Here is a 288,358-nt window from a genome sequence, read left to right as displayed (position 1 = left end):
CAGGGCCCTGGGCATCTCTTTGTTGCTTGGGGTTGGTGTTTCCTCTGCACAGCTGCAGGGGAAAGATGGCAAAGCAGGAGGACCTCCAGGGCACCTTGCTTCCCCTTTCCTAGCTTCACATGTGGCTGGTTCCCCAAGGCTTCAGAGATCATGCAAGGGAAATGGAGCAGAAAAATAAGTTTCCCGTCTAACACAACTCTGCGGTAGTGATATATGTCATGAAAATGGGTCCCACAGGCAGGCTGCTCAGTGCAGCCCACAAGCAGTGCCAAGAGCAGCGTCCTGCTAAATGTTTTAAAAGCATATCATCTTCCCACCTGCCCAGCGGGAAACTGTGCCTGCAACTTTAATACAGGTATCAGGATCGTCTGCAGCATGTCTTGATCTGCAAATCTTCTCAGAAGACCTTGTGGGATGCCAGTAGATGATTTTTGCAATACCCAGCACACTGGAGTTGTTGGAGATGTGAAGTTTGCCAACAGCAGGCACGGAGACAGCCTGCACAGTGTGGTGCATCACGGCTTGCAAAGACACATGGAGGGGTCCACCACCATATGTGCGTTCTCATTCCTTTTGCTCTGAGCACTGCTGGTGGTAGGTAAAAGAATAAATAATGCACCACACAGAATAAGCTCATTTTCCGTGATATTTCCGTCAGCCATGGTCAGATGTCTTTGGCATCCTTACTGCTCCTGCACCCAGTTGTGCCTGTCCAGCAGACATGGGGCTAATGAGTAGTCTGCAACCCAGATGGCTACCCAGATGTGCATGTCACAGACCTCTGAACCAAAGAACCATTTAAAATTCAACCAAATGGTAGCAGTTTAAGTGTTAGAGCCTTGGAGAATTATCCCTCACACACTCCCTAGACACATATTCTCTCACTAAACTACCAGCACAACCCCACAGCACATGCTGTCGTCTGCCTGGGGCAGGTTTGCAGCCCCAGGAGCCCAGCGCTCTTCCAGGCTGCCCTACTGATGCCCTTCAGGGTTAGTTAACACAAGGACACCCCAGCTGCACTACAGTCACTGCTGCAGCTGCAGGGCGATGTCCTGGAGGAGGGAAGGATCACGAAGCTGGGCAGCCAAGCCAGTCCCCAGGGATATGCCTTGCATAGGTGGGATCTCTAGGAGAGGCCACCAGGACCGGCCCCATGCAGAGTCCATCCGTGCACTCCATTACTTCACCTCCGCGAATACCATCCATCTGTGTCTTTATCTCCACTCCAGTTGCCTATTGAAAATACTTCCCTAAATCCAAAAGAAATTATATTCTTGGATACACATATGAATATTCCTCTTCACAGGCACAGAAAACTTCTGTTGCTGCATTCATTTCTAAGCATACTGCCTCTCTATCCAGTCCAGGAGCTCATTCTAAAGGGCTTCTTGTTTGTCTAACTCCATGAATTTCCTTATTAGCTTAGCTCACAGGCTTTACTTTCTCTCTTCTTGCTCTCTTATTCCTCTGCACAGACCCTTTTTTTTTTGTGGCCATTTCTGAGTAGGGAAAAAGATAAATACATTTTCTTCATCTCAGTTGCAGACACTTGGAAAAGTATTAGTGCTCAGTATTAGTGCCATGGGCATACAAAATGGTGCAATGAGCAAACTTCTTTTTCTTTCTTTTTTTTTTTTTTAGCTATAGCTCAAAATTCAGCTCTTCCTCATATTTAGAAGTTACTTAGCAATCACTGGACAAGAGAATATGCAATCCTTTTGAAAAGAAAAGCTATTAACTTTGCCAAGATGGCATGCATGGGTGATGTTTTGGGAAAAATGATCTAATGTAAATTCAGTCCTTTTTTGTTCTTTTTTTTCCTCTTTGCCTCTCTCTTCACTTATTCCCTTCCGTATCTTCTTCTTAATTTTCCATCTGATATGTTTATTTTTCTAGATTATTTTTTCCACAGTTTCAGTGAAAAATCAGACTTTCAAGTATTTTCCTTGCTAAATATCACACAGTTGCTTACATCTGAGTGCTCCTTTCAAAAGAGACAAGGGTGTTCATCTGACACTTGCAGCAGAAAGTAGCAGATAAGAGCTAATTGGAGCCCGGGCACACTCCCAAGGGCTGAGCACACCCTTCTGCAGCCAGGAGCCACAGACCTCTCCCGCCTAGTACATCTGCACCATTTAGTGCAGGGTTTTGCAAGACAATATATTCCTCCAAGAAACTAAGCTATTAAGTCAGATTCACAGTTTATTTTTATTTTACCTGTCCTCCTAGTCTGCCTTTTCTTGTCCTAGGTAGTTCAGTGATGTCATTTTTATCCTCTAAAGATTATGGTGCATAGGCTCTGTTTTCTCTGCTGCGTTTGTGGTTAGAACTCTGGTTCTGACCATCCTCCAGGCTCCCATAAGCCTGCAAGAAGATGATTTGTGATTTAAGTTCCTGCTCCCAGAAAATACAGTTTTAAAGGTCTGCTCAGCATGATGCAATGCCTGTAACTTTCCAAAGATACACTGACAGTAAGAACATCACTCATACAAGAACAAGGCAAGTTCAGGTAAAACAAGGAGGCTGTTCATCAGTTCCATTTGTGCATGAATACTAACATCTGAGATTTCAGGGGCATTTTATGGTTGAATGCTGGTGAAAGCCTACCTCCTATCTCCTTCTGGCACAATGAGTATTCAATGCAAAAAAGAACTGCTCCAGCAAGACAGACTGACTTAATTGCTGGGTACATTGAATATTCACCTGGGACATGCATAACAAGTGTTTTACTTCCTTCCCTTCACTTGAACATTGTAAAGCTAGAACTTCAATCCGGACTTCTTCTGTATCAGAAAAAAGTAAAAATAAAGGAACCTGTACACTAGCATCACGTTTAAAATTAAAGGACTACATAACTTCTGTGAAACAGACAAGAGAAAAATCCACAGGCCTCTCTGTATCCCATTAGTCTTCGGTGGTTAGGAGATGAGGGAATTGCAGAAAGAGGATATAAATAAAAACTTACATCAAACAATTGTTTTACAAACTCATAATTTTACTGTAATGGTTACAAACATTTTAATTAAAAATACTGGCAATTTCTGCCAGCTACCAACTATATTTGGAGCCAGGCATGAGCTGCAGCTGGATCCAGGGGCTGATTTACCAACCATCCACAGATCATAACAGTGTACCAGACTACCTGACAATCAGAAAGGATAGTCCTTGAGCTTTTCTCCCAAAATATTTAAAAGGGTCAAGCCTAATTCTGATCACACCAAAGCCAAATGTTAAATCCCTCAAAAATGCTGAAAAACAGTAACGTCGTCTGCAGTATAATTGTAGCTGTAGTACCCTCTCCCACATAGCAATACTGAATTTCATTTGGGAGGTCCAAAAACATTTATAAATGAAAACATAAAATAGACAGAGAAAGCAATAAAAGAAACCACTGAACAAAGCACAGCCACAAGGAATCAATCATTACTAATCACTCCCTAATTGCAATCACAATAATAAGCAACAATGAAGTACTGGAGCAGTCAAATAGATTGGCAAATTTGTGAGGTACATTTTTACTGACACATTTAATTTCCCTGCAACTTTTCTGCCTAGTGGGAAAAAAAAAAAAAAAAAGTCTTAATCATTCTAAATACAAAACAGAAGTTACAAGCCAGTCTACTCCCTCCAACTTCCAGGGAGGGTAAAAAAAATAATAAAAGAGGAAAAGACTAATCTCTACTTTGATAAACTGCAAAATATTACTGATTAGGTACCTATGCATATCTGTCTGTCATTAAGAAACACAAGGCTATGGCCTGTGCCCTGCAACATAACTCACCAATAGCTACTCCACTTACTGAGAGCGCAACAAATTTCAGTGGAGGATGGGCAACCAACTGCCTGTGTTGTTAATGGTCTAGGGAATATAGGAGGGATAATTCTCCAAGGTGCTAACACTTCTTAAATAGCACTTGCTGCCATTTGGTTGAATTTCAAATGGTTCTTTGGTTCAGCCATTTTCAGCTCCTTTTGGCACACTGAGCCATGAGGAAGGCAACAGAAAGGTGAGAATTTGCACAGATCCACAAGTGATGTGAAGGGAGCAATGGGGGTCACACACAGGATGGCAGTGTTCGCATTCCCTCCTTAGCATGCCCTCGGGGCTGCAGTGTGTTCTTCACACAAAGAATAATTCCACACAACCACACACACCTTGGAGGAGCAAGAGCACTTGTGCTTTATCTTCCTTTATTGACTCTTTTTGTGCATTTGCATTACTCTGGAATTAAAAAAAAAAAAAGAGCTTTAGCCAACGAGTCATTTTAGATGATTGACTTACATGCAAAATAATCAGTAGTGAATTGCCCATGTGAAAAGTCTGTGATTAAATTTTGGACTAAAATTTGCTCACTGAGATACCTCAAAACACTACTAATTAAAACACTGGTAGAAAAGCAGAATATTTCCCAAGCGATCTGTAAGCAGAGAGAAAAAAAAAGCCTAAAGCAATTGACTAATGTGCTTATGTGATTTCAGACACTTTAAAAATGTTCTGAGAAGTTTACTTTATAATAAAACCTAAATTTGCATAAGGGACTTGAGTCCTACATAGAAGGGTTAAGACCCCACTACCACAACAGTGTTCAGTGGAAGTCTATATTTACAGACTGACTTGACTCAAGGGAGCTTGAGCTTGCATCTCCCAGCACATTTTTGTTTAGCTGAGGCTTTCTCACAGACATAAGCTCCACTGCAACTGGCTTTCAAGTCCTGTGCACACCTGCATGGATTACGAAGAGGAGAAGGCAGGTCCCTCCACACCCAAACTGTAAATTAACAATGCAACATGTCAGGTTAAGATATGCCCTCCAGCACCCTGTTTTAAAGTCATACCAGTAGCTGACAGTCTCCTGATACAGTTAACCCTTTCATGGGAATTCATAGCCAGGTTCCAGACTCATGAAAGAAAGAACTAACTTTTAAATGATTGACAATGTGGTTTTATTACATAATGGCTGAGCTTCTTCTGTAATCTAAGATGAGAGTTGAATCAGACCCTGTGTTCTTGCACAAAACAGGAGAAAGTTGCTATTCCACTAATTTGATTTTTATCCTCTGCCACATTTGTGTGGAGTGATAATTTCAGTCTGCTGATGTGCTATAGCTTGAAAAGAGACAGCACATACCCTTCAATTTCTTTTGTTACTTGTAGAATACCCTGCTGGCATGGATACGTCACATCAATTACTTTTTTTTACAATTTTTTTCTTCAAACTCGTTCATGAGTATACCCATCCGAACTAAGCAATTGCATAGTTCTAGTACCATAACCACTTCCTCCCTTTTCTGATGGTGGGCTGCTAGCCGTAGTCATCACCTTCCATCACTTCATACATAATGGTAAGTAACTAATGCCATGACTATGCGTGATATGAATCTCCCACAACCTAATCTTCTGTCCCTATCTCATCTCATGGCTCCTAAATCTATACTGAACAAGTGTGTGTGAAGAGAAGACCATGCGGAACACCTTAGCAAAATCCCATGGGGATAGAGCTCAGTGCCCTCTACCATTCTGCACTCCAAACTTGCCAAATATCCTCCCTGTGTGGAATGAGCCACTGTGAGGATGTTCACACACAGACTTGAGGCACAGACAGGGCATGCCTGGGATGGGCAAGAGGTGCATGTGAACCTGCTTTGGTCATCAGCACAAGACCAAGGATGCCTCCACCTACAGAACAGGCCCCTTGGTACCACATGCCCCGGTAGCCACCGCCTCATATCCTACCTGCTCTTCCTGGGGGCTTACATGGTCTGCTCTGCCAAGGAACCAAGGAAGGACCACCCTGCAGTCCACCTCTTGGTGCAAGCCCCAAAAGATAGTGATAACTCCTGTGCTCAGGTGCTCACTCTTACAGTAAGACCTTGATTGCTCTTGACTAGAAATATGAAAGGTCATCCTCCTACCCAACAGCACTACTGAAAAAGCCTCATACAATCAACGGCCAGGCCTTAAAAAGCTCTTTATCTTGAGATGATTTCATAAGAGCCAAGGGTGTAATATTCTATTTTAATTTTTAATTAAATTTCTCAGATGAAGATATTCTTTAGCAAAAAAAAAAAAAACACATTTTAGAAATATTTTCAGTACCTACTATGGTATTGAAAATGGCTAACATCTCAGACCCAAGGTGGAAGAGGGCCAAGGCAGAGAAGATTAGTATCTTAATGAAAAGCCAGTAAGATGATGTTTTGTCACCAATGGAATTTCTAAAATGTAGGACAGAAAAAGAATCTCAAAAATTTTCTTTGAGATGCTAGGTTGGGAACCAGATTCCAAACAGTCTCAATGGATACAAGGCAGTAGTTGTCCTTCACAGAGCCTGACAACAGATCAAAGCAAATGTACACAGTTTCAAAGCTGTATTTAAAATGTATGCAGATATGTCCATGCAATCTAATCAAACTCAAACAAATTTAAAATAAATAATAAATTTAATTAAATAAATTAAATAATAAGTTTAACATTCTTATTTTCTCTACTTTCGGCTTCTCTACTTTTCACCCTTTATCTCAAGAAACCTCTGTGATCAAAATTTCAAGAATTTAGAAGTCTCTCATAAAGAGAACATAGTGCATTAGCCATAACAAGCACAATACTGAAATGACAGACTGCCCTGATATTGATTTTCTTGCAATAGAAGCAGTAGTAAAGAGAGTGCAACCAAACCATGCAAATGGATTGCCTTCATTTCACAGGACACCTTGATGTAATCTGAGCAGTGACTGAAAATGGCACTGGGAAGTGTCATGTGAATTATAATTTACTGAATTCATACTACTTCAGCTCAGCTAGAAGAGAATGAAAAGACCCTCTGATAGTATAGGCGTTTTTTAACTTCAGGAGAGAGCAATCAATTCTCACCTGAGCTCACCTTAAAGGGCAGAGTACCTATACATTTAGTAGTGATATGTCTATTTAATTCTGTGAAATAGTGACGCATAAACCAGGAGAAGTGTAATTACCTGCCCTTGAAGGCCACTGCAAGTAAGAGCTGGGAGTTCCTCCTGCTGAAAGTTCAAGCTCCCTTGCAATATATCATGGTTCCCATTGACTTTGTGTCACAGAGACACGTAGCCAGGCGGGGTTTATGAAGTCCCTGTTCAGGGAGGAAGAACATGCTCCCCCCGGTGTGTGGTGACTGTCAGCCTCCAAACCAGCTCACTTCCACTCTCACTCCACAGCCAAACTCCCACCCTCTCTGACCCTCCCAGATCTGAGCTATCTTATCTGCTATGTTAAAAACACTTTCTATTACACAGGATTCCCGTGCACCAGGCACTGTCCTCCACCTTGCTGCTTTCCAGTGGGAACCTCCATCTCTCAGCAAAGAAATCCTGCTTTTCCCAGAGACTTCCCCTCACACACACAGCGTTTCTCGCTGCACCGCACATCTCCCATGCAAGGCAAGGGCAGACCCACGCCCCACCCACAGGCACATATATGCAGCAGCCCCCACACTGCTGGGGCCCAGATACACCCACACACAGACACATATGTGCTCACACAGGGCTCATAGCCAGCAGTCCTGGCTCTGCCCAGCCCTGCACACCTGCCCAGTCCCAGGGCTGCCAGGTTTGCCTTTGGGCAACCTCATTTCCTGGCTTGCTGCTTCCCAGCTTCCAATGTTGTCCTCCCTGAGCTCTCTGAGCACCACTTGGCAAGCGAGCTGTGGGACTGCTCCTCCCCAGGAGGAGAACACAGAGTTCTGACTTCGCCTGTGCTGCATTTAAAGCTGGAGGCAGTCAATGTTCTTCAGCCGCACATACATGCCAAGAAGTGCATGTTTCATTTATCATGATACCCTCTTGCTTGCAAGTATCAGTCAAGCTGGGCTTCACAAGTGACTCTCCTTCCTTCTTCCCCATCTAGTCAGGCCTGGACCAGGTGTCCAAGCCTAGCAGCATCCCATCTAATGCTAACAGCCAGCCTTTGCCTGTAGATGACAAGCCAGTAAATTCAAGAAAAATTGTAGTGGAAGACATAGAGGCAGTGAGAAGCAAAAACAGATTGAAGGCGCTTACCTCCAGCGTCTTGGTGCTTGAGTGCTGAGACTAGGCTCAACCCTGTGCTCCATCCTGTCTTCAGAGCAGCTTCTCTGAAGTCACAAGAGGTTGTAAAATTTAAATTGCAAAATAATTAGGGTTACCCAAATATAACTTAAGAATTTCTTCTGAGATGATAAAACAATAACTACTGGCGAGTTGAGATGCCCTTAAGGATGGAAATTAAAGTTAACGGTCAAGCTGCTGTAACTCTTTCCTTGGGATTTCCCAGAAAAAAAAACCTATATATATATATATATATATATATAAAATATATATGTGAATGAGCTTTACAGCCCATATGTTAAAAACCTCACATTACAGAAAGCATCTGGATTGATTTCACATACCCTGTGTAAAGACCTGTGGACATTCTGTGTATCTGAGAGTCTGGGAACAAGTTGGACTTACAGACATGCATGACTCAATTGCATAATGTAAGCATGGCAAATCCAAAGTCCGAGATGCTTTAGACCTGCCACCCTATTAATCCACATCAGCAGAGCAACCCTGTCTGCAATCCCTGGGAGTGTCAGGCTGAGTGTACCCACGACAGGTAGCTAATGTAGGCCTGCGCTGCAGAAACACGTGGGATTTCCAGATCTGTGACAGCTCAGCCAGGGATCTCTCACAGACTTGCTTGGCTGGGCTACCAGCACCCAGACACCCTGGGCCGATGTGCAAAGCCTGCAGGCTTGCAGAGCGTGTCTGCACGGGAAGCAGGGTGTCTCCAGGAGCCTTCAGACGTGGTGGCTCTGTGTAATTGTGATGTCAACACAAGGGCTTGCCTCTCCCACAGAGCCCATGCCTGCTGCCATCGTTGTGAAGGCCATGCTTGCTTGTCCCGCCCCATCCACAAGCAGGCAAGGAGCCCATGAACTGCTAACATGTCCTGAAGCACCATGCTGTCTCGTGGAGGACAAACTAACTGGAAAATGGCTGCAGCAGAGGCCTCTTCCCGCCACAGGGTGGCTTCGATGGGCGCTGGAGGGCCTTGCACCTGAGGCACCCTGGCGGGAGGTGACAGCTGCACCCATGTCTCCCCCCACAGCACCCTGGGCCACCTCCCACCCAGCGCCGATGTGCCCTGCACCAAAGTGCCCCCACTCGGCTATCCACAGCTTCTCACAGCCCACGTTGCCTCGGCCAACAGGGAGACCATCCCAGAAAGGAAAGCGGCATGAGGATGTCAGCAAGCAAACCAGGGAGATCATTTGGGAATTGCAGCTTACTCTCCCTATGGCCAAGTCCCACAGCTCTGCACTTTTCTTGCTGGTAACACACATGACGACACTTTATCAATCCATAAACAGGCAAACAAACAGGCAGTGGTGTTCTGCTCCCTACCGTGGAGCGCCGTCCAGTTACCATATCAATGAAGAAAAGCTTGGCAGGACTTTTAGAAAGGACTGAATCTGTCTTGACCAACAAGCAACCCAGCACTGCATCAGATAAGGTTTTTTTTTTTTTTTTTCTTTTTACAAGCGTTCAGAAGGAAACACCCTCGCATATTTCATGCCACATTTCATCTGCTTTGCTTTTACCCAATTTAAACTTTGGTGGCTTTCACGGACGTAGACCTGATTTATAGATACAATGCCTTTGGTCACCTCTTGGCAAAGTTTTCATACCACAAACATCATCTTACTGCAGCTGGTAATAACTAGGGATGCTGATAGCAATTCCCATGAAGAGAACGGCAGTCTAAATGCCTGATTCGGGTAAATATTCCAGGTCAGCAGTGAACAAAAGAGCCAGGCATCAGGAAGGAGCCATCTGTGGGCAAAGATTAAACCTCAACATCTAAGCTGTCAGTTTCAGAAAGCTGAAACAATTTCTTTAAAAGGTACAAAACATTTGGAAATCCAGAGAGAGTGATATCAGATACAGGGGGCCTCACAACCAAGCACTACCACTGCAGGGAGAAATGGGGTAGAAGCTGTTTTATGAGCTGAATACAGGTACTGAAAGGACCACCCTTCTCCCTGTGCTGTCCTGAGCTCCTGGGGGTGGATGATCAGGCCCTAAGTGAAGGGCTACAGAGGGAGGTTCGCCCACTGGAAAAGTCACCCTTCCCTCCCTACTTTCCTTCAGGCCAGAGAAACATCTCAGGATTAGATCATGGCTCGGTGGCGGGCCACAGCGCTAGGTTGCCAGCTTTGGGTGGGTAAGCTATTAGTCAGATTTACATGTCTAAAACATCATTTCTGCAAACACCTCAGGGCACAGCTATGAATGCACATAGACTGCAAATACAAGAAAGAATTTCAATAAGTGGAAAAGCAAGGTTTAAGTTCAAGTACACCTAAAAGTAGGTCAAATCTAATGGCAGTAAGTTGGCTAATATGATTTCTCCATGGATTTTCGAATGTGTTTCAGTATTTAATGTCTCTTTCAATTTTGTACACATTACTGCATACACTATGTGTTCAGTACACAACTTTATGAAGTAAAAAAAGCACACTGAAGAGTCTAAGACAGGACAGGTGTGAATGCATGCCCCCCGAGGAGGTACTCTGAGCATGTGCAAGAGCTGTTCAATCAACGGTACTTCTTAGGCTGTCACCCCACATAATATTTCTTCACCTACCTAACTTGAGGTCTCTATGCTATCACTCTGACTTTGCAACAGACACTTCATTCTTTGGTGCTCAGATGCTGCTGTCACCAAGAGTAGTAAAAGTCACTTAACAGAAGTGGTAAAACTTGAAGCAAATTTCAGAAATTGCAACAAATTACAGGCAGTTGGCAATGGCTGAAAGCACTCTAAGCCTGTACTAAACATTTCTGTATCCTCTCCTCCCAAAAACTATTTTAAAAGATTGTTGTCATTCTTCTTTCATTATCTGGACAAAATCGATGGCTCCAAAGTCAGGTGTTTTTGGCCAGACGAGGCACAGGAGCATGAGCCTGGTGGAGAATAATTTCAAGTTATATTAATATCATACTACTACAGCTTTGGAAGTAAAACAGCTGTATTGAGGATGTTGCCCCAAATCTATTCTGCTGACCAGCTGTCTCCACAGACAGTGGCTGTCTCAGAGGAGCTATGGCCTTCTCCTCCTTCCACAACACTGGCTGCAGCTGTGGTTTCCAAACAGTTTTAGTCCTCCACCCACAGCTTTGCAAGGAGAAAAGTGTTTTCTTGTGGGATCTAGAACAAAGTCCAGAATAAAGTAATTGTCTGAAGCCTGGTCTGTCTGTCTGTCTGTGCAGATCTTCGGTCATTTTGCTATACCCTCATTTCCACACATTTCCACAAGGCCCTTTCCAGGCCTTTCATTTCCTTTCCCCATAGTCACAGAAAGCTGCTTTTGCCCTGCTTTCCAGACCTCCTGTTACTCTAGAAGTTGGCGTGCATACACTGCCCATGAAACCACCTAATCACAGCCTTGTAATCCTAAACCTGATGCAGCCCAATTTACTTGATTACATCCCCTTTGTTCATGTTAAGCATTCATTGTGAAACCCTCTTCAGGCAGGAAAAACTAGGTAACAGAGGAGAACTGCCCTGTGAAGATTGCCACAGATGGCACCTGTGAAACATATCCCTTCAGCGATGTATGTTTTATATGACTTACATTCAAGAAATTAGCAGAATGTCCAAAATGTCCAAAAACTTCCCTGAGTAAACTGTATCAGGAATAACTCCTTTTATTTTAGTCTGTAAGACAAACTAAGCTCCAGTCTTCATGCTCATTTTTAACAATTTATATCCTGACCCTGGGTCCCGCTTTAGGTCAGTTTCCAGAACCATTATACCTACATAGGGACAACATAGTTCCAGCCCTGATTTCTCTCTTTTTTTATTTCATTCATCCAAATTTCTTTCTTTCTTCCCTTCCTTCCTTCCTTTCTCCCTCCCTCCCTCCTTCCCTCCCTCGATTTTATTGGCTCCTGCAAGGTGGCAAATTCTGCCCCTGCCCGCAGGGAGGGAGTATTAATTCCTTCCTGTTCCATTGAAATGCAGGATTTATCTATCTCACCGCAAGCCAATTCTAAGTTTTTTATACATATATATACAGTACAGACTTGATTTTTGATATTTCAGTTTCAGTCTGATCTTATCTCACTCTGTTTTCCTTAACAACCTCAAAATATGAAGTTGGTTGCCCGTGATGCGGAAAGAACATAGTGTTTAGAATCACTTTATAGAACGATATGCTCCAGAACATCCTCAGACCTGATAAGACCTCTAAGATAAAATGCTATTAACTAATTGGACAAATTGGTAGCAAATATTTGTTATTAATTGATTAAAAATAAACTACTAGAGACAGTATTTTTAGACAAGTAGAATATTTGCCTTGTATCTATGCACAGTGCTAATACAAAACACAAGCCAACACAGATATGCTGGCATAAGGGTCATTGTTGAAACACAATTCCAATTCCTTGAAGAGTCATGTTTTATTGTTTTTAAGAGGATATATCACGAGAACTAAAACTGTTTGGAAACCACACCTAGCAACAGCTCAGAGAATTAACATGCTAAGAAAAAAGCTGCAGGAAGGGTAAATTTCTCTAAATATATGTGGAAATGTGAAAAAAATTTAAAGTAAAATGTTGTTGAAGTTTGCTGTTTAGGTAGTTGAAGTTTACTACTTTCTCTGCTTAGTTACTATAGTGACCTCAGGCTTCCCCAGAGTATGTCAACTCAGAACTGCAGCCTGTAAACCACTAAAGCTCTGTCCTGTTCCTAGAAAAGTCAATGTGGAAGTATCCTTGATTTGGGTGATTCAGAATCAGTCTGAAAAGCTTTGGTAAACCAAGGGCTAGAGCTCTATGCTGAAAGTGATCATATACAGCTCTCCTCTAGGATTCCTCTTTTAGGTATGGCATCCCCAGAAGTTGTACACCTCCAGCAGTGCACCAGCGTTTGCCCCAGGTTTCTCCTTCTCCACTGTGACTTCACAATCAGGAGGAAACAAGAGAGCCCTTTGTACTGTTTGGGTGTGGTTTTCATGCAGAAAATTTAGCCTATGCAGTGTACCCCTTTCTGTGAGACCCTAATGCTACAAAAAGGATAACCTACTTCATACTTCAACCTAGTAGAACAGCTGGTGTCAAGTTTAATAACTGGGACTCCATTAGTGCAGCACAGATGATTTTTAATATCTTTCCAGGAAAGGACACAGATGTATCAGCAAATACAAGGTGCTGTTGGCATTGTGTGTGAAGAAGCAAGTGGATCTGCTGCAGAGAGTCCTTTGATGATTTATGATACATGTGGACTTCAAAACTATTTCCTTAACAAGGATTGAGACATACCTTTGATTCCTTCCCTCCTACTAATGACAAATTCATCATTCTCCAGTGATGTTTCTCAAAGCGTGCCCTGAGATTTCTTTGAAGATCTGAAAGGGTTCAAAAGAGGTCAGGTAACATTAGCAAAGGCAGAATTAGTCAGCAGCACCTCAGTTCTTCCAGACAGAGTTGTATTTATTGGCTACCAGCATATGCAGCAGGCAAGGAATTGTGATCTTCCTTCCATTACCTTTAAGTGGCTGGCATTAGGTGCTTTCAGCACATGGGCCTGACTGTTTATACTTGCAAGCAGTAATTACCAGCAGTTCTCATTACCCCATCCTAAAGAGATTGACCTGTTGTCAGTTCAGGAGGTTGAACAAAAGACAGATAAACCGGAGAAGGGTGGTTTTATGGAAATCCATTTTGTCTTGTGCCTAAAGGGGGATAGATGACAAACAGTTCCCTAATTACTGAGGAGGTAAATACTGCACAGATCTGAGAATGTGGAACAGCAGGAGAAGGGGGTGTGCATTCACATGGCCTCCACACCTGTAAAAGCACTCACTTTCTGAGAGAAAAGTTCTCTGAATGAGCTAAGAAGGTGATAAGTTAATGAAAAAGGAGCAAGTGAAAAAGGAGAATCAAAAAAAAAAATGCAATCATGTTGAGAACAAAATTAGTCTTGAAGTCAAAGGCCATGAAAAGAAGAAAATTGTAATTGCCTAATTTTCAGCACCAAAATCCTGGAAAACAGAGGAGAGGGACTAGAACTGATGGTTATGAGCAACATGACTTAGTATTAGTGAGCCCTGCGTGAGGAGAGCATTAAAACGAGTTCTTACAATCTGCATAGTCATGGAGAGCAAGGGAGATGACGTAGCGCTCCCGGTAAGAAGCATCATTACATGTGTGCAGTGCATAAATTGCTCACAGGTAGAAAGTTTGGCAAGGATCTGCTCACTGGGTGCCTGTGCTCAGCCCAGCCAGTGCAAGCTCTGCACAGCCAGACCACTATCTGCGCAGCTCTGCTAAGGGCACACTCCTTCCCCCACAGCTAACTTCTGAGCTGCTGTCACCTAAGACCATGGTCTCAAAAGCTTATGAATTAATATTGTCACAGATGAACTTCAAGATGAGTGAGCAGGAGGTCTGTTCGAGGGACTATTAAGTCAATTAGCATGAAGACTAGATCCATAATGAGCTATCTGTGATGCTGGAGAAGAAATCTGCATTATGACACAGCTGAAAGCTTCAATCCCAGTGAAACAGGCTGGAGGTCTGCTGTTAACACTAGTCGAATATTGAAGTATAAGTGATATTTGCCAGTAAGGTAAATCTGTATTAGATCTTGACTGCAGAGACTTGATTGCAGAACTAAACGTGGTACAAAGGTTTATGTATGTAGTCTACACTAGCAATGTATTCAGCTGATGACTTAAAAGGATGGTTTTTGCTAAGTAGAAAATAGTTATGAATCAAATCAAACGGGATAAAGAATTTAAACAAAAATAGGTCAATTATAACTGGGAATTATTGAGAAACTAAAGTAAATATTAAATGAGCCACAGTTCCACATATACCAAAGACAACTGTCCTGTCTGAGATACTACCTAAACTCCAACGAAGGAAAAAGGAAGATGATTACTTATTACCACAGAGAAGAGAGGGATCAGTAGAGAAAAGGGGGGGAAAAAAAACAACCATATGACCAAAGAACTAAAGACAGTAATTTATTAAAGCATATTAGTTTTGGACTCCTCAGTACAAGAGGTACATGGAGCTTCTAGAGAGGGTCTAGCATAGAGCAACAAAGATGATTAAGGGACTGGAGCATCTATTTTATGAGGAAAGACTACGTGAGCTGGGCCTGTTTAGCCTGGAAAAGAGAAGATCAAGAGGAGATCTGATAAATATGTATAAGCAGCTGAGAGGAGAATGTAGGGAGGATGGGGCCAAACTCTTCGTGGTGGTGGCCAATGACAGAACAAGGGGTAATGGGTACTAACAGAAAGTTCCATCTCCATACTAAGGAAGAACTTCTTTCCTGTGGAGGTGTCAGAGCCCTGGAACAGACTGCCCAGAGAGGCTGTGGAGTCTCCTTCTCTGGAGATCTTCAAAACCTGCCTGGATGCCACCCTGTGCCACGTGCTCTAGGTGTCCCTGCTGGAGCAGGGGGGTTGGACTAGATGATCTCTAGAGGTCCCTTCCAACCTCAACCATTCTGTGATTCTGGGATTATGAATAAGAAAATTATTCTGCAATGGTGTAATGAATAGATTCTACAATTCTCCTATAATGTACAATGAGAAGAGAATGGTAAAATTATCAATAATAGTGCACAAAAGGCAGAAGTGCTAACTTCTATTTTCTATTCTAAGCTGGAAAAAATCCCAGGTGATATATATACATATAAGATAGTGATGAAAGGCAAAGCCTTCGAGCTCTATCAGTTCTATTATTTGACAGGAAAAAAAAAAAAAAAACAGAATCAAAGTGCCAAACTTTTGTTCTTATCTCAAAATCTCATGAACTAGCTCAAAGATTTAAAGATTATAAATCTGCTGTGATCATTTAACGTGGCCTCCTACATAGACAGGCCTTAAGACTGGTGTGAATCTCTTCATAAACTACAGAATGTCTGAAAACATCCTCTCTTAAGACTTGAACTGTGGAACTGAGACATTTTTTTCTTCTCAAAACTCATTGACATTTAACTTCTGGCCCTTGGATCTTCCTACCTGTTGGCTACACTACAGAATTATCACAAATGAACGCTCTCAATTTCACTTTTCACGGAACAAAACCACAACCTCCCTTTACCTTCTCTCCAGTAAAGTATGAGTTTCAGGATATTATTAGGCACATTTTGCCCCTGTTAACTTTCTTTGTAGGTGCAAGGGGGCAAACTGTCCCACTTGCCCTCAGACGCAGAGAATTGAACCTGGCCACCTTGCTGACTGGTTCACACACAGCCTCTATAAACTTTACTACAATATTCTCTTATTTGTAACTTTAAGGGTCATAAAAGTTTTTTGTTGTTGTTGTTCTGATACCTTCGCAGCTTATGTTCAGGCAATTATTCACTCGGCCTTTCATGTCGATTTGATCATCAGTCTTCTTCAGCATAAATGAATCCATCCGTATGACCTAAGATTTTTTTCTGTCTCCAATGACTTCATATTTGACAGTGTAATCCAACACTGCTTGAATTATATGAATGACATCCCCCCTTTTACATTTGTCAGTCTCTTCAGCATCCTGCTGAATGTGCTTTGCAAATTTTATTTGCAATAGTTGTATTCCCTTCCATATATTTGGAAGAAGTACTGACTACAGTAGAAGAATCAATGCTCAAAGAACTTTTCTAAAACAACCCTACTTAGGAAAGAGAAATTTTCACACTATTAAAAGGGTTGCAGAATCTCCACTTTTGGAGATATTCAGAACTTGGCTGGATGAGACCCTAAGCAGTGTGGCCTGACTTTGAAGATGGCCTTGCTTCGAGGGGCCATCTCATAAAAAAACAGGTGGCAAGTCAATTTTACAATATTGGTTTTGCATACAGTAATGTTTCTGAAATAAATCACATTCTTATCTCTTAGTTCTTCTTCAATCTAGTCCTGAATCAGCTGTTTATTCTTCTGCCCAGGATTTGTAACATGCTTTAACTTATTCAGGATTGCCAGCCTTCCCACAGAGTTTGAGGAGTTACTAAACATCAGGAGAAGTGTCTCTGAGCCTCTTCAGTTGATGCTGCTAAAACTCGTGGATGCAATTTATCTGCACAGCCTGATTGTGATGTTTAACTTTGCCCTAAGTTCCGAGCAGAATGGAAATTGTTTCATCCGAATCCTGAGATACGACTGCCATTCTTGACTTCTTTCCAGATACACTGTTCACTGAAGCCTGCTGCCTTTCCCATGTTGTTTTTACTGGCAGCTTCCCGGGCAGGCTCCAGACGGAGCCAGGCGGGAAGCCACCCCAGAGCAGACCGGAGGGGTCTGTCCGAGCAGCTGCAGCCCTCCTGCCCGCTTGGCCCGCAGCAGGGCCCTGCGAACCCAGCCTGGAAGCCGCGGCGGCCGCCGCTGAGGGAAGGGCTGGGCGGCGAGGCCTGGCGCTGGGCGGCGAGGCCTGGCGCGCTTCCCGCCCGCTCCCCTCCCTGGGAAGGGCTGCCCGCCGGGCTCCGGGCTTCCCCCGGGCCTTTCTGTCCCAGCTCCAGCTCCTCCCTGGTCCCGCCTCATATCCTGCATCCTGGCCCGGCGCGGCACCCGCCCCAAGGGGCAAAGGCAGCTCAGCTTGCGCTCCGGACGAGCCTCGTGCAGGAACAACAGCATAACTGCTGCAGCACCTTTGGCAATTAAAACACCTCTAAAAAGATCACAGCCACTATTCATTATTAAGTTGCATATCGAAAAGGTTTGTTTGTAACACGTGCCTGGAATCTTACCTGTTTTGCTGGACGATCCAACAACAATAAATTCCAGGAGGTTCTCACTTTTTCCCTGCCTTCTCTATTTTTCTGAGTCAACAAGACATTGATATTTATTCCCTGTCTCCATATACATCAATGCAATTTATATTTCTCAGTACCTTCAGCAACACCCTTATTTCCACTTATATCAGCCTGCCAATGTATACAATAGATTAGCATTGCTAAAATATCAGTGTGTGACAAATTTACTAATACTGCAAGTGCTACTGAAAAAGTACAAGTGATATTTCTGTATTTAATGTAAATACAGAAGGTAAAAAGAAGGTAAATCTTTTTTATCACTTCTTTTTCCTCCATGGAAATGCTGTCTAGTTTTGAAAGAAAGTTCAGTAGCCTACATTATATTTTCATAACGCCCATTAAAAATGGCACTCATTGGGCCCATTTCAAACTTGTTAGAAAACTTCCTTTAACTATGTCTCAGGACTAGTTACAAAATCTGTTTTAATTTTCCACCCTGTCAACTCTATGGGCTTTCCTGTGGCAAACTGTGTTCTGCTTTTTGGTCTCCAGCCAATCAGCGTGTTTTGAATCCAAGTTATCACGTACAGAAAAATAAAGTGATTTTTCATATCAGCAGGCATCAGCTCTCATCATCTGTCACTTCCTGAGAAAGAAAACCTACCTAACTGATTTTTCCACTCTATTTTTAGTTAGTGTTCTTGAGTAAAAGGCCCTCTCCAAAATGCCACTCTCACAATTTGGTGAAGTTCACAATGAATGTTTAAGGAGGAAACCATGGGTAGATTCTCTCTTCCCTGCTCTTCATGCTGCCAGAAATCATGTGTCTTTAATAGCAACTTCCTTTTGCCTGAGATGTCTTTCACAGATACTATTTGAAAGTATATGATGAATACAAGGAGGGTGAAGCACCATTTGCAAACCCTGCAGCTACAGCTCACTTAATAAATCATTGCTTTTGGCACTGGGACATTAATTCTTCTCGTCCGAAGAAACAGTGAGACACCCCACCCTACACACCTTATCTCCCAGATTCAGATTTAATGCCATGGCAAAAATCTTGGGATGAAATGTTGCCTTTTCACTCATGAAAGATTGTCTTCAGCAGAAGAAATGTCGAAATTCCATGAAAAAATGCATCTTTATGGCATTGTGTGAAACAAAATTCACAGTTCAGCAGTAGCCCTCCTGATGAATAAATGTGAAATAATCAAGAGACTACGGGATGGGTCTCAACCAGTAATCAACCAGTCTCAACTGGTCTCAACTGGTAATCAACCAGTTCCAAGTGAGGAAGTGGCCACATGTGCTTATTATCCAAGAGCCTACACTAAGAGAACTTCAGCATATCCCAGAAGGGATCAGGTCCTAGTGGGATCAGGGTATGCTGATAATACCATACTACCATAAATGTGCATGGGAAAGAAAAAAAAAAAAAAAAGAAGAAAAAAAAAGGTAAGTACAAATCCTGCCCAAAGGCTTATAAAGACAAATTGAAACACAAAGCCACAATCCAGGCAAGGGGATCTGCATGTATCAATACAGAAAAGTATCTAAGAAAGAAATGGATCTCAGTAGAGAGGAGAGAGGCAGATGGTCCCTGTTAAGACATAAGCGTGGGACCTGTGAGAACTTCTGTCGGTTCCCTCCAGCCTCAGAGACATGCTGTGTGGTTCAGGCAAATCACTAAGGGCTAAATATGTAATGTGATTCATCCTCATCCTTTGGCACGTAGGTGCCAATGCCTTTCATATAGAGTACCAAGGAAGGAAGCTGAGCAAGAAGTAGGAAATGCCAAGGGAGGGATAAGAACTAAGGCCTCTGCTAAGGAGCTGGTGCCTGATCCAGGCTGCAGGGAGGTGCCTTCCTACAATGAGGAACAAGCTAAACCAGGTCAGAAATTTTGCACAGAAAGAGAAGGAGGAGTAGGAGGATGCAGGGACAGCATTGCCACTCAGTAGCCCAGGGGCAAGAGAACTCACCTGGGAGGTGGAAGATTCCCTTCCCTTCTGCTTGCTTTGGAGCATGGACTTTTGTGTTCATGCTTTTGGAGCACAAACACAGATTGTCTGTTTCCTAAATGAGTGCTCTGAATGCAGGTTATCTGTCACTTAGGTTACTCAGTATAAGCTGCACTACAGTTATGCTGCATTAGTATTTTTAAATATTCCTTTGGTCAGAAAAAACAAAAATACTTTCACACTCCGGTGTTAAGAGTATTCATCTGAGATGAATGCTCCAGCCTCCTCCGGTGAACATTTAGGTACTTCATGCAAACTGGAAGAGCAAAGAAATCTACCTCTAGTATCCTCTAGTCCTCTAGTCCTATATCCTCTAGTCTGTTGAGTTGCACATTTTACAAAAGAATTGGAGTCAGAACCAGCAAAAGATGGTTTGGGACCTGGATTTCTCCCATGCCTGCACAATATAATTGCTAGGCTTAGGGGCATGAAGAAGTGGAGACTCTTGCTTCTCGTGTCTCGGGACAACTCCAATGAAGAAGGTGTGTTCTATCAGATTGCATGTTTCAGGCAAAGTGAAGAGGCTCGAGGCTGTCAGTGCCTGCCGGATGCAGGTGTTGGCAGCTAGGAGCCATTAGGGAGGGCAGGAAGGACTCAGAACATGCCCACAGCAAACATCTAGGTTCATTACAGCCTTAGCTTGTGTCATCATGAACACCAAGGATGCTGGGTGCCTCCAGGTTAAGCAGACCTTGCCAGGGGTTCTGACAATCTCAGTGACATGCAAACACGGTGTTAGCCATACACATGCCAAAATGTTAATCTAGCCCTTAATCTCCAGGCTGCATCTACACTGCGGTACAGTAGCGCCACGAAGACGAGCCTCCAGGCCTGACTCACCTCCTATCCCATTCTGGCCCTTGCAGAAGCACCTTCAGGGTTGCTTCTGGGGCAACTCGCCTGGTACTCGCAGGGATGAACTCCACGTTTGCCCCATGTGCTGAAGTGCACTCAAGGGCGTGCTTACTTCCGAGCAGTGCAAACGGGCCCTGGGACTCTGCAAAGCCTCTGCCTTTGCTGCTCAGCTTTGCAGTCACATCTGTGACTTGCCGCGGATGGGGTCGCAGCTTCCCCGGCCACAGGCTGCTCCACGTGACCGCGTGGTGCTTTGCTGCAGGAGGCCACAGCTGAGGGGCACAGCAGCTCCGGCCTCGCTGCTGCTTCCATCCCCACCAATGGTTCTGCCTGGACACATGCACGTGTCCTGTCTCACATAGCCACCAAAGACAGGCACTTCGGGAGAGACGGGAACGCTGATCTGACAGTTCAAAAGTGGAGAGCTAGAAGCTGTTTCCAAGACAGATTCCTAGGGAGCACAGTAGAGAATGAGGGGGAGGAGAGGGAAATTAATGATAACATCACTGCCAAATCCCAGCATGCCAGGGACATGAGTCGGGCCTCAAAGAAGGATGTGATTTCGAAGCAAAATGACATTTTTGTTCTTTCTGTTTGTCTTTGATTTTTGAGTCCCTAGGATTCACATTCAAGCTTTTTCTCAATTAAAAAAATAAATAAAGATGATATTTTGCCCTTATCACATACCTCCAAGTATGTTTTTGTAGCAAAATACAACAAACAGCACAAAGCTCCCAATAAAGCCACCAGTGCTGACAAGACATCTGCTAACCAAAGAGCTAGAGAGAAAAAGAAGTTATGAGCAGCCAAAAGTTAGATGTGTAAAAGGGAAAAGCCCTTGCTTAAAGCAGTAATGTACTGGGAGGCAGGGTATAAACTAAGGAGGATGATAAGAACAATATTTCTTGGGAGCAAATGAAATCCTCCATAGTGGGCCTTCCACCCCAAAGATACTGGAGCAAATGTTGAGTTTAGCTAAGAAAGATAAAAATGAATTTTAGCTGGGAAACTTAAATCTCAGATTTGCGAAAGATGTATAGTATGGATAATAAGTGACATGGCCAATTAGTGACTTCCCCAATCTGTTTTCCTGTGAAACATAAGATGTTTCATATTTGTTTAGATTGCAAGTCTGAAAAGGATAGAAGAGGAATCTGAATATTTGCAAACATTGCGATACTTTTTAAAATCAGTCAGAGTTCTGTTAAGAGAATAAACACGTATAGATATGTTTATTGAAGCTTTTTAAGCTTGTTGTTAATGTCTGCAGGTTAAAGTTGTCCACTTGTCTGGAGCAAATCCCTGCAGATTATGTAGCTGTAGTACGGATCTGAGAATCTTTATAAATGTTGGCAATCAGAATGTAATTGATGGCTTACAGGAAGCAAAATAAAGAGGGCTCTATGTCAATGTTTACAGCACTGTGATAGGTGATCTTAATATCAGACGTTAAGTATATCCAGGTAATAAATCACGCCACAATAAATCAAAGTCTTATTGTACTGTGGGCAGCTTTTTTTCTAATTCATTCTTCTTTGACATGGAGTTTTTTTTCCTATTATGAAACTAGGTATTTCTCAGTAAGTTGCTTTATCACTTTGCCAATCAAGCTTCACAGCCGTACAAAAGCACCAGAATTTTTATCCAGCAAAAAATTCTAAGGGTCAAACCACAGACATTTAATGATTAATTACTGAAACATCCGTTCAAGTCCCCATCATCTGGATGAAGACTGTTTGTTCAGATCAAAACTTTTCAGGTAAATCCAATATACACAGTGGATCCAAGGAAACATAAAAGCCTCAATTGTATCTTCAAATAAAATCTTTGTGACTTGCGAAGTGAGAGCAGTGTGTGGGGAATGTAAGTGCCCCTGTCCGCAGGCCTGAGCTCCGCAGCTCCTGGGATCCCCTGGGATATCCAGGCCCTTCTTCTTCGCAGGTGTTTCCCAGAGCAAGGACTCGAATGCCGCGAGGTGTCACGGGAATGGAGCAGAGCTTCTTGGGGCATGGTCACCGCTGCCCCGGCAGAGGACACAGCCCCACAGCTAAAACATCCAGTTCACACCAGCTCAAAATCACCTTGCAGCATTCCTCCCTCCATCCAGCCCTTGGGAAAGTTGTGTTTGGCCAAAGGGAACCTCCCTGGCTTGCAGCCGCCAATTCACTGGATTATTCCAACTAATGCTGCTCCTGAGCAAGCACAGAGATGACTCAGCTTTTCCTTTGAAAGAGAAGAAATTTGGTTCTCCTCGCAGTTCGACTTTGGTGTGCCGTGACAGAACACAGATCTGTCTTTCACTTTGTTTAGAAGATGTGACGCCAGTAGCCATTGTGGATTTAATTATATTTCAGCTGCAAGAGAATTTCAGTTATGTTTTTTATGTGTCTTCTGACCTCAAAAAGCCAACTTTAAACAGGCAGAGCATTCTTTAATATCACTGATTGTGGCTTGTACTGACTTATGTCCTCATTAAAAAAGAAATGGCTCTTCTTTGTCCAAAGTGTTCATTTTGGTCATATCCAGAATGTCTCCCTCTCACATACATATACACACATGTATATATGCATATATATACACATACATACATAGGTATATGAATAAATATCATTGTACAATAGTATAATGAATTGCATAATCAATACTTGAATTTCATAATGAAACTGCGTGATGAATGTATCATATATATTTGTATATTGACACATAAGTATACGTCAATATCCAAACTCTTTCTCACATCAGCAGTAACACCTCTCCGTAATCCTTAGTCAGAACATCCTCAGCATCCTCGGTAGAAAATAATTTGTAAAAACTGAACCCTCTTTTCAAAACACTCTCCTCAGGAAAAAAAAAAAAAAAAGCTTGTGATATTTTTCATTTCCTTGCATATTTAATAATGTTTATTTTACTTCATACTTATTTCCTATAATTTTTTGCTTAAGGATTCATATCGGTGCAGTATCACATTGGCTTAGGTATGTTCTTTACTGTAGCTCCCTAGTAATATAATAGAGACATCGGGGTAACATCAGGGATCTGACATCGTATATAACACTTCACGACAGGGAGCCTGAGGAGCAGGAGCTTTAAAAGTCCAGGGCTAGGATGGTTTCTGCTCAAGCTATGCCACAAAATCCAGTCCCAGACTTTCACCAGGGATGGGCTGGTGTCTGTTCATGAGGCCTCCCCTTTCTTCTTCCCTTTGTCTCCTGCTTGGCCCATTCCCACCCCGTGTCAGGGCCACGTCTTCTCCGTGCCGCCTGGCTCTGCACCAGTGGGATATAATTTACATGAAACAGATAGGAGACATTGGGCCTCTTTCTGCTCTTAGAGAATTAACAGCCTCAGGGGGGAGGGTTGTTTTGTTTCCTTTCTTTGCTGTGCTGGGAGTGGTATTTGGGAAAGAGCTGACAAAAGTGATATTTAGAAGATGGGGCTCCATTTAATAAAAAAAAAAGAAAAAAGAAAAAAAAGAAAGAGAGAAAGAGAAAACTTTCTTCTTTCTCCTTTCTTTGTGATCCTACACTCATCCTCCCAGCAATCATGGTGCTCCTGGAATGTTTTCCACACAGGGCCGGGCTCTTTCATACACCATGGCCAGGATGGGAGCAGGTAGCGCTCTTCTCTGATCTTGAAGTCAGAGCTCTGAGAAACCAAGGACTGCAGGCTTCTATTGGTGCCATGTAGGGGTCAACAACACCATAAATCCTGTTTTGAACCCAGGTAGGATCAAAACCAAAAGAACCACACATGCAAAGCAGCATGTGTAGAGTACAAACTCCCTCTGCCAATTCAGATTGCAAAAAAATGCCCTGATGGGTTCACTTGGACTGATACCCGTGGCTTTATGCCTGATGGATCACACCCCCCCTCCCATCCCTGGCTTTGCAACAGTCACAGAGCCCGCAGAAAGGTGCTTTGGGTGATTACACAGAAATGCGGTCGTGCGCCACACCTGACCCGCATCAGACAGGCACTTGAGGCCAGCCACAGCCAGCTGCCTGCACCAGGGGAGGCTCCAGAGGGAAAACTGCGGCTGCAGGAAGTACGCAGGGATTCGTGGAATGTGAAGGCAAAAGGAAACCCTTGCTATTACTGTAGTTTGTCCTTTTATATAACAAAGCCTATAAAGTCTTGCTCTGGGGGCACTGTCAATTAAGCACTTTTTAATTCACTTAATTCAGTGGGATGGTACTGCTTTTCTGCTGGACACTTTTTGAATTCATGTCCCAAGGACAAACACCTTTCATAAGTCCAGTGGGTAGCACAGGGAGTATTGTTAGCTCAAAGGAAAAGAGTGGGGGAGATATTGCTAACAAATTCAAATCGAGCTACGGCAGAGCTACATTAACGGGCATTAAATATGCAGCTATCCTTTCTGGTCTCTAATTGCATGCCGCAATAACTTTCCTAGGATTTTGCCTGGGACGGAAGCCGTTTCCCTGCTCAGTTTGCTCACAGTTTTAAGCTACGCCATGCATAGGTTTCTACGGGCCTCTGTGCACCAGCATGCAACCCAGTGGGCTCGGAATGTCCCTTTGCCAGGCAGCCCCTTGCTGACCCTGGCCACCCTGCACGGGGTGAAATGCGAGGTCTGCAGGTGTGGAGGATCCTGCACTCCGACGAGCCTCTCTGGGCTGTGCGAAACGCTCCCGTCAAAGTGCAACGCCCAGGCTGCGGGGAGACGGCTTGCAGCAATTACAGTCTGTCACAACAGGAGTTTATTACAATAGTCATGGCCATATGACAGGCAGAAATGTCTGCTCCCTTATGAAATACACAGATGCTGGGAGATTTATGTGGGTAATGCAAACAACAATGCCATCGGAGGTTATGAACCAGAGCTGATTTTTGTCCACGGCATTGAAGAAATAATGGAAGCAGGCCATCTGCCCAAGTTATCTGCCCAAAGTCGAGATTTCCACATGATCATTTATCTTCAAGGAGGGCACCATCTCTCAGGGATGCTTCTGCTTACTGATGATCAGGAGCTAATTGCCGCTGCTTAAGGAAAAAAAAAAGGAGACTGAGGGCATTTGTTCTTTGTGAGGAGGATTTCTGTTGAGATTTTACGCTTTTTTTAAGTATTAATACCTATAAGCTCAGGTAACACTTGTATGAGCAGGTTTTATCTCCTGAGCTCAGTTATTTTGATGGCCCTGACATAGCCAAAATTCGATGTTACTCACCCTCCAAACACTTCCAGCAGATCAGAGTGAACACCCAGACACCTGTGGCTATTTTTCTCAAGACAATTATGGGAGCTGAAGTTGTTCAGCATGAACGTTATATTTCCCTGCACATCTTGATTGAAGAACTACCTTATTTGGGGGGAAAAATGCTCAAATGATCTTCAGTGCAGCCACGAAGGCTTCCATTTATAGCATCAAAAATTAGGCTAAGCTTTCTGTGCTCATTGAGCGCTTTTCCTTTTTACATAGCTCATTTCTTCGGGCTCTCCCGCTTGGAGCTTCAGAAGGAGGGTTTATATTTGTTTCACTGCACCATGAACATTTCACGAAGCCTTCCTGGTGGCGTGGAGCTCATCAGCCTGACGCTGGGCCGGGAAGCGAGGTTTTAAAGGCATGGGCTCCAAAGGACGCACGAGGCAAGCAGCCGTCACCGAGGATGGTTTATGCAGCGTGTCAGGTCACGAGCATCAAGCATGTTCCCAGAGATACTGCCACAACTCCCATCCAAGCCACTGAAGCATCGCGGCAGCAAGAACCAGGGTCCATCACAAAAATTTTCTGTGGCACAGGAGAAGTTTTGTGCAAAACTTATACTTTTCTTGTGAAAGTTTTATTTCCGTGATCACACTGATCCCCCAGCTTTCATTAGTACAAAATATGCAAGGATACTTGTTTGTATTCGGCATGATGGTTCATGTGTTTGATTAAGCCACAGTGACATGTCTTAATTTAAGTCAGCAATTTGCATATCCAGGTGTCAGCACAACATGCAAAGATATCAAGAAGAGCAGTAAAACAACAATTCCTTCCACTCCGATTGACATTTCACCTAACGTATTTTCCTCATGGAAAACAACTAAGTAGATAAGTAACCAACAGCAGTGAGGCACAAGTGGGGAGGCTGATCAGTGTTACCTCTCATTTAGTAAGCATCACAGAAATATTGGCTCTCAGTATAATTTCAGAAGTGTGGAACAAATATGCAGGATGGTCTCTGCTCTGAGGAATTCAATTTAAAAACACAAGCTGATACAATTAATGGGATAAAAAGAAAACAAAATAAATGTTCTATTTAAAAAGATTTTATAACGTCCTCTACCAAGTAAATGTGTTTGCTTAAGTATTGCTTTGACTTTATTGCATCCTTTCAGAGTTCTCAATGTAATTGGTGCATTTTTCCTTCTTGAATTAAGCTAATTACTTTTTGAAATCATACAAGAATTCTGACACAATAATCAGTGACAATTAATTCTGTTTTAACATTGTATAAAGTATCATCTCTTTTTGTTTGAACTTCCTACCTGATCATTTCATTCTCCCTTCTTGCATGACAAGAGCATTGATCTTTATCCTCCTGCCTGCTTCCATTCATTTTGTAGATTTTTAAGGTATCCTCTCTTAGTTCTCTCTCCCCAGGTCCAGGAACCCTAATCTATGTAAGCATCCTGATACAAAAGCTTTTCCTCATCTTTTATGATATCTGTTGACCTTCTCTATATCTTGTATAATTCTACTATAGCCTTTTTGATAAGAGGACATGGTACTCAAAAATGAGGGTACGTCATGGATGTATACAGTGGCATAATTTTACTGCTATGAGTAATTTAATATCTTCGGTTGCTAATTCAACTAAACCGTGGAAGGATCCAAAATTATGACAAAAGTTAATATAAATCCGTTTGTAAGTTCAGTGACCTCACACTGATTCTGAGACTTGATATTCAAACTTGAATGTCTCAAGCCTAATTACTGATTTGGAGAGTCTTATGGCCTTACTTGGTCACCTAACTGTAAATATTTTGGGGGCTATAAAAACAGGCATATGTGCTTAAATGCAATTTGATAACTTGTTGAGATAATACACTCTTTTCTTTTCCAGATTCCTATGTGAGAATCTGGCAGGAAGTTAAAACCCCTCATCCTGGAAGTTAAAACTCCTCTTCTTAAAAATTGAAACATTACAAATCACCCTGGTTTCTATTCTCCTCTCTGTCCCATCCCTCCGCACACCTCTTCTCTCCTACTAGCATTTCTGTTTGCTCCTGGAAGCTAAAGATACTACCTGTTTCTGTTTTTAGCCAGAAATGAAATCTTAAAGAACTCTCTTAAGCAAAAATGCTGTAATTTGAATAAGAAAAGCTTTTAACTATATTTATAAGAGTATAGTGCTTAGCTGCAGCACTTTTCTGCAAGAACCACACAGAGCATTCAGATACTATGAACTAGGTCTGAACCCCGGTCAGCACTGGGCTCACTGAAGCTGGTGGAGATGTGCGATTTCTATTCATTTCAGGAGGATGAAGTCTGAGCATGTTAAAGCCATGGGAGCTGCTGTCCCTTTACAAAGGACTTCCCAGGGCTTCAGCAACAGGATGTAGGTTGTGATAGTCAATCTAGGCAATCTTTTGCTGCATTTGCAAAGCTTTTGGTCCCAGCCATACTGCTGACAAAGGCTTTATTTAGACTGACTGGCCTGATAAGAGAGTGTAAACACCTTAAAAGTGCCATTCCTCTTGCACAATTAACTCGGGGATGCTGCATCAGCATTCCCAGCCGGCACTTCCCACCGGCAATGATGCACCTTATTCAGACTTTACCTGCCTCTGTTGCCATCATCACACCACACTCTTCCTCCAGGCTCTCCCTGGGCCTTGAGCAGCCTGGCAGTGAGCACAGAATTGTCCTACTCCTGTTCTAATCCCCGTATCTCATAAACTAACAATCAGAAGATTAACCACTTATGATAGTACTTCGTCTTTATTAGGGCAGGAATAACCTGTGCAGAATCCTTTTAGCACATGGATTTTTTTTTTAGGTCAGGTACACTTTGCTTGAATTACCAAGCCCAAACCGCTAAATTTAATGTTATGAGGACATCTCAGTAATAACTGCTGAGTCTTTAAAAATTTTTTTTGCTTATTTTTATAGCTTCTTGCAAAAGCCCTATGACTCCAAAAGGTAAAACACTGAATGATTTGCATAGGGATGGTATAATACTGCATTTTCAGAACACATAGTACCACCCAAAATTCTTCATCTATTTGGGTAAAAGTAAAGGGAATTCAACCATAGATAAAGGTTTCTTTGATCATCTTGTAGGTGATAGGAGCACAGCTGATGATATGATCAGCCAAGGACTTGGGATCATATTACTGTAGTTCATAAATTATCATTTCACACCTGTCTACACACTCCTGAATCGCAGCTACCATCTTCAAGCTACAATGCAGTAATCTACAATGTGTGTGCTGCTAGTCTGTTGAAATGCAAAGTAAAAATAAATGCATCTAAACTATTTTCTGAGTTTCACTATATCAAGAAAGATGACAGAGCCAGGCTCTTGGAGGTCTGCACAAGGATAGGGTGAGAGGCAACAGACACAACTGAGAAATTCCAATTAGATATGAAGAAATTATTTTCAGTATGAGGGTGGAAATGCATTGGCATAGGTTATCTAGAGAGCTTGTGGAGTGTCCATCCTTGGAGGTCCTCAAAACTCAACTGAACACGCTCCTTGGCCACCTGCTCTAGGTGACCCTGCCTTGAGCAGGGAGGCTGGACTAGATGAGCTTCAGAGGTCCTTACATTACTTAAATTACTCTGTGATTCTGTCACTTTGTGGCCACTTAGTGTATTTCAGTCGAGGAAGTAGTAGTTTACAAGTTATGAACATTGTCATGTTTCTGTAACTAGCAAGTAGCAATAAAGAATTAAGGAACTTCCAGTTACAGGACAACAACTATTAGCTATTGTTCATTAATAAACAAAACAGAAATCTAGAGATCAGTGAGGTGCCAAACAACATTATCAGCTAGTAGGAAAACTTCACAGGAAATGGAATTAATTTAGGCTGTGGGAAATTCCAACACTCTGGAGTCTGTTTTGAGATTAAAAATATGCATGACACATTTTTCGGGAAGAACCCAAATTACTCTAATTAATGAATAATGTTAATATTCTTAAAAGATTATTACATAATACACATGCATACTCACAATTGTGCAGAGACACACACTATAAAAAAAAAAAGAGAGTGAAATGGAACAAGAATGCCAACACTGAAAATTCAGGAATAGTAGTACAGGAGAATCAAAATAAAACAAGAAGACAACATCCAAATGGAGTGTCCTATTTTGATTTTGTATTTTTTTGAAATTTTCTTATTCAGAAAGTCACTTGGCATCAAGATTGTCCTTCACGAAGAGCATTCTTACACCACCATGGAGCATGGAGAAGAATTTCCACTTCAAAAATCAGCTGCAGCATCAATAACTCAGCTGTTCTTCCAAGATCAGGAATCTCTGAGCAATGTGGGTTTTCTTCATCAATTCATCTTCATTTTTCTTAAGCCACGATTTTCCTCTCCTCACAACAAAGCACAGAATTCTTCATGCCTGTTACACATTTCTTTCGTGTTTTATAAAAATACATTCACGAATTTTACTGCTTCATTTCTTTCCGGACCACCCTAACAAACAACTTCTGCTTCATTTTCAGAATTAGCCTTCTTGCTGGCTTTTATTTTTCTCTACAGCTCTACCACACTCTACTGTAATTCAAATTTAACTATTAGTTTGCTGCACCATACACCTGACAATACAGCACAAATAATACTTATCTATTTCTTTCTCCATCTAGGTGCTTCATGTCCCTCAGCACATCAGAGTATTTGAATACTTCAAATACTGGCAATCAGAAACAACATATAAATAGTATAACACTCTTAATTCAAAGAGGAAGGGAGAAGTAATTAAATTATTTTCCAGCAATCATAGCAATCAGTCCTCCCTGACTGTATGAAAGTCTATGACATTATTTTTGGGGTATATAGGTGTAGAGTTCAGAGAGGTAAGTTATGCCCAAGAAGTGAGGTACTTCTAGTGGTATGATACCACTAAATGTCGTGTTAGAAGAACCGATATCATAAAGAGTTATGTTTCAAATTGATGGCAGTGAAAAATGAGACTATTTTGTACTACAACACTGTTATTGTATGAGGCAGCTGCTGCTCTAGAGTAAAAGAGCCAGTCATGTAAAGGTTAAGATTTTCTGGAAGTGGCGTCTCCACAGATGGCAAATTCCTGTTTCTGTTCAAATGAGACTGTCAACAACCTCTTTCCCAGGGAAAGAAAACTAATTTTTGACAAATTCAACCCTTCCTTCTTCCACTGTTTCCTCAGCTGTTGGTTCACTTCCAGTTTACTGCATCTTCAGTCTTCAACTCCCTTGATCAAAAGATTATGTTTGCTGTTGTTTCCCAACCCAGGTCACCCTGCTCTTACAGCATGTGTTAGATGCCCATTTCTCATGCTCATATTCCTATTTTTTTCCTGTTGCCTTTGTGATTCCTTCCGCAGTCTGTTGTATCATATATTGTTCACATGCAGGACACTACCTTTCCCTGTAAGACCTGACTCATTCGCACCTCTGAACTCATGAAGTTAATTGCCTCAGGGTTTTTTTCACCCTGATGGCATCAAGCTAAGGCAATTCTTTTAATGATTCAGTTTCAGTCTATGTACTGCCAGCTCCTTTTTCAGATCTTCTCTTCACTTTTTTTTTCTCTGATAATCTTCATTTGTTTCAGCATCATCCTCTTTAAACTTCTTTAACCTCAACAGATTTAAGGAACTGCAGTTGGTAGGCTTCTTTTTCCTCCAGTCTTCTTCCAAGTGAGAATTCACCATATGTCACAATCAGAGCTCAACAGCCAGAGTTAAACATCTTTACTAACCCTTGTATCTTTTTCAGCATCTCTGAACACTCATTCTTGAGAATGTCTGTGTACAAATTTGCCATTGTATGTACTAGAAAATTTTTTGTAGAATGTTTATTTTTCCACCAAGTAATCTAATTCAGTCTGTATTATTCATATTCTCTGGTTCTGGGACAGCAAGGTGGTCTGTAACTGATGCAGTTACTGATGCACTCCCAGTCAAATTTCATACTTATATAAATATATACATGTGTGTGTGTATGTGTGCATGCACTAATGCATTATATCAAAATCTTCCCAGGAACATGAGTTTTGTTAGGTGAACAAGCTGTCAGGAAAATAAATTTCTACTCATCACAAAGTGTTATGCAAAAACATATTCAAATGCTAAACACCAAATTTTCTAGGAATTTCCATGAAATTCCTGAACCTCAGCATTTATTGTAGGTCTTGGTTGCATCTGATGTGAGATGCATATGGGCATTTAGCTCATATCTGCACACAAGAATCAGATGGCAAAACTGGGGCTACATGCTGGTATGACAAAGCTGGTTGATAATGGGGTGCTGGCTCTGGTGTTTTCATCATTTTCATGCAGTACAACCTCATCTAATTGCTTTGTTTTGAAGACATAGAAAAATAATGGTATAGTTTAGGAAGAAAAGCCCCAGCCTCTGAAAAGCCAAACTATTTTTTTTTAGTCGGATTTCTCCTGCTCCTGCAAAGCGGACAACTGACAACCACCTACACAGCGTTTCAAGCCACCTAGTTTCAGTGCTGTGCTAACCCACTGGATATGCCACTTCCAAGCATTATTCCACCTGTAATTCCCACGTACAACACTCTCAGGGATTCCTTTCCCATTTTCTCTCTTTGCAGTTTAGTATATTCAAGTAACAGAGTCAAGGCAGTTTTACCACATAAACTACTAAATGGGTGCATACAGGGAAACAGGACTGGCCCATAAAGAAATAAAAAGTACGCTTAAGCTAAAATGGACAGTATGGTTCCCATATATATAGCGCAGAACAAAATCAGTAATGGCTTCAACTCCTGTTAATATACAGGACAAAATAGCTAATATTCCCATTCCACAGCTTTCCACCTTACCGATTTCCCCTCAGTGAGAGTGCCAGATTGGGCAATCTGTCTGAGCACGGATGATTCTCCCAGTTTCTGCTTGGCTGCTGCAATCTCCACTTTGAATATGTGGATTATTTGCCTTCCCCCCAGGCTTCTGCTGCTTCCAGAGAAATCTTACCTCTCCAATACATACAAACAAGGAAAGATCATTAAACTCTGAGGACCAACCATTGAACTAGCAAATGCTTTTGGATAAAGTGAGAACTACCACAGAGATAAATGTTCTGGTTTGTTTTGGGTCTACAAATATGAAAGGGTGCCTTTGTTGTCCAGTAATGTTAATGAAAAGCTCACCTGAAAGGGGAAATTGGTATTTTCCCCCTCCCCCAAAAATTCCAGCTTTGCCAGATGTAGTAGACAGGGAGAGGAGACAGTAACAGTAGTAACACAGAGATGATTGCAGGAAAATGAATATGATTTAAGGCAGAAAACATCAACTACATGAGTGGCAGCAGAAATAACCCTCCAAAGAGGCAAGAAGACTGACACAGGACAACACACACAAGTCCTTGTCATTTGGTTTAGTTCCCCATGCTACCTGCAGTAGTTTCACTGATGAGACTTGGGGCAATAAAGAGGCTACATGTGTCTCAGAAGTGAAATAAACAGGACTTCTCCAAAAACTTACACTTATGGCACCTGGGAAACCAGGGTCTTGTAACAGAATTTTTAACAGAATTTGTACAGAAAGCCCCACATCCATCAGAGAATCCTACATAAGACACCTACATCCAGGAGAAGTGCATAGAAGGATGGGGAAGAAGCCAAAAGTGCTTCAGTCTCCTGAGGAATTTTAAGAGCTGGGCTATTGTGGAACATGCCAACACAGCAGACTCCTGAAAGACAGGAGTCTTCCCTAGAATCTCCCCAAACCTGGCCATGCTCCCTGTGTTTTGGTAGGAGATGGGAACAGTCACAGGGAGTAGCTCTGCAGTCGCACTCTGTGGCCGCTGCTGCCTGGCATCCCTGCAGAAAGCACCAGACACCTTCTCCTTTCAAATCCTCATCGCTACCAGGTCTCCAAAGGCTTTGGAGAGTTCTTGTCCATGCTCCTTTCATCTCAGAATTGCTAAAAATCACAAAATGACGTTCAAATTCATTTATCAAATGGACCTATTAAAAACACCAAATACTGAGAATTGTTATAAAATATGGGTAAAAGACTGGTCTCCACAGCTCAGCATTTTGAAGTCTCATGTAGACTGTGATTTTGAAAATAACCTAAGGATTAACATGCTTCAGCAAGAAACATGCTATTAAGTCAGCACTGCACCCTGCTAAATAGATACTTTCCATTAAAAATTTGTGAAATCCTTTTACAGTTAAGCATTATCATGGATTTTCCAAGTATAGTGTATGGCAAGTTAAAAGGATTGCTTCATCATCTTTTTCTATTGCTTCTCAATACTTTTAACTCCACTTTCACTCCCCACTTAATTCCAACTCTAATCAATACCTTTCCCAAAACCAGTGATTTCTGCCAGCATCCGACCACCCAAAGTTCTGTTTGAAACATATCTCGATTGACTGATTCACAGATGACTGTGATGATGGCTGTTGATGAGAGAGGGCTCAGTGGGCAACAGGAATGGAAAATAATCTCTCCTTCTTTCCATAGTAATTCTGATTGAGCAAACAGCCCTACTGTCATTTTTTCTTATGCCTACTGTCATGTTAGTGGCTATGAATTTTCATGTAGTCTTGTAGAAGCTGTGCTGGCTAAGTCCTTTTACTATAAATAACACTTTTTACACTTTGGTTTTCCTAGCTCAATTGAGGATGAAATCTAGCATGCTTAATTTCGGCTAAGGACCAATGTGTTTCCCTAACACTCAAATGAACTCAAGCTGGTCAATTTCTACATCCATACAAATATGACTTCAGTAATTCCAAGGAGTTTCTTGACTGCTAAATTAAACTTTGCCATGATAAATTGTCAGTTTTAAATAAAATGCAGCCTCATAATTCTCTTGTTTCTGTAGATAAATGTCAGATGAGAGCAGTGTGGCTAACTTCCAGGTAGCTTTTGGAAAAGCAGAAAGGTTAATTAATCCTCAGTGTAGTCTTGCTTTAATCTTGAAAAAATTAAAATGTTTTGAGAGCTCCATGATTTAGATTCGAAATTAGACTGTTATGCATGCAGCAAAGCTATAGTGTTCTTCATCAGCGTCTGGTGCTCCCCAGAGATTTTACTGGGCAAGTCCCAAAATTTAGGATTTAAGTTTTATTTACATAATGGGGCTCAGGTTCAATGGCTAAGCAAAGCTTATCAGGATGCTTGGACATCCTACATCCTACATCTCTTCACTTTCCCCTCTTTCCAGACCCTCTAGGGTCTGACCTCTTTTATTGTCCCTCCAGAGATCACCTCTGCAACCAGGCCATGACCCCCAGCCTGGCTTTCCTTCCCCTTGCAGAACCAACAGAGTGCTCCATGGTAAAAATTTGCCTGTTAAATGCTATATCTTGAGCTATCTGTGACATAAAAAAGCCTACCTTACTACTATGACATTTTTTTGCTGTTCTAATCATCATCTTCCCCCAGGTCATTTTATAGAAAAATTAATGGAGTGTTTTGCTCCATATTATAGTTAGATAATCATTTAGTGAGTGGTAATAATCTTTTTAAGGAGACCATTGTATTTACAGGTAGGGTCTGATTCTGATCCCACATAAATCAGAGGAGTTTTTATCATTGACTGTTGTGGGAGTTGAATCAGACTCCTTATCATCAGCTCCCCCTTGAAAGGCCTGCATGGGCAGTCTGAATTTACTGCTGGCTGTACAAGAGTGAGGTATATGAAATATTGGAGCTGCAGCTCAGGTACCAAGGATCTTGACACTATGCAATTCAATTATTGGTGCAGGGAGCATGACAAGCACAATGACTTATATAACAAGCTGACACACCTAGTATCAATGTTTAAAGAGCCAACCTACAGAAAGCTGAAACTTGATCTGATACCTTTGCAGATTGCTGGCAGAAGGACAGGAGGTAAAGGACTATGTATTAGGAAAAGGCTGTAAATTTGAGCTGTGAAACACTCCTTGTAGGATGAAACTGTGAGACAGGCCACAGCCAAAACTGTAGATCTGAGTTTCATATTTCTGTGCTGATGGAAAATAGAAAGTCTGATACAATTGCACCTAAATTCAGGGATTGGGACTTTGGATCTGGACTTAATGTTTGTTTAATCTTTGTAGGTTTTTCAAAATTATGTTCAGATTTGACCTAACATAACTCCAGCCCAAACTCAAAATCTTGATTCAGACATGATTCATCTCAATAAAAAGCATGTTAACCAATTTATACATTTCAGATCCAAATTTGTCCAAATTTCTAAGACATTCAACTGATTCAAAAGTCCTATAGTGAAACTCAGATTCGAATTCCTGAAAAGGCAGGAGTAAATAGGATGCCTAGAGGGAAATTAGAAGCAAAACAGTAAGGGACCCCCTGACTGCCAAAGTATCATGAACAGAAAGAAACATCAAGAAAGGGCAAAGAACTGAAATGCTGTGGCATCGCTCTGTTCACTCTTCTATGAAGCAGGACTTAAAGCCAAATCTAGTCTGCACAACACATAGGTAATCTTAGTGCACAACGTGGCTATTCTGATACATCTGGGTTTTCAGGTAGTTTTACTGGAGCAGGAACGCTCCCATGCTAATCAGCCAGGCAGCTGCAGGACTGGAACTGACTTGCTCTTGGAAGAGCAAGCACATGACTGCTTCCACCTGTGAGCAAATATCTAGTATTTCAGATAGTTAGCACACGGACATGACTGTGTAGACCTGACACAAGGCTGGGGAAACAGGCCAAGAAAGACAAAGAAAGAAAACCAGCTGGCAATGCTAAATGACCACTTTCTGTGCAAGAAAAACCTGAGACGAATGTCACAGCTGGTGAGGAATAAACCCAAAACAACCTTATTTCTTTCTTAGTGAGACCAAGCTTACAAACCTCCTGACACACAGTGTCTCTTTGACTAGCAAGATCCACACCGGCTGTTGAACTTAGAAGAAACAGCTCTCTGTTACTGTTCACTCTCTCATTTGTCATGTGTACTTATCATTTAATTTAACTGCCCTAAGTGCTTCCCAGAACAGTAAAGGTCATTATTCAGGCAAGAGAGGTAAACTCACAAGATATGTGCAAAAAGCACCTTGTCACTTCTCCCGCAAGGGCAGTGAGTGGCAGAAATTCTGCAGGGTTATCATGCCCAATCCAACATGATTTTGCATTTTTGCACTTTTCTGTTATCTGCATTTTCTTACTTCCATACTTGATTTTGAAAAATGCACATATCTTCATAGATGGGATTGCTTTTACAGTTTTTCACACAACTGCATATGCAATAACAGAAACCAGAATGAACATTTTAGTTCTATGGATGAAATAACAAAGGTTGTATCTTAGAAATGGTAAAGCAAAATAATCAGCAAGACTTAGACAAAGACTACAGTGAAACCCATGCTGCAGAGGCACTTTGGGGTAAGAGCAGGACCAGGAAAGGGAAGCCAGATTATGTGTCTGAGATGTCTGATAAGGTAAAAGAGGCTGGAAATCTGGTTCTAAAATTCAGCTGAAAGCCTGCAAAGACCAGAAAGCTGGTCCAAATGGATTCTCTCATGAAAGGGAGAGGATACTCTGGCAGTGCTTAAAAACTGTGTATTTGTTGAGCTTAGAGATGAAAAGGAGAAGAAAGGAGGAGTAGGAGCTAGAGACTAAAGTGAGGCGATGGGACACACTAAAGCTTGCTATGTAGGGTGGTGAAAGAAACCAGCAAAGAACAAGAAATTACAGAGGAGAGTTACAAGATAATAGGGATGGGAGGGGTTCTGAAAGAGATTGGGAAACGGGATGTGATCACTGAGCCTCGAGGAGAGGTTAAAGTAGAGACCAGATGTGAAGTTTTTGTCCTGAGTCAGAGAGCGAGGGAGAGTTGTACGGAGGGAAAGGAAAGGAAAAATGGCCGTTTGGTAGTCCACCTATTTGTACATCTTCTGTTAAGCACTGTAGCAACTTAAGAGAAAGCCCCCTCTCAATAGTCCTTTGAAGAAAGACAGTTAGTTGGTCCCATTTACATGATGGAGGTATGAGGCACAAGCAACGGTGCCACCTCTTGCCTCCCACCAGAGATCAGATGTGAGCAGAGATGTTTGCCTCGCTCTCCCTCCATGTGGTCATAGTACCAGCTATAGGATGGCTGCACCTTGGGCCATGTGATCACAGACTTTGGATAGCAGCATCAGTTAAGTCTTTATCCATGCAGCAAATTGCACAGTCATTTGACATTACCCTCACAACTAATGCTAGGAAGCCTCTTCTAAATTACTTGAAAAGACTGAAAGAACTTAACATGAAGTGTTAAGTGTGCTTGTGTGTGAGACACTTAGTACTTGGCTGAGACCTGATAATATGTTAAACATACTCATTTGGGCTCATCTGGACACGCAGACAATTGAGCATGTTGAGCATCCCTGAGGAGTGGGGACACAACTCTGCAGATAAGCTGTTTTTTTAAGAAATCATTTCAGGTTGCCTTTAAAATCATAGGATAAATGTCAACAATAAAACAAGTAATAAGTTATTATCACAAGCAGATCCCCATACCTCCTCATAAGCAAACATGTGAATGAGACCAAAGTACCGGCAGTGCAATAAAATACAAAGGGTGTGGAGTTTGTGTAATATGGACTCATAATTTCTGCTTTGCAGATCTACTTATAGAAAGAGGAAAGAACTTTCTGAGAAGTAAGCAAGTTTGTTTAAATGGAAAAAAAACTTCAAAGAATATCATAAAAATGAGTGGGAAAATGCAAAGATGACTTTGGAACTCAATATAACGGTTCAATAAAAATGTTTACATATTTATGCAAATATAAATATGCAACATATAAATAAATAAATACTGTAGTTTCTTTTGCTACTTTGAAAGTGGGTAAAATCCTATCCTTATCCACTGGAGGCACTTCCCTTATTATTCGTTTCCTCAAGCTTTGACCTTGATGCTCCGTAGCAGCACAAGAGTTTATCCACTCACTGTAGCTTTCAGGATTGTTTTTTGCTTACCTGAGGGTGTGGAGCGATGTTTTCCAGATATGGACAGCAAAGCTCTCCGGCTTGAACAGTAGCTCAAAGTAGGAGAAACTGCATGTGTCACTACTGTAGAAAATGCAAAACACTTCCTTGATGGCTCCTTTTCAAACTGGAGTACAATTTGAACAATAAGGAGCCAACTTCTCATTTTTACCTTAAAACTTTCAGAGCACTTGGCATCAGCTGGCTAGTCAACCCTCTCCTTTTCTCTGTCTATGATCCCCTTTCCTCTTTCCAAGCTGCTTCATGATCCTCTTCAGAATGATATATCAGATACTCAAAAAACAAAAATAAAGAGAGAAACTTAAAGGCAAAAAATACAGTTTCCATTTATTCATGTTACATTTGAAAAGGAGGTTGGATTCTCTGGCAAGAGACATGCTTTAGCAATATGTACTCATAAGTCTTTCTTTTTAAACTGATATGATTTTATTTTTTTATCAAATGAAACAGACACAATTTCTTACCCAGAAACAGACACAATTTCTTACCCACATTTTCCTTATTCTGCTGTGAGATGAACCAGATGACATTTATAGCTTTAACCATTGCCATATAACATCTGCTATACCTTAACTCACATGCACACTCTCCACAGGTAGGCAAGGATTGCCAGAAGAAAATTAAATTCTTATTGGTTAAATTTCCTGTGACTTTGGGTAGATGTTGGGTACCTAGTTCTTTTCCTTTGAAAATCCCAACCAATATTAATATTTAGTAGTTTTTATAGCAATTCTTATACAAGTCTACTAATGTTCTTTAAACAGATTAATGCATCAAATCTTCTAAAGCCCAAGAAAGACAAGTGTTACTTGCATATAACAGATCCTGAGACCCTGAGAAAATAAAGAGGAAAAGCCACCGGAGTCTGAGGACAGTGACATACACGGACATCAGGGGCTTCGGGCTCAAGGCTGCTGTCACTGTCTTCCCCTGCCACTCACTGTGCTGAAAGCTGGAGGAAAGAGAAAACTCCATATTTCCCTGTGAGAGTCAAACTCCCTGAGATTGTGACATTGTTTCTGATCTGGTTAATATTTTTAATATTTTTGCTGTTACTTTTTTTTTTATCATGCTTTTCCAACTGTGCTATCACCAAAATGACTTTGGGCAGATTCTTTGGAATACCTTTAAAAGCAGGGGGGCATTCAGTAGCCAAATATCCTTTACACTTATAAGCAAGAGCTTCTGCAAAGCGTTACATCAAGTAGAGAAAATATGGCAGATAAGGCACTGCTGAATAGCGGTTACATTTTCCTCAAAGAAGTAAGAACAATGTGATAGCTCCCAAAGGCCCCATCTCAGTAGACTTGAAATAGAGCAAAAAGGAAAGAAAAAAAATGTAGGCATTGTTTTCCATTTCTTGAGAACAGCCAGTAATAAAAAGACAATGGATGAGTCTTTCTTGCATTGTATATAATATTTTGGCATCATCATGAGTGTTATATACGCCAAGTACACAGGCACACAAAGACACCCAGTTGTCATGAAAAAGAATGCCGTTAGTGCCACCACTGAGTTTGAGAAATCAAGCACTTCAAAGACAGATCATTAAGTCTTAAAATATTTTTTTGCCTTAACTTAATTCTCCTGTATTTATTCTAAGGTATGGAATCTGTTGCAGAAATGAACAGGAGAAATATTGGTACAGTACAGACAGCATAAAATCAGTTTTTGAATGCCTCACCTTAATGATCTCTATCAAAACCAATATTTGGCCCTTCCAGGTCCATTGGCTGGAAAACTTCAGTTAATTTTCTGCAACCTGGTCATCTCCCTGAATTGCTAAAGATCCGTTAATTAAGCCAGCTTTAATTGAACTATCCTACTACCGAGCTATACTTTTGCAAAAATGTATATTTTTATCTGGGGAAAAATTATTTAACGCATATGATTCAGAATAAAATTGCACTAAGTGTATTCTCCTTTCAGCAATGAGACAAACTGCAGAACCCAATTAAGTTTGATTACTAGAACAAGGATGTAGAAATCTACCCTGAAAATCTTCCTTAAGTCCACAACATTATTAGTAATATTAGTAAAATCTTTTTGCTCACCCAAATGCTAATGCTCACATAAACTAAGCACTGTGAAAACTGAGTACATCCAGTACTTTCCTTTGTTTTCTGTGAAGTAAAATAGTGAATTAGTTAATTCTATACATTGATATCATATACTGACATTTCTTAAAATGCTTTACCATTTCACCAATGAACAAAGTTCATTGAACAATACCATTAACTCCTGTATTTAGGAGGTTGAAACGATTTTCTGCAGTGAGTTGGCAGCAATAGACTGGAAACAAAGGAGAGAAGACTGAAGATACAGGGATCACAGGATACCTATTAGATTCCAGTGGAATTGTGAAATCAGCAATGAGCTCCTGGGATGTTTCAGACAAAACATTTCCCCTAGAAACAGAATAATACGTGGGGCAATGCACTGCTGCACCTTCATCTGAAACACTTTCTATATAATTCTGATCATTTGCCATTCAAAAATGATGAATTCAGGATGCAAAAACATGGTGTATGGCTGAGATGGCCCATAGAATGTGTTGGCTAGCATGCAGTAGCCTCATTTGTTTAACCTACTGGAATGAGCACTGAAAAAGGATACAGGACGAACACCAAAGAGCTAAAATACCTTTCTCAGCTACAGATAATGCTGGCATAAATTGGAATGAATAAACTTACACCATAATTTAGGGGTTTTTTAGCCACCAAATAAATAGGGTTCTGAAACAGGCAGTAGCAAGAGGGGGAGCGGGAACCTATCTGGTTTTAAAAAGGAACTTGAATAACTTATGAAGGGGTGGTATAAGGCAATCATCTGCAGTGGAAGAGACTCAAACTTGATGACCCCAAAGGTCCTTTTGAATTGTATCATCCTATGCTGTAGGTGTTCATTCTATGCAGATAAGTGCACTCCTTGGGTACTCTGTAGATCAGCCACGCACAGAAGCCTAGACGTTACCAATGGTCCACATACTGCAATAGATGTCAGGAACTAGCATTACAGAATCACTTTTTAATTCACACGGAGAGCTCCAAGGTGATGCCTGCTCCTACTTAGCAATTTACCAGAAACACTCAGGGTTGTTATGGCTACATCTGCTCTGCTGTTGGTAGGCCCTGCCCAAAGCACCTTGGGTCAAGGAGCAGAGGCTGCCTCAGTCCCGTGCTGTACGGGCTGAGGGTTGCTCCCTTTTCATGGTCCATGGCCTGGCCTCTCTGCCCAGGGCAGCCTTCACTGCCCCATAACGCCCCTCTGTAGGCTGCCGTGTAGAGTATAAACACGCAGAAAACTGGGAATCTGGCATGAAACACACAGCGCACCAAGATGATGATGTGAGTGGCCAGCAGTGGTCAATCAGCCAGGATTGGCAATTCTGGTTCCCAGCAAGGGGACATGAGCTGTGGATCCTTGAGCTTTCCAAGTCCAGCTCTTTGATTTCAGCCTGTTTTTGTCAAAGATCATCCTTGCTGACAAAGGGGGCAGTCTGAGGCAGGGCTCACTTTCTGATCCACCTTCCACGTGAACCCCACATGCTCTGGAAAACTGGCTGCTCCATACTGAAAGGAACCTTGCCCATCTTCATCAGTTGCCTATCATTCCTTCTGCAATGTCATTAAGTTTTGTTTTGCTTTGCTGACACCAATGCTGCCAAAGAGATCATCTGGCAAAGGAGACAGCTGGCATTTTGCCTTCTGCAGCTGAGATCACTTCTGAGCACTAACTCTCTACTGGTCTGCTGGGAGTGACAGCCCAGAGCTCGCTCCCTTGTTCAGCTTCCTGAGGGAGTAGTGCGTTTCCCTCTGAGCTACTGCACTGGCCTTACTACATATTAATGATAACATCTATAATTATTATTTTTCTTGTCCTGTATCTTCTCTTCCCTTCACAGTCACATGAGTTGTTGAAGCATTTCATTAGCCAATGTCCCCAATCCATTCCTAAATTTCCAAGTAGCCCAGTAACACATCCATTGTCACTTATGAGGATGCCTCTGCTGTACCAAAACACTTAAAATCTTTTGTTTCTCATTTGGTTTAGAATCATACCTTTCCAGGCATTTCCTTGTGAAACTGTGACTGATCCCTCTCATTCACACAGTCCTTTCCATTTCAGAGATGAGATATGTGACATATAAACTCTCTCTTCTTTGTACAATGTATAAACAACACCAAATGTGTGTGTTAGCATTCAGGATGGGATTCATTTCACTTCAACTTAGCCATGTATAATATATAAGAAGTCTGTATAAAGACTAGAAAAGGAAACATGCTCCTGAGGAAAACTTTTTCTCATGCTAAAACAAGCGGAGATCTCATCTTCTAGAGAGGCTCCTCTCCACTGAATGCAGAACATGTCTCCAAAAGCATGTCAGATAAAATTCAGAAAACTAAAGGAAGATTGGTGCTTTATATTTTGGCACTGTTTTGTAAACAGCAGCTAATTCTGACTCTTACAAAATAAGTAAAACTCTCCCTAGCCCTTTTCAGAGAAAGTAGATAGAAGCAGACAGAAAACAGATGACCTATAGAAAGACAGACTGGTAATCATTGTCAAAGTCACAAGAAGAATACAGAAGATCCTCAATCACGGTCTATGTTAAAACTATTAAGCCATACCTCTTTTGACAAACATCTCTCTTCTTGTTACCAGCAAATATATCAATAACTGTTTGATACAGGTTATTATTTGTTTGCGAGGCTTTATCTTTGACTGGCAATAAAAAGTGCAAACTCAGAGAGAATTCCCTGGAACAGGTCTGCCTGTTCACATCAGCTAACCCCCAAGACCCAGCTTAAAGAAGTGCAGTGTCCAAAGAGGTTCAGACTAGTCCTCGCTGCTAGAGAATCAATAAAACCCCAGCAGAGGCAGAGTTGAGGCAGAAATTGAGTTTCTGCTACATGGGGGGCAAAGAAGCTATGTGAGCAAAAACATACATTTTTCCATTTAAACTATGGCAGGATTGCCAGTACAGGCAAACACATGCAGAGCCCTCCAAAAACACTGTCTGGTGCAGAGCAGACCTCTGGCCATCCCCCATCCATGGACACCTGGCCAAGGACCTTCAAGTTCACAAGCTAACAAGGCCACTGTAAATAAGTATCCCTGTATCTATGTTTATATAGGTACATATGCATAGTTGGGTGTGCATATGCACACACACAGAATTTTATAATCTTTGGGAACTAGTTCTTCCTATTTAACTATTTGGTGTCAGTGACAACGTATTCAGCTCGCCAGAAATGTGTATGCTCTCCGAACTCCAGAGGGTATTTTTTTTTCTAGAGCCATATCCAACCTTCAGAGCACTGAAGATACCCACAAGACCATGGAGGGAGAAGTATGACTGTAAAACCAAGGTGAATAATTATTGGTGTGATGTAGTTCAGAAATCCCTGGGCAAACACATGTGGTGTCTCTAGTCTGTCATCTGCTGAAGTCCCCATCAGCAGGGGAGAGGGACGTTCCAGTTATGGCGTAGCAGAGGTTACACAGGACTCCTGAATACTGCCAGTTGGAAAGGATTTGATCTTTTGCAAACAATTCTGTAACTGGTAGCAGAAAATATTTCTTTTTTTTTTTTTTTTTGGCAATAAAGGTCCATTCACTTGTACATGCATGTACAAGTACATGCTCCATTCACTTTGCAGGTGCACAGAAAAAAATATAGGAAGATTGCAGAGTGATCACTTTTTAGGTTCAGATTGCAAATGCTGCGCCCTGCCCTTCACATGCCATGGAAAAGCTGCAGCATGCTGAAGAGGAGCTCTTTTTTCAATGAGCAGAAGTAAAACTGAGGAAGCTGAACATCTACGTTGTTTACTGCCTCTATCTTTTGTACAGCAAGCAACAGCCCTGGCCAGCAAACTGCCAAAAGGCACCTTTAACCGTCCAGGAAGTTCAGAATTCTCAGAGTTAAATATTGTGCAATGCAGGTGCAGGCTGCAGATGGGAGGTTTGGGTGTGAGAGCATGCCAAGCACACAACAAAACTCAATTGAAGGAAGCCAATTTTTAAGATCTCAGTGTGAATGAGTTGAACATAAATGGCAGGAATTCCAGAGATCCCCTCCCGGAGAAACACGACTTTCAGGGGGCTTCAGTGTGCCAAGCACTGGCTTGGAAGGGGAACCTTGCCTGGCTTTGCTTTCTCCCAATTAAAGTTATCACTCAGCTCACTCAAGCTTGTATTTTGTAAAATTTACAGAGGCAAATAACTTCATGATGAAACTCATTTGAAGTTAGCAGGGAGTTCAGCCTGAATCATATTTTTTGTGTGTGATTTATGAAATAAGACCTCAAAAAAATAAATTGTGTGAAATGAGAGCCCAAGATTTTGCTGAAAGCAAAAAGGCAGAACAGCTGTATTTGAATCCTTCCCACCTTATTTTTTCTACTAACTTTCTGGGTACTTTGTTTTCCGCTACTCACTGGGATATGCCATGCATTTTTAACGGTGAAAGAACTCTTGTTTTGGTGTGTTTTCCTTATCTACCTATATGGAAATGCTAGTCTGTAAAATTGACAGAAGTTCAAGTAATAAATCAAATTATAGAAAAGAAAAAGAAGAAAAAGAAGAGGGAGTGGAGGGGAGAGTCCTGGGCATCCTGCCTTAACACAGTTCACAGAAAATGCTTTCAAATCTTGAATTCTTTCCTTTCTACAAAGCACCCTAATTAATAGCCCATCATTTGAGAGGAGGAAGATGCCACAAAGAAAATATGAAGTTGTTGCAGCATCTTGCTGGAGCAGATGATGCTTGCTTGGCTACACAGCAATGTTCAAGTAACGCCTACCACAAGTGAGGCTTAAAAAATCCTGGCACCCATCCAAGAGAAATGGACCTTGCATAATCCTTTCCACTGAAGGTGCAATAGCCTCTCGGTGACCCTGTTGGCTCAGAGCTTCCTTGAACAGGATCTTTAAAGAACAAAAGAAAATCTGATAGACATTTTTTTCCCTCTGTTAGGCTTCCCAAACTGCATGCTGCATCCCCCATTTAGCTGAAATTTTAGAATGAGAAAGCTAGGATGGCAACTTGCCTTGCTGATGCATGCATAGCTATAGAGTTGTGCAAGAATGACTCGTTTGATTGATTCAGGTGTTTTCTCCTAGCTTTGTTCATTTACTTACCAACAGAAAACAAACAAACAAACAAAAAAAGCAAATATTTGGTTCTTACCTCAGCAGTCTACTTCATCTGTAAACTACAGATGACAATAATACAAGTAAGTCTGTCATGCATAAATTTTAGTGAATGGTAGCATTTCTGCAGCCCCACCAAAGCAGCCCTTTTACTTCAGTGGAAATGAAATTAAAAGACGTAGGGAACCCTGACATCTTGCATCTGGACCATTGTTTATACAGTGCTTTGAATATCTAAATCCCTACATGCATGCTGACTACTCTAGAACTGCTGACAGATGCTTAAAAATAGATCTTATGAGGTATTCTTAATGTCTTGCATTTCTCTGCTTACGTTCCAATTCTGCCTAACCTCTCCAGCAAGGATTTTAAGTTTAAACATTACTAGTTTTTACACCAGAGTGTTTGCAGTATATTATATTAGGCATTTGCATACGTCTATGCAGAAACCAGAAGACCTACTAAACCACAAAGAATGAAATTCTCCCTTCTAGAGTAAGCCACTAATAAGCTAATAGCATTAACTCCAACATAAAGATATAAATGGGACTTCTGTGGGAAATGGGCTTTTGCTGCTAGGTTTTGTCCCAGAGGTATTTATGTTGATTTTCCACTCCAAAATTTCTGGTGCCCCCAGCTCTTCATTACCTGTCAAAAGCACTGAATTTAGTTTGCCTTTTTGTGCACTTGCAGTCGTATTTATTACTTTGTGGCAAGAATATTCCACATTGGATCCTTTTTCCATCTACCTTTTACTGTCTTCCCCAGCCCTAGTCATGCCTGCTAAAAAAGTTTAAATAGATCAGTGACCTTTTTATTAATCACTGTTGTAACTTAAATCAAATTTGTTAACAGAGTAGGTCCTGAGTTTTGGAATACTGTGGAAATGTGTGTAACTAAGCACTTCTCTAAGTTGATGGTGTCTGTGTGTGTATATATTTACACATGTATATATATTTATATATACACACACGTATATATGCATGTAAATATATATGAAGCTTTAAGTCTCTCAAATGCTTATTTCCTAGAACAGCTCAAAAGGATCAAGCTTATCTTAGTGATGATCTGTGGGAAGACTGGAGAGTTAGCAGCATTTTTGCAGGAAGTATACAGTCGTTAGTGAGAAAAGATGTCCATTAGCTTTTTAAAAATCATTTATTTTCCCCAAAGCAATAACATTCAACTGATTTTGAACTGTTATCTCTAGATGTTATTTTACCTAAATGTCATCATTTTTAAACCAACACCTCCTTAAAGCTACCTGCTTGAGTTTAAGCATTTTATGTATTTTCATTTTACATTATAAATAACTGAAAGATTTTGTTCTCATCTGTTAAACTCAATAATTAAAAAATGTGATATGATGTTGCCCCCTTCTGAATTTATATTTCTTAACTATTGCAAGTACACTCCAAAAAGAGACTTAATTTTGCACCAGAATATAATCCAGCAATTAAATAATGTTTTCTTTTCAAAAGCTAAAAATATCAGATATGATGGAAAAAAAAATGTTGTGAATTGCATGATAAGTACTAAGCATTTTCAGTAAGTTTTGAAATGTTCTGCTGAATAAACCTGCTAGGGTTATCTGTGAAAAACATATATCTTCTATAAATTAATGGCAGCTCTCTGATCCCAAAACTGTACATTTGCAACTCTTCATGCAATATAATGGCTGAGTAGTATGTCAGCAGTTTTTTTCTTTTATTAAAAGAATTCATGATATGTTGCCCTTTTCTGATGTTCTTTGCCAAAAACTTCATAAAGAGAAGAGATTGCAACAGACCCAGTGGACCAAGGCCAAGGGAACATTTTGGATCCTGTATGCACCCGTGAGATGACAGAGCAGCTCGGATGCCTGCAGAAATAAACACAGCATGAGTGCCCCATGCAAGCATATGCACAGAATGAATAAGCAGGAAGAAACATAAATGGACACCTTGCTGTGCTCAAGGAGGAATTCTGAGCATTCACAAATGCTTAAAAGTGAGTTGCAGAATTGCTGCAGCAGATTGCTGTGATGATATCTTTACACGACTGCTCACCAAAGATGACATTTTTATTATTTACATAAATCTGCTTTGACCATGTCCCAGCAAGAGACTTTGCTGATGGAGTTTTTTGGTAGGTGATCACCCTAGGAGTAAGTTTGCTATTGACAAATGAATCCAGCATGAATATGAAGAGAGTGAGTCTTGGTGCAGATAGAGTAAGCTTGACTTCAAAGTGGTCTCTGTCTTCTCCTAATCTGGGTCTTTTCTGCTACACAGAGCAGTACAGTGTAATCTAGACAATGCATAAGATGCTTCAACAGGTACATTTTCAGCACCTATAAACTTTAAAGCCCAGCCATAATCAGCATGTCCATGGCTCACTCCCATCCCTCATACCAAGTTTCTGAAAGGATCCTTGGAGAGCAGCCACGCAGCTGTCAGCCCTGGTTCCTCTTCCAAGTAAAACCTCTCCTTCCTGGAACTGCGGTTTGCGAAGACCTTTTCCTCTGTCCCACCTCTCCTGCATGCTGTGAAAGAAGAGTATGGGGGTAAGGATTTAATCTATGGTTTATACAGACCTAGCAACCCTTGTGCTGTGTGACCCAGGAGAGGTAAGATCTCACTCCTGGATAGTTTTCAGTAACTTTTTCCTGTTTTGGTAACTGTTTTATTTCTGTTTAAATGTTACTATAGATACTGGAATTCAACCTCATGAAGTTATATAACCCAAATTTGCAGGGGCAAGAGTACGGATGTCAGGACGGACAGTAATATCCTCCCATAAGCAGCATACACAGAAGAGAGGATTCAGTGTGAGCTGTGCAGAGAGAAAGGTGCCCTTCATACCTCACTCCAGATCTTGGAGTCTATGTATTTTCCCTCAGACACGCAAGGATCCAACGTGTCTGAGGCATCTGGGACTGATTGTGTGAAACTAGTCATAGAGAGTTTATTAAAAATACTGAAAGGAGAACAGCAGATTTTGTTCAGACGTCAAGAGATGGCAACACATACAGTCATTCCACAATTAAGCGAAAAGTGGTGGCAGACCTGAGATAGCAGCAGCTGAAGCAGAAATGCAGAAAAATGTTCCAAAGTGCTGCAGTGTCTTTGGCCCTGGTGTTCTATTGACTTGCAGCACAGTTTTAGTTCCTTTTTTTCTGGAAAAGGGAATGAAGATATGCCGCATTTGTCTTCACTGCAGAGAGAGGAATCGTCTCACCTCGGTACAATTGATGTCCTGCTACAGCTCCTCCGTGCCCGAGACCTGAGGCGAAAGAGGGAAAGGGACAGTTTAAGTCACACCAGCTTGCTCCGAGCTCACTCCAAGCAAAATTACCCAACCCTGGCAGCATGCTGGATGTCCTCACACATTTTCCTGTTACTCACCGGTACGTCTCTATCATTCTCTGGGGGAACAACAGTCTCTAAACCAACCTGTGAAAGCTGAAATGTGTTTGGGCTTTGGCACCACCAGTTTCATAATTTTGGAAATGTCTAAGAAAATTTCACCTGCTTTCAAATCTATAAATTTTCTATTGCTCTTCTAAATAAAACTGAACTCGAAGCAGACACCAGTTAAGAAGAGGAAGGATGATTCACTCATTTATGTGCAGTCTCCCAATGTTTGAAAGAAACCTGTTCAGCTCTAGACTTGCAGAAACATCAGTCTAATTACACATTTCAAAACTAAGTGGGACATTTGAAAGCCTCACATAAAATTTACTGATTTAAATGCTGTAATTTTCACCTTTATATGCTAACATTGCCTTAGCTTTCCATGAGTGAAAGGCCTATGATATGTCCCCATTTCACAGGAGTACAGTAAAGACAAATTCCTTTAGTGAGTATGTGATGCTGAGCATCAAGCTTTGGGGAGAAGGAGATATTTGAGATTTAGCTCCGTTATTTATTTAAACTAGTGTCAATTGTAGTCTCATCTCTTTTAGCAACTACTACAAATACCCCTTTAACAGATGCTGCTTCTTCATTGAAACAAGGAGAGTGTTTAACAGGACAGAGAGATAGGACACAGTCATTTAGGACAGGAAGTGAATAAGAAGTAATTAACATAACACGGCAATATAGGTAGGCAGATTTCATGAACAGAACTTGTTTCATCTTTCCTGTTTATTTGCATGTACCTGTCATCCCAACTTTATGTTTCACAGCTCCTCAAATAGTGACGCTGGTGCTTTAATCCATGTGTAGTTTCTAACCATGCAAACAAAGACCATTTAGTTATTCCTCAATTATTCAAATATTTGTGAGCTACATACATGCTACTGTACTTGCAGTAGAGTCTCTGATCCCACTTAATATATTCTAAGTAAGTTTACAGTTAACCCACTTAAGTTACTGGAGTTTTCCTAAATTACGTAAAACTGGACAGATACAGATCCATCATATTTGCATATTAAAAACACAGAGTTTATGTAAATATACAGGGGGATATTCAAATGATCCAAGGCTGATAAGGCTGCTAATGTGGCAGTAACTGCAACACTTGTGCAAATGTTAGAGAAAACAATTTCTGCAATGTACTGGCTCACCCATTTTTTTTGCAATCTGATTCATTTGAAAGTGTCTTGATATGCTAACTGAAAAAACAAGAACTAACAAAGGACCTGGCATTTTTTGTAAATACAATACAGATATTAACTGTTGTAGAATATCTGGGGAGACCCAAGAAGGAACAAAACTGTAGGTCTTCCCTCAAAGCTTGCTCTGAAGAATGTTTCTCTGATGCTGTTTTCAACTGATTTATATAAAATGCTATAAGATCTTTGGTGAAACAGTGTACAAATGCTTTTCCTATTGTATTGAAAAACTGTTACCAAAACTGAGATTTGCACATATTATCGCACATTTTCTTTTGCTTCCACATAATTTAAATATTTTTAGTATTTATTATCAATTTAATATTTCACAGTCAAATCCTGAACAACAACCTGAACTGCAGATAGCATACTTATTTAGCATGCTGGATGTTCTGAATGCCATATCCCCTCCTTTTATTCCACCGTTTCATTAACTGTCCCAAAGATTTTGGTTGAATTCTCCTACTATCAGATTATTTCAAAGAAATTCAGGCTACTTTAACCAATCAGTTGTCTTCAGTGTGGTTCCTAGCTCAGAAATGCCACTGTGACCTTACCGTTTGCTAAATCTGTAAATAAGTAATTATTTGGCTTACTTATTAAGGCAACACACCCTAGCAAGGATGAAAAACCAGACCTACAAGATAATCACCATCTCAAGTTTCTGCTGGCTGTACTGTCTCAAAGTATTTGCCCATATTATAACATTGAGATTTCATATATGCTTCAAACTGTAGCTGAAAGTGCAAGGTGGCCAAAGCAATAGTTTTCTAACAGCTATAATCACTCAATAATTTATGAACCCTGAATCTTGCTCTGAGGATAGGAAGATAAGTATTCCTCACTATAGAAATCGTATTTCTGGGATGTAATTAAACTTTTTTCTGTCAAATAACTTTTCTTTATGATAGGTAGATCAATGTTGGCATTACTAGCTGTCTCTGTAGGAGGCAAACGATTACATTACAGATTAGGAGAGTATATTTCATTCTATAGTTTATATCACCCAGGCCATTCATCTTTTTTATTGATACTTTGAAATTCTAAATAACACTGATTACAAATGTAACTTGGAAGTATCACGAAGACAGAAACAGTGGCCAGAAAACTGCATGCCTTTGGAGACTGTTTTTCAATATTGGGCATTATGATTCATTTGTTACTGTGGAAATTCCAGTAAGTCAATAGAGTTATGTCAGACCTGAATTTGACTCTGAATTTCTGACTGTATGTTCTAAGCTGTTCAAGTAAACAAACTTCCCAAATATGAAAGCAGAGAAAAACATTGCAAAAATGTTAGCTTCTGCTTTTTTTTTTTTTTTTTTTTGAGATGTCTCTCAATCTCAAATTAAACCAAAAGTTGTTCCTCTATTCTGGTAGAAGGACACAAAGAAACCTATGATCTATAAACAAAAATTTAACTGATTATTTTAAGATTGATCTGTTTTCCTATAACCAAGCAAACAAATAATAAATGGTGACCGTAGATATATTAACCTTATATATCTGCTAGCAGATCCAAGTCACATCTGCTAGCAGATCCAAGTCACACTTTTATACTAGGAAGAATTTGACATTGCATCCTTGAGTTGTCTGATCAAACTCATTTGCAACTTTTACATAATGCGAATTTCAACATAAATTGACATAAATCAACACATCCGCATTATTTTTGATACAGTAAATTCAAAATTCATTGATTACAGGTTTGACTTTCTGTATAACAATCAAGATTTTTTGAGGATAGCAAAGAGTTAAGTTACTTCTCTGGAGTTCCCTTTGAGTCAAGACTTTCATAGCTTATTTGGGAATTTGGGTAAGCAACACAACTTTTATAGCCAAACTAGTGAATGCATTTTTTTTTTCTGTTGTACGGGCAAATCACATCATCTTTCCATTTCCTGTTCTACACACCAAAAAAATATCCAGCCCCAGTGTTCGGGAAAATGTAGTTCCTAAAATTGTGCAGCAGTGAAGTTCAAGGCCAATAAGAAGTAAGAGACAGAACATCTGCACAGATAACCAGACTGTGATCTCAATTACACCAATATCCACAGTTACTTTGAGATCATCAGCATAAATTCAGAATTTGGTCAATGGACCAAATGTTCGTGTTAAAATTGCTACTATTCTTTTTGCTTTGGAAATCTCACATCTTCCTGATATAAATCTTGAACCTATATGGTTAAAATAGCAATCTTTCTACACCTCAAATAACAAAATCAAAGCTCAGCTGCCATCAGTACCAGTTACAGCTGCAACAGAAATGGGCTTGTTCTCAAAAATATCATCCCATCCGAACAGATCTGAACCCCCACCAAGGCTTTCCCTGTAATTCTGATTGCTGCTAAGGACTAGGGGGCTGACCCTTGGAGGGCTGCTTTATTATTAAAAGCAGTCATGTGTGCCTAGGTCGTGTTTTGACTAAAAAGAGCAGCCGGCCAGCCCCACTTGCGCAAGGCAGTGAGCACAAAAGAGCCCTGTGTTGCGCTGTCTCGAATTTGTCTCTGCTCTGACCGAGAACTCATCTCAGGGGCGAGCAGGTGCAGCAGCTGGCCACGCCCTCTGTGGTGGCCGGGGCGGGCAGGGAGGAGGTTCCAAGCACCTCAGCACCGGCCCCAGCCCAGCTCCGCCAACGGAATCTTCCCCACGCACCCGTGAGGTGGACCTGGGCCACATGCCACCTTCCTACCCTTCCGCTGAGCAATACAGCCTCAATTACTCAAGCACACCTTTGACTCACGTGTTACTCTCATGCCTAAGCGGCTATGGGATGGGGGCCGACCGTCACAAGGGGGGAAACATCAGTGTAATATAAGCCAGTCTTGTTTTTCACTGTGAAGGGTTGAGTAACAGTATCTAGGAAGGTCTACCATGGGCACTCGACCCACTTAGCTCCCAGGGCAGCAGGAGCTCCCTGCCAGAGGACAGCCCCGAGCCAGGTTCTTTGCAGGTGGGTATGTCCATACAGCGGCCAAGCTCACTGCCACGGAGTGGACACAGAGCCAGGCCAGCTTTCCATTAGCTAGCTTAGGCACGGGCAGTTGTCTAGCCATAGCGCTCAGGCCAGCCTAACCCCTCCAGTACTCACCCAGCTTTCTGGGCATGTTTTCCAACCTACTCCCCAGGCCCATGCTACCACACTGATGAGTTTAAAACCAGCTCAGGTATATCTGTGACTGCGCTGCAGACATACCTAAGCCCGCAAATCATTTAAACTCCTACTCTCTCAATTTCCACATTAGTAAAGTTTGGAATTACAATGTTGGCCTATGGTATTACTGTACCAGCATACAAAAAAAAAAAAAGTGTACAATCTGAAGTGTGAAATTCATGTTTTTTTCTAGATGTGAGCAGTTTAACACTAGTAATGAATATTGCTAGCTATGTGATGACCTCTCTTTCCAATCTCTCATTCCAGAAATAGTTTAGTGACACCATGTCAAACCCTCCATCTCATGACAAGGACTCATCCCATGGGCTACAGACCAAAGGAGACCCCAGTAATACCCTATTACCATACCAGGGGATGTGTATCACAGTTCTTCCTTTGGTTCTGAGAAGGAAGTCATTCGGCATGTCAACATTTGACGTGTTCCTGGGATGATGGGCAGAGTTGGGATGGCGGAAGTGCTGTGCTGGGAGATGTTAAAGGCTGCCATCAACCAGCCTTTGATCTGGAAATATGCCCAGGCCTGGGTAAAACTGCTAGGTCTGCTAGCCAGATGGCAAGGACTCTCTGTGCCCCTCCGTTCTCCCCTATGGATTTTCAATTCCCATTGAAACTCGTGAGATTCTGCTCACTGATGCCTTGAACATCCCTTCAAATTTTGCATTTGTCAAAGCGTGGAGGCCAAACAGAGGAAGCCAATGAAATGTTGACAGGTGTAGGATTTCTCTTTACAAAGCAAAAGCGTCATTCCCAATCCTCTCACATTTGCTAACACACATCCAAAGTGACTTCATAAAACACAGTCGAATTACAACGAACTGAAACAAGTTAATCTGAGGGCAGAATTAAATAATGGTTAACATGAAAACCTACTGACTATACCAGGAGCAGCAACATGACTTATTACGGCTAAAGACCTCTGCATTTCTCACAGTTTGGCATCCAGACAATTCTGTCCCAGACTTATAGGCATTTACCTGTGCAATCAGTGCTAGTTCACCAGAATACGAACACAAAACCAGGACACAATTACTTTATCTCAAGCACATTCATATAGGAAAACAGCAGCTGCAGCTCCCTTTCATAGCCCTAATGCAATGCTTTTTTGCCCATACGTATGTTCTAACATCACAATTCTGTTTATTTTATAGACATGTAATAAAAAAATCATACTTCAAGAGCTACATGATAATATTTCAACAATACCTTGTTGTGACATGATACAGTGTAATTGCTTAGGCGATGCTACAATTTATTGTTGTGTCACTGAGTCATACCCTTCGGGGCTTCAAACTGGTGTCTTAGCTTACTCTTTAAAGCCATACAGACTAGTAAAGTAAGTCAAGGAATGCATTAAAACCCTAGAAATAAAAAGACATAGACTGAACATGTGTCTGTACGCAGCAGTGCTTAAAAACATTTCCCCTGGTCCTCTTCCCTCCCCTCTTTGCTTTGGCTATTGACTAAGCTAATAACCAAAGAGAAGAAAAATGACAACAACCAAAATGTGCAAAAAGAGGTTTGTTAAGTTAGGCTCCTCTGTAGACACTTAAATAGACAGTACGATTCTCAGGAGCTGGAGATGCTCTGCTCCTATGATGAGAGCAGACGTGCTCAGAGTGCCACGGGGCACCTCTCTGTCCACATCGCTGACTGCTTTTTTCACCTGCAGCTCTGGGCCTTGCCAAGGGCCGAATGTGCTTTTGGCTTTTGTTTCTCAGTATCTTATTCAAATCAGAAGAGTTCCATAATGAATATAAAATAATTATAAGCTCTATGTGGCAAATTAGTGGCAGCCTTTTTGCCTAAGTTATGCAGCTGAAACAGTAGCCCGGATGTTTTTTTTTTAAAAAAAGTCCTGAGCTAAGCTCCTCTGTCTATACTTGGGTGTCTGCATAAGTGAATTCCCTTCCAGAAGCTGCATGTGCAGTGCACTCCCCAACACTCCCGTCTCAAGCAGCAAGCAGTGTCTTGGGGACAAATTTTGTTCCCACATTGTCATCGTGCACGTCACTGTTCTTGTGACACTTGATTCATTAAAATGCCCTCAAAAGTACAGCTTGCCCAGCTCTGAACACCATTTTCCTGTCCTTCAATGTGAGCTCTGTGGGACCATGGCTTCCCTATAGCTCCTCCTATACTCTTCCTCCTATAGCTATTCCTCCTTTACCAGGGAGCACCAGGAGCTGTGCCTGGACAGGCTACAAGGCTTCCCAGCTCCAGCTGTGCACCCCTGGCCGGGAGGAGAGCCCAAGGGTGGGACAACCAGACTTAGATCCACAGCTTGTCCCTCACCTAGGCTCCAGCAAAATCTGCCAAAAGGCAATGTCACCCCATGGATTTTAACACTTACAGTATGTTCAGGGGGAACTGGGCCCTTCAAGGTACCTTCAGTGCCTCTGTGGCATGCGTGGCAGGGACATACCTGGCCCACTTGCACGATTTAACTGGGAAAAGGAAAGGAGAAAAAAAAAAGACTAAAAAAGGGAGAGGGGGAAAAAAGGAAAGGGGAAAATCAAGAAAGGTAAAAAAAAAAGTACAGAACTGCTGAAAGAGGAAAGGAAAGAAAAAAAAGGAAAAGGAAGAAAATGAAAAAGGAAACCAAAAAAAAAGGAGAAGAAATGAGGTAAGAAAAGGGAAAATAAAGGAAAGGGGGGAAAGGAAAGAAAAAAAGGAGGGAAGAAAAAATAAATAAAAAGAGGAAAGAAAAAAAAAGGAAAAAAGAGAGAAAAAAAAAAAGTTTAAATCGCCTCTCCCTCTGTGCCCGGCTCCCTGCCTCAAAGCTCCTCTCCCCCACAGCAGCACCAGGCACGCCGGGCTGATTAGCGCCATAAAAGCCAGCCCGGCACGGGGCCCCAGGCAGGGAGGGAGCCGCCGCAGCCGGGGCGGGCCCGCACCTCCGCCCCGGCCCCGGCCCGCCCGGGCAGCGCCGCGGGGCCCCGGCGCGGTGGGGCCGGCCGGGGGAGCCGCCTCCCCGCTCGCCCGCGCCCCTCGGCGGGCGGCAGCGGCCCAGAGGCAGCGCCTCCCTTCCTGCCCCCCAGGCGCTGGGTGGCGGCGCAGTTTGGCCGCCGGGGCGGGGGCGCGGAGGCAGCCGGGTGCCAGGCGCTCGGCCCTGCGCGGCGCGGGCGGCGCGGACACCGGCCGGGCAGGTTCGGCAGCGGCCGCGGGCCAGGGCAGGGCCGGGAGGGCGGCGGAGCGCGCCGTCCCTCGGCGCGGCCCCCGGGGCGGGAGCCGCCCGCGACCCTCCCTTCCCCTCCCCGCCGCGCCGGGCAGGGCAGGGCGAGCGGCGGCGGCGTCATGTGACAGCGGGGCGCGGTGCCAGCAGCCGCGGGAGGCCGGCGGGGGGCGGGCGCGGGGCGGCCGCGCGACTCCTCCTCGCACAGACCCGGCGCCGCCGCCGAGCAGCCGCCACGGGGCCCCGCGACGCGCCGGCCTCGCGCAGCCCCCGACGCCCCCTCTTCCCCCGGGATCGGGCCCCGCCGCCCAGCGTAAGTGCGGGACGGGGTGCGGAGGTGCCCGCGCAGAAAAGTTCCCCGCGGAGCGGGGGGCAGCGGGTGGCGCACGTCGGGGGGCGGCGCGGAGCGGGGAGCGGGCGGCCGGTCCTTGCGCGCACCTGCGGGGCCCGCGCTGCCGCGGGCGCCCTCCCCCGCCGTGCCGCAGCCGGGGGGGCCGCGGGGCAGCGGGAGGAGGAGGAGGAAGGGGGACACTCTGCGGCGCCGTCGGGGCCGCGCTGCCCCCAGCCCCGTCCTGCCAGGCTGCGGCTGCAAAAGGCTCCGTGCGCTGGAAGAGCCCGAAGTGCCGTCGGGCCCCGCCGGGGCGGGGGGCGGAGCGTTCGGCTGCTGCGGGGGGCGCCGCGGCCCGAGGGGGCTGCCAGGAGGGGTTCGGCGGCAGCTCCCGAGCGGTGCCCAGTGCCCGGGTGACGCTGACGGCGGCGGGCGGCGGTGCCGGCGCTCGGAATAAACTTGCTCCGTGTATCGCCGTCGAATTTAAGCTCCGTTTAACTATGATATAGGTGGCGTTAAAACACGTTGTATCTAGGGAGCACTGTCCCTTAAATATGGATTAGAAGCAGGGACAAAGGATAATAATTAGTGGGATTTTTCTCTTTTTTTTTCTTTTTTTTCTTTTTTTTTTTGTGAACGCTTTTTTTTTTAAGCGTAAACGGGCATAGGAATATTTGTTTTGGATCTTTGTCAGATGTGTCTCGCACAGTCAGGGTTAACCCTGTAAGAGGAAGGCTTGACTCGCAAGAGCCCCCACTGGGATATGGCAGATCGGGAGCAATACCTCTCCTGTGGAATAGTTGCAACGGTTTGATCACTCAGGAGCTGAAACGTTGTGTTAAAACTGCTTCGCGTGCCCCCCTGCTCGTGCAGCTGCTGTACCTGCAGTGCCCGCTCTGTCGTATTTACTTCCCAGCCTTTGGGAATTCAGGAAGTGTCTCTGTAAGGCTCAGCTCTGGATGTTTTGTTGTTATGAAAAGCCACATTTGCATGACTGATGAAGAGCTCTGAGGGCTTCACTTTATTTAAACTGATATCCATAGCTGTTCATTACCTGTGCTGGAAACAAAAGGTTTAAATGGCTGCTAACTCGTCGTTTTTCCATAGAATACTCCTAAGATAAGTCTCTGGGTAATTGTCTGTGGAACTGCTTGTGTGAGAGAAGCCACATCTGGATTTGATAATCCTGCCTGACCCAGAAGAGATTTACTTCAAACTAACTTTCCTCTTGTATTCTTAAGGATATAATATTTTTGTCTACTATGAAAACACAAAAATATGGAAGCGACTTGAGTTGCCTTTTAAACTTTTGTCCAAGCAGGCAAATACTTCATTCTTGTGCATGCAGTGGGTAATAGGTAATGTGTTGCAGACACAGACCACAAGGGAGACTGAGGGTGAGAGCAGAGAAAATAGATGTTAAACGATCTCTTCCTTCCATGAGAAACTGGACAAAACCGCGTCTAAGTATTAGAGGTATGAGACAGCCCTTAGGTAGTATGAGGATTCAACCTGTGCAGTATCTGCAAAAGTCTTTAGATAAATAATGATGTAAAGGTGTGTGAGATACTAAAGATAGGAGTATTACGACCTCCAAATTACTTATATTCCCAGATATTCAATATGAAGAAAGTAAGGAACTGATACTATCAGCATAAAACATACACCCACATGTCTGTAGGTTTTACACTAGCCAGTTGTCATCTCCTCTGCACTTTCTTGAACTTCAGTTATTAAACTCTACAGCAGTTATTAATGTTACTCTGATACAAGTTCATCTATTTTGCAGTAACACATACTCCGCTGGATAGTATTAGATGTCTGACTTATGGTGGCTGGTGTGTGTGTTGTGTGTATATATATATATATATATATTTGTATATATAAATGGTTTGAAGTATGTAAGAAGAAGTATTGAAACCATAGATTTGAAGGGAACCAAATTTTGAAGCTACTTTAGCATATGGACAATCTATGCCTTTCCTGTGCCTCATCTCATCAGCCAGAAGGTTTGTTTATTGAGCTCTTTGAGTGCCCATTTTTGCCATTTTATGCCCACAGTAAATTGGGTCCAGAGACAAATAAAGGACTAGTGTATAGAAAACTGAGAGATGGAAAAGCTAAACCGCAAAGTGTGTGATGTGCTAGGAAAGTGCTGCTAGGTGCTCTGAGTTGTGTAGGTCCTCAGCTCTTAACCCTGCGCAAGAGGTGTGAGATACAGTCCTGTATAACAAGTTACTCTTGCACTGATCTGACCCAGGCATGTATGAGGAAGGCACCTACTGCGAGCCCGGGAGCTGCCTGTTGGCCGCAAGGAAGATCTCATTCTAGCTCCTGGCACCCTGTGAATCCCCAAATAACCAAACAGCTCCCAGGGCCATTAATCGTGAACGCCACTGCCTCAAACTCTCCCGCTCCCCAGCATCACAAGGGGAGCCTGTTTGTAAACAGGGCAGGTCCCCGCGCGCGCCGGGGCCAGTGTTTTTATTCACACCCAGTGAACAAACACCTCCACCCAGCCTTGTTGTGCTGTGCGGCTCCAGCTGCCGCTGCGGCCGCGCGGGGTCAGGGAGGGCCGCCCAAACCTCGCGCTGCGCTCGCTTTCCTCCAGCACTGCGCGGCGGCCAGCAGAGCTGTTTCCTGTTCTTTGTTTCAAGGCTGGGGCTTGCGTCACGCATTCCTGGTGGCATGTGTGCTGCGCTTTCCTGTCCTGGGCCCTGGGCCGCCCCACCGGGCCCCTCGCGCCCGGCCAGGCCCCTCGCGCCTGGCCACCCTCTCGCCCACGCGGCTGCGGTGCCTCCTGCCCTGTCGCGGCGCACTGGAGTTAACCTTGAGCGCGCGGCCCCTCTGCTCCAGCAGGGCATGAGCCAAAGAGCCACTTTGCCAGAAACTTGTGCTCGGCTCTCTGGAAAAGAGCCCGCCTGGTTTGTGTGCTCAAACGCCTGCCGGGTTGGGATAGCCCCATGCGGTGCCAAACATGGCGGGGAACGGGCGCAAGGGCAGCACGAGCCCCGTGAGAAGCCACCTTCGTGGGCTCATGTCTCTAAGAGTGGCAGCTCCTGTCCCATCCCAGCCGTGCAGCCACCTGGGGCACCTCGCACATCTTATCCTCATGAGAGCTCACACCTTGGAAGGAACATGAGTTTCTCCATCATCTGAGTTAGGGAGTTCACTGTCTTCCAAATTTAACACAAAAAATGAGACACTGATGCCTCACTTTTTGGAATGAGTAGGTATGGATAGTTTGTATTTTACATTTTTGAAGGAGTATTTGCAGGAATAAAAATGATCTTTTTAATTTTTTACTCCTAGTTTTATATTTGCCTTAGCCCTCACTTTCCCCCCTTCCCTGTGACAGGCAGGCATAGAGAAACATCAGGAGAAAATTCAAAAAGAGAACATAGATCTTTCTGTTGCTCTGAGTCTGTCTGCAGAAGAACCTTTGGCCGAGAACCTTAGCCAAAGCTCAGCCAAACCAGGAGAAGGAACTCTGCAACTGCATTTACTTCAGTGGGCTTTGCATCAGGCCACGGATGAAAATGCAAGATGCAAGAAAATGCATTTCTTCCTCACTGTCACTGATGTGCTGCAATATGCATGTTTTGAGTATACACTCAAATACACTTAATGCTTCCACCCTTTTATTCTACTCCTTTTTTATTTCATTCATTTCTTTAAGTAACATTTTTTGTTTTGCAGCTGCTGTGTCAGATGCCAAATATCAGTTGTTTGTGCTCATTGCAAGTGCCCTAAGTCCTATCAGAAACGTGTATGAATTTCCTTTCAAGTGCTTAATTATATATGAAAAGTTATTTTTACTAAGTGCAGACTATGTGCATGTCCTTATGTCAATTTGTTTCTTTTCCCTTCAGAAATCCAGATAGGAAGTGGTGTTTGGCCACACAGTTTTGGTAAGTTATTCATTCATTGTTTTTGTTGCTCTTGGTTATTTTACGTAATTGTTTTTCTGTTTGTTTTAGAGTACTGTTCATGAGGCTACTCAGTAGAGTCTGAGTAAATATCTTTTAATTCTGAGGGTGTTAATTTGCACACAATTTCAATCATATTTAAACATTTTTCCAACGACAGAAAAAAAGTATTGCATTTAACTGTAGTTTAATATTTAAAACTAGTGTGTAATTGCAGTAAATGTGGTAAATCATAAATGTAAAAAAAAAATTGTGGCTCACACTTTCAGTAACCAGAACTCTTACAAAATCTCAGACCGAGATTAAAGTTATAACAAGCTTATAAACCAACTTTTTAATATTAATTAACACTGCTAACAGGAGATCTTTTAAAGGTCTTTTATTCTGTCAGCACTGAAGCTTTGTGTTTTCATTCCAAGGCTAGTTGCTTCCAATCCAGAATATGAAGTTTGGCAGAGTTGGTTTCTGAAGCGATTTAACCCTTCCCTATTAAGAGCTCACTTGATCTGAGACTTGCTTTTGTGGTTTTGGTAGCCATGGTGGATATCTCTTGAGGTAAAAAAAAGTGTAGGCACGCAACCACCAACTAGAAACATAAAGCTACAGCAGGTTTTTAAATACTAAACAAGGTAAAAATCAAGGGAAAATAAATCTGTGTTGTCTGCCCCTCATGAAGTCAGTGTTTTACTGACAAACTTCATACACAGAGGCAGACCAGAATTTCCTAAGGAGTCTAAGCTGCTTTGATCGCAGTCTCATTGGTACCCACTATACTCTTCCCTTCCCTTATATGCACAGAAGTTCGTGGACATCTGCCCTACGTTCAAATTCTGATTCAAACTGTGAACTTACACCATTATTTATAAATGTATACTTTCTTACTTCAGGATTTGAAATTTCTTTCTTCTGCCCAATCCAGTTAAAACTGTTAAATCTCTGTCTCGTGCTTGATCAAATAGTAGAACCCTATGCAGTAGTAAACAGTATTTTCTCTCATTCCTTTTTAGATGTGATGAATAAGATTTTATATTTTCCCTGTAAAATTATCTTCAAAATTAACCCCTTAAAAACAAACACAACCACAAACAAAAAGCAAAGTCCAGTTTGTAAGGGGAAGATCGTCATACCATTCCATATACTTTGCTTGTTTTCAAACTCTGATCTTTTCTCCTCACTAGACTGTTTCTCCTTTTAAGCAGTAGCTTGAAACAGGAAACCAGACAGCAGTCGGCCCTGATAAGGGAGAATATTGTCTAATGGAGGTGCCTCACCGTCTTTTCTTTCACTCCCCTTTAGGTTCACTAAATGTAGAGCCAAGGACTGAACAGGGTTTACATAGGGTCCATGTTTCCTTGGTGGAAGTGACATGTTCTAGGAGCACTGTACAGACTTCTTGCCTAGGACTTTTGCATACGAGATGTCTGTTTTCAGGCATGTAGCTTCAACGAGCCTGCAAAAGCGTTGTCGCAAACTTCATTGAATGCTGATTAGTCTGCTACGCAGCTGATAAATGATTATGTCAGAGTAGTTCTAGGTCAAACAAAGTGACGTCAGCAAAGTCAGGATGCACAATTGTGCAAAATACCAGATATTTCAGCTTGCTTGCAGTTCTGAAAGTAGAAAAGTAAAAGATTTTCAGGTCAATATAAAACATAAATAAGCTGAGATTCCTTATTATGCAGAAAGGGCAAAAAAAGGGTTTTGTCACACCGAAGTGGAACATTTAACTATGAAGGTTTACAAAATAATAATTCTGATTGAAAGAACTGAAGTCTCTTATTTAAAAGCATATTAGATGACCTCTTGAGGTCATCTAGTCCAGTTACTCCTTTAAGATGCAACATTGCTCTCTCTGGAATTTCTGCATTTTTTTAAGTGGCACAACTCAATGAAATCTAAATGAAATATTGTTGTTGAACAAAATATTATTTTTCTTTATACCTAAAAAGCAAAACTTTTAGCTGAGATCATATCTTGCATTGGTATCACTTTTATTTTTTTAACTCCATGTCCCAACATTTTCAATGGTTACTCCCTTTTTTCAATTGAAATGCAGGGAATAAACCATCAGAGAAGGCTGCTGCATAGGAAAGCTCTTTCTTGCTGTGCTAGTGCTTTACAGTTTTCCCACTAGTCTTTTTGGGGGCTGATGTGTTTCATTCGGCCTGCGCTGTGTCCAGGCCTTCATTCCTTCCTCTGCTCTTGCTTGCTTCAACTGAATCCAGCTGCTGTGCTGAACTTGAGAGTTTCTTTGCCTGCTGCTATTTTGAGGCCCAGTGCAGTTAAGCACTTGCTTACTTCCCATTAAAGTCCATGGAGCTTTTTTTTTTGCTGACTCAGGTCCTGAGGAGCAACTGGTACTGTAAGTGCAAACAAATCCTGTCGCCAGCTCTGGTAAACATGTCTTTGACCCCTTCCTGGGAGTCCTGTTGCCAGAAACTCATTGTTTTTCTACATCTGACTGTCTTTTGAGGTTGCACTGGAGAATATTCCTCAGCCAGCTCCACAAAGCCTCCCCACCGTTTGGATTTCATCAGTGGAGCTTTCTGATATAGTATCAGAATATCACTTCTCCTTAACATCAGGGGAAGTTTGGCTTGAGGCTCCCAGAAGAAGTAATAGTTTCAGAACAGCGGAGTAAGTTTCAAAGGGCTCAGACCAAAGCACTCTGGCCACGTCGCTTGCGTTGGCGGCTGGATAGATCTGCAGCATCTTTGTGGGAGACGCTCATGCAACTCTCATAACGCAATGACATCTGCTAAATTTTGTAATTATACTAACAGTAGCAGTACTGCTTGGAAGCTGCCAAGCCTCCCTGTACCACAGGGCAGCATTCCTTGTGCTTCCTCAGGCACAGGGATTGAGAAAACAAGCTCCACGCATGGCTTTGTTCAGGACAGGGGCAGAAGTTACGGTCACCACCCCCCTGTCCACTGCCAGTGGTGTCAGGTCTCTGCTCTGGCAGGGGGGTGGTGAGAGCTCTGTGCTGGAGGGAGGATTTGCAGTTAGTCAAGACGGGCCCTCCACCCCACCCTTTCCTTTCATAACAGGTCTTCAGAGCTGGTGGACCTTGAAGGTAGTGCCCAGAGCAGCCTGCAGTAGCTGCACTGCAGTTGCTTTTCTGCAGCTGTTCTGCACTACGGATGTGTCGTCTGGGGCCCTTCTTTAGTTGTTCAGTTCATTTCAGCCACAGTGGATAATCTGTGCAAAGAATTGTCAGAGAATATAAGCATCTTTAAGCTTTCATTTACTTGCATCTATCACACCATACCAGGGAATTAATGTCAAGAAATCTCCCATCTGGACAGAAAAAATAACTATTCTGGTGATAAACATTCCTTTTGGAAGGGATAATTTGCTGCATATTGGATCATCTTTAAAGAAATAGTTCCTTTAATTATTAAGGGGCAGAGTTTATATTTTTCTAGCTTACTGTTTTTGCTGGACTTCAGCTCTGAAAATGGTGAGGGACTTTGCCTGGACTTTACCTTGCACCTGTCCTTATTTGCATACAAAAACCAATTGCTTCATTTGTCTTTCTGAAGTACAGGGTGTGAGCAAAACCTTATCAAAAGCCATGTCCTGTTTGGACAAGTTGGACTGCCTTGGCAGAGATCCACAGGGTGGAGTGGATGGGAGGAGGCAAGAAAGTAAAACTGGGCGGCTTGTTAGCAGAGAGAGAGAGAAGGGAGCAAAAAAAAAATGGTGGAATGTTTGCCTACTGGATTGCAGTTAATTATTTAGTTTCAGATTACGTGCATTTTAAATCTTTTTTAACCCACATTAAAAAAACCTTATAATGTAAAACAGTTTATACAATATGTGAAAGACAAAGGCTCTATTTTTTAGGACGCTTAGTATAAATGTATTGTTGTCTTCCTACTTCTTTCTTTGGGGCACCTCAGGAATGAGAGTCGGTGCTTCAATTTTCCAGTAATTAATTGTATTTACTAAACAATTTATGGGCTTTCAAACAAGTACATTATGAAATCAAGTGTGTACAGTAGAACCCAACTGTTTTTCATTCCTCTGTAATAGAAACAGATAACACTGTTTGCTTTCCCTATTGCCCCCTTCTCAAACATTTAGCAGAGAGAGATTGAGAATTTTTTGAGTAGCAGGCTTTTTTTAATTGAAAGTAGCACGCTTTATTTGTGCATGTGTGTACATGTGTGTTTACATTTTCCTGCTAGTGAACAGGGCCAAGTGATCGATTTGCAAAGGCTTCTTTTTAAATGCAAAGAAGATTGTTTCATGGGTTTATTTGTAGTCTTGGGAAAGTGTCATTCTGAGCTAAATTTTAAATGCCAGACCCAAAGCTGGCTTCTACTGTAGCAAGCGTAGCAGCTGTGTCAGCTTCCACAGGGTCAGGATCTGACCCTCCAGTCTGGACCTACAGAACCAAGCACCATGTATTAACTCTTTTCGTTTTCTTGAAAATCTGTTTCCACTTATTATCAAGCTGGGAGAGAGACCTACCTCTGAAGAGTAATGTATGTTAAAGGAATGCTCAATTTCTGTACTGTGGGACAGCAAAAAAAGTAACATTTTCCTCTACTGTTCTTAGATGACTGCAAGTGACAAAGATTGAGAACTATTCTTTCGCTTTTGCTCAGTGCAGTACACTTTCTATTTTCAATGTCAGTCCAACTCCTGCACAGTAATTTAGAGGCCTTCAGGAAACACTCAAATATGTAACGTGACATGAGAAATGCATATCAAGTGTCTTTCACACACTTTCTTGAAGAAGAAGGAGAAAAGAAATAACTCTTGAATTGAAGAAAATCCAATTGTAAAACCACAAAGTGACAGAAAGAAAAACCTGGGAGTGTGATGGCTTACTTAGAACTACTTTCTTTCTTCCTTTTAACTGGCTAAAAGAGTTGGTGTGCCACTTTATCTATGAACATTTGAACTAAAAATTGAGAGTTTCTGGAAACCTGAGCAAGTAGTTACATATTCTTATATATAAGGTCTAAAAGGTTGCATTTTACTGTAAATATTTTTAATATCTAAAATATACATCAAGAGAACAGAATTGTTAAAAACTTGGTTCAAAGAAAAATAACATAGTTCATTCTCAACATCTTACCACATATTTAAAATACTTAATAAAACAATATTTTAAATTTAAAATGGAAACCTCATTGAGATACTCTTTTGGTTTCACTTTATTTTTGCAGTTGGTTTTATCAAGCCATTAACTTTGGTAAGAGGAATTATGAAGATACTTTTATTTACTTTTTAGAAATAAACCAGCTTTATTTCCAGTATTCAAATAGGATACTGTTATAATATTTTTCTATAAGTCATCAGGGTTTGTTCACACACACAAATCCATGATTGACTTAGAATAACTCATGCCATCTTCCTTTGAAAGTTCTCACCAATTCCTTACCTATAAACACATATGACAATTAAATGTTGCAAGACTGTTCATTAGTGTAGGCTTATTAGAAATGTTCTCATTTGAAGTAGGTATGTCTTAGACATTTAATTGAAATCTCTGGGAGAATTTTCTGGCCATAAGAATTTAGAATTGATAAAAAATTACAAGAGTCCTTCTTAGAAGCACGGTGCTGTGCCTGCTGTGCTCAGGTGGGCCTGTGGGAGCATTCGCACTGGTTTCTTTCCAGTGCCACCTGCTGGTGGCAGCTGGGTCTGTGTGATGTCCTCGCACCCTACGCAGTGTCTAGGCAGAGCTTTGCAGGGTAGGGTGCATGAGCAGAACTTGCTCATAATATGTGTAATCCCAGGAAATTTTTAAAGACAGGATCAACACCCAGCTGTCGTTGGGACAGGGTGCCTTCACCTCCCTCAGCTTTTCTCTGGGCTCTTTCTGGGCCACCCCAGAGCTGTCTCCTCCTCCTCCTCTTTCTCCTCTCCTTCACATTTCTTCCCAAGCTGACCATGGCAGAGATACAATATGATAGTTAAGCTCTAATATGCTTTACACTACATGCTTTTATCTCAGGCAGTTCAGAATAAGCTACAGCTGGACAAGCAGAAAATGATAGGAAGAAACACCTGAGGCTGCACAGAATAACCTCCAGATTGTTTTGAAATGTTGAGTTTGCTCAGTTAGCACAAATGGCTGTTGCCTTGTCGGTAAATCTGTTCCTTCAGGGATATAACTGAGGTATGGCTTTATGGGAGGTCGCTGCAGCACATCACATGCACCTCTCCAAATTAGCCCTCATTCTTAATTGCCCTCCTTTTGCACCGATTTCAGTGCCACTGTACCAGATAGCTTCAGCTTTTTTGCCCAGACCCTGAGGGGAAGGGCAGGCTCTCCAGAACCAGTTCACTCCACTGTCAGCTAAACAAGTTGTTCTCAAGCTGGAGCGCTGTTGAAAAATCATGGTCTGAACCATGAGGTGGTGCTTTCCACACTGACAGCAAGTGAGAGTTGAGAATACTGTGGCCTTGATGTGCTGCTGTGCACTGCAAAAATTCAAATTAACTTCTGTTAAAGACAGCAGGTGTCCCTTGGCTTCAGTGGCAACTGGGAAAGAGTTAAGCTGTGATAACTGAAATATCTTAAATGAAATGCTGTCAAATAATTTAAAAGATACCTTAGATATAGCTAAGTATTCAGTCTGACAAAATAGTAAGTTTTCTCCAAATCAGAAAGTGGATTCTGGACTTTCCAACACTTTTCTAAAACATTGTCTTTCCCTTGTAGACCAGGACATCAGAGGCGCCACGAAAGCCAAATAAAAAAGATGCTAATGTTTGACCCAGTCCCTATCAAGCAAGAGGCCATGGAACCTGTTTCAGTGGTAAGACTTTTAAGATATTTTAACCATTGTGATTATGCTATAATTTTCCACCTTTAAGTTTGTGCCAAGATTTTTGTAGGTATTGACCTACTTCAGGAGCTGCCACGAAGCTACATTTTGCTTTTAGGGCCATCAGAGTCACATTCTAGGCAGCCATTTTTAGTTTATGAATTCACTGTCCCTAGAGGATATGCCCTGTCCTTCCTGCTACTGCTCCCATCCTCAGAGCGGGGGGAGAGCGCCTAGGTATTCCTCACCCTTGCAAACGGCGAAGCAGGTACCTTCTCCAGGTAAGCTAATTAAATTGCCTTACCCTGGGAGAAGCAAGGCAGTGGAGGAGGAATGAGGGGAGAAAAGAGGAAGGTAGACTTTTTTTTTTGTGTGTGTGTGTGTTAATTTTTATCGATTTGGTGCTCAGGGTCAGCTCAGCAAAGAGTCTGATAAGCAAGAGTGAGAACTGCTTTGGTCTGTGCTGCCGAGGAAGCACTGCCTGAGGGGGCAGTTGTCCCACCTGTGCTTCCTCTGTGCAGCTTCCCAAAAAGGAGAGATTCTGGTTCTCCTCCTTCCCACCCAGCTTTGTGCTCCCACCATGTCCTTTGCCTGAGGTCTAGCCATGGTTTGCAGGCAGAATGACCTGGGGCATTTGCATCAGCTCATTGAGTGGTCAATACAGGTAACCCACTAGGAAAAAAAAAACACTATTTTTGTCAGATCAGGAAGCTGATCTGACTTGTTCTGCAGCTCCTCAACCTAAAGCAATGGCAGGGGGAAGGGAGAGGGAACAGGACCTCCCATCTCAGGGGTAGCCTGCAATTAGGTCAGATTACGGGTAACGTGAAACCACACCTGTAGAAAGGCTCAGCCATTAATATTGTGGAGTCATTGTGCATAGATTAGAGTGCATTATATTCATGCTATGAACTCATCTTTCGGTGGAAGTTTTGCTGCTTAGTTATTTAAAATGTAGAATAATTGCCATAAAGTTAAATGTGTCTGTAAACAGTCATATCTCTCTGGTGCTGTTAAGAGCATGTGATCATGGCTAAATTTTATATAAATCATAAATTACAATTTGATTTGCATGAGGTTTCCTTATTTCTTCTGAGGACGTGTGTTGACGCTTTATCAAGCAGGAAGGTACATTGGCATTGGTCAGTCTGCTTGTCCTATCAATCATAATTGTTGCAGCTTCTTATTAAGGTAAACAGTGATTACCTAAGATTATTTAAGGATATTTAATTGTTTTTGTCAAAGGCAGAAAATAGGCCACATCCCCAGTAAAGGAGCTGTCATTACACTAATGACAGAGAATGGCTGCAGAGACTCCGTGAGCTGTCCTTTGTGCGCATCCACCGCCAGCTCCCGACGGAGGCTCTGCGGTGGCTGGGCACGGTGCACGCAAGGTCAGGATCCAGCTCCAGACAGCCACGTGTGTGTGCAAAACGGTTAGGGTCAGTCCTCCTGCAGGACGGCCAGGGAAGGCACCAACAGGCCCTGCCCCAGCGGGGAGGGTGAAGGAGGAGTTGCACATGCCAGGTGCTACATGTGGCTGTGTAGCACCTTCCATGCGTTGGACCTGTGGAGATACCTTGCATATCCTAGGCCACTTACTAGCCACTAGAGACTATGCAGAGCATTTTACTCTGCTCCTGCACTGGTTGTTTCACCCCAAGCCCTTGAGGTCCTGGCCTCCTTGCACCTCCCAGGAGGGTGGGTGGTTTCCTCGGAGCCTGGCTGCCGAGGACCACTCAGCCAAAGCTGCTCTGCAAACACCTTTAAAGGAAGGGAGCAGGTCTCAGGATGGGGAGAAGATGGCAAAGGGTAACAGTCACCCAGGCTGTTAGTTTTCGTGACCTTCTCTTGAGGAGTCATCAGTATGACTTCTTTTTGGAGGTCGCTGTGGAGCATCGCTGTGGACTGACATCACTCTAAGCCTTTTAAAATCAGGATTTATTTGTATTGTATCTGTCATTTTGAGAGTATCAATAGAGATCGAACAAAATAAAGCTTGTTAGGAATGGTTAATTATTTGACTTGTTTCAATAATAAACTCTATGAGCATAGACTGTAGGTACAAAACTTGTCTCTAAAAAAACCCCACTGGTTGGAGTGGGAGACGCAAACAAATTATAGTTTTGACACCACTACGTTTCAGGGTGTGTGGCTGAAAGGATTAAATACACTTCTCATGTGACTGAAGCTTGCATATAGGGTATTTCATCACTCTACCAACAGCTCATTCTATTTATCAAATCGAACTATCAAGTATATTTTATGATAGCTCCTAAAGAAATAGTCATCTCAGTCCTACCTAAGGATTCACTGTGAGCATTTTAAAAATTGAGATGAGTAGAAGTGACCATGCCATGACAGAAGCTGTTTTTTAATGTGCTGTTACCTTTCTTCATGAATTGAAGTAAGCAGGGTTTTTGCTTCCCTTCAGTCGGTCCCCCAAACTGTTTCCTTCACCCATTTTTAAGGCAAAGTGGTACGTGCTACCTGAGATGGTGAGTCACTAACACAACTAGAATATGAATTTCACGTGGTGAGAATGATTTGTTCATCTGTTTACTACATGAGTTAAATCTTGCTCATTCTCTAGTATGATACTGATTTGACAACTTGTGTAAGTAGGTAAACTGCATCATTGTCTGTTTTTGCAAGACAGTAGTTAGACTTTTAAAGTTAAAGGCTTTGGGTTTGATAGTTGATAAAAGTCTTGAATAATTGTTTCAAAATCTGCTAGGCTGTAAAACAAACAAAAAAGGTGTTTCACTGTGGTAGATTTAACAAAATTTAGCAAATTAGAATTAAATCAGATTGGTGCTTCCTCAGTGCTTTGTAATGTTACCTTATGGAAGCAGCATTCTTTTGGTTAGCCAAAGTAGTGAAAGGTTTGTTTTTCACATATATGGCCAGTCTTTATTCTTGACAGATTGTCAAGAGGAAAAGTATGGTGATTCCTTCTCTTTCCTGAACTATGAATTTAATTGTGTGAAACACCCACATGTTTTCAAAAGATGCCTCAAAAATAACAGAAGTTGCTTGAATTTATTTTCCAGTCTCTTTGTGGTTTCAGTGCTGGAGATTTTATTCTAGACAAACAGTAGGGAAAAGGAAATGAATTGTTTGGTAAGGCCCAGTTGTAGACTGCACAGAAATACGTACTGAAATACAATCCTGCACCCTTATAATGATTTACTGCTGTGACATCCTGGTATGCACAGAGATTTTTCATCAAAGAAGAAGTTACAGGAGATTGGGAAATTTTTTTTAAACCAAGTCAGACCAAACTCTATATACAGTGCAAATTCCCACAGTAGATGCTAAAGGGAAATGTGTCAGCTTAAATATTTCGAGCAAACAGAGCAACAATAGCTAATTTTGCATTGTTTCACCCAAATGCTTCTAATCAGCATTAAATGTTAGCTTATTCATATGTTAGTATTGCTAATGTCAGATACTTCATAGTGTTGCAGATGGGGGCTACCTGTCAACCGAATGGCGACTGCTCCATCGCCCAGGGAGATGGATAGCGAAGCTTTGCTGTGCCAAAAGACACAGGAAGCTTAATCACAGGGTTGGTGAGATACAAGTGGCTTGTTCCAAACTAAGAGAGGGTTTCAGCCACCCTTCACTGATGGTGAAGCAAAAGGGCACTCCACCCAGCAGGCAGATTGTTTCATCTGTCACGTTGCTGGTGACAGCTCCTTTCCTTTGAATCCTTTTCACCATTTTTGGCCCAATACCAATACCTAATAATAATAATAACAACATGCACAAATCAGTTCCAGAAATTCCTTTTTTTTTTCCCTCTCTGTTCACAGAAATGCAAGAGGCCTGTTCACAGAAATGCAGGGAGGTGGTCTTCCTGCCAGCTCAGATTATAAACTTTTCATATTTATTCCTGTAAAGAAAATAACTTGTGGCCCTATTTTTATAATCATGACTTGCTATCTGCAGTTCAAACAGAAATGTGACAGTTAAAATCTCAGAAGGAAAAAAAGCTTGGAATAATGATTTAGCTTTTGCAAACTACAATAAAAAACAGCTGATGTGTGTTAAATTTGTGCCAACTTAGCTGCAATGAGAACCTTTTATGCAAAATAATGCAAGACATATGGGGTAATACCAGGTCCCTAAGATACTCACTTTTTATAAACATAATTGTTTTCTTCTTAATTCTTGAAAACAGTTTCTTGCTTGTCTAAATTTATTTTACTTGGGTTTTTTTGCACAACATTTTAATAGGTTGATAAGTATCTAACACAAGTTTAATGTTAATGGAAGATTTGAAAGAGGATAACTTTTAATAGTAAGGGTGCAGCTAGCAGATACTTCTTTATTTAGCAGAATGAGTTTCCTGAAGATGTTCCTGGAGATTCAGATTTTGTAGTCTTTTCTGCTCTTCTTCTTTCTAACAGTAGTTTTCAGAAGACCAAACTTGTTAAAAAGTGCAAGATTTTTTAAGGCCCTGGTTGTGCATGAATCTTGCAGGCTGTGATACCCTAAAAACTATTTAAAGACCATCAGTGTTATTATTTTCAGGTAACTTTTATTTGAATATAAGAGCACTTCAGTTGGATGAAAAGTGCACATTCACCAACACCAGGGCATGCCTCACAAAATGAAAGAAATGTTTGTATATAGTGACCTGGTGACCATCCCTGACAAACTTGCAAAATTGCAGAGACACCAGTGCTCAGTTGTGCTGTGGGAGGCTTGCACGGTTTGCTGGAGCTCAGTAGACTTTGTACTCCAGACCAATAACGGCAGTTCTGACAGAGGTGCTCAGTATCTCCAATGCATTTGGTGTTTGAATTTCTGCTTACATCCGTAACTTGGCTCAGGTTTAGTAGATATTAGATGCTGTTAAATATTAAATGTTAAATATTAAACTGTATCAATATCCAGTAACTTTGATCTCTTGAATTCCTAATAATTCTCATTATCGCTTGGCTCATTAGTGCTGGAGAGTTCCTGCAACTTGTCTTGCATTTCACTCAGGATTGCTTGCAATAAAGCCGTTTCAGTAGAATTCTGAATAACCAATTGCCAAAAAAAAGCTAGATTTTTTTACTGATTGAATTTGCAACAACAGTCCAAAGAAGATACATTAAATAAAATTTCAGTGTTTTTAATGTCATAATTAATATTGGAAGAAATAATTTTAAGAAAAGCTTTATTACTATCCACATAGTCCACATAGTTCTCTTCTAAGTGCCATTTTTGCATTTAGAAATGTAATGGAAGTGATTGTTTAAAAGTGTAATAGTTTAATGCTTCCAACCTTTGTCTCTGAAACCAAATCTTGAAGATATTTTATCCCATTTTCTTGGATCTGTTTAGTGCTAAAGAATTAAGATGCCTTTGTTGGCAGGAAAATGTTTAGCCTTAGTGTGAGGCTTTACTCAGGATACAAAGACAGTGTTTTATTTCATAAAATTTACGAGGTCTAGGGGCTAAAAACAGAGTTGGTTGTGCACACCACATCCTTCTACTATGTTAGATGAGCATAGCACCTTCTACAGTAAGTTATCTGTTAGTAAGGTATTTAAAATCTCTTTTAAATGCAAAGGTGATTTGGGTAGTGCTTTAATCATACACTCTGCAACATATGCTAATATTTCTTGGTTTTCAGAAAATAATTTTACTAAAATAGGGTCATCATCATTTAGGTTAAGATTAGCTTTGGGCTTCGAGTGATCTTGTAATGAGAATTGCTAACTACCACTAATTGACAGTAATATTTATCCAGCATGCCAGATCTTTTTTCTCTCGACTAGATTGCTCAGTTTTCCAAAGCCAGACTGTGCATAGTTACCTTTTATTACCTTTCTCCAGAAAAATAAATGTAGCATTTAACTGTTGTACCTTTTTTTTTTCTTACTCACCTACTGTTTAATTAGTTCAGTTTTATATTTTTTACTGCTCATAGAGCTCAGATATGTAATTTCCTGTTCTAGTGAAGGTTGTGAAGTTTGGTTTACAATTACTTCATCACCTGATCACTTGACCAATTAATTACCTGTTCAGCTGATTGAGATTCGCTACCTGCAGTTCTAGGTCCAGTTTATTGGTGTCTTGCTTGATTTCAGTTGGTACTTTTGTACTGGGGGGTAGTACGATGTATCCATCACATTAGTTAGATATGTGCAGCTTAATGAAAAACACTTCTTTAAAGAAGAAAGAGTTGAATATGCCTTGAGGCATATTCTGATATTCTGAAATATCAGCACTTGAATAACTTTATGAAAAATATTGCCCTTTATTTAATATGCTTTTGTTTTAAAAGCACATTAAAATGCCTTCTGGAAATCTTTAATTTTGCCTCAGTTTTACTAACTGCCATGCACTTGTGTGTGTGTGTGTGCTGTGTTGATGATTTTTTTCCCCCATTTCCTCTCCTTCTCACAGTCATACCCATCCAATTACATGGACCAAATAAAGCCAAACAAATACAGCGTCATTTATTCTACACCGGGCATGTTGCACAGCAAGTTCTACCCCGGCGCTGACGGACTCTCGAACGGGATCCAGGTGGAGCCGGTGGACCTCACAGTGAACAAGCGGAGCTCGCCGCCCTCCACGGCGAGCTCTCCGTCCCCACTCAAGTTCCCACCTGTGCACAGGAGAGCGTCCCCGGCACTGGCGCTCTCCACCCCCAGCTCCCCCATCAGCAAATTCACGCCGTCACCCCCGGGAGTGCAGCCCATTTCCATGCCCATAACCATCCCGCCCGTCATGGCCGCCGCGCTGTCACGCCACGGCCTGCGCAGCCCCGGGCTGCTCCCGGTCATCCAGCCCGTCGTGGTGCAGCCCGTGCCCTTCATGTACGCGCCCCACCTCCAGCAGCCCATCATGGTGTCCACAGTGCTGCCAGAGGAGATGGAGAGCCCCACCAGCGTGCCAGGTGGGTACCAGCGGAGCTGCCTCCCACCAAAACAGCTATATTCGGGCCCCCCCTGGTGAGTTCTTCAACATTTTAGGGAAAGGAAGCCTGATTCCTTTTAGTCCTTCTAAAATATGCGTGCATATAACTTGCTATGTGAGTATTTCCCCAGACATACCAGATTTTATTCTAGTTTGTACCTGTGTAAAGCTGTGCGGGTTAGGAGCCCTCCTGAGATTTGAACTGATGAAGATGAGAATTGGAATTCTAATTCATCAGGAGATTGGGAGGCTCTGTGTTTTAATATACATTATGGCGCTAAATATAAAGTGGCTGGGGGATCTTTTGGCTTTAACTCTAGATTTTTACCCATATTCTTTATTTACACAATGGAGTGTTTTTCATCTCTTGCCTTCCCTCTCTTACCGTCCCCACAATAGTGCCTGTCATTGAGTCATTTGAAAAACCTGCACTGAAGAAAGCAATTAAAGTAGAACCAGGAAGTGAACCATCCAAGACTGACTTCTATCCTGAACAAATATCACCTCCTGTGATGACCTCGTTGTCTCCCCAGCAAGTTATGTTGCAAGAGTAAGTAGTCAATGACAGTTCCAAAATCAGCAGAGGAGTGAAATGAAGTTCACTGGGCGGGGGGCGGCTACTGATTTTGGAGGGAAGGGAGAATTGCTGTGGTTTAGAACATGTGACAAAATACACACCAAAAAAGCCAGTGCTACCTCTTTATGAAAAAACAAGAGCAAGTTGGAAAAATATTGCAAGCCCATTTCAAACTGCTATCTCTATTTTTGTCTCTTGAAATATTTTTTAAAAATATATTCTTGTGACTTTTCTTTCTCTTGGAGGACTGCTCTGTCTTTTAATAAGCCTTGGCTACTCAGTGGAAAGAAATCCTTCAGGCCTACAAGTTCTTTGTATAATCAGTGAAATTTCATATTTACCAGAGACCACTGTTCCATGGATGTTTCTTTTGGCAACTTAACTAGTTTCTGCAGCTCTCTCTCCTCCCCAGCCCCTTGTTTCCACTCCCAGGACCAACTCATCTGCTCTGGCACAACTGTTACTGGAGCTGCTTCATGAATGGGATAGCAGAACTAATCAGGGTTCAAACAGTCCTATTTGCAGAAGGCAGAGCAAGGATAAGGAACAAGAAGCAAGAAATTACTGGAACTGGCAGAAGTAAGAATATCTCAGGAAATACCTAAGGAACCACGGCCACCCCTCCATTTCCTGATTTCTTAGGGACAATTCTGAAATTTTCTGCCAAAGTCACAGAATGGCCTGGCGTCCAGCCTATGGTCCTGCCCAAGCAGCAGGCACTGCCCTCCACAGCCCAATGGAGCAGCTCCTTCGGAGCGGCGACATGGGCCTCACCTCTTGGGGTGGGGAAGAAGGACCCCAGGCCAGCGTGTGAGTGTGGGAGCACAGAACTGTTCAGAGGAGCCGGGGGCTGGCAGTGCTGCTTCCTTCCAAAGGGAGCCCTCTCCTCCTGCCGGCATCGTCTCTGCGTGACCAGGGGCACTGCCCAGCGGAGTCCATGGCCCTCTCGTAGGGAGCCCCCTGGTCTTCACGTGTCCAGCCAGGGTGCACACGATGCCAGGCTGCAGTCTCCTTGCAATCCCCTGTTCCTGCATTGAGTGCAGTACTCGCACCTTTCCTGCCTCTTGCAGAAAACACCAGAGTTAACTGCTGGCCAGCTCGCTTTCATAAAGCAGAATGCTGTTTATTTAAAAATAACCTTACATGCTTTAGTACAATAAACATACAATAAATTAGTAAGTCTCTGTGTTTACTAGGCTGATTGCTTATCTTCTGTAATGGACCTGCTGCCACATACAGCAGTCGGGTTGGTCTGTGCTTGAACTGCCTTCTCCCAGGTCAGGGCTATGCAGCGCTGCAGTTTACTTTTGTTCTTTGTTAGGCCTCTGTAGCAGGAGCAAACCAGTAAGTGCTGTTCACGCTTACACCACACCCTTCCTCCGGGGCTGAGGCTTGCACAGGCACCACCTGCGTTGGTGATTTGCCTCAGCTATTTCCCAGTGAGTCCATTTTCCACAGGAAACCCCTTCATGGAGTGAGGAGCACAACATTTGATCTATCTTGTAGTAGCATTGCTACAAAAACCTTTGAGTGGGCCATCTTTCCCAAGCATCTTCTCTTCTGGGTGTCACGTTTCTGGAGATGCTGCCGTCCCATTGAAATGACTTCTGATGTTTTCTAGCTGGCCTGGAGAGCTCTTCCTGCTCTTTCCTAAAGTGAGCCCTTTGCATCTGCCGTTGATCTACGACAGGCAGACTGTAGATGGAAAGTTTTACCTTTTCATCATCTAAAAAAACACTAGATTATTCAATTGGAAGCTTAAAGTTTGGAAACAATTCCTGTTGTCTCACAGTTTCATCAAACCCTTGTTTCTGCATGGTGAGCCTTAGTTATGGAATGTTTCCTTTTATCATTTTCCATAGGTTCCTGCTGCCCAAAGTACACTATTGAAACACATTAAGCCACATGAAGGAGGCATACAGAAAAGTCTCACTTTTAAGCGACTGATAGTAAACTTGAATCAGTTTTTGATATACACATCACATATATAGTGTTGATGGCATTTCTGTAGGAATTCTTGCTGGGCTTTCTGACATGGCTAATAATTGACATAACTATGCAGATTTTTTTTTAAGGAAATTTTAGGTAGTAAGCATCTTTAATATTATGTGTCCGTGCGAGTGTAAGTCTAAGTCATGCTTATGATGCCAACATAGTAGGGTGTATTGGTAAAGGAAGCGGGCAGGTTGCTTATGTAAATTGTAATATGATTTTTGGAAGATATGTTTCCTTCTTTTTAAAATGATGCTCACATGGTTACACTGTCACGAATTTGTATTGAGTTCTGTGAGAAGTAATGGAACTATAATGAGTAATGGATAAACTTATTTTGGGGTCGTATATTCTAATTTTTGGCATAAGCTTATCTTTTATTCTTTTTTTTTTTAAGCTGTCACCTCCTATCTGATCGTTGGTAAGATTCTGTAGTCTTACAAACCACCTTTCCTCTAAAGGGAAGATGAGATGGAGATGAATTCTGAGTACCTTATTGACGTGTCCTTAGACCAAAAGCCGTCACAAGTAGAATAGTGCTAATATTCCTTTTCTCCATTTTTCCAGAAGTTCCTGTCTCCAGAATAAGCCTCCATATGTAGAGGCCAAAACCTAGGCTGGCTCTGGTTGCCCCAAGAGACAGAGTAGTATGCAGCAAATTTACAGCCGAGCACTGCCTGAGAGAGGCATTTTCTTTAGAAGCTAAAAGACTGCCTTGCTTATTTAAGAATACGTATACATATGTCACTGTCTTTGATTTCCTGCCATTACAGTATTTTTAGCTATATTTAATATGTGCTTGAAGAGTACATACCTACCGTCATTCAACAGTCAGAGAAAATCTAAGAAAAAATTTGAGACTTGTAACTCTGATAAGAGAATGAATAACCGAATAGCAGAAAGAAACTTTTCCAACATCAGTAAGTTCCACAGTGCTGCTGTGAAGTGTAATTGAGGGTATTTTTCTGGTTAAATCGTACATGAGATGTTCTTTGTTGTGCCTGATAAGCCTGCTTCTTTCAAACCAAAGGACCTTGAGTACACGCCCTTGGTTTTGTTGAGAGGAGTAGGCATTGAACATTGCCGAAAAGCAGGTCCTAAAGGAACTTGCTTCAGTTAAAACCCTTGTGTCCCTAAATTTAATTGGATCTATAAGAAATGTGAAATAGGGCAACTGAGAAAAGACTAGAATTCTAGAGGATTTATTTCTGTCAAGATGGAAGAGCTGTTTTTCAACAGGGATTGCTAATACCTGCGTATATCATATTTCAGCTAAAAGCTAAAAGATATCAAAAAGTGCTAATAAAAACCTGACAGTCAGTTGAAAGGTATTACTTTGTGAAGCTGTCCGATTTGTAATGCCTCTTAGGTTTTTGAAAAACCTCTTTGCTTCCTTTTCCTAACATGGACAGTGAAGAAAGAGTCGAGGTTATACCCAGTTCTGAAGCCTGGGCACTGCGTGAACCCAAACGGCCCATTGCTGACACCTCCTCAACGGCCGCCTGCGTTTCCACGCGCGTGGACGCAGGGGTTTTTGCTGCTCACCTGCAGCCGCTCGCGAAGGTGTCGTACCTGCGCGGCACCTGCGGCTGGGCGCGGGAGGGCTGTTTGTGGAGGCGGGCTGGGCGCAGACATCCTGTGGGTGGTGTGCGGGCTGGGCGCGCCTCACGAGCTGCCCAGCCGCGCCGCCGGCCGCACCCTGCGCCAGCCCCACACAGGAAACGCTCGATCGCTGCAGGAGGAGCGGCTGGAACAACAACGATCCAGCGCGGCCTCCAGATACGCTTTCTTGCATAGCACGGGAAGGCTGTTTCCAATTACAGACCGATTCGTTTGGGAGACCTAGGTTTGCCCGAGAAACAAGAATTGGAGGGGTTTTTTTAATTTTCTCCTCCTGTTAAGTTTAAAAAAATGATGCCCAACCTCGCAATCAGTAAAACTGGCTGTATCGTGCCACAAAGTGAGTAAACATTTAAAAACATGACTGCTACGGTCCATGAAACTTGCTAAACCCTCTTGAATTTTTCGACACGCGTGTAATGTTGTTCTTTCTGCCAAGAGACAGTGGTGGTGAATAAAGGGCTCTGTCATGAGTCATCTTAGCTGAGGTTTGCTGTGCAAAATATTTTTCAATTTTAACATTCAATCTGACTTCACAGGAATCACCCTTCAGTTATTGTGCAGCCGGGAAAGAGACCTTTACCTGTGGAATCGCCAGACACACAAAGGAAACGCAGGATACACCGGTGTGACTACGAAGGCTGCAACAAGGTCTACACTAAGAGCTCCCACCTGAAGGCTCACAGAAGAACGCACACAGGTTTGAGCACTGCTCTGCTTGTCTCTCATCAAGTCTATATGGTCAAAAGTGTAGACTAAGCTTTTAGTTTGTGCTGGTCAATGGATTGCCACAGGATTAAATAATAAAATGACATATATTAGATGTGGCAGTGTTCTGGGTATAATTGTAGGCCAGGAGAAAGAAAGAAGATGCAGCAGGAAGAGCCCACAGCAAGAGATTTTGAGCCAAAGCAGGGTCGTGGTGCATGCTGGTATGCTCTGCACGTACTGGCTCTTTGCTCTTTTTCTTTCCGCTTACTTGCAGATTACTCTGTACACCCTGAAAACACCAAGTTAGTCAAACTGCAGGACCTCAGTACTTAAATCACTCTGAAATTTGAGTGAGACTTCCATGGGAGTAGCCCGTTTACAAAAGTCTGGACCATGTGCCAAATATAAACAGGTCAGGCCTTGCAGACAAGCTAACCATTGGTCTGATAGTGCCATTTTCTGAGTGCTTTTCTTAGTGCTCTTTGCTCAGCAAGCCCTACAAAAAGGATCTCCCCATCTCTATTCTGCAGGTATGTTCACCTTCACATGCAGTATGTATGTGTGTATATTTATGAATCCACACACATGTGTATGCGTGTATATCCTAGATTTTTACAAAGACACGAGATACTTCTAGGTAAAATTAAGTTCAGTTCCTACCTCTGTCACATCTGTACACAAGCCAGCCCTTCACCTGACTGGCAGCTCAATGAGAATGAGGATCACATGTAATTATTGAGAGAGATTTTAATTTGAACTACTTGTGATAGTGGTACCGTTTATATTTACTAGGGTAACTTTAAGAGGTCAGAGGCAGTTGTCAGCCTGCTGTGTTGAATGGTAGAAACAGCCCTTTTTCCCCAAGTAATTTGCAATATGAGGTTCTGTTTTTGAAAATACTTGAACAAATGTTTAAACCTTTGCACTGCTGGGCTTGATGAGACAAAACAAGTGCTAATATGGCAAAGGGAGGAACAGAGAGACAATAACAAGATGAAGTTGTGACAGGAAACAATTTTTTGATCTGTGAATTTTGACTGCACACTGCAGAGCACTCCATAGCACCGTGCTGGTTGAAGGTTTTTTGGGTAAGCATGAAAGAACTAACTGGAATTGGAGAAGACAATGGGATAACTTTGTTAAATTATGGATATGTTCCTGCCTTAAGCCCCCAATCCTGTGTTTCTTTTTCTAGGTGAAAAACCATACAAATGCACTTGGGAGGGATGCACATGGAAGTTTGCTCGTTCTGATGAACTAACACGGCATTTCCGCAAGCATACCGGAATCAAACCTTTTCAATGCCCAGACTGTGACCGTAGCTTTTCACGTTCGGACCATCTTGCTCTTCACAGAAAACGCCACATGCTTGTCTGACTGTCTTCTGCCCTGCCTCCCATCACTTTTTTTTTTTTTTATATGTGCATTTTAATGTGGATTCAGCTGGCCTGAATCTCTGAGTTTATACCATTAAAGCTTACATATGGTCAGTAAGAGATTTTATCTAACCCTTCTATGTCCTTGCCACGGGTCAGACCTAAAGAATGTGAACACTTTTTTTTTTTCTCTCTCCTGGGGATGCTAAGCAAACCCTTTCAGCAGACAGTATGTTTAATGTATTCCTTTGCAAATAAGGGAAGTTGTGAACTAACAGCTTTTGTTGGTTTCTTCACATAATCAACCCAGCATATACTGATAAAGTAGTAAATATTATTGAATATCCAGAATGCTAGACCTTGCCAGAGACTTTATTTATGTACCCCGTAGAGGATGCACTCTCATTTTATGCTCAACAATGCAATGAATGGATGCTCCCAACCTCATTGGTTTCTGCAGTATGGTTAATATAGTTATAGAAAGACACCTGATTTGGAAATCCTAGGTAAAATTCATCTAATCAGCATAATTACTTTGCCGAAAGTATAATTGAATCCTAGTATTGCTTACCTCAGTCAAGAAGAAAAATCAACAGAAATTGAGCTATACATAGAGTTGTATGGTTAAACCAATCTCCTCTGTCCTCTGTATTATAGTGTAGTATATAACCTTGTCTTTACTGCATAGTGCCCTGGTGGATTTGTTAAATGAAGACCTCGTGTGACACTTTCTGTCTGTTTGTTGTGTGACTGTACGGATGGAACACACACGGTACTTTCCTATAACATGGCATTAAATTATATTCATAGAAACCTACCACACCTCATTTCAGGGATATAGACTATCCCTCTATAATCACTCCCCTACATTTCCTGTACTCTAAGTATTTTTTTTCTCTTTGCCATACCTCAAAAATAGCAGTTGTCATATCAAAAATGCTCTCAAGTGTATTGGTGCGAGTGCCACTTTAGTACACTACAGTATTTAAAGTTATTAATTCACAATATTTTTATGATAAGATGGCATCAAATACGAAGCACTTCTAATGAGAAACTAAGTCATGTATCTGTTTTGGGTAAAAAAAAAAAAAGGAAAGGAAAAAAAAAGGCTTGTACCAAACCGTCCATTTGATACCTCTTGGTTTGTGACCTTGTCAGTGTCTCAGTGTTGGACTGAGCCTTCCTTCGCATGTGTCTTGCATTAAAATGTCACATCAGCAAGTCATAAATCCCATGTCAATTAACAAGTGCAACTCAAGAGATAAAACATAAATAAACCGAATTCAAGCAACCTGCAGTTGGCCCTAGAAATGTTCTGGCCTTTGGAGCCCACAGAGGAAGTTTCTGTCTTCGTTAGCTGGCAGATTTGGTGGCAGCACAAGAAAATGGGATGTATTTGTCTAGGCTCTTGCACACCACTGAGGTTTTGTTCTTCTCCCTGCATCAGGTAAACACCATTCCCTGCAGATCAAAAGATGCCATAGCCAGATTCTTCTCTTTCTTGGGGAAAAAAAAAAGAATACTGGAAAAGGGGCGGAGGTGGGTGGAGCAGAGCGTTCCAAACCTGCGAGAGGAGGCAGCCGGGGCGAGCCTGCTGCTGCAGGCGCATGTGGAAGAGGTTGCTCTGGGCTGAAATAACCTGCAGGTGCAGGAGCGGGCGTGGGAAGAGCCTTTCCACGTTTGCTGCCTTGCTGGTGGTGTTTCCCAGCCAGCCTGTTTGCATCCGCTGGCCTGTGGCATTAGAGAAAAGGCAGGACCTGTGCTCCTTGGAGAAAATTGTCTAGTCAGGGGCTGTTGTAAAGTACAAAGTATTGCTCAAATTCTGTAACAAATGCTTATATATGGAGATCAAACTGACAATTTTATCTAAGGACTAGGTTGGCCCTTTACTTAACACTCCGTAAGAGGCAAATGGGAACTTGCAAAGCTGTGCTTGGAATCTTCTGCAAAGCTTTTGTGGGAAAGGGCCACGTGCACTACTGCACCTCCGTAAGTCCCAGTGACTTCACCAGAATCAAGTGACGTTGCACCATGTTTATGTTCTTGTAACTCACCCTAACCTGTTGGTTTATGGAAATGAAAAAAATGGAAAATCCATAGGTTTTTTTTGATTCTCTGGTTTGGTACTAACAGTGATAAACTTCCAGGAAAGAGTATTAAATAAATGAGCAAATGCCTGAGAAGGGGGTTTTGTTGTTTTGTAATTTTGTGATGATTTGTAATTTTTATTTTAAACACTAGCAATATAATGTCAAGCCAAATTGGTCTTCTTTATTACACTTCAGATGTTAATCATAGCTCCATAAGTGTCATTGACTGACAGGGCTGTGTGGAGCTTTTATAGCATCACTCAGAGTCTAGGGATAGTTGGTACCCGGAGATGAAAACAGGTCTTAATTTTATTCTAGGTGAAAAAGGCAGAGGAGAGCTACGCAGATCGGCAAATCACAGACAACTGAACCCATTTTTGAACTTAACAAATCTAAGCACATAAAATTTGGGATGTTTAAGCAGCATTTGTTTCAAATGTTCTTTCTCTTTCAGGGCTTTCCTAAGATGTTTAGTACTGTCTTTTTTCTTTTTTCTTTTTTTCCTTTTTTTTTTCTTTTTTAACTAGAAATCTAGGATCAAGTACCTTAATGGCAGATCTTGGTAATCTTTATAACTCCATAACTCTCTGCAACTAAGAGTTACTCTGGAGAATTAAATCTAGGATACTTGCCATCTTCCCTTGTTAGCTATGTACTGTTTTGTTGAAAATATTTGTGACACTTGCAGGGCCAAACATAGTGGAGGTGCAAAAGATTTTAAAAATATCTTTAGCCATGTGCCTTGTGATTTAGGACAGCACCAATCTAAATATTTAGTATCAAATTTGAGATTATTCAATGTAAATGCCTTGTTTATAGGATTTTTTTGCTTGTGTCTATGGTGTGTTTTAATGAGATGTCAGAAACCATGAAAAATGTTTTCATCTTTCAGTTGAAAATGTGAATTTACATCTTCAGGTCATTGACTCATTTGAGCAAACTTCAATTTGAGGCGTATCTTGAAATTTTTAAATGTATAAAACTAAAGAAGTACCTAAAAAAGAGCCAGTCTTTCCCTCTTTGACCTTAAGAGAAGGCAGTTTAGACATAAAAATACACAAAACTAATCCTGCAGAAGGTATATATTTAAAACAGAAAAAAAGCCTTTTTCACTAGCAGTTTTGCACTGTGCAGTGTCTAACAGATTATGTTTAACTAAAATGTGCCTGTTAAAGCAATTTGCTTTTAATTTCTAAGGCAATCCAACAAAGTTAAACAGGTATCACCACGTGGGGTTTTATTTAAATATATACTGCATTTCTGTTGTGGTATTTCTAATGCCACAGATTGTTTAAATATGTTGCCTGGGTTTTTGTCTCTGTCAAGGTTAGCAACATGTACATGATTTCAAATCCTTTCTATAAAAATTACAAAGCATTTTTACATATCTTGAATGCTACACCAGTTTTCATTATATTTTACAGATATGAGCACTTTTCTGCTATTTATATACTTTAAATGTTAGAGGGTCAAAATAATCTTTCGGCTTAGCATCTCTGACCTGCAAGTGTAGCAGGAATGTTATATTTACTTTAATACTTGTATAAACTATGCAGAAATTTTTTAATAAAATGTAATATATTTTATAAGCTAATAAGACTGAATGGGTAATTAAAGGTTTCTAGCGTGCATTACTATAACTTGCAAATACAGAGACATTTTGGTAATCTTTCTTACTAAAGATGTGAACGTTTAATGTACTTTCACTGTTTCTACTTTGGTAGTCCAATGGGAATTCAGTAATGACATTTTGTCATGTCAAACTGTGAACATAAATTTGTACTGTACAGTCCTCGTTCTATATTTAGGATACAATACATATGTATTATACTTGTTAATAAAACCACCAGAATATTACTTGTGGTCATGTCATCGTGTTCTGCAGAACAAAACTGTGGTCAGAAAATAAGCTAGAAAAGCCTCGACTCATCCTGACTGACAGATGCGTTTTCCTTCACACACGACAGTCGTGTTGTCCCAGGTAATACAGTGTTCATTTTTACGTCAATCTCAGCAAATTGGAATAAGATGCTAATAAGCTTGAACAACATTTAGGAAAGAAGGTAATTCCTTCTCAACCACGCTTCAGATCTCCAACATCTTCCACGTCAACCATGAGGCATTTTCTTGGCATTGCTGAAACAGGAGCTGTGACAGAATTAGAGGGCAATTGCGTATGATATTTCCCACAGAGAACGTGTGATTTGTTTTACTGGCTGCAGACAGAGGCTCTGTTGCAATCCTGACGTCTTTGGCCCTAGCAGTGTGAAGAAAGAAGATGCAGTTGTGCAGACGAGCAAATGCAGTGACTCTCGAGTTTGCTCACGAAGCATTTCCTCTGCGTAGGCTTGATCCCCTCGGACAGCTTTCTGATGGTTCTGCTGAGGGCTGTTTCAGATTTTGTTGCATTTTGCCATTTGGCTGGCAAGATCACAAGCACTAAATATAAACCATCCCTAAGCATACAGCATTAGGAGATGCTCAAATACGAAAATTGAAAAAAAAATAAAAAGGTTCTGGCATGAGGAGTCCCATGTACCTCAAAGGCTCTCGATTATTAAAGGTAAGCCACGTATCAGCATGCCTTACCTTTAGGTACATTTATCCTAAATAAATAAAAGAAAAACAAATAGGGGGGAGGGAGCTCACTTTGTTGCCACTATCAGGCCTAACGACTTAGAGCCGCCCACGGGTGGCCGAATGTTTGCCTTGGGGGCCAAGGGGACGAGACAGGAGACCATGAATAGATCGTAACTCCGTCTCTCTTTCCGAGGTCCCCAGCAGAGAGCGCTGAGGTCATTTTTGGCAGGCAGCTGAGTGCACTCCCTGTCTTCTTAGAAACTACAGCAGATGCCGAATGCTGGCTAGAAGTTTTGACTCACCCTTGTAAAGCTCCGGGAGGTCTTGAGATGCTCCCACACGCAGCCTCCGGCTTCGCAGCAGGAACCCAGCCCAGCCGCAGGACTGTGGGTGCTGGACAAATCGCTATCCAAATCTGCCTCAACAGAAATGCATCTTCCAGCTAGCAGACTTTTAAGACAACTCTTCCATTTTCTCTGAAATTTTCCAGGTTTCCATCATTTTTTTTTCTAATGAAACTATATTTTCTTGGATGATTCTGCATATTTGGCATTCTTCGTTACCATATGCCTTAACCTTCTCACCTCTGTTCTTTATTTCATTATTATTTTATCTATTTTAAAACATTCTGCAGTTTAGAGCACAGCCTACAGACAGCAAAGAAAGACTGAGAAACAAGACTGAAATAAAAAATGAGATGTTTCATCTGAGGGGAATGGTTATACACAAAAAGAAAAAAAAAAGTATAGAAAAGATGGTATCTTGGGCAGGCTGCTCCAATCAGGTAATGCCAAAATAAGCCTTGGGTTAATAAGATCTGCTAAGCAATGAGCATGTTATCACCAAGAAGTGTGGGGCCATCGTGATTTGAGAGCCTCAACTCCTTTCATATTTTTTGGTTCAGTCTGTTCTGGATAAACTCTGTGTACACAAGTAGGGAGAAAGCAAGTTTATTACAGTAATGTCCATACTACATCCTCAAAATAGATAAATAAGATTGTAGATAATACTCTTGGCAAGAATGTTTTACATAACATTCAGAAATGTAAATTGTACATTTGCAAAAGCAATATATATATATATATAGTGGTTGTACTTTTTTTTTGCTCTCAGGAGGTGCTCAGCAATGAGTAAATTGGCCACTGGGTGTCAGTCTTATTCTGAGCAATAACAGGCAAACTAGACACTTGCAAGAAAGCGTATGATATAAGACATTGTTAAGAAATGAAGATGGCAGACGCACTACCAGGTGTAGAAGACTTAAACACCTGGCAAGTGGAGGGAGAGTTTTGAAGTGAAGGATATGGTGGGATATCTCGGGGATTGGGGGTTGATATTTCTAAAGAAATATACCTAGCAGACTTGAGGAACCAAATTATTTCTTTTATATCTACCTATAGCTCAAGTTTCAGAACAGTCTTAAATACAAGGACATCTTCAAAGGCCCATGCATTGCTTACATAATTACATTGCTATCATACACATAAAGAACAATCTGCAGATTGTATTTTATGTTCAGAGATTGGAAAGCCTAATTGGAGAAGTTTTACTTCCTCTCTTTGTAACTACTAAGCAGGACACAGTACAGGCTCATTACATTTCCAGTAAGTATTAATGCTACTTGTGCTTAGACTCTTCAAATCAGGGTGGAGGGACACAAAAGTCTTTTAGGAAATAGAAGAATAGCTATTTTTGGTAGTGTTCTCAGAGGAGTCCTGTGGAGGTAAAGGCTACAAATTTCTACCCAGCCTAAGTCTTTGGCCTCTATTCCTAATCCATCCCTGAAGTATCCAGCAGCTGTACAGCACACAAGGCTTTTCAGCCTTTCATGGAACTCTGGCCACAGCTGAAGTAAAGTAGCCACTAAGCATAGCCAGGCAACTGCTTAAGAGCAGGTAGGAGAGTAATATTACAGAGGAAGCTAAGAATCTTTAACCAGAGCAACACGATGCATTTGGAAAAAAAAAAATGTTTAGAAGGAAATGCAGCAGCTCCAGCTGCAGTGCCAGATTTAACATCCCTGCTGCTGTGGAAAGTGCAATAAGCAGCTGTGGGAAAAGGAGATGGGCAGGTTGCGCAGGGCGCAGCGCAGGGTCACTGTGAAGCACCATCCCCCAGGCCTCCCTGACAAGCTCTGCTGAGCCCTAAGCTCCACTGCATCTCCGAACACCAGCCCTGCTCATAAGCAACTCAGCTTCTCAAGCATGACCCCTCCACCTGCTGGCACGGAAGAATGAGAGGCTAGCAGACCCTTCTAAGCTATGCTGAACAACTTGGTTCTGGCCTTGGGAAGAGAGGGGGCCTTCAGTATACGTCACTACAGAAAGCTGTAGCTGATTTTTCTGAAGATACAGCATAATAGAGATCTTCAGCCATCCTTCCTAAGGCTCTACGTTCAGAGCCAGGCACTGCCAGACCACTGAGGTATCCAGTTAAACCACGAGGAGAGCGAGCAGGGGTTTCTCAGCACCACCGAAAATCGTGAAGCGGTCACTTGGCTGCCCCCTGCTGCCTACACGCTGTGGGGTGCGTGGTCAACCACAGGGGCTAGGGTCGAGCAGCACATCCCGCGTCTTGCTTACTCACTGTGTGCACCACCCACAGCTACCACCGGAGGGCTCTGCTTTGCCATTAAGTGGTGAGCATAATTACACAACTCTCATCTTCAGTGAAATGACACCAGGAAATCCAATAACAGATAACAAATGAGAGTTTTATTGGATTATAAAATTAAATCTAAGTGTAGCAAATGATAAACATTTCCTATCAACAGATATCATTAGTTTAATTAGTTTGACTTCAGTGCGGAGATTATTTGCTAATGAAAATTCTCCTGTTCGAACAATGACTCTCAGTGCCTGCACATAAAAGGACAAGATATTAAAGTTCACTGAAACTTTGCAGATAAAAGGGGATTCACCCCAAAACATGAAGCTTCTAAGTTTAAATACGGAATAAATGAGCTAATTCAGGGGCAGTTTTGGTGATGCAGTCCTTCCTCACTGGTTACGCAAGCCCTGTCTTGTGATGTGCACTTGCCACCTGTAGAACACTGCCAGTCCAGTGTTCTACAACTAGGCAAATAAAATGGGCTTTCCTGAAATTTTATAGTATAATACATTTCTAAATATCTATAAAACTGCATTATGTCATACAAGGTACACTACTGATTAGCTGCTGCAGAGAAAAAGCAATAAAACAATAAAACAAAATTTATGATAGTGCAGCTGAGGGAAACTTTCATAATGAAACAATAACTTAATACATTGAGGAGATCTCTTCTCTTTGCCTCATTAAAGTTGACAGAGTATATAAAAATACACTTTATTAAAATATATAACTACCTTTAACAAAGGAGGGAAAATAACCAAGCCAGTATAGCTTGACATGGTTATGGAAGCAAGCAAAGAGCAGTATAGATTTTTTTCATAAGTTCAGATAAATTTCAGATGAAATCTTGAATTACCAGATATCTCTAAGGAAGCTGCAATTCTAAGTACAGCAGAGTAACCAGGAGGTTAAACAGGGCACAATGACTCCAACTTTCAGCTCAGAGAGTGTCTGTGATTACAGAAAAAATCTGAGCTCACGGGGCCTTGAACAAATCCTTCTCTCAGAGTACAGATTTATAAAAGTTCCAGTGATATCTGAAGGTTTTGAAGTACTTACCCTTGTCATGTATTATACCAGTTTACAGAAATTGCTTTACACAAGAGACAACTTCTTTGCTTGTATTTTCTAATTAAACACAAGGAAGTAAATCCCTACAATCTTATCCTCACAACATCTCCTGCCCAACATAAACTAAATGCAAGACTTTACAATCCTGATAATATTCAATCATTCAATACTTCAGGTACTTTCAAGTATGTCTATAATTTAGAGGAAGATACCACAATAAAAGCAACCTAAGTCTAAGAAAGTGAGTTTGATCTCTGTGAACATCTTTTATCCTTCTCATTTTGATGATGGACAGGTAAAGAAGACTTCTCATGCATTAGTTTGACCATTAAAACAAGCAGCAGCATTTGCTGTATGTATTACAATTAAATTCTGCTACGGTGTAAACAACATGAAAAAAATGTTTAAAAAAAGTAAGAATTTAATGAGCACAATTTAATGAAGCACAGTGAATTACTCATATACTAGTAATATTAGATTATTACTTATACACTAGTCTGTTACTAGTAAAAAATATTGCCACTTACTACGCCTCATTTGCTTCAAAAGATATAGGCAGGTTAATGCTAATAGCCGCTCTCAGGTTAGCCCAGAAAAGGGCATGCTTGTTCCTCTCCTTTGGCCACTCCAGGTACGTTCTCTTGGCCATGAGAGCCTTCAGCTTGTGATACCTGGCAGGAATGATGTACGGAGGAATCGGCTCCAGTAAAATGAGGATTAAGCTATCGGAGCAGTCGCTAAATAACTTGTGGTGGGCAAAGTAGAGCTCATAGTGACACCACTCGCTCTGCACAAAGTTGGGAGACAGCACAAAGATCAACTTGTAGCTCTTCTCTATGCAGTCAATGATATTCTCCACGATGCTTTTGCCCGGGATGAAGTCCCTCTCGTGCTGGCACAGCCGCACACAGCCCTCCCCCTTCTCCAAGTTTGGGATCAGCTCATTCGTGACCCACACAGAATCGCGCGCGCTGTACGAAATGAAGGCGTGAAACTGCAGAGCCGCTTCCTGCTCTCCGGGGCAGCTGTGCCAAGCCCTCCGCTTCGTCTGCGTCCATTGCCAAGTCATCCGCACGTACCACGGGGCATCAAAGTAGAGGCACAGAAAGGCCACGACGGCCACCAGCACCAGCGTCACGAGCAGCGCGATCACGAGCAAGAGGGTGGTGTTGCAAGACAGCTCGCTCACGTGGAAGTCCTTCAGCTCGGTTCCGCGCAGGTCATCCGGGTACTGGCACACGTAGGCCTCGGGCCAGCCCCACAGCTTCCCCCCAGACTGCCTCTCCAGGCGGATGAAGGCCCGCAGCTCACAGGAGCACTTGAACGGGTTGTGCCCCGCTCGCAGCTCCCCCACGCGCTGGCAGCTCGCGACAAAGTCCGTCGACGGCGCGAGGATTGAATTCATCTCGATGTTCAGGGCTGCCAGCGCAGGAAAGCTGCTGCAGCTGGGCAGGTCGCTTAGACGATTCAAAGCCAGATTCAGCTCTCTCAAGGACTCCAGCTCAGCAATCCCTTTGGGCACACTCGCAATCTGGTTGTTCTGTAGATCCAGCCTTTTGATATTGACCGGCAAGCACTCAAACACGGACTCCGTCAGCTGGTTGGAGGATAAGTCCAGCTCCGCCAGGGAGTCGGCCCACTGGCAGTGCTCCTCAGCCCCATCGTAATGCAGCATGTTGCTGCTCATGTCCAAATAGCTCAGCGATTGCATATGGCTGGTCATTAAGCTCACCCGGAACAGGCTCTTAAATTTATTTCTCCTCAAAATAAGTGATTTCAAATCTGTCAGAGTGACACAATTCTGGAACAATTCATCTGTCAGGGCATTGTGAGAAAAATTTAAATACTGAAACGAGCTTATTCTCTTGGGGCAAAGCATGTGTGGCATATATGCATCACATATTGTTAATTTTCCAATATTCATCTCTGAAAATTGTCTATATAGAATTCCTTGGTTGAAATAATAAACCTTATTACGAACGTGTTCTAAAGTTAGTGCTTTCAAGGAGCTACCCGAATCGATCAATCGTTCCTGAAAGCTTAAGAAAAATAAATATTCATATTCTGCCACTTTTCCCACTGATCCTCGAAAAGTTAAGTTTTTCACAGTCCAATACTCTACAGGTGAATACCAAATAAGCAAAAAAATCTGGAAAATGATTCCCCATTGTAAATCCACACTGTCTAGCACCAGGACTTTTGTCTTGATTTTTTTCAGAAGGTCTAATGGAGGAAAAGGGAAACCTTTGTAACTCACACTATATCTTATGTTAGTTATTTTTAAATTTTCTGACGTGCTCATTCCATCATACAAGAGGAAAAAACTGAAGTTTTGGTTGTCTGCAAAGACTATGTGGAGGCTCTTTGTATTTAAGGCTATCAGACTCTGAGGTTCATACCTAGAAAAGACTTGTAAGGTTAGGAAGACAGTGTGCAGCTGCAAATGTGTGATGTATCTGAAGTCTGATCTCTGTATCACCGTGGCACTTAATCCTAGGTATTCGAGGTGAAACATGGTCCCAAATTCCTGACAGATGGGCAAGGCAGTAAACTCATTGAAAGAAAGATCTAAATGTCTAAGACTTTCAACAGCTTGACAGTAAACTTTCAAAATCTTGTTATGAGACAAATCTAAGTATTCTAAATCTTGATTAAACATGAAGGCATTGAAGTCAAGATCTGTAATTAGATTATGAGAAAGATTCAATACTCGAAGGTCAGAAAGAGGCATAAAATCAAAGATACTAAATTCAGAAATCTTATTATATGATAAATCTAGTAAACGAATATGAACTGAAATGTTTTTTGGGACAGTAGTTAGCAAATTGCTTGAATAGTTTGCAGTAAATTCATTTTCCACAGTCATCTGGATATTATTCCAAAGAGTGAATATAAAGACCCAGGCAAAGATAAAGATATTTGTAAGGGGTCCCATTACGTCTTAGAGAATTATCTTTGTTCTTTACAGAAGCAGAGAAGCATGGTTTTGTTTTCCATTCAACATTTCTCAATATTGAGTTCAACCCTATGGAAAGAAAACATATTTGATTTGTTGAATATGTTTAATCGTTGCATTTGCTATTCATTGCTTTAAAAAAAAAAAAGAATCGTACATATAAAATGTATGCTCTAAAAATCAGATTTTTGCTCTTTTGTTTTTTTTTCCCCTGAGGTATTACCCATCCCCCTCACCCCTTCTCTTTAATTCCAATTCTTGTTTTTCTCAGTCAAGCGGAAAGGAAACCTCCATCTTCTGCTTCCCATGTGCCCTATGTCCTGAGCATTACTCTTTATTGCTAAAGCATTTGATAAAACACTCACAGAACCTGAAGAATGAGAGATTCACACACTCTTTCAGGACACAAATATCCTATTTTTTCCTGTGCTGATTCTGTTTGGAAAATACATGTTTTAATTCATTCTCTGTGCATTTTTTAACAAAAAACAAAGGCCTATTTTTGTCAGTTCTAGGTTGTAACGTGTGCCAGTGCATAAGTAACTTTTTTGGACTGATAACAGAACTCATGCCTTCCCCTCTCAATCTCCCATCCAGATTAATCAAGTTTTCCTCAAGGAAGTAATAAACATCTGTAATTACTGTCACCAAAAGCAATAAAAGAATAAATCACTACGGAGGAAAAGGACCTCTACAGAATCTGACTGCCAGACAGTCGAGTTCTATCTGCAAAAGGTTGGCCTAGGCTATCTGAGCACAGAGCACATTATAAGTGAGGCTCAGATGGTTTGTCAAAGCACAGTGTCACTTGCAGGAAGAATGAGCTGGACATGGCTTCCTTCAAAGAGTAGCTGACCCTGTTCTTCAGAACATGGGTTGGCAAAGAACCTCTCGAGATCAAAAAAAATTGACCAGGAATTGGAGGGACTTCAGGGCAAAGGGGAAGTCAGGAACAAAGCAAGAATTTTTCTTAAAGTAGAGAAAAACACACACATTCTCTGCTCCACGCTCTATTGCCAGATGAGTTTTAACTTACTGTGCAGGTTACAGTATAGGCTGTAAGCAGGCAGGATCCACGACCTAGCACTAGAGAGGGCCAAACCAAAAGAATAAAACCAGCTATCTAACAATGCAATATTAAGGGTCAGCAATAACTCACCCAACACTATTTTATGATGGTGTTAAATTACATTTGACTGAGAATGAAAATTGCCATTCCAAAAAAAAAAAAAATTCTTTTCTTCTTCATTGAAATTCAACATGCAAATAAGCATTTTCACTGAAATTTCAAAGTGCAAGAATATCTTTCAATGGCAGATAAATACCTAAAATCCTAAGATCTGACAGAGTCCAAATCATATATTACAAGAAGAAGAATTAAACAATTCAGCAAATATAACCCACCTTTTGTGTATGAAATTCATCCCTGAGCAAAGAACCAGCAAAAGACTTCTGAACAGTCATCTTATATTCTCAAGACAGAATTTCACACATACATGATCTTGAAGCTGAGGAATCTCACATGACATGATAATTCCTTTTTAATAGTTAACAATTTTACCTTCAAAAGTAGAAAGGCTTATTTATGTAATCTATATAATTCTAAGAAAACATGTGTTTTCAGTACAGTGCAAGTATTAAGAGCTCAAGGAAATGAAAGAATTTTTAACAGCCCAAACTCAAAATACATATACTCTTGCAGAATTTACATAGCTATGGTTTAGGAGGAAATAGACCTATCTGCTGCGCAGAATATTTACCAAAGCAAGACCACTTAAATAAATCTGCATTGCTAATTTTGTCTCTTTCTGACAGTTACACAGGTGTTCTGGAAGTTTGGCAGCTGCATCTGCCCTTTTACACACCCAGAAAAGAGGAAGCGAAACTTTCACAGGCAGCTTCTCTGCATATCAGAATCAGAGCTCCACCCCTCAGGAATGATTTTCCTCAGCAAGCAGATTAATTATGTCGCACATTGGCAGGCTGCAAAAACTCACATCCCAAAAGCTTGTTACAGGGGCAAACTGACATAGTTCAAAACCTGTACTAGTCTTCTTGATACCCAATATGCCTCAGATGGTTATCATGAAGACTCCACATTGTAACTTCCACCACAAAATTATCAAGATGTGCTGTAGATAATATTTTCTTTGACGTGAAAGCTGTATTGGGGCCAAGAGAAACACAGCTATGTCAGACAAGTTAACTGGGAAGGAAGCATTAAACATTCATTCAATTAATTTTCTGAGTTGGGCATAAACCTAGTGAGCAAATCGGTATTTCAAAGGCAAATATAAACAACTGAAAATAACATCTCATTCCTGTAGGCCTCCAAACTAATGCAACATGCTTCAGTAAGATGAACAAAGAAGATAGAAGGAAGCAGAGTATCTAGGCTTTGTTCTAAAGATTCATTTAATCTTAATGACTGTTAAGATTAAACTCACAAAATATATAACGAATTCTTCAGGTATTAGTCAACATGGGGAGAGTGGAGGAGAGGGTTCAACCCACTCCAGGTCAATCCACGGCTTATTGCCTTCAAGAAGGCAACATCTTGGAGGAGAGGTAAAGGTGAGCTGGTGTCCAGCTAAAAAGCTGGGAAAAACCTTCAAGGTTGCCTCTGGAACTTTAATTTGGACAGTGGTATTAAATAAATTGAAAATTTGCATTAATTTGCTTCTGAAGTTTTCTTTGCATTTACCCTTCCAATCCTGCAAGGAAAAAAAAAAGAAGGAATTCCTCTTGTTTTGCTAGAAAGAAATGGCTGTTTTTCATTTTGAGATTGATGAGCAATAAAGTATTCTGCTTTCCTCTGTGCAGCGAATCTAAGTAGTTCATTACAGATCACGCTTCTGAGACATCTGTAACCCAAGACAAGACCAGGGATCATTAATGTTTTTCAATAAGCAGCAAGAATCTGCTTGTTAGCTGATACTGTCCTGTATTCAAGATAAGCGGGAGACTTTCCCATTGGTCAGCATTAATCCATGTCCCTATGGAAAGGAGCAAATGAAGGTGTTTGTTGGCAGAGCAATAATATGATAATCAAATTAAGAATGAAAGCATGGGAAGTCAAGGCAGTTTTAATCCTAATATAATTATGCAAAAATCTTTGCTGTGTTCGCGAATTCAAATACATCACCAACCTCCTTTAAGAGTGATTCCAACACACACAGAGCTGCTAAGAGGAAAAAATAGCCGCATTTTTTCATTTCATTTCAACCATTTTCACATTTCAGGATCAAGAGAATCCCCAAAGGAGTGAAAAGTGCCCCCAATTTAAATTGCAGAAGAGTACTTATATATGCAAAACACTGAGTTAAAACATAACCAGAGCAGCTGGACTTATCCAAACACTTGTAAAAAGTTAATCCAATCAGGTAAAGATGCAAGTGGCTAGGTCAGTGTTTGGTCATGTGCAAGGATCTTCAATTATAACACTTTCATTGTCACAACTTACTCCTGTGGTAAAAAATGGGTGCTAAATACTACCGTAAGTTAAAGTGAGCAGAGATTTTATCTCATTATAAGCCTATCTTGTTTGAGCATAAATAGATGCAAAGATTAAAAATGGGGAAATCAAGCTATTTCCGATAACAGAGCGGCACCTTGCAGAATACAGAACCAACTCTCATTGACCGGCTCACCAGTACCACTTTTTCTTGACTAACCAGTGAGTACAGACGGGCATTATAGTCAACCTCAGCAAATGTTTCTGAAAGAAAATCTGTATCATCCTAACTGAAGTAAAAAGATGAGTTTTACAGAGTTTTTGAACCTTCCTCTCAACAGAATGCCTCACTCTATGGAATCCCCTTTCTTTCTCTCTCTTCCCAATTCTGTCTCCTGCTCTAAACCTCTGCAGCTGAGCTGCTGTGATGATGCTCTATCACATTTTGAAGCAAAAAAAAAAAAAAGTGATGAGCCCTTGGAAGAGCTACCTAATAGTGCAACAGGTCTTCTATTCTGCCATAGTTCAGATAATAACACTTATACTCCATATTGCATATATATGAAAATATTTCTGCTTTCACTTCATTTGCACATTTTCTACAATTTGGAGGGTGTTTAACCCCCATGTTTGCTTTTGTATGTTGATACTATCATGAATGTAAATGCGATATTGTTGCTAAGCACTGAGATGACTCCGCAAATTCCGGGAACCTGCTGTGATACACTATCTGGCATAGGAGTGTATTTACCTGCTCCCTTTTCCTCCCAGCTGAAGTGCATTAACAGCTGTAACTTTACCTGTAGAACCAGTTGCAGACTGGTTATTAGTGTATGCAGAATAATGCTGCTACTTTACAAAATATCAAATAAAGTTCCAGGAAAAAAAGGCTGATAAGGGATGCGAGGCTAACATATGGCTTCCACATATGGGAAAAATTTCTCCTTGGGCTAAAAACTCTTTTGTGGAAATGTTCAGAGTATGGCAAAGGCCAAGGTGGTTTTCTGAAATACTGTGATCCTGACATGTCTTGAAGTATCTTCTCCCCATGGAATCTGACCAATAAAGTGGTTGCAATAATTCACTGCTTGTTCAGCTGTTTTGCTGTTTATCTGGCACATAATATACACAAGAGTGTAATAATAGAGAGGTTGTGGAATCTCCAAACCCGCTTGGATGCAGTCCTGTGCCACGTGCTCCAGGTGTCCCTGCTGGAACAGGGGGGTTGGACTAGATGATCTCTAGAGGTCCCTTCCAACCTCAACCATTCTGTGATTCTGTGAATATTTGGGCTTTGGGTCCCAAAGTACAAGTTTTTATTACCTCCCCTTATTATTACAAGTCTTGCTTTCCAACATTATTCGCTCAATTTGAACATACTCAGGAAACTTGTAATTACATACTTCTACTTAGGATCATACCAGCTACACTGCCAGAAGCATATGGAGTTCCCAAGTTCCCTCCACAACGTTACTGCTGAACACTTCCACTCCTAAAAGAAATCATTAAAATCTGAGAATAGCTGTGTATTCTCATCTGAGTAACATGAAGGCTTTCTAGCCTTTTTGAAGAGCTAAATGAAAGAAGTGCAGAAAACAACATTCCTTTCTGCAGTCCTGAGTGAGACAGCAATTTGGCAATAGTGTGTTTTATTAATTGAGTGAAATGAGATGAGAGTGCTAGAGGTGTTAAATTTGACCTTTTCACTGTAAATCATTGAATAATATAAATTAAATAATCAAGATTTCAACCAAGGCATGTCCGTCTGCTTAGAGCTATGTAAAAAAAAATCACAACTAATATATTTTGCTAATAATAATGGAAAACAAAAATCAGATAAAGCATGTGAACTTTCTACACTAAGTAATGGTTTTATATTTACATCCTTTCCTCTTTCCCCACTCTGAAGCAAATTTTGGAAAAACATAACACTCTGCTTATTGGTCTGATATTACCTTCTTGTCTAAGTCTGGCATTAAAGATGGCAAACAACTGTCCTTTGGGTAGGCAAGAGAATCACAGAAGAATCACAGAATCACAGAAGGGTCGAGGATGGAAAGGATTTCTGGGAATCATTTAGTCCAACCTCCTGCTCAAGCAGGGTCTCCAAGAGCACATTTCTGGGGATTGTATCCAGATGAGGACTGTGTCAGCCTGCAGCCTGTATTGCTGCCAGGGGTTATTTCTCCCTAGGTAAAGGTCTTTGCACATCCCTTTGCTGAACTTCATGAGGTTCCTGCCTGCCCATCCCTCCAGTCTGTCAAGGTGCCTCTAAAAGGCAGCACAGTGTGTCAGTCACTCCTCCCGATTTTGTATTTTCAGCAGACTGCTGAGGGTGTACTCTGTGCCTCCATCCAGATCATTGATGATTATGCTGAGCAATACTGGACCCAGTACTGACCCATGAGAGACTACGCTATCTACAGGCCTCCAAATAGACTGTGTACCACTTTGTACCACCCTCTAAACTCTGCTATTTAGCCAGTTCTCAATCCACCTCACTGTTCACTCACCTAACCATGCTTCCTGAGCTTGCCTGTGAGGATGTCACGGGATACAGTGTCAGAAGCCTTGCTGAAGTCAAAGCAGACAACAGCCACCTCTCTCGCCTCATCTACCCAGCTACCCATCCCATCATAGATGGCCATGAGGTTTGGATAGCATGATTTCCTCTTGAATGCATGCTGACTATTTCTGATCTCCTTATCCTTCACTTGCTTAGAGATGGCATTCAGGATGAGCTGAATCGTTTTTCCAGGGATGAAAGTGATGCCAACTGGCCTGTAGTTCCCTGGGTCCTCCTCCTTGCCCTTTTTGAAGACTGAAGTAACATTAGCTTTCTTCCAGTCCTCCGACACTTCTCTTGTTCTCCATGTTCTTTCAAAGATGATTGAGCCTAGCAATCACATTTGCTGGCTCCCTCAGCACTTGTGGATGAATCCCATCAGGACCCATGGACATGTGTATGCAGTTTGTATAAATGATCTCTAACCCAAGTCTCCCCATCAAAGGAAATTCTTCCTTTCTCCAGAACTTGCTCCATGGTCTCTAGAGTCTGGGATTTCTAAGGGCTGGTCTCAGCAATAAAGACTAGAACAAAAAAAAAAAAACATTTGATATCTCTGCCTTCTCTGTATCATTTGCCATCAGGGCCCTGATCCATTCATTAGCATGCCTTTTCTTTCTTGTCTATAGTCTTTCTTGCAACTAAAGAAGCCCTTCTTGCTATTATTGGCATCCTTTCACAGATTTAATTTCAAATGCATCTTGGCCTTCCTAGGCACATCTCTGCTTCCACCTTCTCTGCACTTCTTTATATTTAGGTTTTTCCAGGAGCTCCTTGTTCATCTCTGCAGGTCTTCTGCCCCCATTGTTCAACTTACAACAATAATGTTTGCCGTGATGATCTTTAGCAGTTGTGAATGCTCATCAGAGTCTAACTGCATCTTCTTGAAAACAAAACAACACAATTGAGGCAAAGGGGCATGCTATATTCCCATAAAGGAGAGCAAATACTGTAAATGTAGCTTGTGTTTCTGCTTCCATCAACATCTGGCTGCATCTGGTCATATCAGCTGTTCCAAGACCTGGCAAATGTTCTCAACCCCTGGCTGTTTATTGCTTTGCTGAGGGGGACTTAAAGTTCTGCTGCAAAAGGTACTGTTTTGGCCAAAAAGGACAGTCTTCTAATCAGCAGCATAAAATGAGATAGATAATGGATAGAAAAAGTCAGAAGCTAGAAAAAGGACGAGCTAAGAAGAAGCTAGTTTCTCAAGATACAGCCATTGATGATGAAGGTAGTTATGCCACTAGAGATCAAGTTAACCTCAGGGCCAAGGTGATACCAGGACAGTGTCAGAGAGTTAGGATTGCAGTTTTGGTTGCCAGTTCAAATTTTCTCCTGCATGTAGGAACTATAGCGCCAAACTACAAACCCCTAAAGGAGAAGTAGGGTTTTGTTTTTTTTTTTAATTCCCCCTCCTCCCTCCCCAAACTCCCCAAATTAGTCCTCTTTTCTAACATAACCCTTTTTGTCCACCTATGTTATATACTCACGGATTTCTATATCTGGGTGCCAGCTTCCTGAATCTGAGAAAATTCCATCCAGGAACTGCCTTCAGCTCTTGGTTTCTGGACACCTTCACAGAGTCTGTAATTTCCTTTCTGGTGAGCCAATTTTGACAACGGAAGTCATGTGATCGAGCTGCCGAAGCTGTGTGATTAGCCCGTCTCTCCAGCAATTCAAATATCCCTTTCTACATGACTATAACAACTTCTGAAAATACTACTCTGCTTAGAAAAATTTACTACTGTATTTCAAGCTGTATTTCAAAACACACATTCCGCATGAATTTCTGCTTTGCCTTCTCTGCATCAATCTCAAATGGTATGATTTTTCTAAGTTGATTTTTTCTACAGTTAAGAGGAAGCATAAGATAATAATATAGTTGTAGAACATGGTTCTACAAGAAAGAGGGAAACAATCAATGAAAGCTATCAAACATTTATTATTTTGTAAAGAAACAAGAACAACAAAAAAAACTGCAAGAAGCAGATTCTTAATTACATTCCCCACAGCTGTGTCCATCAGCCATAGGCAGGTTAATGCTAATTGCTGCTCTCAAGTTAGCCCAGAAAAGGGCATGCTTGCTCCTCTCCTTTGGCCACTCCAGGTACGTTCTCTTGGCCATGAGAGCCTTCAGCTTGTGATACCTGGCAGGAATGATGTACGGAGGAATCGGCTCCAGTAAAATGAGGATTAAGCTATCGGAGCTGTCGCTAAATAACTTGTGGTGGGCAAAGTAGAGCTCATAGTGACACCACTCGCTCTGCACAAAGTTGGGAGACAGCACAAAGATCAACTTGTAGCTCTTCTCTATGCAGTCAATGATATTCTCCACGATGCTTTTGCCCGGGATGAAGTCCCTCTCGTGCTGGCACAGCCGCACACAGCCCTCCCCCTTCTCCAAGTTTGGGATCAGCTCATTCGTGACCCACACAGAATCGCGGGCGCTGTACGAAATGAAGGCGTGAAACTGCAGAGCCGCTTCCTGCTCTCCGGGGCAGCTGTGCCAAGCCCTCCGCTTCGTCTGCGTCCATTGCCAAGTCATCCGCACGTACCACGGGGCATCAAAGTAGATGCACAGAAAGGCCACGACGGCCACCAGCACCAGTGTCACGAGCAGCGCGATCACGAGCAAGAGGGTGGTGTTGCAAGACAGCTCGCTCACGTGGAAGTCCTTCAGCTCGGTTCCGCGCAGGTCATCCGGGTACTGGCACACGTAGGCCTCGGGCCAGCCCCACAGCTTCCCCCCAGACTGCCTCTCCAGGCGGATGAAGGCCCGCAGCTCACAGGAGCACTTGAACGGGTTGTGCCCCGCTCGCAGCTCCCCCACGTGCTGGCAGCTCGCGACAAAGTCCGTCGACGGCGCGAGGATTGAATTCATCTCGATGTTCAGGGCTGCCAGCGCAGGAAAGCTGCTGCAGCCGGGCAGGTCGCTTAGACGGTTCGAAGCCAGATTCAGCTCTCTCAAGGACTCCAGCTCAGCAATCCCTTTGGGCACACTCGCAATCTGGTTGTTCTGTAGATCCAGCCTTTTGATATTGACCGGCAAGCACTCAAACACAGACTCCGTCAGCTGGTTGGAGGATAAGTCCAGCTCCGTCAGGGAGTCGGCCCACTGGCAGTGCTCCTCAGCCCCATCGTAATGCAGCATGTTGCTGCTCATGTCCAAATAGCTCAGCGATTGCATATGGCTGGTCATTAGGCTCACCCGGAACAGGCTCTTAAATTTATTTCTCCCCAAGATAAGTTTCTCCAGGTGAATTAATGTTTCACAACTTTGAAAAAGCAGATCTGTTAAATCATTCTTTAAAAAATTTAAGTATTTAAAGGGACTGTCATAGGAAGGACACAACATATGTATCATCTCTGATTCAGCTATGGTCAAGGATGCAATGTTCATGTCTGAAAATATTTTGTATATGTCATCCTGTGTAAAATATAAACTTGTGATTAAAATCTTCTTCATTGTTAGTGCCTTCATAGAGGTACCAGAATAATTAAAGTTGTAAGGGACAATATTTGACAGCTGTGTCATACTCTTGACATTGACGTACTCAATGGATGAGTGCCATATAGTCTGAAGAATTTTAACAAAATATATCCAGTTCACTGAAATATTCGACAATGTCAGATATTGTAATCTGGAGCCTTTTTTGAAATTTGATAATAGAGCTATTAATTTATTTACATCTTTATTTTTGATCTCTGATAGTGATAGGCTTTCTGTAGTATTCTGTATTACAACCCAATTAGAACTAGCTCTGGATTTATGACTATTTTTATTCAATAGTGGCAGACTCTTGATTTTGTTGTCAGAATAATCCTCTGGAAGATAATGAAAAACAGATGTAGAGAGTTCATTTCCTACAGACAAGCTGATACTGTTCCAAAAAGTTAATGTAAACAGACATTCATAAAGAAAAAGGTTTTTGAGGGATCTCATCTTCTCTGTCCTTTTTACAGTTCCTTGGAGATGCTCAGTGCTCTTCTTCGTCTGTCCATCTTTGTTCTAATCCTGGAACAAACAACAGCAACAACAAAAACACGTATTATTAAGAAGTCACCATAGTGTCTGATTCTGTAACATTCCAACTTCCTGTCGCTCCCTTTTACTCAAGAAGCAATGAAAGCACTTATCATTCAGGAGAGACATTCCTGTTTTAGAGGACAACAGTAAAATTTCTACTTGGTAAAATCTGCTTTGTTTAGCACTTACAGGAGTCTACTTCTTATAAAATGACTGAATACTGTCAGCTATTCACAGAACAGGGGGCCTACACGGTGCGTCTCATGCACCGTGTAGGCCCCCCAGAGCTATGCAACACAATTTGAGCAGAAGGTATAAAATCTGATAAGATCAGTAAGATCATCTATCCCTCATATTCTCCATTGAAGATGCAAATTATGCTCAGTAGACAAGTTTTAAAATGGACCCATGATTACAAAACCATGACTGAAACAAATTATTTGCAGTGATGATACAGTAAGGTATCACTATCTATGGTGAGATTCATGCTGCTGCCTGGAGGACCCTAGTCTCTCCACCATTACCCATTCTGCAAGCTTTCTTAGAATTTACATTATTGGGTATGACTGTCGATGTAACATAACTTATATTAAGAAATCACAACAAGTCACCAAATCATAGCGAGACAACTGAATTCTCATTTTGCAGGGAAGGCATGAAAAGAGACTTGGAAACCATCCAAAAAGAGTGTAATGGAGAGGCAGATCTTTTCCCACCTTATTTCTAGACTAGCATTTGAAATAACTTATATACAGTTTTACCATCGTAGCTCTCAAGAGACTCTTTTTGCATGTGCTCTTGCATATGCAGAGCACAAAAGATAACCAGATCCTCTACACTATTCTTCTGATTGTCTGGGTAACAGACATATACATGCATGTAAACAAACAAAATGTGTCGCTTCAGAGAAAAGATGAATAAAAATCCACCAAATCTTTATCCCTTCTTAAAACAAAGTTTCAACAATACCCAGGAACTAGGTGACAGAAGGATATTATTCTTCCACATTAATTAATATCCATTTTCTTTGTCATTCCTCTATCTTGGCATTCATAGTCAAACCATTTACACATACTTCACATTTCGTTTACATTTTCCTATGAAGCAATGAAATTAACATCTGTTATAACACAGACCTGTGATTTTCAGGCTAACATAGGAGAAAATATATTTTATATATCACTTTTAAATCAGAAAAGTCCTCAAGTTTGACACAAAGAGCATTATCTAGATGTAAGGAAAGAAATCATCCAATAGGGCATGCAATCCAAGAACACTGAGAAGCTGCTCTGTTTATTGAAGGGTCAGAGAAGACACTGAAGGGTTTGAAGAACTTGTCCACTCAGTATAAACTGACTAAAACCTACTACTACTAACAGCTTAACCTTGGGGAGTGTCTCATGACAATCTTGATGACAACCTAGTAATTCAACACAGCCAAGAAATCTAACAAATGCAGAAACTCTAATACAGAGTTTATATGGAGGAAACGTCTCATGGAATTAGACTAAATCCTGAACTGTATTAAAAACTATTTTCATTAAATCAACATAATCTTCTTACTGTGCATGCAGAGCTAATCTAAGGAGCCTGCTATTTAGCAAGTCCTTTTACGTACAGAAAGCAGCTCTTCTCCCATTTCCATACTTGAAAGTAAACCATATATTTTTAATAATGACCTTCTAAACAGAACATTACTCATTTTCAAATGAAATGCAGAATATAAAACAGCTTTAGCTAACCAGCAATCACATAAAACCAAAAGGAAAGAGAAAAGTTTCTCACCATAAATCCCTGCTCTCCCATAAAGCAGAAAATGTGTCCAGGAAAAGCCAAAGAGAAACTTCCTGTAACTCTATCCTCCTAACAATACTTAGGAACACCCAAACTTTCTCTAAAATTTGTTTCTGCCATCTACTGACAGTTTATGAAATGGCATTTGTCTTCTACCAGATTTATTTCCACATAAAATATGTATATAACTTTCCCCTTATTTGATTATATTTTGAACTGCATCATTGTATAGTTTGTAACAGACAAAGCAGGTAAACATATTTATCTTTTTCTTTTGAATAAGTTTTACACCGAAATTCAAGCACCTTCCCCTCCAAGTTTAATAATTATCTAAGTCTATATGTGTAATTCCAATTCATTTTGTTATTTAACTATATTAATTCAGTTTTAAAGCTCTTCTTAGCAAGAATGTTTTCTAAAAGTTCAGTTTGTCTTATTTGATTTTCAGTTTAAAGGGAAAGGAAGAATGAGCTCTCTCTTCTACTCCAACAGTGCTGTGACAGGGTCGAACAGTAGACATTGGGACAGTGGACCAAGCCTTCTTTTTAAATCCAAACAGAGCAGGAACTTCAGTACACAATGCCCAGACAGCTGGGGTATTGTCCTGGCAAAGGCACAGAAGAGCTTCCCTTTATTTCTTTATAATGATGTTCAGAACTTACATCATTTATATCAATTAATCATTGATGTAATCAATTGATCAATTGTAATTGATCATTACATCAATTCATTAGATCTCTTGGATGAGATCTAAATAAAGAATTAATTCTGCCATCGTACATCTACCTTTTGGGTTTAGCATGGCATAGCACATTCATGTTTTAACACAACAATGTCTCAGGAAACAAACCAGAAGCAATCTTGAAAAATACTTTTTTTTAACATTTATGCCCCATATGGTATCTGATTTCTTAGTTTTATGTTGTTAGTCAAATTAATTCACAAAATGCACTTGTTTCCTTCTATCTTTTCTTTATATTTATTTATTTGTCAAAAAACTGGTATCCTTTTGAGAGTCCACTAGGAGGGTGACACTTTCCATTGACAGTACGTTAGTAAAAGTTTGCTTTGCAGTAAAAGTTAAGTAAGCAGAATGGAGTTCCCATATCTATTTACTGTTCATTGTCTGTGTAAATTTTGTTCCAAAAAGCAGTTGCAATATTACTGCAGTGAGAAAGTACAAGTGAAATTAAGCATTAAAAAGAGAAAGAAAATCAGAAAATTAAAGTGTTAAATTCAGTTAAAGTCATTTTTACTTAGGAAACAAATACATCCTTCTATCCCCCAGCCAGATATATACACTTACTCATTTGCAAGGTCTGTTCATCCTGAGTGAAAACATTTCTATTATAATGTGATTAATACTGCCATTCACGTCCAAAAAAATGTGTGAACTTCTGGAGGATGTATCATACTGGCACCCTAAGAACTGCTTCGCAGTCAAAATGCTCAGCTGTCATGAGGGAGGAAGGTCTCCAGTTACAAAACTTCCCATGTCGTGGTTCCCCACAACAGTCTGATTTTAAGTCAAAAGTTACTTTCACAAAGTTTATTCTACAAACTCCAATGCCTGACAGAGGCAAATCCTTAGTACCACTCCAAGTTCGTGTTCCATAAACACACAAAAACATGACTGACTTAAAAAATTAGTAAGTTAACCTAAAAGAAAGTGTTGGAACTACCAGCATGCCCTGTTATATTTGTGTTACTGCTTAGAAATAGGGCTATCATTTATAGTATTTTTGGTGACATAAATGTCCTGCTATCACCTAACTTAACGTGAAACTACAGATGATTCTGCTTCATAAACAGGTACACTACATAGTTTTTTCCACCTGACTGTAAAACTTGCTTCCCAGAAGTGGGGGTTATTTTGCGATTTATTTAAGTGACCCTTTAGGTGACTCATAAAACACAGTCATGTTCCCTATGGTGACAGTACTCATTTTCTTCAGCCAAGGAAGACTAGCAATGGTGCTAACGGTGACAGCTGTGACTAACCCAAAATTACCTTTTATTACTCTAAGTGGGCATGCTTTGCCTTAAAAAGAAGAAGTAGAATGAGGAAAGGGCGTGAGGACTTGGAGAAAAACAAGAAGTGCAAGCAGTTAAGCAAGAGCCTGCAATCTCCTGGTTTAATCACCCATTTCACACCCGGCTGCGGCATCCAGCTTGAAAGCAACTTGCAGGAGAAACACGCCGGCAAACGGCGCGCAAACACACACACACAAACACACTCCCTTTTGGGGCTCTTTTTGGGCAAACACGGGGAGAACTGAGCTGCCCAGCGGTAGCTGGAAAGCCACATCTCAGTTGATAAGTCTACGGCCACGTGCCTCCGTTTGGGTTTAGCTAACGCTTGATTTGAGGAAGGAATAAACTTCCCCCCGAACACAGCAAAAGCAGAAGCAAACGCAGCTGCGCCGCCCTCCCCTCAAGGCGGCCGCCACGCGGCGCCGATGGCGGCCGGGGCGGCCCCTGCCGGCCGGGAGCTCCCGCCCGGCGGCCCCGGCCCGCCCTCCTCCCGCGGCGCGCCCGGCCCCGGCCCGGCCCCCGCCCGCGCTGCTGCCGACGTGGCGGGGCGGGGAGGCGAGGAGCGGGGCGCCGGCTCGGACGGCTACGCGGTAAGGCGCCGGGGGGCCCTGCCGCGCGCGGCGCTGCCCGCGGGCGCCCTGGCCCGGGGCGCAGAGAGGAAGGGACAAGAGGGAAGCTGCGGTCACGGGCTGCCGGGCGGGCAGGGGCGCCCCGGCACCGCGGCGAGAGCAGCGGAGAGGAGCGCGGCGCCATCCCGCCCCGCGGCACCTGGAGGCGCCCGGGGCCGGATCGGCGGGTGCCCCGGGGCCGCCCGCGCTCAGCCCGCTCCCAGCCCGGCCGTGGAGCTTCCCCTCCAGGCGCGCGAAGCTGCGGCTGCCCAGCAGAGTTTCCCTCCTGCGCCCACTCGCCGCAGGAGAGTCGCACGCTCAAGCAGCCCCCAAGTCTGTTTTTTAACAGATTTTTGTTTTTTTTTTAACGCGCATAGCGCCCCCCCCCTCCCCCAAGAGTGGCATAACGGCGAGCCGCCGGCCTCAAGGGTTTCCCGGTGTACAGCCCCATGCCGCAGGATTAGGCACGCGTTTATAATTGGTGCGCGTGCTGCGTTACGCGCTCTTTGAAGAATTTTGTTGGCGGTGTGTCTGTGCTTCCTCACATCTTACCCGGGTGCAGATGGGTATCCTGGAGCTACATTTATGCAAGGGCTCAGAATGTATGGATTTTAGTAGGAATTGCTTGTCTCTGACCGTGGAATTTGGGTTACAGACAGGAGAAATTGTTTTTCAGGCATCACTGCCCATCATGCAATAAGCCCTTTCAAAGCAACAGCAATATATATCTGTATTTAAGTATTTGTCTAGTATTTGATGTATCTGTAGCAAAGCACTGCTAATTCTTGTGGCAAATATAGTTTCAGACTTGTAAAGGCCTCTTTTTTTTTTTTTTAAAAAAAAAAGATAATTCAGTTCATTATAGCACTTCAGTTTACCCTGTAGCATCAGGTGTTTTTATATCTCTCTCATTTCCTGATCTTGAATGCTATTCTTCAGAACCATTCAAACAGCTGATCTACATTTGAATTAGATAAGCTACTAAAGCCATATGTACTTGATCCTGTGGACTTTATAATAAACTATGCTAAGTTAAATCTGTTTTTCTCAGGAGACTTTTTCTAAATCTATACTACATTTTGCTTTTTGCCCTTTTTTCTATTCCTCAGTCTCTTAGAAGCGCAGTCCTTCCTAACAAGTACAAAGCTTTGGACCATGTAATTCCAGTGGGAGTCGATGAAAATACACCATCTACAGAGAGGATTGCTTGAGTTTTGCCATGCAGCTCTGCACTTAGGCAAGACCTTGCAATGACAGCTCTCTGTCAAGGGTTGTCCTCAGAGCACAGTGCCAGACATAGCGTTGTTGTCGAGAAGTAAGTAGCAGTAATCAGTGCACAATATTCCTTTTGGACTCTGCCTGTGCCGCTCCTTAATCAGCTGCACGTGCTCAGAGGCCGTTTCTCCTCGTGCTGGATCCTCAGCTGGCCGAGGATTTCAATACTCTCAAATTGTGCGCTTTCTCCAGTACAGTAATGTCACCACGTTTGTAGTTACCTGCTTTTATCGACTCCCTGTTATTCTGCCCTCCATCAGTCAGCAGGCTCTAGGAGCCTATGTGTTAGGAAGTGATGGAAATGAGATGAAGAGCTTCTTGGTCAGTGCATTCCAGTGGCATTGCAGCTCTGATCATCCTTGTTCCTCAGTGGCCACATCTAAAGAAGGTAGAAATTAATCTTGTGGAAGTTCTCATATTTGACTTCTCCAAACGAATGAACGTTCTTTCTCCCTCACCAAAATTTATCTTGGAAAAAGGATTATTGCTGCTCTGACTCAGTGTGATCCTGCTAGGTGAATGGAATTATTGAAGCATAATCATGATATTAATGGACATGTTGCATGCGCCACAGGACTCCATATTTCAGGAGTCCTTGTACCAAGGACTCCTCCTCTCCACCTTTCTGTTTCAGAAATGGGGAACGCTGCATATTTGGGGTTCATTCAAAAGTTCATGGAATTGAGAATGACTAATTTATTTTCTACATTTAGAATTGAAAATGTCTGAAGACATACCTGAAGACATACCTGATGACATCTCATCTGAGCAGCAACCTGAAGTCACAGACATGCCCAGCAGTGATGTATTGCCTCAAGAGCCCCTGCCACCCCTTGTGGAAGCTGGCATCTTGCCTGAGCCTTTGCAAGACAAAGGTGAACAGACCACTCAGTGTGCCAGTAAGGGACAGGAAGGAGACACACTTTTTATCGAAAATCCTTTGACTGAAAAAATAAGTGAAAGTTTGCCTTCCAATGGAGAGGTGACTGAAAACACACCTGTTGACTGCATTGAGACCGTAAGCCTTGATGCTGAACCTGAATCTGAGGGAACACCACATGAGCAAAGTGGACCTGTAAGTAAGATGCCCTTTTCTAGAAAAGCTGCCTTCCCTGCTTTATAAGGAGAATAGAATTTTGTAAAATGTACATATTTTTTGCATTGGTTGCCTTGCTTGGACTACTCTGCACAAAGGCTTAATCATCCACCTGAGGAGTTGGTGGCAAAACTTTTGTCGCTAGTTATTTGGGGCTACCTCTCTGTATACATGAGCCCTGACTCTTCAGAATCATTCTTCAGAAGGCATCATCATCAGTGAATCTATTTCTTTGTAAGCAGTCGCACAGGCTGCTAAGCTGGTATCATGGTTTATTACATGCTTGATCCTGTTGCCTGGCAGGTCCATTGTGTTTCCTGCTGCCTCCAGACAATATGCACTGTAGACAGTGGAGTAATATTTTTCTTCTTACAGGACATGAACTCCTCTAAGACAAGTAGGTGGGGAGCTTGGGGTACCTGGGGCAAGTCTCTCCTGTCATCAGCTTCTGCCACAGTGGGTAAGTAAGGTACTTGAAAATATTTAAGCCATCATTTTAATGCATCATTAAATACTCTTAAAGGCAACAGCTAAAGTCAAGTTGCTTGTTTTGATTAAGAAGATTTAAACATCATTTTGTTCTGGCAAGCCATGGTGTGCCATGACATTGATAATGGCAAGAAGGACCTTCCTGCATTGTCAGTGCACCTAAATATTTCTTTAGGTCAGATTACAGACAATGTAACAGGCTTGTCTGCAGAGCAAGTTACCTACCTCATAGTGGCTCCTTCACAGAAAGGATATGATCTGCTGCAACCACTATCAGCCAAAGGCTCAGGAATTTGGAAGTCAGAGCCCTCCATCCCAGATGAATGTATGTGTATGTTTATGGTTTATATACTAAGACTTCTTTCTATAAAATATAAACCCATTTCTTGTAAATCATTCAAGCTTTCACTGCCAGTCAATGGAGCTCTTAAACTATCATACTGGACTTTAGAGAGTAGAAAAACATATTGAAACAATTTAGCATTTTCACACGTCTATAATACGCTTAGCGTTGCTGATTATTTCATTTCCGATAATAAAGTTTCCATATAATTTCTGTCTTATCTCTCCTTAAACTAGCTTTGCACATACAACCAGGGATTGTCTTTTTTGTCTTCTAAACAAAACATCTTATATCCTTGAATTGACCTTGACCTTTTTCGGATCATTGGAGTCCATTTGTACAAAAATGTCCTGAATTTTTGTCTGTGAAAAGCAGGTGTGATATCCTTCTGCACAAGATGTTCCATGCTACCTTTGGATTACTCAGTGTTTCCACCATGCTCAGTCTGACGCTAGGTGTCACACTAAGACAGTTATTGAATTTTTGTCGTTGATGAGTTTTATTTTGTTTTTAAAGGGTGCAAAAAGTTTGATTTTTTTCCACCCTGTGCAAGCACAGTGGAGTAGCTCCACTGAAATAGTTACTGGAATGATAAGATGGAAGAATTAGGCTCACTGTGTTTTGAAGACACAACTCTGTTGTTGCAGTTGTTACCATCATTTTACCCTCTTTCATTGAACTTGTATTCTTCAGTAAATCAGAAATTTTAAAAATCCATTCTTTCACTAGTAGATGTGATAAAATTCTACCCTGACACAGGGTTGCTATTACAGCTAAGCCAATTGAATGGTGAGCAGCCACTGAAATGAATAGTCGTGCTCTTCTCTTCCATGTTCCCTCTTCCGCTTATGTCCTCCTGAGCCTTTGGCAAGCCAGTTCAGAAAGCTACCGTAAAGAAGACTATCACTAAGGGGAAAATAAATGTTGACTTCCTGCCTGTTTAGTTCCTTGAGACAACTCCCTGTGGGAGGAGATAAGTGCCAGTGCCAGCAAATAGGCAACATCGGAGAAGCAGGACTTCTCTTACTAGTGCTAATGAGCCATTGGGTCACATTAGCTCTAGCATCAAACCTTTTACCCCAACGCGTAAGCCAGGCAAAATATATTCTGAGCTCATGTTTGAAGCTTGAGACTTCTGTTTAAAACAAAAACCAGTTTGTATACTTGAGAGCTTGCCTGATTTTCTTTTTTTTCCTCCAGGTGAGCTATCAGCTTCAGCTACCTTACTACCTCCCCTACAAGCCTTGCTTTTCAAATGCTGTAGTGTTTCATATGGATGAATTATATTGTTCAGACTTTTGTCTAAGTTACAGTGCTCAACAGGCTACATTTCCAAGCAGTCTATTCCTTACCATGGTGTATGCACATGCTTCACTCCTTCTATGTTTAGTTGTTTTTTTTTTGTTGTTGTTGTTGTTGCTTTTTTGTTTTAAATTTAAATACACTTTGCAGGATTATCATCTGTAAATACCCCTTATACAATAAAAGTAAGAAAAAATAGAACCCAGCTATTTAAATCGGCTTTGAAATTCATACTGAAAAGCTGTTAAAGCATCTTTCATATGTTGCTCGTAAGTAATATTAGCTGTCTTGATTATTTTACACCTAATGTACATTCCTCGTGTATTTTTCATTCTGCATCTAGTAGAATGATGTACAGAAATGTCAGACACCATAAACCTCTACTATATGCTGCTTGTCACTCAGTATGACAGAATGAAATGCCACTTTTGATGCCTCTCTTTTCGTGAGGAGCAATATATACATGGATATGTGCAATATTCAATATTATATAGCTTAAATTTAAGGCTATGTAAAATGAAAATGCTTGAGATAATATGAAATTAAAACATTGAAATGATGTGAAAATCCTCTTTATTCTCTATAGATATTATTCCACTGCTGTGAAATAAAGACAGACAAAAAAAAACAGCAGCTGGATTTTATGCTCATACCTTTCATAGCCATAAAAAGGACAGTTAATCCCTTCAGAACATATATCTTTCACTTGCATATATTACATCTGATTAAGGAAAAACTATTTATGTGAGAAATCACATGGTAATCACTCAGCTATTTTGTAAATAACAAGTTACAGCTGCTGTAGAAATAGCCCCTTATTTTCCACAGGCTGTTCTTGTTTTAAAAAATATATTGAATGTAGGTACCCGACTGTCAGCTCTTGCAGACTGCAGTCCCATTTACTTCCATATAGCTTAGAAGAGGTTGAATACTGAAAATGCATTACAACAATCTCTATGCTTATTGCTATATTATTTCACCAGTTGCAACAAGGAGCTCTGAAACTGGTCTCATTTACCATCTTAAGTAGAATTATTCCTGAATCAGTCTGAATGGCCTAATTGCTATCAGAACTACTCTGTGGATTTTTTTGTTTGTTTGTTTTAAGTAAAAGGAAGATGCTTTTGCTATAGCACTAAAGTGAATGGAGACAACCAAGAAAAAAAAAAGCTTTACTTTCTTTACAATGTGAGCACTTGAAAAAACTTACCTTGTAGCTCTTTTATCTCTGCTGTTAAAGAGGAGCAGTGGATGAAGGTATTAAAGTCATTCCCAAGTTTACAATGTCAATTCAATTTTGTCACCACGCAGTGTAACAAAATCAGCATACTGTTATCTCTTAAAATGCAGACTCATCTCCCATCAAATGTTTTATTTCTGTCCTTTTTACAATAACAAATAATGATTTCCATTTTCAATGCAATGTGTAGTTCTGCAGTGTCCCTGCATTTGTATTATTTAAGAGTGCTGACCTGTTTCAGTTGTGGTGTTCTGATCTCTTGCTTGTGTTGTTGTAGGCAAAGACGCTTGCCATATAGTTTAGTTCAGCAAGACTTTGTTCCTATCTACCCTGAAATGTTTCCTTACCATTCTGGTGCATATAACCACAGCCCTAAAAATGCTGCCTCTCATAATTTTGTAAATACAATGCAGCAACTATGCGAATGCACATTTTCAGAGATAAAAGCTTATCTGCAAACCTATGAGAATCACATTCCCAAGTGTACTGAGCTTCTGAAAGTCCATCAGTTTTTATGAATTGTTCATAGGATTAGTTACATTTTTATGTAATTATAGGACAGTATTTTTTTTTATGAAGTCAAAGTTCAAAAGGCAGGATGAAGTTAATTGTTCTAAACTTCTGAAAAGTGTATGAGGCCAAACCCTATGGAATTAGAAGGACCATTAATTTCTATTTAAACTAATGGGAATAGAATATATTCGACATCCTGAAAAGCAGGAAGCTAGACTTACTTGTACCACTGAAACAAGATTTAGAGTATTTCAGATCTGCTGCCATATATGTTACATTTTAGCTTTATAATTTTTAGTCAATATATTGAATGTAATAGTACAAAATAACAAAATAAAAATAAGTGAGGTAGGTTTAATGCTAATTCTGGTTTTCAACTATTTTTAAGAGATCATATGTACAGCATAGAATGTACTGCTAAAAGTATATAGCTGAAATCATGTAATCCAAAATATGTTTCTGCTGCAGGTCATGGGATAACAGCAGTAAAGGAAAAAGCAGGGTCTACTCTAAGAATTCATAATACAAGTTCAGCATCTTCAGAAGCAACAGATCCTTCCGAAGCTGAAACATCAATTATACGTAAGTTCAAGTTCACTGAAATTGGACAAAGCCCTTTGCCACTGCCAAATTTATACAACTTACAAAATCCTAATTTTTTGATCAGTGTACTGTAATTTGTGACTTATAGATGTGAAAGTTTACTGTAGCTTGCTCTGTCTTGTCAGAAGCAGAAGCTTCTCCAGACCAAAGCACTTTGGCAGATATTCCCTCTTCTCCTTCCTCTGGATCTCGTGGGATGTTGTCAGCAATCAGCAGTGTTGTGCAAAACACAGTGAGTCGTTTCAGCAGGGCTCTCTTCTCTAGTTCTTCTTTGGTTTAAGGTCCAAATTCATTTCAGCTCTGTTGGGTTGTGGGTCTTTGTAAGAGCAGTTCTGTGGTAGGCCTTACTAAAGTATCTTTCCCATGCCAAAATAACTGGATCAGATTTTAAAAAGTCAAATACAAGTAAGGAATTACGGATTTTAAATGAACATTTGAAGGCAGTTTTAGTGAAAAGATACAGTTGTGTTCTAAACTGTATATAATTCTGCAGGTTCTTGTAAAATCATTTTTATATTCATGTCACCATCATCTGATTTTTGCTGTTAAGTCCTTCCAGATAAAGTATGATAGGATGATTTGTTACTGTTTCTGAGGATAGATAAAATAAGAAGATAATCACTTTTCTTAAATTTTTTACTAAACTATCCCACTTCTATATTGCTATTCCTTAGTCACTATCTTTACGTCTTTTTCTAGTCTCTCATTTCATATTGGCTCTCCCAAAAAGTCGTCTGATTGCAGACTCAATGAGGTAAAATCTATTCTCCACCTTTCCTTCCTCTTGTGTTTTCTATATACTCTCCACATGTTCTCTCTATATTTTCTGTGTTGCATTTCATTCTTTTTCTCTTCCTCAGAGCTTCAGCTTTGCAAAATCCTGTATTGCTTTCATTATATTTCCAAATCAGTTATATTATTACTATACTGTTACTATACTGTACTGTTATACTACTGCTGTTGAATATCACCCAAAAAACAACTTGGAGCCTCAAGTGGTTGTGGCAACTCTTGCCTCTAACTAAAAAGCTTCCTATAATGCTTCAGTCCTAAAAACTGCATTGCCATCTGAGACTTGTATAAGCATTTTCCGTTATATATCAGGTTACACTGGCATGTGAGTATCTGTCAGATGCAGAATCCAGATTGGAATGGAAATTGTTAGTCAGTGAAAGTTATTCTACAGCACAGCTGAAAAACTGTGTGTGATGCTAGTAAGAAGACACAGCCACATTTCTATAGACAGCTATATATCTGCAGTCAGTCATTACTGGTGTCAAAATTTGAGGTGCAGGTCCAGTGCAAGTCTTTTTATTAATTAGAAATATTTGTATAGTTCATTTTCCTCTTTTTTCCTTCCTCAAATGTATAAAGAACAAAGTAACATAATTTTATAAACACGTAAATTCTATTGTTAGTTAAAGCAGAGAAAATATAAGGGGGTAAATGTTCAAAGACAGTGTCAACAAGAACAATACTCTTCACAGTTTCATTTTAACATAAAGCAAAAAAGAAATAACCAGATTGCATTGTTTTACAGGGGAAAAGTGTATTATCTGGAGGCTTAGATGCTTTGGAATTTATTGGAAAGACAACCATGAATGTCCTTGCAGAAAGTGATCCTGGATTTAAGAGAACCAAAACACTGATGGCAAGAACAGTTTCCTTATCTCAGGTTGGATTTATTTAAATACGGTTCTGTCAGTGCAGGTTTAGATTCTTTTTCTAGAATTTTATATGCCTCAGGGAGAGACCGAATTTATTGCCTAGGTATTTGGAAATAAATGTTATGTTTATATAGGATCCACTTCCTTTTTCTTCACAGAATTACAAAATACATGTTTTACAAAATTATCCTTTCTGCATAATCACATGCAGATGTGTACAATGGCTGATTTTTATAGGTAGAACAGGTGGTAATAAATTATTATACTCTGGAGAGACAGTCAAGTTAGTGTTTTCATAACAGCTGTAGATAGATATCCTCCAGCACCAACATTACTGTGCTTGTCTTGGAAATGAGTAATACAGGAATATGGCATATGTTTCATTAGAAATTTTTTATCTTATGCTCATTTAAAATAATGGTATCCTTACATAGGAATCAAGTCTTGACTCCCATCTTCAAAAGTTCTGTGATACAGTAATAATGGAGCAGAAGTATAGTTGCTGCCAGTACCAAATTACTTTAGCTCTCCAGACACAGAGGGAAGGGAGGCTTTGGAAAATGATAGTCTTTGAAAGAAGTTGTCAATGCTGCTGTGTGTTTACTTCATTGTAGGAAGGAATGAAGTGGTGGTTTTTTTTTTTTTTTTTTTTAACCGATTTATTCCATCTTTAGTCCTGATCATTGAAGGTGGAAACAGATTGATACAGTAGGCCAAAGCAAAGTAATTATTGCTAACAATATTATTATAATTAAACACCTTATATACATCTATAGCAGCAGCACTCTCTTTTAGATAGTCAGCACTGGTAAAGTGGAAATACATGTAGATATAACACTCTACAATCTCAGTATTGCAGCTGAAGGCTGCCCTGAGACGTGGTTCAGACTGTACGTGCCTCACACTGGCCGTCGTCCTAAGCTTGGGCTTGTGCAATGTGTTTTGAGGAAAGCATCCTGAGGCACTTCACACTACAGTAGCATTACATTTGCAGTAATGAAAGGCCCTGCCGCATGTAATAGAGGCTCAAAATTTTCATCTGTCTGAACATTTCTACCACAGGAAAAGCCATCCAAATGGTAGGATTCGAGTTTTCAAACAAAAGACTGGTTATGCAGGCATGTTTGATACTGTAAGTGCAATGCTGGCTCTGTGTAAATCAATGAGATTTTATTGTTAACTTCATTAAAAGAGCAATCTGACTGCATTCTTTTAAATTTCTGCATTTAAAAAGATGTAAGGATATAAAAATTAGAGACAGGTGGAATATTCAAATTATTTAAAATAAAGAATGATTAAAATAAGCAAGATATTCTCTATATGGGGCAAAACTTTCAGAAACAACAACATTTAACAGGATAAATGATCAAGTTCCAGTACCCTAGTTATACCCAGTGCTCTGTAACTTGCTACTGTAGCTGTGTACCTGTAGTGACTGAGTTGGGCTTTGGCTTTGAACGGGCCTGTAGAACAGTTTGAGCTGTTCCACTGACATATATGTAGCCTAGGGAAGTTAAGGCCACTGAGTTAAAGTGAGCCTTTACTAATATTTTCCTAAATGATGTGCTTGAATCTACATATAAAATATATGGCAAGAAGTGACATAAATCATTTCTCATGAGTCTTATAACACAGTGTCTACCTTTTAGCTGATAGATGCATAACATTTTGAATGGTCTTTTGAAAGTGGAGACTTAGAAAAATCAGGCATCATAAGTGCTTTGTACCAAATGAGTAGCAAGGTAATATCGTAGACATTCAGTAAGAGGGAAAGGTGCAAGCAGTGAGAGCTTGCCTATTATCAGAGGTTTTTGTGCACTTTAAAGTGCAATTTTGAGATGTACTAAGCAGTTTTCCAGCATCAAATTTGCCCAAGAGGCAAATTTCCCTCCTGGGAAGGAATGTGTGAGGTCACTCCAAAATGTCTCCAAGTTTATGGAGTATCGTTCTGACCCATCTTTGGTAGAAGACCTATCCCTACTAGACAGATCTCTCTTGTCAGTCCTGCTCTCATCTAAATCTGGTTTTACAGTCTGTTAAAAATATTTTAGATGTTATGTAAATAATATTCTTCCAGTTTTCTGGTCTGTGGAATGGCTCTTTAAGGCGATGTATGAAACTTTCCTCTTACATTTCTTCCATTGCAGTTGGTTGCTAATTTATGGGATGCTCTCCATAGATGGCATTGTTTTGGGAATATAAGCAAGAATAGTTTTTTTGTTTATTTATTTTCTTAAGATTTCGATTACCCCAGGAGAGAGACACTTAGAATGCCACTTAAATATTTTATTAGAAAAGTTTATCAGAAAAATATAGGTATTTCAGAGAGACTAAAATTTCAGCTCTGCAGGTACAATCTCAAATTTTATTGCTACTTTCTCAACAAGAAGCAGCAGAGAGTAATAAAGTCTGTCACGTCTACAGCACTGCCAATAAAACAACAGGAATGATGTATATTTTTGCAGCTGTTGCGAGAAGCTAAAGAAAAAGAGAAACAGAGACTGGCCCAGCAAGTTACAGTTGAGAGAACAGCGCATTATGGACTGCTTTTTGATGAATTCCAAGGTTTGTCCCATCTTGAAGCGCTAGAAATCCTGTCAAATGAAAGTGAAACCCAGGTACAGTATAAATAGCATAAATTTGATGTTTGGTTTAAAAAAAATGTTCCTAACACTAATCATCATTAAGAGTTATTTTTGTTAAGAGCATATATATCCTGTATTTTTTGGCTTGTAACACAGTGCAGAAGTCTTCTCAAAATTTGCTGGAAGATTCAAGTTTTTTCCTTTTGTACAAGGCCCTAGTACTTATATTCAAGAATTCCAGGCCTAGTGCACCTGGAGGCAAGTGAATTAGAATGGATTCCAGATTGCTTACTCAATTTCTAACTCTTCCTTATTGGGGTGATTTTTAAACTTACACAAGACTAGCCCAAGATATAATTACTGAAAGCATGCTTATGCTGAACATCTCTCTGAAGAGCATGCTGAAGTTACTATGTACTATTATATGTGTATGTTTTCATCTCAGCTGTTAACTCCCTGGATGTGCTAAACAGTAGATCAGTAGAACCTTTGTAAAGTCCCAGACGGAGTATTTTATACTGAAACATTTTTTTATGGACACATTTCTTATTATATTTATTCTTATTTATATTTAATTTATAATTAAATTCTTCTTCCTTTTTTGGGGTAATTATCACTCCTTAACCTCTGTGTTATAAAAATAACGACTTTATTATTTTTAGTGTTTTAAGAATAATTGTAATCTTCTGTCACAAATAATAGAAACTTGATTTGACATCAAGTATGTACATACTGTCTGCGTAGTTTTTGAAGTTATGTCTAAGCAAAAAATTACAACTTCAGAATCCTCATGTAAGGTTCAAAGGTTTGCCTTCCAAGAAAAAAAAAAGGAAAAAAAAAAAAGAAAATCCCACAAAACAGGCAAGAAATAAAGAGAAAAAAAAAGTTCAGGTTAAGTGCATCTATCAACACTATTTTACTTTTACCATGGGATACCACAGGGTAGGACTCTGCATAAGGTTTCTGATGTGCTGCTGCTTGCTACGTCCTAAGTAACCTCTAAGTAGCTTGTTCACAGTGATACAGTATCAGCAGGCTAGAAAACCTAAGCACAAAGGGCTGAATGCAGGTATCTGCATCAGCTGGGCCGGTTCTCTGTGGTATGGATGATGTGTGCTTCTCAAAAGAACAGGTACTCCAAATACCACCTGCATTCACAAAATACATCTACTCCTTCAAGCTGGAGACCTGTGCAAACAGACCAAAAGCCACACTATGATGTGCCACAGGAGGAAAGCAAGGGAAACTGAAGAGGTTGCTAGTGCCCTAGGTCCTTTTTATAGCATGGATTACTTAATTTAAAATATTAAATATACTATTTTTATTGTTTAAATTATTTCTATTTTAGAAATTTTTGTTTTAAATGTTTCAAATTAATCTTATGAAATGGATAATGCCATAGAGGAGGGAAAAACAAAACAACAATAAAAGTAGTTCTTTGAATTCTTGAATCTAATTTCCCATTCAATTCTGAGCATATGAACTGAACACATAAGAGAGGGAGTTCCAAGGAGGCACATGGAGAATATAATGTCACCAAAAATATTTTGTCTCTTTCCATTGTCTAACTGTGCCAGGCTGCATTGCGCTTCTTTACTTTAAAAAAAAAAAAAAAAATTTCTATGAAATAGAGGGACATTTCTCTTGGCATTTCTCTTGGCTTCCATGGATAGCCAGACATTGCAAAGAGTGATTCAGAAAATCTGTTTCTATTTGTTTCTCTTCATCTTGGATATCACCCTGTTAAATAATAAGGGACTTGTACTAGATATCTGAGACACCCAGGGATGTGTCAGAGATCTGTCAATGTATCCCTCAGAGCAAGGAGGCTGGTAGTTATCTGGAATCTTGGTGGGATTTTGAAGGGAGAAGAAACAGATTTATTCTCCCAACCCCTCCATGCCTGCCTACGCTAAGTATGAATTCTGTCTGCCTGTGCTGATCTTCTGCCTACTGTCCTCATTCAAGCAGTCCCAAAACATACATATTATTGTTTACAATTAGACCCAAGATTTGTAATCTGAAATGAGAGTTCTAGAAGAAGATAGAGACTGAAGAGGTTGCAGGACCTGTGTAATTTTGGTAATACTCATAACACTTTGTTGATTGATTAAAAATGTCATAACAACATGAATTGGAAAGTTAGAAATGCAATTTGAATATCTACTGGAAGTTTACATCTATATCTATATTTTGGTGCTGGCTCAAAATTGGCAGTTTAAGAAAGGCTCTATTTTTGTTGCAGTGCTCACTATGCTTTCTTTCACAGATTCAGTCCTATTTAGCTACACTGGATGGAGAGCAGTTGGAAACTGTGAAAAATGAGTTAATAGATATAAAAGAGATTTTTGTTCCAAAGGAGTCAGATGGCGAAGCAGTAAAGGAACAAAAAGGTAATTAGATGTATAAAGATTTAACCATTTGAGGACTTGTTAATTCTGCAAATCTGAACTACATTTTAATTTATATTATTCTAGTACTCTTCATAAAGAAGTAAGTAAAATGGATATTCTAGAATTTCTAGAAGTTGGTTAGTCTTTAACTCTGGATTTGTGCCATAATTGAAGTACGGAATAAAAAAATGTAGTGTAAGGAAGTGTTGCATTGTTTTACTATATCATGAGTGAAAGAAAAAAGAAGAAGAAAAGAGAAAAAAAAAGCATTATTTTTTCAAATGACTGAAGCTTTCTTGTAAAATCTCTTTACAGAATTGTGTAACCTGAAAGTTTCGGCAAGTATAGCAATGCTTTTCTGTTTTAGTAACCTAGCAAAGGCTGGGATCAGAAGGGTAAAACACCCTTAAAGCTGCATAACCCTTTTCCCTAGGCCTGTGAGATCTAACCAACCTCTCCTAGCTGTAGAAAGATTCCCCTTGATTTGTGAGGATTGACTCATGCCATTAAATGCTGTACTCAGAGACTTCGTAGCTGTTTCCTTCTCACCATCTTGCTCTATTCTCGGGGATGAAGATGTTTACATATGATTTCTCTAACCTTCAGAAAAGTTAGAGAAATTTTCTTGTAAACATCCACATGTTCTAACTGGAAATACTTTTCCACTCTGTGTGTGCTTCTGGTAGTGTTTACTCCGTATGCCTTGAGTCTGTCAGAGGTGGGTGGTTGTTTCTTCTTGGGGACAGCAAGTGTGCAGTGTAAGTTCTTACTGTAGTAGAGGTTTGGTTTTGTGCATTTTCCCTCCCCATTACTCATTATAAGCCCACATCCTACTGTGGTTTTTGTAAGAAACAGAAGTCAAGAAAGTGTACTGCATATTTAGAAATGAAAATGAGTCGTGAGATCTCTCCTTAATTTATGTGAGAAGTAGGGTTTTTTTGCTTTGAAGCCAGCCCCCAAGAAAAGCTCTGTTTTCTGCATGAATGATGTGCAGTGAAGCAGAGCTACTGAATCACTCTTACCTTGAAACACTAAGTGGCCTCTTAAGGCAATGAGCACCTTAAAGGAAAGGACAAAACCAGAGTGCTGCTGGCTTTCCCCTGCAAAAGCAGGTCACTCAGAAGCGCCCTGTATCCTGCTCTCAGCGCATATTAAAACCACACACAAGTCCTACCAACCTCTCCACTGAGTGGGGGTTGCAGCCCAAAGTGACTCATATCCTTTGGTGGGATCAGGCTCAACATCTATCTGCATTTGAACTACCAAAATTTTCATATTCTTGCAGTTCTGTTGGGATAATTTTGGTTCCACTGAGGATAGAAAAAGACTAGAAAGGTTGATCACTTTTCAGAGTAGTTTTCTGTTAGGACTGAGCTGACAGTTTTTTGGTGAGCTTCTAACCTGGGACGTGTGGCCTTACTCCTGCCTTCTGCCACAGGACGTGCACTGCTGCAGAGAGACGGTGCTGCACTGCACCCGCCTCGGAGCAACGTCCTAGTGCATTTCCAGTGACACAAAATGTATTAACTTCACTAAAATATATCAGAGTGGGTGACGTTTCTTATGAGCCCCGTAAGATCACTAGAGACAAAGAAAACTGGCCTTCCCCTGAATTCGTTAATGCATAATGAGTTAAGTGTTTTAATTAAAGCAGCAAATGCATAAGGGCCTATAAAACTTAAAGAATTCTACTGATGGGTCCTTAAGAAGCAAATGTCTGTCATTTTTAGATAAATACAATATTCAGCACTTTTGCATGTAATACTAACATGCAAATTCCATGTCTGTGTGTCCTAATAGAGCAGTTTTCTGTAACTCATCTTTCATTCCCTCTTTGGTTTGCTAATGTTTGCATAATCTAAAATGAGTTCCCATGACTCTGTATTGACTACCCTTAGTGTTTTGCTCTTATTTTACAAACAAGTTTATCTTTCTGGGGTGCATTGATGTGTATCCTCCTGGGAGTACACTTGGTGGTCTTTAAGGTCTTAGGTTTGTTGTTGTTTCTTTTTTTAACTAGAATTCTTCACCTGATTTGACTTCATTGGGCCTTGGGCATATTTCTGTGGCGTAAGCTGTATTTACACTAATAAAATGGTCTGTGTGTAATGTTAGTTTAAAGTTTTAAACATTATTTGTCATCTATAGCTAAGATAAAAGACAGGCTAATTTAAGAATTGGTCAATCTGGGTTAAATGCAGTTCATGTCTTGTTCAGAAGGAGCAACTTCCTTCTAATTTATGTTTTAGCTCAAGCTAGTTAATACAAGTTAAGGTCCTGTTAAGAACATTAATAGAATGTAAACTTATAAAAACAAGTCAATAAGCCATGCCCTCCTTTTAAAGGCATATTATTTCTATTATTTTATATAATATTTACAATATATTTTTATATTTTTGAGTCCTGATGGACTTAAAAGATGGCTGTCATTTTAGGAAGAGATAGCAGGTTCTGTTAAAATTTTTGGGAGGTTGGGCTAGATGAACTCTAGAGGTTCCTTCCAACCTTAACCATTCTGTGATTCTGTGGAGGTATCTGTGTTTTAATTCTGCTTGCTAAATAGTTTAAAACTACAACTACCATATCTTCAGTAGGATTACAACTTTTGCTTCCTATCGTTTTTCCCTTTTATGATGAAGGCATGTCCCTACAGAAGGCAGTGATGAACTAAAAGTGTTTAAGATGTTAAATCTTACCAGCCACTGAGCAATATTTTAAAACAAGTTGATTACCGCTTACTGGCTACTTTTTATGATTAGGTCCTGTTATTTTTATGGTGTCATTTGTCTTGTGTCATATGTCATATTTATATGATGTCATTTGGTGTACAGATACTTAAAACTAAGAGTTTAGTTAAGAGGAAAATCAGTGCTTTGCATTTAAGTGTTTGAAGAGGGTGGTGGTTTGCTTTATGTAAACTCTCCAGATCCATTCTTACCCTGTACTCTCAAGATCTTATTCAGGGATGTTAATGTTGTTTTTAGTCTCTACAGTAAACATTTTGAGCTGCGTATAAGGAGGAGTGAGTGCAGTGATCTTTAGAGCACTCTTTTAGAGAAGGCTAGACTTTGTTCTTGGCACCTTTGGAACTAGAGCCATAAGTTTCACCTTTGTCTTTACTTGGATCCAAAAGATAGGTGCAAAACAAATATCCCAAGAAAGAAAGGGAAAGGAGATTTTCTGACACAAGTGGGAAAAAGCAAAAAGGGTAGGCCCTTCTCTCTAACATTATGTATGTATTTTTCACAGCAGATTCTTTTCCTGTCAGTTGTTTATGAACTAAAGAAAGGATACATGGAGATGTAGCTCAACTTATATTGTAAAAGGAATTTAGAAAAAAAAAATCATGTGGAATCATGTGAGTTAAGGGAGAAGGTAGAAAAGGCTGGGTATTGAATTGGATATGCCAGTTAACCAATTTTGGTAATACTGCATTCAGTCAGTGAGTTACTTATCAATTTTCAGCATTTTGAACTTTATGGAAACATTTGGCAAGGTCTTAAGAATGAGTGAACCTTGAAAAACCTACTGCGAAGATGACAGCAGCAATGAAACGAACTCAGTGCATCTCCTTGGCTGACCTGTTCTTGACCTACCAGGGGTCTGTCCTGCTAAAAGAAAAGCTCAGTCTCCCGGTCAGTGCAGTGGAACAAAGTAGTAGTAGTAGGAACAAAGCAAAACATCAAAATCATTTTTGAAATAGGTGGGCTTTTATCAAGTTCTGTTGGAACCTGATTAAAAAAAAAAAAAAAAAAGGATTTTGCAGATTTTACCAGGATATGTGTGAATGAAGATTCAAAGCTTAGTAAATGCAGATGAACATAACCAATGAAAATACCAACTTTAAGAGCTTAGAACAGGTTAAAATGGTGGCACATAGCAACTGCAGTAAGACAAAAGAATATGTGTAGTAAGAAGTTCAAGTACTAAGAAAATATACTTTTCCTCATTAAATATTGTGTCAATAAAAGTGGAGATTCTATAAGGCTTCTTACTTTAAAGCAGAACAGAAAACCTATTTACTTAAAGAAACAGAAACAGAAATTCTTTACTTAAGCAAAGCTCGTCCTTAAAATAGAAAGGAAACACACCTCTTAACTGCGGTTTGCAGAGAGAACACGTAGCAAACATGTTTTCCAGGATGTTTTCTTTGAAACTCTATTTGTATCTTATGCTGCTACAATTTTTTATTCCTTATCTTGAAAGAAGAGGTTGGCATCTCTTCCTTAGTTATTTTGTAGCTCCATGTGTTCTTGTCAGGTAACTAGAGTGCATCCCATCTATACTTGTTTGCCTGAGTGAAACTCAGTAGCAATAAGTAGGCACTGAGAGAGTAGGCAACATGTCAAGCTTGGATGTCTTGTGTAGTTACTCCAGTTGCCTTTTCTTTTCTTTGAGCATATTTCCTGCTCTTTCTTGGTCATTGTCATTAGTTTGCAATCAAAATTATTTTCAAGTGCAAGGGATATAATTATACTGGATGTATTTGATTTATGTAAAATAGTATAGTGATAACACCCTAACAAAGAATTTGTTGTGTTTCTTGTTGCAGGGGATGCGGAAGAAGAGTTTGTCAGCATGCTCACGGAGCTGCTGTTCGAGTTGCACGTCGCTGCCACTCCTGACAAACTTAACAAGGTTAGTGCCTGTTAGTGACCTGCCCACTGTTTGCTGGGCGAAGACAAAGCAGGGGCACCTTGTCCTGACAGCTGACACAGAGCAGTATCCAGCTCCTGCAAGGGGCAGGAGGGGGGATTAATGTGACAAAAAACAGAACATTTTATATAGAAGTGGTGAGATTAGATAGTTGATATAGGTGCACTCTCTAGCTAGTGCAATGGGCCATGTTAGAAACAGCAAAAACGGAGAATATGAGCATGACGGATTTGTTCTAACATACTAGGAACAGTAACAAAGTTCAGATTCAGAATTATTTTTTTGCTCATCATGTTTATTCTTCTGTGGGACTTCTCCAGACCTCTGCTAGAATTAACACCCTGTGTTTATCTTATCTAGTTTTAATCATCTATAATGTAGATGGCTAAAAGCTAATCACATGGTCTTTTTGTAGTCAGGCCTCATTCTGAGGTGGTTTGTCTGATGATCTTAGGTTGAGATAATGTTTAGCGCTCTCTAAATACATAGATAGACTAAAGATAGCTGGCTTAGGTTCTAACATGTTTTGATTCAACTGCACACCAAAAAAATCTCCAAATAAATTTCCTGCTAACTATAAGAGTAGTCTCTGTAGCCATATACAACTTCAAGAATTTTTCATTTTGATTCACTTTCATGCACGTAAAAACAGATGAAGTTACAGTGACTGTCTTTTCCTTTAAGACTTTAGGACACTTATCTTACCTCTCCACTTTTTTTTCTTTCTTTGTATCACTGTTTTATTTTTTAATTTGGGAAATCTTTCCATGTAGATTCCTTTTTATAAACACTGCATAAATCTGAAGTATCAGTGACTTAATGCTGACTCTGTGAGCCAGCTATGAACATCATTCTTGTTGTAAAGATACTGAATACTAAATTATGTGTGGCGGATCTATATTTATACAGACAGATATACTTCATACAATTTCTTAAATACACACTTGACTGAGTGCCTTCCAGAGGACTGACATGAATAAAACTTCTGAATGAAAAATTAAAGTAAATATATTGTTAAGAGATGGTTCAGGAGTATAATTTGATATTCCCTATTTGAACAATAATTTGGGGTTGGGTCCTTTGCTTGGCAGGCAAGGAAAAAAGCTCATGAATGGCTGGAAGAAACCAATTTTTCCACCACAGTAGACATGGAAGAGAAGCTAAAAGAGAAACCTGAAGAACCTGCTGAAGAAAACACTGAAAAAGTGGAAGACAAAATTGGCAGCAATAAATCAGAAGTAGATAAAAAAAAAACTGTGGAGGTAATATAGCTTTTGAAGGATAAGTTTCACTCAGCAAATTGTTTTGTTAGATAAGGTTACTTCTTTGTGTGTTGATTTTGTGTGCTTTTCTTGCCGTTTTTAAACTCCTGGAGCTGTTAAGAAATACATTGAAATAGAACGCTAACTTGCACTTTTTTTTTTTTTTAACTGTTAATCTGTTCCCATGCATATATATCTATATAGTAGGACCTACTTACCCTATGCTATAGCACTATTGAATGTGGTTGGGATCTTTGTCATTTTTTCTAATGAATTCTTGTCTGCCCTTCCTCTTTGCAGAAAATTACAAATAAGTAAACTGAGTTTCACACTATAGATTACAGGTTTTTATGATTATAATTTTTTCCCTGACACCAGCTTGTGAAAATTATGATGCCAGAGTTCTAGGTAGAATTCTTTAGTGTTACTGTTAAAAAATATTTTTTGTGGGAATGTTGTTCATTCCTGCTACTGATGAATGATATTTTCAGCTCACAATTAAAATAATTCTGTCTTATATTCGAGAGTTAAGAGACTTTTTATCTATTAGAAATTGCTCAAAAATGTCATCTTAGAAAATCTGAGAGCAGGTTCTAGCTTCCATTGAAATAAGTAGTTTCTTCTTACTCATTTTCCAGAGTGAGTGTAAGGTCTTTATGACTCGTGGATATTTTGTTTTCCAGTGTTGTTTATGACCATTATGACTGATATTATTTCACTGTGTATGTGCTGTTATTTTCAAATTTGTGCATGATGGATTTTTTGTTGGCTTGTTTGTTTTAGATTTCAAATTACTTTTTATATATATGTGTGTGTGTGTGTACATCAACAATAGTGTTGATATTATTCCCTTTTTTAATCTCATATAAGGAAATCTACATGCTATCAATTGAAAGTCTGGCAGAGGTAACAGCTCGGTGTATTGAGCAGCTTCATAAAGTAGCAGAATTAATTCTACATGGGCAAGAAGTTGAAAAAACAGCTCAAGATCAAGCAAAAGTACTGACAAAGTGAGTACTGTTAATTTCTTATATGAACATTTGCTTAAAAGTCAGGCAGTTATGCTGAATTTATGGCATTTGAAGGCTAAGTAAGTCCATGAGTTAAGAAATAGCACTAGCGTTAGGATTTCTGTTGCCGTTAAGTCACTCAGGCTGCCTGCTATATTTTGGCATAGCTAACATCAGTATATTTAGAACACAACCTGAATATCTAGTCACAACCTGCAATTTGTTGTTGCTTCAGGAAGTAAACATAGGTGTTCATGTGGGATGTGTTTCCTGTGATCTCTGCAAAAGACACTGTGCCAACAAGTACAGAATTTACTTTCTTATCTGCCAGTAGAGTCTCATTTAGGTAATGTTTATATGCCATAAATATACAAGTCAATCAGGAATTCTAAACAATAAGAAACACATTTGTCAGCAACTTTGTACTAATGTACCACAGAACATATGTAGCTTTACAAGCCAGTCTTCCTGTTGGGTCTCAGAATTCAGATCAAAACGTCTGTGTAATAATAGATTCTACTGATTTTGATGGGTTTGGGTTTTACCCACCTCCTAAGCATTTGTCCAGATGTTGTAAGCACTTGAATCCTAGGTAAAGTACTTAGGCAAGTGTTTACCTTTAGGAATGGTGGAACTTGGGCAAAGTCCAAAGCAAAACTTCTGTCTACAATAAAGCCCTTGAACAACTGCGTTGCAAAGTTAGAGACAAAGTATGCTGCACCCTACATGATCACACACTATGACGTGACGAACCTGTGATGGTCTAGTAAACAGTAAAAGATCTAAAAGATAGAATTAGACTTCCTTGTTCTCTTGTACACTCTGATATGTTCCCTTTTAGTGTAGAGTAGATATTTTCTATGCTTGGAGAGGAAACTTTTTACTATTCTCATTAAAGTCAGAGTTATTCTCAGTAGTATTTCTAGGGGTTGCTTTGTTGCAGTCATCAGAAAAAAAAACAATAGTTGAACTAAAGGTTTAGAAATTTAAAATTTGAAATGTTGCCGTATCAAAAGAGAAAAGTGCTGGAGATAGAATGGCTTCATTTTTTGGCTGTGGTCTGCACTGAATTTTTCAGGAGGGATATAAAGCTTCTTTCATGAGCAAAATCTACCTTAAGATACTTAAAAATAAATAGAAGCACAATTACCTCAAGAATATTCTTGGCTTTTAAGAAGTTTTTTGGTGCTTGGGACAGTTAATAGGCTTTATCTTTGGGCAGGGCAAGGATGTATTTTTATACTTGTCTCTCTCTTTCAAACCAGCTTAACAAGTGCCATGTGCAATGAAGTTTCATCTTTATCAAAGAAGTTTTCTGATTCTCTAACAGCAGCTGGGGTAAGCCAACAGTGTTTTCTGTTGCATTTGGGGTTTTATAAATGTAGTTCCCTTCAAATGGAAATTATTACACAAATCCTCTGGCTTTACATGACGTACTGGCAAAGAGGATACTTCTTTCTTCAGTTCAAGAACCCAGAGCATTTTATAGAAGATTCCCTGCTGTAAAGGAAGTCTGTGAGCTTGGATAGACTCTGCAGTGCATCCCCTGCCTTCTGAAGTCTCTCTTTCAAATCCCTCATTTCCACTCAGCAGTCCTTATTTGCTCCCACTGAAAGGGGCCCACGTTGTCAAGAATAGTGGAAATCCCACTACCTGGGAACATCATCTTTTGCTGTTCAGCCTATCCTTTTAGAATCCATTTGTATAAAAGTCGTCAATAACGCTTTGAATATTTTAAGATGGTTTCACCAGCTGTCATCTTAGCCTTTGCTATATGCCCTAGGCTGGATCCATTGGATTTGTGAAGGATTTCAGAGATTAAAAAATCTATGTTTGGTCTTCTGTCTCAAACATCACTGTCGTTTATCTTAAGGTGTTCAGTTTGGGAAGATCTCTTAGTCTGTGATCTTAGTTGTTAAAGACAAAATTTCTTTCCCATTCCCCTTCACATCGATAGGATACTGATAGGGTGACAGATGGGGAGACTTGCATGAAGGGGAGCAGTGGCCCTGTCGTGCTCTGCTGCTCAAAATGTTTCAAAAACAACTGACATCTGAGCACTCCAGTGTGATTCAGAGGCAAAAACCGTGTCGTTACTAAGTTGTTCTGTAAATGTCAGAGAAGATCTAGCTCTATCTTTCCTAATTACCCCAGGAGAAGGTGAATGCATTAAAGGAAGTTTCCCTTGTTCTCCCATGAGCTCTTGCAGCACATCTCTGAAAAGCATTTTCAGAGTTATTTGTAGGAGAGCATGATTTACTGAATTGCTTTTATTCTGAATAATTTACATTCCTTCCAATTACTCTGGAAGAATCTGCTTATTTTGCATTTTGGGGATGTTTTTTAGTATATCTTTTTTTTTTTGACACTTACAATAAGTAGATATACAGACACATAAAAATATATAGCCCATGAAATACTAAACTGCCCTGACTCAGAAAATTGGAAACTAAAGCTCTCCTGAGTGTTAAACTAGGTTTTTAGGGCCAGATTGTTTTCATGGATGCCTGTGAGCACACATGAGGAATTGAGCAGAAAGACACTTCTCATTGCCAACATATATACTTCAACTTATAAGTATGCAACATATGCGACATATATACAACTTCTATACAGAAGACATTGTTAGTTGGCCTTTCTGGATAGCTTTTAAGGGTTGTCCCCTCCATGCAAGTTTTTGGAGGAAGATGTGAGCCTCCTACTCACCATGATCAGTCAGAAAAGCAGGGAGCAGCCATCACACGACTGTGCTAATTCCGCATCTTCTTGCATGTCTCTGTGGCTCAACTTGCTCCTTAAACTGCCCGCAGCACTTGGATTCACAGGGACGTGCCAGCAGCCTGCAGTGTGCATTGAAGCTGAGAAATGGGTTAGAATGGAAAATAATTTTTTTTTTTTTTTTTCCTCAAAGACAGTGCCATCACTATATCTTTATCTATACGGTTCAGATGTTTAGTTGTGGTGATGACTGTGCTCATGTTTTATAATGTTGGCCATGTTTCTGAGGGTAAGCAGTGATGGAGGGGCAAGAAATAACAGCTTTGCTTGCTATGCAAGTTTTCTTTCGAATTTTAACTTGTCATTGATTTGTGCAATCAATGTGTGCACTTAATTGATACTGCTTTCTTTATGTTTCAGTTTATTGACAATCAACTAAACAGTGCACTGTGTAATGGATTTCCTAGTAACTGGCAGTAAAATGTTCTTTTTTCTAACCATCTTCCTTTTGTTTCTCCACCTTCCTCCAACTGCCTTGTCCTCTTTTGTTTCTAGAGTTTTAGAAATTATGTTTATTTTATCATACCTCACCTTAGTATCATTTCTGAGATGCTAATTAAATTTAATCTATAGTTAAGTTTTTTCATGTTTCTTTGAATCTGTAATATAAAAGTAATAGGATGGTTTTGGTAAAATTAATTGGTATTGCATTTGCTTTAGTCTAACATTTCACTGTTCAATATTGGAAAAAGCAACTTTTTGTGGGCATTATTATCATTGTCAATAAGGACAATGCAAAAAAACGGTAAGAAGGAAAATAGGCAAAAGTCTTTGCCATTTTAAAAAGCAGAAGAACCCACGAAGCTTGGTTTGGTTCATTTGGTTTCAACTGGTTTTTGTAGCCCCTGATAACTTCACTATTTATTATACCCACTTCTATTCCTATCTAGTGGTTGGGAAAAATGCTGTGTGCTGGGCCAGTTCCACACTGGCCAGTTTGTGCTCTCCAGCTCAACATACGTTGCTGCCAGTCCAAGGATCCGAGTTTCACCTGTGTTTTTCCTCAGTAGGGGAACTAAGCTGGGCATTTCACTTGCACCTAGCCACTGATTTTCTTGAAACTTTTAAGGAGTTAATTATCTTTCTGACCTCTATTTCTCCATCTTGATTCCTTGAAATGAGGCAGCAAACTAAAAAATTATTAGGAGAGATGAAAAGAGACTAATAGACAAATGGATAGATGAATATAAATCTCTCATCCATAGGAAATCAGGCAATTTGAAACTCTGTGGCTCTTGAGTTAATCAAAAGATTAAACCATGGGCCCATCTTAGTTCTTCATACACAGTAAGAGAAATACTACTGAAGTGTGTATGAAACATGGTGTCAGTTAGCAGGAATACTACAATAAATAGTCTGAATAACAATCAAGCTAAAAGACCTTTCTAGAATTCATAAAACCACTACTCCAATCCTAGTATATTCCTGTTAAATGTATTTCTTGTCCTGTCATTTCCTTCTGTTTTCTGATTTACAGAGCAGTATGAAGGCAGAGGTTCTTAACCCCATTGTCAACTCCGTGATATTAGAGGTAAGCCTTCACCCTTGTCACATTACCGAATGCTCTAGTAAGATGAAATGAAACAGTTTCCTTTTTTTCTACAAAAAAGAACTGCATAGAAAGTAATAGCGGTATCCTTCTGGCAGTTCAGTGCCGCCTCATAAACCTCACTTTTGTGTTCAGCATCTCCCACAAATACCACTATAATAATATTACATTTTCTGAGGATTCTTAAGAATGATCTATCTGAAGTGGACCTGGTTAGATTTTAAAGTTCTGCTGCTGTCTGTCAGAGCAGAGTAGACAACTTGCAGGATGCTGCTTATTTAATAGCTTAACCTCTTTTAAACCCATTCACAAGATGCCTGGGATAAGCCTATCCTTACTGCTCTGTTTTCTATTTCTGCTCTTGCAAAATAATTTTTACTGACAAATATTTTGAGCATTTTTCTCAGCTTTTCTTTAAAACTTGAGCTGCAGGAATGCTGCAGTGCTTCCCACCTACAGGCATTTTGATTTCTACAAAGATTCACAGTTGTCTAAAAAGAAGCAGGCTTGCTCAGTGCATGCATAACCATGTGTCAGACATCACAAAAATGTTCACGAGGAGCTTCTGTTAGACACCGTGGTCTGTTCTTGATCAGAAAAGCCCAGCGAGTAAATGTGCCTCTGTTTTCCTGAGGAGGGAAGAGGTCAAGAGGCAGTAGTATCCTTGTAAAGTACTAAAACAAAGTATATCTGCAGCTTGCATTCTTCTAACTCTACTAACCAGTTCACACCTCTCTTTAAATAAAGAAAAAAGAACATGTGAAGTACTGACTGCAAACTGTCATTATGTACCTTCCCGCTACTAGCTGCTTCCTTAAAAAATGAGCAACGGGTCATTTTAGAATAAACATTTGCACTGAATGAACAATAGCTTTAAGGAAAAATACAGAAAGTTGAATAGAGATGTGGTAAAGATTGTATTATTTCTTACATAGTTACATTTGTTTTAGAATAAATTTGTTGTTATAGTTGACATTCCGTTCTAAGCTCCAGGAATTTAAAACTCTGGGAATGTCAAAATTTTGGGAATAAGCTGTTTTGTACTGCTTAAACTCCATTATTTGTACATAAATGTGTATTAGTACAGCCCAGGTTTGTACCATATTTTAAATTGCCTCGCTGTCCAGTATTAGAAATTCTGTAAGTAGTGCAACAGTTTGTTTAAGCTGCTCTAATCATTCAAATAATTAATTTCAGTGTCAGTTCTCCCACCTGTACCACATCCGAGGTCAGTTCTGTTGATGGAGGGCTTGCTGCTTGCTTTAGGAAAGCTTTACATCCTTCAGAACACACTGACATTTTATTCCACTCAGATTACACACAAAGCTCTCGGAGGTGACTCACATTCAGGTGGAGGGGAGATCAGATTTCTGTATGATTCAAGCTGTGTTTACTAGCTATAAACTGTTGTAAATTATAGGGGGGAGTTAATCTACAGATTCTAAAACCTTCTGTGAATATGTATCCCAACGTAATGGTGGCAATCTAAGAAAGATGGAGTTTATTTAAGAGGTGAAATGTAATTCCTGAGATCTGTGACAACTACTAATGACTACATGTTTTCTCTCCCATTAGGGTTGCAACAGTACTACTTATATTCAAGATGCTTTCCAGCTATTGCTTCCAGTTCTGCAAATTTCACATATCCAGACCAGTTGTTTGAAAACACATTAGGGACAGTTTCCCAGCAGTTGTCACCACTGGGCTTAGCAGAAACCACAGACCTAATCTCTTTAATGTATGCAGATACAAGAGAAGCTATGAGAGATGTCTGGTCACTTAAAGTCTTCTGAGGACACTAAATGCAGTTTTGCACATACAGTATTGAATAACATTTTAAATCTTATTTAGACTTTTGACGTAGTTTGCAAAGTGAATAATTTCTCTTCCATTAGAGTATGTCCTTTGCATTAATTCAATTTGGGGCAATGGTTTATTGATATCAGTATTGACTAAAGTACAGATTCTAAATGCTGACCCTTTCGATTTTAAGCAATGTATGAAACAAATTAGAATGTCATGCTTTTTTAAAAAATTAAGCCCATTTCTGTTATTTGGATCTTAACTCTCAGTTAAAAAAGATTTATTTCAAAAGTCGGTTTCCATATTTAACTTTAGTCAACATGAACAAATTATCTTAGCGTTGTGCATAGTAATAAATAATCTGATAATGATCTATATCATTTATATAACAATTTGTTCAGAGCTGTACAGTAATAAGTATTATTATTTTACCTAATGAAAATTATGGGGATATGCATATACTGACATGAAATAGGGCCAGTTGGAGTATGGGTATAGCTGTATATTTGCTGACCCCTATTCATTCATATTTATCTTGATTCCGACTGATTGCACACTGTTGCAAGGCAAAGCAGTTTTTCAAGTATGCATGGAATAGATAATTTATCTTTCCTTGTTTGGAAACTGCTTATTTTTTAAAAAATCCTTGGGTTACAGCTTAAATTTGGGGTGTAAACATCATGAAGTTTTATATCAAATGGAATTACTGATGCTGATATGATGGAAATACAGTTTGCAGGCATAAAAAGTAACTTGTGAGGAGAAGTTTTGAGAGAATTACTTTGGGAGGTGATCAACCGACTTTACTCTGTACCATAGTATACTTGAACATCAGGAATGACATTAGAGAGTAACACTAGCAGTCGTGATAATTTGTCCATATTCTTAGCTTAAAATCCTTAGCTGTGGACATCAGAGTATATTTAGTATGATTTACCTCATAGAACCTTCCAATATTTTATGTAGCTCATTCTGCTGGATTTTCAGTTTACTACATTTTTCTTAGCTGCTTTGTATTTTTTCCTCTTGATATGCTTATGAATTCTATTTAAATGCTTTTTAATTGTAGCTGAGATCTGAATATGTTTAAGTGTAGAAGCATAGTTCACACGTTCTAAAAATAATGAAACAGAACATAAGAAAACACTGTCTTTTTTTGTTAGAAATGCAAAATCAGGTATCTACTTACACATGGGAACTTTTATAAGTCCAAATAAGAGATGACAGAAATGTCTCTATCTTATGTGTTTGTGGTCCCTGTTCTGCTGCCTCATCCATCATGGCTTTTCCATCTTCTGTTATTTAGTGCTGAAAGCAATAAGACATGTCATGCAAAATTTACATTCTGGCATTCCATAATTTAACAGTTTTGAAGTATCTTTCTGAGCAAGTAGAAAAAATGCAGTCCTCAAATTTGCTTGCAAATAAAGTTATTAAATAAATAAATAAAAATCTGTAACATATTACCATGAACAAAAACAAAAAGCCCTTCAGCAGCTGGAAAGGCAAACTTATCTTGACGTTCATTGGTGTTTATGCCATATTGAAGAGCTAACATTAGTGCAACATGGAGAAAAGCGAGACACTGGAAAATGCAACTGGTGAGCAAGCTCACTAGCCCAGAGGTGGAGTACATCTCCTGCTGACCACTGCGTCCACAACACTTCCAACTGGTATTGCTTTATTGCTGGAAGCCTGTTATCAAAAATGCATTACAAACAGTGTTTAGTTGATTAAAAAATACTACATCATATCTAGTGCTTCCCTGGATTCCACATTTCGAGGGGAGGAACGAACTCTGCCCTGGTAGCCGTTCTGACTATGCTTGATCCTTCCTGACTGGGAGTCATTCTTGTGTGCATGCATTGAATGCATTGACCCAGAATAAAAACTCTTTAATGTTGTTTACTGAAGATCATGTACTTGCTCCATATACTTGATCATTAGTCATCCTCAATTTCAAAGGTCTGTACACCAGCCAAAACCTTCAGTAGTCGGTTTAAAAAAAAAAATCCTTTGTATAAAGCAGTTTTTCTCTTACTGTTGTTCTATTTCTTTGCTAGCAACCAAAATATAATACGTATTTTTTTTCAAACAAAGATTCTCAAGAAAACTTTAATGTTTTGTTTTCACCTATCAATCGCAACATCTTGAATTTATTTTTACTTTAGTTTATTTACTTTAGTTGAGAAGTCTTTCTGAGTAGAGCTATGCATTAAATATCTGTAAATGTGATGATATTGCCAAATTAATCATTCATAGAACATAGTCATGGCAGTTTAAGATTGTTCCTATACTGAATTAATGTTTTTAGACGTAAGTTATTTTAATTACTATAGATCTTTGTTCTTCTCTGAAATGCAGTGCAGAATATGTAATGTTAAACCTGTCAAGAAAATACATTGTCTAATAGCGGAGGCTTTTAATAGATATTGAACAATATAGTATTAGATGCCTTGAGGGAAATCTGTTTCAAATTGTTTAGGGACATTCTTAGGAGAAATATTGCTTGTCTGAAATAGTTCTTAACCTGATGTTTTGCTGTCATGCTTAAATTACGTAAGTGGAATTAAAGTGGACTAAAAATGGACTTAAGTGTTAACGTCCATACAGTTTAGGAAAGGGATGAGAAAGGGCGAAATATAAGTATAGAGTTACTCCATCTGATTTCAACTATGATTATCTTTTCTGTGGGAAACTGAGTGCTTAGTCTTTAAATAGTACTTTTCTTCAAAAATATGGAGTATGTGATGTGGTGTAACCTAGCCTTCAGTATTCAGTAACCAGAATATTTTGTTTATAGTGATTTGTATTTTTTCCATCAGCCAAATCAATCATTTGAGATATTGAATAATATACAATATACTAAAGATAATGTTGTTACAATAATGAGGTGATAGGAAAGGTTTGTCATTTCTGATACAGAATTACCTTTGGAATGATGACTCTGATTTTATTGAGAGTCTAATGAAAACACTCTTTGCCTTCTACTTTCAAGAGACTTTCTTTCATGGCTACCTTTTTCCAGACGATATATTTAGTGTGCTTTGGCAGTTTTGAAACTACTAGTTTTTGGTTCCTATTGAAAAAAACAACTTTGGTTTTGAATAGCCTGTTCATTTGAGCAGATTTATCTTTTAGTTTTGTGAAGCTTGACAGTTAGTTCATTTGTGAGCATATCTCTTTATGCAAAGCAGAAAACTTTGGCTTTTGAACACACTGTATTGAAAAATTTATCAAGATGAAACATAAAAGAATGCCTACAGACTTTAAGCTTGCAAATATTCCACTATTTCACATCATCAACCAAGGATGAGGTACAAGTGAACTATTTGACAGGTTGTCTACAGAATTTGTAGATTAAAGGGTTTTTTTTTTTGCTTTTTTCTTCCCCCTTAAGCTAAGTTCAACTCTGTAATTTGTTTCTGCTTTTTAGGGTATACTCTATTCAAGTGTAAACATCTCTTTTCCATGATTTTCACCTACACTGCAGCATCCTTTGCTTGAGACAGCTAAACAAAAGAACTGTCTGTTTCACTTCTTTCATGCTGCTTAGATCATCCAGTGGAGCCATTAATATCTTTTTTTAAAACATGCCTTTATCTTTTAATACTCAATTGCAATCAAATTGAGGTGATTTTTAATGATGTTTCTTGCTAGTGTCACAGGTCAGGCTTCATAATAACTTTAATGAGTCTGAAATGCCATAGTATTTTGAATGACACAATAGAGATTTTTACCTTTTTTTTCTGATTCACTGAAGTGATTTTTATTGTACAGTCACCTTACTCATAGGATTATCTTTGACACATTACACTTTTATTTCACCTGACAGCCTTGTCTCTTCTCTTAGTTTCAAAAGAATGTGAAGGGTGGAAAAGGACTTTCCTTAGCTTTTTAAAACCATCTCAGAGCAAGGCTTAAAGTGACACCATCAGCTAATCTGACCTACTTTGAAGTTCTAATAGTCTAGCTGGAAAACTCTCTGGACTCTAAACAAGTTTTTTTTTTCTACCTTAAGCCAGCTTTTGTCCCTGAGAATATAAGGACAAAAACAGTGGCTCTTATTGTGTGACCTGTACATTCTCCATGCTTTGACAGCTCACTCGGCATAGCTAGAGCACCGTGGTTCTAGACACATACTGTTCACAGTGTGCACTATTGCAGTTAACAAATTGAAAATGTCAACATTTGAGCTGCATTAAAAAGATGGGAGAGGAAAAAATATCAAAGGAAAAAAATGATATGTTTCGTGGAAAGAGGAGCAGTTTTCAAGACCTGGATTGGAGAAAGGAGTTTTAAAAGGAATGTTTCAACATTGTTCAAAGTAATCGAGCGAGGACATCTGATTAGTTCTGTCAGAATAGAAGTAATAGCATTACCGAAATAAAAATCAGGCAGGAGCTTGAAGGAAGCAAAGGTAAGAAGATGGAAAGAAGCAAAACTCAAAGGAAAGAAGACAGCTAATTTGATCACTCTAGATCTGCAGTCTTACCCATCTTTATTGCATGTACACCAAAAGTCCTTGAGTTCAGACCTGCTCAAAACTCATTAATCTCTCCACTTTGGTCTCCTTTTGACAGCTTCTCCTTGAAATCTTCTGAATAGATGCTCTAATGATCTCCAAGCAGAGCATTACCTATTTGTTCTGCTTTCAAATATTTTACACACAAAGCTGAAAAAAATATTTCTTATGCAACACAGCAATAATGTGCACAAGATTCTAAAGAAACTCTAGTAAGAGCTAATCGTAATTCACAGTGAAATAAACTTGCTGCTGCTGTAAAGAGGAAGGTATGAAGACATTAGTCAAACAAATGGGAGCTATGTGTCTTTTGCAGTCTGGGGCTAAGGAACGTTTGGCTAAAAGGCATTCAAGAAAAGGTGCTGGTTCTGGGTCAGGCAATGCTTTCTAAATGAAAGCTGGAACACTTTGTCTTTCGAAGAGTTTCTAAATATCTGTGGAAGCTTCTCTGATTTTATAAATATGCAATCCTCTTCTTGCTCTTGTTTGTCTCCAGCTATCTCAGTAGCTTTTAAGATGCTGATATTTAAAGGGGTCTGTGTCTTTTCTGTAGTGCCTCCATTGTTCTGTCCCCGTGCCCATTTTGCACATCCCTGTAGTGCATCAGTTCTTTCTTCCTCATGGGTTTTGTGCATCCCATGGCACTGCAGCTTCACCTCTGCTCCCCCTCCAGTATCTGAGGGTCTCTCTCCTGCCCAATTTCCTGTGCTTGAGAGGCTGCACCAGGACACACTTTCTCTGTTCACACAGTCAGTTTTAAAAACCTGGAGATGAAGATAAGGGTACATGCAAAGAGAGAAAGCAACCAAGAAGATCTCAGGGGAGAGTGGAAAGAAACTAAATCAACAGACTTGGTGCTTTTTAGCCTCCTCCTTTCTCCATCAGCACAAGTGAGCAGTCAGCTGAAGGAGGGTTTCCTTCAGGAGGGCATCTCCGCTCCTGCCCCACGCAGCAGCAAACTCAGACTGTATCAAGGACGGCTCCATCCCCAGTGGTGGTCTGGAACAGGCACAACGTCGCTCAGGGACCCGCGCTGGGTTGGTGTTGTTCATGGCTAGTTCTGGCTATTTCTGAACCATGCAGACAGGCACTTCCGGGGCAAAGATACTGGTCCTGAAAGCCTTCCATGTCCCAGAATGGCTTTTCTTTTGAAATACAGGAGTAGAAGGAGTAGACTCTCATAAAAGGGAGGGTTAGCAGCAGGAGCTTGCCAGTGGAGGAAGTTGGGTGCACAACTTTTTGGTTTGTGCTTCTTCCTGGGTGAGCTGTAGGACCCATCTCACTGCTGGGACAGAGAGACAGACTGGCTGGAGCGGCTCTGCCGAGGAGGCCCCAAAGTGCTGGTGGACGCAAGCTGGGCACGAGCCAGCAACAAGGCCGGGGGCCTCCTCACAGGAGCACGGCCAGGTCAATGGCAGCGATCACCCCATCTAGCGCTCACGAGGACACGTTGACCGCGCAGTGTGCAATCTGGCGCGCCCGATACAGGAGATTCAACAAACCAGAGTGGTGTCAGTGGAGGACCTGCAAATTAGTCAAAGCTGCAGCTGATAGAACTGAAGGAACTGGGTATGAGGAAAGGCTGCAAGAAATGGGCCTGTTCAGCCTAAAGAGAAGGCTGTGGAGGGATGTTATCAATGTCTATTAGCATCTGAAGGAAGGGTGTGAAGAGGATGGGGCCAGACTGTTTTCAGTGATGTCAGGCAACAGAGGTAATAGGCACAAACTCACACACCAGAAATTCCTTGTGAACATGAGAATAAACTTTACCGTGAGGGTAAGAGAGCATTGGAAGAGGCTACCCTGAAAGGCTGAGTCTCTTTTCTTGGAGACATTCCGAAGCCATCCAGACACAACCTTTGGAAATGTGCTCTAAGTGACCCTGCTTGAGCAGGCGGTTGGACTAAATGATGTGCAGAGGTCCCAACCAAACTCAATCCTCCCGTGATCGCAATTCTGTGAGGTAAGGCTGGGGGGGCTGCCTTGTTCAGCCTGGAGAAGACACTGCTTCAAGGCCCTAAGAGCAGCTCCCACCTGTGGGGAGATGACCAGGATGGTGGGGCCAGGCCCCTCACAGTAGTGCGAGATGGTAAGATATGAAACAACAGGCATAGACTGGAAGAAGAGAGGAGAAACTGTGAAAACAACAAATGTGATGGATAAGGGAAGTACTAAAAAAATAATTTACAGTTTGGTCATCCAAGGAAATGAAAGAGGGAGGGTATAGGCAGCAAGAATACTAAAATTAAATATCAGGGGAATTAAATTTAGGTCACAAGGAGCAGGGTTGTCCCTATCAACAGTATCTCTGGATTCCTGAAAGGGAACAGTGATAGCTAGTGTCATCATTTGAACTGTTTAAACACTGATTAAAGTGGCCTTAGCAGTTCTGCAGTGATTTGAAATAGTTACGTCTTTTTTTCCATCTGTAAATTCCGCTGTTCTACAGTAAGGGAAAAACAAAATGTGTGACATTTATATTCCATACTGTATTAAAAAATACATTTCCAAAAAGCTTTAAGTTATTACCACAGATGAGCAATAAAGCCTCCAAACCAAGAAAGACAGTATTTTTCATAGATTTTTTTTACAAGATGGTAACAAACAATAGAAACAAATGACTCAGACTTATCCAGCTAAATATAAAAAAAAAAACCTCCATATGGGTTCAAATCATTCAGAATCTAATGTTCACAACTATTCCTATTAAATCTAAACTGCTTTGTGAAGTATAATGACTGTGGAAGCAATTTCAGAAAGCTTCAGGAGAGAAAAGCTATATAAATGTAAGGGATGGAAGTTATGAAGTATTAACATGATGCTAAATTACTGCATATCATATTTGCAATGGGCAGTTTACAGTCTGTTCATCCTGATGGATTTAGCACAACTGAGTTTGAAGTTCTGGCTCTGCAATTTCTATCTCTTGCTAGTAATTTATGATTAAATTATACCCACAAGTAATATGTTAGCCCAGAATGAGTTTGGGACCGTGCTCAGCCCAAACAGCTCCATTACACTCAGCAGAGCAGTAATAAATGGAAAGTAAGGAAAAGTTCCAGGAGATAATGAGTCTGAATACTAATGAGCTAAACTAATACAAAAGATAGAATGCAATTTATCAGAGTACAAAGTCCATTTGGTGTCTTAGTGAGTTATAAAAATACAATAATGATGATTTTCTGGTTTGAAGCCAAGTGCCCTATTTTCCACATGTTTTTCTTGCTGCAGAATTTGTGAATGTCTGCTTTGCTCACTGCAGAATTAAAATTTACTGCAGAATTTCATGCTTCTATCTATCTTCAGCTCAATAACCAGAAATTATATCCTTTAAGCATCCTAGTCACTTAGAGTAATAAATAAGCTGAAAGCTGTGCTCATTCCATGAAAATATAGGTTCATTTTTATCTTTATACAGTCTTTTCACCCTATGGAGAATACAAAATAAATTTATTCTCAGCTAGAAAAATAAATTATTGGAGGGATTATCTTGCAACCTTATGATTAAGTATAAATCCAGAATTAATTGAAAATAGACGTGAAACCTATAATCTCTTGCTGAAGTAGATTGTACAGCAAAATATCTCTCTTCAATCATATTTTCATATTTTCTTAATACCAAATAGTTGAGATGAATAAAATAGCTACTAAAATATAGCCTCTAAAATACAGAGTTGGCATTCTCATGAAAAGATGAGATACGGCTCCCCGACTGTACTGGAAATGAAGACGCTTTTTTCTGCAGTGTATTAGTTTCTTCTTTCATGCAGTATTGATCGTATTTCATACAGCAGCATCTGAAATTAAAGAAAATAGTATTATTGCACAAAAAGATGAGGTTAGAAAAGGAGTCTTTTCTAATTTGCTTTAGATTCAATGTCATTGTAATAGTAATCAACAGTAGATTTCCGTTAACTTTCACAGTAATGAATTTTCCTCTCTATTACAAATGTAAACAAGGTTGCAACCAAGTGACCAGCCGAACAGAGGACACGCATTAGAATGGAGCAAAAGACCCAAGTGTGATAGCCGCCTGTTGGATAATGTTTTAAGTACCTGCTCCATGGAGTATAATGCAAACACCTGCGTGAGAAGCACTCATCCTTATTCACTACTGAGAGAAGCTCAGCGATCATCTAAACAGCCAGCGACCATCTAAACAGCCAGCGAGGCAGAGGCTGCCCTAGGGAGCAATCCTAGAGGTGCCCATGCCTGAGGCTGCCCGGGAAAGGTGTCCCAGAGGTCCCTCAGAGGGGAGGTATCTGCCCCCTTTCCACAAGCTCTCGCTCCTGGGCCATGTCTTTATGAACTCCTCACTCTGCAGCACGGGGTTCATGAGGGAATTGGAGTGTTAGGAGGGTCCTGGCCAAAATACACTAAAAATACCCTAATGAAAATAAAATTACTTTGGAAGAATCTGAAACACCAGTTGGATGGAAAAATTTGCAAACACGGAATCATAGAATCGTTATGGCTAGAAAAGGCCTTCAAGATCATCAAGTCCAACCATGTACCCACCCTCACCTCCTCACCTCCATTATACTGCTATTTGGTAGAATAAATTTGGCAATAATGACATAAGCACCCTTTTTTTCTCTCTCTCTCATTTTCTAAAATGCAAAATACTCATTGATAATCACGAATGAAGCTTTGGAAAATTGGACAGCAGCTGCTGAAGTTGCATCTGATGAGCAACCTTGAAATATGAAAGTGCCCAGTTCCAAATCAGGCTTATCATTAGCTTTTAGGGAACTATACAATGTAGGGGAGAGAAATGTAAGGTTCCTGCACTTTCTCTTCTCACATGGAGCGACAAAGCAACTGCAGCTGCTACCTATTCTGGTAGTTCATGCAGCTGAGGGCCCAATAACTACATCTGTCTCCCTTTACATCTTAAAAGAGAGCGTGAGAAGTGCCGCTTTGGCTGTGGACTCATATTGGAGGCTGCAGCTGCTGGGGTGAGCTAGAAAATGGCCAATGTGGGCAGGACAAAACACAACAGGAGTTGATGACAGGCAATGGAACAAAACTTTTGAAGAGTTTCTACAGTGCCCATTACAGCTCTGTTCTGCAAGCAAACATGAGTGCTTCCCTTTGAAACCTCTCTGTGCCTGCTTTGGAGAGAAACACACCTTGGTAGCCATTTTAAGCAGCCCAATAACATGTCAAGTACTGGTGAATGCACCAACGCTCTGACTCTGAGAGTTGACTGCGACTAAAAGGAGTTTTATTTTTAATGTGTGAATCAGACTTGAATCTATTCTGGGAGCAGAAACAGTGGAGATATTGTCTTGCAGGATACTTTAAAAATAAACAGATAATTCTGTGTTGCATGCAGTCTTTACAATGTTTAAAGCTGCATGAGGACCTTAATCTTTGTTCGTGGACTTACCCACGGGGATTCACGGAAACAAAACAAATGGCATCTTGCAAAAAAATGGCTACCTGGCAAATTCAGCGTGTCAGCACTTGTGCTAACTGCTGCCTTCAGCCACACGGCGCTCAGTTTAACCACGGCACAGCTATCCCTCCTGAGCACTGCGACGATGCTCTTCAGAGAGCAACAAAAGGATAGTTGAAAGTGTCTTGTCAATTTAAGATTCAGCGACTGCTCTTTACAAACATATGTATGATTTCTAAAAACAAAGCTTATCTGTAATCTTCCTCTTTTCCTGTGTGCGCTTGGTATGTGCCTTTGCCAGAATGTTTTGAACTGTGAGTTTCACTGTTTCCCCTGAGTAATTTGTACTTATGTTGCTTGTGTGGGTGTCTGCTCAGAGAGGCACAGGAGAGAGGCATTCTTTTAAATATGAAAATATTTTTGTAAAGCTGCAATCATAAAGGGAAAAGCAAGCAAAAAAATATTTTTAGTCTCTTTTTCTGCTTGCACTAATAAGGTCTGTAATCGTGGTGTTGAAAGACTTCTTTCATAAGGAAGCAGGGGCCTGGGCCAAGGCCCAGATGGACTAGCACTGAGTTTTCCTGGTCTTAGCTCATGCTCTGTACAGTTCAACTCCTAAATTTCTTTCATTTTACAGTTTCAGTGAAAGAAGTTTTCAACTTTTTGGCCATACACATTCTCCCTCCAGGTATCCTCCCTCTTAGCTCTTTATCTGTCTCATGATTTAGTCTTACGATCCATTACACTGTAAGGTAAGATTAGTTCTTAAATCACATATTCACTGGAAGACTGACTTGTCTCATTTAACTGTAAAGCTACAAGATGATTCAGGAAACATAGAGACACGAAGCACCTTCAAGGATCTCAAAGTTTTTTGCAAAGAGAGATGAAGTGCTGATGGCAAAAGGAAGCGTACAAGAAATTATTGGCAACTGCCAAAGTGGAACTTCCATTAGCTTTTACGCAGCTTTTAACGCTTCAACCTGTTTTATTACGAGAATCAATGGGAGGCAGGACACTAATATTATTTCATTTTGACCTTGGGGCACTGACTGACAAAGAGAATGTAGTGAATAAAGTACTTGGAGTAATATTGACCAATTTTGTGAGTAACAGCTAACAGCATCACATTGGACACTTTTTATATATAAAAGAAGAATCTCTACAACAGTTGGCTATAAGACACTGGGTATCCTTTCTTCTTGGAACTATTAGTTCTGTATTTATCATTAATTTCCCAAAGTAAGATAAAATGTTGTTTTATCTTGTTATTCAGTAAGATAAAATGCTGTGAAGTTTTGAAATTGCTTAGGGAGAATTTAATGCTGCTTTCTCTTAAATGGGCAGAGGACAGAAATCCTGTAAAAGAGGGCTCCCAGTTGCTCTTCATGCTGTACACACATGATCATTCTTCTGCTCTGATCCCTGGATGTTTAGAGAGCATTTTTGGTCTGGAAGGGATCACCTGCACAGCCAGTCTGCCTGTGCCTTGCACAGCTCAGGCTGCTGGGGAAAGGGCAGGACAGAGACTGAGCTGGAGAAAATTCCTTCCTCAGGATATGTTTTCTTAAGCCTCAAAGGGCAATTTTAGCTGAAGTTTTCTCTATGGAACAAGGATATCAGGGCTGGCCATCAGCAAAATTGCCTTGCTGGATGCTCTAGTGCTTTCGTATAGACAGTTCCCTAAATGTAGGGAGTTCCTAAGGGGCATGGTGATCTTAATTTCTCTCCTGGTCCATTCACTCCCCTGCTCTTCTAGGGAACTGCTATCTAATCAAGTGCATTCAAAAATGTTAGTTGTCTTATGGTTTCACATGCTGTGTTTTTGAAGTAAAGGAAGCTAAGAGCCTAACTTTGATACGTAAGTTCAGCATTTATCCTTCTGATCTGCTCTAAGACCTGATGTTATCTCAGGTTTCTTGCTATCAGTCCAACTTGTTGTTTCTCTCTCTCCATTTATCACAGAAGAGGCATTTTAGAACTGCTAAAATAATAGTTGATGAAAACAGTGCTTTACAAGTTAAAAAGTACTACACTGGGGGATAAAGCTGACTGAGGAGCCATTGGTAGAGACAGAAAAAGAAGCTGATTGTCCAGAGCCTGTTTCTAACATGCTGAACAGCTCTGGTCCTGAACCAAATATTTGTCTTCCTGAATGCAATGTTCACGCTTTCCAAACAAATAAACAAGAGCCCCAAAACTTGCAGTAATTCTAATGTCACCTTTTGACAGCGCTAAGGAAATATCTCCACAGCTGTCACACATAAGCAGAGATACTCCTAAAGAACTTGAGAGACTTGACTCATGCATTTTTCCAGGACAGTTGATATTGGGGTCATTTAATGAAAGATGGCAGAAATACAGAAGGATCCTTAATTTCAGCACTCAAACGCTATAATAATAGGTACCCTGAAAATATACAGAGAGATTAAGTGTCCCACATTAAAAACGTTCTCCTTTTGTATAGGTATGGGTACAGAAGTTGATGAATTTTTAGTTAGCTGAATTTATTCCCCATCAAAGATCTGCCAAGCTGTTTCATCAACTCTTTCTACTCTTTTAAGATATAGCAGTTAATTTAATCAAAGCAGCAGGAGTGCTGGCAGGTCAATCCCAGTGGTTACTCCAGGATAACACAATTTAAGTTTGCATGGGAATGGACCAGGACACCTTGTTTCCAGCACCTGAAAAAAACATCTTTGGCAAAGCCGCTATCCTGGAAGGACACAGGATGCTGCTGCTCGACTGAAACACTGTATGAGGAAGGTGCTGGCTGGTAAGCCCCCATCAGGGACACATGCTAGTACAGCCTCCGAAATTCCTCTTTCTAGGCTCAGGTTAAATGCTGGCTTTTCCTACGGGCAACAATTAAAATGGGCAGTTCTGTGGGAAATGGAAGTATGGAAATGTTTTCCTGAAGAGATGGTTGACAGGTTTCGTAAAGAAGAGGTCTGAAGCACCTGAATGCTGCAGGAGCTGTGACACGGCCCTGGGGCAAGGAAGAGGCCTCCTCTCCATAAGGAGAAGTCGCTGCAGGTCAGACAAGGGCTTTCTCACCAGCAAGAGCTCATGGTGTCCAGGAAGCAAAGAGGTGAACTCACATCACCAGATACAGCTCCCAGCTATGTCAATGACTTCCCAAGTTCTCTTATCTACCTCTGTTACCATTTTAAAATGCTAATAATGACACCTTTTCATCTTTACAATTTCTCATAACATGTCTGGATGGGAACTGTTTATCAAGTGGTCATTATTTTTAATTATTATAATACGCTACTCTATAACCCAGCAAGTCTCTCTCAGAAGCAAAACCAATTTAGTTGTACTATTAATTTATTATAGAAGTAGTTCACCTTTTCCACACAGTGCTGTTCAAAAATTCTTCAGCTGTGCTCTCAAAATAAACCTCATTTTTTATAGTTACACATGAAGTACAGAAATCAAACAGCACTTTAGTACATCATTTTTTTTCTAGGGCATCAAAAAGATAGCATGACATCATATTGAGTTTTCTCTAGAACTCCGTCCAGCTTAAATATATGTAAATAGAGAAGGATCTTCTTAAAGGAAAAAGCTTCTTATGCTTTTAACCTAAAATATTTGCCATGCGCACCAATATAAACCTGTGCAAATAGCAACAACCTTGTTTATGCAATTGATACATTAGTCTGCTTGTATTGTTTATTGGCATCTGTTCCATTTTTAGGCATTAAAAGTACTTCCTAGGAGAGGTATCTATTACTGCATGTTTCTTTTCCTCTGTCCTTGTCAGAAAAAAATGCCAGAACAACACTGAAGACCAGGACACAATGCCCTGCACCAGGAAAAGTGGCAGAATTTGCACTGGCTTCAGGGACACATGCAGATTAACAGACTAATAGATCATTTTATTGATCATCCTTGGCACCAGAAGGAAAGCTGATCTTGTTTTCTTCACACCAACCCTTTACAAACATATTTAAAAGATAGTCATCTCTATTGCCATTACTAGAGTAAAGAGCAGTTTATTTTGAGCAGATATTTCTTACTATTCATTTTAAAAACACAAGGCAAAACAGAATAATCCAAGAGTTGTAAAATATTTGCTTACCTTCTACACCTGATGCACCCACTTGGCAATGCTCATGTTCAAGAATTATAGACAGTATCTCTGTGGTCTCTGCAGTGAGTGGAGTCTGCTGCTTGTTGTTCTCTGCTACTAAAAGTTAGAATAATTTTTATCCATATTATGAACATCTGCAGAGTATTAAACTTTGCAGATTTAAAATATTGGAACCGATTATAAATACCAGACAGAAGTACAGAGCTAGTGCCAGGCTAATGGGGTCAAAGTTATGGGTATGTTCTATTTTTTCAAAGAAGAACTACAGAGATTAACACACAAGGGGTTAAGTCCAGGTCCAACCTGTCTCAGACCATCTGTAACTTCTCTAAACTGCTGTTGAGTTTCTCCTAAGTTCACAGTGAAAGGGTGAGCTATGATACTTATATTTAGCTACATCCCTTCTCCAGCTACTATCTCATTTGGGCTTCTCTCCTTTACAAATACAATTAAAAAGCACAGTTTGGCTCTTGCTAATTAAGCAACTGCATATGAAAAGCAAAGTTAAAATAAAACTGAGGAATTAATAAAAATAGGAGTGGATCTTATTCCCGCGTCGGGACAAACCTGCACGGAACAGGGCTGTGGCTGGTGCTCCCTCGGGAGCCCGCGGGCAGCCCTGCTCTGCGCACACGCACATTGCACAGAGTAGCAGCGTCCTGCTGGGATTATGCAGGGGCTATAAAATCTCCCAAAATTTACTCATGCCCTATAGATTTTATCCTCCTTTCTGAAACATAGCAGAAGACCCAAAGTGGTACTTAGGCGTCATGTTTTATTCTGGAAACATGATGCTGTGGAGACAAGCGAGCCTGAGATAAATACTGAACACTGTGACGAGCTTTCCTTTCCCTGCGTGATTCCTCTAAGCTGCTCCAAGACAAGTGTTCAGCTGCTCAGAAATTAACTGGGAAGGATCCAAAACAAATATATAATGCTCCACTTGGCCAAGATTGAACAAATTTATTTTTTCTTGGCTTCCATCTACTTGATACTGCGAAAGATGTATCCTGCCTGTTCTCCTTGCTCAATAAAGTAAAATGAGCTTGAACTCGCTGGGACACCAGCCCCTGACAGTACAGGGACAGTCTTTGTTTTCATTTACAACCCATAAGCTAAACGGAAGCAACTGTAGCCTCTGAGAGGGCAGAACTTGGCCCCTGCTCTCTAAGCTCATCAGTAAGGAACTAATGTTTTCACAGAATAGCAATAAGAATGATACAGGAATTTCTTACATGCATATTATAGTTATTAAGACCACTTATTTCAAATGTCGTGCATGATACAAAGTCTATACAGGCTAGAGAACAACTGCAGGCCAGAAACCCTGAGGTTTTATTACTTGAGGCCTGGTTGCCACCCTGATCTTACAATATCCCTCTTTCACGCAAGGTTATTAGATTACCATTGCTTGGTGGTTGAGAGGCTTTATCAAATTAAAACACGTATTTTAAACAAGCCACCCCATTTCCCATGTTACTACAGAGTACAAAATTGCTGTACTTGAGAATGGCAAATACTTCCCCTTCCCTCCAACCTCTGTGCTATACATTGACTTCCACATTTCTTCCAGCAGGAACCAAGAGAAGTTAAGGCCACACATTCCCTAAGATATCGCTTTTTTTTTTTTTTTTCCTTGTTACAGACATCATTCTTGAAATGAAAAAAAAAAAAAAAAAAGGAAAAGAAAAGTTTGATGTCTCTGGATAAGCATAAGCAAAGAGGCCCAAGCTGCGGAGCGCCAGCCAGAGTGTGACCCCCAGGGATGGACGGCGTCTGCCGGAGCTTCCACACTGGGAGCAGCTGCTCCCGAGTGCACGGGAGGAATTCCCATCCCTGCCAGGAGCTGAGGCCAAAGCCTTGAGGCAGGTAGGTCCTTGTGCTGATACTGAACACAGCTGGTCACAGCTTAGCCAGGTACTGTGCACATTTGCTGACCCTGGGCTGCACTCATTTTCAGAAGAGCAATTGAATAAATAAGTCTAAGATGCCAGGTAAGGAGCACAGATATGATAGTACAAGGATTGCAAGAATACATCTTGGAATTCACAGACTATTGAATTCCCAGTTAAACAGGTTACTCCTTCTACAAACAGTGTCTGCAGAAGTCAGTGCCATGACTGGCCATGCTCAAAATCTCTTCCAGCAGATACAATGTGAATATTGATTTGATAACGTTGGAAGTCAAGAGCATCATAATATAATAAAAATAAAACATACTGAAATATGTTAATACACCAGAATTAACTTTGCACTATTATGAGCTAGATAAGTGAATCAAAGAATCCTATATCTGTATCCTAAAATGTAATGAACCCTGTTGTGACTCTGTCAATGGAGTATCACTGAAAATGAGACCTTGTAATTGTCCTTGTAATTGCTATTATTAATTTATTAAGTTGTTCTGAAGTCTTTTATACTGCCTCTTCAATTTCAGATAACTCTTCCAAAAGGCTTTGCAAAGAAAGGCTGTGGTGATTCTCAATCATGAACATGAAGCAAGGAGTGGACTTTTCTTCTACAGTTTGTTTCCTGTGTACTACTACTATCGAGTCCTTCCTGGTATGAAAATGCTTTATGCATAGAAATACAGTTTGGTGACTTAAAGAACATCTTCGTGCACTGGAGAAAAAGCATCCTGTGCTCTTCCTCTTTCCTTGTGGCTGCATCTAGGGGCAATTGTATTTTGTCAATTCAAGCTGTTCACAGAACTGTTTTGTAAATGTAATGACATAAATGAACCCAAGGTCTAGAAAACATATTATGTCAACATTTATAACCAGAATTCTTTAAAACTCTCCTCTTCTCTCTTTGTATTTAATCTCTTCTAGGAGTTACTGTATGCTATTTCCTCCTTTCCTGTGGCTGCCAGAATTAATTATATGATTTATGGACATAGAACCACTAACAGTTTCACCAGACAGTTTACACCATACATGGTGTAAATTACCTTTTTATGGGGAAGCACAAGCTCAAACACTTGTAAGACCGAAGTGATATTAAGCCACTAATTTCCTGAGCCCACCTAGGAAATCATTCTCATTCACAAAGCATAGGATTTATCCTTTATGAACTTTGAATAACCTTTTAGTAGTAACTATATCTGTATAAGATACTGTCACATCCCCTTGGGGCTAATGTCGCTTATTCTCATTCCAGGATGTTTCCAGGATGGTTATTTTGTGTTCTTCTAGGGATCTCAATTTTCTGTTTCTAAGTTCCAAGCTGTGCACTAATGATAATGAAAATTATATCAAAGGTATTATTAAGGACTCTTGAAGAAGTAACCCATATCTATTCATAATCCGAGAGAAAATCTTGAAGTTGGTAGAAAAAAATAAGTACTTTTCAGGCGGTCTTTATTGTACTTTAAATTATAGTGGTGTAAATCAGAAAAAAAAATACTGAATTGAGTAGTATTATAGTATGTGAAATCAATGAAATTCAGATTAGAATAAAATCCATTATGCTGTTTCTTATAGCTAAACATCTCTCTTGGTTTAGTGGATAGACTGAAGTGACAGGAATACAGGAATAAAAAAAGCAGTCCAATATTTGATTCCTATCCCCTTCAATATAGTAAAACTAAATTTGAATTTCTATAAAATTCCATCAGCAAAAACGCCTTTGGATATACAACACTAAAAATGTCATTGTGAACATGCTGATAAAAACAGGAACGGTATTAGTGTAAGTGACTAAAGACAGGAGATGGCAGAGACAGATTCCTTTCCCCGAGGATGAAAATAATGAGCTCATAAATACATCTGAGAGGTAGCCAACACTCTAAAACGAGGGAACATAAATTGTACTCCCAGGAGAGTTCAGACACACAGGCAGCTATTCACTCTTTCCTAGGTGAAATTGAAATGCCACAAATTATTGCACTGTAAAGAGAAATTATTGAGTCTTCTCTAACTCCTGAAGACTTTGCAATACAAATGGCAATGTAGCCAAGCCTAGATAATTTTAAAACTGCTTTCTTTTTTCATTTGCTGTCTTCATGTGTGTTTTTGTTTTGGAGGGAAGTTGTTCTGCTGTTCAAAACTATTGTTGTACATGTTCACGTTAATCTTTGAAAAGACAGAGCCCCTTTCCTGAAACAAGAATTCATGGATTTATTAAAGAATATGATTCTTCTAGCAATATCTAACTTGGACCTAATTTCCCTCTGCATAGAGAAGGTTTTTGGTTTTCTTTCCAAACTAAAATTTCAGGAACCATACTTTGAGCTTAACCATGCCACTTAGCACTTGTTTGTACTAGACATAATATATTCTTAGAAGATCAGTTTTTAATAACTATCTGAATAACTATGAAGTTAACAATGTGGAAATTCTGCCCACAAATAGGCTACAGAGTGCCAGCAAAGCCATTCTGTGGGTCCTGCTTCAGCTGCTCATTCCAGTCTTTGATAGAAGATTTTGTCAGGAATCATAATCACATGGAGCGCGCAAACATGTCGATATATTTGGGTATATTTTTCACACACACACACATCCCACTCACACCAAATTCCAAGTACCAAATTCCATAACACCACCAAAAATTAAAATGAGGCAAAAAAACACCCAAACAATGAAGCCATCTAGAAGACTGAAGGAAGCATGGCATACAAAGGCTTTCTTGTAGTTTCACTGTCAGGGTTATTTGTTTTAAATATAAATATGTTTCAATAAGAAAGACAGATCATACTATATTTGTGTAGAACCAAGGTAACTATACTGAACTGTAACTAAACTGAAGCATCCCAAGGCTTAAAAGGTCTTTCTTAGCTTCCTCATAATTAAGGCTTTGTTAGGCTTATATTTTACTTTTATATTACTTACCAGGAAAAAGGTGAGTTTTAGTAGCAGATATAGTTCTTCCTGCATGTCTGGAACTGCTTTTCCTTAGAGTGGTTGAGACTGCTGCTGCTACTCTGTGTTTACAGTCTGTTTTGAACAGAATTAATTGCCTTCAGTTATAGAATTATATACAGTGCTCATTAGAAAGAAAGCTGGCAAAACCCCCTTTTTTAAAGTTGTTCAACCCCCCAAAAAAGAACACCACCACCAACAAAAAAGATGGCTTTTATAATTGAACTGACTTATCCTAAAAAACCATGGACACCATCAGGTTTACAGAAAGGTTTTGAAACAAAGAGAAGAGGGAACTCTAGGGACAGGGGTTTTTCATTTTGCTAAATGATTTTTTCCTAAATTCCACTCAGGTTCTCAGGTCTGCCCTTTTCAAATTATTCTTCCCACTACTATGTGCCTTGAATAATTTTTGGAAGGCTGTGAAAAAAGTGGTCATACCTGTTCCTGCACAGGTTCAGATGCTCACTGCTGACAGTGGAACAGAAAGAACAGAGTGTCCAGCTTCCCTGCAAGTGTGGGGTTTTCATTTTAGGATCAGATGATGAGAAAAAGCTCTCTGCACCAGAGACAGAAAGATACAGCTGGACTGGGCACCTCCGACCATCCTTAGCAGCCAGCTTATGAGCGCTTTGCATTTTTCTGCTGCCTTTTTAACAGTCTGATCTTGGTAGTGTTACTGTGGTTGATTGTGTAGCTCTTACACTTAACTGTTCTACAAGCAGTTCAGGACTCAGCTTCTGAAGACAGGCTTGCTCCAATTCTGCATAACAGAATTGATTTTCATCTTTTTCTTTAGAGAATCCTAGAAAACTTAATGCTAAAGAAATTCATTAAATTAGCATTATTTAGGTCATGACTTTTTTCCAATACTCAGCTGATATCTAAGATGTTGAGGCCCTAAGCAGGCATCATAACAGCTAATGTCAAAGGAAGTTCTGGAACTGGCTGAAAGACAAGAGGAGAATGGTAAAGGCATAAGGACTGATTTCTAATTTAAATCCTTGTTATATGAAGATTAGCTATAACTTCCACCAAGTCTATCTGGGTATTTTATGTACTCATGGAAATAACTTCATTAATGTTTCAGAGGGTCTCAGAGCATGCCTTGCAGAATTTGTTGGAAGATCTTCAGAGGAAATGAATTATTTCCTATTTCTTGCAAGCTTTCAGTAGTGCTCATAAATTAAGAAAAAAGCTACCCAGTGAATTGTGACTGTAAAAATTCTTATTAGACACACAAAAAAAATCTGTTTTAGATGCATATAAATGCCTGATTCTTCAGGCAGAAGCAGAACAGAAAAAAACAGTGTGTAGATTTGTAATTACAGGTAATAACATAATATATACATATCAGGAATATGACACATAAGCATAATTTCTATATGCTTATCTTTTCACCGGTAACATTTTGATGTTGTTCATAATACTATATATTATAAGCATAATGAATAAAATCATTATTCCTGTATTAACACAAAAGCGTTTCTAAAAGACAATCAGTAATTGCCCAGGAGGTTGGGTATCTTTTCCATTCATGTGAAAGGGCATTCTACCACAGCTTGAGAAACCTGTATCCAACAGAGAACTGATGTCTAAAAGATTAAAGATAGTAAATTGTTAATCATAACTAATAGGAGTTCTGCATTAAAAATGTGATGCTATGAATCATACTCATGAAATTTATAGGTAGCCTTCAAATTACAGATAAAAGTCATTCAAAATAGAGCATTTAAACCCAACTTGTAAAGACCTAATTTACATTTTGTGGAATTTTTATGTACATAAAACAGGAGACTGACTGTCTCTGACAGTAAGTAAAAGATCACATTCTTTAACCATGATAATAAGAAAAAAAAAGTTTATTTTGATGTTTTTTTCAGTAAGGAGGAGGCAATTTCTGCAGATGTGTTGCTTTAAGCAACTATTCCGCTTATTCATTTAAAATGTATACATAAAATATTTCCTTTATGCACATTTTTTTCACGGAAACATTTTGTGTGGAGGCACTGTCCTTCCTCCTGTTCAGCTAGGATTAAAGCTCAATTCCTATTGCTCTTTTGTTACAAAACTGTGGGTAGAGTAAGGACGATGAAGAGTGTGGATATAGCTTAGCTTGTTTTCCTTACTGTGTGACCAAGCTGCCCACACTGCAGCTCGGGACTGCCGGGGATTGGAGAGTGTCTGGTGAAAGCGGCTGAACGCGGCTCCCCTGCAGACCTTCTGCCCACCTTCTGCTCACACGGGCAGAAAGTCCCAGGAAATTGCTGGAGAGAGTAGCTAAGTGCTCTTACCTCGAGTAACATGTTAGGTGACACTCTTTTCGCACTGATAAAACAGTGAGCACTCTTTACCAGCTACAACCGGCTTCTGATGAAAAGCAAAACCCAGCAGCTGACAAGAAGTCAGTTTTCCAGGTTGTTTTTTTGCATAGAGGACATTATGTTCGTTTCTGAAAAGTCTCATGCTTGGGAGAATGCTGCAATTTTATTCTTGCTTCTTTTAAGGCATATTGCTAGAAGTAACACTGCAAATCTCTACTCGGCCTCGGCCTGAAGTGAAACGCATGAGAAGAGCCTCAGGTGGTGAAGTCTTTATGTAGAAATAATTGTTTCAGTCTCTGAACTAGGAACAAAATCTGTCCTAATAAAATGACCTTTTTAATCATTTGGAAAAGGCATGAGTGCTGACAGAAATCACAGGATCATTTTCTTTGCTGAAATCACAGCAAAGAGAGGAAATGCTACCTGGGCTGATTTCAGCTCTCAGGAGCTTGGTTAACCTCTGTAGCACTGCAACACCGTCGAATTTAGATGAGCACTTTTTAGGGCAGACAGCAGAGTCTGTATTTCCTCATATCTACATTTTGCATTGACCCTGACCTGGATGGATCATAATCAAAGGAGGAAAGGGAATTTCAATCTCTGCTTCTACTTAGCCATTGGCCTTTCTGCTGAGATCTTCAACAGTGTTCAACTGTAATCTTTTTATCTGAGTGATAAAAACCAGTCTGAAACCAGACGTTCATTACACCAAGGATCATAAGGGTCTGCCAGCTACAAACACTTTCCATTCACCACCAAGCTTGGATTTGCATTGGCTGTTCAGAGGTGAGGGGTGGTAATACCACTAATTTGTGTATGCCAGACCCTTTAAATGTTTTTTTTTGATGTATTAAAACTGCACACTTGCCTGAATGACATTAATAATCAACAGCTTTGTTACTGCAATACATTTTACTTTGTATTGTATACAATACATTGTATAGATATGAATTTAAATTTACATAAATTGATTTTTTATTACTTACAGTTTTGTTTATTTTCTTGGATGATTTTATAGACAACGATGGAAACAGTGAACACAAAAGCTAATGGAATCATACTGAGCCATATGATCTTCGTCATACACATGGGATCTGTCCATAAAATATAGAAGAGAGAAAATGAATCCTATGTTGGTAAGTTTTTGGATCATGACTATTCCTGATGGATGAACATTTAAAACAAAAACAAGATTGTGTCTTTCTCTTTTAACCTTCAGTGTTATTTGCAATTAAGCTTATTCTCTGTGATTTATCCTCATTTTAATCTTTATCTATCTCTTCATGTCTGAAATCATTGCATGGGGCTAAGTGAATGAATTTTTTTTCTATCTGTGTAAAATGTTATATGTGAGTCTGCCAGGAAGAATATGCTTCAAAGATGAACTTTTACATTTAAAGCAAGGCAGAGGTAATGTATACTCCCTTTTTGTGTGTGTTTTGGTGGGACACCAGAAGAATTGGCCCGCTGTCCAACACACACCTGCACTGGCATTCTTGGCCTCCTGGTCCATCTTCATGTATGGGAGAGGGTAGATACTACATATAGAAAAATATCACAATCAAAAGGTGAAGAAATGCCTCATACAGGAACCCTCTGAGAAATTCTTTTAACCAAAGTGGGTAAGCACAGGAAGAAGGCTGTTCTTCTGGTCAACAGCTACTGCAGAAATACGCCCGTGTTTCCCATGGCATTAGCTCAGTAACTAGTACAAGTCAGAACTATATAGCACAGATGGAGGATGTGAAGAGAGTTTCCTCCCCAAGAACTTAAAAGTTCTTCCAAACCTTTTCGGCAGCTGCATTTTAAAGCACACATTAGCATTGTCAAATAGTCATAAATACATGTATATGTGAGTATGGCTCATATAGAGTCAAATTATAGACTATATATAAGACTATATCCAAACCACTGTTTTCCTACCCTTGATTTAGAAAATCATAATTAAATCTATCTTAACATCTTTGTTTCTTCTCCACTGAGAAGTCCTAAGGTAAGTACTAATACCCTAATGGTTCTTTGATGAAGCACAGTTTATCCCTCCTAATACAGAAGTAAAAGCATCTTCCAGAGTACAGAGTAGTTTACCCCATACAATAGTGACTAGTAATGACTTATAAATCAGTGTTGTCAAGTCTGAGCTCTGACCACCTCTCTAGCTTTGTTTTGATGTAACTGGAAAAAAAGAAAGTGTGTTCTCAATTCTTTGTGTTCATTTGAGATAATCACTTAATTCATAGTTAATTTACAATATTGATATGAGTTAGTAGGGCAAGTTAAAAACTGTACTCATAGCTAAACCTACTTGTGTAAAAAACCTAAGCTACTGTCAGTAGATTTTACCTAAGATTGTTTAACTAGCTCATGTTTAGCCAGCTCAGAAAGACTCATTTTTTTCCAGCAAAACCACAGCATAAAATGTATTTGCCATACAAAAGTAAATGAATGTAATAATTCACCAGCTCCCTGACAGCAAATGCTCCATACAAGGACTAGAAGCCCTGATCATGCTCAGGCAATCAGCCAAAAACCTCCTGCAGCACAAAGAAATTTAAAATTTGACAGGCTGTCCTCTGGGAAAACAAAACCAAGCTCAGCTGAAGATTTCCTTTTTAAGTATACTGTAGGAAGGCTGAAAGTAGGGTTTCCAGCAGGATATAAAGAAAAGCCAAATCTGTCCCCTGATTCTCCCGTCAGTGAGGTTGATAGGATTTTTTAAATTTATCTCAAAAACAACATGATTATGGCACTAAGGGCGAAGGTAGGGGGAGAGTCAATTCCAGTTTTTGTCACACATGAATGCTAGAAGTCTGCCAACATTAAACAAAAAAAGAAAGAAAGAAAAAAAAAGGTAAGTGAATTTACAGACACTTATTTTTCTGTGTCTCTTCTACAAAGAAAATACAGCAAAACCTGTTTAAATCACTCTTATCAAGTTACATTTGTAATGCTATTTTAATAAGGGATGCTATTTTAATAGGGGATGATCAAAAAAGCTTTTTTTTTTTTTTTTTCCCCCTCAGGGAATACTTTAAAACAGTTGCCGGAAACAGAGAATTACCTAGTGGAGACTTTTGGCAAGATTCCCATAGATTCTGAGTCTGATTCCCCTTCAAACTCTCCTTTGTAACTTACATTCCACATAAGCCTTCAGCTGCAGTGAAACATTCATACAGTCATTTTGCTCTTCTGTCATTGCCACTAGACAGGAATGATTTAGGTGTTGTGCAGCTGCATTTCTTCCTCTGATTGTTGAATTCTTGATGTGGACTTCCAGCATGTAGTAAGTATGATGCTCATCTTCATTCTCAGGAAGCACGGTGAAATTGAAATATTTATAAAAATATTCAAGATCTGTTTTCACTTCAAGTGAGCCTTTTGCTTGTGGAACTACAAATTTAAACAAAACATATACATTATATAACATATAGTGGAGACAGACAGAAAACTTTCATAAAGAATGGCAAGTTCTTTGTTTCATTCCTTCTGGAGAAATCTGAAGGGTATTGATTATCTAATCAAAATACATTTTCTCTACCAAAATAGCCTATCTTTGCTCTACTACCAGCTTCAAAGCTATTCAGTTCTTTCTGTTGTTTGATCTTTTGTTGACAAAGATAATAGAAAATTGGATGGCGGAAAAAAAAGTGAAAGCTATATGATGCTAGTTGTTTGAAGTGTAATCTATTCTGCCTGCTATCTGTTGCAGAAGGTTTTCAAAAGTTTCGCTGCAAAAGACACAAGCTGTAATGCATTCTTCTATTTACTACTTGGCCTATTGCCTATGTAGCTAGCAATATATGTCCAAAAACCAAAAGTTGGAAGCACCCTCTCCCCCAAAATTTTCCAGGCACTTTTCAAGGCAAAGAAGGAATATGATCTACTGCTCTGAAAAGACAATGATGTTGCTGAACTCTTCACTGGAAGACTGGACCTGTCTTTAGTCAGTGTTGCCTTCTATGAAACCCCATTTCTGATATTGCACAGTTATATATAGCATAGACTTGTACAAAAATGGTTATTTTGGCTCTATTAATAGTTATTTGGCTCTTTTTGTTGTATAGCTACCCATCTTTGAATTAGTTCTACAAATACTTGCTCTCAGCTTGTCATCGTATTATGTTAAAGTGATGCTAACACCAACTCCACAATGACATTTGAAATCAAATTCTGTATGAAAACTGATCAGAATCTTCAACTCTTTAAAAACAAATTGAAGATTTTAGAAATAAATAAAGCAAAAATAAAGGAACAAAGATGGGAACAGAAGAGTATTCATAAAATCCACATGGTTGGTGTGACATTTTCAGCAGGAATATTCCTAGAGGTTTCTGGAAGAGGGAGGAGACACTCTTTCCACTTTATTCTCACAACCATCTATCTTGCAGAACAATACAAAGTCCCTTAATGACAATGAGAATCATCCCACTAGATTTTGCATAACATTCACGCTCAAAAGAAATCAGTATTTTGCTATTCATTTTTTTTCACTCGCTGACAAGAAAGAATGCCACTCAGAATCTGGCATAAAACCTACATTTTGTACCAATGCAACAGTAAAGCTATGAAGGTCAAAAACAAGTAGTCATATTATAGACATATATAGCAATATTTACCTACCAAATAAAATCAAATCTTTGTTGAAATTATTTACTTACACATTAAGATTTCTTCTTCTCTTACGTACCTTTTTTAACCGATCTTGGTTCTTGGGGAACAACATTCTTCTCTCTGTTGGATTCACACTCCGAGTATTTAAAATGTGACTGTTGTTCTCTGACAGAAGATTGACAAATACATGAAATATTTTGGAGATTGGGATGATTTACAATTGCCTTCAGTAAAATAGTCTGGTTCTTTCTTCTTCGTTGCAGGGAGCTTTTGCAAGATTTGTTAAAAGTGCATAGTGGAAAAGTGGTATTACTTAATGAGCAGGTATCCCTGCATGATATTATTACAGTGTTATCTGCAAAACAGAGTACTGTATTAGCAAGACAAACATTTAGGGCACATGAACAAATATGTGCATGTTAAGTGTCATGTAAGATACTTTTTAACCATCATACAATAAAACAAAAGTTTCTTTCTTGAGGATTTTGGCAGCATACTGAATATATAATCAAGCGAGTGAAAGCAAGCACAGAATATTCCCATAACCTACATCCTTCTAATAATAACTTGCATTTGTGGTGGTATCTAGTCATATTCCTGTTTCAAAGCTGTTCAGATTTGATTGTGTTTGAAAAGAAGATGAAGTCTCTCGTATTCGCAGAGGGAATTTAGCCCTGGAACCATACAGTTACAATATGCCAGTAAGATTACGCTGTAAAATAGCTTTAATGAGAATGAAAACTTTCTCTCCAGTGACAGTGGGACTGTACAAGGAAACTATACAGAAATGCACCCAAATTCTGACCACAGATTTGAGACCTCTTATATTCATAAGAATGAATCGGCAAACAAAGAATCTTCATGATGGCCAACTGTTTTTTTTTTTTTGCCATTCTTAGTCAAATTTCAATATCATATTCCAAGGCTGTAGTATATTTATGCAATTCTGGCAAATAAAATAAAACTGAGTATTAATTATTAGTGAAAACTGAGTATTAATTATTAGTGAGGGGTTTTTAGCTGCCTTTCACATTAGGTAGGTCTTTATGAGTCAGGTATATTTTCTCTTGAGCTAACTTTGAACTATTTTTTCAATATGAAAACAATATAAAAGTAAAAAAACTACTGGGACACAACATGAAATAAATGTCCTTATGAACACAACTAATCACTCTCTCTCTGTCTGGAGATTATCCAATACAAACCCATAGTTCTGTAGTTCAGCTTCCAATTCTAGTGGTACCCTTTCAGCTCTGAGAAGACTAGTTTATGCATTTAATGCCCACAATGATTAATTGGAGTTTTATGGCCATAAATCGTTATGTATACAGAGGAAAACACAGCCTTTAATTGCTCCAGCACTCAACTGCAATCTGACAGTTTCAATAGGCCATCTGCACCCGCATCCGGGGGACTAACCTCAGAATCAACTCGACGAAAGATCACAGGCAGGATTCCGAAATAAAATCCAAAAATCAAATGCCAAAAAGTCAACTACCTGCACTTTATTAACTCTACATCAGAGAGTCATAAACTCCTCATAAAACATAATAAATTGAAATGTAAAATATACATCATATGCATATAAGATAATTTGTTTTAATACAAAAAAGAAAAATGTCAAGCAAAATTTAGGGCTTGGTCTTTTCCTTATTTGCTCCTGATCTGAACCCCACAGCTTGGCGAGAAGCAAGCTCTTAAAATCAAATTCTTCCAGGCTGAAGAGTTTTGTGCGAAGAGTCCTGGTGGAAATGAGCCAGGAGTAAAAATTGAATTCTTATTCTAATCTCATGCAAGGCATGTGTGCATCTGGGCAGCTAGCCTAAAACCACTGCTGTAGCTTTCAGGATCTGCAACTAATGGCCATCTCTACAGACTTGCTTCACACAGAAATCTGCACATGGACATGTGGATCTGCTGGCTGTGCTGTGCCTGTAGCATATGTCCATGCATAGCACCATGAACGACATCCTGCATCATGTTGTCCATGTGGCTCTAGCTAGCTCTAGTGCCACCTTTTAGGCATGTTATAGATGTATATAAAGCATATTATCTGATTAGAAACATTGTATACCGTCCTACTAGGGAGGGTGTTTACCATCCTCTTAGGGACTTTTACTGGGACACTATCCAAATTACAATTTAGTATCAGAAAGAACAAAAAAAGAGATGATTTTGTAGGGGAGGATACACCTGGCTGAACACAGTAAATACGACTGGAAAAGGACTGGGTTTCTCAGTGGATTGCATGGAGTCAGGCAGAACCAGACCCACAAAAGGCTTGCTGCTTAGTGCAGGCCTGGGGAACATTCCCTCTCAAATGTAAACATTGCTTGCTGGAAACATATAAAGCTCCTGGGAAATCCGAATGCAGACAAACTGTAGTTATAAGGATCAGTGAGACCAAATCAAGCCAAGAGTATCTAAGAAACTTTGCTTTATTTTCAAACATCTGTAACTCAAGTGCTTAATGTTAAGAAGTTCTGAGATTCTGAAATTCTTTTGCTAAGCCTCTGTTTATAAGATTTTTTTTCCTATAGAAAAAACAATTCTATTGAAATGAAATTACTCACAGGGAACATCTGAATTTGTAAAAAAAAAAAATGCTTCCTATTAAGAAAATCATAAATATTTAATTTTGGATTGTCCTGATCTTTCTTTCTTTGCGATACTCTGTTTTGAATCAATTCAGCAATGTATTAAGTTTCATTTTTACCACTGCCTTATGCAAATGATAGCAGTAAAGTTGCATAATATTGCAGAGCTACAGCTTGGTACAACTTGGAGAATACACAACTACCGGGTTATGTAAAAGCAAGCTGGACCAGGAGGACAGCAGAGGGATTGGGAGCATGAGACTAAACCTACAACTTGCTGCTATAAAGCAGCGTAGTTTGAAGCTGCAGTGACTCATAACTAAGTGGGTGGGTTGCTTTACAAATGGAAAAGAAAATATTTCACTTTTGGTAATACTGAACGGTATTAGAGATTTTTAAAGGCTTGGTTTATTGAAAATTTGATTTACTGCAGAATTTCTGTTCAATGAGAAGTAAAACCTCCAAATTTTACTTTCTTCTCTCTGCACTCTTTGCTTATCTGGCACTTGAGGGGTTGTACTGAAAACCTGAAACACCCACGAGCCTTAATGTGACCTTAGAAAAGCATATGGAGGTAGGAGGTCTCAAACACTCATCTAGGGTTCAGAGGAAGAAACACAGAGGCTGTTTTACAGCTCGGAGATTTCCAACACTAAATTTGTGTGTGTACAGTATTTTCCACAGCCTCACGTGCCAGCAATTCGGAGCATCTGCAGCAAGGGAAATCTGTACTGGAACATCTGCAGCAAAGCAGTTCTGTACATATGAAGGTTGATATAAAGTCTGCAATAAAACCAGTTTCCAATATGATTTTCAAGGAAGCACAGCAACCCAGATTCCTTGAAATTTTTGATGTTTTTCATGATAGTTACTCTCTTTTATGCTCATTTAGACATTGCTATGTATAATTATAACATCCTAAACAGGATAATGATTCTAAATTTCCTAACATAATTCTCTGCTGCAATATATTTCACTTTACATGCACAAATAATTGGACTTTCTTCTTCATGACATGCTGTGGTGATTAAGTTTATCCATAGATATCTGAATTGCAATGAACTTACTATTACAGCATGAAGCACCTCCAAGAAAAGCAACCAAACAGAGAAAAACGCAATTACTCTTTGATGACTGACAATAATGTCAGTATGTTTTCTGGCAATATTCATGCAGTGTTTATTTGTGTAGTCTGTGCTAGCAAAGAATCTGACTATTGCTTTAGCCACTTCCCCATGACAGGAAAACATGAATTATTCCAACGTCTTAAATTGACTTTTTTTCTGTAATATTTAAAGATTACAGCACCTTATCAGGTTTGCTCTTTTATAATCTGTAATAATCAATATATTAGATTCAGGTTTGTATCGTGATTTTTGTTTGTTGAATGAAAATAAAAGTTTTAATATAAATAACCTAATTTGATATATTTTAATACTATATTTCTGCAGAAAATTATGCTCTGTAAATAATTTAGTGATGTCTGGAAACACATACTGTTTGTCAAAGGGAAGCTTTTTGTTATAACATTGATTTATTCCAAAACCCTACTTAGGAATGCCTGTGACGACTATTTAAATATTAATTTATATATGGATTTTTAACAAAGCATTGAATGTGTAATTTATACATATATATTTTGCATTCATTCAGTACAGACCATTAGGATCACCAAGACATATTTGGAATTTTTGTCACGAGATTTGTTTCACTCAGTTATACCTATTTTGTTCCATTTTGTTTGACCAGGGTGTTACCTCACGTCTCTTTCTCAGACATGATCTCATACCAGACAGCAACTGTACAAATGTTTGCGGGCATTTCGGTATAGGGACTCCAAAAAAGTTAGCTTTTAAGACGCAAATACCCGCTACAGAAAAACATAAATATTTTAATTATTCTGTTTGCAATGAAGATTGTAAAAGTACGGTTACAAAAGAAGTTACAAAACAACATAGTGTACATAAATGGATGACAAACCTCTTCCAAATTAACTGAAATTAATATATATTCAAATTAATGTAATTAATATATATATTATATAATATATATTAATATATATAACTTCGCTGGCTAAAAATCTGAAGAAACTAATTACAAAGTCCATATGATTACAGCATTATAACCATCCCTTTTAAGAAAGTATATGCTAACTTTTCAATTGTAATCAGACCTCTAGAAAAAAAAAAAAAAAGAAGAAGAGGGCCATTTTAAAAGCTGATCACTCACCTTCCTGGACTTTGAAAAATTCAGGTAAACATAAAATAAACATGGTAATGATTCCTATTGCTAATCTGAAGAGCTCTGATTTCCTCAAAACCAAGCACATGTCCCTGCGGCCGTCCCATGTGGCGCGGTGGTGGTGAGCTCCTTCCTGGTTTAGCTCCTAACTTAGTGGGGGTTTTATGCAAAGCAACTCCTCATCATTTCCTCTCTCTAATATGGCCTTTCTTTCCACTTCTTGTTGCCTTAACTAATAGAGAACCAAAGCCTCTTCTTACATTGGCCTGGATGAGGATGACTCAAATGAATGCAATGAAGACAGAACCAACGTACCATGATGAAAATTAGAGCAGAACCTTGCTTAGAAGCTGTTTTATTCTTTCGGGGTACTTTTCTTTTAGGAACATCACCCTCTAATGGCCACTTTTATGTACCTTCTGAACAGCAATCATCTCTATGAAGGAATCTTGTTCTCATTTGGCCAAGAGGATTTTTTTTAAATGAGTCAGACCCTCGTTACAGAAATGAGTCAGACCCAGAGGGGTCGAATATGGAGGTTTTATGTTTTATTTACAGAAATATGCATTGGGGATAGGGGAAAGATAATTGTATGTAATACAGTATCTTCAAGACTTTAATAGCCTGTTAACATGATTGTTACGACTTAAGCTCCTGATTTTGCAAATAAGTGATGTTTTACATACAATGACCAATGTGTGACATGAGCATAGTATCATCACTGCTATATTCTTAAAGGATAACAGGTGTTGCCAACCTGTACTGTGTCTTCCATTTTCCTGCCCTTTGCACTAACGAGAAGACTCCAAAGAGCCCTTACTATTTCTATACATTGTGGTGATCATTTTACCACTAAATTATCCATTCCAGATGGAAAAAAATAAGTCTTCTGTGCTGACAACCACAATGATATTCCATAATTTCTTTTTATAGATGAAACTGCAAACAACATTTCTGAAATGTTCTGTATGAAAGAACCCTGAATAATGCATATGTAAAAACAAACAATATGACTCACATATTGAGTACATACAGTATGAAGCATTTAATTAAGTTAGAAAGCTCTCCTGATGTAGAACTTTTTCCCACAACTAATTAAATATTGAATACTACCAGAGCGAAGCAATGCCACTGAAGTTAGAATAAATGTCCTACAAAACCCAAATACCCTTTATATCACTAGTTATCTCAGAAGGCAAGCAAGCCAGGTGGGGGCAAATATAATACTCTTAATAGAGCTTTAGTGAATATAAATTTGCTAATATTTTAATCACATAGCAATTTCGTGAAATGCAAGCAATGAAACCAAAGCACAATCAACTATTTTTTTTGAAGTCTGGTGCCATAGAAGTAATAAGGACACAAAAAGTCATACGTATGAATCTAGAAAGAAACACACACCCACTGCACCATTTATATTTGTCACCTGTTAGCAAATTAGCTCTGCTTTGTGAAAGACTATATTGATCCTTAAGTATATTCCATACTTATATTTTCCTGCATTGAAGTTTGTGTTATCAGGGTGGTATCAGACAGAATGGAAAAAAATCTCCTAAAAACAGTAGGACAGCTCAGACAAGTAGTATATATATATTTGTATCGCTTTCTAATGTATACAGATTTTTATCACTGTTAGTACTGCTGAAAGCCAGAGCAGACTGTTGAATGCATCAAGTTTCAGATACTACAAGGAAAGTTTTCCAAAAAAAACAGGACGTGTGGAATATCTATGCATCCATGAGAGGATAGAGAATATCTATTTAGCGGCCCTTGTTATGGCACCTTAGGTCCACCTGTGATCTTCCCCATTCCCACAACAAGCATGTCATGAGGCTTAGACATTCATTTAGAGCTCAAAACACCCAGATTAACTAAACATAAGGAGCAAAGAAATTCCTGATGTGTAGCTTGCTCATACAGCTGTGATGGAGACACTGTTCTCTTCACATTCATTTCCTGCAACGGTGCAAAACCAGCAGCTCCTCATGCCCCTTTTTTTTACAAAGCTTGAAAGAATTAGTGTCCTTGAAGTCACTACCCTTCTATCAAATTTTGCTACTGTGATGCAAGTCATTGAAAATGGACCAGGAGGAGGTCTGGAAACCACAGCAAACCATGCAATTGCGATGGCCTCTGTACGGATTTGGTCAGAGAAAGCTCCGAATGTGGCTGCTGCATTACAGTGTGGTGATGGCCCCACGCACCCTTCAGGCAGTGCCACCAGTGGCCATTGCACACCTCGCTGTCGCACAGCCTCCAAGTTTGGGAAATTAGCCTGCTTTCAGGTGGCAGAGGTCACCACGTGACAGGAGGAAGCAACCTGGCAGAGGTTTTTGCTTTTGGAAGGCAAGCGTGGGTGTTTCTGAAGGCAACATGGGGTGTTTTGAAGGCAAAAGAGGGTCATAGCAGCAAAGGTGCCAGTGTCCTGACCGGAGATGCATTTTGTGCTTCTCCTGATTTATTTCACTTAAACGGGGAGTGGGAGAGGAAGGACAGCAGCCCAGCCTCCCCTGGTGCGTTCCTAAAACACGGGGACTCGGAGCTTGGGGCGAGGCCGGTACAACGGCCACCAACCGCCCAGGGCGGTACCTCCTCCCCGGGCCGGTGTAACGGCCACCAACCGCCCAGGGCGGAGCCGCCTCCCTCCTCTTCCCGCCGCGCGCCCCGCGCCGCAGCCAACGGCCGCCGGGGGGCGGTGGCGCGCGCCCCGCCCCCGCGCCGGGGGGCGTGGCCGAGACGCCCCGCCCCGCCCCTGCCGGGGGCCCGGCCTCCGCCTGCCCCTCCCCCGCCGTGTGCCCGGCTGGAGCCGGGGAGGGGCCGGCGCGGGGCCCGCGGGAGCCGTTAGCGGCGGGAGGGGCCGGCGCGGGGGGAGCCGTTAGCGGCGGGAGGGGCCAGCGAGGGGCCCGGGGAGCCGTTAACGCCCGGGAGGGGCCGCCCCGTGCCCGCCGCCTCCCCCGGTGAGGCGCGAGCGTGGGGGCAGGAGGGCCGGGGCCTCCGCGGTGCTTCTTCCTTCCCCTCTCCAGAGCTCGTCCCCTGCGCGAGCCCGCGAGGGGCGGCGGGAGCGGAGCGGGCGCGCGCGCGGCGGCCGTTGGTGCGGCAGGCGGCGGGCGGGCGGGCGCGCGCCCATGGAGCCCCCCCGGGAGCGCGGCCCTCCGCGCGGCGCCGGCTCGTGACCCGAGGCGTTCGGCGCGGAGAGCGGCTCCAAGTGCCCTTAGCCCGCCGGGCGACCAGGTACCACCTGCCTCTCTGTGTGTCCGTTAACTTCCCCGGCCTCGCGAGAAGCGTCGTTAAAAGTTTAAAAATGTGTATGTCTGTTTTGAGAGCGGTCGAGCAGAGTGCAGCAGAGACCGAGTCACCAAAATAGGGAGTAATGTTGCACGAAGGAAATGAAATATTAATGTGGAACGTCAAAACCTGCAGTTTATATGTGCTATTCCTATTTTATGTTTTTCATTAGAGTTATTTGGTGGCTTTCTTTCCTTAAAATCATGTGCATTTTGCTATGCTGCTGGCGTGGCTCAGCAGTGCAGCCCAAGTAAAGCCTGTGCCTCTGTGCTTCGAGTAGTGTCAGGTTTTGGCCAGTGATGTCAGAATAATCAACGGTGAAGCCTTTGTTTTTCTGCTTAAAACTTGTACATGAAGTGGCAGAAGTTAAACTGAAATCTTGCCCTTATTTTTATGGTAAGAATTACCACGCAGGGTTTTTTTCTACTCGCATCAATAGGATTAAAAGTGAGAACTCATGATTATGTTGGTGTAGCTTTATACATAGACAAACCCGTTAAAATGATGTAAGAAAAAAAAAAACTAAGATCTATTTTCTGGAGAAGCTGATTAATTTTGCCAGAAACAATCTCTGAACCTTTCTCATGATGTTTTTCAAAATCAACAATGAGAATTTACAAATGAGTATGTGGACTAACCTTCATAAACAAGTTGTTGTTTTTTCCTTTTTTTTTTTTTTTTAACTTAATGAGTACATTCCTGATTGTGGAGATGGTGCTCCTGTCTTAGGCTTTTCCTTTTTTCTTGTTGCTGGGCAGTATAAAGGAACACAAAGCAGGACAGAACCAAAACAATAACAACCCTGATCTGAGTCAGATAGTATTTTCTTTCACCCTGCTTCAGTTTCATGGGACCATCACCCAAGTCTGATACCAAAGCCAGAATTTTTCATTCACAGAAGAAAATTTTAAAACTTTGCCTTTCATAGAAGTATTTCTATGTTCAAGAAAGCTCATGAAGATGAAATATTCTTGCCTTCTCTTGTACAGTCATATAAAGTAAAACTGTATTAACTATAAACCTAATTATCCAACATTTGCTTTCTTTCATGAGAACAAACTCATTGTTAAATTACCATTTGAAATTGCCAGTGAAGTAACTGCTGATCTGCATGTTTATTTAATGGGCTGTGTAGCCCTAGAAAATTTAACCATATGGGAGTGGTGAGGTTGCATGTCCCAGATGCACAAATGAAGTGCTTCTCGGACAGATAGAAGGTTCTTGCAGGTAGTAGAAAAGATCATGCCTCAAGGCTCTAATATTGGATGTTATATTAGACATGCAGGGCTTGGTTTCCTTTACGCTGAAAATAGTTAGAGGCAATGTGTGTCTGCAAAATTACAACGATAGATATACTTGGATACCTTGGATTATTTCTGAAAGGCCTGAAAATAGTAACAAAGAAAGGTAGCTGCTCATTACCTCAACAGGCTGAATTCTCTGAAAAAAATGGAAAAATTTAGTGGCCTGCAGATTTGAAAGGGTCGAGACCACAGCTGTAACTGTGGTGTTTATGGCTTTTTGCAGAACTTCTGCACTCACTCAAGTATGTTTAGTGGTTATACTTGGCTTTATTTGCTGATACAGTAAGTGTTACTCTGTTGCAACAGTTTTCAGGTTAAGCGCTTCATTTGGCAGGAAAAAAGTCTTTGTTTCTCTTTAATAAGGACTTTGCTGCTTTTTCCTTCATGGAATTAACATCTAGCCAAACATAGGAGTGAGAATACACTAAGGGTATTAAAAATAAATAAATAAAAATAAAAATATATTGCTTTCTTACAGCCCAGTGTTCTTTGAAAATGTGAATTCAGATTTCATGCTCATTATCCCTCCTTTCTTGGAGTCTTTGTTGTTGTGTGCGTGATTTGAAATTGTGAAAGGAGCTGAACTGGTAGTTCCACAGTGTCACATTTTCTCAAAGTTTAGGAATCACAAGACAAACAGAAGGAAGTCGTGCCTGAATCAACTAGGCAGTTAGCTTTAAGGATTTGTTTCAACTGCTTGTTCATGTTCATTTTTATTGTTTTTAATGTGTCTGCAGATTTTCCTGCCTACCTCATCTTTTTGGAAAGAAGACGACAAATGGAGCTCTGTGATTCTGTGAACACCTAGAGATCGTTGTGGTGTTATAGGTAATTATGATGCTTGCTCAATTCAGATGTGAATAATGCTAACAAAATTATGGGCTTTCCCAAATTCCATATGAAATTTAATATGCTTTGTTGTGTTGCACATCTTGTGAGGGCTTCCTTCTGATGAGATTACAGAAGCAGGAAAGAACTTTGTTTTTGTGGACAGATTCCAGTGTTTAGAAAGTCTTGTGTAACTTCCCAACTTCTGTTCTTTATCAAAATATGCTTTGTAGGAGATTGCCTGTACTGCTCTAAAGTTTGATTTTAAAATGTTTAAAGTTTGTTATTTTTTTTCAAAAATTTTGAGACACTAACTTAGAATATTTTAATCAGCATAGAAAAAAACCCAGGAAATACTTGCAGTGAATCTTTAAGAGAAAATGTTGCGTTACTGAAACGTTGACAATAAAAGCCCACCAACTGCTCAGTCAAATCTCATTACTTCAGTAATGCTGACAGATTTAACTTTACTTTCCATTAAAAAAAAAAAAGAGTAAGATTCTTCTAAGCTAAAGTCATTTTCAAAAGGAATGGCTGTGACATCTTTTCAAAGCAAAGAGATAAAAGAATATTGAAGACATGAATGCATGGAAGAATCTAGTTTTATATGAAATGTCTGCAAAGTAAAATACTGCTGCAAAAATAGCGATGTGGGTGAGAAAGGTGAGCTAGTTAATTTAACAGTACTAGATTGTACTAAAATGAAAGAAAAAAAAAAAAGAAAAACTTGCTTTTTTGACTGTGAAATATTTCCACTTTGGGAGTGTAGATAAAGAAGCATTTAGGAAATAACAGTGTATCCGTCTATTGTCTGGAATTCATTCATGTTGTGATCTGAGTACAGAAGAGAGACTGTCCTTTTCACTGTCTGTTTACCATATACATGAGTGTCCTTAACAGTGCATGCTTTGATTTACTGTGCTGTGTATTTTTCTGTCTATTTGGTTTTTGATAAACCTTTTGTCACAGCATGCTGTGGTTCAAGGAATTGTAACCTTTGACTACCTGGCTTTCCAGTAGCAGGAAGTCTTGTTGCAGTTCTACATGCTGGAATAACAGTACGTTTCTAGTACCTTTATAGCTGAAAGTGATTGCAGAGTCCTTCATGCCTCTCTGCTAGAATAGTTGTAATCTAGAAATCCATGCAACTCTTTAGACATAATGTTCATTAGTGGTGGTGAAAGCACACTTGAAAGTTATGGATGTAGTTATTACAGGGTCTGTTTTGCCTTGCGTATTTATACGTATAGCCATCACACTTGTGAGGGTATCATGAATTTGGGAAGTTTGAATCTGTTGCCATCTTCTGCCCCATCCCAAGGATGTGATGAGCAGCACAGAGATTTACTCATTTCTTTGTACTGCTCTTTGTTAAACAGCTGGGGAAATTTCAATGTTCTTATTCTAGAATAATATTTTCTTATGTATGGATTAATTATAATTTCCCATTTCAAATGTTCTCTTCTAGACTGTTGGTGAACCAAAAACAACTCAAGTGATTTTTGTCAGTACAGGATAACTATAGCTCAGATACTCACTAAAGTCCATTGTACTTCAAAACATGTATTAAAATAGCATTTTTGCACTCCTGTTTCTCCATATCATTAAAAAAACGCTCATAAGGGATTAAAGGAGCTTTTCCCAAGTTTGCGTTTGTCAGAGTGGTAAGAACTTTGGCATATAAGTGGCAGTCAGACTGCTGGTACTAGCAACGGGAATCATCAATACCCACAGCAGGAGAATATTTAGTGTTGTTATCAGTCTGTTGTATGTTTTCCTTCAGTGCAGGCTCGTACAGCTCCTGAACAAGAACCTGTCTCTTGCTCTGTGTTTCTGTCATCAGTATCAAAACTCTAGATATTTCTGAGCTGAAAAATGCTTTGGGTACCTGTCGTTACAAGTTCAGTGCCCAGACAGAGGTTAGAAGGCACCTTCTTGTGGCTTGATATCTTTCTCTGACTTTATTTAGGTCTGGTAACTTAAAAAGCATAGGGCTGTAAAGGACACGAAAATGAAATCATCTCAAACACCACGCATCAGTCTGTCATCATTAAAATATCTGAAAATTCAGTTCTGACTTTTTTTTTTTTTTTGGTTAAATATGCCCTCTCCCATGTCTGGTTAAAATACTTTCCTGGACAGCCTGTTAACCTTGTAGCAAGGGCAATCAGAAAAGATGTGTTATAAGACACATTATAAAGCATATGTATCACATGATGTAACTGGGGAAACCACATCTTTTTGGTTGCTGTATTTTCTGGAAATTGGCAGGCTTTATTTAATTTCTGGGAATATACTTTGGTATTACTGATTATCTTGGCACTCACTCCTCAAATATTCCTGGGGGTTAATCTGGGATTAAGGGTCACTATATCTCCTGATTTGGCAGTGATCCGTGTCAAAGATGTAATTGGAGCAAATAACAGACAAAAATCAAAGAGAACTGACCTCCCTTCTGTTTTTTTTTTCTCTTATTTTCTTGGTTCTCTCTTTCACTTTCTCCAAGTGAATCTATTTCCTTGTTGACATCTTCCACTATAGATGGTTTTGAACACTTCCAAAGCTTTAAAAGTGATTGAAACTTCTAAGGTTCCTAGAAATGATTATGAGAAAAACTGAGAAATCTCATTTTCTGTACCTTGCAGCCAGATGTCTAAATATAATAGCATCACTTAGCAAAATAGCAAACCTCCTCCAGGGTGTAAGAATTTTAAACTTGGTTTATGCCTTATGAACTGTAGTGGTTGTTTTTCCAGAAGACAAATTTCTGTGAGGTTGAGAAAGGAACTGAGTTCAGTTCCCTCTCTGAAGTTCAATTCTATCTCTTAAGAGGGATGTTTTGTCAATTAATTGCCCCTCCAAGAACCATAATTGCTACTGATGCTGAACTCCTGGTGTCAGGATTGACATTATAGAGGAGTTTTCCTTCAGTAACCCGTTTCCAAGAATATCCATCAGATTTTCAGAATTATGGAATGCTCTTTATGAATTTATGTAAGGTATTTTTTGTAAGCAGTGACATCCAAGATGTTTTTTTTTCCCTCTTTTACCCAGACACATTTTATATGGAAAACTTGTCCCACTGCCTCTGAGAAGTAGACTCCTGTCAAAGTAGTCAGCATACTTTGTATTTATTTTTACTGAAAACATGAATATTTTACTAGCTTGAAATTTGCAGTGCTTTCCACTTCAAAAAATTGCCACTTAAATAAGCATTTTACTTTTATCCTATGAAAACTCCTATTGTCTTATATTAACACACTCAGCGTCTGCCACCCCCACTCCCTTGAAAGTATATGTGAGTTCTTCTGGATGCCTTAGCTATGTTCTAGGTGCTCTCCTACTTAGGAAATAAATACCTTTTTAGCTAAAAGAAATAACATCTGTTATAGTCTCAAAAAGCCGCATCTTGTGTAAGTGTGCTGCATGATTACAGCCTCTTGAGCCTCTGAAATATCTGGAAAAAGTAAGGTGTTTCTCGTGTTTACGCTTACTGCATTTTATTAGGTGAGGGAAGGTGTGCTATTGTCTAAAAATGATGCAAACCTAAATAAGTAAGAACTTTCTATGCAGCTTCATGTTTTCAGTCCCATTTCTGATAATTTTTCCTTAAATATCTCTCCTAGTTGCAGCTGAATAGTTCTTATTGAGATTGTGGACTTTTGGTCTGCCTAAATACAACTATTCTCATATTGGCAAAGCCAATTACACCAGTATTGCTGGAAAGAACATTAAATTAAAAAGTGATGACTTCAGGGAACTAGTAGAATGCAGATAGAGACATTTTGTCTGAAAAAAAATTAATTGTAAAGTTGAACTTTTTTGTGTTTAGCTTTTCAAAAAGTTGTGTTTAATTGTTATTAATACAGCATTTCAGAGAAGACAAACATAACTCTCAGATGCCTCTGATTAGTCTCTCATGTGTTAGTCTTTTCTTACAGGTGCAAATTCTAAATAGAAGTTATGTTTGGGGGCTAGAAAGCTTTGGTTATCAGACACCCCTGTTCAGGTTACTGTAATCAAAACAAAGAGCGATGAAAGAAACAACCACGGGTTTGGTCTTCCAAGGGCAGCTTGTCACAACATGACCTTTTTCATAGACAGTCTATTTTAAAAGTTGGATTTAGATGGAACAAAATGTGTTTCCTATTCTTCCCTCCATATGTTTCATACAATTTTCAGAATAAATTAAAGGTGTTGTGCTATAATCTGCTTAGTGTTTTGTAACCCTGGAACACTTGGTGTTATTTCTGCAGCCACATTCTCAGTTGCAGGAACTATTTACACATGTTTTTAATTGGCTTTGAATAGGAAGATTTGCTTGCAGCCTGTTGTATTATAAGTTACTTAACTTTTAAAAAATGTCCTTTCTTGTTCTGCCACTCTTGAATCCATTTTATGTACACATTTTTTCATAAAAAGGAAAAAGCAATGAATGGGTGAAAGAAAGAAAAATCATGTTCAAAGCTTCCTTTACTCTTTTTACCATCCTTCTCTCATTTTGCCTTTTCCAAAGTATGCTAGGCTATCATGTCATTGTAGTTCTATTCAAAATAGAAATAAGAGAACATTACCTCAAGCCTCTTTGAGATTATCTTTTTGAATTCTGACTTTTTTTTTTAATGTCTTTGGTCTCCTCTCTGTTCCCTTCCTGCCCTCCCACACTCTGATGAGAAGTGGTAAGAGGAAGTACTGCTAACACTCTCATACATGCTATGTGGGCAAGATGATGAAGATAAATGCAAATTTGTCCTGGATGGGTTATGTTATTTTGGTGGAAACAGTATCATTCATTATTTTTAAACAGTGCACACCATTCTTAAGTTTATAGTATGCTCAATTTCAGAGCCAACTGAACTTGTCAAAATGAGACTAAGGTATATCCCTAAATCAGCTGAAATACTTGCAGTACCTGACAGGTAATATGGTACATATTCATAATGTACAGGAAGACAAGAATCAAGTACAGAGAGGTTTGTTAACCTTAGCTGTAAAGAATGCAGGTAGAAATATGACTCGGTTACCTAATTACACACTATGTGTAAATGTAGCCCTGTGTGGTGAGGAAAAAAAAAAAGAGAGAGAATGTCAGAGTAAGGGAGTGGCTTTGGTAGTTGGTTATTTTGAAGGCAATATTTTTATTTATTAGAGTTGACATTTTATGTCATCTTTTGAAAAAGTAAACTAGTACCTAACACTTGCAGCTTCAGATAAATAAAACATTCTATGTTGAGAATTCATTATATCCAGTATAAGTAAAATGTATTCTAATATACACTTGACTGGTAGGTATTTTAAAATATATTTTAAATATTAGAATATGCTTAAAGCAGTTGCTTTTGATTATTTGCTTAAATAACCACTTGAAGATTGCCAGAAATGAAGTAAAAGTTTAAATCTTGCTCTTCTACATGCAGTAGAGGACACCATATTTTTGGATGTACATGAAATCACAAGTTTGTGCATTCAGACTATAATTAAAACATTAAGAAAATAGAGCATTTAATGATATCATGACTTGATGAGGCTTGGCAAGATTTTCACCAAGAATCTAGCATTTTAAACTTGGAAATATTCTCTACGCAAATAACAGTAGTTAACTAAAACTAATCCATAAGCTTAAGATAATTTTGGAGGATCAAATGATAGCGGAACTATACTATTTTGTACCTGACCTAATTTCTCAATAGATTTTTTTTTTCATTAACTAATATAAATTTCAGTTGTTCCTTTGCATAAGAATTGAACAGGCTTTTTGACCAAAGAATAATCATACTTTGATTTTAGTGATAATTTTGCTGAAAGTTTAAAGATTATTTTTAGATAATTTATAAACTGAATAGATATGAGAATAGCTTTTATAAATATTGTAAGGCAGATAGTTTATTTTTATAAACTTGGGTTAAGGGGGAGGATAAATGGACAAATGATTGCAAACTTAAAAGAGCCAAATTTAGTAGCTGCAGTATCTTAGTTTTGCTTTTCCCTCAAGATTTAGGCTCAGTAGGGAAAGAAAAGCATTTGGTAAGCAAATAAAAGCTTTTTCTTAATTATGCTTTTCATTCTTATATCTTAGCCAGCTGGCTTCAAGGATTTTCTTTTTTTTTGAGCATGCTGCCTTGGTAGTGGACCTCATTCCTCTAGGAATGCAACAATTCTTGTACTGTAATAGCTCAGATCTGTGTCCAACGTTCCCTCCATTCATGTATATGTTCCTCTTGTCTAGGTCTTGCTCCCACTGGAGAACAGAACGTGCTTTCAGGACTCTTGTAAGAACAGGAATGAGATAGCATGGGTCGATATGCTGCTTAGGACACCTGAATTTTTAACTTGGCAAGTGCTTTAGGTGGTTGAGTTTTCTGCCTTCTTTCTCAAGGTCATTCCAGTTGTATACAGTTGTGGGAGGGTACTAGGTTGTAGCTGTGTTTGAACACTGTCAGTCAGATACTGTGGTGATTTTATTACTGTTGCATTTTGTGTGTGAATCCTGGTTTAGGTAACATACAGCTGCTGAAGCTGAAACTGTTGTGCATACCCAAAAGCAAGAGGTAAGAAAGAGCTAGGTTTGTCCTTCACACTACAATTGCTTCCCCAATAACTTTTGTGTACTTCTGCCAACAAACTGACCAAATTGAACTGTTAATATGTTTGAGTTTGTAAGCATATGGTTAAATAGAAAAGTCAAATAAGTATTGGGTTACTTGAGCTACTTAATGTGTGAACTGGTTAGCCTCCATGCTGTGTCTGGATAGGCCGCAGGATTTGCTTGTCCTGCCTGGCGCTTAGCAGTGAGGTTTGTGCCTGTGCATAGGGAGAAGCGTGAGATGAGGCTTGCAGGAGAACAGAGCCCTTGTTAAAGGAGTGTGTGTAAAGCTGGGGAATGGGACTTTGTTTTGGTGTGAAACTGCCAAGACAGAATAGAGAATTTAAGAAACCAGGAAACAATCTGTCAGTAGATCAAAGTGGTTCTCATATTTTTATCTTATATATAAATATAAGATAAATATATATATATATTATATATATATATATGAAAGATAAATATATATCTACCTAATTTATAGTCCTTCTTAAGTGATGGTTTAAAGACACTTAATTTTTGGCAGTGTGCAAATGGAATTAGGATGCTTGGTTGCTGGTGTGTTGCATTCATGGTAAGTGCAGGTTCTTATCATTTCAAACACACAGGCAGAGTGGGGGTGGGTGTTCTTGGCATGGCAGCTATCCTGGAAAAGTCAGTGTGAGGAAGGGACCTAAGGGGAATAGTTTGAGGTCCATGTGGTAAGGAGATGAGGGTTAATTAGATACTTGATTTTCCTTTTGCTGTGTTACAAATGGATCAATCAGCACTTTGTTGGTCTCCATCTGCCTCGAGCTACACTAAAAAAATGAATTTAAAGTGCTAAAGAGAATTAGATTAAAAGAATTAGTAGAATTAGATAATGATGAAATTAAAAGACTCTTTCATATGAGAGGTCCAATTTTTAAATATGGTTCAACTTTTGTGAAGTAGCAACATGCAGATTAATTAGCTTTTGAATATTACGTGTTATATGACAGTGGTAAAATTGATTTTACTGTGAGTTTTTGCTTGATATCTGTGATTTCATGCATAGTAGGGTTCCTAAAGTGTCATAACTGAATATTTTAAGTTGATATAACATAGTTCTTAAGACTAAATAGTAGCTCTTTTCATATCGATGGTAGTAATTATAATTCTCATAAACATTCTGTCTTTCAGTGTGGTGATTCTTTGTTTTAAATTTTGATCATTCATGTTGCCTTCCTCTAAACACTCTATATTTAAATACTATTCTTAAGCTATGGTGATCAATAGTACACAGACATTTCCAGATGAGATCACATCATTTGTTTTATGAGTACACCATGTTTTCTTAAATATCATAAAGCAGTTGGCCAGCTTTATTATGTGTACATGTTTCCTTTTGTTAACTGAAGCTGCTGATTAATCAGAGGTCTGTATTAGATGTCTAATGAGTCTCTTGAGGTACCTTTTGGTGTTAAACCATTGATTTAAAACACCTATAGGTAGAAACAGTTTGCTTCAATAGCTGTTGCTTTGCACAGCTTGAAATTTAAATTTAGGTTTTTGTTTGTTTGTTTGTTTGTTTTCCTACAAACCTCTATATAGCTTGTGAATTCAAGCTTGGAGAGCTATTCTCTGTTACCGAAGCACATTCAGATTTAGTTCTTCACTGTTCTTTGTATAACAATCTGCAATTCTCTATATGGTACCTAAAGCAGAACTGTGAGTTAACCTGTAAGTAATATTGCCAAACAAGCATTAATTCTATTATTGACAATGAAAATGAAGATACCATGGCGAAATAAAGCTCTCCTGTCTTGGATAAAGGTCAGGATATCTTTTACAGTTTGCCTGCAAATTGGAATATTCATTTCACAAAGCTGACCTAGACCACATTCGTATTATATTAGTAATGGGAAACTTGTTATTCTCCTTGTTTTTTTGTTTGAAGGTAGCACAGTCCTTTAAGGTGTGTAATAGAACCTTTTGTTGCTTGATTAGGCAATACCATTCTAAACTAGTTCTAAAAATGGATTTACTTTTTGTAGGACCTCTTTCAATTATCACAGAACAATGTTTTCATTGTTATCCATCTCTAACAGTGAAATTTTTAGAGGTGATTTGGGCTAGACTGTAACTGTCTCTAGATCTCTAGATTGATGCATTTTGCTTATAATTGGCAGTGCTGGTGTTCCTGGGATGTTTGAGTTCCTTGCCTTAATCTTTGTGTGGCTATTAGAGATCCTTCTGGTACAGAAAAATGGTTTATGTATTTGTTCTGATACTTGAATGTAAATACAAGCAGGATTGCATGTTTAGATCTTGTTTTAGTAGTTTTCTTTGGACAATTATTTTAATGTTTCAAATTAAAATTAAATTCATTTTTATTAAAAAAAGGTGTATAATGTTTGCATTGTTTTGATAGTTAAGTGTGCATTATGATGCACATAAGTGTGCATCAGTCAACAAAAAAACTTGTAGTTTTCTGAAGAAATAAAAACCCCCTTTTCCTATTCTAAAAATAGGTATTTGAACACTGGCAGTAATACATTGCCCCTCACCTCAATGAGACTAAAATGTGTCTTTTCATATTTAAATGCAAATGTTAGTGTGCTATTTCAGTCAAAACAAAAAATATATCCAATTCTTTTGACATTCTCGTTCTTAATTGGTGGTTAAAATGATCATTAACATCATCCAAGAACTAGCTGAGCTTTATGCCCCTTGATCTTAGATTTAAAAATAATAATTTTTAAATGTATTTGACAGAATTACTCTGAAAATATTATATTTGAATTGCCCTTACGTTGCATGATGATAGCTTTTTAAAACCAATTCATAGAAATGTCAGGAAGAAAATGTTACCATGAAAAGCGATGTTGAGATGCAAATGTTAACCACCTCTATATCTTCATTAGATATATTTGGGAAGTTAACTATTTCTTATTGAAAATGTAAGTCATAATGAATATATGAGTCTAGACCTACTTAAAGAATAACTTTTCCATGTTAAAATGTATCTACTTTCAATTTATGCAATAGAAGTATCACAGGAGTAGCACTGCAACCTTCCTTTTACACTTTTTTTGAATAATCACTATATGTAATATGTATGAAACTTGGTGTAATAAATCTCTTGGCTAGTAGGGGAAAATATGTATCATTTTTGCTGTTAACATCTCTGTTAATGAAGTGTTCTGAAGGCAATATTAAAAGATCATTATGAAATAGAAAATGGTGATTCAGCTGCAACAGTGGTAAATGTCAAAGAAAGTTTGCATAAGGTATCATTTTTCTAGTTGAATTGGCTCTATTATATATACCTATATATAATAGAATATACCTATTCTCTTTGGCAATGGAAAAATATTTTAGAAATCTTAATGTCTGTGTATGCTGCGTTCCACCTTACATGTGTTTTCATTGAGGTAGACAGTACCTTCCCATTTAATTTTTTGGGAGATTTCTCAGATATGTGTACGTGTGTTGTTAGGACTGACTTTTTTTTTTTTTTTTTTTAAACTGATGTGAGTATTTGGGTCTGGGGACACACACTGGCACAAGAGACATCAAAGATGAGGTCTGAGTGTCTGGTAAGCAGAAGTTTTAAATAATTCATTTGAAAGCTCCTCAGAAGTCTCCCGGCAGGAGGAGCCTGACAAGATCTGTCACGCTGTTCAGAATCGTCAAGATTGTCCAGAACAAGAAGAGGCCCTCAATTATCTCTGGAATTTCTTTTCCTTCAATGCTTTCTGTATGTGAGAACTCTACAGCGCATTTTATTTTCTAATCTCTAAGTCTGAGGCCTTGCAACAGGAAGAGCAGTAAATAGGCTTAATTTCACATAAGTCATGAGGAAGTGCTGAAAAATACCAGAGTTGGCAAATATGCTGTTGTCTTAGTAGATTTTTATAGGGGCAATTTGAATTTTAAATGATTCCGTTATACAAGAAACAGGATCTAGGTCAATCCTGAAGTATATGCACAAGATGAGTAGGGGCTGAATTTTATATATTTTCAGTTAAACATCCACACAGTTTTTATGCTGATACATGAAATCATTATCTAAACTATTTCAGTGCATGACAGGACCCAAATGAAATCCCCAGTAAAGATGGAACAGCTTTTTATATTCACTTGCTTAGTCTTCTCATTTCCTCAATACCTTTAAGTGTTTTCTGGACTTGTTTCAGAGGCCATCCCATATAGGTTTTGGTGGACTAGGAAGATGTAGAATCTCTTTATAGAGAACGACTGGCATACCATTTCTAAATAAATGATCTTTGGTACTGTAGATGAGAAACATTTCCATAAATAACGGTGTCCCGAGCAAGGTAGGTGAGTGTTTCCAGTTAAGGACTGCAACCTGTTCTGAGAAATATTACCTTATCCTAATTACAAGATCACAGAGGTATGGTTTGTAGCTTGTGACATTCGTATGAGAGACGGTAGCTTCCACTTTGATGGAACGTGTAGGTAGAAATGAAGTGGTCTTACAAAGCTACCGCATTTCTACCCTAGCGAGTTGAACAGACTAACTGAACTGTGAAGGCTGAAAATGTAGATCCGGTTCTCAAGGCTAATAAAATCCAGTGTGTCCTCACTGTTCTTATAAAATTCCAATTACATGAACTGCATATCTAGAGGGATTATGACTTTATATACAGCTTCCCCCGCCCCCAGACTGTTCCATCGCATTCTCTCTAACTTGATTTGGAACAGGAGATTCCAGATTACAAGAAAGAAGCAAAGGTATTTTTGCTGCCCATTTCGTAGGGGATGTCTTGGATAGTGATCAGTAGCTTTTGCTGCTTATGCTTTTAGTGACGTATAAACGAATGGAAACCACTAGCCCATTTCAGAAAGACTACTAAGCAACCACTGTTTTCAGCTACTGCAGACCTAGATTTGAATCAAAGCTCATCAAGATGAAAGACTGTAACCCATTACTAGTCCCTTGAGCCTTCCAGGCTTTTTTTCTTTTTTTAATGCACGGCCCGTTAATGGAAAAAATAATTTCCAGTTCAGTTTCCCCTCAGTACAATCAGTGATCTTTGGGTTGGTTTTAGTCTGCCCTGTAAATTATTCTCTAGCAGTGCAGAAAGAATTTCATTTGCTTTTTGTGCAGTTTGTTTTCCCTAGTGTGTAGAGCAAGAGTTAACAGAATAAGAAGCAGAGATTCTGAGATGCTGTACAGGAATTGCGTTCTCTGTCATTTGTGGTTTAAGAGAAAGGGGTGGTGTTCAGCTCTTGAAAGGGCTTTAATGAATCCTGTTTAGTGTTTTTGAAAGCTAATGGTCAGAGGAGAGCAATAGAAACAGCCTCGGACCCTTTTAGGGTAGACTAATTAGCATTCTTCCTGTTCGAGGTGATTGTTCACCTTCATTTTATTTCAAGATTTTTCATCATCCCTTGCCTTTTGTTTTTATTCAAATGACATAGCATTAAAGAAGCCTTTTTTATGGGAATGCGATCCTCCCCCTCCCCCCCCCCCACCTCCTTTTCCCCTAGAAAATTGCTCACCGCAGACGGGGAGAGCATGTGTTCCTCTTGTCTTGGTTGGGTGCACAAATCTTCTTTTATGTGCGCTGCTTCTTACCCTGTTGCCTAGACGATCTCTTGCTTTCACTAAGGATGTCTGGTTCTCGTAAAGAGTTTGATGTGAAGCAGATTTTAAAAATCAGATGGAGGTGGTTTGGTCATCAGGCATCAGCCCCAATCTCTGCAGCTGATAACAACCAGGGAGACTTCTGGAACCAAGGACAAAATGTAACAACTGGCAGCACAAAGTTCATAGACACAGGTAATCTACCTTTAGCATCAATTGGTTACAGAAGGTCCAGCCAACAGGATTTTCAGAATTCACCTCCTTGGCCAATGGCATCCACCTCGGAAGTCGCTGCATTTGAATTCTTAACAGAAGATTGCGGAGGTGCACGTTGGTTTGACAGACCAGAAACAGATGATAGAGCAAGTGAAGAAGAAAATGAATCAGACAGCAGTTCGTGCAGGTTATCTATTACTTTTTTATTTTAAGAACTGTGTTTTCATGTCATATTTACAGATACCATCTGTGTTTAGAGTGTCCTTTAGAATAAAGTGTTTCAGAAACCAAGCAATAGCTGTGCATCAGAAATATAAAATTATTATTCAGAAATATAAAAACATTGGTTATCAAAATTCTCTATCTTTACTGGGACATCTTTAAAAGATAACTTTATTTTATCAGTGTGGATAGCAATTGATTTTAAAAGCTAAATGAAAATGGTTCTCTTTGTGTGTGTTTGTATGTGTGTGTGTGCATGCACTCACTTCTTTTAAACGGCATGCTACACACCTGCGTCTATGAACAGGATGATGTTCATTACATTATAATGTTACAGGATGTTTTAAAAATTGTTTTGAAATGGCACTAATTGTCTAGTTATGCTGAGAATCATTCCATGCAAGGTAGGAGAAAATAAGAAAAATGTGTCTGACTTATCTCTCATATTTCAAAGTGTTTTGTAGATGAGGAAGATGAAAGGGGTTAAAAATATTAAGGCTATAAATCTTTTTTTTGTCTGTGCATATGCAACTTAAAGGAAAAAAAAATTCATCTACTGAAAGTGATACATAGTCAACCAGTTTGTGCTGTAAACTGATATCAAAAGATAGCTTTAAAATGAATGCAATTTTCCATGCAAGTGTGTTACACTGTACACCTAGATTAAAAATAGGAAATGATTTTATTGTATTTGTGGAGATGTTTTCTTCTCTTAAAATACTAAAGATTAAGCAATAAAATTATTCTTCAGTGAAAGGTGTTTGCTGGTTGGGGTAAAATTAGGCAAATTAATAGTGTTTTTTTTGTTAAATACCAGTTTTTCACTTAGTAAAAGGAGCAATGAAAGGAGCGAAGTCAGCCATTCCTCACTAAAAGTGTTTTTTCTCCTTTTTATAGTGTGTATAGAGTATATTAGTTAAATATTTCCTTTTTTATTTGTTTGCTTTCCACCTTTTAAGATAATTTTGCAATGGTATGACACTTCAGAAAGTATAACTATTTAAAAGGTACACCGTTAAAGCCTGCTAGGGACAGATCAGCCTAGTTAGAACAGTTTTAGTGTTTTGCATTCCCTAAGAGAAAAAAATGCTTTGGTGCAAGGGCAAAGCAGTCAAGAATGAAAGCACTAGGTATTTATGGTTTCTATAACCTTTAAAGATTTGAGAAAAGGAAGGAGTCAGCATGGTATATTTGCTTTTATCGGTCGATTGGTGCAAAAGTATTAAAATTATAGGGAAAGGCAACTTGCATGCTGATATTTAATACTAGTGGTCTTAGTATGCTGCAACAAATATACTGCTGTAAATAAAGTATATCAGCTGAGCTCCTATTTTAAGTGATTTTTATGTATTTTTTTTAAATAGCTTTGCCACTCACTGGATGCTGTCAATAATAATAAGTCCAACATAACCATCCATTTCAGAAATATGTGATACAAACTTTTTAAGTACATTTCTACCCCCAATAGTATATGCTCACTATAGCAAGGCAATCAATATAGGGAAAAAAAAAAAAAAAAAAAGAAAGTAATACTTGAGAGATTGATATGTAGCTTGAAAATACTACATATTTGTTTTTAACTGTAGGAAAAGAATTTACATATGACAAAAATAATTTGTTAATACAGAAAGAAGGACTTCATATATATTTTAGGGTGTGTGGAAATTCTTTATAGGACTGGAATTTTATTTATGTGTTTTTTTTGGAGGGAGGAGATTGTATGCTAAGGGAAATGCACATAGGATTTGAACTCCTATGTAGTAGCAAATTTGATTGGAACTTGTAGAAAATTTGAAGTTTCTTTTATTTAATGAAGTATGGAACCAGGGGTTACTTGTAGTTCTTTTATTTGTAATTTTTATTAGTGTTTTAATTTCATTCTTCAAACATTTTAGATAAATTTGGGGTTCTGTATCTATACAATTTAACGTATAACTAAAGGTAACATAACTTGTTTTGTTAGCCATGTTTTTTGTTCTCTAGGAGAGGTCGTGCTTAAACCATGCCTTGTCCTTTATTAAGACTATAACCTATGTAAGTCTAAGCAATAGCTGCAATTTTTCTAATGTTCAGAACAGGTTAATAAAAAAACATTATAGGCTATGTTCTCAGAGGGGCTCTTTTCTATACGAGAACTCTGTTTTTCTTCATAGAAATAAATTCTGCATATGAGACGTGGGTGTTTTTTGTTAAAGTTTTCATAGAAGATGTGGAGTTTTTTTGCTTCTTTAGCCTCAGAGGCGTACAGAGGCCAGATACAAACCCTAAAAAGGTGGGTCATAATATGCAAGCTTCAGTGTCAAAAGCAGCTACACTGCTTCGAGTGCATCAGCCTTCCTCCTTGCCATGTCACATAGTGTAGGAAGAAGAGCTTTTAGACCTGGTCTCTTGTTAGGAAAGCTTGAAATCATTTTGTGATTCTTTTAGGGACGAGACGACGTCTTTCTTTGTGTGTTATTGTAGGGCTTGATGGTAAAAGGGGTAAGCAAATTCCAAATTTAGTTCCAGATCTTTTTCAAATGATGATTTTCCCAGGCACAAGCAGTTCGTTCAGGCACCAGAGCTAGTCACTTATAATGCTACCAACATCATACTCTCATGTGCCTCTTATGGCTAACATTAGGCTGAATAATAGTTTATAAGACCAGTATGGGTTGAATTCTTTTCTTTTGCTGTTTTTATTCTACTGTTGCCATTTGTTAACTCACCTGCTTCCCTGACACTATAGTCACCAGTTTTTGTTTTGTAGCCTTCTAAAGTTTTCTGGTAGAGAAGCATGTGCAGATGCTTGTAGCAAATTGAAGCATATTAGCAATAGGTTTGTCTACTTTTTGTGGATGCCTCAGAAGCCATCCACAGACCTTGAAGGCACAGTGGATGACAAGCTGAAAATCACTGCTGTAGGGCACGCCGACTACATAAAGTCTTGTAGCTGCTAGCTGCTTCATTTCTTCCGGACATGCATTCAAAAACTGGAATTACTTTCCTGCAGATATAACTACGGAAATATGTTTGTATTCAAATATAATATTAAAATACATATTCAAACATGACATTCAGTCAGTATTTTAGGATTCTGCAGTTCTGTGCTAACCTTGAATGGTTTAATAAGCTGTTTACAACTGATGTTAAGCTAAGGTCTCAATTTACAGAGTAATAGGTACTCTGCATTAATGCGCTGTATGAGTGGTCTCAATGTTAGTACTGTAAATTTCTAAGTCTGTCCTCTGGCAATTTTTACATCTACAGAAGCCTTTGGAATTTGTAATATCTTTTCTCCTGCCTCAATCTTTCTGATTTTTGATGTATTTCTATAGTTGTTTGCTGTTTTGGGGATTGTTGCATGCCCTGACCAGATCAAGGCTATCTCAAAAGTATATTGTATTATTGCACTTGCCTCATACTAAAATACAGGTGTATCATGAGGTAATCGAATTAGCTATATTTTCCAGACAGAACATATGTTCCAGGGGATATTTGTGTCCATACACAAATACATTGCAGGAGATCTAGGAGATCTCTTGGAAGAAAGACAGGAAACATCTATATTGCAGTGGAAGGTCTAGCTGCAGTGAAGTGTATGCCTACATTATTTCCTACCAAAATCAAAAGTTAGTAAGGAGGCAAGTAGTATCATCTTAGCAGTTTTGTGTAGGCATCTGTGGACTTTCATAGGTAACACTGGAGTCTGTGCTTCAGCTTCTCCAGTCTTCTATTACTCATGCTAGTTAGACGTAAATTATTGCAGATATATATGTTTGCTGCAAATGCACCTTTTTATTGCAAAGTAAAACTAGAGTTCCGGCTATTGCTATAATTCCTTTCTTTAGCACAGAGCAAATCTCTACTCCTGAAACTCCTTCACTATCTCCACAATTGCTTGTGTCCTCTCTTTTTTTTCAGTGATTTTTTTTCTGATCATAAATTCTAATACTCTGTGGATTTTAGCAGCCTTTGTCATTACCATGTATGTTTATTTATGCTTTCCCCAACCTTTGGAAGAGTCTGGTGTGGCGTTTTTTTGTTGTTGTTTGCTTGCTTATTTTTGTGTTTTGTTTTTCTGTTTGTTTAAATGGGTGATGCTTTTTCCAGGAATCTTTTCAGCATCCTCCTTTCAACACTCCATTTTCTGCAGCATTGATTCTTTTATTTCTAACTTTATATCAAGTCAAATGCTCACTTTTTCAAAGTGTCATACCAAATCATAGAAACTGATATAAAAACTGCGATGATATCCTAGTGTGCTCATCTTCATATATAATAAGTCAGCTAACCTAGAGACAATGTGTAAATAACCAAATTATTGACTGATTATTTTTAACACTATTTTGAAGTGTACATAAATTCAATGCAGACAGCCACCATAATGCAGTAAGTTTGCAAAATTATTATGTATTTAAAAGTACAAAAGGTATTTTAATATGCATATTAACTTCTCATATGGTTAGGTATGTCCCATCCTTCTAGTGTGTATGACTTATGCAATGGACTAACCTAACTTGAACAAGTTGTAACAGAACTTCTAATAGTAATATTGTGAAAAATTACCTGGAGTACATATGTTCATGATACAGAATAGCAAATCTGTTGTGTTGTCTCAAAGCAAGCAATTAGCCCATCTTTTGGCCATGTAATACTTGTAGTTAGGATGTGCATATACTGGAGATTTGTCTGTTCTAGTCATAAAATCAGTGCCTCGCTGTTCTTTGAACAGTAGTGAAACTCATGGTTAATTGATAAAGCATTGTAGTAAGGTTTTTTGTTTTTTGGGTTTTTGTTTGTTTGTTTGTTTTCAAATGCTTGCAGGGGTCTATTTTTATTAGTCAAACATTGTGTCTTTTTTTTTTGACGGTATTGCAGCTTTTGAGTTGCAAGAATGTCAATGGCATATATGCTATAGACACTGATTATAATATTGATTATTTCTTTCTGTTGTTTCTTCTAAACTGACAATCACACTTATTCAATTTCCTGCACATCCTTTTCTTTATCCCCCCGCCCCAAGTTAATATTCTTAACACATGAATTCAGATTTTAAATATTGGAGGCATTTACTTTGTTTATTGAGAATGAATGTTCTGCTCACAGCAATCTTAGTTGTGAGGAGATTGGAGAAGTGATTTTGTTTTTATTCCCCCTCCTCCATCTCTATAGCTTTACAAGCATTTATTGCTTCCAATACCTTCATTTTAACCCAGTTTTTGTTGTAGAAATTCACATTTGTAAAATAGGACATACAGCACTTTTGTGTGCAGGTTATTACTGCTGCAACCCGTGTCATGCACTGCTTAAGAGTCTGTCTGCAACAATCATTGGGGCTGGGGTGTGGTGCCCCTGCAAATTCCAATATGACAGGCAGAGCACCCACTTTCAGTCTGGTTTTCTAAAAGAACTGAGCTCATGCAGTTGTATTCTTTTACACTTTTACCCTTTCCTTGTTAACTTCAGGACTTTTGGGCTGTTTTCAGCCCAATTTGAGATTATTCGGAAGTCTCAAAGATGATTTTTATTCCTGTAAGTGCCAGCTAGCTAGCAAAGAGAAACCTAGTTGCCCTGAAGAAATGGTAGAATTTCTGTTGCATCTTTGTCACAGGATTTGGCTTCCTTTTATTTACAGTGTTTAGCACTTGCCTAGTTTAGAGATATCGTAAGGAATAGAGGGAAAAGCAGAAGAGCTATGGTTGCCCTGATGACAAGGGGAGAGAGGATACAAATCTCTTGAAAAACAGATTTCATTTGTTGGTTCCCTAAAAGAGCAATTTTAGTGAAAGCAGTAGCAGTGTATCTGGGGCATTTTTTCTCCATCATGATTTTGTAGATAGAGATCCCACTGTAATACTACTTGATTCCTTTTTCCAGTCAAGCCTCTGGTAACCAATTGCAGTTCTAACATGTTGCCCCTTTCAGAAAGAAAAGTGCTTTTTTAATGCCCTGTAGTGAAGTTTTCACTTGTAACTTGCTGTGACACCCTGGAAGAGTTACTTCTTAAGGTCAACTATATGTACTACATATCTGTGATTTAATCATGTCACCTTTAGCTTGCAGTAAAATTACTTTTTGCAGCTTCATAGGACTTCAGAACAGGGTAGGTCATGCATGTTGTCTAGTGAAGATGATGACCTTTTTTGGAGGTGCAGAGAAGATTACAGTTCGATCAAGTGAACCAACTTTAACAATAGGGCAGTTTAAAAGTAAATTTACATATAATTGTTTTTCAGACAAAAAATTCGTTTTAAATTTCTTTTGAGATTTCAGACTTTGCTCTTGAAGTTCTTTTCCAAAATGAATGAAATGCTTGAAAAAGTTTTGCAGCCTTTTTTATATTCATTGTTAGTACTTACTGAAATTCATAGGTTGTAACTAATATGTGTGGTTGCTTTAAAATAACCATTGTAACTCTTTAGTAATCTCAATATTTCAAATTTAATTAAAAGAACAGCACAAATCTTGTTAATAGGAACAGATTATGTTCCTCCCACATGGAATCCAAGAAAGTCTGATGCTTCTCTCCTTGTAGAGGAGAGTTTCATAAAGGTAAGGGAAAAGAAGACTCTGCTTTTTTTTAAAAAAAAAAAATGCTGCAGCATAGTTTTCAACAGCAATGAATCCCGAAACAACAGAACAGATGTGAATTTGTGAATTCAGCTCTCCAGTCATCACGGATGCTATTTACTTTTGAAATGCTTTTAGGAGCATTTTACTACCAGCCAGTTAATTGCTTCATTGCTTTGCAATGAACTGTTTCATTGGGCAGAAACTCTTCACTCCGAACATCCAACGTCCAAAAATAAAAACCTTTAAAAAATGAATGATTTTATAGCATGTGTTGTACATAGTCAATTCATGTATATAGAAAGGTCTATTCATATATAAATTCCTCATTAGACCACAAAGTTAAAGAAAGCTAGCATCTTTAGTGTATTAATAAGGGTGTCACTGGGATAGTAAAATATGTAGCTAGTGTGGAAAAGATCTTGTCCTCGGAATAACTGTTATATATTTATAATCGTCTTAAAATTATACTGTAATGAATTGTTAATTGTCAGTGCTAGATAGCGTATTTTGACGTAAGTAAGGAAAGAAAATAAACAGGAGTGATAAAAGTGAAAAAGGCACCGACAGCCTCAATTTTTGAAGTAATTATCATAGTAATACATGTGAGACATACGAAAGCACATCCTCTGTACATCCTTTCTATGTGTGATATTTAAAGAAATCCAAGTCAGATTCAAAATCTAGAAGGAGAAATATCTTTAGGATTCTCAGTGCTGTAGTAACTAAAACCTAGGTGTTTGGTCTGAGTGTGGAATTAAAGTTCAGTGTTAGATATTTACGCTCCTTTAGGTAGGAGAGATGTAGGCCAAGAAATTATCCATGCATTTCAGTCCTCCTGCTGGGAGAGAGAAAGCAGATCTTTCCCTCCTGTGTGCTTCCCCTACTTGTGTATTTGCTCAAGGTCTCCCGTCTGTGGCTCTGCTGAAGTGAACTCAGAAACAGATCCATATGACAGTCTGAAAAGAGGAAAAGATTTGAATTTTGCACTTGCCAGTCACTGGGTAATCTTTGTAAATAGCCCTTGAATCTACAGCTTTTCTCCTATGCAGATCTTTCATGCTCTTTTTATGGACCATTGAAGCTTAATCCTTCCTTCCTTCCTTCCCTCCCTTGTGAAGGAGAAAAATGGTTTGTAACTTAGTAGCTACAAGAGAGGACAGCTACAGATTACAAAATTGAACACCTTCAAGTGAGTGGAGGAACTCGATTTGCCTCTGTTGTGTCTTGACTAGGTGCTTTGTTACAGGCTCATGGCAAATAGCACCATGTGATTGCCTTCCATGTTGGACAGAAGTGGTGACTGCCCCTGAGCTTTATGCAGAAAGTACAGATATGTGGAGGGGGGCTAGGCAGTGGTTCAGGTCAGGGTATGCGCTGGGAAAGCTCTGGCTTAAAAAGCCTTTTCCTTCTCTGTACAACATTCTGTTACTTCCAGTTATAGCTGCACAACTGTTTGTGGCGACTGTAATATTAATCAGATCCCTGATATCCTGTGGATTAAAAGTTTGGGGTTTAGTGATGATTTGAGGAATTTGGACTGAAATATGGTACAACAAAAGCATATATTGGTACTATTGAGAATTCTATAAAGTGGTGTAGGGAGCACCACTTTTCTTGTGGAGTAGCACCCTGTTTGTTCCGCTTCTGTTTCTTTTGCAGGGTTGCTGGTATAAAGAACTGCTTTTGTGTGTACTTAGGAAATGCCCCCAGTTTTGCCAATGTAGGGTGGTTTTTTGGGTTTTTTTTTTTTTTGGAGTTTTTTCGTAGTTGCTAGTGAATCAGATCAAGGAATTGGCATGCTAGAAAGGAAACTCTGTCCTTTATTTTTCAGGTGTATCAATTCCTTGATTCAGTTGCCCAGCTGACCACGAAGAATACTTGTTCCACATGTCAGAGGGGCAGTAGTGGAGCAGCCAGAACAAGTGACTCATTAGGGGATGAAAACAAGCTTTCACAAGCTTAAATAAACGAGAAACCACAAGTTCAGAGGGTACACCTAATATAAAGTCCCTTAAGGGAAGTACACAGGCAGACCGGCATCTCATTTCTGATCCAGGACCAGATATAGGTTTGAATTAAATGCCAGCTTGCCTGTCCATTTTAGTTATCTGGGCACATGCATCAGGCACATTGTGCCTGATGACACAAGGCCTTCATACCCGCTTTGGGTGAACAGGGATCTGGATGCAGGTTATATCAATCCATGCCTTTCCAAGTAGTATGGTAGGCCCAGAGCTCTCTGTTTTTTGAGTTACCTTCATGGAGAAGTGTAGTCAGTGTACACGACAAGGATTCGGTTCCTTTATATCCTCGGATCATATATTTCAGATGTTTTATGTCCTAGGCCCAGGTGTTCTAATTAAGTTTTCTGTGTTCCTCTTTCTCCCGAGCTGCTGTGTGTATAGGCTGGAATTTTTTTTTTACCCCAAACATCCTTGCTTTTCCATAACGTCAGTTTCTCTAGTGCTAGGTGTCATTTCAGACACTTAAACCTCCATGCAGTAGTATTGGAGATGTATTGATGTGCCTTTTTTTTTTTTTTTTTTTTTTCTCTCCCTGTATACACGCACCCTGTCACTAGCTCCAGATGATGCTTAGTTTTGTTCTACCCAACTTGGACTGTGGTGCAAGATTTTTAAGTATCTAATGGGAGAGGGACAAACCCTTATGGCATCCTTCTGTCACTTTTGCACTTTGCAGAATCTTGGTAAATGCCTATTCCACCATTTGACACCATTACTTGTATGATATCTGGAGTGATCTTGGCCTTCTCTGGTTGTAGAGAACATTCTACCTGTTTTCACAGAAGTTTGCATTCATTTTGAAGAAATGTGAAGAAAAACAAAATAGCAAGAGAATATATATCAACTTTTTTTTTTTACTTCAATTTTAAAACATGTTGTGATTTTTGTCCTTTTAGCATCTGAATATAGGATTGCTGCACCTTAATATTGTCTGAACTAAGATTTGTATTTTGCCTTCAACAGAACCTCCAACAGCAGTCATACCTTGTCATCCTGCCAAACTATGGAGCCCTGTACATCAGATGAATTTTTTCAGGCTCTTAACCATGCGGAACAAACTTTTAAGAAGATGGAGAACTATCTCAGACATAAACAACTGTGTGATGTGGTATTAGTTGCTGGTGATCGTAGAATACCGGCTCACAGGTAAATTTATTACAGTCGAAAGTAACTTAATGTTAGTTTCCAAATATATTGTCTGAAGTGGGTGTCTTGTTTTGTGGAACTGTGAATATGTTATAAGGCCTGAAAGATTTTGTTGCCACAAGATAAAAATAATGTTCTGTATACTAAAAAGGTACTAATGGGCTTACTACCATTTTCTCATTTATTTATAGGATTGTTGCTCCTCCAGTTTCTACTAATGTATCTATTTCTGTAGTGCGTTGAGCACATGCTACCAAATGTTATTGGGTCTGTTCTCCTCTCCTTACTAGGAGAAACATATTGCTGTAATTTAAATACTGTGTTTTAAGTAAGAATATTGTGTTTTCCAGTAAGAAAACTAAAGTGTATGCTTGATGTGTTTGTGGTAGTCTGTGTTGTAAAGGAAAAAAAAAATCCGTTCATGTTTTTAGTTTACTTGCCTTTGTTAGCCTCTGCAAGTTCTGACTACTTTAGCATTGTCAGCAGGCTGGAGCAATCAGTGCATTTCAGTAGCATTAGTGATTATTAAGCCTTGCTAAGTAATAAAATATGCATTATATATTACCTTAATGGTTTGTTATTGATACATATAAAGTTGCAAGTTCATTTACACTGGACAACTTTTTTTAGAAAGCTGAAAGATTTTTTTTTTCTGTATGTGATCACATAGAGCTGGTAAAAAAGGATGCTTTAATTTTTTTTCAAAACTCAGCAAGGAGTTCACAAATTATTCATTTTGAAGACGGCATTTTGAATAGTTTCTATACCTGTTTTCTCAATTCTTTATTTTTACTTCTGATGATATTTGAATGTTCTTATGTGTATGAAGTATATATTTAGAGAAAGGAGCAGTACATTTAGTGCCTGCAGTAAGTATAAACAGTATATTACTGTGAAACGCTGAAGGGTTTTGGTTTAAACCTATCAAAAGACTTAGATTGTTATGAATCTACTAAAAATAGTAGATTAGGGTATTTATGGAGCCATGATTTTTCTAAATGTGGCATCTCTTAATACTGTTGATCACATTCTGCTCTCAAGTTACTTGGTACTTTTTCAGAAGATCTGAAAACAAGTAGGAAAAGACAGCTCTGTACAAGCGAAAAGATGATGTTGTATGGCTGTTCCTCCAGCCTTCAATTACATAAACAAATTTTGCCAGAAGATTAGTTTTATTACGTTAATCTCATTGCTATATCAATAATAATATTTTAAAAAAGCTTTGATTTGTAGTAACTCTGCTGATCAGAATATTCATTTAAGAAATGGGAGGTCCACATAAATCCATGGCGAGATGGGTTCAAATCCCCCTCCCCATTCGTTAGCCAGCAGCCTGGAAGTCCAGAGACAGAAATAATCAAGATGTGGGATTGAAGGAAAGAAAGCAAGAGGGAGCTTGTTTGGAAGGACATGAATCTTGGTTTGCAGACCTTTTGGTCTAGATCTTTATTTAGTTTGTGCTTGATTTCCATAGGTCTTATAGTACTTTCTTTCTTTTATGCTCTGTATTGTCTGTTTAGTTTGTATGTTCTTCACTGCAGTCTGTTTTAACTGAATGTTTTACAAGCTTAAGCACAAAGTGTACTTGTAGAAAGGAAATTATTTTCAAAAAGTAATTTTCTGTGCTAGCATTATGCCAAATATATCAATTGCTACTCCTCTTATGATTGTTTTGAATATTATGCTAAAGGGCTTGGTGTAATCATTACTCCAGAGTGACAAGTAGCAGAACTGTGAAAGGTTTGATTTCCCTGTAAGAAAGATATAATTTTAAATTACTTTTAGCATAAATATACTTTGTACTATGTTGATATTGCTTGCCTTTAACAAAATTCAAATATATATAAATACATTAGTAATATGGGATAGTGCCACTTTCATATGTGTTTTTTTATTACTGATATGCCTTTTATCATCAAGAATAGAAACTAGCTGAAGTCATCAGTGTGCAAGGAATAAAAGGCTTATATTAAAGGCAAGAATTATCAAAGAACTATTCATCATCATTTTGCAACTTCATTGAATGATGGGAGGGTCTTACTGAGCTCCCTAGGACCTTTACTGGTTGTTATGCATCCAGAAACCAGAAACTGTCCCTTTCATCTCCAAGATATTAAGAGACTTCATTTCATTCTGCCAAAGGTGAATCCTAATTGGAGACACTAGTTTTGTCAAGTGTCAGGTTTGACAGCTATCATCATTTCACCTAATAATTGTTTTGAAGACCCATGAAAAGGTCTAGATAATGCAGCTGCTGGCCGTCCCCAAAAGTATCACAATTTAATCCAAGCATGCTACCCTACTTACTTTACTGGTAAGTAACAGAGAAATTAGAAAACTCAGCTCCTTAAAGCCAGGTAAGCTGGCTTGGTGGTTCCTTCTATTTCTTTGATCAGGAGAAATCACAGAAATCGGACGCTAGTACCATTGGAACCTCCTGTAAAAACAGGGAGGCATACTAAAACAGAGGTTTTATTTTTCAGTGTTTAGCAGTGTCATTCAGTGTTTATTTTTCAGTGTTCACATAGCAGTGTCTTCTTTTCCAGAGGGATTGCTTGTTCATACATACTGTTGTCTTTGGGATGAAAAATTACTGCATTTATGTGTTCCTCTTTCTCTAAATTCTCCTGCGTTCGGAAAAAAAGCGTCAATCTACTGCAATTAATACAGTAGCTGAGTTCCTGTAAACATAGTCTATGCCAAATTGAAGACTTGGCAATGTCTAGTGATTAATAAGAAAGCAAAGGAAAAATATGCTCTACATCTAAAGAGATATGATGCCAACTGTATATAGTTTCTTTTCTTTTTTTCTTTTCTTTTTGTACTCCTTAGAGGCCTCTATAATCCCAGCACATGCTGATTTGATTGGCTATTATAGGCCTTTTAGGCCAATTATAGAGTAAATGTTACTTTTGGGGGGGAGGGGAATATAAGCTCAAAATATTAAAAATATGGCTATCTACAGTTTCCAAACTGAGGGAAGTTGGTATTTTGTTTAATTAAAAAATTAGAAGTTCAGTGAACAAGCTGGTGTCAAATGGCATGAGTAAAGTAGCAATTGATTTTTATTAAGAATTGATTTTTTTTCTTCTAGGGGGAAAAACTGAAAGGGCAGTTGGCTGGAAGCTGTCCTTTGTTGTCTTTTTTCGCTAGCTCAGTGTCACCTTGCTGCTTTGTCCCTGGGTCTTTAAATCCCTTTTCTTTCTTTGAAAGAGTTTTTTTCTAGGTGGGTCAAATTAAGAAGAAAAAGATATTGCTGTCTATTCTGAGACTTTCCATTGTGAACATGTTTCTTGGCTAAAGATGTAATAAAAATTTTTATCAGTATAACTTGTGCTTTGGCACATTGCTTGAATTAATCTACTTCCAGGCTTCATGTGCTGTTTCGATGTATGAGAGCAACTCTGGAAAGCACTTAATGCTGTGAAGTGTATATACTTTCTCCTGACTCTGAATACAGCTTTGCATACTATATGAAAAGGATCGCATCTTTTAGTTCTCATAACTTCTTCTGAAGTAATTCAAGATTGGAATCTACAGAATTAAATTTTTTGGTGCCAGCAGAGCTGATCGAGAGTCTGGATACCCAAGTTATTTGTAATTCTTGTAACAACTCTGCTAAATAGCAGTGCAACTGAGTTGTGCAATTACAAAAGCAAATTAGAACTGTGCTAAGATTAGATTAAGTTTTCTTCTATTCTGAATCAGAATTGCGAAGATGCCTGGTTTATTCAATCCTGTACATCCACACACTTTTCCCTCCAGGCAGGCCATGTGCATAAATCTGATCTGGTCATCTCATTCAAGCATCAAAACAAATTGCAGGAACTTTCCCTTGGTGTTTAGATGAATTTACTCTCCAATCTCACTAAGCTTCTACAGTTCTTGAGGCAGTGTTTTAAATTGGATTAAAGTGTTTTTTAAATTGGAGATTAAAATGCTTAGGATGGATGCTTGTTTGGTATCCTGACAAAATATTCTATTTTCTCTGAGAATCAACCATACAAGAAATCTCAAAAGAACAAAACTATTTCTCATTACAAAATTTTATTTAAATTGAACAAGCTTAAAAAAAATCTTTTCATATCTAGTCATATGCATCCTTGAGGCCTCAGCAACTAGAAAAAACTTACTGCAGGCCTGACCAAAAAGATGGAAATGGTCAGAAGATGTGGAAGCATGAAAAAAGTGTGTTTTTGTTTTTGTTTTTTTTAAAAAAGGCATTACTTTGCTGTTAACATGACTGTGTGTACATGCAAACATTCCACATTTATACACATCTGAGACTTGTTTCTGAGTAGTGATGCTCACCTTTCCAGTGGGACAGTGAACTAATTTTATTCTGTTGTGGTTGTTCAGTTGCGGCCCCCAACCGCTGTTGTCTTAGCGTGAGGACTCGGCACAGGACAAAGTGCCATTTCCTGCAGAAATGGGTTCATAGGGCAGAGGCAGATGGGCTGCTTCAGGAGAGTTGAGGTTTCCTTTCTCCTCCTTTACCGCTTGTCCTATAGACATGTACTGAGACTTCTTATTTCCTAAACACAGTGCAGAGTGCCATTATTATATATATCCAATGTTTTACTTTCCATAATTAAAAAAAATCTGTTGAACAGCATATTTTCTTATTCAGTATCTTTAATTACTCAAAATTGTTAATAAAATGCTGCATGCACAGAAAAGAGATTGCTGTGTAAATTACTTTTTGTGGATCACTTTTTTTCTGCTTATATAAATGTTGTGTGTACTACTCCTGATTTTACTGTGCCTTGTTCTGGTATCAGGATTTGTAAATGAATGAATGTGTGTGCACCAAGAGTAAAATCATTTTAGAGCATTGAAAAATGACAAGTCAGTTTTTATATTAAAAAAGTAACTGATATAAATGGAAGTCGACTAAAATTACTTTTCATTTCATTATATTCGTATTCCATTTCAGAGTATGTATTTTTGTGTGTTATTTTTGTGTTGGCTATTAGAAGTTACTGAGCTTTGAAACAGTAAAGTGTTTACTTCAGCAGCAAATGTAGTTTCAGTAACAGTACTTCATTATTCATAGGGAGGAAGTGGAGCATGAAGCAGTTTCTCAACTTTAGAATGTTTTTCTCAGTACAACATTTCTTCAAAGGACAAAATAATGAAGCATAAATTAACAAATATCAGCTTGACTAAGCCTTTTTTTTTTTTTTTTTTCCCCTCCTCTTCACCCTCTCCTTGTCTTTCTCTGTTTCTCCCACATTATGTACCCAGATTGGTTCTTTCCTCTGTTTCCGACTACTTTGCAGCAATGTTTACTAATGATGTAAGGGAAGCAAGACAAGAAGAAATCAAGATGGAAGGTGTGGAGCCAAATGCATTGTGGGCTCTGGTTCAATATGCATATACAGGTAATTAAATTGGGAAAATTGTCTAATGATTGCCCTCCTTTGAGCATTATAATCCATTACTGAATTTCAGATGCTTTTTAAAACTATTTACATGATTTAATTCCTCATTTATTAAAAAACTGTCACCACTGCTCTTACATCCTAACCAGGTTGCCTCAGGTATTTCCTCTAATTACTTGAATATTTCAGATGTATTGTGACTGACAAAAAAAAATGTTATTAAGGTTCCAATTTCTTTCATCATCTTAGGTACTAATTTTGAAAAGGTGGTTATCTGTGCTGTGGGGATGATGTTTGCTAAACCCTATGATCTATCGTATAATCTGTAAATAATTCTGTTGCATATGAATTTTGAGAGTTTGACAATGACGAAATTGAAAATAATGTGATCTGTTCTTTTTCTTATTGTTTCTAGGTCGTCTTGAATTAAAAGAAGATAACATTGAGTGCCTGTTGTCTACAGCTTGCCTTCTTCAGCTGTCTCAGGTTGTAGAAGCATGCTGCAAATTCCTAATGAAGCAGCTTCACCCATCGAACTGCCTTGGAATCCGATCTTTTGCTGATGCGCAGGGTTGCACTGACTTGCACAAAGTGGCTCACAATTACACTATGGTATGTTCTTATTTTAAGCATCATCTACCTTTTTTAGTAAGAAAGATACAGAATGTCAGCCTGAATAAAATGCTATTTTTTTCCCTCTGGAAAACCATGAATACTTTCCAAGAAAGAACACATGTTTATTCCCATGCTGAGAAGTGGCAAAATAATGATGAAGTTGCTGGTTTAGAGCTGGAAGAAAATAGTCATGCCTTTACAGTTCTTTAGCCATAATGGGATAGTGTGATATGCTTTCAATAAAATCATTCAAAAACCAGTTCTTATTTCTGGCAATTGGAAACTACAAATGCAACAGTGGGCAAGCTGCCATCATCTAGTCCAAATTCAGATGCTTAAAAAAAAAATACTGGTCCTTTCAGTAAGGAACTGCAGAAATCAGGTTCTAAGTTGCATGCAGGGTTTGAATGTGGGTATTTGTCAGTATGGTTTTCTTATCATTAATCTGTTAGTAATGTGTAATCAGCAAGGCATCAAAGAATAGGATCTTGGACTGTCCAGTATAGGGCTAGATACAAATTTACTAGAGATACTTTTATGAGTTTGTTTAGACAAAGACTGACCTACTGATTAATTAAATCTCAGTTTTTTACTAGGTATCCTTTTTTTCCCCCTTTTTTCCCTCATCTTTTTAAAGAAATGTCTTAATTTAAAATGTCCATGTTTTCCTTGTCCAAGTAATACTTTTAGTAAAGTCAGCAGAAGAAATCAGGAGGTGTATCTCTAAGGCAAGTCAGTTCATCCACTCTTTGCAGAGGTTTACGAGGTATTTTTCTGTTTTCTTGATCAAATTTCACCTACCTGCTTGAGCTCTCGGGGCCTGAACTAGGGCAGGTAGATATTGCATATGAGACATGGGAAATAAGATGGTACTTAATTTGCTTGTATGGCATTGCATTGCTATTAAATTTTTGGCTTAGATTCAAGCAGTGTAATTTTCTGTCTTGTAATTACAATTAGAAATCTGCGGGTTGTCCTCTCACTTTCTGAATGTTTGCCGATTTAGAAACTGCAGGGGTGTAGGGTTTTTTTTTCTGTTTTGTTTTTGATTCCTGTTGTCTAAAAATAACTTAGTTTAGTATGAAAGCAGTTTAGAGTAGATCTTTTTGTGCTGTAATATCATGTTCTTTACTAATGGCTGGATCTCTGCTTTATTTGAAATTGTAATTGTGCTGAAGTTTACCAGTCAATAAATTATGTTCAGTTTGTAATTGAATATTTCTGTTCTTGACCTTCATTATTTCTCAGTCATAGCTGACTGTTTCTACTTGTGTTCTTTCCTCAAGTGAAGCAGTAAAGATGAATGTATTTTATACTTTTGTGGAATATTAGAATTAATATTGAAAGAGATTGTAATAATAGAGAGCCTCCTTCCTTTGACCAGCCTGTTGTTCTTAGAATGAGCATGTTCTGTTCTGTGTTATGTCTATTATGAACTTTATTAATGGAATAAGAAGATCAATATAGTAGCAAATGTTAGACATGTTAAAAAGTAAGTGGTAGAGATAAGTAAGTGCTATTTTGGCCTGCAACTCCTGACATTTGCAGGAGAAAGTGGTGTTAAACTTTCATAGCCATTCTGTTATGACACCTTGTCTTCCTTTTGTTCAGACCACAGGAAAATAGTTTTGTGCCTTTTGACCATTATTTACTTCAGCAGCAAATTTGTTGCTCTTAAGTCTTTGATGTGAGTAAAATATAAATTAGTTGGATTTTAAAAGCCATTTTCAAAACTAATTAGCTGTGCTAGATGAATTTTTCCCAAGGCCTCTTTTAATGTTGTATAGTTCCAACAGAGACATGAAATTGAATTTTACTAATGATGAGTAATAGAAGCGGCTTTCTTAGTTTGAAACGAATGTTGCCATAGAAACTGCATAGAAATACAGTCCAATTGAATCTTCAAGTAAAATAAAACGCCAAGTAATTTCATTTGTTTGAGCTGTCTGAAAGTAGAAAAAGTTTGAAAGTAGAAAAAGTTTAAGAGTAATAAATGTTATCTACTTGATGCTCTTTCCATTAAAAAGTATGGAGCATAAGGGTTGAGCATAATGGTTGAGCACACCTGTAGCACCTGCAAATTCTGTTAAAACCACAAATGACCTATATGCTGCAAATAATTTGAGTTTATCATGAATAGAGTGCATCTTTTAGATTATTTCTGTGTAACTTTGTCCCACTTAAAACACTGGAAGTTGATGATAATTAATGATATTTTTATATTTTAATTTACATGTATTGTTTTCTATGATTTTTTCTTTTCCTCTGAAAAAAAGAGGAAAATTTCAAGGTTGTCAAAGCAGGTCACTTCTTTGACACTGTGAATTGAATCAAGTTGAAAAATTCTTAGGATGCATTAAATTAAACATGAAATAATAAGAGGTAATGATTGTGGATGCAATGATGTATGAGGAGCTACTATGTACTTGATTTTTTTAAGAATCAAGGATGTAAAATACAGTTGGCAGAATCATGATATGTGTCTGAGTAAAGATATCTTTTATACCAAGACTATCCTGTTTGCTTTTTTGCTGGGATCATATAAGTGTGAATTTAAATATTTTAATAGACTAGCCAGAAGTGTGCCCATTCACTTGAATTCATAAAGCCTTTTCACACGGCTTTTCTTTGCATTTTTCTTGCCCTCTAACATAATGCCTAGTGGTGAACTTTAGTTGTTTTCACAGCATCAAAAGAACAATTGATAGCTTTCCTAGCTTTCCAAGGTAAAGCTTTAGCTTGCTATTTTCAGAACTTAAAATATCTGAGGGAGATAAGTATCAGCAGTTGAATTTTGAACCCTTATTTCTTATGACCAAAAAAAAAAAAAAGGAGACTTCCTAAACATAAAATGTGGTAGTGTCTGACAGTCTCTAATTAGTCAGCTTTATAATCTTTGTCACAGAGCTTTTTGTGCTTTAATGTGGAATGAAGGGTCATGCTGGTTTTCATCATAACTCTTCAGAAGTACAAGAGCAATGATCAAAATGTTACATGATTCAGATAATGCTGATTTTGTAGTTTCCATGACTTCTCAGAGTGACCAATGGCCCTTTGCAAGAAGAAAGGCTTGAAGAGGAGGCCAGTCACAGAAGCTAGGAGTTCTGCACAAGGACTGGCAGATGTGGGACCTGCTTTCTCTTGTAGAGCAGGAGTTGAGCAGAAAAATCATGATGATACGGAGTTTATAATTTGGGAGGATGAAGCAGAGAAGAATATGTTTTTTAATATACTTTTTTTTTTTTTCCTCTCAGCAGCTAGGGTAGTTTACTCTGTGGGGAGAGGGAGGTCCAGGGAAGAGTTGAAAAATTTCAGTATTTTCATCCACAAAGGGCCAGATTCAAAGGCCACGTTAATGTATAAAATAATAATTTTATATTCCTGCTCCTGAAATTGCACCCCAAAATACTGGAGGTCAGTGATGTTTGACTTTGAAAGTTCTCATTCACTTTTTTTCACCTTTGAAAACTCTCAAGCTACTTTTGGCTTTCAAGCTCTGCGGGTACAGACCTACCTGCCAGTAAAGGTCATTGCTGCCTTGATGTGATTTAAAGAGGTTCCTGGATGCTCCTCAAGCTATTTGGGAATCCAGAAACTACGTGAAGAGGAGGCAAGCTGCAGCAGGAGTACCTGAACCCAGGCTAGTGGCCACCAAGAGCCCTGGGCTGGTTCATTGCTAAGCACAGCAGCCAAAGCTGACTTAAGGGGAATGGTTGGTGTCTTATGTTCATCTTATCTTACTAGTTTCCTAGGAGGTCAGATATCTCAGCTTTAAGAAGTTCTTAGCAAATCTAGAGATAAATTGGGCAACTGAGTGATCGGCAGCAGCCAGAAGATGACAAAATTGCACTCCCTGTTTGTTCTCCTTCAGACCGGATGAGTCATGCGACTTTGGCCATTCAGTTGCCCATGTTCAGGATTTAGACAGAGCTCTGTAGTTAAGAGCTTCCTCTTGCATTTCTGGGTACAGTTCTTCTCAGCCTGTGGGGTTTTCGGTTACGCTCAGATTCAAATCCTTCTGGTAATACAAGCCTAACTATCTATCTGGATCCTGTTTTGGGAAATAAGGACTGAAAGTGAGGGTCATGGCCTGTGTGTTTTATTTGTACCTAATATTTTTTTGCCCTCTATTGAGGCCAACCCAGAACTCTGATTATGAGCATTATTCTCTGGAGCTGCTGGATGGGGTAGTGGGTGGAGCTGAGCTTTGATTTGACTGAGGGGTGCTATTATGGGTGGCTTTAGCTAGTGCATAAACCCAGGCCAAGGTCCTTGAGCTAAGGTGGGGGGAGGGAACTTTAAAAAAAAAAAAAAAAAAAAAAAACTTTTATGACCAGAAAACAGGGAGGGGTACAGATCATTTGTTCTCTGAAATATCCTATTCTTCCACAGAGAATTCCCATAAGAAGAAGCAAAGCAAAGTCTAATGAGGAGGTTAAGAATGATAGGAGATGCACTGGCTCCTCCTTTTTGTCTTCAGAATCCCTATCTGTAGAGGAAGAGGAACGGTTGGATTCTGATTATAAAAGTTCCCAGACCTAGGCCTGTCTGGTTCTGTTCCCACCGGAATGCTTTGATACTGTGCTCAAAAGGAGTCTCTGCTCTAAAAATAGAATGGGATCAAGAGGAAGTTAAATTTGTTCCCATCAGAAAGCAATTGTCTGGAAAAAAACAAGAAGGAAAATGGGGCTTTTTTTTTTTAAACATACTACAGCTGTTGAAGAGATTAAATCCTATTGAGGAAAAAAAAAAAAAAAACTTTCTGGAGAAGATTCCTGAATGACTCATGCAAGATCATCTCATCATTACCTTCAGAGACAAAGAAAACTTTCCATCCAGGTGCTTTCCCTTTCCTCTCCCTGTGAGCTGGAGAGAAAATATGAAAGGTTTAAGGTAGTAAGTGCTGGGTTTTCTCTTTCTCAGTGTGCACAGAAAGAGTGCTCAGCAGAAATAAATGCACAACGTGAGCTTTTAATTGTTCTATGATAGACTCAACTAAAAAGAACAGTGAAAACAACTCAGTAAAATTTGAATTTCTTTTAACTGCATGTTTGAGCCCCGGAAATAATTTTGATTGTTCTTCAACTTTAATTTTGCTCCTAAGCATTCAATGACAGAGTATTAGAGGAGAGGGGAGGAAAAAAAAAAAAAAAAGGCATGGCTGGTGCTTTTGCAATTGATACGGACTTTTCACTGTTTCTAATTCCTGTGTTTGCTCATTGTCTGAACTTCCATTTTGTAATACAGAGATAAAGAGGAAAAGACAATTCTATTTTCTTTCTAATCTGTTATGGCTTTCACTTGAAAAGATTATGTCTGTAGCCAAGTTGGATCCCTTTTCAGATGTTAAACCTAAATTTTTCTTTTTGTATTCAGGAACATGCAGTTACGTCCACAGGTAACACTTTCAATTGATTCCCTGTGTTCAACTCCACAGTTATCTCTGGAGTTACAACACATGTAAAATGGACTGTTTTGCTAGTTACTGTTTTTTTTTCCTCTTTGCTCAGCATTCTTTAGTTTCTTAGTATTTTGAAGATACTGAAGTACCTAACTTTGAATGAAATGATTAGACTAATAAAGAGGTATTACCTGTTTGCTTTGTCATCAGTGTCCTGTGCATATGAAATGTCACATTGTGTATGTTTCTGTTGCTGTTTTATATTCAGAATTTGTACCTGTTTTGCAGTGCAGGTTCTGCTTCCGCTCCGAGGCTTCTTATTTTCATTGGTGTTTTCTTTTTATTTTAGTTTTTTTTTTTTTTATTTTGAAATCATATTTTTTCCAGTATGTAGCTGCTTCTAACTTACTGATTTTTCATTAATGTGCAATTCTGTTTTGATATTGTTAAAGAAAATACTGTTTGATTCAGTTAGACCTCTTCTGTGGATCTAATGCCCTTCATCCTCCAGGTGTTTTGGGGGTATGTGTTGCTGAACAGCAAAACCAACATTCAGTTCATCTATCTAGCAATCAACACTGTATTTACTCTATTGAATGCAATACTAATTTATTACCATAAAGTTACTTTGAACCTGGAGGATGAGTCAATTGTTTTTTAGCTGCCAAAGCGTAAGAACATGCAGCTTCATAAATTGCTTTTACTTTTCTTTCCTTTGCTGCCTTGTAAAAGTGCATGGGGAAAGAGGCTAGACATGATTTCACCCTTTTGTGTTACATTCCTAAAAATCATTTAGGTTTCTCACCATAAGCTCAGAGTGCTTATCATGTTTCTGTATACTTTTCTGATATTTTTGTCAGAGTTCATGAAAGTCCCTACAGAATATTCCACAAGTCCTGGTATTTTGAAGTAACGTGATATAAATGTCAGAAATGTTGTGTATATATTGTGATTTTTTCTGACTTTGAAGTAAGGATTTATTGCTGGAAATGACAGAATGAAAATTTGAAGATGGAATCCTATCAAAATAAGTCTCGCTAATAAAGCAAAGTGTGTGCAATATTGTGGATCCTTTGTATCTTTTGTTGCCCTGTCAGTTTATCAGACCAGCTCTATAAAACCTATAAAATAGTAAAATAAACTTAAAAGAACCTGCTAAATGTCAAAATGAAATTGTTAGTGTTGTTTATTTCCTCTGGAAACCTAAAATATTGTATTTTAGTATAGTAGCAATGAAAACTTACTACAACTACTAAGCATATTTGTATGCTGTGCTCTTTTATTGGCAAAGCATCTTACATTGTATTCTCTATATTATATATCAAGTGCAAACAATTCTATTCTTTAAACCATAATTTGGAAAGAATTTATTCCAATTGCAGTGCTTACATGAACAACCCCACAACCCATTGCTCATGCAGTTCCATGCACTTCTCCCCCAGTTCTTTTAGCACATCTGCTTGTGGGGTCATGTGATTAAACAGAGCTGGGAAATGATCAGGATTAAAAATAACTCTGTGCAGATTTTTCTCTCTTAGGTCGTTTTACTGGCACAACTGAGAGTATCATGAAGGAGGGACGAGTGGGAAGGATGCAATAGGGGCTCCATAACACTATCTACAAATTATGTCATTGTATTAAAAACACTTTTCCTTTTTTCAGGAAAATTTCATGGAAGTAATTAGAAACCAGGAATTCCTATTATTGCCAGCCACTGAAATTGCAAAGCTTTTAGCAAGTGATGATATGAATATTCCTAATGAAGAAACTATATTGAATGCACTACTTACATGGGTCCGACATGATCTGGAACAGAGAAGGAAAGATCTCAGTAAACTCCTGGCTTACATTAGACTGCCTCTGCTTGCTCCACAGGTAGATCATTCTGTTCCTTTCTAGTTTATGCCATGGTTATTGTGGGCATGCATCCTATATCTGGTTATACACGTTGCACGTGGCAAATGGCAAGAGCTGCATTCAAGATCTGGCATTGGTCAGGACACAAGAGCTGCTAGGAAGATTTCCTGTCTTTGAGATTAGGAAATACAGTTTGAAGAAATTGATATATATATATATATCATATATATATATATATATATTTTCCCTTTCATAAGTCTTGGTAAAGCATCTTCAGGTACTTTTTGCACTTACCAATCAATCAGTAGTTTTTGTCCTTCCTGGGCAGTTCCATGTGTTCCTGGGGAAGACAGGAGCTCAGCTGGTGTTTAGATAATACCTGTGAGTAACAGTTTTTGTAGTCCTGTGGAACGGCTGGTCTTGATAGTCATGTGTAATATGGTGTTTGTCATGTGACAGCAGCCACTTAACCTAAGTTTGATTTCCCGATTTCCTTGTTCTAGCTTTCCTTGCTGGACCTTCACTACTAATATGTAACATTTAAATAAAGTCAAAGAACTTTGAATTAGTTTTCAGTTTGTAAAGTAAGATTTACCTATATTAAATGAGAAAAAAAAGGGCTTTTTATGAAACCTGAATAATAAGTAGACTTCATTCTGGAGTTTCCTGCATTCATAGTCATAAATGACACATGCAGCATTCTGTTCATTGCCACAAATCCTGTATCTTCTTGCTGACTAGAAGGGTTCACTAGCATTTCAGTATTAGTTTTTATATACTGATTATTCTATATGCTACAGCAGGATTTTCTCCTTTGAGATCCTGATTTTGGAACTTGCTTCTTCTAGAAATACAGTATAGTTTAACTCTGTCAACCTGCAGGAAATCTCTATTTTGCCCAGCATTTAGTTAGTTGGTAATTAAGTATAAAATTCTGTAAGCACTTCATTATTCCCTTTATTTTAATTGACTGTAATTGAAACATTTTAGAAACTGAAAGAACAGAATTTATCCGAGAAATATGTAATGAAGTTAAATTAGCTCATTCAACAACTTACTAGGAAAATACCAAATTGAAACAGAAATGCAATGTTGTATTTATTACTTTAATTTTCTATGCCTTCTCCAAATATATCTAGAATTTCTGTACTTGTGTTTTCCTTTTGTCTTTTTGTTGCTTCCTTTAATAAATGAAAGTGTTAAAGCTGTGATAATGTACCAATTAGTAATTGAGTTGAAGTGCTCAAAACAGTCTCAACATGTTTTAGAATTATGTTTTCCTTCATGACCGCATGACATTAAGCAATGTGAAAGCAACCACAGGATAATGAAAAGGTTTCCGATTTTATGGTTGGAGGGTCAAAGCTATTGAGAGAAATGAGGTCATAAAATTGAACAACTTGCTGAAATCAATAATGGTGTAAGGAGATATGTAAGGAATATTACACTTTAAAAAAAAATGGGAAATGCTATGAAACAGGCAGAAAAATATAACAAATCGTTGTTTTTTTATCTTTTTTTGCATGTCTTTGCACATAATGTTTTATTTTGTGTAATAGCACTTCATCTCCTTGTTAATGCCAGAAGCATCCTAAATCTCCGATAAAATGGCAATTAATCCATCTCTGATAAACAGATGAAAAGGATGATAAAGCAGTTCATAAGTTACAAGATGGGTTCGGTTTCATTTTAGTCAGAAAGTACTTAGTACGAATAGTTTAATCAGCACTAATAGTACTACTTAATTTAATTTAGTGCTTGCATCTGATTTTACTTTTGTTCTTCATCAGGTTTCCAAAGCGTACAACTTCATGCTAATGTGTCATTGGTAAATGTTCACTTATAAATGTTTTTAGTTCAAGCTGCTACATAAATAATCAAAAATAGCAAATATGATAAAGTCCAGTTGAGGATAGTAGTCATTCACTGATTCTCAAAACTGAATATAAGTTTATGGCATTACATGCTGACAGTGCGGTCATTGCTGTGAGTTTACTGTTTTGTAATCCTGAAGTGGCACTTCGAAATGGTCAAAGCAATAAGTGGTGCTTTGTGTCAAGAGAAAAACTAATGAGAAGTACTGAAAGCACTTAGGTTCCCACTGGTAGCATCAATAACATTTTAAATATGGTATTTTAAATAGACGCAAAATATTAACCAATTATAGAAGTATTGAAAAAGCCAGGCCGAGTTTCCTTGAAAGTCTTTACTGAAGGATTCTGTGTTTTTTTTTATTTATTTATTCTCTTTATATCTGTTAATTCTATTTTCTGTCATTGTTTCTATATATGTGCCTGACACAGAGATGTCAGGCAGGGCAGCAGATAATTATCTGCGTGTCGTGTAGAGTCATGGGTGTGATCTTGGCAGACCTGAAGACCTGAAGCAGTTTTCAGCCAAGCTGTACACACTACAGTAGTGCAGGCAGCTATTTCATCATCAATTTATTTAGTAATCCTGATGCTTAATGTCCCAGCATTTTTGTACTTGTTACTGGTAGGCAGCCAATGCTCACAATGTACTTGAATTTTGTGATGGCAAGTGTGAGGTGTTTGCCTCTTTCTAGTTGTTCTCTTAACAGTCCAAGTCCCACTCTGGGACATTCCAGTCCAATGTAGTCTTTCTAATGATATCAGCTGGGACAATTATCCTGATGTTTCTCCTACAGTCAGACAAATGCAGAATACAAAAGCTCCCAGAATCTTTTCATTTAAAAAGCATTAATAGCGGTCTTTATTCAGCTTGTATTTTATTTAAAACAATTTTAAATTTTGCATTTACTCAAATTCACTAGCATTTATGATCTTATATGTCCAAAGGTATGTAATAATTGATATTATACTGCTGATCATTGACAGAGTCAAAAATAGGATCTATTATTAAAACCTGCAGCCTGTTCATGAAGTGTCTCTTATAGGCATCTGGGTTAGGATCAGACAGGTTGAACTGAGCTACATATCTGGATTTGGGTTCTCCTTTTAAGCATGTTTGCAATGGCAGTGGAACCTTAGGAGATTCCGTTTTCTTTTTTTTTTGGAGTATTACGAGTCAATTAGCCATTAAATTATGGCCTTCTCTCTCCATCTCCCCTGCCCCACCTTTATTTTTTTATGGGTAATGTTTTGTTCATTTAATTTATTACTAGTTGGTCTTTACACTTACTCATATGACTTTTTGAAATACAGATATTATATACATATATAAATTAGTACTTTTTTTGGATATTTTCTTGTGTTTTTTTTTTTTTTGTTCTTGTGGCTCATAGCAGTTCAGCTTCTTTAATTTTCTTTTCTTTTTCCACAGTTTCTGGCAGATATGGAAAATAATGCACTCTTTAGGGATGACATTGAATGTCAAAAACTCATTATGGAAGCTATGAAGTACCATCTGTTGCCAGAGAGACGACCTATGTTACAAAGTCCTCGCACCAAACCTAGAAAATCTACAGTGGGAGTGTTGTTTGCAGTTGGAGGAATGGATGCAACAAAAGGTATTGATTTAGATAATGAATAGCTGATGAGATTTTTTTTAAAAAACAAATTTTGATGTGTCTTTATTTATATGAAAAGGAAGCAATATGGAAGAGAATCACACAAAATACAAATATGTGCATGTATAGAAGCAAAAAAAATTTTTTTTGACTGATTGCTAGAGGGTTCTGTCAGAGCTACTTTTTTTTTTTTTCTCCAGAAATTTCTATACTGTAAATATAATGATAGTTAAAAGCAATCTGGCATTCATACCTATAGAATTAAGATTGTGCTGAAGGGACCTATGGGATCATTCTATTTTACGCTAAAACAAAAACTATCCCAATAATTCAGAGCAAAATTTTTTTGTAACTTACATGTGTTATCAATCAGGAGCTACGAGCATTGAAAAGTACGAACTTCGTACCAATATGTGGACCCCTGTAGCAAACATGAATGGACGAAGATTGCAGTTTGGCGTCGCAGTGTTAGATGATAAATTGTATGTTGTTGGTGGTAGAGATGGACTGAAAACGCTGAATACTGTAGAGTGCTACAACCCTAGGACAAAAACTTGGAGTGTAATGCCGCCTATGTCCACACATCGTCATGGTCTTGGTATGTAGAGTTAAGAGGTTAGCTATTTTCAAATTAGTTTAAAAAAATAAATATTTTTTAGGGAAAATATTGACTTTCTTTTAAATTCTGCCCAGTTGTTTAACTGTTTTTCCCTTTCGGACTATATCCACCATCAGCAGCTAAAATGAAGTTCAGGATTTATTTGCTTTAAAAAAAAAATGTTTTTAATGTGTGCTGGGCTGGGGCTAGGAGAGTGTGATATTTTTCTTTTTTTCTTCCCCCTTATCTAGATGTTATTCCTATGTTCTTCATATCCATATGTTATTCCTATTTTTTTAAGGAGTAGCTGTATTGGAAGGTCCCATGTATGCCGTAGGAGGACACGATGGCTGGAGCTATCTAAATACAGTGGAAAGATGGGACCCCCAGGCTCGTCAGTGGAACTTTGTGGCTAGCATGTCAACCCCAAGGAGCACAGTTGGGGTAGCAATATTAAATGGAAAGTATGTGAAGACAACTTCTGTTTCCTTTTTCATTATTTTAATGGAATTGGATAAATATCCTACATTACTGTATTTTGCTTGACAGCAATAGTTTGTGTTTATAAAAGAGATACTGTACTTAGCCCAGTGTCATAGAGCCCCTTAGTATCCCTTTTGAGAAGCCATCTACTCAGGGAGTTATTGAGGACATTAAAACAGCATCAGTATAGGAAGGACCCTGCTTGTAACCAGCTGGCAGATGGCCTTTGTACTGCTGATCACAGTCTTTTGAATCTAGTAGTCCATCTAGTTTTCCACCAGCCTGTAGTCCACTTACCTAAGCTATTAGTATTATTGTAGCCGTGGCAGAATATTTACACCATCTCGCTTCAGGAATCTAACTATGGCAGTCAAACCTATTCTAAAATACCAACCCTCAGGCTCTAGACCACCATTTTCCACTTCCTGCTCAGGGATCCTCTGTGGCAGTTGCTAAACCTCCCTTGAGCTGTTTGGGTATTGTCAGCTGACAAAAAGCTTTGTTTGTTTGTTTTTAAATGCATCTACAAAGGGTCCTATGAGATCTGGAGAAGTGCAGGAATGAGTGGGAATGCTGGCCTGGGTGAGAAATGTGAACAAGCAGCAAGCAGAATGGCTTTGGCTGCTGTGGACCTGCAGACTCAGATGCCTAAGTTAGGTCCTACATGTATATGTTATGACATATAATATTCAATAGGGAGATATAAATCACGAGAATTAGAGCCTCACGTTTCTCTGTTGTTATAGAAGGACTCTTAACTTAGGCAGTAACACTAGAGACCTATAGCTGAGAAGCCCAAGTGCTTCTCTGAAAATACATATGAAGTGATTGCATTGCAGCTGTGGGACTAGTAATTCTGCATTTTCTAGTGATGTTCTGTCTGTAACTTGGTATCTTTCAGGTGATTTGCTCAAAATCTCCATATATAGAAATGAAAATATCCTTTTCCACATCATGAATGCTAAATCACCGCAATCAAAAATCTGTCATGTTTTAGGGGGCTGAGAGGTTTATTTAAATGTAGTTTTGTACAAAGAGTTGGTTTTTAGTCATAAACTTTTTGGAACTGCAACACAGTTTTTCAAGATACTTCAGTACATTCCTTACCTTAAACATGGATACTTCCATAAAATGTCTTTTTTTTTTTTGTTCAAGAGGATATTAAAACTATTGAGAGCTATTGTCATACATATTTACAACAGGTTTTCATTCAAGTTGGATAATTAAAAATCAATAAAAAAGTATTTCTCACACTGAGGACATCTTGAATACTGCTTCATCATATACAGTAACTAATGAATAATTGATTATTTATCTATACTATAATCTGCCTCAGGTTCTGCAGGGAGTTCATTAATGATATTTCGTATCATCTCTCAAGCTAGACTTGATTTCTGATGTGTCTTCTTTTTAAAGGGCTTTCTGCATTACCTTTCAAAATAAGTGTACAGCGTTTCTGCTTGTAAGTGTATAATGCTCATAAACATCAAAATAACTGTCCAAAATTGATCAAGTTCATTTATCTGATTATTATTAAAGATCCCTGAGTTATGCAGTGCTACTAACTCCAGTCTTCCTTCTACCCTTATTTTAAAAACAAACAAACAAAGAAATTCCGTTATTACAAAAGCCACCATTTTTTAATGCTAAAACTGAGCAAACTAGGCCACCTAGTGGATGTGAGGGAATTATCTAAAGCTACCATTTATAAACTGAAGCAGTCCAAGTCCATTAAAATTGACATAGGACCGAATTTTTACATGCATGAATCCATTATTGAATTTGTACCACTATGATCCCACTAGAAATGGATCTTTGATTGTCAAATCACTTAGCAGAGATTTTCAAAATTACCTATATGTGTAATTTGGATCATAAATGTTGTTATAATCAATAATTTATTCTTACTCTGTTAACTGTGACAACAGGAAAATCCTGAAGTAAAATCTTACTTTCTGTCTCAGTTTTAGGAACAGAAAATTCTATTGAAATATGAACACCTTCCAAACTTCTTTTTAACAAATTTAAGTAATTAATAAAATCAATAAATTCAAGTCCTTCATACATGACTTGAAACTTATGTCCTGTACAAAAAAAAATGGTGCTGTGCAAATATTTTCATGGCAGTGTTTCAGTGAGCAGGCAGTATTTCTAATATTAATACTTTTTTTCCTGTTGCTAACTTCGTAGACTTTATGCAGTTGGTGGTCGAGATGGAAGTTCTTGTCTCAAGTCGGTAGAATGTTTTGATCCTCATACGAACAAATGGACCCTGTGTGCTCAAATGTCCAAGAGAAGAGGCGGTGTAGGTGTAACGACGTGGAACGGGTTCCTCTATGCCATAGGTGGACATGATGCTCCCGCATCAAACTTGACATCCAGGCTCTCAGACTGTGTAGAAAGGTAATATCCTGCTGAAGAGGGATCCTGCTAATAACTCTAATAATGCTAGCATGTAGATTGATTTACAGAAAGAGCCGTTGAGTAGAAAATCAATTAGAAGAGCCATACTATTGTTTGTGTTAGCAGAATACACCTGTACATAAAAGTATACTGTATAGTCATGATATGTTTAATGACACCAGAACAGAGCACTTAAAAATATTTCTAATGCACTTAATCTAGAAAAATGATTTTGTTTTCTCAAATTCTCATTGAACAAATGGTAATTTTTGAGAAGAACATGGAACGGAAGTTCTCTCACAGGTTTCAGTATCAGTTCATAATATAACTATTAATTGAGTTAATGATCGAACTTTGTGGACTTCTAAATATCGTATCCTTTCCTGTATACCACAATGACTCCAGGAAACTCATATGTAATTTAAGTATTCTGAAATTGCAATGTATTTATATGAAGTTACTATGAGGTGTTTGGAGAGGGCCTTTTTTGAAAATGGTAATCTTTTTGGTAAGTGAATCTTTAGTACCACACTCGAACAGCCTCTGCTTTAATAGTTATCTCTTAAAAAGAAAGCATTTGTCTCAGCTATCCTCCAGCAGCAGAACCGTTTCTGGAATGGTGTGGCTAACCATGCAGCAAGAAATGCAGTAAGGGCATGTGCACGCATATGAATATATTAATGTATGTAAAGCAGCACAAAGGAAATATGTAGCTAATACTGACTGTGTTACCAGATGACTAAGTAAACACTTTCAAGAATGTATTTGAGGGGAAAAAAAAAATCCTTTTCAATTAATGTACCAAATAGTACCTTTACGTACTGCCTTGAGAAAGTCAATTTAAGTACATTTTCCACTGAATTTCAGCATCAGTTTAATAAAAATTATCTTTTAGGTATGATCCAAAAACAGATATGTGGACTGCTGTGGCCTCTATGAGCATTAGCAGAGATGCAGTGGGAGTCTGTCTTCTTGGTGACAAGCTGTATGCAGTTGGAGGATATGATGGGCAAACATACCTTAATACAGTGGAATCCTACGATCCCCAGACCAATGAGTGGACACAGGTACAGTTTCTGATCAAACTCTACACTGTTATTTATTTTACTGTTATTTTAAGTTATTTTAAGTATCTCCGTACAAAGAGAAAACTTACTCTTCCTTTAAGAAACACTTTTCTATCAGATTGTATTAATCTTCTATATTTTTCTTTACACACTCTCCAGATTTAATCTGCCATCTCAAGATGATTCACCTTCAGTAGACAGTTTTTAAATCTTAATAAAATGTCATTGTTTCTTTGGCAAGAGTATATCACTTGAGCAATGTTGTGTATATACTGTTAACAGAATGTATAGATGTTTGACAAACTGTCATAGAGAGTTCTCTTTACATGACTTCCTATTCTGAAGGCAAATGATAAATGGAGATGAGTTTTAGCCTCCAGTATGTGTTTCAGCAAGTTTATCAATTTCTTCAAGATTTTGGTCACTTGCTAATAAGTAATTCCTTCCTGATGTTCTGTTAACTTTCTGGAAGTCTGGAATTTTGATTGGATATGAAGAACTCCATTTTATTTTTCTTTCACTTATGGTAGACCTTGGTGATGTCTTGGTCCTGTATGCCTGAAGATTTGCCACATTCTCACTGTACTACCAGTAGGTTTTTGAAGGGTGGTTTTTATTGTAGTAGGTTTTATTGTGGTTTTTTTTGTTGTTGTTGTCTGGATTCCCTTCCAACAACATGAGCTGAATTTGGTATCTAATGGGAAAGCCATTTCAATCAGTGGTAACACATTTTTTTACTGTCAATAAAAACAGCATTTCTGGTCACAGTGATTTTCTGCAAGGATAATAATGCAGTTCAGACTTTGGCTGATCTTTCTTAGATTTCTTTAAGATTGGTTTTAAAATCCATACAAAGATTTTACTTGAAAGGATGTCAAAATTCCACTTAAGTCAAGAAATGTATATATGCACCCCTCCATGTCCACTCCCTAAGCCACGTATCTCTGGTGCTAATCTCTTGCATTCTCTGGATGCAGGCATGCTAGGTCTTTTTGCTTTGTCTGAAAACATGCTGTGACACAGCCAAGAAGGGAATCTCTTGCACAAATTAGAGCTCATTCCAGCAACAGCAGCTGCCCAAGCAGCAGCAGCAGCTTTCCTGTGGCAGAGGGGCCCGCTGCAGCTGGGACGGCACAGCTGGCACTCAGTTGAAGCCTTTTGCTCCCGCTGAAGCAGAGTACTGCCCGTGAAAGAACTGCTCTTCAGCTTTTATTTTCAAAGGGCCTCTTGCAATGCGGGCCAATGTCTATGTTGATGCAGTATGTGCGGATATACATACGGAAGGAGATAACGTGAGTTACTCATCTGTAAGTTCCTATTCAAGAAGTGTTGGCACTATGTAAGTTCACCGGATACCTAACAATCTTTGTCTCAAAGTCTCTGTTATTTTTGGGATTCTCTGTCTCAGATGAAAAGAAACAGTTTTGCCAGTCAGTTGTCTGACTGTCTAGGTCAGTTATCAAGTGTGGTAAGTAATTCACAAGAAAGGATTCTTTTCCCTGTAATACCAAGTAGTTGAAGTCAGTAATAAGAATTGTTGGGTTTTGCTGTTGACTTCAAGAAGTGTAATCCTATCATAAATTCCTCTTCCTTTTCTGAAGGTTTTTATACTGAATTTTGTCTCAAGTTAACTTTTTAAGTGAAGTTACAGAGTATGTGGATGATACTGCCGCTTTACTACTGCTGTACAACTATTATTACATTTGTTAACCATGGTCAATTTTAGAAAAAATACTTAGACTACCTTTATCTAACTTTTTTTTTCCCTTTATTTTGCTTGTAGGTTGCACCGTTGTGCTTAGGAAGAGCTGGAGCATGTGTTGTAACTGTGAAACTTTAAATTATTTTCTCTATGAAGGTGACATTCTCCTCTGTAGACTCAGCTGATTTCTTTTTTTACCTCAAGCAAATTAACATTGCACCAATGGACATTAGATTCAGGATATCCACCACAGAGCGAAACGTTCAATCTTAGCTCGCATATCTACGGTGTTCTTATGGACCAATATCAAGCACTTTAAAAGAAAAAGAAAAAAATCTTTGTTACCCATGTGTGAAAAGAATTCTATTTGTAAGTAAATCAGCTGCGACCTGCTAGCTGCCATCAGAGGACTTCTGTTTAGAAAATAATACGAAAATGAGTGAACTCTGCTCTAAAAGAATCGAATGTTACAGGCCTTGATCCCTGAAGCATGCATGGGAGTTATGCTATTAATGGATATAGTTCCCTGATTTGAGTGAAGCAAGTTACAGATTGGAACCCATATATTTATTTTGCCTCTAATAAACATGTTTTGCTATAGGTATCTGAGCTATTACAATGCAGGCTGACAAACCAATGCAAACCATTGTAAATGGCAGGTGTAATGCTTGCCTTGGAAATGAAGGTGTGTATTTGGTGAATCTTTTGCACTTTTTCAGCATTCCTAGTTTAGTAAACTTTTTATTTAACCAAAGCCTTATTTTAAATATGTCTTATTACGCTAACAGTAATCTGCTGTTTAATAGCTTCTGCATATTTTTTTGGCATCCAGTGTACTTTTTGGATTTTTAAGGATTTTGCATAAGATGCAGAACATTGTAGCTTTTTCTCTACTTAATCTGATTGTTATATTTTCTTTGTCATTTTTAAGGAAGTGAGAGTTCTAAGTTGAAAGAATTCTGAAGTGTGACTAAAAGTTAACCTCTGCAGTTTAATAGGAGCACTTTGGGATTTTGTAAGCATTCCATTACGCCTACACTAAGGATCTACTTTGATACTCTTTAATTATGTTTTACATGAGGCTTTGCACTAATTTTAAAAGTATAATTTTATATGATGAAATAATTAATAGTGTAAGGAGCCCAGCACCTTGCAGGAGAGCAAGTGTGCCTCACAGGATTAAAACAGATTATTTACATTATTTAACAGTTATTTAAATTTTTTTCAGATACTTTGTAATTTGCCTTTTTTTGATTGCTCTGCTATGTTACACAGAATTGCTTGAACATTCCGTATGTTCTCCAAAAGTCTTTTTGTATTTGCTTTTCTGTGCCTTGTTTCTGATGCTTTTGAAACAGGAGGTAATACATTTATTTGTAATGGAGACTTTGAAGATGTGCGCTCACTGAATGTTTCTGAAGAGTACGTCCAAAACGTGTGCTGCCCAAAATCTTTGTACACTTGTAATTTTAAATTTGTGTGTTAATGCTCTCGGTGAACTATTTATTGTTTCAAAAGAAATTACTGAGCAGTAAAACTTTGTGATGAAACCTGCACTGTTTGGAACTAAATACAGTTAAACACGCGCTGGATGGCCTCGCTCCTGTGTTTTCTCTCCAGTCTCGCACACGCGGTGGCAGCTCCCAGCGCTGCTGCCTCGGGCGCGCCCCGCCCCGCCCGTTCTGTTCTAACGGAACGGTAACGGCCCCTAGCACGCGCCTGCGCCGCGGGACGTCACGAGCGTGGCCCCGCCCCCGTCGCTACGGTTGGCTCTGCGCTCCCACCGCCCCGCCCCTGTCTCCGAGGTGACCGCGACGCCACGCGCGGGCGCGGGGGGGCGGTGGGCGGGGCGCATGCGCACACGCGGCGCTGCCTGCGAGCGGGGGGCGCGATGAAGGTGAGCGGACGGGGACGGGGCGGGAGGGCCGCGGCGTCGAGCGGGGCCTGGCGGCGGCCATTGCCGCCTGCGGCGAGCAAAGGAGGGCGGCGCGGCAGCAATAACGCGGCCTGCGCACTCCGCCGCCCTGGGCCCGCCTGCTGGTGGGAGGCCGGAAAGGAGCCGCTGCGGCCTGGCCTTCCCACCTGCCCCGCCGGGCCGCCCCTTCCCGCGGCGCTTCCCGAGGCCCTGAGGTGCCTGCAGAGGCCGCGGCCGCCCCGCTGGGGCCACCAGGGCTGGGTCCTAGTGCGGATACCACCGGGAGCCGGAGCTCGCCAGCGCTCCCGGGGCGCCTGCGGGCAAATCAGCGTTCACTTAACAAGGGTTTCATTAAACGGGTTCCGAGTCACTGCTTGGTGCTATCTGTGTTGTGGTCATTGGACATGAAGGGGAGAGTCTCCTGCAATGTCTCAGCTCTGGTGTATGTGACTATAGGGAGAAAAAATGTAATCTTGTCACAGTAGTTCTCAGTGCAAGCACTCGGCAATGGAAACATCAGAATTTTCCTCCACAAACCAAAAAAACTTTCTGTGTAATTTTGGCACTTTGGTTCATTATTGTAACACAGATATTTTTTTTCCCATAGAACTGATAATTGTTAACATGTGTTAGTAGATGTAATATTGTTATATGCTTATGATATTGAAATGTATAATTTCCCTCCTTTTTGTCCCCCAGCAAGTATTCACTCTATTAGAAAAAACTTGGGCTGGTTCCCCTGTGCAGTTTGCTTGGCAGAAAACCTTGGGAAATTTCCTTGCTGTAACAGGGTAAGATCACAAATATATATCCCTACAAAGTACTGAGAGTAGCGGGGAGAAAACATGTGAACAATGCACAATATTTATCAATTCCCTATTAATGTAAATATATTAAATTCTAGAGCTGCCTTACTGTAATATAAAAGTTCATTGTGGGTTAAAAGGTTTATTAACCCATTATTTGTAGATGAACAGAAGGAATCATCCTTTATGCTAATCTTTTTTAGAGGTGATCGCACTGTGAAAATTTTTGATCGTCATGCTCAGAAGAGAAATGAAATTAACTTACCAGGGTAGGTACTAACATGGGTTTGAAATGTATACTTTAAAAATGCTATTGTCTTGTGGAGTGCCTATACAATGTGAGAGGTTTATAGGAAGGGATACTGCTTCTGACTAATACAACTAGAAAAGAAGACCAGCATATGAGCATGAGTGGAATGTGAGACAAGATGTGTTCCTGAAACAAAAGGCAAATTCATAATAAGCTATCAAGAATAGAAGCTATCAAGGAAGTTTTGAAAATTCAGTTTTCTCCTTGTATGCAAGAAATGAAACATTAAATTCTGTGTGTTTATTAAAAAAAATGAAAAAACGCTAAATCTAAACTTCTACTAAAGCTTTAAATCCTTTATTTTCAAGTCCAACTTTCATTTCCAGAGTCTCATTTAGGTGTCCCTATATCACTGTTAGCTTTAAGCCAAAATCATTTGTAGAAATCCATTTTGGGAATCATGGTGTTTGCCACCTTAAACTGGACTAACAGACCTGATTCTTCTGGTCTTTACCAACTGTGCTTGTGTCCTACTGATCTCTGCATTTTGCTGTAGCGTTTCATTGAGCTTTTTCATGTGTGGGCTGTGTCAGTCTGCTGCCTTTTCCCAAGGAACATCTCATGAAAAGGGCTGTATCAAACTCCTGCTATGCTCAGGAACGTTGGCAAAAAGATTGGGAAAAAATACTCCCTGTGCTTCCATTTGCTGCCTCTGACGTAGCTGACCCACTGGCGCTATCCATGGCCCAGCTCATTTTGTGCGTATTGGCCATAATAAGGAGCATGTTCCATATGTTGGCTCTGCCCACCAAAATGCCCTAGGGGAATAAGGCTGTCAGGCAGGTGGTGTCAGGGGTGAGTCATGTGAAGACCTTGAGCTTGGGGGTCCTCCATCGTTACAGGGATTGGTGCAGGTGGAGGGAAGCCCTGTTCATTTAAGAAGTGACTTGGGCTTCCCCTTGTGTGCTTGGTTTCCAGCTCTGTGTGCTGAGCAGCCTGAACAAGGCTTGAAGGGTCTGGCTCCTGCAGCCTTCCAGATTACTGATGCTTGGTATTTCTGAAAGCCTACCCAACAATTCTAAGGTCCTTCACTATTAAACTCGCTCAATTTGTGCTATTAATCAGATAATACTTAAGCACACAGAGTTCTGCAGCAGGAAATGATTACCAGAAAACCTTTGTTTTCTCTATTGTCTTCAAACCCTCCCATGACCCTCAATTTAGGTAAAAGTCACTGTAGCTATAAACCTGTTGCATTTCTCTCTTCTCTTGCTTTTACATAAATCAGTTGTGTTTTAGGCCTTGTGCCATTAGCACTTTTCAATGGGAATTTCACAGTTCTCCCGCTCTAACCTGAGCCTTCTACCTGTGATACAGCTGTCGTTACCCAATACAAATGTGATTCTTTCCTTCAGATGTCTGTGCTTTTTGATCTGAAAATATGGATTTATTTATCTAGGAAGAAAAGAATATGTTATAGACTTTATTTTGCAGCATATACTGCCCCCAAAATATTTTGTAGAGCATGTTGGGCATTCATGCATCTGTTTGCTCTTGTGTTAATTCTGGGAAATATTTGTGAACAGTTTTTTTTTTTTTTTTTTTTTTTTTTTGCTTCTGCACAGGTTTCTTATCCATGTTCATTAGCTTTTGGAGCTAGCAGAGCAATATTTCCAATACAGAGCAGCCTCTGACAAAATAGAGCCTTACAGGGCTTTTTGTGTGTTTCAAATTCTAGAACCTAGATAGCAATCCTCTGTTTATGGCCTTCTTTTCGGCTTCTACTGTTTAGATGAGATTTACGTAAGAATGGGGTTGTAATGTGGTGTAAAATATGTTTTCCATATAAATCTACAGTCTGTTATGCGTTTTTGTGGGAGAGAGAAAGAAGGACTTCAAATGTGTATAGTTCTGGTTGTTGTTGTTGTATACTTCTAAACATTTTAACATTGTTAGTGAAGCTGCTTTTTTTTTTCTTTCAGTAACTGTGTTGCAATGGACTGGGATAAGGATGGAGATACTTTAGCAATAATCACAGACAAATCTAGTACCATTTATCTGTGGGATGCCAACACAAATAAAACAAGCCAGCTAGACAGTGGCATGAGGTGAGAAAGTGTTTTTAAAAGTATGTGCTTGAAGAGTTAGACCATTATGACCTGTCATTCTGGATGCTATCTTTTAAAACAACTTTAATACAAACAAGTATTTTTGTGGAAAAAGTCCAAATTCCTGTCAAAAAAAAAGCACAAACAAAATCCCCAGCATGCAAAACAATTATTGGAAGTCATTTCATATGTTAATTAATGCCCCAAATTTGGTTTGGATTGTTATTGTATGCGTACAAAGAGGATTAAAAAGATATGAGATATGTTGATGGAAATAAGTATGCATAGAAGAAGCCTTAGGAGGCTTTTTAAAATGTAATCTGTAGTGTTGTGTTATTCAGTGTACCCTCAAATTGTTCTTTCTAAGTTTCCCTACTACATTGGCTAATTTGTCAAGGAATTAGAAGATCAATTAACTTGAAATTGGTTGAATTCGTAGAATTATTTAAGTACAAAGAAGAATTCAAAAAAGCAACTGAAACTTATCACTTATCTACCTTATCAGTGTTTTTTTAAGAACTATTGTTATCAGCCAAATTACCCATGATTATATGTTGACTCTTATGGATACATTTTCATTTGTATAAGTCTTATTACATTAACTCATACACCTGTTTATTGCTTTCACTGTTACATGCAAACTTAAATAAATCTGCTACTTGTTGCAGAGACAATTTAGTTTTAAAGTTCTGCTTAATGTATGGTGTCATAAAACTTTAGAACAAATATGCAGAATATTTTGTGTGCAAGCTCATGAATGGAATCTCTGCTGTGCAAAGTAAGAATTTTCTGTATTTTAGGGATACAATGTCTGTCTTATTATGGTCTCGAGTTGGAACTTTGCTTGCTGTTGGAACGACTAAGGGAAACTTGCTTATATATAACCGCCAAACTTCCCGCAAGATTCCTGTTCTTGGTACGTACTTCATTGAAATTAAGCTTTCACATTTGTAGGAAAGTAGAATTTTGCTAATACACTTAGACATCTTTTTGTTTTGTGTGTGAATATGCAACTCAAAATGTGCTTATGTTCAACTTGCTGCTTCTGTCTTGTCCTTGTTATGATATTTTTATAGTCTATTTTGTTAAAAAAGATGGTATGTACCTGGTGTTGCCTCATAAGAAACTTGTTACCTTTCTTGCTTTAGAGTTTGCAAAGGGTGCGCGTGCGTGTGTGTGTGTGGTGATTGTTACTAAGTTTTTTTTTTTTATGGCTTATATTAGGTCTGGGTGGAAAAATGAAGGCTGTAGCATAGTCTCCAGAAATCTGATGCAACGAAAGGGAAGCTGGTTGGCTGTACAGGTTCTTATAAGGTGAAAAGACTTTCATCTGAGAGTAGAGGGCTAAAGACTTCAAAACAAAAATTTGACAACTGAATTGAGTTTGATTGCTCTGTTAGGTTGTTTCATTTCATGACAGTCTGTGTTTGAGTGACGAAACAAACTTTATCTCTATCCTGTATTTTTTGCTTTTGTGTTCATTTATGTCCTATAGGTTTGTTTCTTTTTCAGGTAAGCACAGTAAGCGGATTACTTGCGGTTGCTGGAGTACTGAGAACCTTTTGGCTCTAGGAGGTGAAGACAAAATCATTACTATAAGCAATCAGGAAGGGGATACTATAAGACAGGTAGTATTTATAAGCTTCATTTGATTGCAAGCCATACAGTAATACCCCCAGTCCCTGAAAGAGTTGCAGTCTGGGACTTATGATAGCTTGTGCCTTTTAAGTTCCAACAATTTCAAGAACAAAGAAGCCTTGGGAAAAGTCGCACAAGACATGGACGTATCTGATATCTTAGACTGCATTAGGCACTGATTGAGAATAGAACCTCTGCAATTCTGCTCTGGCTAAACGTACGTCTCTCAACCTTGGTCCTGGTCTGTATCCATTGCAACAGGGTCTTAGGAATGGAGTCATATGGTGACTTTCACAGGTCCAGCACAGGACAGCTCTCCCATAACTGTTCATAAGTTCTTTAGGCAGTAGTTATAGTGTCATTGTTGCTTTACATTAGTTAAACGAGTCTTGCTTCTCATGTTCAGTAATTTCTCTTAGATGGAATCTCCATTGCCTTACTGAGAGGTCAATTCCATTGCTTCCTCCAAGTACATTCAAATCCTCTAATTTAACGTGTTGTTTTCTTACATATATCACCAAGCAAAGATAGTTGTGGTATAATGGAACAGTGAGTGTATTTGACTTCTTGAACTTTAATGAACAGTGGTTCGCTCAAGGTTTTTGAAGGGCAATAGATGAAAGATCTGCAATCTTTCATAAGCTTCCACTTTTATGTAGAGGAAAAAAAAATATAGGATATGTCTGTGCTTTAAAGTAGGTGGCTTAGACAACGAAATCTGCCACAGCAGCAGACACCTCAACAAGGCTAGTTTACAAGGTTTTGTCATCTCATACTGACTACAAAAGCAATAACCTGTGCTCTCCTCCAGCTAGATTTCTATTACTACCCATATAAGCTGCATCCATATTCAACTGCGTTGGAAATATTTAAGCTGTTCGCCTCATTCTCAGTCCTCTCTGTTTGATTTGCTTTTTCCTTTTCTCATTTCTTTTTATTGCTTTAGTTAATACTATGTGGATAATATCCTGGAAGATTTTCTCCTCATTTTGATGCCTCCTTTTCTATTTGGACTTGTATTTCTAACTATTTCCTAGGTATTTCTTCAAGTGTATTCCCATACAACATGTCATTATGATCCAAACTAAGGTCATGTTTCCATCCATCCTAACACTAAAATGTCCAGGGCAGCAGTAATACAATTGTTTAGCATCAGCATTTGCTACACTAAATATTGACTTCCTAATCTACGTTCTCTTTCAGACCTCAGTGAGCTCAGATCCCAGTGATATGCAGTTCTCTGTTATGAAGACTGATGAAAGAATTTCAACCAGGGAAAGCACAGTAAGAATTTGATACAGAATACTGCAACGTGTGTTGATTCTGTGTTTCAGGGTTTCTGCTGGCCATCTTTGTGGGCTGGGAAGTATATTTTTTCCTCCCTGACTTAATATTTGGTTGAAGATTTTCCAAAACTTTTTTTTGAGATAAAGCCATACCCTTTATTCAGTGAGGATGTGTTCATGAAAAGTGCAACAGCTACCAATATGACAGATAATTGCACAGCTTTGCTATAGTAGTTGGTGTAATAGATGGAGATGTGTGCAGGAACTTAAACAAATGCACACAGCATAAATATATGTGACAATTGGAAAGGAAGGAGCAGGATCATCAAAATAACAAAGATGGTAGCTTTCAGAGGCTGTTTTTCAGCAGTCAGTTTTTAGAACAGATCACCAATTTGAAAGATTTCAGCTTGTGCAGACCTCAGCACCTGCAAGACTAAATGTCTGATGAAAAAGGTCTGAGCGTTCTACATCTTTCTAAATGGCTACATTTTCAGTGTCTTCAGTCATTCTTCCCAAGAGAACAATCTATCAGATCAGTGAGCGGTGAAGCTCAGAAAAATGAGGTAATGGCAACAGTTAGGAGAGCACATTATTAAAAGATCAGCTAAGGAACACCAACAGCTGGAAAAGCTATGGATAGCAGAGAGTTACTGTATTAGGATTTGGCCATATCTATATACTAAAGTACAGGCAACATAATTTAATTCTCATATACTCATGGTTAGATCATTACAGTATAGGGGTCATAAAGGAGTTTTCCCCGTGTCATATTGACAAAGGCCTGGGTTTTGCCTATCTGTATAAAGTGAAATGTTTTCTACGTTCCAGGGAAGTTTTAGTTAACAGAAATTTTGGAAAGCAGGGACTGAGAGTGGGAAGAGAAGGAAATATAAAACCCTTCAAATATTTTTGTCAAAGACGAAAAAATTTCCTTTTGAGTGCTTGCTCTAAAAGAATTTAAATTTTGCCTTATAATAACACATATTTTGTTGTCAGAAAGAATATAAAGTCAAAGCTTTGTTCCACTCTGAAGTCCAGCTTCTGTATCGATTTCTTCAAACAAGAGTCACTTAGGTTGATTTTAAGTCATAAATATTGTATATTTAGTGCATATTGAACACACTGAAATGGCAGTTTCCTAGGAATTGTCTTTATGTCTTTGTAGTGGCACCAAGTTACTTGAGGTATCAATGTTGTGACAGTGTTCCTTTCCATCTTACAGGCATCATAGTTCTAGGGAGAGTAGTACAGTTTATAGCCTACCAGGTAAATCTGTGTGGTCTGTTGTCTCTTCCTTGGAGGAAAGGTGCCAGACTTGATGCTTCCATGTGGGAAATGTTGAATTCTGCTGGGCTTGTGCTTAGACCTGTCAACTGCTGGCTTACGAGGAGGGTATCCTGAAACTCTCCTCCCCCGTTCCAGAATTCAGATCCATGGGGTTTTAAATATTACTGCAGATGCTAAATCTCATCTCTTAGTGATAATGCAGGGACTTATTTTAAAGTGATACTCTTCTTACTGAATTTATTTTTCCTTTTCATTCATTGGCAGGTAAGTGTTGTGGTCGGCAAGAAGACTCTCTTTCTTTTTAATTTGAATGATCCTGATAACCCAATTGATCTGAAATTTCAGCAGCCATATGGCAATATTGTAACATACAGATGGTGAGCAGAACTTCCTTAATGCCACTTTCTAATGTTAGCATGCTCAAGATTTTTCTGTAGTTCTGATAAATGCTAGAAATGAAAGCATCCCTTGCTCACACTGGGATTTTCTTGGGTATACTGTAGCCTTTTAAATATTTTATTTTCCAACCACAAAGGAGTCTACATTTTGTAGTTGCTTTACTTAACAATACCATGGCTATAAAAACAGTGCTGTCAAAAAGTAATTGGTGTTGGTGCATTCAGGCTTATAACTGTAATATTGTTTTTATCCTGGGAGTAACTAAAATTGAAGGTTTTATAGCGTGTGTATTTTGGGGGGAGGGTTGTTTTTTTATATATTAGAAATTGATGAAAGAACTAACTAACTGAAAGAGTGAAGTAGATTTTCTTGGTTAGTTCATTAGTTTACAAAGTTGTGCAAAGTTTGTTTAGCCTGTTCTGTCAATGGGAAGTTGACATTCAGCATCAATGACACTGAAACTCTGTAAGAAATCTCATAGCTATTTGTTTCTTAACTTATGGCCATGTGGCTAGCACTGCCTGGACTGTTTCCCTTGAAATATTTTTTTTTTATTTAATGCAGAAGAGATATTTGTTGTGAATTCATACTACATGCAACTAATTCTTTTACCTCTTTATTTGTACGTGACACTCTGAAAAGTAAACAAACTATCTAATCACAAATATAATTGCAAATATGTTAATTCTACTGTCTTTACACAGAAATGCCTTAAGGGCAGGATGTCTGCATTATTTTTCCACATAGCTTTGAGACCAAATCAGCCTTAAACCTTGAAATGGAAGTTTACATTTTTGATGAGCTAATTCCAGAGATAACAGAAATCCTACCACTGCTACCATGTATGTTCCTTGCTGAAAGCAGAGTGGCATTACAGAATCTAGAGATCAACAAGGAAGACTTCCTGTAACTTGACAGTTACCCCAATAGTCTGAGAGGGGAAAAAAAAACCATTTTACATAGATCTTTTTTTCTAAATTGCTTTTTGGTGTTGTTGTCGCAACAGGTATGGCGATGGCTACATTATGATTGGCTTCTCACGAGGGTGTTTTGTGGTTATTTCTACGCATATTCGTGAAATAGGTCAAGAAATCTTTCAAGCTCACAATCACAAGGATAATCTAAGCTGCATTGCTATATCACAGTCACTGAACAAAGCTGCATCGTGTGGAGATAATTGGTGAGTTACAGTTTTATAAATAAAAAATGGGTTTCATCTGATAAAGCTTCAGCTGCTCAGCATTAAAATTAGTTTTCAAGGCTTCCTAAGAAGTCTGTGAAGAGAAGGGGGTGAGACGAATTGCTTCCTGGAAATCCCTCTCTACCTAAATTTAGGGGAGGCTAATCTTGCCCCAGATAACTGAATTGTAATGCCCTTAAAATGAAACTGTAATATTTATAGACATTTTAGTATGTTACTTGGCTGCAGAAATGTCAGACTCTGTTTAGTATGATCTGTGTACTGGACATAAACATCCTTTTAGCAGTAAGACAACTATTTGTTTAAAGGTGTGCTGAGTATGCTAAAAATGCTAATATCCTCCTTCCTGACCTCTTGTCTTACCTGTGATCTAGTGAAAATTATAAATGGGTGAGTCATTAAGGAAGAAATAGTTACAGGGATTGGATTTCTTTGAAAACATGCTATAGTGTTATATATTATAACCTTTATAGTGATAATGTGTTTAGAGTGATGGATAACAATGAGCGTGTGTGTATGTTACTGTTCAGGAAACAGGAACCATTTTGCGTTCCTTTATTAGTCTTGATTGGTTTGGGTTGTTTCTTTTCCAGCTTGTGATGCCTGAGATTTATTTTATTGAGAATGACTGTTTATTTTTGTTTTAGCATTAAAATCCACGATCTGTCAGACCTGAGAGAAATGTATGCTATAATAAACTTGGATGATGAAAATAAAGGTATGCTAATAATCTCCATAAGAATACAGATTTTTGCACATTAGGGAAAAGAGAATTTTGTGTCACTTGGCTTATATGAGGTACTCATGCTTGAAAATCACCTTGTTGAAAACGGTAAATATAGAATGAATTATAAATTCCTTCTTCCCTGGAGGCATTAGGAGGTGACCCGCATCCAGGTCGGAGGGCATAATTACTTTTAACAATTTTTTTTTTATCTATACGAAGTGTGAAGAAGTACGTCACTCAGAATATTTTATTAGATATGTACTGGTTAGATAATAGTTAAATAATATATTTAAAAATATCTTTTTTTCCTTTTTTTCACTTTTTTATCTATTGTAATAATATTAATAATACTTAATCTGTTCATATCCTGATATGTGGAGTTCGTACCTGTGGCTTGCAGAACATTCTTGTGAGACCGTTTTAGGGTAATGAGTTACCATTGTTGTTATCTCCTGTTGTGGTGTCTGTAATAATTTCAGTTAGTTTCAAGTCTTCACTCTTAGACAACTGCTAAATTAGTAAGTTATGGTTTTGGTTTGAGTGATAACAGTTAATGTCAAAATGATGAATAACTCGTTAGGTGTGAATACCTTACTACGTGTATTCCTGCTTGTGAATCCTGCTGTGGTATTTTAAAGCAAAGCAATTGCTTCTTGGTTTCAGTAATCAAAGGAAGAAGATTTTTATGCAACAACTTGTATATGTTTTAGGTGTAGATCAGATGGCTTGGACGGACGACGGGCAGTTGTTGGCAGTATCTACACGAAAAGGATCTCTCCACGTTTTCCTGACAAAGCTTCCAGTCCTCGGCGATGCTTGCGGTACTCGGATTGCGTACCTCACTTCTCTCCTTGAAGTTACTGTCGCTAATCATGTGGAAAGAGTATGATAATCTGTTGCTTTTAAAGCTAATGAAGATATAAGTAAAACAAACAATAGTAGTGCATTGAAATTGGTATGTTTTTTTACTTTCAGGAGCTACCACTCACTGTGTCTGTTGAAGTAGAGCCCAGTTTTGTTGCTATTGGTGTTTATCATTTGGCGGTAGGAATGAACAATCGTGCTTGGTTTTATGCACTTGGAGAGAATAGTAAGCATAATTTTAATTCTGTTATTTTAAACTGTTATGTCATTTTTTTTGTTTGTTTTATGATACCAGTGTTTAGCAGCTTTGAACATTTTATGTTGTACAAAGAAATCTTGAATCACCATATTGTCTGCTAGGACTAGGTGGTGATTTTCACAGGCTGAAGCAATTATGAAAAGACCTTGTAAATAATTTAAACAGAACTTCAAGATAATAGTTATGAAGTGTAGAAATTTCCTTCTTGAGGTTTTTAAGGAATCATGTTGTTGACCAATGAAGGACTTCTTGGCTTGTGAGAAATTATTTGACCATGTCTTTAGACACTTTCTGTGGCATAGTAGCTAGGGACTACACCACCACCAAGATTAAATTCTCGGTTCTGTAGATATCCATGTAGTTTGCAGAGAGTACGGTAAAATTACTTATGTTGTATTCAGATATTAGACAGTGGATTTAAAGCTTTCATACCTTTCCAAACAGCACCTTTTAACAAAATAGATTAACAAAAATTTAAGAACATTAGTCACAACTACATAGGAAGAGAGTTTCTTGTACTTTCTAACTGGTTTTATGCTTGCTATCAAGAAAGCCTCTTTACATGCGGCTTGTCCTTTCTCTGTGCAGTTGAGAGTTCTTCACACCTAGTTACTCAGCTGCAAATTCAGATTATGAAAAGTGAAGATCTATACAACATATTAATAACTTTTATTTTCTCTTTGAATTCTGTAGATGTAAAAAAGCTCAAAGATGTGGAGTACCTGGGGACAGTAGCAAGTATGCATCTTAATTCTGATTATGCTGCTGCTCTCTTTGAGGGTAAAGTCCAGTTGCATATGGTAAGGACACTTAACTTCGAGCACTGAATTAATCAAGTACACTGAAAATTTAAAAAGTCTTTAAACGTGTTTTGCTACATAATGAGATTCAAGTTTTATTTTAGAAGTTTTTGTGGGGAGTGGGCAGAAGCTGTTAGTAGGTTTTCAGATGATACACGTTAAAGGTGGTTCTCTTTTCATTTCCTTACAGTTTGATACGGTCAAACTTCTGGTATCTCATTTTAATAATGGCGTTTTCCTGTTCGTTTTTATCTTTATATTCAGATAGAAATAGCAAGTTTGGATGCTCAGGAGGAAAGAGAGACTCGTCTTTTCCCAGCAGATGATGATAAATGTCGAATTTTGTGCCATGCTTTAACTGGTGATTTCCTAATATATGGTACAGATGTGAGTATTATTTTTATTTTTAATGATCTTTTTAGGTGTAATATGTTCTTATCTGCATTACTTGGACTGTTATTTCTTATATTATTAGCATAAACACTAACATGTACTAACAAATAGAGAGGGACTTGCTGGAGATGTGAAGGTGGGGAGTAGCCTCGGCTGCAGTGACCGTGAGTTGGTGGAGTTCAGGATCCAATAAGGAGGAGGCAGGGCTGTAAGTAGCCTTGCAAACATGGACATCAGGAGGGCCAACTTTAGCCTCTTCAGAGACCTCCTCGGAAGAATCCCATGGGCTAGAGCTCTAGAAGGAAGGGGGCCCCAAGAGAACTGGTTGGTGTTCAAGCAGCACTTCCTCCATGCCCAGCACCAGTGCATCCCTGTGTGTAAGAAGTCAGGCAGAGGGGGCAGGAGACCTGCATGGATGAGCAGGGAGCTTGTGGCAGTGCTCAAGCAGAAGAAGGCAGTATGCAGAATGTGGAAAAAAGGACAGACCCCCTGGGAGAAATACAGGAACGTAGTCAGGGAATGCAGAGATGCGACAAGGAAAACAAAGGCACATTTGGAATGCAATCTGGCAAGGGATGTTAAAAATAACAAGAAAAACTTCTTCAAATATATTAACAGCAAAAGGAAGATCAGGGAAAATGTCGGTCCACTGGTGAACAGGATGGTTACGAATAACACAGAAAAAGCAGAGCTGCTGAATGCCTTCTTTGCTTTGGTGTTTACCAAGGGCAGCCCCTTAGAGTCCCAGGCCCTAGGGACAAGAGAAGAAGCCTGGAGAGAGGAACATTTGCTCTAGATAAAGGAAGATTGGGTCAGAGAGCACCTAAGGAAACTCAATACCCACAAATCCATGGGCCCTGATGGGATGCACCCCAGAGTGCTACGGGAGCTGGCAGAGGTCATAGCTAAGCCGCTCTCCATCATCTTTGAAAGATTCTGGAGAACGGAGGAGGTGCCAGAGGACTGGAAGAAGGCCAATGTCACGCCTGTCTTCAAAAGAGGCAAGAAGGAGGACCCAGGCAACTACAGGCCAGCGAGCCTCACCTCCGCCCCTGGAAAAGTGATGGAACGGCTCATACTGGCCATTGTCTCCAGCCACATGGAGGACAAGAAGGTGCTCAAGAGTAGTCAGCATGAATTCACCAAGGGGAAGTCTTGCTTGACTAACCTGATACCTTTCTATGATGGAATGACCAGCTGGATAGATGAGGGGAGGGTGGTGGATGTCGTCTATCTCGACTTCACCGAGGCTTTTGACACCGTCCCTCACAACATCCTCCTGGGCAAGCTCCGGAAGTGTGGGATAGATGAGTGGACAGTGAGGTGGACTAGGAACTGGCTGGATGGCAGAGCTCAGGGAGTGATGATCAGTGGCGCAGAGTCTAGTTGGAGGCCTGTAGCTGGCAGTGTCCCCCAGGAGTCAGTCCTTGGTCCAGTCCTGTTCAATTTATTCATCAATGACCTGGATGAAGGAACAGAGTGCTCCCTCAGCAAATTTGCTGGTGATGCCAAACTGGGAGGAGTATCCAATAGCTCAGAGGACTGTGGTGCCATCCAAAGGGATCTGGACAGACTGGATAACTGGGCAGTGAGAAATCTTATGAAATTCAACAAGACAAGTGCAAGGTTCTGCACCTGGGGAGGAATAACCCCAGCCACCAATACAGGCTGGGGACTGACCTTCTGGAGAGCAGCTCTGCAGAGAGGGACCTGGATGCCATAGTGGACGACAAGTTGACCATGAGGCAGCAGTGTGCCCTTGTGGCTAAGAAGGCCAATGGGATCCTGGGGTGCATTCAGAAGAGCGTCTCCAGCAGGTCGAGGGAGGTGATCCTGCCCCTCTACTCAGCCCTGGTGAGGCCGCATCTGGAGTATTGTGTCCAGTTCTGGGCTCCACAGTACAAGGGGGATGTGGAGCTGCTTGAGAGAGTCCAGTGCAGGGCTACAAGGATGATCAGGGGCCTGGAACATCTGCCCTATGAGGAGAGGCTGAGGGAGCTGGGCCTGTTCAGCCTGGAGAAGAGAAGGCTGAGAGGGGATCTGATCAGTGTCTATAAGTACCTCAAGGGAGGCAGTGAGGAGGATAGTGCTGGCCTCTTTTCCCTGGCGGCCACCGACAGAACTAGAGGTAATGGCTGGAAACTGAAGCATCAAAAGTTCCACAGGAACTTAAGGAAAAATTTCCTGACAGTGAGGGTTACAGAGCACTGCAACAGGTTGCCCAGAGAGGTTGTGGAGTCTCCTTCTCTGGAGATCTTCAAAACCCGCTTGGACACAGTCTTGTGCCACATGCTCTAGGTGACCCTGTGTGTGCAGAGGGGTTGGACTAGATGACCCCCTTCCAACCTTAAGCATTCTATGATTCTATGATAAAATTTGTGATTCTTCCTGCAGACAGAGTCAAAATTGCATCCAGCTTCTTTGACTATTGTATTTGTATGGGATGCATTAGCAAGAAGGTATTACTAATGCTTGTTGGAAAACACAGATCTTAGTAACAGAAAGTAATTATATTGCATTAGTGAAAGGCTTAGGAATCAGATTTGGGGACACAAAAGGTGATGAGGAGGTTAGAGGTTAAATGGGAATCTTAACTTATTGAAGCCTGTATCATCAGGCTTTCAGTACACACAACAAAGATGAGAGTTGTGAGGGCTACAAGTAAATTAATTATCTACTTGATGCTCGTTAAGGTTATTTCTGTTATAACTTTTCTGTTATTTCTTGTTAGACTGGAGTTATTCATTATTTCTACATTGAAGACTGGCAGTACGTGAATGAGTATCGGCATTCTGTCAGCGTGAGAAAAATTTTTCCAGATCCTAATGGAACCAAATTGGTTTTCATAGATGACAAAAGTGATGGCTTCGTCTACTGTCCAGTAAGCTGGTTTGGAATATCCATACTGTTACAAGCAGTACTTTTAACTATATAATGCTTTTAATAGAGAGTGAAAAAAAATTGTCACTCAAACGTGTACAGGGAAAGAATAAGTTGCTAGAGAAAGCTGCTAAGAACCTAATGATAACGTAAGGAAATAAAAGTGACATCAGATCAGAGTAGTTTCGTAATATTAAATTTCTGAGCAGTAATTTTCAGAGATGAATCTGCTTGTATGTTCAAATACTGGTATGTTAGCTTGCACAGCTTGTCCCTATATCTTTTTTATATCAGTCATAAAACATTTGTATTTTCTTCATTAACTTACAAAGGTAGTAATTCAAAGTCACCACGAACAAGAAAACTTTTTCATAATGCAGTTTGTATATTTCTGGACTAATTATCTTCCTTGTTTTATTTTATTTTAATGGATAACCTGAATTAATATTTAGTTCATCTCATTGGTCTTTTATTTCCTAGTAATTTTACTTCTGCGTTACTTGTAGGTTAATGATAGATTATATGAAATACCGAATTTCTCACCAACTATTAAAGGAATCCTATGGGAAAACTGGCCAATGGATAAGGGTGTTTTTGCTGCATATGATGATGACAAAGTGTACACTTACGTCTTTCATAAGGATGCCATTCAAGGTACCATAAATACTTGAAAGTATTTACTATTTAGTTAATAAAGCAAAGCACGTTCTGTTTTGGCATTTGTTTATAAAAATTTTCATGACTCCCTATGAAAATAAGTAGTGTTACTAAAGCTCTGAAGTACTGGTTAATCAGTTGATTAATAGAGAAATAGTTGCTCTCTAGGTATCTCTGTAAAACTCCTGCAAGGCATTTCAGCCTTAGCTCCACAAGCTTGTTGCTCTTACAGTATTAGATCTGAAAGCTACAGATTGTATTTTAATTGTATTTTGAAGTGTTCCTAAAGAAATATTAGAATCAAGATGACAAATCTTACTCATACTGTTATCCAAAAATTTAATCACAGTAATTTCCATGTTTGTGACAGAAAAACATTAACAAGTTAATCTACAAACCTTCAGAAAATGATCCTTGTAATTTGGATTTTGTTATGGTTTTCTTTTTTACATCTTTAAAAATATATACACATAACACTAGGTGGTGACTGTTAAAATTTGAGAGCTTAAATCAATGCTCAGCAACTGCACCATTACAGTTGTGACTTTTTATTAAATATTTAATCAAGTTTTTTTTTTTCTTTTTGTTATTTTGTTTCAATAATGTCTCCTTTTTGTCCTGATCTTTGAATCTAGGATCCAGGGTTATTTTGGCAGGCGGCACAGAAGTCCCATTTTCCCATAAACCTTTGCTCTTGTATAATGGAGAATTAACGTGTCAGACTCAAAGTGGGAAAACAAACAATATCTATCTCAGTACCCACAGTTTCCTTGGCAATCTGAAAGACTTCGGACCTAATGAGCTGACACAAATGCTCACTCAGACTTTAATGTTGAAAAGGTACGTCTTCTTTTTAATTATATTGTATAAATTGTTTTCTTTTGTGTGATACAGCATAATCCCAGTGATGTAAAAATGTCATGCTGAATAGTGATAAATTAGATTGATCCATCAGTCCCTGTAGCTTTCAGACAAAGAAGGTGACCCAGTGCTGGTTCATTTGTTTTTCCACTGTCAAGTAAAACCTATTTTTTTTTTAAAGAATGACTCTAGGTTTTATGACAGTGTCTTCTGCAAAACTGACTGCCCACTGCTCTTCCAATGCAATGAAGCAAAGCAAAATAAGTAAAATGTACATAGACCTAGAGTAGGGAAAACAGATGGTTTCCTGAATAAGAGTGGTAGAAGCAGGCGATAAAAAATCCCAGAATCACAGAATGCTTAAGGTTGAAAGGGACCTCTAGAGATCATCTAGTCCAACCCCCCTGCTCCAGTAGGGACACCTAGAGCATGTGGCACAGGGTGGCATCCAGGCGGGTTTTGAAGATCTCCAGAGAAGGAGACTCCACAGCCTCTCTGGGCAGCCTGTTCCAGGGCTCTGTCACCCTCACAGTAAAGTTCTTCCTCTTATGGAGGTGGAACTTTCTGTGTTTCAACTTACACCCATTATCCCTCGTCCTGTCACCAGCCACCACAGAGAAGAGCTTGGCCCTATCCTCCCTACAGTTACCCCTCAAGTACTTGAACACATTGATCAAATCTCTCAGCCTTCTTTTCTCCAGACTAAACAGGACCAGCTCTCAGAGTCTTTCCTCATACAATAGATGCTTCAGGCCCTTAATCATCTTTGTGGCTCTACGCTGGACCCTCTATAGAAGCTCCATGTCCCTCTTGCACTGGGGAGCCCAGAACTGTGCCCAGTACTCTAGGTGCAGCCTCACCAGAGCTGAGCAGAGGGGAAGGATGCCCTCCCTCGACCTGCTGGCAATGCTCCTCCTGATGCAGGCCAGGATCCCATTGGCCTTCTTGGCCAGGAGGGCACATCGCTGACTCATGATTAACCAGTTGTCAACCAGGACTCCCAAATCGCTCTCTGCAGACCTGCTTTCCAGCAGGTCAACCCCTAATCTGTACTGGGGTTTGGGGTTATTCCTCCCCAGGTGCAGGACCCTGCACTTGTTCTTGTTGAACCTCATAAGTTCCTCTCTGCCCAACTCTCCATCCTGTCCAGGTCTCTCTAAATGGCAGCACAGCCTTCAGGAGTGTCAGCCACTCCTCCCAGTTTGGTATCATCTGCAGACTTGCTGAGGGTGCACTCTGTCCACATCCAAGTCATTGACGAACAAATTGAGAGCACTGGGCCCAGTACAGACCCCTGTGGGACACCACTGGCCACAGGCCTCCAACCAGACTTTGTTACGCATTTTTTTCTGTTTTTTTTTTTTCTGATGTGATTTCTCTCCATGGTGTAGAAGGAGATTATTTTTAAGTTTTCCCTATCCTAGGAATAGGAGGAAAATAGATCAAGACGTTAATGTTTTTGTTTTTTGTTTTTATTCTGCACAGATTTTCTGAGGCCTGGGAAGTGTGCAAACTTCTGAATGACCAGTCTGCCTGGAATGAGTTGGCCAGAGCTTGCTTACATCACATGGAGGTGGATTTTGCAATACGTGTTTATAGAACGTCTGGTAATGCTGGGATGGTGATGTCACTAGAGCAAATAAAGGTAAAATGTAAAAGTAATGAAGTCTCTTCTAAATAAGAAATACTGTGATTTAATTCTTCTTGAAGAATTGCAGAATTCTTATTTTTGTAGGGGCTTAATTTGTTTGTTTTTAAATAGAAGGTATGTTATTTTCCAATAAGTTAATAATTATAGAGGAGAAAGGTTTCCAAACCGCACAACTCTTGGTTTTCTCTCATGCTAGTCTCAGTACTCTCCTGGAGTGTGGGAACTGACTTTAGACCCATTTTTTTTCTGCTTCCTTGATAATGATTATCAATTGCTAGCCAGTGTTTGTGAAGTGCATTTGGTGAATGCTCAAATTGAGGTGCTTTTGAGAATGCACAGTGCTAGAGAATTTTCACACCAATTAGAAAATTTCTTGACAAGCTTTAGATACTTCCACAGTTAGGTAGTAAAAGGAAGATAATTGCTATTTGAATTTAGATGCTCAGGCTTGAGTTTAGATAAAATACAGGTAGTGTTTAGACCAGCTAGAATAGCCTACTCCAGTTGACTCTGTTTTGAGCAGAGAGGGACTGGACTAGATGATGTCTACAGACTCCTTCCAACTGGAGCTATTCTGGTGTCCTGTGATATCCATAGAAGCTACTGTCCACTTCAGCAAGCAGTATATAGGCATGAGGTTCACTATTATAGTTCCTTTCAGGACTGCTCTCTAGGCAGCTGCTGCAGCTTCTTTCCAGTATGTGGCAAATTTTGACTTGTTCATTCATCATTCAGGATGAGTTAATGTAGCTGCTTGATGACTGAAGATTATTTTACTCTTTGTGTAACTGCTTTTGCAGTCTATGTATCTCTATGGCCTCAGAGAGTGTTCTGTCTCGTATTGTCGTCATTCTCTCGTTCTGTCTCGTAAAGTCATTGTATTGGAGCCCTGATTAAATTCTCACATTTTTCATGACTGTGGCCTTGTTGGGTTTGTGTCCATGTTGTGTTGTCCTACTGCCCATGAACGGCAGCATTGTTGCAGGAAGCAGATGAATCCTTATGAGCTTTCTGAGGAGAGGTTTCCCCCACTCCAATAAGTCACCTCCTGACAGATCAGCCCTTGGTGAACAGTCCTACGATACCACAGTGTTCATCTGTGTTAGAGAGTGGCCAACATTTCCTTCCATAACTGCTTGAGAGCAGCAGACTATTTTCATGTCTCAGGCATTTGGAGCCTCTTTTTTCTTTTGTAACTTTTGAGAAAATCTTTAAGGCTAAAAGTTTAACATTATTCTTTTTTAATAGAAGTAATAATACATTCAAAAAGGTATATGAAATACTAGTTTAAGATATGTCTGTGCAAATTACTTAGAGTTTAGGCAGATGTGATGCTAAAAGTTTTGAATTAAAAAAAAATGAGTTTATTTTATGATTTGTAGAATATAATATGCATGCTTTTGAGAATGCACCATAGGGTTACTTTGTTTTGCTGTGCATGCCAGACTACATTACTGGCAATTTTGTTTGTTTGTTTGTTTGAACTACTTTAGCACCTCTGATGTCTTTTTCAGGGAATAGAAGATCACAACCTTTTAGCAGGACATCTTGCCATGTTTACTAGTGATTTCAATCTGGCTCAGGATTTATATCTGGCATCCACTTGTCCTGTTGCAGCACTTGAGGTATTCATTCAAGATTTCTTAACATTTTTTCTGCTGTTCTTTTTCTGTACCTCAGTGCTGAATTATCAATTGCCTTCTGGTAGTTCTGCTCTTTTTTTTTGGCTTTCTTCTTGCCATTCTGTGAATGAGAACCTTTCTTTTCAGATGAATGTATCTCTCAAATTGGCTGAATCCTCCTAGAATGCTAGATCTATAATTATATTCAGAATAATATCAAATTGCTGTTTGTTACTGTTCTTTGCAATAGATGCGAAGAGACTTGCAGCACTGGGATAGTGCACTTCAGCTGGCTAAGCGTTTGGCCCCAGAGCAAATCCCATTCATATCGAAGGAATACGCAGCGCAGCTTGAATTCACGTGAGTTCTTCTGTAAGGTTGCAGTGCAGGAATGGCAAACTAAGAATCATGGAATTGAGATACTTTATCCAGTTGCATTGCTGAGAATGAGTTCTGGGAGGTTTTGCAGTTGTAGTACCAGAAAGACCAGCTTTGTATGAATACTATCAGGCTACAGAAATATGAGGGTTTTGAGACTGAAGGTTTGGTGTAATGTCCTTTGGAAAGGAAAAGTTCTCTCAGTATCCCCTGCTTGAGCAAGGGGGTTGGACTGGATAATCTCTGGAGGTGTGTTCCAACCTCAACCATTCTGTGATTCTGTGATCTCAGGGAAGATGGTTGTTGATCACAGAAAAGAGGGAGGAGGGAACTGAGCCAGTTGGCTTGATGTGACCGTCTGTGACTTGAGTTCTGAATTTATTTAAGAAAAATAAAGAAAACCTTATTTTTCTATTGCAAAAGACATAAATAGCATTAGAAATTCAGTTTATTTTCCAGCAAATGATGTGAAGAGTATTGAGCACATAGGCTTGTGCACATAGATATTATGCCCATAGACAGACTCTTTGCCTGTATTTCAGGGGTTTTTTGGTGTCAGTATAAAGGAACTGAAGAGAGATGGACTGTCCCTTTGACTAATAGCTTGATAAAGTGCATGGGGAATGCCCTAATGCAGCTACATTTATTTATGCCTCTGATCCTGGATGGGAGTGTTTATGTCTAAAGCAAGACAGATATATGTATAATCTGTCTCAAAGATAGGAAATCTGTCTCAAAGAGTGTTACAGTAACCATCTCTTCTTTTTTAAAATATTTTCTCCTGTTATCTGTGATTTTCTTTTAGAGGTGATTATGTGAACGCTCTTGCACATTATGAGAAGGGAATCACTGGGGACAATAAGGTAATGCCTTCTCATAGCGATAGCAGGTGCGCTCTCATACTGCACATACCATTATCTTGTTTCAGGCTTATTTAAATTCTCTTTTTGTGTGTGTTTGGCTGTAAATCTGCGTGACTGCTGCTTCTGCGAGGGTACTCTTTAACACACTTATTTTTAATGTACAAAATGATGCCTTTCCTAAATGCAAAGTAGTGTTGCCATTGTGTTATAATGGCATAATTAAAATCAAGTGTTTATAGCTTGAGCAGCTTCATAATAGGCACCGGCAAATTTTAGGATAAATACTGCCAGAATTGTTACAATAAAGCCCTAATTAATACTTTTATTATTGGATTGTTATCTACATAAAAAAAAGAAAGAGACTGTGTTAGAAAAAAGACGGAATATTCAACTGATCCTCCCTATCCTGGCATTATTTCCACTAACATTTGAGTAATGTACTTTAAAAAACAGTTCAATGATAAAAATTAATCTGGTCAATAGCATTTTTTTCTGAATTCAAGCTATTTGGCTTTAAAAGCGTCAAAGGTCTTACCGCCATTAAAAAAAATGAGACTGCAAGCAGGGTATTTCCTTCTTTTTCTCTGCTGCTTTTCTCTTTTCTTTTTTTTTCTTTTTGGAGGGGGGAGAAAGAGGCAATTAGCATTGAGCTGTTTGAAAAAGCAGATTCCTCTCCTTTATGTTTGGTCTGGACTCTATTTTTCTGGTAAGTCAAATGTAAAAAGGAAAGGCCAAAGGTTAAGACAAAAATTAAGCAGGTGATCAATAAGTAAAACACATGATTCTTCATGATAGATAGTTCTGCTACTTAATTTTGAATAGCAGCATTTAGACCAGAGTTTTTAGACAAGAATTGACTGAAGTCCATTTTATTCTTTTGTTAACTTGTTTCACTGTTTGGTTATGATGACTTTTGCAAGCTGATATTTCTTATATGCAAGGTATAATTAGTGCTTTTCATTTGCTTGCCAGTACCAGGAACATGATGAAGCTTGCCTTGCTGGAGTAGCCCAAATGTCCATTCGAATGGGAGATATCCGTCGAGGGGTAAACCAGGCCATTAAACATCCTAGCAGGTTACTAAAGAGAGACTGTGGAGCTATTCTGGAGAGTATGAAGGTACTCAAAAGAGTTAGTAAAGCTCATGCTGAATATGTGACTTCATTAGGCTGCTGATGTATAATTGTAACTTACAAGTGATGTTGTAATGGTTTCCAATATTGTAGCAATTTTCAGAAGCTGCTCAGCTGTATGAAAAGGGACAATATTATGACAAGGCAGCATCAGTATACATCCGGTGTAAAAACTGGTAAGTAGAGGTTTCAGTGAAGTGATGTATTTCTTGAGACTCAAGTGTTGGTGTAATGTCCTTGGAAAGGAAGAATTCTCTCAGTATCCCAAATGTTGCATGAATTACGTTTCATTAGTGTTATGGTTCCCTCCTCTAAGCTTAAACAAGCACAGTGTTCACAAAACCCCAATAACTTGCACTGATTTAAATATAGCCATACTGAAAATGAGGTGGTCATCTTTTTGTTTGGTTTCTCGTGTAGTGTTTAAAGTGACCTGTAATTTCAAGGGTTTTTTTTTTTTTTTGTATACTGAATGTAGTAGTTGTATTTGTCTGGTTATTGTTTACTTCATTAAATTTCTTCAGTTATGGAGTATGTAGTGGGGACTCTGATAATGCAGGAGGTTGGAAGTTGCTGGTTCAAATGGAGTTCTGTATCATGAGCAGTTAAAATAGTGGACATTATGGTCAGTGTGTTTTAGTGAATTTGGTCATTGTTAAGTTTCCAGAGGAGAAGTGCAATTGCAGAGAGACTTAAGGGACAAATTCTTGTCTAATTATATTTTATTTTTTTTGCTACTGAGTCCTGTTTGGAGCAGAGACAAGAACACAGACCTCTCTTCTCTCATGCAAATGCTTTAAAAATAAGGATGGAGCACTGAGCTTATTCTCTGATAAAAAGTATTCATTACTTCTTTTCATCACACTCATTAAAGCATATCATTGTCCTCAGCATGGACGAAGACAACACTTTGTTCAATAGGCTAACTTGCATGTGATGAGAGCGGAAGGTGGAAGGTAGGAGGCACGAACTTTGTTTACCCACGTGGCAGGAGGTTCAAGTCTCCTGATGTCTCGGGCACTGCTCTGTCTTCTAGACAGAGACGTCCGAGATTTAATATCAGCCTCTTCAGCCTTTAATATTTGTTGCCTTGAAAGGCTCTCCAGGTAGTTTGCTAGCTTTTGCAGATGACACTGTGTGTGCAAATCCTGGTTAAATCTATGAAAGGACAGACATGTAGTTCTGTGTTCCTCCACGCTCCCCTGTTCGAGATGTTGTCGCTTACAGAGCAACCAGGTCCCAAGTGCCTAGAGTCCTCTGTGCAACTGATGGCCAAAGTTGAAGCAAACACAGGAGCCAACACAATTGGACCTGTATTAGTATTTGCTTGTTAGGTTACAGTTTTAATACTTTGCTGCTTCTGTAGGTGAATTGGAGAATACTGGAGGCAAAAACGGACAGACACTTTTTAATGTTCATGTATCTTTCAACTCAGAAAATAGAAGCAGCTCTTCTTTAAGCATGTATGTTCCTGAACAAGGATATAATTTCTAGTTCTTACATATATAAAATGCGGCTTTTTGAAATTATTAAAGCACATTCAAAAATTGTACTTTATGTTTAATTACTTATTTTTAGCCTCTTTTTCACTGTTGTTATAAATATTTCTGTTTCACTGAAGAAGGTTTAAACCAGAGGTATTTATTAAATGACTGCTGTCATCTTTCATAGGGCAAAGGTTGGTGAACTTCTTCCTCATGTTTCATCTCCAAAGATTCACCTGCAATATGCGAAGGCCAAAGAGGCAGATGGCAGGTGCGTCTGAATGATTTTGTCTGTTTTTATAAAGTACATTACTATTTCTGAAATGCATTATTATCCTTTTAAAATAAATGAAAAGATTTTAAAAAGTAAATGTTGCAGAAAATATCCACTGTGAAAAGAGACTCTGAAATATGTAAATTTAAGATGCTGTGTAGAAATTTAGACATAATTCAAGGATCTACCACTAGTATCAGAAATATGTTTCTGGTTTATTGTATACCCAATACAGTATTCCATGTAATAGAGCACTGAAGTTCAATTTACTTCTAAGGAATCCTTTTATAAAGACGTGATTTTTCAAAGTCATTTCAAATGTTGTAGAGAGGAATGTAGGAAAAGTTAGAAGAACTCCTGTGGAATCACTGTTTTTCAGGTACAAGGAAGCTGTGATTGCTTATGAGAATGCCAAGCAATGGGACAGTGTAATCCGGCTGTATTTGGATCACCTTAACAATCCTGAAAAGGCTGTTAATGTTGTGAGGGAAACACAGTCTCTTGATGGAGCCAAGATGGTGGCCAGGTAATAGTCATGTTATAAGTATAATTAGTAACCTTTGAGTACTACTAACCATGTTCCCTCCTTCATGTTTCTGCCAGAGACTAAAACTGTACTCAGTACAGTAAATGGAATTACAATAAAAAGAAATGTTGTGTGAGTTCGTAGTATGTATAATATTTCCTTGAATATATTCTTTATGTCTCATAATACATCTCAGTCCTATGTTTGCTTTCTTCACTGTTTAGATATATGAAATATATTTTACCACTCTTAAATCATTATTACATTTTCTAAGTTAATGATTTTGGTAGCTGTGCCAAGTGTTAATATTAATCACTGTGGTTTTATCATATTCTGTGACTTTCATGTTAACTTTCAGGACTAAAAATCTTAGTATTTCAGTCTTTTATTGTGCTTTCAGTTTATGGAGCAGCCAGAGTTTTAAAAGGGTGAAAAAGGACACACCGGGAGGTTATTAAAGTATCAGACTCAGTCACCTAAGTAAATACTGTGTTTTATTTTGTAACTATTTAATTAAATTATATTAGCCTGAAGTTATAAATTTAGACAATCATAAAGTTGCCATGCTGTGTGGTCTATACTGAGTTAATTTTACTTACCTTTTTTAAATAATGAAGATATACAATAATTTAGAAGCATACCATATCTGTATGCCACAAAAATATACTATCTTGCAAAAACATTTGGAGTATTCATTTTATTACTTAACTAAGGTATTAACTTGTTCATTCTGATTAGATTCTTTCTGCAGCTTGGTGACTATGGTTCTGCCATTCAGTTCCTTGTCATGTCCAAGTGCAATAACGAAGCTTTCACATTAGCTCAGCAGCACAACAAGATGGAGATTTATGCTGATATCATCAGTGAGTATTCCAGCAGAGCAGTTTGCTTGGAATATGTGTGGTGTGGGGGTGTTTTTTCTTGTTTTTTTTTTTTGTTGTTGTTGTTGGTTGGTTGGTTGGTTGTTTTTATTTATTGTTTTAGACAGATTTGAAGTGATAAGGTGAGAGTTGGAACTTTTTGTGTTTCCAGGCCCTTTCCATCTGTTGTCTATTTTCGGTCACCACTGGATGATTTGCTGTCCTGTGTGTAATTTTTGGCATTCCTTTCAGCTCAAGTGTCTCCCAGGGTCCTCACTCTCTGTTGCTTTTAAATATTGCTTGTGCTTCCTGTGTATCCTTAGAGGTAAAAAGCATTTGTCTAGATTTTTTTTTTCTTGTGTCAGTTGAATAATCCCATTCCGTGACATTGATGTATTTAATATAGCTTTTCTGAAACTGAAAATTTTACTAGTGCGATTTTCAATTTTGTGCCATCTTTTCCTCTCTCAAGGTTCAAGCTCTTTTATTACATGTATAAATCACTTGTCCTTCCTTTCTTCTTTAAGGCCTTTCATGGCCTCTTGTCTGAGTAAGAAGCAAAAAGAAGTTTTACTGAGAAGCTGATTTTTACCGCCGGTCATAAAGTCAGTCAGTGGCCAACTTGTCAATTTGCAACCGACTTTGTGTTCTTCTCCTGTGTCACCTTTGTGGAAACAGTTCCACATAAGTACCTTGTGATTATCTCGTATCTTCAGTTAATGCTTCCCTTTAAAAATGTATTCTTGCCATGATGTCCCTAAAAGCTTGGCAACAGTTACCTTGCAGGTATACTGTTATAGCTGCTCATCCAGGTGGCTGGTACTCTTGTTTCCCTATGGATTCCTCCTCCTCCTCTCCTATCCAAAATAGCAGGATAAATACTTAAATTGAAATTAGCAGGGGGCAAGGGAAGGCTTCAGTTTTGGAGTAGTGCCTGTGTTTTGGGTGCATACAATAAAATAGAGTCTTGGTTAGAAGATGAAGTAACATTTCACATTAACATAGCTCACTTCTGATAATCATACATTGTACAATGCAAACATATTCTGAAGCTGTGAAAATAATTCAGATGATAATCTCATAATCTTCTGCAGAATTCCACTGTCCTGTTTTACTGTTGCCAAGGGATAACGAGTTTAGAAGTTAGTCATTGGTCAGGTCTTAGCTATGCCATTTTATTGTGTCTGTTAAAAATCAGAAATCCAATTACAGTGTAAAATCTATGCAAACAAATATTTCACTGCATTATTAGCTTTAAAGGTCTGACATTCGGTATTTGATTAAATGGCCAAAAACCATTTATGAGCTAATTTCAGTCTAGTTGGTTTTGTTCCCCTGTAAATGTCAATAGAAAAAAAAAAAAAGGTAGAATATGGCATTTCTTTGGTAAGATCTTTTATCTTACTTTATAAGAATACTGTGTTATCCTTATGTATCTGTTGCAGGTTCTGAGAATACTACTAATGAAGATTATCAGAGCATTGCTTTATATTTTGAAGGAGAAAAGAAACATTTTCAAGCAGGAAAATTTTTCTTGCTGTGTGGCCAATATGCACGGGTTAGTACTTAAATAATAAAATAGTGGTATTTAAAAAATCAAAATATAGTGCTTCAAAATCAGAAAAAAATCACAGGAGACATTTTGCCTGCCTTCACTAAAGCTAACCAAAGTATTTATATTTATAATTGTACACATTGTACTCTCTAACTTATGCTATCAGGCAAATAACTCTTTTTCATAGCAACAAAGCCTCCAAGTGTTCAAAGACATACTGTTCTGTATGAATCTCCATTAATAATGTGAAAATAAAAAGATAATTTAGACTTATTTTCCTGACCAGTGCTCCATTGCTGAATTATTCTGCATTTATTAAATACTGTAGCATACTTTAACTTAGAACTTTTTGTAAAAGCAAGTATGTAAATATACATAATTCTTTTAGTTATTAGGTAAAAGCTTGTTAGCTGATACGTAACTAAATGTTCATCATCTTCATACTAAGCACATACTTAAAAAACATTTCTGATTTTTACAAATTATAGCTGTCGCTATAAGGATGAGGGAGGTGACCGCTCCTTCACCTGGAGCTCAGGGGGATTCCAGCACCCCATTAATCAGTCTGTTACACTGTGTTGCTCTGAGCATCCTTCCCAGTTAGATGGAAAATATACGCCAGGATTTGGCAAGGAATGGTCTGGTCTTTCTTGCAGCAGTTTCTGTAAGAGCAGCTACGTCCTATATAACATGACTATCCTTAAGACCATAAAATACAGACATGATAAGTAGCCATGGTGCTTTTTGTCAAAAGGCAGAGAGGAATAATCTGGTTAAAAAAAAATATTTTGTCTCAGTTTTAACTCATCTTTTGTTCCATTTTAGGCATTAAAGCACTTTCTGAAAAGTCCGAGCACAGAAGATAACCTGGCTATAGAAATGGCAATTGAAACAGTAAGAAACTTTGATACATACAAAATTCTTCATGTTATCAAGAAATCTTTGTGTGTTGTAGCACTGTCCTAGTGTCACTAAGAGTGATTGGACAGAGAGCAAACAGAAGGAAAACTGTATCAGTAAAGATATTAGCTAAATGTAAAGCCCCTAAAACAACTGGCAGCAGAGGGAAAAATGCTTTCAGCCTCCAGAGGAGGGTTTATGAATCCCTTCAGACTTCCGTGGTTGTGTGTCAGATGTGTGAATTAGGATTTCCTTATTTAGCAATACCCATCCATGGTGTTTCAGCAGTGCTGCTGCTGCATGCTGTGGTGTGTGCTGTGGTAAGAAAGGTCAGTGCACTTCCATTCTCTATTCTGGCAGCCTCCATTCTCACAAGATCATTTGCAGCATCAGCCTTACTAACTCCTTTTCATTTCTATCAGTTAAAAACATTTTTTCCATCCCTAAAAAATAATCTTTGTGTAGACTTTAGCTTAATTGCTCACAGCCTACGAAGTGCTGGAGTCATCAGGCCTGACTCTACCTAGAGCTGCGATAACCACCCTGTGGGACCAAGGTGTTTGAGGTGTCCGATGCTGTCCCCTGGAGCCAGATGTGAGCCCAGGTGGTGGATACACCAAAAGCTGAGGATAAGCCCAAAGGCCATTGCTGTAAGTGGGCTGTGTCTGTGGATCCTCCCGGAATCTCAACATCTCAGTCACGTTTGTTGAACTGCCTCTCAGCTGGGGCTCTGCTGCAGTGACCTGCAGTGAATGTTCTGCTGAGGCGCAGACTGCTGCCTCGATAGTGACAGTGGGGCCTGGGCTCAGAGGCCTTCCTAGCACTGAAGAAGCAAACAGTTCATGCTGATAAAGGCTTGCTTATTTATAACCCCCAAGTATAATAAAAATGCATTAGAAAGTTCATGTCAAATCTGATAAACCACGTAATCATCTGATTTGACCATACAAAACCAATAAATTTATGTTTAAAATATATCTATAATCTATTTTCAGAGATTTTCATAAAAATCTTTCTTATAGCCTCCTTCATGATTTTTTTTTGTTATTTAATAGGTGGGACAGGCAAAAGATGAAGCCCTAACAAATCAGCTGATAGATTTTCTTATGGGAGAGACCGATGGCATGCCCAAGGTATCGTATTTCTACCAGTGTTGTTGTGTCATGTACTAGAAGAGCTTTTGAGTTTCTTTTGTCTTAAAATTTTCAATGGACACAGATTGCTTTTTAGCTTGCTTTCATTAAGGAATAAGGCTTCTATAATTACTCCATCCATGAACTGAGAGTAAACACAGTCATGTACAATATGATATGTCTGGAATAGTAAGTTTTGCTCTGTTTAGACCAATAAGGTTTGGTAACAAGGGAGACAGCATGATCTTGGCACAGTAATGTTATTTCACCCTTAATATTATGGTTGTGGTTTTTGATTCTGTTGTGAGATGAAAAATTCTGGCTGTTTTATTTCTTCCTAGTGCTTAGAGGCTAGGAATTTAATATTCTGGACTTTAGATACAACACTAGACACTTGGTTGCCAAGACAACATTTCTTTTATATATATATTTTAAACCTTTAGGTATGTAGTAGCTTTTTATTATTTTGCCTCTTATTTTACTTATCTGTAATTTGCAATTTGAATCATGATAGAATTATAAGAAAAAGACAATAATGAAGCAAACTGCAGGAAACCAGAAGACAATTAAGCTGTTAGAGCTGCTAGAGGAAAGATCTGTCACTAAAAAAAAAATGGATCTGTTTAAGGGAAAACAAATTCATAAATATGCTGAAAGTTGGATGTACAGAAACAAACTGTAGCATCCTGTCTTTCACGTCATTTTCCTACGAGCTGCAGCCCAGCCATCTGGTTCCCAAAAGAAGTGTGTAGGACTGGAGAAGGGAAGTGTCCTACAATACGAGCTCCTTGAGTGAAGTAGTTTCAAAGATTTTAGAGACATTCAATGATTGTGAAAATACCATAATTGCCATATTTAACATTGTTTTTCACTTGAATGTAGAGCTTTGTTTTCCTTGTTTAAAAGCTCTCTCTTGTTCTTCTGAATGCTTTAATCCCATCTGCCATAGTCCCTCTCAGTGAGTAACATAATTTTACTTTATCGAATCATAGTTGTTTGTTTGAAAATCTGCTTACAAATCAACTCAATTTTATTTTCATTATGCTCTGGAACTAGTGTTTTTGAAATTACAAAACAAATAGGTTTGTTTCTATAAAATAGCAGCTTGCATGTGGTAGTAATATTATAAAGCTCAAAGTAAGAGTGAACTCAAGAGTGAACCTGCAGCAGAAACTTGCTAATCCTTTCAGCACTGATTGCTCAGACCAGAGAAGCCACAGAGCAGCCTGGTTCTTCTATTCTTTCGCAGCAAAAAATTATACAGGATTTTAACACTCCATATCATCAAAATTGTAGTAATTAGCAAAGTTTTGCTATGCTATTTTCTGTCTAATAATAAACTATTTCTTAAATGTGTTATTATACAGAATACTGTATTTGTTAAAGCTGACACATAAAAGCTATCATAGTTTTCTTAATTTGTGTTCTCTCTAATTTTTTCAGGAAGTGTTCAGCAAGGTTCTGCTGTTTTGTATGTGCACTTTTTAAGTACAAGTGTTTTAAAAAACAAAAGCAAAATGATTGCTATCTAAAATTAAGATCAGTTAGATTACAATAAAAAAAATTTCCTAAGGCTTTAAGAAATGTGTTGTCAGTTGAAAAATCTATATTTATTGCTTTTAAAGTGGCTAACTTAAAGAATATGAATATGAAATTAGAACATAAGACTAATGTTTTTTTTTTTAAATGCCTTCTATTTTTGTAATTATGTCTACCTACAGCTACCACGCAAGTAACTTAGGTGTCCTATTTAGGTAAACCAAATACTGTTTCAGAGCAGTGGTGGGTCCTGGGGCAGGATCCCCCCTCCTCCTGGAGAGGAGAGCAGTGCGAAGCAGCTGTGATGGAGACAGAATGCAGCCTGAATGGGTCTAGGCAGATACCCATATATATTTTTTTTCTTTAATTTTTCTATAGTTAAGTCAGAAGCATACCAATATATACAATGCATTGGACTAATTTGGTCTCAATTAACCTGCTAAAAGATTGCCACATACAGACATTTTTTTTAATTTACGCCCTTTTACAAATCACTGCTAAAGATATGAAACAATGGTACTAGCATGGATTTTCTTTCCACTTAAGCTTGCTTATAGTAAAAAGAAGCTATCATCCTGTGTTTTATATTTTGGTCACAGTTTCTGTAATGTCACTATTTAGCTCCCTGTTGAGGGCTTTTTCAAATGTCTTACAAAAACCTAATTTTCTTTTTCTCTTCTACAATACTGCCATCTTGATTTTAGAGTTTTGTTTTAAATTATTTCACTGATCTTCTTGATGTTGAACTAAGCTGTTGGATTGCCAATTCTTAGCTGAACCGTTGGTTACATTTTCCATTCTTGAATCTTTTAGTATATCAATAATTCTTCATAGAGCAGACTGGCTTGTCCACTTGCTGGGAGGAAAGTGGTGTTGGGATGAAGTAATCAAGGGCACAGACATGTGTATTTAATTGCTATTAATTACTTTTGTCTTACTCAACTAAGGATGCCAAGTATCTCTTCCGCTTATACATGGCACTAAAGCAATACAGAGAAGCTGCCAGAACTGCTATAATAATTGCCAGGGAGGAACAGTGTTCAGGTTAGTCTCTTGGTTTTTGTTTTTTGGCTTTTTTCTGATAATATGTGTGTGTGTGTGTACACAGTATCCAGAGTACACACATATACACACACACACACGGCATTCCTTTGGATACTGTTATTTATACAGCTTTATACCTCTAAAAAGCTTGTGTCAGCCTGTTTTGTAAGCATAAAACCCTGTTGTGTAAGTGTAAAGCTTTTAATTATGTTTAATTTTGAATTTGAAATGGCTTTTGTGAAGAGTCATTTTTTTGTGAAGAATCTTTTTATGAAGACTGTTATAACTATATTAAAGAAAAAAAAAGAGGATTATGGAAAATACAATTTAACTTTTCTGTATAACAGAGTTGCATCTTAAGAGTAGTGTGAAATGCAGGTTCCAAGTGGGATACTGATGCTCTAGTCTGCACATATAAAATTCCTAACAGAAGTGTGCACAGGAGATGATTTCTGTGGCATGATCAGACCTTTCTCAAGCCTTGTTCACCCCTTTACTAGGTAACCAGTGTTAGAGAAAGAAAGCACCAGGAAGGAATGAGGCTCGAAGCAAAACAGCTACCACCATCATTAGCAGCTCTCCTCTGTAGCCACAGCAACAGTCCTACCGTGACACACCTTTCTTTCATTTCAAATAAATTAAGAAAAATAGCTGTGAAGAAAAAAAAGATCAGCCTGGGGGGACACAAGGACAGTCATGGTCTGGCAAATTAGCATTTATTGACTGTTTCTTGGCAGTGGGCTAAGGGGGAGCGATCAAAGGCCTTGATAAGCAAGATCTCATCATAGCAATGAATAATGTATTTATTTGTGCTAATTATTTTAGGGAAATGTAAAATTTCAAGGGTTTAATTATTCACTATCTTCTTTGTATCTTAGAACATGCAACTGAAATACAGTATCACATTTTTGTATTTTCTTGTAGTACAAATGTGTTCTACATTTTTTAAAGAATAAGAATAACTTAGACTTATGACTTCTTATTCTGAGTATGACTTCTTCATCTGCTTAACAGTGCAAAAAAATAAATCACAAACAAGTATGTTGCAGCAGACCGATCATGCTAAACACTGTTTGTGTTGGTGACAAATTCAGCTGCATGGATAATTTAATGAAATCCTGGGATTTCTGGACCATTTTTTTATAGTAACCTTGAAGCTGTATCATCCAGTGAATTAACAGTCAACTAGCGTTGACTGAAAGGTTTTGGGTTGGTTTGTTTGCAGAGGAGGAGTTGCCAGAGCAAAATACAAAGTATGTTAAATTAGAATATAACAACGGCTTTTAGCTAGCTGAATTGAAGAACAGAGAGAGATGGAATATGTCATTTTAAAAACAACGAAAGGTATCAGCGCTCTAAAAATAGCTTTGCTTTGTTGTGGAAGTTATTCTGGCTGCATCATTTCAAAGCAGCAAAGGGTGCAACATTATCTACCATCATCCACATCTTGTTAAACTAACAACTCCCTCCCTCACTAGTATTATTTAGGATACTGTGACAAGCAATTGCTTGTGACTTTCCAAAGAAATGGGCATGCAAAGGTTTTGCTCTACATATCAACACAACTTGTTCAATTTTCTGATATACTATTTGACACGGAATAAATAAATTGTTAGAAAAATTGAATTTAATATTCTATGTATGTTGTTTATTTTTAAGGAAATTACCGCAATGCGCATGATGTTCTTTTCAGTATGTATTCAGAATTGAAGACCCAGAAGATTAAAATTCCTTCTGAGATGGCTACAAACCTTATGATTCTACACAGCTATATTTTGGTGAAGGTAATGAATTCAGAAACTGAATTTACATAAATGTTGCAGAGTGTGATTTAAGAGTGTGTGTGTGTGTGTGTGTGTGTGTATGGATGGATAATGTTCTATATACATTAATAATGTTGGCAACCGGTTGTATTACAGAATCCAAGCCTGTGCTAACAATATGCCTCAGGAGAACAGTGCACATGTTTTGGTTATTATTTCTAGCTCTCTGATTAGCATATTGCTTTACAGATGCTGAATAATTAAAGCTTACCTCTGGCTTTATTTCTTTTGCATTCATGCTTACAAAAATGTTATGCTTCCCCATTAAGAAGCAGCTTCCCTGCTTTTCTGTAAACAAAACGAAGCAAGGATGCCTGTACTGTTCACAGTAGTTAATATGTGGCCCTTTAGGACACCCAGGTTGCCAGGAAGAACAGCCAGGAACAGGGTGCCTAAATTCTTCTGTAAAGACTGCAGCTGATTTTATGTACTTGTATTACAGGCTCACGTGAAACGGGGCGATCACATGAAGGGAGCGCGGATGCTTATACGCGTAGCCAACAATATCAGCAAGTTCCCATCCCGTAAGTCTGACAACATGAAACTCCCTTAGTCATTGCACTGAACAGGTCCACTCTTATCCCAGGCCTGCGTTGGATCCTGCCCAAGGTGCAGATACAGCGAGAGCTCTGCCCTCCTCTGCCAGCCCTGACATGTTACCTGAGCCACATGTTACCCAGAGCTCACAGAACACACTCTGATCGACTTGGTCACCTTACCACTAAACCTAGAGTCAAGAATTACATAAGGAAGATGAAAAATACACTCGTTTTTCATCAAAAACATTTCAGAGCTGTTTGCTCAAAGGCTTTCAATGTTGATACTGGTAAATAAGTATTCTGCTCTTCTGATGTGTTACAGATATTGTCCCAATCTTGACTTCAGCAGTAATAGAGTGTCACAGAGCAGGACTGAAAAACTCAGCCTTCAGTTTTGCTGCCATGTTGATGAGACCTGAGTATCGTAACAAAATAGATCTTAAATATAAAAAGAAAATTGAAGCAATGGTCAGGTGAGCAGTGTTAAGTCTCTTGTACTGTCAAATGTACACAGCATAGTGGCTTTATTAATAATTTCATTTTGCTCATAAAACCTACTGACCTTAACTTATTTTTCATGTTATTTCACTGTCTTATAGTTGGAGGCCTAAGAATACTTTCACTTCTTTACTGACTATTAAAACCTTTTCTGGATGGATATGATTTAGCCTAAATACATGTGCACGTATAGCCTTCCCTCCTATAAGAATGCAAGACCAGGAACTGTTGAAGACTTCCAAGTGTTATAAACTGGTACAGCTTTAAAAGGCTTGCATTGGTTCAAATTAAATGAAAAACAACCCTGTTCTTAGATAATTATGAGGAAGTAGCAGTGACAGTTACAGGGAAATACTAACTGGAAATCATGCAAATAATAATTATCTACTCAATATCTTTATTCAAGTTCAAAGAGTTTGAGTTCTTCCTCGTATTTATATCTTTCTCTAGGCGTCCAGACACCTCAGAGGTGGAAGAGCCAACAACATCCTGTCCCTATTGTGCCTTCCTGCTCCCCGAGTGCGAACTCTTGTGTCCCGGGTGCAAGAACAGTCTCCCTTACTGCATTGCAACGGTGAGTGTGATAGGTGGCTGCTGCAGGCTTCAGAGTGAGCACCAACCCTTTCTTCCTAAAATCTAAGTCCATCTGAACATCCCCAGGTTGCTGGTAGACTCAAGGTAAGTTTTTCAAGCTGTTACAAATCTGCAAAAACCTCTCTCCTCTTCAACTTTCACAAAAGGAACAGGCTGTGTGCTCAGCTGCAAACTGCAGGGACTTAAGTTGGACAGTAAATCAGTAAGGGGGCTCTGCTGCCTCCACCTTCCTGAGGAGGTGGCTGGTGCAGCCGGAATCCGCGAGGGCAGCACAGGGCAGGTCAGGGAACACGAGAGGGCCGCAGCTGCCGCAGCCTTCCCAGCCACACGGCTGCTCCCTTATCCCCCCTCAGGGAGACCTTAGTTGGGCTCCATGCATTTGATTTGTTATGCTGCTATGACAGAAGCTTTTACTTAAGGAGAAATCAAGTGTTGTGGTTAATTTCTTTATTAAAACTAAAGAATCTGTTTTTACAAAAAAACAATTTTACAAGCAATTCTGTCTCACTCCATTGGTTTAACAGACAACTGATGCATTTTACAAGTATTATCTTAAGGGAAACTAACCAAGGCTTCTAGATAGGTAATTTTATAAGCCAGCTGTAATGTACATCCTCACCTATGTTTCATATTAAGTTCAGGTTCGCCCTTGGTCATAGTCCATTTACAGCACACACATCTGTACCATCACTAGGCCTGCAGCAACTTTACTTGCATCCTACCCCTGTCACTGTCAAAGTCAAACACAGAATATCTTATTAGAACATAAATCTCTGCATTGGTGTTGAGAGCCAGCAGTGTTGAGAAGGTACCTATGAATTACCTCTCATGAGGAGCAAGTCACAGTTGGTTCTATTGCACCCTGGTGGCCCCAGTACCCACCCCAAAACAGTGGACTCCCCTGGGGTTCAAGAGGGCACTCCAGGACTTGGGCTGCAGGCGCCACCTGCGATCAGCGGTTCTGGCAGGGCAGGATGCTACCCTGCAGGTAGATCTATAGATACCATTACAAAATTGCTAAACTAGAATAATGTTAGAAGTAGTAACACTATTTTTTTTTTTTAATGAAAACATTGCATTTCATCTGGAGCTCCTTTTCTGATCCGAGTTCTGGTCACAATAACTCCAGTAATACTGTTTGCCTTTTCTTAGTTGCTCAAGATTTTTCTCATTCTTGCGGAGACTTTCGCAAAGAAACCAACACAGAACTAGGCTATGCGGGTACTAAGACGGTGCATTCCATTTAATCAGCTGCAGCTTTTGTCTCCAGGGTCGGCACATGGTACGAGACGACTGGACAGCCTGCCCCCACTGCGACTTTCCCGCCCTCTATTCAGAATTCAAAGCGTAAGATGGGATTTTTATTTTCTCCTTTCTGCTGCTGAATATGCCTGGGCATACACCAGGAGCAGACCTGTTTCAGGTGGTACTAAGCAACATGCAGTATAGCCAGGGAGAAAGAAATCCTAACTCATAGATGGTAGTTTCATCTAACACAATCTCAGAGTGGTGCTTTGAGGGGGATCAGAAAGTATCACATAGAAAAAATTCAGCCATAGGTGCAACACTCCAACAGCAGAAACCAAACTAATGGACAGGGGCCAGCGCTTCGTGCAAGACCAGACACTGACAGGGCTGGGCAAATGCACCAAGAAAAGTTACCCCACACACATACAGTACTTGGGTTCATACTACAGAAGCAATAATTGCTTGTCTCACTTGCTAATAACCACATGACAGGGGGATTGGATACATCTGTTCAGATAGGAAATGCTCCTGCCAGTCATGAACCTCCAAACACCTGACATTTTCTAGCCCAAGTCACTCTGTATAAATTCTACTTCCCAATTTTTCCTTCACCTCCCTGCAAACAGCAGCAGCCTTTCTGTTGTGGTATTAGTTGTCAACTATTTGAAAATCAATAAATAGATCTCATATCTGGGGAAAAAAAAATTAACAAAACTCAATACACTTCCCCAAGTTTGACATACCCTGACAGCACTCAACTACTTGCCTCAAAAGTCTCCCCCTTCAAACTGCCAGGAGCACCTAGTCTAGATTTCCAAATCACAGAGGTCAGCGCTTTGCTCCCTGCTTTCTGCATCAGGCCCAAACAGCTGTTTGAAAGTGTTAAGTTATAATTCAACTTATCAAACTTCCCTCAAAACAGCATGTTGCAGAGTGAAAACATATGTCCAATGTGTTCCGAAAGGATTGATGTTGTGAATCTTAAGAAAATAAGCGACTGCACACAATACCTCAAACCAGAAGTGGACCAATAAATTGAGGTATGGGCTACAGCTTCTTATGGCTCAGGGCACATTCTGGAAGATATTTGAGAAGAACTCTCGACAGACGTTTTTCCCAACATAGGAAGCTCTGTGCTTAAGAATTCACATTACTGCCTCAATCTTTCCTCTATTTTATCTTTACAAGTGGGGCCAGGTGTATCAAGCCTGGGCCCCTCAGGCATGAAATAGCCCCTTAGTTTTTGCTACTGTGGGTAACTCCTGGTTAACTCCCTTGGGTGGCCCACCTTGAGCCACTTCACTGCCAGGACAGTGTCCAACTGTCCTGTATTCTGCACCCCACTCCGGTTTGGAACAACTGGGACCTTCCAGAGTGCTGGCTCTGCTTCAAGCAGCACAAGGAGCAGGCTGAACTGCTGAGCAGCACCAAAGCCTCTCAGAGATCTTCTAGAAAAGAGGGGTAAAAGGTGTTCCTTCTAGTTAGACACTATGAAATGCAGGTTACAGGGGTTTCTGTAATAAAGCACCATGAATATGCAGCATACTGAATGTTCAGAAACTATCACAGAACACACAAGAACACAGTGGGTTGGAATACTCCTATTTCAAAGGATAAGACCACTATTCTGTACTCTGATCTGGCATCAGTTCTGTTGAGTGGTAACTACAAGCAAGTAGCAAAGTTCCCATGAATTATGACTTTTAAGTGCCATTTTAGTCTGCTAAATTTACTGTAAAAGTAGAACATAAGAGCAGATCAATATGAAATTGCACTCTCCAGAAACACCTTTCCCCCACTCCCAAGAGAAGATACTAATTTGCTATCACACTTTGAGAAATAACTGTTTCTGTTTATTTTCAGAACTGCATGTGCTGGCTTGGTGATCAGCAACACTGGGGAAGGCTCTGTTACACTGCACTACAGCTGTCTGTGCCAGTAAGATTCAATAACGACCATGTCACTTCTATTTTGAGATAATCTGTAAATACTTTTGACAAATTTTGTACTTTATTCTAGTAATAAAACTGCTCAATAATTTCTTTCTACTAAGCAAAGCTTTTGTTTCATATGGAAAGGCAAAGTAGGGAGCATTCTGTGTAAATTAGGGACTTCAGTATAAACTATACCCCAATTACACATCTGGACAACAACTTACTGAAGTCAGCAAGAATCCCAATATTTGTTTATTCAGCATCAGCTTTGAGCTTTTATGAATATTTGCTAAGTATTTCCTTCTGGCTTTAAAAATATAGCTCATAGAATTAGCTCCTCATATTCTGGAACTAAGGCATCCTTGCTTTTCCCTGTCTCTTAATGACCTGGAAGCTGTGAGAGAGGAAAATAACCACGAGCTGACACGTGCAGGAAAGCCACAACCTCAGAAGGAAACAGTGCACAAGTGAGTGCAAGAGACAGAGGGCTCCATGAACTCAACCAAAGTCTTTTTAGAAACTTAAACGAAACTTATTTTATTGTAATTTTATACACTGCTTAATCTCCATATGGTACACACACGCAACTCGGATTTTTTGCATCATGTACTATTTACAAGATTTTACCACATAATAGCAGAGAATTTATTTTAAAAAGTTAGAAGTCCTGTGAAGACTTAATGTGACAGTTACCTGGCATTATACTGTCATGTTCATGCACCCGGGTGCTTGTTTTACAAGAGTAGTTATAGCTGATAACTCTGTAGCAAGTTAGAGCAATTACAGCACTGCATAGTGTGAGAATAAAGTCATCACCTCTATAAGAGGTGCATTTTCAACGCACTGGTTCTACCTTCCCAGCCACATTACCAAATCTGTTCCAGGCTCCAGCCAAAAGTTAGGTAAGCAAAGCTGCATCCATAGCAAGCTTACACTGTTTAGCGCCTTGTTTTCTCTTTTCTTTTACCTTCTTTTTTTGTTGTTTCTTCATTTTTCTCTGGTTTCGGCAGCCTGGAAGACTTTACCTTTTTTTGCTATAAACAGAATAGATGAACAGAATGGATAGTTTAAAAATGCAACCATAACCTGACAAAAGCAGAAGCCAAAATGATGCAAACAGTGCATATATGAAAAGCAGTTATTTTGGAGTGATCCATAGCTCAGTAATAAACAGCATTGACCTTCCACAGGTCAGAGGAGTACAGGCCATCTCTCCCTTCCCTCTCCCCCGCTTCGCTATCAAGACTTTCAATTCCGTGACCAGGACATACGCAGTGCCAGTAACAGACAAAACTATTTGTGGTAGCCAAATGCACAAGGCCTGTAGCTGCTCCTCATCACTGGCACTGGCCCCACTGAGATCCCTGCTAAGTTCTGGCTGTGACTCTTGCCCAGTTTCATGCATTACAGTGACACATCACCCTCTAGTCCAACATCCGAGCAGAAAACAACAGACAATAATCTGGTTATGTCACACTAACTTGGCTGTTCTGTCAGTCAAGAATTTGTGAGGGCTGTAATGAATTCAAAAGCCTACTATGCTAGTTTTCTTTTTGATATATATTTTTTAATTAAAATGTCAGGAAAGTAACTACAAGAAGACAGTTTCCCCAGTGATGCTCTACCATAGCAGACTAAGTCACCTTAATCATGGCGTCGTTTTCAACAGTGTCTTGCTCCTCCTCGTCAGATGGGGTCTCTTCCACGTTCAAGTCTTCGCTCAGCTCTGAGGCCGCCACGGATCCCACCTGCCTTTTGGAGGACTTGGCAGAAGGCAGCGCGTACGGGGTCAGATGGGCCTCCTTGTTGTAGGCCCGGGTGAAAGCTGCCTTCACCTGGTTGGAAGGTGCAAGGAGTTACTGGGAGCATCAGCTCAGGACTCTGCACTCTCCCACCTAAACAACTTCTGCCTTAGCATCACCTCTCAGCAGAGAAAGGTGTAACTGAACCTTTTGTAAAGGAGGACACCATCTAGAAAAGGTGCTAAATGAAACATAACCTGGCCATCTCTTGGGATGTACCCCAAGCCAGCCGTCATCTTGGGGCTATTGCATGTTTGACAACTGAACCACAATGCACTCCATGCTTGACATGATATTACAATTAATAAAGTGACTTGGCCAGCTGCACCCTCTGACATATGTGCTATGGCTGTCATTCTAGGATTTCTTTTTAAAATATTTTAAGATTATCACTGGCCAATTTTACCTTAGGATCCAGTTTAGAAAAAGGACTGGGTTTGCCTCCCCAGGTGCTTATTTCCATGATACTTTCAACATCTTCTTTCATCAAGCAGTAAGAGTCCATAAATGCCACAGTATCTTGCACGCCATCTGCTCCCAAGTCTTGCAAGGGCTTCACAAGTGCATCCCGCAGGTAGGGCAGGTACTCCATATTCAGTGTCCTCTTGCAGGTCTGGGTTCTTCAGGAAATCGAGAGGGGTAAGCAAAGTTGTGCAACTAAGACTCTCTTCTGAACACAAGCAGCCTGCAAATGGTTAATCAGCAGCTGCCCTAAAAACAATAAGCTCTTCTGCACCCTTCCCTCCCTCCCAGGTTTTACTTAAATGAGGGAGAATCTGATGCAAGGGATATGGCACCAGAACTGGGCAGGTGGGGATAGAACAGAAAAGCCTACAGCTTCAGAAAGAGAAGAGATATGTCGGTATTACCTGAGACTCATGTGCATTGTCAGTTCCTGAATGATGCGATCATGTTTGCCTGTGGATGAAAATTTCCCCAGCCAGCTGGGAAAGACAGGAAACTGGGACATGTATCCTCTCATCAGCTCCCCCGGCAGAACACTTGAATAAATAGCCTGAAAACACACATGCCAGACTTAGTTCACAGTGAACTACTCAAGTTGACACCAGGACATAACATGCAAGTTGTACCAGTGAAAGTGGGCAGCTAATGTGTTGGAAACTGAGCTGTCTTAAAGAGATCTCTCTCGGTTGCTTTTTTCTGTTCTACCCCTTAAAGGTGACAGCTTTGTCTCTTGTCACCCTTATTTATTATCATTTTCTAATATCTGTGAAATGATCTGAGTTTTAAAAGCCAGTCTCCAATATATGAATACAGTAAAGGAGATATTTCAGAACACAGTTACTAAAACATTCCTAATATGAAACTACACGAACTCAGCTAGGCAAGTTCCTAAGCAGCTTGATGTACTTGGACCTGCATTAAGCAGGGGGTTAGACTAGGTGATCTCCAGAGGCCCCTTCCAATTTAAGTTATTCTACTATTACACTGTCTGATGCCAGCCATAATGCTCTAAGCACAAGTCTCACAAAAGTTTCAGTCATCATCAGAAAGGAAGTAAAGCAAAGAGGGTTCAGTTCTCTGTGCTTGGGAGAAACACTGGCCTGGTAAGAGGTTGAGATGATGCAAATGAGACTTCAAGCAGGCTTTTGCCTGCATCTCTCAACTCGCCATGCACATGTTCCTACAGCCTAGGGAGGCTCAGGCTTTCCAAATTCCAGAAAACTCAATTTCCTGACACATAGGAATGGGCTGAGCCACATGAATATAGGCAAGTGCACTACTCCCCAGTGGGGCGCAAGAATACTACAAGGAGTGTCAGCTATACGGGCCAGAAAATTATATTAAGACAACAGTTTCTAGTGATCAGCCTTGTATATGGGGCATCCATAAAGCCCACAAAAGGAATGGCAAGTGAGCACCTGTGTTGGAAGAAGATTCCAGTTCTGCTTGCTACGAATCTGTCTGTCCACGAGATCACCATCACATATACTATCAGCTGCTCTACTCAAGAGCACCAAGTGCTTTTTCAGATTCCCTCTAGAAGAAGAAAAAATATATACATATGGTTGATCATATCACCATGCAGAAATATGCAGATATCTTGTACTCTAACTCCCCTGCATGAAAGGATCTTCCACAAGGGTGTGGAATAACTCACCCAGCGGCAGCCGGTTTCACGTGTATATAATTCTCTTGGACAAAGAGAGGTGCTAGGGAATAATCATGGAAGAACAGATCTGATTTGTCTATAAGAGACATGTGAGAAGCCTCCTCTCCAGCAGCAAAAACCTTCCGGACAACATCGAAAGGGCCCTAAGCAAATAATAGTTCAAGAAGTAAGTGGGCTGCAATTCAACGCAGACAAAAGACATGACGCGTCGCGAACCAAGCTCCTACAGTGATGGTACTCAACAGCACCAAGACTCATCAGTAAGAGCTCAATGCTCAGTATTTCCTTCCTATTTTTCAACAGTTTTGAAAATAGAGTCTTGCTTCCAAGATGAATCAGGACAATTATCTGCTAATGAGAGAACTTGGAATGAGAAGTATCAGCTTGATAATCACAGCTTGCATAAAAAGGCCAGTATATCAAAAAGATACTCGGTCTTGGATTTACCAGAGTGAGGTGACACATGCTCAAAATATCAGTTGGATCAGCTAGCAATTGGGCTACCAGTGCTTCAATTTTAAATTAGGCACCAGGCTTTAAAAGCATCTTCTTTTATAAAAATATGGCTACAAAACCAGTCCACTATATTTTACCTACCAGTTTGATGTCTTTTTTGGCTTTGCTGGCATCTGTTTTCGCCTCATCATAAGTCAATGATTTATCTTTTGCACACCACATGTTAAGATTATGTAAAATCTATAGGACAGAATGAACAAGTTGGTAATTTAAATACATTTAAAGGAAAAACTTAAAACTTCAGAGGAAAAAAAAATCTGTATAACTAAAAGGTATGTCATACTGCTCAAATCCTGCACTCAGTGACTTGAATTCAGTGACACTGAATTGGCACTAACCTGTCTGATGTCCTGATTTGCTGACAAGATTATCTCATGCATAGCAGGTGGTGGGATTTTTAAGCCTTCCTTAAATGCAATAGACATCATGGCACCCTGTAATACATACAGTATTTTTAAAAAGTCATTAGAGAATTCTTATGAATTCTTCCTCTATACGGAAGATCAATAGACATCTGTCAAAGAACATCCTTGTTTCCTTGTTTTTAAGAATTTTAATAGCCTTCCATGTACATATATCTTCAGCATTCATAGGTATATAAATAGATTATTTAAAAGATTTTTTTTTAAAAGAACTTAACTTGAATAGATTTACGATAGGTGTCTAAATCTGGGAGACTTAAGACCAACTCAGACAACCCATTCTGAAGAGCAGAGTTATTCTCTAAGGCGACAAAAGTGGTGGTCTCATTTCTGTATGAATTCTAACACCTAAAGACAGAGTTTACTGATGACAACTCACTGCAGCCCATACAAGCCATAAGGCCTTCTCACCTTAATCTGTTCTAGACGAGGTCGCTGAAAACGAAGATCCAAACAGTAGTGGGACAAAGACCGAATCTTAGGATGGTTTCGGTCATTGCACATACAGATGATGGGTATCTTTGTGTGTCTGATTAAACCAATCAACTCCTGTCAATAAAACACATTACAACAGTCACATCAGATTCCACAGACAAAACGATGTAGCCTGTCCTACTGACTGATGCAAGCCTATGAAACACCTTCCGTGATCAGCCTTCCCCACAGCAAAAACCTCCTCTCCTTCCCTACTTCTTGTTTGCTGTTCTGTTTGGCTGCAATAAATCTGCTCTCTCACAAACCACCTATTTCCAGCAGCCCTATTTAGACCTTTCCTCAAACAGCAGTGCACACCAGCAGTGCAGAGCACTGCTGCCCACCTGGAGGCCACGATCATCTTCCCACAGGCCATTTTGACCTGACCAAAGCCCACAGGGAGCAGGCCTCTTTTCCGGGGTACTTTGTCATAAACAACAAAATAGCAGCAAAAATACCAGCCCTTCCTCCCAGTCCAAAAGACTGAGGGTTGGTGGGTTTCCCACAAATGAACTTGAAATTCATTGCAACTTTACATAGCTCAGACTTTTACATTGCAGTACAAGATCTGTGTCCCCTTCACTGTCTGCAGTACTGCATATGACCATAGGAAATTTTGCAAGTTAAATCCAGAGCTGCAAAGGAGAATGAAGTACAAAACTGACAGCAGCACTTTATTTTTTCAGTGTTACTGTCTACTGGACAGAGCAGTTGTCCCAGCCAGATTACAGATCTTGCTCTGAAAATAAAAACCACCTGCAGAGAACTTGAGTTAACCCCCCTAATCCAGAGGCAATCATCTACAGGACACACACTTAAGGTAGCCTCACACTCACACACACCCCAGAAGTGCCTGTTTTAATCTACTAAGACATGAAGTTTACCTTCACATTAGAAGACTTATGGAACAGGTCAGAATCTTCTGTCCTTATCCCATAAACAGTTACAGACTTCTAAGTATTCTGTGCTGGTGTATGGTATGAATTTTTAGCAACAGTATTAACTAATAATTGTAGCAGTTTCACCTGAATCCCTCCTCTGTCTTCATTGCCTGCCATCCCATCCACTTCATCCATGATCAATACGTGCTTCCCACTAACTGATGAGGAAGAGCCTGAAAATGAACACGGACAAGAAAATGAGATCCTAATAGAGCATTTTTTTCAAGGGAATAAAAAAAGGCATCTTGCTCAGAGGTTTACCCAACCCTCTATAGAAGAGAGAATTTCTAGAAATCACCAGACAACTGCAATGCTGTAAACCTCTTGCTCTGCCTTTCAGCTTTATGTTCACAAAGTGGAGCTGACTGTATCTCTTCTTTCATGAATTAACTACCATGCAACAGAAGAGCAACTACAGCAAGTAGCAATTTGTGCAGTTTCTGCTAAGTAAGAATTGATTCCCTAAATAGCAATTAATGTTACCTTGAAGATGAAGCAGAACATCTTACTAAATTAAACCACTCGTATTAAGAGCTTGCTCCTTCTACAGCATGAAGAATCTCGGTTTCTTAAGCTCTCAGTTCCAAGTTCTCCACAACTTTGTCACAGAGCAAGGAAGCTCTGTCCCTCTGGTAGCTAGACTCTTAAAGGGAGAAAACCCTCCCGCAGACAACAGACGTACCAGAACAGAAGTCTCTGATGCTGGTGTTGTCAAGTGATTCAGCAACCACTTCCTTCAGACTGTTTTTACTGCGCGTATCACTGGCATTCAGCTCCACGTAGCTGTACCCCAGCTCCTAATCCAAACATGCAAACCACGCAGGAAAATGAAAACACAGATCATTAAGAGCAGCATAAGCTCACTGAATATTAGGAACAAAATTTCAAAGTTCCAAAAAAAGATCTCTTGCAACACTCTTTCCAGATCAGAAACAATACACGCAAATACCCATATGCTGTCATCTACAACCCTGCTCCGAGTGCATGGAGCTTGGCTGGGGGGGAATCCTTATACTCCAGGGCAGATCTACCTGGACACAGCCAGTTACAGAACCAACACATAAACAAACACTCTTGGGTACAAACATTAATTTGAACTCACCTCACAAACTAAAGAAGCTGTAGTAGTTTTACCAACTCCTGGTGGGCCAGAAAGTAATGCTGCTTTAAAACTAGTACCATCATCTTTGCCTCCAAATTTGCTTGTCTTTGCTATAAAAGAAGATTCCAGGACTTACTTAGGTATATTTTACTAAAAAGCTATCTACTCTTATGTAAACCTTTAAAGATATCAAGCTTTAAAACCACTGTAAAATTCTTCTGTTCTTGTGAAAGTTGTTATTAACATCAAAAAATTGGCTTGCATCTAAAGCATTTGGGAAAATTTAAATGGTTTAAACTATGTCATTTTAGACTCACTAGACAGAGACACGCTATTGATATAATAATTAGAACTATTTGAGCAATTATCTGACTATATCATAAGAAAATGGGAAGAACTCTATAGCTGTATGTAAGCATATATAGTATTTTGTCACACACACAAAAAAAGAGAGAGAGAGAGAGAACACTACCGTCTACAGAATTACACACTGTAAACAGCATGGGCTGCATGTCAGCCAGATCATGGACCTTAACTATTGATCTCTTCCCAGGTTTTTTGCCATTCCATGTTTTCCCCATGAGGTGAGGACTGACCGACACTCTTTCTTGTTTAGAGACACTCAACAGGCTGAACATAGGGCCTTTTTAATATATATTACTATTAGGTTATTTTGATTTCTTATGGAAGAAAACATATAAAAATACCAAGACTTAAAACACATTTAGACAGGGGGAACACAGTAAACAGACAACTGCCCTCAAGCTCAGCTGCTGCTAGCGGTGCTTAGCCCTCACTGCAGACTCCGAGCGCCGCTCTCCCACCACACACATCCCTCGAGCAGCAGCAGGAGCCAAGCAGCCCGACTGACGTGGGAGGGCCCATGACAGGGACACAAGGTCCCGGTGCTGCTCACCTCGTCTGTTTTCAGCTGTGTTTTTGTGCCAGTTCTGGAGCCATCGAAGCAGTTTATTGGCACAGCTTTGCTCGCCCTGCTGCCCAATTACTGCCTTGAGAGATGTAGGTTTGTACTTATCTACCCACAGCAGCTTCTCGGCTCCATCCTCACTACTCTCTGAAACCAAGGTCCCCCCAGGCTTTGAGGCCTCTTTCTTCTCTGCAGGTTGCGGTTTGAAGTCTTCAAGTCTTCGAACAGCAGTAGCTTCTTTCTTAACAGACTTGTGGGTGCCTCCTTTATCAGGAGTGGAATTCTTCTTTTTATTATCCGCTTCTCTTTTGAAGGGACTAAATTTTCTTCTTCCAGCTTCACTTTTCTGTGGTGTCTTTTCCTGTTTTGGCTCTGCTTTTCTTGCCTTGGAGGGGCAGGGTGGGGGAACAAACATGGGAAAGAGAAAGTTTAATTTTTTTTTTTTTTTGGGGGGGGGGGGGGGGGAGTTAATTACACAGTAAGTAAACATGCAGCCTTTGAATACATGTATAGGAGAGCTTAAGACACAGAGCTGATGTGTTGGGAAATAAACACGCTGAGAGCATCTCAACAGCAGATCAAAAACTCATGTTTAGCTGCTTCAGAAATGCCAGTCCACACTAACCATGTGTCAGAGCCAGCAGACGCTCCAACCAGACTGCACCGGCTACTACAGACTGCACCTAGCTGTGCCTAAAAGCATCCTTACTATTTTTATAGTTTTCCATGATTGGTTTGCCTTCATTAGTATTGGTTTAACTACCATATAAAGGCATTATCTGTTATATATACCCATGGTTTACATAAATACAGTTTACATACCAAGTTTACAGTGCAATTTTATATTAGACCACACAAATTATTCCAAATCTGGCATTCTTTACTGCAGTTTTGTAACTGCGAAAAGTCACAATTGCTTATTTCAAAGAGCAGTGAGATGCTGTCAAAACTGAAGCTAAAAGGTACAAGTCCCCACCCCGCATCAGGTACTCAAAATAAATGAACCAGAGCAGAAAAAGGAAAGGTTTGAATGAGATCTCAGAGAAAAGAGACTCCAAAGTAGAAGTCCTAAAACACAGATATAAAACTTCCATTTTCAATTATTTTAACAGAGAAAATGAAACTGACAATCACACAGTTACTGTTACTGGAACAAACAATTCTGAAGCTACCTGATCAGCTCCTTCGAATAAAATAAACAAATAAACCCACCACGCAGCACCATACAATCTCGAATTTATTTTAGACAAACCTCCATTTCAGCTGCCAATTCATATTTGGACTTTTTGCCTGGCATAGTCCGAATAAGATCAAAGAGGCCATCCTCATCCAGCACTTTTGTCCCTAAGGTTGATGCCTGGAGCCAAAACAAAAATTAGAAGCAAAGTCACACAGAATTAAATAACCCATTTCAGCAACATCCTTTCCTGTAAGGAGTATGTGCAGGAACACTAATGATGACAAAAAACAAACAACACACGAATTTACATCACTGAATTACAGTGCTTTGTTTTATTTTCATATTCTATAAAAACATGATTTATAACTTACAAATTTAAATAACAAGTGTAGTTTGAAGAAGGTAAAGAAGTTCCCTGCTGAAAAAGATGCCCCAAGCATGATCATATCACAGCAAAAGTCTTATTTTAAGCACTTATTAATACAACATGCTAGGAACTTGATCACCCACTGCACATGGGCTAAGGACAGAAAACACACACACACCTCTACACTGGAAAATCAGAGATCCAGTACTATCCTGCAGTTAGAACTTGACCTTTTACAGTAGCACCTGCCTTAAGCTGCAGGCACTAAAGCTCAGCTCCCCTTCCCCTCAGCACAGCCCCGACACACGTCGCGCTGCACAGCACCGTTTGCCTCTAGCAGTAACGGCTGCCCATACCAAACGCACTGGGCATAAAACTGCTGCTGGACAGTCCCAAAGTTATATACAGAAAATACACACCACGCAGCAAAACTTCGGGCCAAACATCTGCTAAACTAGCAGCATATACAAGGAGGAAAAAAAAAAAAAAAAAAAAAAAAAAAAGAGAGAGAGAAGTTAAGAGGGGAACAACTCACACTGCTTGGCTCAGGCACAGCAGCACTTACCTTTTCACGTTTAGCCTGGCCACAGTCTCGCCCCATTACCAGGTAGTTGGTCTTCTTGCTGACGTTGCCAGTCACCTTCCCTCCGTAACGCTCAATCAGAGACTTGGCCTCGTCTCTTTCAATGGACTCCAGAACCCCGGTAATGACGAACGTCAGGCCTTCCAGGCAGTTCTCAGCTCCCTGAGGATCAACGTTGCACAGAATGCCATTAATGGGTGCAACTCTGCCAAGTATTCCACTTTTCACTATAAACAAAACCTTTTAAACACAACCGTGTCAAGTACTCTATGAAATATAAAATGAATCTATACTACACAATTAGTTTTAGAAGCTGGAGGAAAAAAACAAACAACAAAAAAAAAACTTTATTAAAATGGATAGCTACCACAGCTTTAGACATTTGATTAGCTAATAGGACATATAGATAACACTGGTATTAGTGTAAACACTGTGTGCTTCAGCCATAGCTGTCAATCAGATGTGTGACAGAAACCTTCAAGTTTTTAAAGCTTGCAACAATTTTTCATCATCACTTCATCTGAGTAAATCATTACAGGTAGGCACTGCTTTGCATTACAAAAAGCAGTTTAGCTTTTTCCAATATGCATTTCCTACTTGGAAAAAAAAGTTTCAAAATATTTATATTTATTGATGCTTGTCACTTGCAGATCACTTGAAAGTCACATGGGAGTCCACAACACAAACATGCAGAAATTCTGCTGTAGCCAAACTTACCTTAGGTATCTCTTTTGAGCCCAGAGCTTTCGGACCCTCGCGATTTAGGAAGCTCCTGTAGGCCTGATAATTTATTCGTTTCTTTTCAGAGTCCTCAGGACTTATAGACTTTGGCAGGAGAAAGAGAAAGAGAGAGAGAGAGAGAGAGAGATAAACAATGAAATACTCAGACGCAAGCACAGATTCCAAATGTAATTTTAAAAAATATGTACCCAAATTTATTCCTGATTTTCTATGGATCCATTAGCTCCACAAGTGCATATTCATTTAATTCAAAAACCTTTGCTTTAAATTTATACCTTCTTTTATTCCAATGATGATCAGCGGTAGTTAAGACCTACACTCACACGTAAACTACTTTTTAAAAATAACATTTTCCTAATGAGTTTTTTTTTTTTTTCCTTCCTCTTTGGAGATCTTCAACCACACACAAAAACCCACCACCCCACAAGTCAGACGCCTCTTCTCCAAATGCAAGAAGACATTAGCCAAACACACCAGATATTGCCTGATGTTTGACCATCAAGGCTGTCAAGATAGATAGGTTTTATTAAGTAATCTTGAATATTTTTAATTCTAAAAATACAAAGTATGTTTTGAGCTTTTTACTAAACTGCTAAAGTGCACAGAAACAAGAGCCAACATACATGCTGTTTTCCCAACAGCGAACTAAATTTTCTGACAGTGCCTACCTCAGGCTTTTGGGGAGAAGTTTTCTGCTTCTTTGGTGTTCTCTTCTCTTCTTTCACCGAAGCATTTTTTCCTTTCGATAACACACTTGGAGCACCTCTCTCCTTCTCGGTGCTCTCATCTTTTTGTTTCAGGGCCACAAGCTTAGAGCTCGGTTTCAAAGGCAAGGTCTTATCTACCAGCTCTCTTGCTATTCCACCATCAGATGACTGGAGGAGCAAACGAGACCCTTTTGAGTTTTCAGATGTAGTATTTACAGTATAGTTCTTTGCTTCATCTGTTGAGTTGGCTGCTTTCACTAGGAAAGCAGGGGAAGGAGAAATGCATGTATAAGAATATATCATAGTATTATAGATTGGTGAATTATTTTCTATATTCAGTGGTCTACCTTTTGGTGAACGTTTGTATCTTTCTGTCACATTAGGACTGCTCTTAGTGCTCACAACTGTTTGCTCTTCTGAATCTTTCCGAGGCTAAATCAACAAACAATGCCAAGGTCAGACAGGGAAGTACATGCACATCAGGTTCCTGTAAAAAGCTGATCCCTACCACATATAACCTCTACCAAAGGCTAGCAGATAGATGAGCAGGTTCTATTCTCAACCATAAACATAACCGCTGCATAGGAAAAAAGACAGTTTTGATATATCCACTATATGGTGGTGATGGGTTTACAGTTGGACTTGATCTTGAAGGTCTTTTCCAAGGATAATAGGTTAAATTAAAAACAATTGGAATTAAGTTTCAAGGGAAACAGCACGAAGATACAAAATTATGTCAGTCAGCTGATTTACTAAACAAGGAAAATTCACAGGAAAATGTATGACCAGGTTCTTCACATACAAACACCTCCTTGCTGTTCTTAAAGGCATTTGTGCCTGAAAGCCTCAAAACAAAGCTTAAGTGCCTAAAAAAAGAACACTGCTACCACTAAAAAGCTAAAACTAAAAGAACTAAAAAGAATTCAACCTTCTTCTTCTGTGGTGTTTCATCCAACATGGCCAAAGTTCTGGCAAATTCTTCATCTTCATGCAGCTGTCTCTCCAGCTGTGAAGAGAAAAACATGGTCTTTTAGGCTCAAGCTTGACAACAAAAAACTCATCTAAAGAGTTTTTGGTCTTGAACATCAAAGAAAGAGAACACATATTTAAAAAAAAAAAAAAAAAAAAAAAAAGCAACCCTACACAAACACTACAAGAAGCAAATGGCCAATTTCAAGACGACACACAAGTCCATCTTCACTTTTTAGAGAGGAACAATAGCAGAACAAAACTGCTCTTCACATAGAACACACACGAACTTTTACCTCTGAATCCTCATCAAGCTGCAGTTGCCTGGCAATGGCCTCATCGTCCAATGTGCAGTCTCTGCTTTTTGAGGGCTATATGTGAAAATTCAACAGTTTAATTTCCCAACATTTTATCAGTTATAATAACTTATAAAGATTCATATTGCATACATATTAGATGGGCTAACCCTCCCAAAGGGCTGAGAATGAGACATGCAACTTTGTATTCCTAACTTTCTAACCTCAGTAAAGCCCTGGTTAATAGGAGTTAAAGAGACAATACTATTCAAAACAAAGCAGCATTTAAATAACTTTTTCCAACAATGCTGAACATCTTTGAAGTCACCACATCAGGCTAACCTGAAGAGAAGGCAAAAATTACACAACTTGTTTCTGAATATCCTCTATGTTTTACTTGGGGCTTTGGCACTCAATAAATATATGTGCCATAACATTTTGGAGAACACCTCCCACAGACCCATAGTAAGTTATCCCACCCATTTGTTTTTCTTAGAAAAACCCTTAGCATTTTTTTTTTAAAGTTACCTGGAAAGTGAATACTATGGTCAATTTTGTGCTCATCTTTTCACAGAGGAAAGTTCTACTTTATAACTGTATTTGAGGAACTGATATGCCTGTACATGCCATCAAAATGGAACTTACACTTGAGTGACTATTAAAAACTAGCATCGAGTAGCTTCTTATAGTCATTAAACTGGCTATTTAGCTCTGCTAGGAAACAGAAAAACAACCAAAACAAACATAATCAACACTCACTTCTTTCCTCTTACTTGCTACCAGTTTCCTCTCCGATCGCTGGATGCTACTTGTCCCAAAGAAATCGAGTGCTGAGGTGGGGGTCAGCTTCACTGGCGAGAGGGGTTTGTTTTTAGCTCGTAGTTTTACATCTTCCTTTTTCACTACAGTTGTTCCTGGGCAACCGACTGCTGATGTCCCATTCTCCTTAGGTTTCAGAGAAATTCTCTTGTTAACAAAGTCATCATCTTCATCTAAAACATGGAGAGTACTTTATTACTCTTGGTACAAGGAACTCAAGTGAGTTACGATAATGTAACTGTCCACAGAACTACTGGATAATTTTGTTAGCTCACACTCTTAACAAATATTACAGATATTCAAGAGCTCTATGGGCAAAGGCACAGTTGCATGACAGAGTATTTAGCATTTTCAATAACACAGCCCAAATTTGACTAAACTGAGTGCTGAAATAGAGAGACAAATAATTCAGTTACTTGTACTCATATTTTACCTTTCACTTAGAGAAAAACCCCAAAAAAACGAAAACAAACAGGAAAAAAAACCCCATGCACAGAAAAATCTAGGTCACCAAAATTTGACTCCTTTCCTTAACTAAAGCAACACCAAATTGAATAGCAGAGCTCTTTATATAGAAAAACCACTTCACAGTGAAATACAAAGCCACATTATTACTTTCTAGCGTTCTTTAAATGCACAGCTAATCTATACTTCCTGGAGTTATATACTCTAGCATGTCCTTCATATTCATCAGTAAAAATGACTAGAAGTTTGTATCTACCAAAAAGCCACATGGTAGCTTTTGAATAGGATTGCAAGATAGAACCAATTATTTGTAGAGTAGTACTCACACCTCAAAAATAATTAGTTTAAATGATTAGTTTAACTCCATTTTGACTTTGTCCCTTTATCCCTTTTAAATTTCTACAAGCCATTCTAAAGCCTCTGCACTTACACACTCGCCTTCCAGGGTGGTCACAACTATCTCTGACAAAGAAACAGACATTTCACAGAAACCAGAGGCCAGCATTAAAAATAAATAAATAGAGAGATGCACAGAATCAGTAAGAATTAGCTTACAGACTACGGAAGGTCGACAAAAGGGAAGTGCACAGTGGAAGGAAGACACAAAAAGCTACAGGTATCATTGCCAAATGAGGGCCCAGAAGACAAATCATTATTGGACCAACTTTGATTAACGACAAAAGTAGTTTCTTCCAGTTATAAGACTTCACAAAGCATCAAAGGCCAACAAGACAACCAGCAAAGAGCCCCCAAATGAGCAGAAAATACAAAAAGAAAAGTACAGGACTGACAGGCACAGACCTGGCAGACTAGATCTCATCTGCAGACCTCTAACTGAAGTTTGCTTTTGCTTTTCTTAAAAACAGGAAGGTTTCAATCGCTCTCCTCAACACATCATAAACGAGTGAACATGGGAGTCAGGGTATCATAGATTTTTGTTTATACAAAAATTTCTGTGTTCTTATTTCCCTAAGTTTAGATTATCTTACATATTTGTTAAATCTGTAGTTTTTGATCTACACTAGACAGTTTATTTTTTGTTTCATCTTTTTTAACTGTATGGTAGTAACAACACTGTTTTAAGGTATCAGCTGGCAGGGTCTGCAGTTGAAGCAGCATGTAACAAATGAAAAAGAGGATCCTGACTGTTCCTGCATGAGAAGGTTCAGAGGAAGGGAAAACTGTGTAGCTGTAAAGGAGGAAATTGGTTCAGCAGTTAACAAAACAATGCCCAAAGACAAAAAAAATATATATATCTACCAGAAAACGGCATTTTAGTCAATTCAGTTGACAAAGCAATATATGAAAGGGAAAATTCAAGCCCAGGTCCCCTCACGTGACAGCAGGGCACCTTACCCAGAAGATAAAACCTTTATTATTCTCAACACAATAATGTATTTTCCTCAGGCACTGGTAAAACTCATACTGCAGTTTAGCTCAATTTAACTATTATGTATCTGAGAGATTTGGACACTGGATGCTTTAGGCTCCCAATTTACAATAGTTGGAGGCCTGAATAGGAGATTGTTTACCTACAAGCTTTGTTTAAAAAATAATAATAAATAAATAGCTTCTTATAATTTTTCAACTTAAAAAGATGCATTTGTGGGAGTAAAATGTACCTATTACTAAAATCAATAGTTAATACAGATATAATTATATTAATTTGTTTTAGAAAGGAGAGGTACAGAAGCTGTCCTCCCCCTTAACCTAAAGGCTTGAAGCGAGTCTTCACTCTTCCCTGCTATCATCAGAAGATCTGCATGCAATATTGATTTCTTCCTCACTCACAACCATTTAAACAACAACAAAAAACAGGATATTGCTTCCCCTTTCCCTCCACCCCTAAGAGATGTCAAATAAATATAATTAAGATTTTAATTAAAAAGGATGGGGATTTGAGTCCGTTATGATGCAAGTACTAAGCATCACTGATAATTAGAGCTCAGCTTTAATCATGTCCTTCCTAGAAATAGCAGGATTAGAAACAGTTACTGAGTGCAAGCTGGGGCTTGCGGAAAAAGGGACTTCCAGCACTGATGAGCAGCCATCTATACATGCAAATATGAAATGAAAAGACAGGATTAGAACATGAAGCTCATCATTCAGAAACGAGAAAATTGATTCTATTGAGTAAATGACTTCAAAATTTTCAAGAGGTGAATTAGCAGACATGCTCAGGATAGTTTCATCTCAGGTTAATGAAATCCACCAACACATCAGCAAAATCCTGATATCCAAGCTCTTCCATTACTTCAAAGTACATAAAAAAAGTGAGGTTTGGGTTTTTTTGTTTTATTTTAGTAAAAAGTTAGTATTTCTTTCTCAGAACAAAACACAAGGATGAACAAGCAAGGTGGTCATTCAGTTATACATTTCCATTTCTTTGTAAAAATGAGGATTAAAAATCTTAATATTTTCAAAGTTATCTACTACCGCTGGTGGATGTTTCTCAATATACAACCTGTAGATCACCTTTGGCCTGTTCAACAATGAGGCAGAAGTTCCCACTCATTCAGGCAAGACAACTAACTGCATGAAAAAAAAAAAGGCAAAAAAGAAAGTCTTTTTTTTAAATCAGATTTTAGCTTATGAAAATATCCAACTGCAGATTAATTCTGCAGTTTGTATGGCCCAAGTATTATACAGCAACTGCTAGGCGAACGATTGAGATAATCTTGTACAGGGTACAGGGATAGAGACCTCAAAAAGGTAACAGTAAAATTGATTTCTGACTTTTTAATAGGTGACTTTTACTCTGAGAAAATGCGTATATAACAGAATGATACCACTCTGAGAATATTCTTCCCCATTTACAACCATGTACGTCACACACTATATAACAAACAAGCACCTACAACACAAAGTTTGCTTGTTCAGAATTAGCTCTGTGGAGACTTACGAAGACAAGTCACATTTCCATACCATGTGCTCTAGCTTTCCAGAAATGAAGCAGAAGTGGCACGGAGAGGTAACCCTGTGATTAATGCAGCACACAAGCATGACACCACAGGATCACTGTTGACTGCACACACTGCACATGGAGGAGGGCCCCAGGATGCCAGGCAGTGTCCAAGACCAGATTTCCATAGCAACAAACAACAACTCTAAAGTACTAGTTCTTTTAAACAACTATTCAACAGCATCAAACAAAGCCAGAGGTGCTTTCACGGGCTGTTCTGGCAGCAGCATGATGAGGCCGGTGAACACATACCCACAGCCCACCTGTAACTGTCTGCTATTGCTCTTCCTCCTCCTCCCTAGCCCACCCCTTCCTACTGCTAACTGAAGAACAGTACGTGCAGCTGTTCCTTAAGCCTGTCCGATTAAAGTTATTTAGGTCATTTTAAGCATTTTTTTTTTAAATACAAAGCATTTAAAATGCTCACATTAACAAGTGCCTTCGCTAGGTCTGAAAAGGCAGCAGCCTGTTGCAGGAGGGGATAGTAGTGACAAAGGACACAGAACACTCCATCAGGTGGCCTTTAGGGCCATGCATTTTATTCATCTTCACTCGACTTTGCTGTACTGTCAAATTTCTCATCAGTACAGGATACAAATTCCTAGTTCCTCTTCTGTTAAGGAGGCAAAATATTTTAATGTAGAGAAAAAACTTTTACTAGGATGTTTTAAAACTACCTGATTCCAAATATAATCAGGGCATCTACAGATTACAAATAAGCAGTTAATTAATATAGCACAAGCATGCTAAATTACTAAATACTAATGGACTACTACACAAGGACTTCTAAATGGAGCAAAAGGACTATATCCTGTCTTAAAAGTTATTAGACCTACATTACTTGCATAAAATGAACATATACTGGGGCATTCTTAATGGCAGCATTATCTGTGCCAGTACCTAAGGCAGGTCCTGTCCAAAGGACTTGCAATCTAAGGCACTGGGCACCACTGCCCAAACTGAAGGTTACGGTGGAGAAAATGGTGCATGTAGGAAGAGGAGCCACTATATCAGGCTATGATTATTTTAAATATGCATTGGTCAGTACTTAATACAGTCCTGATAACACTGTCAAGACTCAAGTTTTGCATTCACCTTGTGCTTAAAGCAAAAAGAAGAGTAAGGGCCAACAATCTACAAAAAATAAAATAAAAAGCCAGCAAGTCTATTAAAGCACAGCCACCCTAACTCTCCAAAGACAAGAAGAGCTCAGATGCTCTGTGGGACCAGAGAACACGACTTTTCCATCCATCCTCCTCATCTAAGATCACAGCAGCTGCAAACTAAGTTTCAAAAACTGTTTTTAAAGTCATTTAGATTTTCCACACCATTTCTCAACAAGCTAATTGATTGTACAAGCACTACAAACATGCACTTTAAACCACAACTGTTAGCATTCTGCCTGTATTGAAGCATCAAGGTTCCACACCGTCATAAAAAACATAAAAGGCTCACAAAAAAAAAATCTAGTTTTACTACAAAAACACTTTATATCTATATGTCTTTTCCAATAATAAAGGACAATTTCAAAGAGTTCCCTGCCACATTTTTCAGGGTAGCAGAAAAGGTTCAATCCCGATGGCTTCGCACACGCGGGTGTAGCTAGAAGAACGCCAAAGCTGCTTCTTAAGTACTCAGACGTGACCTGAACACATTAATGGAATAAGCTGCGTGTCTAACGGCAAACATGCACTTCAGTGCACTACACACTGAAAGAGCACAGCCTTTCATAGCCTCCGTAGTATTCTTATAGACAAATATCTGCATTTATTTTTAAAATAGCTTTAGAAGGACATTTCGTTAATATTAAAATATATCAGGAGGCTTAATATTATAATCAAAAAATTGAATTTCATCTGCAAAAACCTTTTAATAACCTTTAAGTAACCTTTTAAATTAAATCTTCATACTTAGAAGCCATAGAAACCAGTGCATGTGACCCTGCAATTTAGAAGTCATCAATCCATTAACTCTTTCCAGTTGATTACTGAGAGTTTTAATTATATTCACTTGAACCAACATCATTATTTTAGCATAACAACTTTACTATTTCAAAAAGTAGATCTGAATCCTCACTACCATCCTCACTATGCTATGAAACATAACATTCTGGTTTTCTTGCCTAGAGTTATACATATATAAAAAGAAACCTAAGCAAGCCTTCTCCAGCAGCAGTACGGGAAGCTCATCCTCCTGAGCCGCTCCGAGCCCTGCGCTCCATTTCCATCAGAACGGAGAAGCCTGCCAGGGCGTCCACCTTTACGCCTTGAATTAGTATATAATAGGTCCATTTTGGTTTGGGAACATGCAGGGGGAGGAGGGGGCCAACAGGTATTTTATTTTGCTCTGTAAAAATAAACAAACACATTACACAACCAGTTAATGAAGCGCTCTGTTAGACCTAAGCCACAACACTTAATCTGTTAAATAAGTAGACAGCTAAATGATTGCACTTAGACTTACAAACAAGAAAAAAAAAAAAGAGTATTTTCACCAAGTGCTATGCTTCACTCAGCACTCCGCTACCCTCCTACACAAGTTCAGAATTACAGTCAGAAAAGGTCAGAAGGTTTTTGCTAGCAATTTTATCATTTCTGTAATACAAATGACTTAATCATGCAGTATGCTGCAAGTTTATGGTATTTCAAAACTAAGGTTATTTGTGCATGTATTGAAAAAAAAAAATAAAGGGAGAGGCTCTACAATAGCAAAAAAGTGAACTAGAATAATTCTAGTCAAAAAAGCAAAGTGCTGGTTAAAGCTAGTTAGTTTCTAGTTAACATTTTTAAAAATTGCTCCAAAAATTAATAAAAACTATGTTAAAATATCTCATTATGTAACAGTGGTTACTTGTGAAAATAAGGGCAATAACACAGTGCCAGTCATTAAAAACTCCTGGATTCATTAGCACTTTCCTATTCAAGCTCTGTAACAACTTTCCTCTAGGATTTTATTTCCTGACACATTTAAAGTTCAGGCAAAGAAATCCTGTCTGTGGTAAATCATTCTGTCTTTTGATGGATAAACTGGATTCACTTTTTATTCAAAGTTACCACACTTGCTTCCCAACACTGCTGTCACAATAGAGCCACGGGGACAAGAACAAGGCTCCCCAGTGGCTCTTGGCGAGGGCCAAGGTCACCTCTAAGGTCACATTTGGCTTCATCCACAACGCCAGTTTCCAGTTACTCCCTGTTTAAAACGGCAAGTCAAGATAAAAGGAACCTGATATTATCCATAAATGTAAAACTTCTTTACAACTCTCCTTTTACCACCTCAAGCTCGAGTACAACAGCACACTGATTATTACAGGACCCTTATACTGTCCTGCTGATATTGCTAAGTTATTCAAGGAGAAATGAGGCACAAAATATTGAAAGCATAGAGACACCTGCTCCAAATTTAATTTTGGTTGGACTTATTTCTAAATGCCTTGTCCACTGTGACACTGGTTCCCACTTCTCCATAAGATACCTATGCCAGGACTTCTGCTCTCCATCCCCAAGTGAACATTTTGACTAATATTCTTCAACTGCATATTCTCAACTCACTTTTTTATAAAAACACTGTGGAGGAAAGCTGCAACATTAAGAGCCGTTTACCATATCCATTCATTTTCCATATGTGCAGCAGTTTTCATAAGTATGTACAATGCTGATATTGCTCAGGAAATAGAGTGACAAGTTGTTGTTATGTCCAAGACATGCTCATTCAAGGTCACTCTCTGCTCATTCTGCCTAGCAATTCTATTTTGGGGCTTTTAATGGGCCACCAGTACCAGCATTTACCTTTCCATTGAGTTATTAAAAAAAAAAGCACTTTATATTTAGCAAGCACATTCACAAGCTAGTCTCTTCTTGTCCTATCTTCTAAACTCTTTCAAAATAAATAAATAAAAATTCCCAGTAAGACACAGCACTGCTGTCTTTTCCCAGCTCCATAAGATCTTCCACTACAACAAGACTTCTCTTTTTCAAGCTATACTTTGCCATACCCAAACTATCAAGTGAACTGCTGCAAACACAGAACTACCACTGCCTGCTTTATGTGAATAGTGAGGTACTCACTAAAAGTCACCACATATCCTATGCCTACTAACGAGCTGTGATGAAACCAGAGCAGGTTCAATGCTTCACAACAGCAGCTCATCTTCTGCAAGCAAAGCTTGAGGCTCCAGACTTCATTAATCGGTCAAAGTGTTATTTTAACAAATACAACAAACACTTGGATTCCACCCCCCCCTCCAATTACTACATGATTAGAAAGCAGGAGACTTTCTCCCCTATTATTCGCTAGAATAATTATGCTTTACTTTTGGCTATCAATAAATTAAGCATTCATTTAAACTGAATTCCAGTCATCAATATGATTCTGTAAGAAATACCTTGCTAAAGAACTTAACTTCACAAGCCAGAAAAAAAAAACAGAAAGCAAGACAATATTATCCTAAATCAACCCTTATAAAAACTAAGATAATTCCTATGACTCTTTCAAGAAGACTGCATCTAAAGCAAAGTTATACAGAAGAGCAGAAAGAAACTCAAGCAACAAAAAAGAAAGTTTCAGGTGAGATTCAGAAACAGGTAGAGGCAACTGATATTCAAAGAAATGCAAAAATGCTGTTTCAAAAACATTGCTGCAAAGCCCCCCAAAAGGGGGTTCTAAGTTTGAAACAAGTCTAACAGACTGTTCTTGACTTAAGACTTCAACTATGTAACATTAAAAACAAGTAAAGGACAAACACCTACAAATTAAAATATACACATGTATGTATATACACACACACTCTCTCATGTAAATGTGTGCATATCTCAAGGTAATAGCTGTGTCAGTAAAAAAAGTGTACCTACTGAGACAAAAACTTCCCCAGCGCCATTATGCTGAAGAAATAGTTTATGCATAGATTAAATACAAACCAAATTAAAGTGTAAACTCTCAAGGTTGTAAAGACATTGTTTTAGTCACACAGTAAAAGTCAACCGTGTACCCAAGACTCTTTAGATAACAGTAACCTTGAGCTGTGGCTTTCAGGGACTTCACTAATGACCTTGACCAGTGTTCCCATGGTATCATATGCAGAACAGCTTGACTACACCGCCTTCAATTGCATAATAAACTGAAGTGTTTTGTTTCTTAGCCAGGAATCAAATCATTTACCAACTCAAGGGGTTGATGCTATTAAACACCATTTATAACTGATTAGGGAAGAAAACAGCGCTGGTAAAAATTGTCAAGGAGAAAAAAATTGAGTAAAAGATGGGAAGAAGAAGTGGTTTTGACAGTTTGGTAAACTGGGCTCAGTTGAGTATGTGACTTAATACAGCTAGTGCCAGGTCACACCTCTGGAACAAGATGTACACAAACCATATTAGAAACAGTGATTCTACAAAGAGCCAGGAAGATGAATAGCATGGAGGGAAAGAACAAATAGCCAGCTGAATCATACTCCTGAAAGGATACAGAAAGGGACTGTGTGCTGCCGTTATGAACATTAAGAGCAAGATTAAGGAGGCAATATTATCTATATGTTTAATAATGCTCTTAGAAGACCCTCCAATACTACACCCAGGCACAGCATATGTTCACACTTTCAAAATGCAAATCTAAAACTTAAAGATGCATCACAGAACTATCAGAATTGTAACATACATGTAACTAATGTGCCACTAACAGACCTCATGTTAATTGTTCTCCTATTCCTTTTTAACTAGCAAAAGCATAGCATGATGTTGTGAGCACACTTGTATGAATTTCAGCATCACAACCACCTCAAAAAAACAAATGCACTCACACACGTGGCCAAGTGTTCTCATATGCCAACAAAGCATATAGTAAACACACAAAATTCACCTTCAATTAGTACTGAAATTCTAAGCTAAATACTAGAAGCTCTGTCAGTTTTCCTCTGTAGATACTTTGGTCTTATGAATTCTATAAAATGTATTTTGCCCCTATGCTGGCAGCGTATCTCTAACGATGCCCGACGAATACGTGATTTTTTTCTTCAAGGACAGAAGTCAACACAAGGTTATGTTTACCTGTCAACCAATAGTAGCTAATGCTACTATTTGTTCGTATAGTAGCTAATGCTACTATTGGCATTGTTTTTATTTTGTTTGGGAGCTGGGAGGAAACCTGTTTATTGAGAATTTTGCAGGATGATACTTTCATTAACAGCAGGTTTATAGCCGATGAGTGTCTGCTCTGTAAGTCTATGGTCAAACAAGACTCTCCTCTCTAAGGAGCAAAGCTCAAAGATATCACACGCAAAGCAACACAAAGTGGCAAAAAGGACCACAACCATTGCAAATTCAAACACAAGACCTTTAAAATCAGACTAATAAACTAAAACCACAATCTTACCTCAAGCTACAAGTACAATTCAACGGGACAAATAATGACAAATTTAAGTAGACAGCTTCAAAAGAGGGGTTTAATTCTAAACAAAATTTTACTCAAAATTCAACAGTTTAAAGTGCATCCCCCAAGAAATCATTTTGGAAGACTCTGAAAAACTTGAAGAGAACAGAATGCACTGATCATATTTGATCATTCCCTAAAAGCAAAACAACACCCTAAGAATTCAGGAAGCTGCGAGCCAAGACTGAGAAGTTGGCATGCTATATACAAATGACTGCTATGATTCACCCCCCGCCCCCTCCCTTTTTAATTACTAGAAGGATAACAGACCTGGAGGAATTAAGTTCTGGAATTTACTAGCAGGAAAGTAAAGACCTAAACACAAATTTCTGCCTCTACCAACTTTCACATATCAGTCAGAGATTAAAGAAATGGAGAGTCATACACAAAGGGAGTTGGGGTAGAAACAGGTTTTCAGACTTGTCATGATCAATGTTCATTCAGAAAAAGTGCAAGGGAACAGTTTAAGTGAAAAGACTTCCCTTACTGAACTCCACCCACCAAACCTATGAAATACTTTTAAGCAAAAAAAAAAAAAAAAAAAAAAAAAAGTAGTTCACGAAAGCATATGGACAATTTAGCCAACCTAAGCCACATCCCAACATCACCTCTGTTTTACCTTGCTCCTGATTTGGCAATATTGGAGGTTAAACATCTCTTGTGGTTTTGGTTGGCTGATTTAAGGAGGACATAGTTCTCCTTCCTCAAAATTGGGACTTACATTTAAGAGTACAAAGTTAAACCATCCATCCCACCTCACATTATCTATCTCATCATAGCTGAATATACAATGACTCATTTCTCCCATTACCTGTCTCTGAAACATAAACAACAGGATCCTGCTTTAGAACTTTACCAAGTTTTGAAGTAGCTGCTTTTTTCTCAGGTGACTTCTTGGACTTTTTCACTGACTGCACCTCCTCTTCTGAATCTGTATTTTGACCACAGCATAAATAGAGATTTTCTCCACATATACAGAGACTTTAAGTAATAGATCAAATAATATCAGTTAACATGTATTAGTAAACATCCAACTGATTGAGAAAAAAAAATATGCAGAAGGTCAGAATATATTTTCATCTTTTCCCAGCAAGTTAAAAACCCAGTCAACATTTATGCTACCATGTACAGAATTAAATAAAAATTTGTCCAGAACTCAGACTAGACTTTTTGTATAAATAACAGGAAATACTTTCTATATCTGATCAGAAACCTGTCTGAGAATATGGGTGCAACTGCCAGAGAAAAAAAAAAAAAAAAAAAAAAAAAAAAAAAAAAAAGGCCAATTTTAACATGCATTAATTAGCCTGAACTTTACTTTTATGTTTACACGGCATGATAATATGCTGGTCAATACACTGACCCAGAAACTATTAACAAGCTAAAACAGATCACTGAGGTTGCACCATAAAGGGCACACCACCCTCATCACCCTTTTCCATATCCCAGAACTTATAAAAAGACAAAACTACAGGATTGAAGATTACACATACCATTATCCAAATGAATAAACAGGACAAACTGAAGAAGCCGAGAGAACTAGCATGTGATAACAGATGGCTATGTTTTAGAGCCTTTTTCTGTGGCATATACTGATGTATCTGTATTTTTTCTTTGCTTAAAACAAAAAAGCCCTAATAATTACAAGTTCATACCAACACACTCATGTATTTCAGTCCATGGGAAGCTTTTCCATCTTGAAAAATTTAGCACTATTTCCCTAAAGTTGAATTATATTTTACTTTTTTATTCCAAACCCTAATGCAGAAATACTCCCTGCAGTTAAATGGGACAATGTTTATGAGACCACTTTTCCAAATTCTGAACACATTTTTCCCAAGCATATTGACACAAGTATCTGGTCCAATGTCAGTGTTTTTCTAAAAAAAGCAACTGTCTATTATTTAACAGTATTAAAAAAAAAAAAAGAAAAAAAAATCAGGCCAAAGCAGGAATCAAGAATTCAGCAAGACTCAAGAATTGCAGGAATTCCTGCAACCTTTTCTGCAGTTTCACAACAGCTCTGCAAGATTCAGAATCCAACCAAAGAGAGATTAATTTTTAAGTTTGGAATTCCTAGTTTGAACTTTCTTGGCTATTATGTTATAAACTTGACAGGCAAGTTTTTTTTTTTAAGATACAGTGCTTGAAAAGCGGTTTTATTATTATTACATTATAAAGAATATTTTTTGAATGGGACAAAATACTATAAATGATATTCTGTACATTCAACATAGTGAATTTAACATGTAAAAAGATCTAGAAATATGGGATGTAGTGTTTCAAAATGGAAAGATAACTATGGAAATACACATTATTCTATAAAAATTGCCTCCATTTCCTGTATATGGAGTTTAAATAAATGTGAAATTATACTATACAGCTCAGTGTAGCATGTTATTTTCTCTAATAAAAGGGGAAACTTAAAGCTCCCAATAATTTCTGTGCAAGATAACAAATAATAAAACCTAGATTTAGCATCAGATTGACTGATTAAAAAGAGACAGTGAAAGAGGTCTTAATAAGTAGTATTTCACACTATACTATATTCATGGCACATATTGCACTTCATTATTATTGGATAGCTAATAGTATTTGATAATTACTGTGAATAAAAATCTCCATAAACAGTGCATGCAAAGATACCTCTCTCCACTAGCACAGATGCACATAAAAATTTTTGTTTTGTTTGAATTTATTGAGAATTATGTTAAAAAAAAAGAAAAAAAGAAAAAAAGAAAAAATAAAAGACATAGAGCCCAACTTCCAGATACAGCTTTTAGCTGATCAACCTTGATTTTTTTTTCAGAAGGTACAAAGCAAGATTCATTACCTGAATCGTATATTATTCGTTTTTTCCTGTTCGTTGGCTTTCGTTTGGAATCTTCTTCACTGGATGAATTCACCTAACAGTAACAGTCTGTTAGTTCAACAAATAAACACACAAAACCACCACCTTTGGGTTAACCACCACCTCACCAGGGAGGAGGAAGAAAACAAGAAAGAAAACATAGTAGTAAAATTAAATATGCTTCAAGTAAACAGTAGATTATACTATTAAGAATAAATATTTGAGTTTTAATGTCAATTAAACTAACCAGACAAACTTTCAAGAACTTCAAAATTACAATCTAAAAAAGAAATAGCACAGTCCCAACAAAAGTAACAGGGGTACAGGCCAGTACATCACTTGCAAGGAGCTCAACTAGTATACTTCAGGTTCCATTCTGGATAATGGCTCAGCTGTACCTGCCATAACCCAACATAATTCAAAGTAATAGTCAATAGTAAAATACTGTCCAAGTACTAGCTGGTCAGAGGGCTTCTATATCACACTGTTTTATCTCACCAAATGTGTCATCATTATATGAGCACATTAACTATGCATAAGCACCCCTCTTTAAAAAAATATGGATATATGCAAGCAAAGCTATAATAACATTAGCACTTGAATACTTAACTTTTATCTATCGCCCTTTGCCCTACAACCTGATATTTCAAAAACTTGTCACTTTACCACCTACAGAGTGTTGCTGCTATAAGTCAATATTAATCATATATTTATATGAATATTATTAAATATAATAAGGATTATAACAGGCAGTTTCCTCCTATGTCTTTAAAAAAAGAACTGACATCTATTTCATTTCTTGACTATCTAGAAAGAATTAAGACTTAAAAAAAAAATGCCACAGGTACAATTATACATCAGAGTAATCAAGCACTTTACAAAGAAGAAAACAAAGCAGAACTAACCTTAGCCTCCTTTCCTCTTTTCTTCCCACCTGAGGTCCCTTCCCCATTTTTTATTTTTTCATTCTTTTTCACATTCTCACATTCTTGTCTTTTTCCAGGAGGTACAACCCCAAAGAATTTCCGGATATCCTATTAAATGAGAAAATAGAAATTTTTACATATATATAAGAGTTATATATTTATACATAGCTTTTAGAATTTGCACAATACACAACAGCATTACACTTAACACAGCAACTTAGTTCTTCAACAACTCTTGTGTTACAGTATTTATTGATCTGGACATTTTACTTACAGGCTAGAGAGCAAAGACCAGCAAGTTAAATGTAGGTGTGTCTTTGAGTCATTAAAAAGTTTATTTCTCCCCTTGGTCAGGCATCTTTAATAATACACACTTCAAAACAAACTTCTATCAGCAATAAAATAGAGCAACTTAAAACATATACAATTAGGATTCTCTTATTTCACAAACCCAGACCAAAACACTCTTAGAGTTAAAAATGACCAACTTTGGTATCAAATAGCATCAAATTTAATAATAATATATATTATTATTCTAGCACTATTATTCCAGCACTAAGAAGAGCTAGAAAGCTGTCAAGAAATAGCACATTCACCATCCTTCATCTCCCTACAAATTTAGGGCAGTAAATATTATCTCACTATGAAACAGATTAATATTTAAGCAAAAAGAAAAGTTACATTAAGAATCTAACACAGAAAACTGCAGAAGGTCTATTTTATAACTTATAAGGTTATTTCATTACCTTATGATAGAACAATAAGGGAAGAGAAAAGCTTTCTATATATGGAAAAAAAAAACCTACCCCCTGAAGCTCCAATAGAAACAAGGCATTTTTGATATGTAAACAAATATACAACTCAGCAAAAAAAAAAAAAAAAAGTTTTAAAAAGCAACTTGACAAAACCTATACCTGTTCAGTAGCACCACCTCGAGGGGCAGCAGCCATTTCTAAGGAAGGAAAGTGCTCCCGGGATAGCTATATAGCAGCTAAAGGCAGGGCTCTAGGGTTTAGGGTGCCCAGGTGACACCCGTCCCCTTCCTCGTCACTGTGTTCAGCTGGTTAGTTTTGGAGCATTACAGGGTGCCGCAACTGAGGTTACTATTTTATAAAAATGTCATCAGTGAAAAATATCTCAGACTCCTTTCTCTTACCAGATCCCCAATATTTGGATTATCAGAGCCCTACAGGGCAAAGACCACTAGAAGACATTACTTGTAAGCATGCACAAAATATGGGGGATTTGTAATTTATTCACTATATTGAGCTTATAGCAATTTTCTAGATTCAGAACTGTTGTTTCCTCTTAGCTCCAGCTGCATATAACAATATCGAGTCTGCAAACAGATAACAGTAGAGTGAAAACCTTCTCCAATGATTAAGTTAAGTTGAAAATGTTTCAGGAACAACTAATTTTAAATCAACAGCAGCTCTGTATTAATTGCAGGATTTTAACTAGAAATGGCTGACTAGTGAACACATACGACAGCAAGTGAGCTCCTCTACAAACATCGAATGCAATAATCTTATTTCTTATACACTGATATAAGGAAATAATTATATCCTGCTTATGAAATGAGGACTTAAGAAAATATATGAAACTAATCTGCATGCTCCAGATTCTTCCACTATTTTAACCAATGTCCCTGAACAAATAAGGCCCAGAATACAATAGGTAAATTACATTTTTTTGGCTCGTTGGTTCTCAGGAGATATCAAATCAGCTCTTCAAAAACCACAGTAATCCACAAAATGAATACCACGTAAAGAACAACTAATTTGTTGTTGCATGATTTAAAAAAAAGTATTGAACGATGGTCACCTTAACAAGCTATTACCTTTTGTACTTTCCTTCATTCAAATCAGTCAAACATCTAAAATAAACTAATAACAGCTTCTAGTATCTTTGATAATGCAGACAGGAGATCATTATTTTAACAGGTCAAACAAGAATTTTTTTTCTCTTTAACTCAAAGCAGCATCTTGTATTGAAAGCATAGGAAAGCACCATCCACAAAAATACTGTTTTTTTTCTGTGAAAATATTGTGGTGATACACTAAACATTATAAAAACACTTCCATATTTCAACACAGCTATTCTCTTGCTGCAAGATGCACTTCAATCCTCAAGAAATGGCAGCTTTTTTTTTTTTTTGCTTTTTTTATTGCCACCTGATTGTGTAAAGGAGTTTCTCAGAAAAAAATAGTGTAAATAGAATATCACATCAGCCACCTGGAGTTTTTTGACTAAAGGTTTGTATTTGGGTAGTAAATTTTAATTTTGTGGTGACTTGAATACATAGCCCTGGGCAACAAAGGAAATTTGGTAACTACATATAATCTTATTCAATCTTCAGTGTTATATAACCTGTGATCTTCTTTGGCCATCCTACTCTTCTGAGGAGAAGTTACCTTTCTACGAAGGTTTTATCAGAGATGCATAAAAGCCAGATTTTTTTGGTTCTACTTTTTAGATACCTCAGGAAAATAATTAACTCATTGCACAACTGTGGAAATAAACTGTGTATGTTTATTTTTATCTGGATGCACTCAGTTGAGAGGAGGCTTACACCAATGTGACTGAGAAGTTCCCAAAGGGATGTTTCCCCAGAAACCACAAGACTCATCAGTCTTGTGTATGCTGAAAATATATTCACTGGGATGCCTGTCCCGGGTGATCTCTTTGCCTAGGATCCCTATTAAGGGATCAGTTTAATCTTTCAAACTGAGGTTGCTGAGCAGGATTTTGATCCACACCTGGACTGCTACATTTTGTGGAGATCTAACCCCGGTCCCAGACAAGGCCCAGTATTTCTGAGCAGCCTCGCCACGTTTGCAGAGGAGCTGGTGCATAGCGGGGTTGCCCTGAGACGCTGCAGCCAGGTGTGCTGCTTCCTGCTGAGCTGTCTCGTGGAACGGCGTCACCTCCCTAACGGCTCAGGGGCCCAGTTCCTGCCGGCTTTCGCACGGTCCTGTGCAGGAACAGCAGACAGTAGAAATTAATCATGCCAGGCTGCAAGTCTTCTATTGAAAGATTTCAGTCAGTTTGACTAGGGAGGAATGAGGCTGATTGAAACTTAAACCAATTTGTTAGTGCAAGTACTGGTTACTCACAACTTTTGTCACATTTTTCTTCCTGTGTTTTAAAAGCATCCTAAATGAAAGACCCCAGAAAAAGAGAATTTCAGTACAAAGCTGTTCCAAAGCCTGGGTGGTGCCTCAGCCCTGTAAGACCATACACTGTACGCACAGCACTGCACTGTGAGCCACACGTGCAGTCTGGTTAACTTGTTTACTTGACTCGGGTCAAGTCAAGCACACTATTTTCCAGAATAATGTTGTTAGAACTAAGTTTGCATCTCAAAACTAAACTGTGAGGTAGAAAATTGAATTTCCTCAGCCTAGCTCAATGACTGCAATGAAAGTAATGCAATTTAATTTAGGTACTCCAACATGTGTGCATGTGAGCTTTGAATCAAATAAGTAATTTGCGCTCATTTACAAGCCTGACTTTTTCAGTGCGAGTTTTGCACATCAGCCTTGGCATTCCCCAAAATTACACTAACTGAAATCAAATTTTAAATACCGCTTCAGTTAAATCAGTAATATCAGCATGGATACTTATATTAATTTAAGCACAAGCTTCACAGGCACAGCCTATAGAGTATATTTTAGAACAATATCACAGTTCTAAGTGATGCCAAATCATACTACAGTTATGGCCATATGAATGTTCCTCACAGCAGCAGAGGCAGCTCAAGCAGCCCCTACCACCATTCATTCCCTCAGTTGTAGGGGTAAAGCTCTTTGCATGGTACCACAACCTAACTAATCTGGATAAAAGTAAATCCTTTCTAACACAGCGCAGTTCAGAAGAACTGAGGAAATCCTGCAGGATGGAGCAGACAGGGTCTACTCTCATTTGGCCCTACATGAAAAATGTGTTTACATGTGCACATTAAATGCCAGTATGTTTGTGTGGTCAAGGCACAGGGCACAGTTACTCCCACTACATTTTGCATCCCTGTCCACACCTGCAGCAGCAATGGGTGCACTGCCTCTTCAGGCCTGGAAAAGGGACAGCCTGAGCAAACTCATCCTTCCTTCCCCTCCCCACAATGACGGTTGTCTTCCTCCCTTCTAGGAAAGTGCCCGACTTTGTGGGATGTGCGCATCTCAGAAGGAGATGACAGGGAGGAAGACAGCTTTTATCCCAGGAAGGTGGGAAAGGAGGAAGCAAATCTTTCTTGCCTTCCTACGTAGATCTTGGCCATCAACCCTGCTAACAGATTATCAAAAGAGCATGGTTTAAGAGTGTCCAGATTTGTAGTGCAGGCAGATCTCTCTGCACCACTCTGTGAAAGACTCAGGTGGTACTGCCCATCACTGCTGTCTGGTGTAGGGTATGAAGATGGCCAATTCTAGGTAAAGTGGAAGGATTTCAAAACCAGAGCTGAAAGAAACTGGAGTAGAAGGGTGCTTAGTTAAAGAGGTAACACTGCTGCACACAGATCCCACCTAAGCAGAAGCAAATGTAACCAGTCAGGACAGAATTCAGTCCTGTAACAGCCACGTAGGTGAGCAGTGAACTGGAGAGCACACACAGGTATATTTACAATGTATTTGCATCCCACATGGGGAGGGGGTCTCCTTCATTATTTATACTTGTGTCCCCTCGAGGACCATGCTCTTGGTCCTTGGCTGCTCCTTCTGCAAACCCTGCCCATCTGAGCGCAGGAGAGCCCCCGCATACCCCGCACAGCTACAGGGGCTGGCACGAATCGGGGCTGCGTTTAGCCAAGGGAGGCCAACTGGCCCCCCTGCCCACAGGGGCCGGCACGGGGGAGCCCCCCACACCAGGCACCCCGCGCTGTGCACCGTGTTTCACCATCAGCCCGCCGGGAGGAGGGGGCTGCAGGGGGCCGCGGCGCTTCCCCGCCGCGTAACAGGAGGGCCCCGCACGGGCGCCCGCGGCGCGGCGGAGCCGGGCCGGGCCCGAGGGCAGCGGCGGGGAGCGGGACGAGCGGGCCCACAAGCACCCCCATCCCGGCGCGGCCCTGAGCGGGGGCCCGGCGTGGCCTGGCGTGCACAGCGCCCCAACGGTCCCAACGGCCGCTGCCGCGCGCCGCCCCGGCCCGACCCGGCCCTCCCGGCGGGAGATTGCGCAGCGCTCCCCAGCACGGCTCCCCCGCGCCCCGACGGGCCCGCGGCGCGGGCGGCGGTACCGGTGGCGGTGGGGGCGCTCACCATGCTGCTGGCGGCGGTTTATGTCGCTCGTTAGCGGGAGGCCGCCGGCTCCATCGCGCCCGCCCCCCCGCCCCGCTTCGCGCCAACTCCGAACACCTGGCGCGCGCCGCTGGCGTCACAGGCGCGACCGGCGGCGCGGGGCGGCCCCGCCGCGGGCGCCATCTTCCGCGCCGCCGTCCGGGAGCCCCGTCCCCCGTCGCCGCCCCCTCCTCCCGCCTTCCTCCGTGTTGGTCTTAACGCGCTGGCCCAAATGCAGCATCTCAGTACCTGGGCTGCTGGTGACGCAGCGGTGCAGTCGCTGCGAGGCCGATCGGAGTCAGCCGCGTGCACTAAATTTATTTCCCTCACGTTTCTTAAAGCCTGAACGCTGTTTCGCAGCCTCGGACTTTGGTTTCCCTACATTAGTTTATACCATTCATTAAGGCCTAGGAGAGTTCACTGTCTGTGCCCGAGGTTTCAGAGAGGAACGAAAAGCTCAATCTACACCTACTAACTTCTTTAATTACGTTTTTAATGGAATCTCCTATGTTTTCCTCATTACTCACTTAAGCATTGAGAGGGAAAAAATCTTAGTCAATCTAAATAAAAAACAGCTTTCTTAATATAAGTTTCCTCTTAAATAAGAATTACTTATTTGATGGCACTGTTCTGCCAACCTATTGAATCCTTACTCATTGCTGGTC

The 288,358-nt window shown here is 39.3% G+C and overlaps 8 protein-coding genes across 10 annotated transcripts; 4 read left to right on the top strand and 4 right to left on the bottom strand.

Moving 5' to 3' along the window:
* The first annotated feature begins 61,039 nt into the window (after positions 1 to 61,039).
* On the top strand, positions 61,040 to 81,953 carry KLF3 (KLF transcription factor 3). The gene is made up of 6 exons (XM_088524782.1): positions 61,040 to 61,131; positions 67,835 to 67,931; positions 74,349 to 74,844; positions 75,264 to 75,414; positions 79,593 to 79,753; positions 80,960 to 81,953. The coding sequence occupies exons 2-6, from the start codon at positions 67,875 to 67,877 to the stop codon at positions 81,139 to 81,141; spliced, it is 1,047 nt and encodes a 348-aa protein (XP_088380908.1). The 5' UTR covers positions 61,040 to 61,131; positions 67,835 to 67,874; the 3' UTR covers positions 81,142 to 81,953.
* An 8,064-nt stretch (positions 81,954 to 90,017) lies between these two features.
* LOC104572058 (toll-like receptor 1) lies at positions 90,018 to 92,502 on the bottom strand. Its single transcript, XM_088524799.1, has one exon. It carries the CDS (start codon positions 92,424 to 92,426, stop codon positions 90,018 to 90,020), a length of 2,409 nt encoding a protein of 802 aa, XP_088380925.1. The 5' UTR covers positions 92,427 to 92,502.
* A 7,889-nt stretch (positions 92,503 to 100,391) lies between these two features.
* On the bottom strand, positions 100,392 to 104,320 carry LOC104579386 (toll-like receptor 6). The gene is made up of 2 exons (XM_088524781.1): positions 104,280 to 104,320; positions 100,392 to 102,482 (listed from the first exon to the last, which is right to left on the bottom strand). Exon 2 carries the CDS (start codon positions 102,408 to 102,410, stop codon positions 100,461 to 100,463), a length of 1,950 nt encoding a protein of 649 aa, XP_088380907.1. The 5' UTR covers positions 102,411 to 102,482; positions 104,280 to 104,320; the 3' UTR covers positions 100,392 to 100,460.
* Positions 104,321 to 108,926: 4,606 nt separating this feature from the next.
* On the top strand, positions 108,927 to 134,519 carry FAM114A1 (family with sequence similarity 114 member A1). The gene is made up of 13 exons (XM_088524798.1): positions 108,927 to 109,280; positions 109,677 to 109,761; positions 113,657 to 113,770; positions 113,923 to 114,023; positions 115,332 to 115,466; positions 117,924 to 118,076; positions 120,313 to 120,436; positions 124,989 to 125,074; positions 126,184 to 126,354; positions 127,225 to 127,364; positions 128,630 to 128,702; positions 131,620 to 131,673; positions 133,267 to 134,519. Exons 1-13 carry the CDS (start codon positions 108,927 to 108,929, stop codon positions 133,363 to 133,365), a joined length of 1,689 nt encoding a protein of 562 aa, XP_088380924.1. The 3' UTR covers positions 133,366 to 134,519.
* An 11,293-nt stretch (positions 134,520 to 145,812) lies between these two features.
* On the bottom strand, positions 145,813 to 164,588 carry TMEM156 (transmembrane protein 156). The gene is given in 8 exon segments (XM_010219194.2): positions 145,813 to 145,829; positions 147,511 to 147,615; positions 152,352 to 152,456; positions 155,692 to 155,799; positions 157,841 to 158,095; positions 159,393 to 159,671; positions 164,143 to 164,386; positions 164,571 to 164,588. Coding segments are annotated over 8 exon segments (1,131 nt in total).
* Positions 164,589 to 167,253: 2,665 nt separating this feature from the next.
* KLHL5 (kelch like family member 5) lies at positions 167,254 to 215,183 on the top strand. Of its 2 annotated transcripts, XM_088524780.1 has the most exons (12): positions 167,254 to 167,385; positions 169,481 to 169,571; positions 191,707 to 191,889; positions 197,137 to 197,273; positions 197,689 to 197,885; positions 204,952 to 205,164; positions 208,450 to 208,636; positions 209,010 to 209,234; positions 209,536 to 209,698; positions 211,908 to 212,120; positions 213,016 to 213,187; positions 214,971 to 215,183. In XM_088524780.1, exons 3-12 carry the CDS (start codon positions 191,747 to 191,749, stop codon positions 215,025 to 215,027), a joined length of 1,707 nt encoding a protein of 568 aa, XP_088380906.1. In that variant the 5' UTR covers positions 167,254 to 167,385; positions 169,481 to 169,571; positions 191,707 to 191,746; the 3' UTR covers positions 215,028 to 215,183. The 2 variants fall into 2 exon arrangements, with proteins under 2 accessions (XP_088380906.1, XP_010217490.2); XM_010219188.2 differs by lacking the exons at positions 167,254 to 167,385; positions 169,481 to 169,571 and adding an exon at positions 181,640 to 182,129.
* Positions 215,184 to 216,760: 1,577 nt separating this feature from the next.
* Positions 216,761 to 253,943, top strand: WDR19 (WD repeat domain 19). Of its 2 annotated transcripts, XM_088524778.1 has the most exons (36): positions 216,761 to 216,786; positions 217,504 to 217,595; positions 217,814 to 217,879; positions 219,843 to 219,968; positions 220,769 to 220,884; positions 221,481 to 221,596; positions 222,810 to 222,890; positions 224,447 to 224,559; positions 225,588 to 225,761; positions 226,430 to 226,500; positions 227,220 to 227,392; positions 227,485 to 227,599; positions 228,326 to 228,432; positions 228,697 to 228,819; positions 231,557 to 231,706; positions 232,212 to 232,359; positions 232,998 to 233,202; positions 234,709 to 234,868; positions 236,389 to 236,499; positions 236,747 to 236,856; positions 237,680 to 237,737; positions 238,710 to 238,856; positions 238,964 to 239,046; positions 240,542 to 240,625; positions 241,008 to 241,154; positions 241,893 to 242,017; positions 243,460 to 243,572; positions 244,395 to 244,463; positions 245,525 to 245,602; positions 248,089 to 248,185; positions 249,845 to 249,969; positions 250,451 to 250,532; positions 250,870 to 251,020; positions 251,496 to 251,619; positions 252,910 to 252,986; positions 253,810 to 253,943. In XM_088524778.1, the coding sequence occupies exons 1-36, from the start codon at positions 216,781 to 216,783 to the stop codon at positions 253,919 to 253,921; spliced, it is 4,035 nt and encodes a 1,344-aa protein (XP_088380904.1). In that variant the 5' UTR covers positions 216,761 to 216,780; the 3' UTR covers positions 253,922 to 253,943. The 2 variants fall into 2 exon arrangements, with proteins under 2 accessions (XP_088380904.1, XP_088380905.1); XM_088524779.1 differs by lacking the exons at positions 216,761 to 216,786; positions 217,504 to 217,595; positions 217,814 to 217,879; positions 220,769 to 220,884 and having other exon boundaries at positions 219,870 to 219,968.
* Positions 253,944 to 255,329: 1,386 nt separating this feature from the next.
* On the bottom strand, positions 255,330 to 287,814 carry RFC1 (replication factor C subunit 1). The gene is made up of 25 exons (XM_088524777.1): positions 287,676 to 287,814; positions 282,406 to 282,534; positions 281,483 to 281,555; positions 279,461 to 279,580; positions 268,743 to 268,975; positions 267,984 to 268,058; positions 267,647 to 267,724; positions 267,066 to 267,150; positions 266,680 to 266,975; positions 265,988 to 266,095; positions 265,253 to 265,432; positions 264,393 to 264,497; positions 263,129 to 263,525; positions 262,213 to 262,322; positions 261,793 to 261,907; positions 261,195 to 261,283; positions 260,107 to 260,244; positions 259,612 to 259,707; positions 259,355 to 259,453; positions 258,746 to 258,900; positions 258,507 to 258,624; positions 257,493 to 257,638; positions 257,030 to 257,243; positions 256,465 to 256,656; positions 255,330 to 255,855 (listed from the first exon to the last, which is right to left on the bottom strand). The coding sequence occupies exons 1-25, from the start codon at positions 287,676 to 287,678 to the stop codon at positions 255,760 to 255,762; spliced, it is 3,450 nt and encodes a 1,149-aa protein (XP_088380903.1). The 5' UTR covers positions 287,679 to 287,814; the 3' UTR covers positions 255,330 to 255,759.
* Positions 287,815 to 288,358: the final 544 nt, after the last annotated feature.

Source organism: Tinamus guttatus, unplaced genomic scaffold, assembly GCF_059628265.1.
Source record: "Tinamus guttatus ecotype Peru unplaced genomic scaffold, ASM5962826v1 Tinamus_guttatus_pri_ptg000213l, whole genome shotgun sequence".
NCBI lineage: Eukaryota > Metazoa > Chordata > Aves > Tinamiformes > Tinamidae > Tinamus > Tinamus guttatus.
This window is presented reverse-complemented; position numbering and strand designations above follow the sequence as displayed.

Bases quoted from the DNA above. Each gene is read 5' to 3' on its own strand.
- KLF3 (XM_088524782.1), top strand. From the start codon at position 67,875: ATGCTAATGTTTGACCCAGTCCCTATCAAGCAAGAGGCCATGGAACCT. The intron at 75,415-79,592 runs GTAAGTAGTCAA...CTGACTTCACAG, and splicing joins CAGCAAGTTATGTTGCAAGA to GAATCACCCTTCAGTTATTG. The intron at 79,754-80,959 runs GTTTGAGCACTG...TTCTTTTTCTAG, and splicing joins TCACAGAAGAACGCACACAG to GTGAAAAACCATACAAATGC.
- LOC104572058 (XM_088524799.1), bottom strand. From the start codon at position 92,426: ATGGGACCCCTTACAAATATCTTTATCTTTGCCTGGGTCTTTATATTC.
- LOC104579386 (XM_088524781.1), bottom strand. From the start codon at position 102,410: ATGAGATCCCTCAAAAACCTTTTTCTTTATGAATGTCTGTTTACATTA.
- FAM114A1 (XM_088524798.1), top strand. From the start codon at position 108,927: ATGTCTGAAGACATACCTGAAGACATACCTGATGACATCTCATCTGAG. The intron at 113,771-113,922 runs GTAAGTTCAAGT...TGTCAGAAGCAG, and splicing joins AGCTGAAACATCAATTATAC to AAGCTTCTCCAGACCAAAGC. The intron at 120,437-124,988 runs GTAATTAGATGT...TTCTTGTTGCAG, and splicing joins AGCAGTAAAGGAACAAAAAG to GGGATGCGGAAGAAGAGTTT.
- KLHL5 (XM_010219188.2), top strand. From the start codon at position 181,753: ATGTCTGGTTCTCGTAAAGAGTTTGATGTGAAGCAGATTTTAAAAATC. The intron at 209,699-211,907 runs GTATGTGAAGAC...CTAACTTCGTAG, and splicing joins GTAGCAATATTAAATGGAAA to ACTTTATGCAGTTGGTGGTC. The intron at 213,188-214,970 runs GTACAGTTTCTG...TTTTGCTTGTAG, and splicing joins AGACCAATGAGTGGACACAG to GTTGCACCGTTGTGCTTAGG.
- WDR19 (XM_088524778.1), top strand. The intron at 233,203-234,708 runs GTACGTCTTCTT...TATTCTGCACAG, and splicing joins CAGACTTTAATGTTGAAAAG to ATTTTCTGAGGCCTGGGAAG. The intron at 242,018-243,459 runs GTGAGTATTCCA...TATCTGTTGCAG, and splicing joins GATTTATGCTGATATCATCA to GTTCTGAGAATACTACTAAT.
- RFC1 (XM_088524777.1), bottom strand. The intron at 264,498-265,252 runs GTAAGTGCTGCT...TTTTGGCTCCAG, and splicing joins GCCAGGCTAAACGTGAAAAG to GCATCAACCTTAGGGACAAA. The intron at 259,454-259,611 runs GTTAGTGCCAAT...TCTGTCCTATAG, and splicing joins CAAATCAGGACATCAGACAG to ATTTTACATAATCTTAACAT.